Source organism: Heptranchias perlo, chromosome 1 (assembly GCF_035084215.1).
Source record: "Heptranchias perlo isolate sHepPer1 chromosome 1, sHepPer1.hap1, whole genome shotgun sequence".
Taxonomy (NCBI): Eukaryota; Metazoa; Chordata; class Chondrichthyes; order Hexanchiformes; family Hexanchidae; genus Heptranchias; species Heptranchias perlo.
Genome location: NC_090325.1, coordinates 156,840,586 through 157,128,943, shown reverse-complemented (window position 1 = coordinate 157,128,943; position 288,358 = coordinate 156,840,586). Strand labels below are relative to the sequence as shown.

The following is a 288,358-nucleotide window of genomic DNA, read 5'->3' as shown; positions in this document are numbered from 1 at the left end:
CTGAGTAGCTAGAGAGAAACTGTTCCCATTGGTGGAAGGGTCAAGAACCAGAGGACATAGATTTGAAATGATTGGCAAAAGAACCAAAAGTGACATGGGGTAAAACGTTTTTATACAGTGAGTGGTTAGGATCTGGAATGCACTGCCCAAGGGAGTGGTGGAGGCAGAGTCAATCATGGCCTTCAAAAGGGAACTGGATAAGTACTTGAAAGGAAAAAATTTGCAGAGCTACGGGGATTCGGCGTGGGAGTGGAACTAGCTGGATTGCTCTTGCATAGAGCCGGCATGGATTCGATGGGCCAAATGGCCTCCTTCCGTGCTGTAACCTTTCTATGATTCTATGATACAGCTGTTTTCTGACAGTGAAAGAGTAAAGAGTTTTTTGTGCAGTTGGTGAGGGTACAATGAGTGGTACAGTACTTTATCACTGTATGGTGCAATCTCTCTATACAAGTAAAAGATTTGCAACTAGCAAAGTGTCTGAAATTGTCTGTTTGAAGTGCAGGAAATACAATAAATGGCTCAAATTTCACAACAACCCATCAACAACACATAGGCAAATCGTATCTAAAGTTTCCAAATTTCTCACCGACTCGACTATAGAATAATAGATTCATATAGCCTTGAAGAAGGTCATTCAGCCCATTGTGCCTGTGCTGTCTCTTTGAAAGAGCTATTCAATTAGTCTCACTTCATTGCTCTTTCCTCATAGCCCTGCAAATTTGTCCCCTTCAAGTATTTATCCAATTCCTTTTTGAAAGTTACTATTGAATCTGCTTCCACCACCTTTCAGGCAGTGCATTCCAGATTATAACAAATGGCTACAAAAAAATGTTTTCCTGATGTCGCTTCTGGTTCTTTTGACAATTACCTTAAATCTGTGTCCTCTCGTTACCGACCCTTCTGCCACTGGAAACAGTTTCTCCTTATTTACTCTATCAAAACCTTTCATAATTTGGAACACTTTTATTAAATTGTGGCCAGACCCTCCACAATTTCCAACCTTACTTCCCTCAGTAACCTAGGATGTATCCCATCTGGACCGGGTGACTTTACTACTTTGAGTACTTCCAATCATTTAATCTTTTAAGTACCTCGTCTTTATCTATTTTTATCCTATCCAATATCGTTACTACCTCCTCCTTTACTGCTACAATGGCAGCATCCTCTTCTCTAGTGAAGACAGATGTGAAGTATTCATTTAGTTCCTCATTCACGCCCCCTGCCTCCACAAGAAGATCACCTTTTTTTCCCGAATCGGTCTCAGGCTTCCTTTGACTACCCTTTTACTATTTCTATGTTAGCTGCTAGTCTATTCTCATATTCTCTCTTTGCCCCTCTTATTCCCCTTTTTTGATCTCCTCTGTACTTATTCCCCTTTTTTGATCTCCTCTGTACTTTCTGTATTCAGCCTGGTTCTCTACTGTATTATGAACCTTACATTCATCATAAGCCTCCTTTTTCTGTTCCATTTTAATCTCTACTGGGTGTATTCTATAGGCCACCAACTTGTGGGAAGGATATAGAGGAGCAGATTTGTAGGTAAATTACAGAGATGTGCAAGAACTATACAGTACTGATAATGGGGGACTTCAACTATCCGAATATAGACTGGAATAGTAATAGTGCAAAGGGCAAAGAGGGGGAGGAATCCCTTAAGTGTATTCAGGAAAACTTTCTGGCCCAACGAGGAAGGAGGCATTGCTGGATCTAGTTCTGGGGAATGAATTGGGTCAAGTGGAGCAAGTGTCAGTGGAGGAACATTTAGGGAACAGTGATTAATGTATCATGAGGTTTAGATTAGTTATGGAAAAGGATAAGGAGCAATCTAGAGTAAAAATACTTGATTGCTGGAGGGATAATTTCAGTGGGTTGAGAACAGATCTGGCCTGGGAAAATTGGAATCAAAGATTGGCAGGCAAAACTGTAATCGAACAGTGGGCGGCCTTCAAAGAGGAGATGGTTCGGGTACAGTCTAGGCACATTCCCACGGAGGGGAAAGCTAGGGCAACCAAAGCCAGAGCTCCCTGGATGATGAAAGAGATAGAGAGTAAGATGTAGCAGAAAAAGGGGGCGTATGACAGATACCAGGATGATAATACAAGTGAGAACCAGCTGAATATAGAAAGTACAGAGGAGAAGTGAAAAAGGAAATAAGAGGGGCAGAAGGAGATTTTGAGAATAGACTGGCAGGTAACATAAAAGGGAATCCAAAAGTCTTCCATAGGCTTATAAATAGTAAACGGGTAGTAAGAGAAGGGGTGGAGCCGATATGGGACCAAAAAGGATATCCATGCATGGAGGCAGAGGGCATGGCTGAGGTATTCAATGAATACTTTGCATCTGTCTTTACCACGGAAGAAGATGCTGCCAAAGTCACAGTAAAAGTGAAGGTAGTTGAGATACTGGATGGGCTAAAAATTGATAAAGTGAAGGTACTCGAAAGGCTGGCTTTAATTAAAGTAGGTAAGTCACCCGGTCCAGATGGGATGCATCCTATGTTGCTGAGAGAAGTAGGGGTGGAAATTGCAGAGGTGCTGGCCATAATGTCCCAATCTTCCTTAGATATGGGGGTGGTGCCAGAAGACTGGAGAATTGCAAATGTTACACCCGTGTTCAAAAAAGGGTGCAAGGTTAAACCCAGTAACTACAGGCCAGTCAGTTTAACCTCGGTGGTGGGGAAGCTTTTAGGATCTGGGACAAAATTAATGGTCACTTGGACAAGTGTGGATTAATAAAGGAAAGCCAGCACGGATCTATTAAAGGCAAATTGTGTTTAACTGACTTGATTGAGTATTTTGATGAGGTAACAGAGAGGGCAAAGCGGTTGATGCTGAGTATATGAGCTTTCAAAAGGCGTTTGATAAAGTGCCACATAAGAGGCTTGTCAGCAAAATTGAAGCCCATGGAATAAAAGAGGCAGTGGCAGCATGGATATGAAATTAGCTAAGTGAGAGGAAACAGAGTAGTAGTGAATGTTTGTTTTTTGGACTGGAGGAAGGTATACAGTGGTGTCCCTCAGGGGTCGGTACCAGGACCACTGCCTTTTTTGATATATATTAATGACTTGGACTTGGGTGTACAGGGCACAATTTCCAAATTTGCAGATGACACAAAACTTGGAAGTGCAGTAAACAGTGAGGGGGATAGTTTTAGGCTTCAAGAGGACATAGACAGGCTAGATGGACACATGGCAGATGAAATTTAATGCAGAGAAGTGCAAAGTGATACATTTTGGCAGGAAGAATGAGGAGAGACGATATAAACTAAATGGCTCAATTCTAAAGGGTGTGCAGGAACAGAGAGACCTGGGGTATATATGCACAAATCTTTGAAGGTGGCAGGACAGGTTGAGAAAGCAGTTAAAGAAGCATATCGGATCCTGGGCTTTATAAATAGTGGCATAGAGTATAAAGGCAAGGAAGATATGATGAACCTTTATAAAATATTGGTTCGGCCACAACTGGAGTATTGCACCCAATTCTGGGCACCGCACTTTATGAAGGATATGAAGGCCTTAGAGAGGGTGCAGAAAAGATTTACCAGAATGATTCCAGGGATGAGGGACTTCAGTTATATGGATAGACTGGAGAAGCTGGGGTTGTTCTCCATGAAGAAGAGAAGGTTATGAGGAGGTTTGATAGAAGTGTTCAAAATCATGAAGGGTTTAGATAAGCTAAATAAAGAGAAAATGTTCCCAATGGCGGCAGTGTCGAGAACCAGAGATCACAGATTTAAGGTGATTAGCAAAAGGCGATATGAGAAAAATCTTTTTTACACAGTGAGTAGTTATGATCTGGAATGCGCTGCCTGAAAGGATGGTGGAAGCAGATTCAACCATGGCTTTGAAAAAGGATTTGGATAAATACTTGAAGGGAAAAAATTTTCAGGGCTACGGGGAAAGCGCAGGGGAATGGAATTAACTGGATTACTCTTACAAAGAGCTGGCACAGGCTGGATGGACTGAATGCCCTCCTTCTGTGCTGTAACCATTGTTTGATTTTATGATTCTAAGTCCATGTTTACATCAACCGCGCTACCCTCAACAAACTCAATCAAGCTAGTTAAACACAATTTGCCTTAAACCCATATTTATTAACTCATATTTTTGTAAGTGACAATTCATTTTGTTCCGGATTATTGGAAATTGCTTTAAAAAGAGCAGTGAGCTCAACAGCGTTCACTGTTGTTAGTGACCAAATGAAAGAGCAAGTTCTGGTGTCCGCACATGTACAGCCAAACGCAGAAATCCGGAACTTGCTCTTCCTGGTTTGCCGGCGATCTGGCAGGTTCATGTTAAAGGAATATCACCAGCTGCCATTAATAGAATCAATGGACCTGCGCCAACTTGCTCTTCTCCCCAACTGGAAACTAACTAATATCGCCACAAAACAGGTACGCTTAAATATACCAGGTCTAAACTAAGTTTTAACAGTTAGCCTTGATAACTGTCAAGCAACTAAAAATTAACTTTTAAAAACGTGGAATCAAAAGCAAAATACCGCAGATGTTGGAAATCTGAAATAAAAACAGAAAATGCTGGAGAAGCTCAGCAAGTCAGGCAGCATTTGTGGAGAAAGAAAGAGTTAATGTTTCAGGTCAAAGATCTTTCGTCAGAACTGGAAGATGTTGAAAGAGTTAAAGTTTTTAAGCAAGTACAGCACCAGGGAAAGGTTGGGGGATAGGGAGGGGAGGGGAGGAAAGAACAAAAGGGAAGGTCAACGATAGGGTAGAGGGCAAGAGAATAAAGTTGCTAGAAAAAGTAGCAAGCCTGAGGATTGGGAGCAGTTCAGAATTCAGCAAAAAAGGACCAAGCGATTAATTAAAAGGGGAAAAATAGAGTATGAGAGTAAACTTGCAAGGAACATAAAAGTGGACTATAAAAGCATCTACAAGTATGTAGAAAGAAAAAGATTAGTGAAGACAAATGTAGGTCCCTTACAGTCATAAACAGGAGAATTTATAATGTGGAACATGGAAATGGCAAAGCAATTAAACAAATGCTTTGGTTCTGTCTTCACGGAAGAGGACACAAATAACTTCCCAGAAATGCTCGGGAACCTAGGGTCCAGTGAAAAGGAGGAATTAAAGGAAATTAGCATTCGTAAAAAAAATAGTGCTGGAGAAATTAATGGGATTGAAAGCGGATAAATCCCCAGGGCCTGATAATCTGCATCCCAGAGTACTAAAAGAGGTAGCCATAGAAATAATGGATGCATTAGTTGTCAATTTCCAAAATTCTATAGATTATGGAACAGTTCCTGCCGATTGGAGGGTGGCAAATGTAATCCCACTATTTAAAAAAGGAGGGAGAGAGAAAACAGGGAATTACAGACCGGTTAGCCTAACATCAGTAGTAGGGAAAATGCTAGAATCTATAATAAAGGATGTGATAACAGGACACTTAGAAAATATCAACAGGATTAGACAAAGTCAACATGGATTTATGAAAGGGAAATCATGTTTGACAAACCTATTGGAGTTTTTTGAGGATGTAACTGGTAGAATAGATAAGGGAGAACCAGTGGATGTGGTTTATTTGGATTTTCAGAAGGCCTTTGATAAAGTCTCACATAAGAGGTTAGTGTGCAAAATTAAAGCATATGGAATTGGTGATAATATACTGGCATAGATTGAAAATTGGTTAGCAGACAGGAAACAGAGAATAGGAATAAATGGGTCTTTTTCAGGGTGGCAGGCAGTGACGAGTGGGGTATCGCAGGGATCAGTGCTTGGGCCCCAGCTATTCACAATATATATCAATGATTTGGATGAGGGAACCAAATGTAATATTTCCAAGTTTGCTGATGACACAAAAGTAGGTGGGATCATGAGTTGTGAGGAGGATGTAAAGAGGCTTCAAGGTGATTTAGACAAGTTGAGTGAGTAAGCAAATACGTAGCAGATGCAGTATAATGTGGATAAATGTGAAGTTATCCACTTCGGAAGGAAAAACAGAAAGGCAGAGTATTATTTAAATGGTTGTAGATTGGGAAATGTTGATGTAAAAACAGACCTGGGTGTCCTTGTACACCAGTCACTGAAAGCAAACATGCAGGTGCAGCAAGCAGTTAGGAAGGCAAATAGTATTTTGGCCTTTATTGCAAGAGGATTTGAGTACAGGAGCAAGGATGTCTTACTGCAATTATACAGGGCCTTGGTGAGACCACACCTGGAGTATTGTGTGCAGTTTTGGTCTCCTTACCTAAGAAAAGTACACTTGCCATAGAGGGAGTGCAGCGAAGGTTCACCAGACTGATTCCTGGGATGGTAGGACTGTCATATGAGGAAAGATTGGGTCGACTAGGCCTGTATTCACTCGAGTTTAGAAGAATGAGAGGGGATCTCATTGAAACATATAAAATTCTGACAGGGCTAGACAGACTGGATGCAGGGAGGATGTTTCCCCTGGCTGGGGTGTCCAGAACGATGGGTCACAGTCTCAGGATACGGGGTAGGACATTTAGGACTGAGATGAAGAGAAATTTCTTCACTCAGAGGGTGGTGAACCTGTGGAATTCTCTACCACAGTAGGCCATTTGGCCCTTCGAGCCTGCTGTGCCATTCAGTTTGATCATAGCTGATCCTCTATCTCAATACCATATTCCCACTCTCTCCCCATACCTCTTGATGCCTTTTGTGTCTAGAAATCTATCTAGCTCCTTCTTAAATATATTCAGTGACTTGACCTCCACAAAATTGGATTGACGACAGAAGACAGAGGGTGGTTGTAGAGGGTTGTTTTTCAAACTGGAGGCCTGTGACCAGTGGTGTGCCTCAGGGATCGGTGCTGGGTCCGCTGTTATTTGTTATTTATATTAATGATTTGGATGAGAATTTAGGAGGCATGGTTAGTAAGTTTGCAGATGACACCAAGATTGGTGGCATTGTGGACAGTGAAGAAGGTTATCTAGGATTGCAACGGGATCTTGATAAATTGGGCCAGTGGGCCGATGAATGGCAGATGGAGTTTAATTTAGATAAATGTGAGGTGATGCATTTTGGTAGATCGAATCGGGCCAGGACCTACTCCGTTAATGGTAGGGCGTTGGGGAGAGTTATAGAACAAAGAAATCTAGGAGTACAGGTTCATAGCTCCTTGAAAGTGGAGTCACAGGTGGATAGGGTGGTGAAGAAGGCATTCGGCACGCTTGGTTTCATTGGTCAGAACATTGAATGCAGGAGTTGGGATGTCTTGTTGAAGTTGTACAGGGCATTGGTGAGGCCACACTTGGAGTACTGTGTACAGTTCTGGTCACCCTATTATAGAAAGGATATTATTAAACTGGAAAGAGTGCAGAAAAGATTTACTAGGATGCTACCGGGACTTGATGGTTTGACTTATAGGGAGAGGTTGGATAGACTGAGACTTTTTTCCCTGGAGAGTAGGAGGTTTAGGGGTGATCTTATAGAAGTCTATAAAATAATGAGGGGCATAGATAAGGTAGATAGTCAAAATCTTTTCCCAAAGGTAGGGGAGTCTATAACGAGGGGGCATAGATTTAAGGTGAGAGGGGAGAGATACAAAAGGGTCCAGAGGGGCAATTTTTTCACTCAAAGGGTGGTGAGTGTCTGGAACGAGCTGCCAGAGGCAGTATTAGAGGCGGGTACAATTTTGTCTTTTAAAAAGCATTTGGACAGTTACATGGGTAAGATGGGTATCGAGGGATATGGGCCAAGTGCAGGCAACTGGGACTAGCTTAGTGGTATAAACGGGGCGACATGGACATGTTGGGCCGAAGGGCCTGTTTCCATGTTGTAAACTTCTATGATTCTATGATTCTATGATTCTTTGACCAGGAGGAAATAACGGAGGCTCTGGCCATCATTTTTCAATCCTCACTGGATACAGGCATGGTGCTGGAGGATTGGAGGACTACTAACATTGTACCATAGTTTAAAAAGGGAGAAAGAGGTAGACTGAGTAATTACATGCCAGTCAGTCTAACCTCGGTGGTGCGCAAATTATTGGAATCAATTCTGAGGGACAGGATAAACCTTTGCTTAGAAAGGCACGGAGTAATTAAGGACAGTCAGCATGGATTTGTTCAGGGAAGGTTGTATCTGACTAACTTGATTGAATTTTTTGAGGAGGTAACAAGGAGGGTGGATGAGGGTAATGTATTTGATGTAGTCTACATGGTCTTTAGCAAGGATTTTGACAAGTTCTCACATGGCAGACTGGTAAAAAAAAGTACAAGCCCATGAGAGTGACAAGTTGAATCCAAAATTGGCCCAGTGGCAGGAAGCAAAAGGTAATGGTCGGCGAGCGTTTTTGTGACTGGAAGGCTGTTTCCAGTGAGGTTCCACAGCGCTCAGCACTAGGTCCCTTGCTTTTTGTGATATATATTAATGATTTGGACTTAAATGTAGGGGCCATGATTAAGAAGTTTGCAGATGATACAAAAATTGGTCATGTGGTCGATAGTGAGGAAAAAAGCTGTAGACTGCAGGAAGATATCAATGGACTGGTCAGCAGGGCAGAAAGGTGGCAAATGGAATTCAATCCGGAGAGGTAATGCATTTGGGAAGGACAAACAAGACAAGGGAGTACACAATAAATGGGAGGATATTGAAAGGTGTGGAGGAAGTGAGGGACCTTGGAGTGCATGTCCACAGATCCTGGAAGGTAGCAGGACAGGTGGTTAAGAAGGCATATGGAATACTTTCCTTTATTAGCTGAGGCATAGAATATAAGAGCAAGAAGATTATGCTGGAACTGTATAAAACATTGGTTAGGCCACAGCTGGAGTACTGTGTGCAGTTCTGGTCGCCACACTACAGGAAGGATGTGATCGCTTTGGAGAGGGTGCAGAGGAGATTCACCAGGATGTTACCAAGGCTGGAGCGCTGTTCCGCCGCCTTCAGGGATCTGTGAACTTGCACACCAAGATCCCTCTGACCCTCTGTCTTGCCTAGGGTCCTCCCATTCATTGTGTATTCCCTTGCCTTGTTAGTCCCTCCAAAGTGCATCACCTCGCACTTTTCCGGGTTAAATTCCATTTGCCACTGTTCCGCCCATCTGACCAACCCATCTATATCGTCCTGCAGACTGAGGCTATCCTCCTCGCTATTTACCACCCTACCAATTTTTGTATCATCAGCGAACTTACTGATCATACCTTTTACATTCATATCCAAGTCGTTATGCAGGAAGATATCAATGGACTGGTCAGGTGGGCAGAAAGGTGGCAAATGGAATTCAATCCGGAGAGGTAATGCATTTGGGAAGGACAAACAAGACAAGGGAGTACACAATAAATGGGAGGATATTGAAAGGTGTGGAGGAAGTGAGGGACAGCTTGAATACCATGTACAGTTCTGGTCAGCACATTACAGGAAGGATGTAATTGCACTAGAGAGGGTGCAGAGGAGATTTACGAGGATGTTGCCAGGACTGGAGAATTTTAGCTATGAGGAAAGATTGGATAGGCTGGGGTTGTTTTCCTTGGAACAGAGGAGGCTGAGGGGAGATTTAATTGAGGTGTAGAAAATTATGAGGAGCGTAGATAGAGTGGATACGAAGGACCTTAGCAGAGAGTTCAATAACCAGGGGGCATAGATTTAGAGTGATTGGTAGAAGGATTAGAGGGAATTGAGGAAATTCTTTTGCACCCAGAGGGTGGTGGGGGTCTGGAAATCACTGCCTGAAAGAATGGTAGGGGCAGAAACCCTCAAAGCATTTTAAAAGTACCTGGATGTGCACCTGAAGTGTCCTAACCTACATGCTAGGGACCAAGTGCTGGAAAGTGGGATTAGGCTGGGTGGCTCATTTTCAGCCTGCGCGGGCACAGTGGGCCGAACGGCCTCCTTCTGTGCCGTAAATTTTCTACGATTCTATGAATGTTTTCGGAAAAGACAAATTCTTGTGTTTGACCAGAGGGAGGAAAGACTTACTTCTTGTCTATGTTGCAAGAGTTTTCGGCGTTTGCTTTATTTTTGCTCATTATTTTATTGCTTGCTAACTCCTGCCAAATGTATCCAAGGGATGTATTTCTTCTATTGTACAGTAGTGATGATACTCCAATAGCGGTACATACGATTCATCTGAACCAACGCAAATGCCAATGCTAAATGCCCATCCTTCTTAAATTATATGCTAAAAACTCTTCTTAATATGTGACGAGCTATAGTTGTGATTGGGGATTTTAATTTAAACTGCTGGCTGATTCTCACCAGTCTGTAGATTTGTATCTATACCAAACATCTGGTTCGGCACAAGAAGAATTTTGCAGAGTTTACCATTAGTCCTGGAGGATCTTGCGGGATTCTGTAATAAATCATATTCGACCTTGTTGTGTATTTGCCTAGTATTGCATAACAAACTAATTTAGGAGAGTTTATAGGTTTTATAAAGATCGCGTTTCCGCCTCCAAAAGCCATTGTAAATTAAGTATCGTTTGGGGAGCTCAAATCGAACACCCTGCAGGATAAAAGTGGATGAGCTCTCTCGGTTCTTCCAAATTTAAATGAAATCCGATTGGTTAAAGACTGTCTGTAAATAGTAGCTCGGCTTTTCTCTCTGCTTGTGTGAGAATCTCCGCCCTCCCATCAGACAGCAATAGTTAAACCAGCGCACGTCTCCCCTCACCGTGCAGTCAGATTTCACACTTTGGGATCGTGTGTTACGGGTTGGAAACCATGTCCCCACATTACGTAACGTTCGGTACTACCGCATGCTCTAGGAATATTTCGACAGGCGCTTGCAATGTCAGTGATGGGGCACGAAATGCTTGGCTGTGCAAAGTTGTTTGTGGTGAGCGACTGGTGGACACAAATGAATGAACACTGAACACTGAATGCCGAGAGGAAGGAGAGAGAAAGAGAAACTGTGGGAAGGAGCAGTCCGCCTGGAAGAACGGGTTGTCCAGTGTCAATATGTCCAGTGATAACGTGCCTGAGCTGAAGATCCCCACTGAGTGCCCACTGTCCATCTCAGCCCGCGGGAGTCTCCGACAGCCGGAGCCAGGGCTGTTTACAGAGGGCAGTGGTTCTCAGGACACCGCATCCGGCGGACAGGGCGCCGACTTTCGCCCGAGCATTAGAGATAGTAGCAAGACGAAGGGCAACTTACACACACGAGGGGCCAGTATCCGCAAACTGATCTTCCCTGAGGTAAGGTTACTATTCTTAAATATTAAGGTGACAAAAGTCATCAGACGTGATACCTCATAAGTAATGTTGCAACTGTTCAGGTTATTGGTTTGATTATAATCCCAGCGCGCGAATTAGAGAGAAATGAAGTGAGCTCTTATCGGAAGGAACTCACTGTCTCGCACGTTCTTCTCCTTGTACATATTTGAAGATATCAGTGTTTTAGATCAAGAAGAACGCAATTGGAGAGATGCGAGGCTTTGCACAAAGGTCAGTGCAGCGCCACACTTCCTCCCACTCTTCTAGATTAGTAGTTTTTAACCCATGGATGTAGACGGTACACTGCAGCAATTCCACTGCTTTCAAGTAGAGCAGATATAAACTACATTTAAAAAGTGAAGACCTTTGGTTCAGCGTTTTGCAAATGTGCAACGGTTGCTTTGAAGACCATCTAGTTGACTTCTATACAGGAATAAAAACATTGAACGTGCATTTGAATGTTCTCTCTCCTATTTTGGGATAGTGTTTTCCCCACCCATCGCTATCTATTGAACACTTTAAGGGCCTACATCCTACCTTTTTGAGATTATATCCACTTTAATGTGCTGAATCCGTCTGACATCGCAGTCGAAAAAGTGTTGCAGTTAATAGAAATAGATCAGAATTCACCTCGATAAGTATTCACGTGTTGATAAACCCAACTTATAGCGATAGAATTTATTTTTAGAAATCAAAATGGTGCTAGAAATTATTTGAATCGGATTCCTTTCTATGAATCAGGTACAGTAAATGTTGGATGCAGTGTACCGTTATTGAAATGACATGCATGGCGATTTCGAACTAAATACTAAAACGACCGTAGGTTACAATCGACAACTGATATATTATTCACCCTTCCATTTGGTTTAGTCGTTTAATGTAATCGTGTCTATTGCCATGCCTGAGAAATGTCATTAGTTTCAATGTGACAATAGTAACACGTGCTTTATTTCTATCTGCAGTTTCATAGATTGTACCTTGCATTACACAGAACTGTTGGAAAACATAGAACAAAGGATAAAAGGTAGGGGGTTTATCCAAAATGCAAATTTTGAATGATGAAGGGCCTACTCCTGAAACTTTAACAGGTCTGTTCTCTCCACAGATGCTGACTGACCAACTAAGTGATTCCAGCCTTTTTTTTCTGTTTCAGATTTCCAGCATTGGCTTTTTGTAAATTGTGAAGCTCTTTCAATATCTTACAAAGTGGATTTTCCTTGTAGACTTTATTCATACAATTTACAGTTTTAACCTGGTAGAATGCATTTTGCTGTAAAGACACTATCATAGATACAAAAAACAACTAATTATTCCCTGTTAAGGATGTGTTATGCCACATATAATGTTTGGGAAAGCCTAACTACATTTCATCACACAGCTACTGCCATGTGCTGTGGTTGAAAGTTAAAGGATCTTTCTGGAATCATAGAAAGGTTACACCATGGAAGGAGGCCATTCGGCCTATCAAGTCCGCGCTGGCTCTACGCAAGGGTAATCCAGCTAGTCCCACTATCCCTGCAGCCCTGCAAATTTTTCCTTTCAACATCCTGGTGGTCACCGTTGACCAGAAACTTAACTGGACCAGCCACATAAATACTGTGGCTACAAGGGCAGGTCAGAGGCTGGGTATTCTGCGGCGAGTGAATCACCTCCTGATTCCCCAAAGCCTTTCCACCATCTACAAGGCACAAATCAGGAGTGTGATGGAATACTCTCCACTTGCCTGGATGAGTGCAGCTCCAACAACGCTCAAGAAGCTCGACACCGTCCAGCACAAAGCAGCCCGCTTGATTGGCACCCCATCCACCACCCTAAACATTCACTCCCTTCACCACCGGCGCACCGTGGCTGCAGTGTGTACCATCCACAGGATGCACTGGAGCAACTCGCCAAGGCTTCTTCGACAGCACCTCCCAAACCCTCGACCTCTACCACCTAGAAAGACAAGGGCAGCAGGCACATGGGGACAACACCACCTGCACGTTCCCCTCCAAGTCACACACCATCCCAACTTGGAAATATATCGCCGTTCCTTCATCATCGCTGGGTCAAAATCCTGGAACTCCCTACCTAACAGCACTGTGGGAGAACCTTCACCACACGGACTGCAGCGGTTCAAGAAGGCGGCTCACCACCACCTTCTCAAGGGCAATTCGGGATGGGAAATAAATGCTGGCCTCACCAGCGACGCCCACATCCCATGAACAAATAAAAAAAAACAACTTATCCTGTTCCCTTTTGAAGGCCATGATTGAATCTGCCTCCCCCGCCCGCTCAGGCAGTGGATTCCAGATCCTAACTACTCGCTATGTAAAAAAGTTTTTCCTCATGTCACCTTTGGTTCTTTTGCCAATCACCTTAAATCTATGTCCTCTGGTTCTTGACCCTTCCACCAATGGAGCGGTGCATCTCGTGGTGTATGCCATTAAATAGACATTTTCCTCCACCCTTTAGCTTGAAACCTTTTGCACCGTAACTTGCTGGAAGTGTGAGCTGATAATGACATGGCAAGGGCAACAGTGCATCTGGGACCTTGGTGAATGGTGGGGCCAACGATGTATCTCCCTAACCAGTGAGATGTAAGGATTGAGAAAGGAAACAGAAGAATGACGGAGAAGGAAATAGGGTGAATTAGAGTCAAATCAGGTACAGAAAGAGAAATAAAAAGAGGGAGAAAAGATTGGATTAAGAGAGACAGAAAAGAGGCAAAGGGAAAGCAAGAAAAAAATGTAAATATTTAAAATTTCTGGGCCAGAGAAGTTGATTGGTACTGCATTAACAACTATCATGTTGTTAAAAAGGTACTTACGCTCTTAATTAGCAGACTTAACTTTCTGTAGCGAGTTTAATGGCCAATTAATGTGCAAATCCAGCAGTTCTTAAAAGTAATGGGGAGGCTAAGGGCAAGATGCCATTTGTGCGAAGCAAATGGCGGAGCAGCGTAAATCGACCAGCAAGTTCTGAAGATTCGCAACGTACGGTTTATCTCTTAATCCCCTGGCCGATTTGCACATTAATAAAGGCGTGCATCATTATTACGCTGTTATTTTTCCAGCAAGATCCGGCCCAAAGTCTCTAAATCTATCGATTCACATTCAGCTGCCATGAATGACTTCAATATAGCTGGTTAGATAATTGAAGCAGATTGAACCTAGAATTACTGGAGGTGCCAATCGATCCTTCATTAAGTTTGAAATCATGGGGAACATTTGAAAATTAAGACATAAATATGTGAATTTAAATTAACTTTGGTGCTGATCTCATTTTCTATTCTTATCGTGCGCTTGGTCCAGTATATTTCATTTATAAGTAGATTAATTCTAGAAAATAGTAAAAAAAATCCATGAGATTTATTGTTTGTAGTGTTTGCATTAGCAGAAGGTTAGACTACTAGCCGGCACAGGCATGATGGGCCGAATGGCCTCCACCTGTGCTGTATAATTCCATAATTCTATGCTGCAAATCGGAAATGTATGTCCATGTTTCTCAATATCACATGATTTAAAGTAAATTTTTTTGGCAAATCTGGAAATAACCTATATAATTTAATCCAGTGCCTAGCTTGCATCCATCACACATTAAGATGTCATGTATCCAGAGCGTCCATCACACTTGCAAAGTATGTATCTGTCACACTTGCAGAGTTTCAATGGACTGAAAAATCTTGCTTTTTTCTTGCATTAAAAGCAACAAATCACTTAATTGAATAATGCTGATCACCTCAATTGTAACTAACCAAGTAGGAAAACTACCAATCAAACAAGCAGCAAATAAAACATGTAAGAAGGGTTCCAATGAAGAACTCCCACACTGAGCAAGCTGACAGTTGGAACTGGGTGGGGAGAGGCGAACCAGGGAGGGGAGGGGAGAGAAGAGGAGGGATCCTTGGATTTTTTTTTCAAAAAATATACTTTATTCATAAAATTTGCAGCAATACATACAATACAGTTCTCATATCACATTCCAAACGTACACAATACAGATTATACAATTTGCAGGTTACATCAAGTACAGTTCAATGAACACATTGGACATAATTACAGTTCATGACACTCTAGGGTGCCTCATTGCAATACACTCAATACACATTTTTGATAACAGGTACGTTACAGATTCTTTACAGGTTCATTACAGTTACATTACATCAATTAAAATTTTACATTCTGCCCGAGGGGTTTTTCCCTGATTACAGCCCCTCGGTATACAATGGCGGGAAGGCTCTAAACGGTTGCCTTTCCCCACAGAGCCTTTGCGGCGGCCGCACCCATCCTCAGTGCGTCCCTCAGCACGTAGTCCTGGACCTTGGAATGTGCCAGTCTGCAACACTCGGTCGAGGACAGCTCCTTGTACTGAAAGACCAGCAAGTTTCGGGCAGACCAAAGGGCGTCTTTCACCGAGTTGATGGTCTTCCAGCAGCAGTTGATGTCCGTCTCAGTGTGCATCCCCGGGAACAGCCCATAGAGCACAGAATCCTGTGTTACGGAACTGCTCGGGACGAACCTGGACAGATACCACTGCATCTCTCTCCAGACCTTCTTTGCAAAGGCACATTCCATAAGGAGATGGGTGACGGTCTCGTCTCCACCGCAGCCTCCTCTGGGACAGCGCGCGGTGGCGCTGAGAGCCCGGGAGTGCATGAAGGATCTGACGGGAAGGGCCCTTCTCACCGCCAGCCAAGCTAGGTCTTGGTGCTTGTTTGAAAGCTCTGGCGATGAGGCGTTCTGCCAAATGACATTGACAGTCTGCTCGGGGAACCAACCGACAGGATCCACCATCTCCTTTTCCCGCAGGGTCTTGAGGACATTACGTGCGGACCACTTGCTGATCGCCTCGTGGTCAAAGGTGTTTTTCTGCACAAACTTTTCCACGAAGGACAGGTGAAGAGGAGGGATCCTTGGATGGGCGGGCAGCAGCTCAGGGTTTTTTTGTGGGCCCAGGAGGAGCACTTGCTTCTCTAGCAAGGAGTTCCTCCTTGCCCCACCCAAAACAAATGTCCTGGGCTGTTTTATGAGCAGCCACCAACAGTCCCTTTAAGGACCGCTAGTTAGACCACTAGCCACCTGATACAAATGGGTGGAGCACACACTCCATCCAATCTTACCTCAAAATTGCAATTGGGGTCCTTTATACATCATAGGACCTCGATTTGCATAATACAAGTGGCTTATGTCTGAAACAGATGGGCTGTTAATATCTGGATCCTACTCAAGATGGTGGAGGCCGGAACATCAGTGTAAACGGAGTGGTAAGTGACCCAACACAATTTTCGGGGTTCCACTGGCACTAAAATTTTTAAAACTTTTTTTACAGTAAGATCAAGAATAGCAAATTAGAAAATACCAATTAATTTCCGAAATGGAACGCAAATAGGAAAAATGCGGAACAATGGAGAATTTTATCATGTTAGCTATTTGGCGTAGACTATTGGTTCAATCTGTTTCCATGTTGCTATTTCTATGATAGCATTTTTTTGAATAGAAATAACAAGGCCTCCAAAATTATACACTTATTGATTAGGGTTAAATGAACAGAAGGAGAGACTTGGCATAGATGAGGAGAGACTTGGGATACTGGGACTATTTCTGTAGACAAGGCTGAGAGAAGATTTAATGGAGGGTTTTTAAAATTATAAAAGATTTTGATTCAGTGAATAGGGAAGACTATTAGCTCTGGTAAAAAAAAACTGTTCCCATTGGCGGAAGGGTCAAGGACCAGAGAACATAGATTCAAGGTGATTGGCAAAAGAACCAAAGGTGACATGAGGAAAAGCTTTTTTACACAGCGAATGGTTAGGATCTGGAATGCACTGCCCGAAGGGGTGGTGGAGGCAGATTCAATCATGGCCTTCAAAAGGGAACTGGATAAGTACTTGAAAGTAAAAAATTTGCTGGGCTACAGGGATAGGGCGGGGGAGTGAGACTAGCTGGATTGCTCTTGCGCAGGGCCGGAGCGGACTCGATGGGCTGAATGGCCTCCTTCCGTGCTGTAACCTTTCTATGATTCTATTATTTTATAAGAACATAAGAAATAGGAGCCATACGGAAGTAGGCCAAAAGAAGTAGGCCATACAGCACCTCGAGCCTGCTCTGCCATTCAGTAAGATCATGGCTGTTCTTCGACCTCAATTCCACTTTCCCGCCTGATCCCCATATCCCTTGATTCACTTAGAGTCCAAAAGTCTATCCATCTCAGTCTTGAATGTACTCAAAAACTGAGTATCCACAGCCCTCTGGGGTAGAGAATTCCAAAGATTCACAACCCTCTAAGCGAAGAAATTTCTCCTCATATCAGTTCTAAATGGCCGACCCCCTATCCTGAGACTATGTCCTGTAGTTCTAGACTCTCCAACATCTACCCTACAAAGCCCTCTCAGAATCTCATATGTTTCAATGAGATCACCTCTCATTCTTCTAAACTCCAGAGAGTATAGGTTCATTCCACTCAATCTCTTAACATAGGACAACCCCCTCATCCCAGGAATCAATCTAGTGAACCTTCGTTGTACCGCCTCTAAGGTAAGTATATCCTTCCTTAGATAAGGAGACCCAAACTGTATTCAGTACTCCAAGTGAGGTCTCACCAAAGCCCTATACAATTGCAGAAAGACTTCCTTACTCTTGTACTCCAACCCCCTTGCAATAAAGGCCAACATACTGTTTCCCTTCCTAATTGCTTGCTGTAGCTGCATGTTAACTTTCTTTGTTCCATGTACAAGGACACCCAAATCCCTCTGAACACCAACATTTAATAGTTTCTCACCATTTAAAAAATATTCTGTTTTTCTATTCTTCCAACCAAAGTGAATAACTTCACATTTCCCCACATTATACTTCATCTGCCACCTTTGTGCCCACTCACTTAATCTGTCTATATCCCTTTGCAGACTCTTTGGAGAAAAATTTGGATAAGGGCTGTTTTTGGGCGTAGATAGCGTGATGTGCTATTACCGCGCAACCAATGACCCCTGTGCAGGCAGGATGCAAGTTTCGGCCGGCCTGAGTACTAACCTGCAATCAGCGTTCCATTCCGGGCTTTGCATGTGGAATCAGTGCAATTTGCACTTTCCACCACCATGGGGAGCTCAATCTCTTAAAGGGAGGATGTTTCTTAGAAATCTCTTAAAGGTAGCTGGTAACTGTTATTTCCTTCACATGTGCACCGGATTCCCTGGCAGCTGCCACGATTTCTTCATCCTCCGGGAATCCAACATCCCACCCCTTTCCCACGCACTGAACACCCTTAAGGGCTGGCTCCTCGAGGACAAGGGATACTCCTGCACTTGTGGTTGATGGCACCTCTGAGGAACCCCATCACCGAGCAACAGCGTCGATATAACGACAGCCACATCGCCACCAGGTCTACAATTGAGCATGCCATAGGGCTGCTCAAGGTGCAATTCAGGTGCCTTGATCATTCTGGGGGAGCGCTTCAATACGCACCAGACAGAATGGGACACATTATAGTCGTGTGCTGTGTCTGCACAACATGGCACAACAGAGAGTGTTGGCACTTGAGGAGGCCCCATCCACATCTGCCACCCCCATTGAGGAGGAGGAGGCAGAGGAGGAGGAGGAGGAGGAGGAGGAGCAACCCATGGGCAGAGCAGCGGCTCACCTGGCTGCTCGTGAGGCCAGGGAGTCACTGATATGTGAGGATATCTCCTCACACTACCTGGATAGAGCAGCGCCTACACCAGCCCCCACCCCCCCCCACCCCTCCCTGCACAAAACAGTCCTGCAACTACACATATGCCCACTGTAGAGTGACCCAATGGGTGGCATCAAGTGTCGCCTTTCATGGTGAACCTCATGAAAGGGCCTTATTACAGGAGCCAATCAAGAATGGCCAAGACGTGGCAGTTGTGGTGACAATAATAATATTCAAGGTGAGTTTAACAAAAAGCAAACATAAATAAAAAACTTGACCAACCGTCAAACATCCTTGTGCATCCCCTTCATGCTTACAAAACCTTTGCCTTTTGCTTCCAACTACTTCTACGTGGTGCATCCCCTGTGGCTGCAGCAGAGGTCGTGGCAGGTTGCTCTTGTTCATGCCTTGACTGATTAAATGCTTTGGACCTATGCCCTCTGGGTTTCGGTGCCCATGAGGGCCCCTCCAAAGACTGCTCCACCTGCACCTCACCCCTGGAGAGGATGCAGTATTGCGGATACTGGTTGAGGGGGGGCAAAGGTTGAGACGTGGGGGCGCTGTGAGTGGTGTCCCCACTTCCATGTCCTCTTTGGCCAACATCCCTCTCCTGGGCCAGGCTCACACCACTCCTACCACTCAGCTGGACAACAGTTTGGAGGACATGTGTGAAGCCTTGTAAGGCCAGTGCTAAGTGTATCTGCCTGCCTGTTTAAGGCGGCAGAATATTGTTCACTGTGAGTCCGAACGGCTGTTGTCAGGGCCTGAATGGACTCATTTGTGAGCCATCCTTGAAGCTCAATGGAGGCTAGCCTTCTCTCCATCGCAGACATTCCCACACTCACCCGCGACAGTATCTCAGAAATTCCCTCACGTCCCTGTGACAGTATCTCAGGGAGTTGTTCACATCCCTGTGACAGTATCTCAGAGATTCCCTCCCGTACCTGTACCACCATTCCACTCATGCAGGAGTTGGACTCCTCCATCCCGTGCGCGATTGTGGAGAGTGCACGTGTCACCTGTTCCAGCACCTCGCAAATGTGCTGCCGCCCCTCGATCATTCTCCTGTGTCCAGCTGAGCAGAGTCTGGAGAGGAATGCTCCCCCCGACGCGGACTCCCCCAGCTGCCCCTGCCACCAGTGTCTACTCGTGCTCACGTGTGTGGTAACTCACCATGTGTGACCCCAACTAACTGCGGACAGGGACCCACCAAGGTGTGCGTATCTGCACTGGTGGATGGCTCGCTCAGATGTGACGGTGCACCCTCAGAGGCCAGCAGGTCCTCTGAGAAATCACCCTCTGCCGTCACAGCGGTTGCTGAAGGCCCTGTAAGAGAACAGAAAGCAATATTAAGTATGATCACAGATGTGTCATGTTGCGATGAGCGTACTGAGGTGGTGAAGATGGCAAGGCATGTTAACATCAATTGATATTGTGTGTGCTGAATGTTGAAGTTCTGTCACCAGACATTTGTCAGATGCCAGTCTCGGTGTCCCCGACGGACAGGCACTCATGGGTGCACCTCAGCTCCAGCGCCTCCTGCTCGGCGTCTGTGAGGATGGTGTTTGTTGCGGCCCCCCTCCGGTCCTCGCCCTCTCCCGTGCATTCTGGGCTCTCCTATAAGGGGAGAAAGTACAGACGCATGAGTGAGTGATGGTGACGTGGCCAACCACAGAATGCATTGGTTTGGGTGAGGCTGACCGTGAAATAGATGCATCAGAGGGTGAGTATGAGACAGAGCCATGACATTGTACGAGGATTGGGTTGAGTGGTAGTGTTAGGGTGACTAATGGGGAGGTGAGGAAGTGCTGAGGAAGTGCTGGTAAGTTGAGGATGAGCCTTAAGTGGGTGTGGGGAGTGATGTGATAGAGTAGTGTTGGCAGTGCAGAATGAGTTGGGAGGTGGGGGCGGTGATGTGGAAGACAGAATGTAGGAGAATGAGTAAGTGTACTCACTTTGGCTGACCTAGTTAGGTTATTAAAGCGCTTCCTGCACTGGATCCAGGTGCGGGAGATGTTGCTGCTGCTGGTGACCTCCTCTGCCTCCTCGAGCCAGGCTGTCTTGGTGGCAGAGGCAGGCCACTTCCGTCCGCTGTGTAGAAGACATCCCTCCTCCTCTTCACCCCATCCAGTAGCACCTGGAGTGAGGCATTGCTAAATCTTGGAGCAGTCTTTCCCCTGTGCTGCTCCATTGTATTGTGTGGGTGTTTGCTCCAGGAGCAGCCATTGGAGGACTGCCCCTTTAAATAGATCTCCTCCGGCTAACGGCTTGTGATACGGGTTCGCAGTCCGTCCGCTGCGTAGCTTTCAGATGGCAAACTCGGAAGCCACGTTAAGTGGCTCCAATTGACCCACAATCGCATGGGAAACACATTTTTTATTGGGCGGGTTACCCACGCGCCCAATCACCCTCTCACGTTACCATCCCACCTTCCCACTAATATAGCGGCCTTTGCATATTCCTCACAGCTTACTTTCTCATCTAGCTTTGTATCATCAGCAAACTTGGATACATTACACTCAGTCCCTTCATCTAAGTCATTAATGTAGTTTGTAAATAGCTGAGGTCCAAGCACCGAGCCTTGCGGCACCCCACTAGTTATAACCTGCCAACCTGAGAATGACCCGTTTACCCCTACTCTCTGTTTTCTGTCCATTAACCAATCCTCTATCCATGCTAATATGTTACCCCCAACCCCGTGAGTCCTTATCTTACATAACAACCTTTTATGTGGTACCTTATCGAATGCCTTTTGAAAATCCAAATATACTACATCCACTGGTTCTCCTTTATCGACCCTACTAGTTACATCCTCAAAAAACTCTCATAAATTTGTCAAACACGATTTCCCTTTCATAAAACCATGTTGACTCTGCCTAATCATATTATGATTTTCTAAGTGCCCTGTTACCTTTTCATTAATGATGGATTCCAGCATTTTCCTGACGACTGATGTCAGGCTAACTGGCCTGTAGTTCTCTGTTTTCTCTCTCCCTTCTTTCTTGGATAGTGGGGTCACATTTGCTACCTTCCAATCTGCTGGGACACTTCCAGAATCTAGGGAACTTTGGAAGATTTGAAGATTTGTAAGACCAATGCATCCACTATCTCTGCAGCCATCTCTATTAGAACCCTTGGATGTAGGCCATCAGGTTCAGGGGGTTTATTGGCTTTTAGTCCCATTAGTTTCTCCAGTAATTTTTCTCTACTGATATTAATTACTTTAAGTTCCTCACTCTCATTAGCCCCTTGGTTCCCCACTATTTCAGGTATGCTTTTTGTGTCTTCTACTGTGAAGACAGATACAAAATATTTGTTTAACGCATCTGCCATTTCCTGATTCCTCACTATAATTTCTCCTGTCTCAGCCTCTAAAGGACCAATGTTTACTTTTGTTCCTCTCTTCCTTTTTACATACTTGTAGAAACTCTTACAATCTGTTTTTATATTTCTTGCACGTTTACTTTCATATTCTATTTTCTCCCTTTTTATCAATTTTTGGGTCATGCTTTGCTGGTTTCTAAATCTTTCCCAATCTTCAGGCTTACTACTCTTCTTGGCAACATTATACGCCTCTACTTTTAATCTAATAATATCCTTAACTTCTTTAGTTAGCTAGAGGTGGATCATTTTTCCCGTGGAGTTTTTATTTCTCAATGGAATGTGTATTTGTTGAGAATATTGAAATATTTCTTTAAATGTTTGCCATTGTTTATTAACCTTTAATCTAATTTCCCAATCTACATTAGCCAAATCGCCCCTCATACCTCTGTAATTGGCTTTACTTAAGTTAAAGACTCTGGTTTCTGTCTTAAGTATGTCACTCTCAAACTCAATGTGAAAGTCTATCATATTATGATCACTCTTTCCCATAGGATCCTTTACTGTGAGATTACTAATTAACCCTGTCGCATTACATAATACGAGATCTAAAATAGCCTGTTCCCTGATTGGGTCCATGAGATATTGTTCTAGGAAACTGTCTCAAATGCATTTCATAAACTCGTCTTCCAGACTACCTTTGCCAATTTGATTTGCTGAGTCTATACAAAGTGTAAGGGTTTTTTTTTCTGGGGCTTATTGTAGGTCAGCCAGTTATGTTTTCCTGAGCTGCCCTGCCCGCCGTGCGGTTTCAAATCGCTTTCCCCTTCCTGATTCTGAGCTCAGGACTTATCGAGTGGTAATAAGGACAGACGAACAGACCAGTGGATTGGTGCAAGGAAAACCAATGTTTATTAATAAGAAAACTAAAACTACTAAGTAAACAGTATTATACAGAAGATAAAAGGAATCGCTATGGATGCAATACAGTCTTACACTTAACGGGTGGAAGAAACGGACACATCGAGGGAAAATTCTAAAATCACAATTTTAGCAATACCCCTTTAACTCCCACCCTTACACCTAGCTAGGTTGTCTTGTGGCGGCCAGAAAAAAATAATGCTCACCGTGAAACAGATGAAAAGGCCTGGCCCTTGTGTCCTGCTGCTGCCTTCGAAACGTGGTTGCGATGTATACTGGACGGCCTTCCTTCTTGGTTGCTAGCAGGCAAGCAGGACACTGGGCCCAGGCGAAGAAAGAGAGAGGTTCTGGGATGCCCCCAATTATACCCTCCCGGTAATGGGTTAATTTCGCGCCTCATCAGTTTGTTCCATTGTCCGATTTGGGCTGAAAATGTAAGACAAAAGGGGTCCCAATCTTGGCCCATTTACATTAGTGGCCGGTACCTGTACTGATCTGTTCCATAACTGCTTTCCATTGTTCCTAATGTTCCTTAATGGGTTACCTTCGTCCTGGGATTTCTCCAGCTCGAATTTTGATGTGCAGGCCGGCAACGTTGATGGCTTGCCTCAGGGCGTGAATGCAACTGCATTGTTCAAAGAGAATCCAATTTCAAATGCGGCAGGCCTTTGGCCATGTGTCTGACCGCAGCCATTTTGAAAGACCCTGGATTTTTTAAAACACAGTCACACCATGGTTTCTTTCATAACTCCAATAAATCTTCGGGTGGGGTGGGGGGACATGTGAAATTTTGCGAATTCCTTCACTAAAGATTAAAGTCCCCACAATACTGAATTACCTTTGTTCCGAGCTCCTATTATTTCATGATTATTATTCTGTCCAATGGTGTAGCTACTATTAGGGGGCCTATAAACTACTCCCACCAGAGTTTTCTGCCCCTTGTTATTTTTTATTTCCACCCATATAGATTCTACTTCCGGATCTTCCAAGCCAAGATCCTTTTCCATTCTGCCTGTCTTTTCTCAACGTCATGTTCCCTGAAATATTTAGTTCCCAACCTTGGTCACTTTGCAACCACCTCTCTGTAATGGCTATTAAATCAAACCCATTTATCTCAGACATGGAGAGGGGTCTTGGACATCAGGGCAGTCTCGTACATTGGTGGGGGGTCTTGGTCTCAGAAATGGGGGGGGTCTTGGACATTGGGAGGGTCTATGACATTGGGGGGTTTCTCGGACATCGGCGGGGCTCTTGGACATCGGGGGGGGAGGGTTGGTCGATCGCGGGGGTCCGATTGCGGCAGACGAGCTTGCTTGGCCTGGAGGAAAAACTCCTGCTCCTCCTGCCCCACAAGCAGCGCAACTAATTCATCTATATTGTTACGAATGCTCCGTGCATTCAAATAAAGAGCCTTTAGTTTTGACTTTTTACCATTTTTTCCTGCTTTGACCATATTTGCTGATGCAGTATTATTGGTAAACTCTCTGTCCCTTCCTGCCACACACTGCTTATCTTTACCCAAATCACTACACTGCTCGGTTACTTTGAATTTCGCATTAGATTTCTAAATTTCCCTTCACATGACCCCACCCACCAACCTTTTTGAGTTTCAAACCCTATCTACAACCCTAGTTATTCGATTCACCAGGATGCTGGTCCCAGCCCAATTTAAGTGGAGGCTGTCCCAATGGAACAGCTCCCTCTTTCCCCAGTATTGGTGCCAGTGCCCCATGAATCGAAACCCCTGTCTCCCACACCACTCTTTGAGCCACGCATTTAGCTCTCTGATCTGTTTGACCCTATTCCCATTTATGTGTGGTTCAGGTAGTAATCCAGAGATTATTACCTTTGAGGTTCGGCTTATTAAATTGGATCCTGACTCCTCAAACTGCCTCAGCAGTACCTCATTCTTAGTTCTACCAATGTCATTGGTTCCTACGTGGACCACGATAACTGGCTGGATCATGAGGTGAGTGCCTTTATTGCACTGCTTGAAGGGCAGGAGAAGCAGGAATGTTTCCTCCAGGGCCAGCAAGCTAGCCTGCCGCAATCAGACCCCTGCGATAGACCAGCCCTCTCCCCCGATGTCTAAGGGCCCCGCCAATGTCTGAGAAACCCCCCGATGTCATAGACCCTCCCATGTCCGAGACCCCCGCATTTCTGAGATCAAGACCCCCCCCGAAGTACGAGACTGCCCGGATGTCCAAGACCCCTCTCCATGTCTGAGACCCCCCCCAATGTCCGAGAGCCCCCAATATCCGAGACACCCCCCCAATATCCGAGACCCCCACCCCACGATGTCCGATTGCTCATCCCCCACGATGTCCGATTTCTCACCCCCCACGATGTCCGATTGCTCATCCCCCACGATGTCCGATTTCTCACCCCCCACGATGTCCGATTGCTCATCCCCCACGATGTCCGATTGCTCATCCCCCACGATGTCCGATTGCTCACCCCCCACGATGTCCGATTGCTCATCCCCCACGATGTCCGATTTCTCATCCCCCACGATGTCCGATTTCTCATCCCCCACGATGTCCGATTTCTCACCCCCCACGATGTCCGATTGCTCATCCCCCACGATGTCCGATTTCTCACCCCCCACGATGTCCGATTGCTCACCCCCCACGATGTCCGATTGCTCATCCCCCACGATGTCCGATTGCTCACCCCCCGACGATGTCCGATTTCTCACCCCCCACGATGTCCGATTTCTCACCCCCCACGATGTCCGATTTCTCATCCCCCACGATGTCCAATTTCTCACCCCCCACGATGTCCGATTTCTCACCCCCCACGATGTCCGATTGCTCATCCCCCACGATGTCCGATTGCTCACCCCCCCACGATGTCCGATTTCTCACCCCCCACGATGTCCAATTTCTCACCCCCCACGATGTCCGATTTCTCACCCCCCACGATGTCCGATTGCTCATCCCCCACGATGTCCGATTGCTCACCCCCCCACGATGTCCGATTGCTCACCCCCCCACGATGTCCGATTTCTCATCCCTCACGATGTCCGATTTCTCACCCCCCACGATGTCCGATTGCTCACCCCCCACGATGTCCGACTGCTCACCCCCCACGATGTCCGATTGCTCACCCCCCACGATGTCCGATTTCTCACCCCCCACAATGTCCGATTTCTCACCCCCCACGATGTCCGATTGCTCACCCCCCACGATGTCCGATTGCTCATCCCCCACGATGTCCGATTGCTCACCCCCCACGATGTCCGATTTCTCATCCCCCACGATGTCCGATTTCTCATCCCCCACGATGTCCGATTGCTCACCCCCCACGATGTCCGATTGCTCACCCCCCACGATGTCCGACTGCTCACCCCCCACGATGTCCGATTGCTCACCCCCCACGATGTCCGATTTCTCACCCCCCACAATGTCCGATTTCTCACCCCCCACGATGTCCGATTTCTCACCCCCCACGATGTCCGACTGCTCACCCCCCACGATGTCCGATTGCTCACCCCCCACGATGTCCGATTGCTCATCCCCCACGATGTCCGATTGCTCACCCCCCACGATGTCCGATTGCTCATCCCCCACGATGTCCGATTGCTCACCCCCCACGATGTCCGATTGCTCATCCCCCACGATGTCCGATTGCTCACCCCCCACGATGTCCGACTGCTCATCCCCTCCACAATGTCTGACTTCCCCAACCCCCTGAATGATGTCTAACTTCCCCACACTCCACCGTGATAGATTATCCAAACCCCAAAGACCCCAATGTCTCCCCAACCTCCCCATCTAAACTCCTACTTACCTTTCATCCGCTCCCTGGCTGCTTTCCCGCCCGACAGGCAGACAGCCTGTCAAACAAGCTGGCTATTGGGGTGAAAATCTGTTGAAAAATTTTTAAACAGGTCCTACCATTAAATTCAGTCGGACCTGTGGGAAACCCTTACTTCCGGATTTCCCATCCGCAAAACCCGACCCCCACTCTCTTCCTGGCTCCAAGTTAATATCGGGACCAATGAGTTTTACTTAATTCAAAAAAAAAGATTCCCATATCGGGGGTTTTAGAAATATAGAAACATAGAAAATAGGAGCAAGAGTAGGCCATTCGGCCCTTCAGGCCTGCTCCGCCATTCAAAATGATCATGGCTGATCGTCTAACTCAGCACCCTGTTCCAGCTTTTTCCCCCATATCCCTTGATCCCTTTAGCATTAAGAAATATATCTATCTCCTTCTTGAATACATCTAATGACTTGGCCTCCACTGCCTTCTGTGGTAGGGAATTCCATAGGTTCACCACCCTCTGAGTGAAGAAATTTGTCCTCATCTCGGTTCTAAATGGCATACCACATATCCTGAGACTGTGACCCCTGGAACTGGACTCCCAGCCATCGGGAACATCCTCCCTGCATCTAGTCTGTCTAGTCCTGTTAGAATTTTATATGTTTTGATGAGATCACCTCTCATTCTTCTAAACTCTAGTGAATATAGGCCTAGTCGACCCAATCTCTCCTCATACGTCAGTCCTGCCATCCCAGGAATCAGTCTGGTAAACCTTTGTTGCACTCCCTCCATGGCAAGGACATCCTTCCTCAGATAAGGAGACCAAAACTGCACACAATACTCCTGGACTCAAATTCTCTTGCAATGAAGGCCAACATACCATTTGCCTTCCTAACTGCTTGCTGCACCTGACTGCTCGCTTTCAGTGACTGGTGTACAAGGACGCCCAGGTCTCGTTGCACCTCCCCTTTTCCCAATCTATCACCATTCAGATAATAATCTGCCTTTCTGTTTTTACAACCAAAGTGGATAACCTCACATTTATCCATGTTATATGCATCTGCCATGTTCTTGCCCACTCACCCAACTTGTCTAAATCACATTGGAGCCTCTTTGCATCCTCCTCATAGCTCACATTCCACCCCAGCTTTGTGTCGTCTGCAAACTTGGAAATGTTACATTTAGTTCCCTCATCCAAATCATTGATATATATTGTGAATAGCTGGGGCCCAAGAACTGATCCCTGCGGTACCCCACTATTCCTACTCTCTATTTCCTGTCTGTCAACCAATTCGGAATCCATGCCAGTATATTCCCCCCAATCCCATGTGCTTTAATTTAGTACACTAACCTCTTGTGTGGGACCTTATCAAAAGCCTTCTAAAAATCCAAATACACCACATCCACTGGTTCTCCCCTATCTATTCTACTAGTTACATCCTCAAAAAAACTCCAGTAGATTTGTTAAGCATGATTTCCCTTTCATAAACCCATGCTGACTTTGTCCAATCCCGTTAATGCCCTCCAAGTGTTCTGTTATCACATCTTTTATAATAGACTTTAGCATTTTCCCCACTACTGATGTTAGGCGAACTGGTCTGTAATTCCCTGTTTTTTCTCTCCCTCCTTTTTTAAATAGTGGAGTTGCATTTGCCACCCTCCAATCTGTAGGAACTGTTCCAGAGTCTACAGAATTTTGGAAGATGATCACCAATGCGTCCACATTCACATTTTGTAGATCCGTCTCCCGCCTGGCAGCTGGCCAAATAGGCAGAAGGGAACACAAGAAGGAGGAGGCTGTAGCCCATGACCCTTGGGGATGGTCCCCAGCAATCGGGAGGGGGGAGTGGCCTGCGATCAGGAGGGGGGAGAGGCCTGGGATCAGGAGGGCTGCGGGTAGGTCGGCAATCGGGGCTGGGAGGAGGTCGGCAATCAAGGCTGGGGGGATGTCAGTAATCGGGGCTGGGGGAGGCCAAAGGCTTCCTTGAGGGGCCTGGGGGGAGGCTGAAGGCTTCCTTGAGGGCTCTGGGGGGAGCACTCTAGCTCCTCCTAGCCCACAAGGAGTGCTGAAACAGCCACTTACCTTGTGGAGCCAACAGCTCCCACCTCGGCCACTTCCTTTAGTACTCTGGGGTGTAGATTATCAGGCCCTGGGGATTTGTCAGCCTTTAGCCCCATTAATTTCCCTAGCATTATTTTTTTACCAATACTGGTTTCCTTCAGTTCCTCCCTCTCACTGAACCCTTGGTTCCCTAACATTTCTGGGAGGTTATTTGTGTCCTCCTTTGAGAAGACAGAACCAAAGTATGTGTTTAATTGTTCTGCCATTTCTTTGTTCCCCATTATAATTTCCCCCATTTCTGTCTGTAAGGGACCTACATTTGTCTTCACTAATCTTTTTCTCTTGACATTTTACGACATTTTGCTACTGTGATGTGTGATATAGCCTGTTTGTGGGTGAATGTAAAGCCTGGTTATGTTCTGTAAGTTTGAAATCTGTTTTCAGCTTGTTCACCTACTTGTGATAGAGGTTCCTTTGTTACTGTGTAATATCTGGGGGAGAGCCCAACATCCACAGAAAAATGTGAGGATTGACATTAATAATCAATAAAATTATAATTTATTGCAGACCTGACAGGAAGTCATCAGACAACTCTGCTTCTGTGCCTGTTATGGAAACATGTGTTTTTGTGCACTTTTGCTTTTTCTTAATAATAATGATTTTTATTTCCAGTACAAGAAAATAAACCTTTTGACATGGTCCAAAGAACAATATACATTAGAAATTACTGTTGCCAATAATGAAAGACAAATGATTAATGCCTTCATATAACATTTCTCTGCTGTTTTAACAGAGGCTTTAATGCACATGTGTTATAAGGTTTTTAAAACAGAAATGCACAGCAGGCTGATGAGCATTTAAAGGAGAAAAAGATTCACAAACATTTGGGTTGACCTTCTCAAAACCTTTTCAACCAAGGTTATGCTTCCTAATCTTTCCCTCTACAGTTCAGCCTCCATTCCCTTATCTATTCTTTATTTTCTCTCCTCCTTCTACAAAACACCTTCATATTTTCTATGCTAAAGGTGCTATTTGAGTGTAAGTTGCTGCTGTTGATGATAAAGAAAAGACACTAATGAACTTATGGTAAAATTGAATACAGAGAAAGTTGCTGAATGGGAGCATCCTTATGGAAAGTTGGATATTGCCTTTATTCTTGTCATCCTATTAAATAGTTACAAAGGACTATCTAATGAATAGATCTGTCCATTACCCATATGTTCTTTTGGGAAAAAAAATTGCTGTTAAAAAGTACCTATTATTTTTCGACTGCTATAAAGTGATTTAACCTTTTAAAAACAATGGATGAGTTTATTGGGTGGGTTCAAAGAATCATAGGCCCTATATTTATGGGGAGGTGGGGAGGGTGTGGGTGAGGCTGAAAATGGCTGAAGAACTCAGCAAGGTTGGGGACACAGAGGTCCTGCCGATCTTAATGGCAAGACCTCATTCACATTTTGTAGATCCGTCTCCCGCCTGGCAGCTGGCCAAATAGGCAGAAGGGAACACAAGAAGGAGGAGGCTGTAGCCCATGACCCTTGGGGATGGTCCCCAGCAATCGGGAGGGGGGAGTGGCCTGCGATCAGGAGGGGGGAGAGGCCTGGGATCAGGAGGGCTGCGGGTAGGTCGGCAATCGGGGCTGGGAGGAGGTCGGCAATCAAGGCTGGGGGGATGTCAGTAATCGGGGCTGGGGGAGGCCAAAGGCTTCCTTGAGGGGCCTGGGGGGAGGCTGAAGGCTTCCTTGAGGGCTCTGGGGGGAGCACTCTAGCTCCTCCTAGCCCACAAGGAGTGCTGAAACAGCCACTTAAATTGTGGAGCCAGGAGCTCCCACCTCGGTTTCTCTGCCGAGTTTCCCAATCCCAATTGCACTGTGGAAGCCCAATGTAAATATGTTAATTAAGCGTCCCGCCTCTCCAGGGTGGGACACTTGGAAGCCCCGATATCCTTCACCATAAAAAAGGCAGGGCACGTGTGCGGCGGGTTGGATTCCCGTTCCGTGTATTTTACTTTTTAACCCCCCTATCTCCACTGACCCTCTCCCGCCCATTGTGGTAGGGTTAATATCGAGGCCATAGAATCATACAACACAGAAGGAAGCCATTCGGCCCATCATGCCTGTGCCGGCTCTTTGAAAGAGCCATCCAATTAGTCCCACTCCCCTGCTCTTTCCTCATAACCCTGCAAATTTTTCCTTTTTAAGTATATACCCAATTCCCTTTTGAAAGTTACTATTGAATCTACTTCCACCTACTTTCAGGCAGTGCATTCAAGATCATAACAACTCGCTGAGTAAAAAAAAAATCCTTCTCATCTCCCCCTTGACTTTTTTGACAATTATCTTAAACCGATGTCCTTTGGTTACTGACCTTCCTGCTAGTGGAAACAGTTTCTCAATATCAAAACCTCTCATAATTTTGAACTCCTCCATTAAATCTCCCACTAACCATCTTTGCTCTAAGAAAAAAAAAGAAAGATTTGTATTATATAGCACCTTCCATGACCTCAGGGCGTCTCAAAGCACTTTATAGCCAATTATGTACTTTTGAAGTCACTGTAGGAAATGCGGTAGCCAATTTGCACACAGCAAGGTCCCACAATCAGCAACATGATAATGGCCAGATATTCCGTTTTTTAGTGATGCTGGAGAGCAATCCTAGCATCTCTAGTCTCTCCACATAACTGAATTCCTTAATCCCTGGTACCATTCTAGTTAATCTCGTCTGCAGCCCCTCCAAGGCTTTGACATCTTTTTTAAAGTGTGGTGCCCAGAATTGGATACAATACTCTAACTGAGATCTAACCAGTGATTTATTTGCAGGGGCATTCATCAGCCCTTTAACTGGTTCTGTTAACTATCACTGAAAAATATCAAAGATGTATAGGTTGCATCCATGGATAAATAGCACCATATCAAAAAAATTGTTGTTCTCTCATGTCCCTGTTGATATTGCAGCAGTACAAACTTATTTAGGGGCCAACAAGCCACAGTGTTGGTATTTGATTGACTCTGTGCTTTCCAAATAAACATTAAAGAGTTTATTGAATGTCATTTTGGCAGATGATGTGCATTTTTACCAGTCAGCATGTGAGACTGTGTTAAGGAAAATGTTCTGAAATGTATTCTTTTTAATTGTCTTTCCTTAGCTGCGGATTGGGGTCCATTCTGGCGCTGTTCTTGCTGGCGTGGTTGGAGTTAAAATGCCGCGATACTGTTTATTTGGAAACAATGTTACTCTTGCAAACAAATTTGAGTCAACTAGCTTTCCAAGAAAAATAAACGTCAGTCCAACGACTTATACATAAGTTGATTGTAATACAAACTTCTTAATTATTATATTTCATTATTAAATATTATTTCACAGAAAGCTTTCTACCATTTGTAACTTGAATTGTGCAGTACATTTTGATATTGAACAAGTAATGTAAAATCTAAAGTATGTAACTTCAGAGGACATTTGCTGGTCTATCTCTGATAACTGTGAATGGTAAAACCATTGAGTCAGTTTTTCCTGCAGTTATGTACAGATACAATTTTAGAACAGGACCTGCTTTCAGACTGGTCGAAACCAACAACCTGAGTTTGCTGCAAGCTCCACATCACTCTGTAAAAAGTAAAAAAATAGAAATACTTGTGCCATCAAAACAGCTTAAAGTCCCTTACATAATCAGTTACTCTGGAGTGCAGCGATTGTTGTTATGTAGGCAAACATGGCACCCATCTTGCACCAGCAACATTTCACAAGCAGCAGTGTCATTGGTGCTCCTGGTTGAAGAAAGAATATTGACCAGGTCGTCCGGAGAGCTGCCTGTTCTTCTTCAAATAGTGTCATGGGAGCTTCAATGTCTATCTAAGGTAGGCAGAACCTCACTTCAACATCTCATCTGTAACCGGGGAAAGCAGAGCAATGCGCATGTGTACTTAAGACACGATGACAGAGTGCCATTGAATGTTCGAAAAGAATGGATTACATTGAAATTATAACACAGAAACAAGCAATTCGGCCAAACCAGTGCACACACACACAAGCAGTAGTCCTAATTCCATATGCACGCCTTGTTCCCAAATTCCTTTATGTCCCTTTTCCTTCAACTGCCTATCAAACTTACTGTAAAATGTTGACATGTCCTCGGTTTCAATTACTCACTCCAGTAGTGCATTCTACAGTCTAACTATCTTCTGAGTAAAAAAAAATCTCTTATATTTAATCTTCTGTCTATGGTTCTAGACTCCTCAATCACTGGAAAGAGTTTGTTTCTATCTACTCTGTCCAATCCCTTCATAACTTTAAACACTTCTGTCAAATCACCCCTTAATCTCCTCTGTTCTAACAAAAGCCATCCCATAGGTTGTCTTATTGTTAACTAACATTAAAAATGTAAAGGCAACCCAGTGTTAAACACTAATTTTAAAGTTTAAAAATTAACTTTGCACCAGTTGACAATGACCTCAATATTAACTCAGGAAGACCAGAGTAGCATCTTTGCAGTAATAAGGCTGCATTCCTTGATTAAATAATTGTTCTGTTGTTTCAATTTGCTTTTTACATTACATCAGCACCATTATAGATTTTTCATTTTATCTTAATTTTCACCAAAATTGTGTTGCTTGATGTACAGTGCAAATTAATCACTTTTTTGAAATAACAATATTTTTGATAATATTTGATATGATAGATTAGAATTCTGAAGGAAATCATTCTGTGGCTACTGCAGAACAATTGACTCACATCTGGTTCTTGCATGTTGTTTTGGTTCCTGTGCATATATAAGCTGAAGACCCATCATATCAGAGTAGCTAATGTCTCAGAGCAGATCAATCTGTTCTGGTGGTAGTAGAGAGCTGCTCTACAATAATAGAATCATACAGCACAGAAGAAGGCCATTTGGCCCATCATGCCTATGCCAGCTCTTTGAAAGAACTATCCAATTAGTCACACTCCGCTGCTCCTTCCCCATAGCCCTGTAATTTTTTTCTGACACAGGCACGATGAACCGAATGGCCTCCTCTGTGCTGTAAAATTCTATGATTCAATGAAGCATGTATTCAATTCCCTTTTGAAGGTTGCTATTGAATCTGCTTCCACCACTCTTTCAGGCAGTGAATTCCAGTTCATAACAATTGGCTGCGTAAAAAAAATTCTCCTCATCTCCCCTCTGGTTCTTTTGCCAATTATCCTAAATCTGTGGTCCTTTGGTTACCGACCCTCCTGCCAGTGAAAATAGTCTCTTCTTATTTACTCTATCAAAACCCTTCATAATTTTGAACACGTCTATTAAATCTCCCCTTAACCTCCTCTGCTCTAAGGAGAACAATCCCAGCTTCTCTAGTCTCTCCATATAACCAAAGTCCCTCATTCCTGGTATCATTCTAGTAAATCTCCTCTGCACCCTTTCCAAGGACTTGACATCCTTCCTGAAGTGTGGTGCCCAGAATTGGACACAGTACTCCAGCTGAGGCCTAACCAGTCATTTATAAAGGTTCAGCATGACTTCCTTGCTTTTGTACTCTATTTATGAAACCCAGGATCCCATATGCTTTTTTAACAGCCTTATCAACTTGTCCTGCCACCTTCAAAGATTTGTGCAATAGACCCCCAGGTCTTTCTGTTCCTGCACCCCCTTTAAAATTGTACCATTTAGTTTATATTGTCTCTCCTCATTCTTCTTTCCAAAATGCATCACTTTATACTTCTCTGCATTAAATTTCATCTGCCATTGTCTGCCCATTTCACCAGTCTGTATATGTCCCCCTGAAGTCACTATCCTCCACATTGCCACATTTCCGTGTTTTTCATCTGCAAACTTTGTAATTATACCCTATATACCCAAGTCTAGGTCATTAATATATATGAAAAAGAGTAGTGGTCCTAATACCTACTGTATGCTTCCCTCCAGTCTGAAAAACAACCATTCACCACTATTCTCTGCTTTCTGTCCCTTAGCCAATTTTGTTTCCACGCTACCACTGTTCCTTTAAACTCATGGGCTTTAACTTTGCTTACAAGTCTATTATGTGATGTTTTATCAAATGCCTTTTGAAAGTCCATTTACACAACATTAACTGCACTACCCTCATCAACCCTCTCCGTTACTCCAACATTGCTGGCTTCCCTATGGCAAGTCAAAGGCTGTCTACTGGGCGACAAGGGCTATCTCCTCACGATGTGGCTCATGACACCGGTCAGGAATCCACACACACGTGCAGGCCTATAATGAGAGCCATGCTGCCACACGCAACATCGTGGAGCACACCATAGGCATCCTCAAACAACGCTTCCACTGCCTAGACTGGTCTGGAGGAGCCCTGCACTACTCCCCTGAGCGGGTGGGCAGATTTGTGGTGGTCTGCTGCATGCTGCACAACCTCGCTATCATGAGGGACCAGCCTTTGCCACCAATGATTGCAGAAGATCCTGAGCCAGAGGTGGAGGAGGAGGCTGAGAAGGAAGAGGCTGAGGAGCAGGAGGAGGAAGAGGCTGAGGAGGAGCAGGAGGAGGGGGTGGAGCTGGAAGAGGAAGTGGAGGAAGACACAAGGGTGCAGCAGGAACCACATGCCTTGTCTGCAAGGGCTGTGCGTGCTCGCCTGATCCGTGCCCGCTATCAATAATTGGAACTACATCCCCCAACTCACCAACAGTCCTACATTTGTTGTGGATAGCACGTTTAGTGAGATGGTCACACCGCAGGTAAAGGTTGTACAGGCAGGAAGTAATTGGGTGACCATCAGGCAGAGTAAGAAGAGCAGGCAGGCAGTGCAGGGGTCCCCTGTAGCCGTCCCCCTCTCAAACAAATATACCGCTTTGGATATTGTTGAGGGGGATGACTTATCAGGGGTAGGCAGCAGCAGCCAACTTCCTGGCACCAGGGGTAGCTCTGCTGCACAGGCTGGGAGGAAAAAGAGTGGAAGAGCTATAGTGGTAGGGGATTCTATCGTAAGGGGAACAGACAGGCATTTCTGTGGCCGTAAACGTGACTCCAGGATGGTTTGTTGCCTCCCTGGTGCCAGGGTCATGGATGTCACTGAGCGGCTACAGGGCATTCTCAAGGGGGAGGGTGAGCAGGCAGAGGTCGTGGTCCACATTGGGACCAACGAAATAGGTAGGAAGGGAGATGAGGTCCTGCATCAAGAATTTAGGGAGCTAGGTAGCAGATTAAAGAGCAGGACCTCAAAGGTTGTAATCTCTGGATTACTCCCAGTGCCACGGGCGAGTGAGTATAGAAATAGGAGGATAGAACAGATGAATGCGTGGCTAAAGAGTTGGTGCAGGAGGGAGGGTTTCAGTTTCCTGGATCACTGGGCCTGCTTCTGGGGAAGGTGGGACTTGTACAAGTCGGATGGGTTGCACCTGAACCAGAGCGGGACAAATATCCTTGCGGGGAGGTTTGCTAGCACTGTTGGGGGGGGTTTAAACTAACTTGGCAGGGGGATGGGATACAGAGTGGAGCTACAATAGGGGGTGATGTGCAGCCAAATATAGAGAAAAAAACAAGTCAGCTTGGAAGACAGGGCAAATATGTAAGGGCAAGGCTGGATGGCATCTATTTTAATGCAAGGAGTCTTGCGAATAAGGTGGATGAACTGAAGGTGTTGATAAACACATGGGAGTATGATATTGTTGCTGTCACAGAGACATGGTTGAGGGAGGGGCAAGACTGGCAGCTCAATATTCCGGGGTACAGAATCTTCAGGCGAGACAGAGGGGGAGGTATAAGAGGAGGGGGGGTCGCAATATTAATTAAAGAATCAATTACTGCCATAAGGAGGGATGATATATTAGCAGGTTCCTCTAATGAGGCCATATGGGTGGAGCTTAAAAACAAAAAGGGGGCAAGCACTTTGATGGGAGTGTACTATAGGCCCCCAAACAGTCAGGGGGAGATCGAGGAACAGATATGTAGGCAAATCTCAGAAAATTGTGCAAATAATAGGGTAATAATCGTGGGGGATTTCAACTTCCCCAATATTAACTGGGATACTCAGAGTGTAAAAGGCTTAGAGGGTACAAAATTCTTAACGTGCATCCAGGAGAGCTTTTTGAGCCAGCATGTAGAAAGTCCTACAAGAGAGGGGGCGGTACTGGACCTAATTCTAGGGAATGTGGCCGGCCAAGTGGAAGAAGTGCTAGTAGGTGAGCACTTTGGTGACAGTGGCCATAATTCGGTGAGATTTAAGGTGGTCATGGAAAAGGACAGGGAGGGGCCGGAAATAAAGGTTCTAAATTGGGGGAAGGCCGATTTTAATAGGATAAGGCAGGATCTGGCCAAAATGGACTGGGATCAGCTGCTTGTAGGAAAATCCGCATCGGAGCAATGGGAGTCTTTCAGAAGGGAGATTGAGACCATACAATGGCAACATGTTCCCGTAAAGGTCAAGGGTGGTTCCAAGAACTCCAGGGAACCTTGGATGTCAGGGGATATACGAGAATGGATTAGGAAAAAAAGGAGGGCTTTTGGCAGATACAAAAGGCTAAAGATGGAGGAAGCCCTAGAGGAGTACAAAAAGTGCAGGGGGATACTTAAAAAAGAAATTAGGAGATCAAGGAGGGGCCATGAAATAACACTGGCGAGCAAAATAAAGGAAAATCCTAAGATGTTTTATAAGTATATTAAGGGTAAGAGGATGACTAGGGAAAAAATAGGGCCCATTAGGGACAAAAATGGCAATCTGTGTGTGGAGCCGGCAGATGTAGGAGGGGTTCTAAATGAATTTTTTGCATCTGTTTTCACTATGGAGAAGGACGATGTAGACATAGAAATACGGCAGGGGGACTGTGATATACTCGAACATATTAACATCGAGCGGGAGGAGGTATTGGCGGTTTTAGCAGGCCTAAAAATGGATAAATCCCCAGGCCCGGACAAAATGTATCCCAGGCTACTGTGTGAGGCAAAGGAGGAGATTGCGGGGGCTCTGACACATATATTCAGAACCTCTCTGGCCACAGGGGATGTGCCAGAGGACTGGAGAACCGCTAATGTAATACCATTATTCAAGAAGGGGAGTAGGGAAAAACCGGGGAACTACAGGCCAGTGAGCCTAACATCAGTGGTAGGAAAATTATTGGAAAAAATTCTGAAGGACAAAATTAGTCTCCACTTGGAGAAGCAAGGATTAATCAGGGATAGTCAACATGGCTTTGTCAAGGGAAGATCATGTCTGACTAATTTGATTGAATTTTTTGAGGGGGTGACTAGGCGTGTGGATGAGGGTAACGCAGTGGATGTGGTATACATGGATTTCAGTAAGGCCTTCGATAAAGTCCCCCACAGGAGACTGGTCAAGAAGGTACGAGCCCATGGAATCCAGGGTGCCTTGGCACTTTGGATACAAAACTGGCTTAGTGGCAGAAGGCAGAGGGTGATGGTCGAAGGTTGTTTTTGTGACTGGAAGCCTGTGGCCAGTGGGGTACCACAGGGATCGGTGCTGGGTCCCTTGCTGTTTGTGGTCTACATTAATGACTTGGATATGAATGTAAAAGGTATGATCAGTAAGTTCGCTGATGATACAAAGATTGGTAGGGTGGTAAATAGTGAGGAGGATAGCCTCAGTCTGCAGGACGATATAGATGGGTTGGTCAGATGGGCGGAACAGTGGCAAATGGAATTTAACCCGGAAAAGTGCGAGGTGATGCACTTTGGAGGGACTAACAAGGCAAGGGAATACACAATGAATGGGAGGACCCTAGGCAAGACAGAGGGTCAGAGGGATCTTGGTGTGCAAGTTCACAGATCCCTGAAGGCGGCGGAACAGGTAGATAAGGTGGTAAAGAAGGCATATGGGATACTTGCCTTTATTAGCCGAGGCATAGAATATAAGAGCAAGGAGGTTATGATGGAGCTGTATAAAACACTGGTTAGGCCACAGCTGGAGTACTGTGTGCAGTTCTGGTCGCCACACTACAGGAAGGATGTGATCGCTTTGGAGAGGGTGCAGAGGAGATTCACCAGGATGTTACCAGGGCTGGAGCGCTTCAGCTATGAAGAGAGACTGGGAAGATTGGGTTTGTTTTCCTTGGAGCAGAGGAGGCTGAGGGGGGACATGATTGAGGTGTACAAAATTATGAGGGGCACAGATAGGATGGATACTAAGGAGCTTTTTCCCTTCGTTGAGGGTTCTATAACAAGGGGACATAGATTCAAGGTAAAAGGCGGGAGGTTTAGAGGGGATTTGAGAAAGAACTTTTTCACCCAGAGGGTGGTTGGAGTCTGGAACTCACTGCCTGAAAGGGTTGTGGAGGCAGGAACCCTCACAACATTCAAGAAGCATTTGGATGAGCACTTGAAATGCCATAGCATACAAGGCTACGGACCAAATGCTGGAATATGGGATTAGAGTAGACAGGGCTGATGGCCGGCGCGGACACGATGGGCCGAAGGGCCTCTATCCGTGCTGTATGACTCTATGACTCTATTCCCCACCTTTCCCCTCCCACAAGATAATCAAATCGCCTTTCATCTGATTACACATTGTTTTCCCTCTCAGCTCATTGCATGAATAAAAACCACCACCAAATACAAAATAAAACTCTCATTTATGGATGAAAAAATGAAATTATGCAAACATAACAGAACTATTCACCCTTGTGCATTCCCTTAGTGCCTATTGTCCATGTGCCTTTACCTATCCTAGTTCTCCTACGAGGTGCTTCCCCAGTGGCTGGAGCATGGTTGGTGGAAGACTGCTGGCTTTCAATGGAGGAGCATCCAGATGGCCTTGAAGGATGACCTCGAGCAGCTCTGGGCCTGGAGGGCCCGGCTTCAGACTGCACCATCTCAGCATGGGCTGCAGCAGTCTGGCCTGGCTGGCCGAGAGGCAACAACAGGGGCACTGGCAGAGTGGCAGGGGTGGGAGCAGGAAGGCTGTCGTCCTGAGAGAGGACAGCAGGTCCGACTGCCATGGAGCCACTGCCACTCTCCTGAGCAATCCTGCTGATCAGCTGGAGAACGGATTGCTGGAGTGCTGTGATGCCCTGGAATCCCCGTTCCACAGTGGTCCCCAGAGCCACAATGGCAGCAGTCTGAGCTTCCAAGGCAGCAGTCTGAGCTGCAAATGCAGCAGTCTGACCTTGGATGGCAGATATTTGTGCTGCAATGGAAGCTGTGACATCAGTCATCAGACGCTGCATCATGGTGGGTTCCACAGGTGTGCTGATGGAGGTGACCACCTGTTCCATGTTGGAAAAGCTGGGCTCCAAGCTCTGCGCAAAGCCTTGTGCCAAGTTGGAGCTGGACTCCTCCATGTCCCTTCTCATTGTGCACAGGCTTTCTGGCAGACTTTCCAGTGCCCCAAGCATTTGGTGGTATATGTCCATCAGCCGTCTTCTGTAGCCTGACCCACCGAAGTCCTCATCTGACTCCTCTGCAGCAGAACTAGTGAGCGACCTCGCCCTCCGGCGAGTTGGCACCTGTGGTATCCATTCCCCCCGCCCCGGCTCCTGCGCACTTGTGCTCGGTGTCTCACCACGTGCAGATCCCCCCTCTAACTTAACCTCTAAAAGACACGCAGTGTCAGTCTCTGAGCTGGTGGAAGCAAGTGTCAGATCGAGTGACGGTGTGGCTTCAGTGTCCTCCTCCCCCTCCTCCTTGGGTGCCGTCACGTGTTCTTGGGTATCTGCAATGACAAAGGGAAACAGGTTGAGTTGTGGAGTGGGGAGAAGAGCAAGTAAGAGGTGTGTGCTGACAGCATGTGCAGCACCTGAGTCAGAAAAGATTATGGGAGGAGGGAGATGAGGTAAAGGAGAAGGAGCATTAGATATGCAGAGACCCCCCCCTTGACCGGAACCTCCTGTGCGGCACGTTGTGAAGGCTGCAGTGACGGCCCGCCCAATGATCCACAGCACCATCTTCTCTAGGGGAGTGAGGACGTGTAAACATGCCCGTCCAGCCTCAGGTCCCTCCTGCTGCCGGGTGTTATACACCACCTTCTCCTGTAAGATAGAGGACAGTGTGTCAGTGAGTGTCCTGCAAGGTGTGTGGGTGATGTGCCTGTCATCGTCAAATAGCTGCCAGTTTGTGTGACTTATGAGTGGTGGTTGTGTGGCCTGCAAGTTTGGTACTATGTGCGGGTGAGATGCAGCATCGTGTATGGAAGGGCAGTGTTTGTTGGTGGGTGGGTGGTGATAGGAGGTGTTGTGCATGGAGCAGTGGTGCAGTTGGTAGGATGTGCCACTTGACACTTGCATTCACTCACCTTGACCACTCGTGTCAAATCATTAAACTTCTTCCGGCACTGCACCTACGTGCGTGGTGCAATGCTCCTAGCATTCACCTCCTGCGCCACAGCCTGCCAATTCCTGCGCAGCTGTAATCTGGAGGGTCTCCGGACACCCTGCAGGTACATGCTTGCCCTCCTTTGATCCACGCCTTCCACCAGGGCCTCCAGAGCATCGTCCGAGAATCGTGGAGCCCTCTCTCTTGCCGGTGCAGCTACTCACAATGCCATTCTCCCTTCTCCTACTTGGCTGTGTATCTGCCATTGGAAATATGCCTGCACTTTTAAGTAGTGCAGGCTGCTGATGGCGTGCACTGTGCACGCCCCACTTCCAACCTCCTCATTCTCTTTGCAGCCTCTCAGCAGCGAGGGCTGCGCTTGCTGCACAGAGATTTCAGGGTAAGTAGCAGGCAGCACAAAGGTCGCCCAGAACAGACCCTTATCCAATTTTTAAAAATGATCAAAATTGATTATAATATTTACGAAATTGCTATACACTAATGTGAGTTATTTGTATCTGGGAGTGTCTACACTTCATACTTGCGCATTGCGTCTTCCTATTTCTCCAAACTTTTTCTATTTCAGGCTGTTGAAGGATAACTCTGGGTTCAAGTTCACACCTCATTCTAGAGAAGACCTGCCTCCCAACTTTCCTGATGAGATTTCTGGAATTTGTTACTTTCTGGATGCTTACCATCCTTCAGACGGAATATTTTTTTCCACTGGATTGGAGGACAAGCATCAGAAACAAAGCAACATTGTTTTCATGAGAAAAACCACTAAATAGTAGATCTTCCACTGAACAGGTTTGATGAATGTTTCAAAACAATCTATAATGCTGTTTATTGAGCACCGTATTTGGTTTTGTGTTTGATCAATTGAAAAGAAATCTGTTAAAGTGAGGAGAGTTATTTTGGTGAAAGTGACAATTTTGTTTATCGATCTTCAATGATATTTTACTATGTTTACTATGTATCAAATTAGAATTGAAGAAAAGTGTAAATAAATTTATAAGTTAGCCCTGAATGATCTTGTAAATGGCATTTTTGAAGAGTTAGTCTTGATGGAATAAAGGACTTGTCAATCTACATTAAAGACAGGTCTTTTTTTATTCATTCATGGGATGTGGGTGTTGCTGGCAAGGCCAGCATTTATTGCCCATCCCTAATTGCCCTTGAGAAGGTGGTGGTGAGCTACCTTCTTGAAGCGCTGCAGTCCGTGTGGTGAAGGTTCTCCTACAGTCCAGGATTTTGTTTGGAGTATATGTTTGGAGTATATGGTACAAACTAATTGAGACAAATAAGTTAAAAAATAGAAATATTCACTCACATTAAGAGAATCACTAACATAATGCCAAAATTGTTGCTTTTACTTTATATCCTTTTCCTAATCACATGCTGTACCTGCATACTAACTTTTTGTGATTCATGTACGAGGACACCCAGATCCCTCTGTACCTCAGAGTTCTGTAATCTCTTTCCATTTAAATAATATACTGCTTTTCTATTCCTCCTGCCAAAGTGGACAAGTTCACAATTTCCCACATTATACTCCATCTGACAAATTTTTGCCCACACACTTAACCTATCTATATTTCTTTGCAGACTCCTTATGTCCTCTTCACAACTTACTTTCCTACCTACCTTTGTGTCATCAGCAAATTTAGCAACCATACATCCGGTCCCTTCATCCAAGTCATTGATACAGATTGTAAATAGTTGAGACCCAAGCACTGATCCACTCGTTACAACTTGCCAACCTGAAAATGACCCATTTATGCCTACTCTCTGTTTCCTGATAGCTAACCAATCCTTTATCCATGCTAATATGTCAACCCACACCATGAGCTCTTATTTTATGGCACCTTTTCAAAAGCTTTCTGGAAATCCAAGTACACCACATCCACAGGATCCCCTTTATCCACGTTGCTTGTTACTTCCTCAAAGAACTCTAATAAATTTGTCAAACATGATTTCCCTTTCACAAAGCCGTGTTGACTCTGCCTGATTGCATTGAGATTTTCTAAGCACCCTGCTATAACCTCCTTAATAATAGATTCTAGCATTTTCCCTATGACAGATGTTAAGCTAACTGGCCTGTAGTTTCCTGCTTGCTGTCTTCCTCCTTTTGTTGAATAGAGGAGTTACATTCGCTATTTTCCAATCTGATGGGACCCTTCCAGAATCTAGGGAATTTTGGAAAATTAATACCAATGCACCTACTATCTCTGCAGCCACTTCTTTTAAGACCCTAGGATGAAGTCTGTCAGGACCTGGGGACTTGTCAGCTTTTAGTTCTAATATTTTTTTCAGAATCCTTTCCCTGGTGATTGTATATGTTTTAAGTTCCTACCTATTCTAGCATTTTCCCAATGACAGATGTTAGGCTAACGGGTCTACAGTTACCTGCTTTCTGTCTCACTCCCTTCTTGAATAGGGGTGTTACGTTTGTGGTTTTCCAATCCGCTGGGACCTTTCCAGAATCTAGTGAATTCTGAAAGATTACAACCAATGCATCCACTATCTCTGCAGCCACTTCCTTTAAGACCCTTGGATGCAAGCCATCAGATCCAGGCGACTTGTCAGCCTTTAGACCCATTAGTTTACCTTGTACTTTTTCTCTAGTGATAGTGATTGTTTTTAGTTTCTCCCTCCCTTTTGCCCCTTGATTTTCTGCTATTATTGGTATATTATTAGTGTCTTCTACTGTGAAGGCAGATACAAAATATCTGTTCAATTCCTCTGCCATTTCCTTGTTTTCCATTATTATTTCCCCAGTCTCATCCTCTAAGGGACCAATGTTTACTTTAGCTACCTCTTCCTTTTTATATACTTGTAGAAGCTTTTACTTTCAGTTTTTATATTTCTTGCTAGTTCACTCTCATAATTTATTTTCTCCCTCTTTATTATTCTTTTAGTCATCCTTTGCTGGTTTTTAAAGTTTTCCCAATCTTCGTGCTTGCCAGTAATTTTCGCCATGTTGTATGCTTTTTCTTTTAACCTGATACCATCCTTGACTTTCTGAGTTAGCCATGGTTGGTTCACCCTTTTTATGGAGTCTTTCCTCCTCACATGGATATATTTTTGTTGTGAGCCATAAAATATCTTTTTAAATGTTTGCCGCTGCTTATCCACCATCATAACATCTAATCTGTTTACCCAGTCCACTTTAGCCAATTCCGCCCTCATTCCTTTATAATTGCCCTTATTTAAGTTTAATGCAATAGTTTCAGTCCCAAGATTCTCGCTCTCAAACTGGGTGTGAAATTCTATCATGTATGATCACTGCTTCCCAAGGGATCCTTCACTTTGAGATCATTAATTAATTCTGTTTCGTTACCCATTATCAGATCCAAAATGGCCTGTTCCCTGGTTGGTTTCCTGATGTATTGGTCTAAGAACCAGTCCCCAATACACTCCATGAACTCCTCCTCAGGGCTATTTTTGCCAATTTCATTTGTCCAATCTATGTGAAAGTTAAAATCGCCCATGAATATTGATTTACCTTTTTTACAAGCCCCCCTTATTTCCTGATTTATATTTTGGCCTACAGTGTAGCTACTGTTAGGGGGCCTATATACTACTCCCACCAGTGATTTCTTTCCCTTGCTATTTCTTACCTCCACCCAAATTGATTCGACATCTTAATCTGAGCCAAGATCATTTATCACTATTATACCAATTTCATCCTTTATGAACAGAGCTACCCCACCACCTTTACCTTTTTACCTATCCTTCCAAAATGTTAAATAACCCTGAATATTTAGCTCCCAACCTTGGTCACCTTGCAGCCACGTCTCTGTAATGGCCACGAGTTCATACCCATTTGTTTCTATTTGTGCCGTCAATTCATCTATCTTATTACGAATGCTGCGCACATTCAGATAAAGAACCTTTAATTTTATCATTTTACCATTCTTTCCTACCAAGGCCCCATTTACTAGTGTTTGTACGTTCTGTCCATTCCTGACACACTCTGTTTATCAATACCCCCATCACTTTCCTGTACTACTTCCTTGTCTTTTCTCTTTATCAATCTAAACTTCGCCCCACCTGAGCCCTCCCCCCCTCTATTTAGTTTAATTGTAAACAATTTTACAACACCAAGTTATAGTCCAACAATTTTATTTTTAATCCCACAAGCTTTCGGGGGCTATCCCCTTCCTCAGGTGGTGTGGAAATGACATTTTCGAATCCTTCGCATTTTAAGATCACAAAACAATGCCTGGTGATTACTGCCCGTTGCCAAGGCAATCACAGTGAGCAGACAGAAAGGTGTCACCTAAAAAGGCCACTGAATATACAAACCCCCAAAAAAAAGAGAGAGAGAGAGATAAGGAAGACAGTCAATGACCCGTTATATTAAAAACAGATAACATTTGTTCGCTGGTGGGGTTACGTGTAGTGTGACATGAACCCAAGATCCCGGTTGAGGCCGTCCTCATGGGTGCGGAACTTGGCTATGAATTTCTGCTCGACGATTTTGCGTTGTCGTGTGTCTCGAAGGCCGCCTTGGAGTATGCTTACCCGAAGGTCGGTGGCTGAATGTCCATGACTGCTGAAGTGTTCCCCGACAGGGAGAGAACCCTCCTGTTTGGCGATTGTTGCGCGGTGTCCGTTCATCCGTTGTCGCAGCGTCTGCATGGTCTCGCCAGTGTACCATGCTCTGGGGCATCCTTTCCTGCAACGTATGAGGTAGACAACGTTGGCCGAGTCACAGGAGTATGAACCGTGCACCTGGTGGGTGGTGTCCTCTCGTGTGATGGTGGTATCTGTGTCGATGATCTGGCATGTCTTGCAGAGGTTACCGTGGCAGGGTTGTGTGGTGTCGTGGACGCTGTTCTCCTGAAGGCTGGGTAATTTGCTGCGAACGATGGTTTGTTTGAGGTTGGGTGGCTGTTTAAAGGCGAGTAGTGGAGGTGTGGGGATGGCCATAGCGAGGTGTTCGTCATCATTGATGACATGTTGAAGGCTGCGGAGAACATGGCGTAGTTTCTCCGCTCCGGGGAAGTACTGGACGATGAAGGGTACTCTGTTGGTTGCGTCCCGTGTTAGTCTTCTGAGGAGGTCTACGCGATTTTTCGCTGTGGCCCGTCGGAACTGTCGATCGATGAGTCGAGCATCATATCCCGTTCTTACTAGGGCGTCTTTCAGCGTCTGTAGGTGTCCATCGCGTTCCTCCTCGTCTGAGCAGACCCTGTGTATTCGCAGGGCCTGTCCATAGGGGATGGCCTCTTTGACGTGGTTAGGGTGGAAGCTGGAAAAGTGGAGCATTGTGAGATTGTCCGTGGGCTTGCGGTAGAGTGAGGTGCTGAGGTGCCCGTCTTTGATGGAGATTCGTGTGTCCAAGAAAGAAACTGATTCTGAGGAGTAGTCCATGGTGAGCTTGATGGTGGGATGGAACTTGTTGATGTTATTGTGTAGTCTCTTCCGTGATTCTTCGCCGTGGGTCCATAGAAAGAAAATGTCGTCGATGTATCTGGTGTGTAGTGTTGGTTGGAGGTCCTGTGCAGTGAAGAAGTCCTGCTCGAACTTGTGCATGAAAATGTTGGCGTATTGGGGTGCGAATTTGGTCCCCATGGCTGTTCCGTGTGTTTGGCTAAAGAACTGGTTATTGAAGGTGAAGACATTGTGATCCAGGATGAAGCGGATGAGTTGTAGGATGGCGTCTGGAGATTGGCTGTTGTTGGTGTTGAGTATTGATGCTGTCGCAGCGATGCCGTCATCGTGGGGGATACTGGTGTAGAGTGCCGAGACGTCCATCGTGGTGAGAAGTGTTCCTGGTTCAACAGGTCCGTGGGTACTGAGTTTTTGTAGAAAGTCTGTAGTGTCGCGACAGAAGCTGGGGGTTCACTGCACGATGGGTTTCAGGATGCCCTCGATGTATCCAGAGAGGTTCTCACACAGGGTTCCATTGCCTGATACGATAGGACGTCCGGGTGTGTTGGCTTTGTGTGTCTTTGGGAGGCAGTAGAAGTCTCCCACGCGGGGAGTACGTGGGATGAGAGTGCGTAGGATGTTTTGAAGGTCTGTATCGAAGGTCTTGATCAGTTTGTTGAGCTGATGGGTGTGTTCTTTGGTCGGGTCTGCGGGTAACCGTCTGTAGTGTTCCTGGTTGTCCAGTTGTCGGTATGCTTCTTTGCAATAGTCCGTTCTGTTCTGTATGACGATGGCTCCTCCTTTGTCCGCTGGTTTGATGACGATGTTGCGGTTGGTCTTGAGAGCTTTGATGGCGCTGCGTTGTGCTCGGGTGACATTCTGTACTGTCTTCCGAGTGCGGCTGATGAATCTGGCATAGACGCATTTCCTGACAGCTTGAGCATACATGTCAAGCTGAGGGCAGCGACCCTCTGGAGGAGTCCAGTGAGACTCTTTCCTCTTCGGTTGCTGTATCGCGGATCCATCTGTCTGCTGTTCCGGATCGTTGATTGTCTCATTGGGTTCGCTGCTGAAATTTTGTGGTTTGTGGTAGAATTCCCGGAGCCTCATTCTCCTGATGAATTCCTCTGTGTCTGCCGCGAGACTAGTGGGGTCCATTTTGGTAGTGGGGCAGAAATTGAGCCCTCGGCTGAGAACTTCGATTTCGTCTGGTTGAAGGGTGTGGTCGGACAAATTGACGATAGACTTCCCTGTGGTTGCAACCGTGGTACCAGGGGAAGCTTGGTCGATGCTGGTGGTGATGCCGAGTTTCTCAAGCTTCCTGCTCTTGGTTTTCATGTAGGCAGCGTAGTTCCGTTGCCTCGTCTATTTGGCGGTATATTGTAGCTGGTCTGCTGTGTCCTGAGTACAGGTTGAGAGTATGGACTCTATCTTAGTTTCGAGGTTGTGGCGTCTGCTGCGGAGAACATGGGACGCAACCAACAGAGTACCCTTCGTCGTCCAGTACTTCCCCGGAGCGGAGAAACTACGCCATTTTCTCCGCAGCCTTCAACATGTCATCAGTGATGACGAACACCTCGCAATGGCCATCCCCACACCTCCACTACTCGCCTTTAAACAGCCACCCAACCTCAAACAAACCATCGTTCGCAGCAAATTACCCAGCCTTCAGGAGAACAGCGTCCACGACACCACACAACCCTGCCACGGTAACCTCTGCAAGACATGCCAGATCATCGACACAGATACCACCATCACACGAGAGGACACCACCCACCAGGTGCACGGTTCATACTCCTGTGACTCGACCAACGTTGTCTACCTCATACGTTGCAGGAAAGGATGCCCCAGAGCATGGTACATTGGCGAGACCATGCAGACGCTGCGACAACGGATGAACGGACACCGCGCAACAATCGCCAAACAGGAGGGTTCTCTCCCTGTCGGGGAACACTTCAGCAGTCATGGACATTCAGCCACCGACCTTCGGGTAAGCATACTCCAAGGCGGCCTTCGAGACACACGACAACGCAAAATCGTCGAGCAGAAATTCATAGCCAAGTTCCGCACCCATGAGGACGGCCTCAACCGGGATCTTGGGTTCATGTCACACTACACGTAACCCCACCAGCGAACAAATGTTATCTGTTTTTAATATAACGGGTCATTGACTGTCTTCCTTATCTCTCTCTCTCTCTTTTTTTTGGGGGTTTGTATATTCGGTGGCCTTTTTAGGTGACACCTTTCTGTCTGCTCACTGTGATTGCCTTGGCAACGGGCAGTAATCACCAGGCATTGTTTTGTGATCTTAAAATGCGAAGGATTCGAAAATGTCATTTCCACACCACCTGAGGAAGGGGAAAGCCCCCGAAAGCTTGTGGGATTAAAAATAAAATTGTTGGACTATAACTTGGTGTTGTAAAATTGTTTACAATTGTCAACCCCAGTCCATCACCGGCATCTCCACATCATATTTAGTTTAAAGCCTTCTCTATCACCCTAGTTATTCGGTTTGCCAGAACACTGGTCCCAGTATGGTTCAGGTGAAGCCCGTCCCAACGGAACAGCTCCCTCTTTCCCCAGTAGTGCTGAATCAAAACCCACTTCTCCCACACCAATCTTTGAGCCATGCATTCATCTCTCTGATCTGATTTACCCTGTGCCAATTTGCTCGTGGCTCAGGTAATAATCCAGAGATTATCACCTTTGTGGTTCTGCTTTTTAATTTAGTCCCTAGCTGCTCAAACTTCCTCAGCAGAACCTCTTTCTTAGTCCTACCTATGTCGTTGGTACCGACACGGACCACGACAACTGGATCTTCCGCCTCCCACTCCAAGTTTCTCTCCAGCCCTGAGGAAATGTCCTTAACCCTGGCACCGGGTAGGCAACAAAGCCTTCGGGACTCTCGCTTTTGGCTGCAGAGAACAGTGTCTATCCCTCTAACTATACTGTTGCCTACTACAACCACATTCCTTTTTACTCCCCCACTTGAATGGCCCCCTGAACCATGGTGCTGTGGCCAGTTTGCTCATCCTCCCTGCAGTCCCTGCACTCGTCCACAAGGGCTGCAAGAACCTCGTATCTGTTGGACAAGTGCAGAGGCTGAAGCTCCTGCAATGCTACCTCCTGGATCCCCGTACCTGCCTCACTCGCAGTCACACCCTTCTGTCCCTGACCACGTGCCAATTCTACAGTATTTAGTGTAAGGGGCATGACTGCCTCCTGGATCAAAGTGTCCAGGTAACTTTCTCCCTCCCTGATGCATCGCAATGTCTGCAGCTCGGACTCCAGCTCCTCAACTCGGAGCCGAAGTTCCTCGAGCTGCAGACATTTACCGCAGATGTAGTCGCCCTGGACAAAACTGTCCAGTAGCTCCCACATATTGCAGCTGCAACACATCTCCTGCCCTGTCATAGCTATTTTATTTAATTAATTGATTACTACAATGCCAATCAAATTATTTTTAGGTTGAACCAAGTACTGGCCTTGTTTAGTTTATTAAATTAAGTTTAGTTTTTAAAAAAAAATGTAGTTTTATGCTATTTCATTTTATGCTATAAGTTACTTAGCCCACAGTCCTAAGAAAGAAGAAAACCACCACCAACCACCTACCTGCCTTACCTGTGACGTCACACTGCAGTTTTGTTTTGTTGTTGCTGTGACCCGCTCTCAGTACGCCCCTCTCCGCTCCGCTGACTAATCAAATGCACCTCACCCCTTACTGCACCGAATCCCCTCACTCACCAAATTCCCAATTATAGACTGTCGAAACCAGACTCCGTCGATAGCTGCTACTCCGTGCTCCCTCACTCCCTTGTGGAATGGCAAATGGAATGTTGTCATTTATTGCAAGGGGAATGGAATATAAAAGTAGAGATGTTTTGCTACAGTTGTACAGGGCATTGGTGAGACCACATCTAGAATACTGTGTGCAGTTTTGGTCTCCTTATTTAAGAAAGGACATCATTGCTTTGGAGGCGGTTCTGAGAAGGTTCACTCACTGATTCCTGGGATGAGGGAGTTATCTTATGAGGAAAAGTTGGACAACTTGGGCCTGTATACACTGGAATTTAGAAGAATGAGAGATGATCTTATTGAAGCATATAAGATCCTGAGGGGACTAGAAGGAGTAGATGCTGAGAGAATGTCTCCCCATGTGGGAGAGACTAGAACTAGGGGCCACAGTTTAAAAATGAGGGGTCTCCCATTTAAGACGGAGATGTGGAGAAATGTTTTCTCTCAGAGGGTCGTGAGTCTGTGGAACTCCCTTCCCTAGAAAGGAGGCAGGGTCATTGAATATTTTTAAGGCTGAGTTAGATAAATTCCTGAGTAACAAGGGAGTCAAAGGTTATGGTGGGTAGACAGGAAAGTGGGGTTGAGGTCACAATCAGATCAGCCATGATCTTATCAAATGGCTGAGCTGGCTCGAGGGGCTGAATGGCCTACTCCTGCTCTTAATTTGTATGTTCATATGTACTATCTGTTTTTACATTTCTAGCTAGCTTTCTCTCGTACTCTAATTTCTCCCTCCTTATTAATCTTTTAGTCATTCTTTGCTGTTTTTTATATTCTGTCAAATCTTCTCACCTGCCACTAATCTTTTACGGAATTGTAAGCTTTTTCTTTCAATTTGATACTATCTTTAACTTCCTTAATTAGCCACGGATGATACGTCCTTCCCCTAGAGTCTTCCTTTCTCACTGGAATGTATCTTTGCTGAGTGTTGTGAAATATCTCATTAAATGTCTGCCACTGCATCTCTGCTGACATCTTTCAATATGGCTTTGTTAAATCATCATAAAAGAATAGCATTGATCATGACTCCTCCCGTTATATTTCATTGGTATGAATGACCCTGTAACTCTTGACAACAAGAATAAAAGTAAAATCTAGGGACCATCCACACCAGTGAAATGTAACTAATTATAACCCCCTGTCATACCATATTCTATTCACACTACGGGGTTTTTATAACCTTATTCTTATGTAATATTTTTTTTCTGGTAAATTATCCCCATCTTCTGTTTACCTGGCTTCTGCTTTTGTGGCCTGCTTAAAGACTGCCACCAATGTTTGCTGCAGCCAGCTGGCAAGAGGCACTAAGAAAAGCTCAGGCATGAATGCACCTTCCAATTTTTTCTTGCCCCAGTAGCGAGATACCTCAGCCTTCGTTTTGACACCTCCCCATTTATTTATTATGTCTCAGAACAGAATCTGAGCAGAATCTGAGTTAAATAACTCTGCATGTAATCACATCTACATTTTCTCTTAACGCGAATCTTGCATCTTGATTTGCACCATCACACTGACTTAAGAAAGAAAGAACTTGTATTTATATAGCACCTTTCACGACCTCAGGATGTCCCAAAGTGCTTTACAACCAATGAAATACTTTTGAAGTGTTGTAGGAAACGCAGCAACCAATTTTCACACAGCAAGATCCCACAAACAGCAATGTGATAATAACCAGATAATCCGTTTTAGTGATGTTGGTTGAGGGATAAATATTGCCTGAACTCCCTTGCTCTTCTTCAAAATAGTGTCATGGGTTCTTTTACATCCACCTGAGAGGGTAGATGGGGCCTCAGTCAAAAGACGGCACCTCCAACAGTGCTGAATTCCCTCAGTACTGCATTGGAGTGTTAGCATTGATTTTGTGCTTAAGTCACTGTAGTGGGACTTGATCCAATGCCCTTCTGACTCAGAGGAGAGGGTGAACTACAGCTAACACTAAGGAGCAGGCATTACTGTTCAATGAATGTACTTTACATGACAAAACCAGATGCGCTTTCTACTGGGCGCAGACTCTTTGTCTGCCAGATGCTTTTTGATGATGCGTATTTCTTTTTCGGAAAACAAAATTGTTCATTTAAGCTCCAACTGCAGTTCAAATAATAACCATTGTTCTTGATGTCAGGGAAGTGAACATATCAATTTATATTTTACCATCCATCATACAATCAGAGTAAATTGTTTTCTTTCAGTGGCAACTTTGTGCAAGTATTATCTGTGCCTGGTAAATACAGCTCTTTATTACTGAATTATATGGGGTGGCAGTTAAATAACTCTGCATGTATTCCTAAATGTTCTAAAGGATGAAATATTGAAGTAGAAAGTGTCTTCATCAGGAGTGATAGGAGAATGAGGACCAGAGTTTGCAAACAGTGTTTACGCCATTTTTCTGGGGTTTCGGTGGCTTTTCTGCCGAAGTTACACCAGATGATGGGAAGAATCCCTACAGCAATTATAGTTTAAAAAGTACTTGGGCAACTTGGCATAACACCTTTCAATTTTTAACGTTAGGAAAGAGTTGACTATCAAATCTTTTCTGGCTTTAAAAGTTTCACTGTCAAGTCAGAGAATTATGATCAGTGTGCATATATCTAGGTATTGCTGGTACTTGACAAGCCCGAGGCACCCAAATGGGGCTGTTTGTGGCATATGGGCACATTCCCATAAAAAAGAGCATGAGATTTTCTGCACTATTCATTTCCTCAGCTTCTCCATTAATCCACTTCACAGGGTGATATGATAAATACACCTAAGTAGGCTAATTTAGCCCGTAATAGCTCAGTCTTCCAGAAAAAAATAACCTTTTTTTTTATTCGTTCACGGGATGTGGGCGTCGCTGGCGAGGCCAGCATTTATTGCCCATCCCCAATTGCCCTCGAGAAGGTGGTGGTGAGCTGCCTTCTTGAACCGCTGCAGTCCGTGTGGTGACGGTTCTCCCACAGTGCTGTTAGGAAGGGAGTTCCAGGATTTTGACCCAGCGACAATGAAGGAACGGCGATATATTTCCAAGTCGGGATGGTGTGTGACTTGGAGGGGAACATGCAGGTGGTGTTGTTCCCATGCACCTGCTGCTCTTGTCCTTCTAGGTGGTAGAGGTCGCGGGTTTGGGAGGTGCTGTCGAAGAAGCCTTGGCGAGTTGCTGCAACGCATCCTGTGGATGGTGCACACTGCAGCCACAGTGCGCCGGTGGTGAAGGGAGTGAATGTTTAGGGTGGTGGATGGGGTGCCAATCAAGCGGACTGCTTTATCTTGGATGGTGTCGAGCTTCTTGAGTGTTGTTGGAGCTGCACTCATCCAGGCAAGTGGAGAGTATTCCATCACACTCCTGACTTGTGCCTTGTAGATGGTGGAAAGGCTTTGGGAGTCAGGAGGTGAGTCACTCGCCGCAGAATACCCAGCCTCTGACCTGCTCTCGTAGCCACAGTATTTATATGGCTGGTCCAGTTAAGTTTCTGGTCAATGGTGACCCCCAGGATGTTGATGGTGGGGGATTTGGCGATGGTAATGCCGTTGAATGTCAAGGGGAGGTGGTTAGACTCTCTCTTGTTGGAGATAGTCATTGCCTGGCACTTATCTGGCGCGAATGTTACTTGCCACTTATGAGCCCAAGCCTGGATGTTGTCCAGGTCTTGCTGCATGCAGGCTCGGACTGCTTCATTATCTGAGGGGTTGCGAATGGAACTGAACACTGTGCAATCATCAGCGAACATCCCCATTTCTGACCTTATTATGTCTCCCCTTCTCCCTCTACCAGCACAGCGTCTAACTAGTTCTTGATTGGCTCTAAAGATTTTCTCCACCAGTACTCTACCCAGCAGTTTATTAATCTTTGGTTGAAGAAGCACTTCCAGTCTTACGTTTTTCTTTTGCCAACATAACAATGGTAACTTCGCCTCAAAGTTTTCATTATACATGAAGCACTTTGAGACATTTCTGTGAGATGTGATAATGTACTATATAAATGCAAGTCTTTCTTTCTAAATTTGCCTTTCACCAATTTAAACAGATACCCACTTGTTCTACTCTCATGGCTTACTTTAAAATAATAAACTATTTTACACTGTTTAGTACCTTATATACTTCTATCAGGTCTCTAAGTTATCTTCTTTTATGCTTAAATGACCCAGTTTCTCCACCCTTCAATCTTCTAATAGTGCGGATCAGTCCTATGGCTCTCTGCACCTCTTCTTATTACAGCCTTGGTCCAAACATGGACAAAAGAGCTGAATTCCAGAGGTGAGGTAAGAGTGACTGCCCTTGACATCAAGGCAGCATTTGACCGAGTGTGGCACCAAGGAGCCCTAGTAAAATTGAAGTCCATGGGAATCAGGGGGAAAACTCTCCAGTGGCTGGAGTCATACCTAGCACAAAGGAAGATGGTAGTGGTTGTTGGAGGCCAATCATCTCAGCCCCAGGGCATTGCTGCAGGAGTTCCTCAGGGCATGTGTCCTAGGCCCAACCATCTTCAGCTGCTTCATCAACGACCTTCCCTCCATCATAAGGTCAGAAATGGAGATGTTCACTGATGATTGCACAGTGTTCAGTTCCATTCGCAACCCCTCAAATAATGAAGCAGTCCGTGCCCGCATGCAGCAAGACCTGGACAACATCCAGGCTTGGGCTGATAAGTGGCAAGTAACATTCGCGCCAGACAAGTGCCAGGCAATGACCATCTCCAACAAGAGAGAGTCTAACCACGTCCCTTGACATTCAACGGCATTACCATTGCCGAATCCCCCACCATCAACATCCTGGGGGTCACCATTGACCAGAAACTGAACTGGACCAGCCATATAAATACTGTGGCTACGAGAGCAGGTCAGAGGCTGGGTATTCTGCGGCGAGTGACTCACCTCCTGACTCCCCAAAGCCTTTCCACCATCTACAAGGCACAAGTCAGGAGTGTGATGGAATACTCTCCACTTGCCTGGATGAGTGCAGCTCCAACAACACTCAAGAAGCTCAACACCATCCAAGATAAAGCAGCCCGCTTGATTGGCACCCCATCCACCACCCTAAACATTCACTCCCTTCACCACCGGCGCACTGTGGCTGCAGTGTGCACCATCCACAGGATGCACTGCAGCAACTCGCCAAGGCTTCTTCGACAGCACCTCCCAAACCCGTGACCTCTACCACCTAGAAGGACAAGAGCAGCAGGTGCATGGGAACAACACCACCTGCATGTTCCCCTCCAAGTCACACACCATCCCGACTTGGAAATATATCGCCGTTCCTTCATTGTCGCTGGGTCAAAATCCTGGAACTCCCTTCCTAACAGCACTGTGGGAGAACCATCACCACACGGACTGCAGCGGTTCAAGAAGGCGGCTCACCACCACCTTCTCGAGGGCAATTAGGGATGGGCAATAAAATGCTGGCCTCGCCAGCGACGCCCACATCCCGTGAACGAATAAAAAAAATGTTTCGCTTGTGTCTTGGTGACCAAAACTGGGCATAGGAGGTAAATTTTGGAAATGAATCCTCAACTAATCATCCAGGCATAAAACTGGTGTTGTGAAAATGAAAATCAAATTCTATAACGGCCGGCCGATCAGCAGTGACAGTTTTACGCCCAAATGGTAAGTTGAAAATCTACCCCTTCATTTTTAGTCCTCCCGATGCAGAGCTTCGTGGGCTGGGAATACATATCAGGAATTAAGACTCACACCCAATTCTTGGCTCCCTTGAATTTCAAATTTAGCTCCACGCAGATGAAAATTGACCCTAAGATGCAATCTAACCAGAGCATGAGACAGTTTCAGCATGGCATCCTTTAACTTACTGGGTCAAATTTTGTGTCATGAGTCTCCTGATGTGGAGTCTTGTCAGGCAAAATTTATCGTACACTCTACTGGTTTCGTAGAATACTTCATTCCATTTAATTTGTTTATTGTTACTCCACAATAATGACACGTTAAAGATTTTCTGATCAGTTACTCCCAATAACCAGATGTAAAATGGATGTAATCAATCAGGAGTATTGATAGAGATCGCTTATGATGGATTTCTGTTCATCTAGCACTCACTTACATTTTCAGTAAGGTTTTGAAGTAGTGTCAGGAGTGCCCATCATTTTACCAGTTGCAACTTTTTAAATGAGGCCCCTATAACACCACGCAATGTCCCACTATTTATACCGGAATAGCACTGAGTTATTAACATACCGATATAAAATGGGTGTCCACACTTGCTAAGGGCATGTCAAAGTGGCCTATAAGAAAACTGTATTTCAAATCTGCTATTTTATTTTACAATTTTTCCCTGTGTGTACTTATTTGCTCAGGAGACTTGTGCCAACTGTACTGATCCTCCTCTTCTTTTGACAGGTCCACAAAAATGTGAGTGCCAATGGGTGCAGGCAAATGGCTGCCATGGTACGGAATATCAGGATAGGAACAGGAGTAGGCCATTTAGCCCCTTGAGCCTGTTCTGGCATTCAATTAGGTCATGGCTGATCTGTATCTTAATTCAATTTATCCGCCTTGGTTCTGTAAACCTTAATGTCCCTTGCCTATCAAAAATCTATCAATCTCAGATTTGAAATATTCAATTGACCTAGCCTCAACAGTTTTTTGGGGGAAAGAGATACAGATTTTTCCTCCCCTTTGTGTGAAGAAGTGCAACCTGACATCACCCTTGAATGACGTGGCTCTAATTTTAAGGTTATGCCCCCTTGTTCTGAACTCCTCCACCAGAGGAAATAGTTTCTCTCCATGTACCCAATCAATTCTTTTAATCATCTTAAACACCTCAATTGTATCACCCCTTAATCTTCTATACTCGAGGGAATACAAGCCTAGTCTATGCAGCCTGTCCTCACAATTCAACCCTGTGTACAGTTCTGGTCACCCTATTATAGAAAGGATATTATTAAACGAGAAAGAGTGCAGAAAAGATTTACTAGGATGCTACCGGGACTTGATGGTTTGACTTATAGGGAGAGGTTGGATAGACTGAGACTTTTTTCCCTCGAGAGTAGGAGGTTTAGGGGTGATCTTATAGAAGTCTATAAAATAATGAGGGGCATAGATAAGGTAGATAGTCAAAATCTTTTCCCAAAGGTAGGGGAGTCTATAACGAGGGGGCATAGATTTAAGGTGAGAGGGGAGAGATACAAAAGGGTCCAGAGGGGCAATTTTTTCACTCAAAGGGTGGTGAGTGTCTGGAACGAGCTGCCAGAGGCAGTAGTAGAGGCGGGTACAATTTTGTCTTTTAAAAAGCATTTGGACAGTTACATGGGTAAGATGGGTATAGAGGGATATGGGCCAAGTGCAGGCAATTGGGACTAGCTTAGTGGTATGAACGGGGCGACATGGACATGTTGGGCCGAAGGGCCTGTTTCCATGTTGTAAACTTCTATGATTCTATGATTCTTTTAGCTCCAGTATCATTCTGGTGAATGTGCACTGCACCACCTCAAAGGCCAATATATCCTTTAGTGCCCAGAACTGAATGCAGTACTCTAAATGGGGCCTAACCAGAACTTTATATAATTGTAACATGACTTCCACCCCTTTTTATTCCAGCCCCCTTGAGATAAAGGCCAACATTCCATTTGCCGTTTGACTTATTTTTTGTATCTGTCCACTAGCTTTTAATGATTTCTGCACTTGGACCCCTAAATCCCTCTGCTCATCCACAGTTCCTAGCTTCTCACCATTTAGAAAATACTCTGATCTATCTTTCTTAAGTCCAAAGTGGATGACCTCACATTTCCCCATGTTGAACTCCATCTGCAATAGTTTTGCCCATTCACTTAATCTATCAATGTCCCTTTGCAACTTTTTGTTCTCATCTACACTACATACTGTGCCATCTGACTTAGTGCCGTCAGCAAGCTTGGTTATACGGCTCTCTATTCTATCATCTAAGTCATTTATAATTATAACAACAACAATAACTTGCATTTATGTAGCTTAGTAAAATATCCCAAGGCACGTCACAAGAGGGTTATCAAACAAAATTTAAAACTGAACCACATAAGGAGATAATGGGCCCGATATTAGGAGGGCGGCGGGTAGGCAGTGGGGGGGTCGACTGGGCGCGTGGGTAACGCGCCCAGTGAAATCGGGGTGTTCCGCACGCAATTGCAGCTTGATTGAAGGTACTTACCTTTGCTTCCGGGTTTCGCGCTGGAAAGCTGCGCAGTGGGCGGACTGCGCATACGCAGCATAGGCTGTCAGCTGGAGGAGCCCTATTTAAAGGGGCAGTCCTCCACTGACTGATGCTGCAGAAAATAGGCAAAATTACAGCATGGAGCAGCCAAGGAGGAAGGCTGCTCCCAGATTTAATGATGCCTCAATCCAGGTATTATTGGATGGGGTGAGGAGGAGGGGGAGGACAGAGATCCTCCCCCCAGCGGGCGGGAGGAAGTGGCCTGCCTCTGCCACCAAGAAGGCCTGGCTCGAGGTGGCAGAGGAGGTCAACAGCACCATCAACATATCACACACCTGCATACAGGGCAGGAGGTGCTTCAATCACCTAACCAGGTCAGCCAAAGTGAGTACACTTACTCATTCCCCTACGCTCCATCTGCCACATCACCGCCCCCACCCCACATCTCCTTCTGCACTGCCAACACTACTCTATCACATCACTCCTCACACCCACTCAAAGCTCATCCTCATTTTACCTGCACTTACTCACCTCGCCAGTACTCATTCCACCACTACCACTCAACCCAATCCTCATACAATCTCATGGCTCTATCTCATACTCACCCTCTCATGCATCTCTTTCACGGTCAGCCTCACTCAACCTGCCACTACCTGTGCTGCAGCCACAGGGCATGCATCACATATGTGCAGTAGGCAGCATAAGGCAAATGTGTTGTGAGCATGAAGGGGATGCACAAGGGTGTTTGAGGGTTTGTCATGGTTTTTACTTATATTTAATTTCTGACCAACTCACATTACATATTATATTGTCACCACGACTGGCACGTCGTTGTGAATCTTGTCTGGTTTCTGCAATAATGCCCTTTCCTGAGGATCACAATGAAGACCCACAACTGATGCCACCCATTGTGTCACTGCAGAGTGGGTGTAGGTGTATTTGCAGGGCTCTTTTGTGCAGATGACTGAGAGATATCGGCGATGTCCCCAGTGGCACCCTGGAAGGATGCGAAGGAAAAGTTGTTGAGGGCAGTGGTGACTTTGACAGCGAAAGGTAAGAAGATGGTGCTCGGGCCAGCCGGGAGCAGCTCGGCATGAAGGAGGCTGCAGATGTCCACGACTACATGTCGAGTGACTCTGAGCCTCCGTGTGCACTGCTGCTCAGAGAGGTCCAGGAAGCTGAGCCTCGGTGACCCTGTGGTGAGGGTAGTGCCTTCTGCAACGCCTCGCTCTCTGCGGTTGCCCTCCCTCCTGCTGTGCAGGTGGATGTGTCACAGCACTGTGTTGTGGAGCTCCACATGTCAGAGGTGGACGGCGTGGCCGGCGAGGCTGGTGATGCTGTTCGTCCTCCGAGGAGGTCATGACTGCAGCTACGGCGGCCCCCATCCGGAAGATGTACGTTTGAGGGGGTCCGCAAGGTAGGTAAATGTCTCTGGACAACGGGGTAAGTGTGCAAGTTTGTGAATTTTATTGTTAGGAGGAGGGTGGTGGAGGCCAAACTTTGCCCACAGTGACAGAGTGGCCTCCTGCAATGAGTTAGGGTCTCCCCCACCCACCTGTCAAATGGACCTTTGCAGCTGCCACCAGCTGATGGCTGCAACACGTCCATTTCAACTGGGAGTGTTTCCCCCAGTACGGGAAACAATCCCCGTTGACTTGTAAATCCCAGCCCTCTTAAAATATCAGGTCAATCAGGTCTGTAAACGAGCTGAAGTACCTAGTTAATTACTTCAAGTGGCACCCCGCCGGCTTTAATTGCCGGCGGGAGTCCCACACGCGGGGGCTGCGCGCGCATGTCAGCACGTCACTGGGGAACCCGGAAGTGGAAGGGTTGGAGCCGAGCTTTGGATCCGCCCAAGGAATCCCCGATTTTTGGAGCCTTCCCGCAACGAACTTGGGGGTGAGAAAATCGAGCCTAATAGGACAGATTGACGAACTTGATTGAGTTCTGTGATGAAGTAACGGAGAGGGTTGATGAGGGTAGTGTGGTTGATGTATATATGGACTTTCAAAAGGCATTTGATAAAGCACCACATAATAGACTTGTTAGCAACATTAAAGCAAGATTAAAGGGACAGTGGCAGCGTGGATATGAAATTGACGAAGGGACAGAAAGCAGAATAGTGGTGAACGGTTGCTTTCAGACTGGAGGGAAGTATACAGTGGTGTTCCCCAGCAGTCTGTAAGGGGTTTTGTTTCCGGGGCTTATCGTAGGTCAGCCAGTTATGTTTCCCTGAGCTGCCCTGCCCGCTGTGCGGTTTCGAATCGCTTTCCCCTTCCTGATTCTGAGCTCAGGACTTATCGAGTGGTAATTAGGACAGACGAACAGACCAGTGGATTGGTGCAAGGAAAACCAATGTTTATTAATAAGAAAACTAAAACTACAAGGTAAACAGTATTATACAGAAGATAAAAGGAATCGCTATGGATGCAATACAGTCTTACACTTAACGGGGTGGAAGAAACGGACACATCGAGGGAAAATTCTAAAATCACAATTTTAGCAATACCCCTTTAACTCCAACCCTTACATTTAGCTGGGTTGTCTTGTGGTGGCCAGAAAAAAAAAATGCTCACCATGAAACGGATGAAAAGGCCTGGCCCCTGCGTCCTGCTGCTGCCTTCGACATGTGGTTGCGATGTTTACTGGACGGCCTTCCTTCTTGGTTGCTAGCAGGCAAGCAGGACACTGGGCCAAGGCGAAGAGAGAGAGAGAGAGGTTCTGGGATGCCCCCAATTATACCCTCCCAGTAATGGGTTAATTTTGCGCCTCATTAGTTTGCTCCATTGTCCAATTTGGCGCGAAAACGTAAGACACTAGGGCCCCGATCTTGGCCCATTTACATTAATGACCGGTACCTGTACTGATCTGTTCCATAACTGCTTTCCATTGTTCTGAATGTTCCTCAATGGGTCACCTTAGTCCTGGGATTAATCCTGCTCGAATTTTGATTGTGCAGGCCGGCAACGTTGATGGCTTGCCTCAGGGCGTGAATGCAACTGCATTGTTCAAAGAGCCCTGTCTGCTCTTGTGGAATGGTGTTCACAGACGTGTTAAACACAGAGCCTGACAAGCTGTCAGAGAATCCAATTTCAAATGCTGCAGGCCCTTGGCCATGTGTCTGACCGCAGCCAATTTGAAAGACCCTGGATTTTTTAAAACACAGTCACAACAGGGTTTCTTTAATAACTCCAATAAATCTTCACGATGGGGGGGACATGTGAAATTTTACGAATCCCTTCACTCCTCCCTGAGGTTACTTAAACTTGCTTGAAGTGTCCATGCAAGGTGAGCAAAATTTTCTGACCGTCGCAAACAACCCTCCCCTTTATTTACCTATCCCCAATCCCTCGACACATATATTCCCTTACTTGGAGAGAGCCCCAGTGTACGGCAGGCATTCAGATAGAAAACAAGGTTGAATTACAACAATCCCAGCACGGAGGGGTCCAAATACCCCTGCACCACTTGGGATGAAACAGTATTTCGCATCCTATACATTCTTTATTAAAATGAAAATACAACGAGAACAATCTTTATTCAAAACAACACCAAAACGAAAACAATCCTTATTGAAAACAACAAACGGAAGGGACCATCTTTATTAAAATAATGAAACAGGCTGTCATCACTCGCAAGTGATGCGTCGCCGAACTCACGCGGGTGTTTCGTCTACCTGAGCATACTGGTCCTTCCATACTCTTTGTGTTCTAACTACTACCTCGAGACCCCTATTCCTACACTGGACGCAAACCAGGTAGAGGACGATCCCGAGCTGACAGATTACCAGCACGTGCGATGCCAGACGAATCCAGGAGGGGACCTCTATATTCTCAAAGATGTCCCACCAGGTTGGGGTCGTAATACTCAGAATATCGGCCCCTATCTGGACAGTTTTCTGTTCCAGCGTGTAAAAGTGTTTTTGGGACACCCCTACTGCTTTTAATAATTTAACGAGGTGTTCTGGGAGAGGGGGGATCTGGCAGCCGAAGTGGGCGACATACTTTTGGAGGTTGGTAAAATTCCCTTTCACAATGAGGATGGTTCAGGGATGGGGACAATTCGTGACTGTGCCACTTGAACTTCTGCCTCGGGTTTAAAGCAGAAACTGCTGTCACTCACCGTGCACCAGCTGTGCTGACCGTGCTGGTAGTGAGACGCTGCTGTGGTGACGCAATATGTCCCACCTCCTATATACGCCACCTGTGGGGGAACATGTCCTTGTGCCATGGCTTCCATGGTGCAGTTTATAGGCTTCGCGTCAGCAGCTCTGAACCCGCACTGCGGTTTTGAATAGGCGTTCAAGTGCTGGGGACACAGGATTATGTGTGATCCCCGGCTCCGGCACCCCGAGAGGTCAGTACCCGTCATACCATGCTCCCACTTTATGACGTAGGGCGGGACCGCTGTAAAACGAATGTGTGCACCCCCCTGAATGACACTAATGTTCTCCACCCTGTACACCGGCGCGGGTCGGACCATCCCGCCCATGACTGGCATCCTTACAACTATCCCTATGATGGTGTGGTTGGAACGCCCACAGTCCACTGGGACTGGGTAGGCCTCAGAAGCTAGGCGGAGTTGGCACGGACTTAATGTATTCTCAAAAGTGTGGAGGGCTGCGAGATGTTTGTTGCTGATCCAGGAGGGGACTAAACCTTGCTTGAAATCCTCCAGATTGCTGCGGGCCTCGCCCAGCAACCATGCCCCGTACAGCACGCACACTTCATTCTGCGCCGCCTGGTCTGACGCATTCCGACCCTCCCTAATGAGCGCATTCACCGTCTCTGCATGCTTTTCCAGCTCCGCTATGATCTCCTTTAAGTGGAGAGTCATGGCCTGATCTTCGTGCAGTTCCGAACCCACCACCTTATTCACATCGATTAATATTTTCTTTAAATGTGTTTTTAAACCATTAATCTGGGTCTGCAGCTCGATGTCATCTAAGCTGTTGATGACAGAAGACCCCGTGTTAAAACCAGTTAAGACATCGTTAAAAGCACCCCTTCTTTGTCTCCCAGTCCCGTCCAAAAGCTCGTGGGTGTATAGTCTGGTTCTGTCAATGTCTGAAAAATTAAACTGATAAAATTTATGGAGCATATCTTTTAAGAGGGCTTGATACAACTGCGCGGTCTCTGTGGGGCACCACGCGGGTAGGTGTACCTTGGTGAGGTTTAAAATCACGGAGGCTACCGCGTAGTGCACCCCTTGATACAGCACCTGGTCTGTAGGTACGAGCACCAAGCCGTTCCCTGGTCCCTTGGTGGTGGCGGGGCATCCCTTTACTATCATACGTGACGTCGCGGTCGTGGGCAGGGGCTGTCGGGGGCGGCTTACTAATTCAGTGGCATTAACCGAGATTGGGGAGTATGGGATCGCGCATGCACCCAGGTGCAATTCCCAGTCCATCCCCCTCCCGTCATCTTGCCACTGGCTGCGGAAAATGATGGAAATGCCTGTGGGGCACACCTTCTCTGAACCCCACATACAGACATAGATCCCCTGATCCGGTTCCCACCATTTGTCCCAGCACACACTTAACCCTCCCTGGGTCCCTGTGATGGTCCTGTGGGTGTTATTCCCTAACCTCTCCCACTCTACCCTGGGGTTCCCCATATCCTTACTTAATTTTCGAAGCCACCACCACCTATCCAGGGGAACGTTGCCTTTACATGACAAACATATTCCTTTTCCCACGGTGACGCTAATCCTTGGGGTGACAATTCGTATCCTCGGGCACTGGAGGGAGGTCTCCCCATATGAAAAACCGGTCTGGCTCGAGTACTGGGTCGAATTTGACCCCAGCCATCCGGGCCAGCTCCCCTCGTGAGTGTACAAGGTGATTTCATCCGCCTCGCATAGGCCACTCCCATCGTGGGCGAGGGGCGCCGTTTTTCCGGAGCATCCGAAGATGTGGTGGTCCTCGGTGTCACCCCTTCTCGCGAGGCTCAGCTCAGACAGGGCGAGCAGGATCACGCCTCCGAACATTCCCTTTAATTCCCTGTAAAAGATAAAGAACATCTGGCTCCCTATAGGCTTCCTGGCTCGGGTGAAATGTGAGCGGGTCCCTCGACCTCGGCTCACGTCGACAACACTGGAACGGTTCCATCTTAAAATTACACGACGGTTCCACACCTTATAATAAACCTATACATCTGAACTTAAAACTACAAACTTAACTGCTAAAGTTATATACATCCGCCGCCCGTCTCCGAACGGCCAGCTCAAATTCTGTCAGGACTGCTGCAGGCTGCTCCCTGCGGCGTGGCTGTACTGACCTTTACTTCCGGTCCCTCACAGCCCGCGACTGCTGGCTGAGGACCTTTGTCTTTCGACTTAACTTTAACGTGGGAGGTAGCCCTTTTAAACTGGGGAGCCGGCGACCATGTCTTCCTCGGCTGGGGTGTCCGAGGGGACCTCCTCGGAAGTGCTGTTGGTGGGGCTACCCTGGCGAGCGGACCCTTGCTGTGGGTCGCAGTCCTCGCTGGCTGGGGGCTTTTCCCCTGTGGCTCCTCGCTTCCCAAGTCTGAGCTGGAGACAGGCAACCCCTCGTTGCCTGCTGCTGGTGGCTGAGAGTCTTCCTCTCCAGGTTCAAAACCTGGGTCAGGGGCGGGGCTACCTGCCTCGGGCTCCTCCTCCTCCCCACCTGAGTCCCAGAAGAGAGGGGGAATGGTTTGGACAGGGGTCTGGGTGACTCCTCCCCTGATGCATGCGACTGTGCCTGCATGTGCTGCCTGTGAGCTGTGACCTGCTGGGAGCTGGGGATTTCTAACCTCGGGTTGGATCCCAGCTGCCTGCTTTTTCGCCTCCGATCTAAACAGCTTACATTGGTTTACATGAAACCATTTCGTCCGCCGGGGCAATTTTACAGCGTAAACCATGGGGCTGGCTTTATCTACTATGCTATAGGGTCCCATGTACAGTGGCTCCAAACTCCCCACTCAGGTGTAGTTCCTCACCATTACCTGGTCCCCTATCTCCCACTGATGACTTTTGTTAGGCTCGAGCAGCAATCGGTTATTCCGATGCTGCTTCCCCATACTACCTGCTGCCTGTTCGTAAATCTGCTTCAGGCGCTCGAGGAGTGTTCGGGCGAATTTATTCCGGTTTACCTCCCGAAGCCGCCCTTCAGTAAGAACTGGGGCTAGGATATGGGTGGGGGTCCTCATGACCCTACCTGTCATGAGCTCATGCGGGGAATACCCCGTACTCTTTGACTGACTGGCCCGGATCCCCATGAGGACTAGAGGCAGGACCTCTGCCCATTTTCGGGGCGAGTCTGCTGTCTCCTTCCTCAGCCTTTCTTTGACGGTGCGGTTCATGCGTTCCACAATCCCTGAGGACTGTGGATTGTGGGCTACGTGCCACTTCCCCTGAATACCGAGCAGCATAAGTGTATTCTGCATGACCTGGCCGGTGAAGTGGCTTCCCTGGTTGGACTCCACAAACTGGGGTAGTCCCCACCGCGAGAACACCTCCCGTACCAAGATCCTTGCGGTCCCAAATGCTGTGGCTTTTCTACAGGGGAAGGCCTCGACCCACTTGGAAAACACGTCCACCAGGACGAGGCAGTATTAGTAGCCTCCCTGGGCGGTGGGTAGGGGCCCGATGTAATCGATCTGGATCGACTGCCATGGTCCCTCTACCCTCCTCACGTGTCCCATGGGCACCTTCCTTCTGTGGGGATCGGGGTTATTTGCAGCGCACACAAGACAGCTAGCGCAGAACTCGCGGACATCTTCCCGGAGTCCTGGCCACCATCCCGCCTGTTCCACCCGCCGCCAGGTGGCCTCAGGCCCGGGGTGTCCTGCTCCCGGCCCTTCATGGGCCAGTTGAAGGAACTCCCTCCGGTGCTGCTGGGGTACTACCCATGGTCCTTCCTTGAACAGCATGCCCTCTCTTATGGAGAGGGCTGCCGCACCGTAAGGGCCTTCTATCCTCCTACCCTCGCTCACTGCGCTAGTGACGGTTTTCAGGACAGGATCCTGGGCTTGGACTGTTTTAAGATCCGGGGCTAATACTCCCCCTAAGCTCCTCTGGGTCCCACGCCTGCCTCTAACTGCCGCCACGGGCCCGGACCCATAGGGGTCCCAGAAAATGCCGGTGCGGGCACCCTCCTTGGCCAGCGTGTCGGCTTGCTGGTTGACCTGGCTGCGGAATTCTGTGGAGGAGTGGGCCTTCACTTTGTGGATGAAGACCTCGCCTTCCTCCCCCACGGCTGCCAGGATTTTCTCCAGCAGGGGTTTTACTGTTAAGGGCCTCCCGTCGGTGGAGGTATATCCGCGACGGGACCAGATGGCCAGGTACTCCGTGCACAAGTTGCAAGTGAACATACTCTCCGGGCAAATCGTGTATGGGGTGGGGAAGATTTCGGGGTGGGTAACCACATACACCACCGCAGACAGTTCAGCCTGCTGGGTGCTCATGGTGCTGGGGAGCTTGATCGCCAAGGCAATGTTAGCTGATGGGTCATAGACTCCACATCCCGTGAGATGTTCACCAGCGGATACCATGCTGGAACCATCTACATAGATCTCACGGCCTGTGGGATGTATCCCGCCCCGTAGACCAATGTTCACCTCCCACACCCCTTCGATGGAACACTGATGGGCTGTTCCAGGATATTCCATGTTAGCCGCGAGCTTTGGCTCGCAAAGGGCCCTCACCCTCAGATCCATCTGGGAAAGGAGGAGGGTCCAGCACGCAATGCGGGCACTGCTGACTATCCCATCTTTGATCCTCCCGTCCAGAAGCATCAGGGTGGGCGTGTGATGTGTGAGGAGGGTGATAGGAGAGGTGCCTGTTGAAGATCGAGGATCTTTTCACGGCCCAGTACGTGGCCAAAAGGTGCCGCTCGCAAATTGAGTAGCTCTTTTCCACGTCAGTGAGTACTCTGGAGGAGTCGACCACGGGTCTTAGCCTGCCGTGCCGCTCCTGGAGCAGCACAGCACTGAGATTATCCCCACTGGCCGCTACCTCCAGAAAGAACTCTCTCCCTCCATCTATCGCTCCCAGGGCTGGTGCGGTCTACAGGTCCCTCTTGAGCTGGACAAATGCTGCCTGGCTCCCCTCATCCCAAGACCACTCCACTCCCTTGTGTAGGAGTTGGAGCAGAGGGGCTGCCGTGGCCGCATAATCCTCAATAAAATCTCTGCAGTAGCCCGTTAGCCCTAAGAACGACCTCACACCCCTCACAGTACTGGGGACCGGTAGCTCTTGGACCGCTTCCCTCCTCGCCTTGTCTATGGCTCGTTCCCCCGCGCGGACGGTCAGGCCCAGGAATTTCACCTCCTGCTGGCCGATCTGCGCTTTCTTTGGGTTCACTTTAAAACCTTTATTCTGCAGCAGCTCCAGCAATTCGGCCAGTAGCGGGCCATGCTCCCCGACTGAGTCGGTAAACAAGAGCAGGTCGTCTACATACTGCACCAATTGGGTGGGCTGGCTAAATTCCTTTAAACTACTCGCCATGCACTGGTGAAAGATGCTGGGGCTGTTGTGAAAACCTTGCGGCAAGCCGTTCCAAGTATACTGTTGCCCTTTAAAAGTAAAAGCGAACTTATACTGGTCTTCCCTCCTCAAGGGGATCGACCAAAACCCATTCGAAATATCCAGCACCGTGAACGTAGTCGCGGATGCTGGAATGCTTCCGATGAGGTCGGCAACTGCTGCCACTGTGGGGGCACACACGGGGATATTGCTGTTGAGCACCCGATAGTCCACCGTGGCTCTCCATGAATTGTCCGGTTTCTTGACCGGCCAAAGCGGAGAATTAACATGAGTGGCTATGGGCCTCAGCACTCCCTGCTGCACCAACGAGGATATGGCCATCTCCATGTCGGGCTCTGCTTCTCTAGGAAAGTTATACTGCTTCTGGGGCCGGGCCATGGGGTCCCCGTCTACCCTGACCTCAAACCCGGTGACCCTCCCGCAGTCGTGTTTGTGCGTGGCGAACGCAGCTATGCGAGCCTGCACGAATGCTTTAAATTCCTCCGGGACACCCTCCATCATGAGCCCGAGGTCGTAACCTCCTTTTGGCTTCACAGTACACAGGGTTCCCTTCCCTTCTTTTCCTGGGATAACTACCACGCTATTCTCCTCACCCGTGTCGGCTCCCCAAAGGCAATGGTTGCGGAGATCCACGAGGATCCCGTGGCCCACGATGAAGTCGGCCCCTAGGATCCCCTTTCCTCCCTCCACTTCCCACCTCACCAGGACACACGTCCACTTGGTTTGGAGTGGGCCCAGGCGGTTCGAGAGCGGCTTGGAGAATGCTCCCGCCTGTTCCTTGCCGGTGAACCCCGATAGAACGTATGGAACTCCGCAAGACAGAGGTGAGGTGGTGGGATTAGCTGCGTGGATCACGGTGCATGATGCCCCCGTATCCAGCAGATAAGTCCCTTTAACCTTCTCTACCTCCATCTGCACGAGCGGTCTCTTCCATCCATCATACCGGAGAGCACACAGGTAGACAGGCTGCGCGGGCTCTCGTCATTTCAGGGCATCGTCAGGGGGGGGCTGAGGGAGTTCCCACACCAGTAGTGGCTGCTATTTTCCCCTGGCTGGCCATAAACGATCGCATGGCCTCAAAAAATGACTCCATGGCAGCGGGGGCAATTCCTGTCTCTGCCTCCCCCGTCGCTGCCTTTTGGGCTGGGGCGGTGGGATTCGTTCCCTTGGTGTCCTTCCAGGGGTTTTTACAATCTTTGCGTCAGTGGCCGTCCTTCCCACACCCATAGCAGTTTAACTTAGCCTGGGCGGGACGATTCCCTTCCTGGTGCCATTCCCTTTTATGCTGGGCCCCTGGTTTAACCTCGTGGACATTCCCCTTGGGTTGGGGCGTCTCGATACCCCTGATATTTTTAAATGCTATCGTGAGCAGGTGGATCACCGTTTCCTCAGTGGTCTGGGGGTTTCGGGGGTCAAACCAGGCCGCAGCTCGAGTTAGAATTTGGGGCAGGCAGTTTGCCATGAGACAGCGGAGCCATTGGGCCAATTGATCTCTGTCCATGAATGCCCGCCCTGCCATTCCCGGGCATGCACTCCAGTAGACTGGCCACAGCCTGTCTACGAACGCCTGTGGGGACTCCCCGGGGAGCTGTACCGTTTTTCCCACCCGGCCGAACGGACTTCCATCATTGAGTCCCATGGCCTCCAATATCTCATGCCTTAACTCCTTGTAATCTTTCTGCCCCCTTTTGCACTCATCTGATAAGGTTTGGAGGAGGTCACCACCCAGAGAAAACAGCAGCATTTTTGCTTGTTCTGCTTCATCGCTGTCATTAACGCACGCTGCCTGCTCTATCTCACGGAAGTGTAGAGAAAGGTCTCCCTTCACTGTAAGCTTAGGGATCTGGCTAACCATGGCCCTGAGCTGTTGGGTGCCATGTGGCACTACAAACTGGTTCTGGATGGCCCCTAGGTCCTCGCCATCGGCGGGCGGGCCGTACCTCCGTTGTCGGAGGGGGTACACTGGTCCCGGTCCTGGTCTATCTACCAGGGCTTGCTGGGTCCCCCCTAATGCTTCATCCTCCACCCCCCCTTGCTGCCAGACCTCCTGAAAACTTGGGGCTATGAGTGGTGGCTGTGAAGCCTCTGGTTCCCTTACCAGTGTCGTTCTGGGAGCTGCCTGTGGGACTTCCCTGCTTGGGTCGCCGGTAAAATCCGACTGGCCCGCCTTCGGGCTAATGAGGCATACCATGCCCTTCGCCCTCGCTAAGGCCATGCCCAAGCTTTCTATTTCTTGCCTGCAGGGGCCATGATCTGCGTCTTCAAACCTCTGGGCGCAGGCCAGCTTATATGCTGCCTTTACCTCGCCTACTTTCTCCTCCTGCTCTTTTAGTTCTTGCGTGAGGCTGTGGATCTTATCCATTAACTTAACCTCACTGCCTCTCGCCTCTCTGACCTGATATTCCAGGTGTTCCATTCTACCTCTAGCGCTACTTTTGAGCTCAGCGATCTGCTATTCCAGGCGCTCTACCTTTGCCTGGTGGTCCCTTGCCATCTGCGCCATTTCTTGGCTTATTGCCTGGAGCGCCGCTACCCCTTTCTCTTCCGCTGTTGTCTTTTCCTGCAACTCTCGGGTCAACTGCTTAATCTTGGCTGCTCGCGCTGCTACAGCACGGTCTAGTACTAAGGCCTGCTTTTTAAAACACAAGAGTCAGACCGCCTTCTCAATACCCTTCTTATACTGTTTACTTGCTGTCAACTGGATGGCTGCATCTATGGGACGCTCGGCCTTTAACATATCGCCCACCCATTTTTTCACGATATTTATCTTGCCGCACACATAGGCAGACAACCTTTCCTCCATTGCGGATTCCTCTTCCTCACCACTGTCTGCCTTGTTACACACTTTCGCCTCAGCTCCTGCCTGACTCGCCATTTCTGTAAGGGGTTTTGTTTCCGGGGCTTATCGTAGGTCAGCCAGTTATGTTTTCCTGAGCTGCCCTGCCCGCTGTGCGGTTTCGAATCGCTTTCCCCTTCCTGATTCTGAGCTCCGGACTTATCGAGTGGTAATAAGGACAGACGAACAGACCAGTGGATTGGTGCAAGGAAAACCAATGTTTATTAATAAGAAAACTAAAACTACAAGGTAAACAGTATTATACAGAAGATAAAAGGAATCGCTATGGATGCAATACAGTCTTACACTTAACGGGGTGGAAGAAACGGACACATCGAGGGAAAATTCTAAAATCACAATTTTAGCAATACCCCTTTAACTCCCACCCTTACACCTAGCTAGGTTGTCTTGTGGTGGCCAGAAAAAAAAATAATGCTCACTGGTGAAACGGATGAAAAGGCCTGGCCCCTGTGTCTTGCTGCTGCCGTCGACACGTGGTTGCGATGTTTACTGGACGGCCTTCCTTCTTGGTTGCTGGCAGGCAAGCAGGACACTGGACCAAGGCGAAGAGAAAAGAGAGAGAGGTTCTGGGATGCCCCCAGTTATACCCTCCCAGTAATGAGTTATTTTCGCGCCTCATCAGTTTGCTCCATTGTCCAATTTGGCGCGAAAATGGAAGACAATAGGGCCCCGATCTTGGCCCATTTACATTAATGGCCAGTACCTGTACTGATCTGTTCCATAACTGCTTTCCATTGTTCTGAATGTTCCTTAATGGGTCACCTTTGTCCTGGGATTACTCCTGCTCGAATTTTGATTGTGTCGGCCGGCAACATTGATGTCTTGCCTCAGGGCGTGAATGCAACTGCATTGTTCAAAGAGCCCTGTCAGCTCTTGTGGAAAGGTGTTTACAGACGTGTTAAACACAGAGCCTGCCAAGCTGTCAGAGAATCCAATTTCAAATGCTGCAGGCCTTTTGGCCATGTGTCTGACCGCAGCCATTTTGAGAGACCCTGGATTTTTTAAAACACAGTCACAACAGGGTTTCTTTAATAACTCCAATAGATCTTCAGGGGGCAGGGGGGGGGACATGTGAAATTTTGCGATCCCTTCAGGTCGGTAATAGGACCATTGTTCAAGAGTTGTTCAATAGTTTCAAGGTTTGCAGATGACACAAAACTCAGCAATGTAGTAAACAAAGTGAAGAATTTAATGGGCCAAATGGCCTCCTTCTGTGCTGTAACCTTTCTATGATTCTATGACAGTAACATACTTCAGGAGGACATCGACAGATTAGTGAAATGGGCAGGCACATGGCAGATGAAATTTAATGCAGAGAGGTGTGAAGTGATACATTTTGGTCGGAAGAAAGAGGAGAGGCAATTTACACCAAATAGTACAATTTTAAAGTGGGTACAAGAACAGAGAGACCTGGCGGATGTATGTACACAAATCTTTGAAGATGGCAGGTCAAGTTGAGAAGGCTGTTAAAAAAGCATATGGGATCCTTGGCTTTATTAATAGAGGCATAGAGTACAAAAGCAAGGAAGTTATGCTAAATCTTTATAAAACACTAATTAGTCTCATCTGGAATATTTTGTTCAATTCTGGGCATCACACTTTAGGAAGGATGTCAAGACCTTAGAGAGGGTGCAGAAGAGATTAACAAGAATGGTACCAGGGATGAGGGACTTCAGTTATGTGGAGGGACTGGAGAAGCTGGGGTTGTTCTCCTTAAAGCAGAGAAGGTTAAGGGGAGATTTGGTAGAGGTGTTAAAAATCATGAACAGTTTTGACAGAGTAAATAAGAAGATACTGTGTCCAGAGGCAGTAGGGTTGGTAACCAGAAGGCACAGATTTAAAGTGATTGGCAAAAGAACCAATGGCAAGATAAGGAAACATTTTTTTACACAGAGCGTTGTAATGATCTGGAAAGCACTGCCTGAAAGGGTGGTGGAAGCAGATTCAATAGTAACTTTCAAAAGTGAATTGGATAAATACTTGAAGGGAAAAAAATTGCAGGGCTATGGAGAAGGAGCAGGGGAGTGGGACTATTTGGATAGCTGTTTCAAAGGGCCGCCACAGGCACGATGGGCCGATGGCCTCTTTCTGTGCCGTAACATACTATGATATATGATACTCTAACCAAAGGCTTGGTCAAAGAGATAGGTTTAATGAGTGCCTTAAAGGTGGAGAGAGAGGTAGAGAGACGAAGATGATAATCAGGGATGCGCAATAGGCCAGAATTGGAGGAGCTCAGAGATCTCGGCGGGTTGTATGGCTGGAAGAGATTACAGAGGTAGAGAGGGGAGAGGCCATGGAGGGATTTGAAAACAAGGATGAGAATTTTAATTTTGTCATGTGGCCAGACTGGGAGCCAATGTAAGTCAGCAAGCAAAGGGGTAATGGATTAACGGGACTTGGTACAAATTAGGATATGGGCAGCAGAATTTTGGATTAGCTCAAGCTTACGGAGAGCACGAGGTGGGAGACCGGCCAGAACAGCATCGGAATAGTTGACCCTGGAGCAACAAAGGCATGGATATTATAAATATAGTAAAAGGCTGAGGCCCTAGTACAGATCGCTTGGGCACACCACTAGTCACATCCTGCCAATTGGTGTACATGCCTATTATCCCTACTCTCTATCGCCTATCTCCTAACCAATTGCCTACCCATGTCAAAAGGTTGCCTCCAATTCCGTGTGCTTCCATTTTTCCTAACAATCTCTTGTGTGGAAGTCCATATAAATAACATCAATGGACACTCCATTATCTACCATGTTAGTGAGCTCCTCAAATAATTCAACTAGGTTCGTTAGATAAGACTTACCCTTTACCAATACATGCTGGGTCTCCCTGACCAGTTCACTTTTGTCCATGTTCTCTGACTCTAATAACAGATTCTGGTAATGTCCCCACAACAGACGTTAGATAAATAGGCTTATAATTTCTTAATTTACCTCTCCTGCCCTTCTTAAATAATGGAGTGACATTGGCAATTTTCCAATCCATGGGGACAATTCTTGAATCAAAAGAGTTTTGGATGATCATGACTAGAGCATCTACAATTTCCTCACCTACTTCTTTTAGTACCCTGGTGTGGAAACCATCGGGTCCTGGAGGTTTGTCTATCTTTGTTATCATTATTTACTCCATTACGATTTTTTTACTTATATAAAATCCAGTCAATTCCTTCCCATGATTTATTTTTAGTAACATTCGTATCTCTGCTACTTTATCCTCATCCTCTGCTGTGAAAAGCGATAGAAATTAACTATTTAGCAAATCTGCCATTTACTGATTTTCAATTACAGTATCACCTGCGCCTGTCTTTAGGGAGCCCACTTTACTCTTGGTCACCGTCTTTCTCTTAATATACTTGTAAAAACCTTTAGTGTTATCCTTGATATCCCTTGCAAGTTTTTTTCTTATATTCCCTTTTTGCAGCTCTTTTGTATCCCTTTGCTGTTCTTTATATCTCTCCCAGTCCACGGGATCTCTACTGTTCTTTGCATTTGTATAAATCATTTCTTCTGGTTTTATACTATCTCTCACTTCTCTTATTGACCTAGGTTGCTAATTACACAAGTAGAGTTCTTGCCCTTTAGATCTATGTACAAGTCTTGCATTCTATCAAATACTTCTTGGAACATCTCCCACTGTTCATCTATAGTTTTATCCAGTAAAAGTTCTGCCCTGTCTACTGTGATCAATTTCTGCCTCATCCCTCCAAAGTCCACTTCTACCTAAATTTAAAACCTTAGTTCTTGACTCACCATTTTCCCTCTCAACCTAATATCAAATTCATTCATGTTATGGTCACTGTTAGCTAGGTGTTCTCGTACCATTAGATTGTTGACTAATTCAGTCTCATTACTCATCACTAAATATGGCCTGTTCTGCTATAGTTTCAAGAACATATTGGGGGTTAAATTGGATAAGGCCAATAATCAGGCGCGGGTTGCACAATCCGCAACTAACCCGCGCCCAATGGCCCCTGCGCAGGTGACAGGTGAACTTTGTGCTGCCTGCTAATTAGCATAATAGCTCCGTGCAGCCTCTTACAGCGCGGGTAGCGCTGGCTGCATGGAGAATCAGCAAGCCTGAAATGGGGCGTGGCCAGCGCACGTCATCGGCAACCTGCAGCTCTTAAAAAAATCTTCTCCGACGATGCAATGGAGACCCTGGCGGAGGTGGTGGGCAAAAGGAGGGCCAACATGTACCCACAGGGTGGCAGGAGACCCACCAGACTCCAGCTCCGCAGGCACTGGGAGGCTGTGGCCCAGGAAGTGAATGCCAGGAGCATGGCACCACGCAAGTGGGTGCAGTGCCGAAAGAAGGTCAACGATTTGACACGAGTGGTCAAGGTAAGTGAACGCAAGTGTCAAGTGGCACATCCAACGAACTGCACCACTACTCCACGCATCACATCCCCTGTCACCCATCCACCAACAAACACTGCCCATCCATACACAATGCTGCAATCGGCATGCTGTATCTCACCCGCACATAGTACCACACTTGCAGGCCACACAACCACCACTCACAGGTCACAGACACTGGCAGCTATTCAACCATGATGGGTACATCACCCACACACCTTGCAGGATACTCACTGACACACTCCCCTCTCTCTTGCAGGAGAAGATGGTGCATAACAGCTGGCAGCAGGAGAGACCTGAGGGCGACAGACATGCCTACATGCCCTCACCCCTTTGGAGGAGACCGTGCTTCGGATCATTGGGCATGCCATGCTTAAGGTCCCGATGAAGGGGGTGTCTACATATCTAATGCTCCTCATTTCCCACATCTCCCTCCTCCCATAATCTTTTTTGACTCACGTGCTGCAGATGCTGTCGGCACACACATCTTACTTGCTCCTCTCCCCACTCCACAACTCAACCTATTTCCCTTTGTCATTGCAGATACCCAAGAATATGTGGCAGCACCATCGAGGAGGAGGAGGAGGAGAACATTGAAGCCACACCATCATTTGATCAGTGACTGACACTGCAGGTTCTTTAGAGGCTAGGTTAGAAGAGGGATCTGCAAGTGGTGAGACACTGGGCATAAGTGTGCAGGAGCCAGGGTGGGGGGAACGGATACCACAGGTGCCAGCTCGCTGGAGGGCGAAGTCGCTCATGAGTTCTACTGCAGAGGAATCAGGTGAGGACTTCGATGGGCCAGGCTACAGAAGACAACTGAAGGGCATACACCACCAAATGCTTGGGGCACTGGAAAGTCTACCAGAAAGCCGGTGCACAATGACAAGGGGCATGGAGGAGTCTACCTCAAACTGTAGGGGGTGGTGGTGTGTGTCAGCTTCACCTCTGACTTCTGAGCGGTCCGAATCGCTCCCACTCCCTGGGTTCTAGACCTTGGACTTATTTGGGGGTTGTGACAAAGTGCAGCAGACAACTGGTATTGGTGCAAGAAAAAAAAACTGGGTTTATTGAAGTCACAAATGAACTTATAACATTAGGATAACACTGAGATTATACAGACATACAAAGTACACTTAGTTAAGAATGGGGAACACACGGCATAACGAGGGAAAATCACCCTACTAATCCCCTTACCCTTGTCCCACCCCCAAAACCTAACTAAATTGAACTAGGAGAGGTCAGGGATCATGCTCACCAAACCAGGGTTCCTTGACAGTTCGAAATCGAGCCAGGTAAGCCGGTTGCAGTTTTGGGGTACGCTCTTTGTGTCCTCTGGGCCCTGCCGTCCCCACGTGGTCCTGGTCTGAGGAATCTGCGAAGGTTCTTCAGTTGGATAGAGTCTGTTGGTGCGGTAAGGCGCAGTTGTGGGTGGGCGATCTTCATGGAGGGCTGCGGTTGCGCCTTGTTGCTGCTCCAAAACTGCTGTTTAAAACCTGTTCCAAAACAAACCACCCCCCCACCATTCGTAACTGGTGGCCCAGTTATACAGTTTTTTGAATTTCTTATCTGAATCCAAAACAAGGTTAGTTCTTTGTCTGATTATGGTGGGCTTCTTCAGGTGATTGTTGGCTTCCTGTCCCCGTAACTAGTCTTGAACTGAAAGCCATTGTATATGTGAGGTATTGATGGGTTTGCATAATTGCATTGATTGCTGCCTTCCTGCTTTCGTAGTTAGTAGCGATAATTTATGCAAAGTTTTGATGGGCTTTAGTTTCGTGTAAGATGAAGTCTTTCTCTGGGTTGATTGTTTTAAAGGGAAGAATGCGTATTCTGTCTTCTCTCATTGTCTGGTTTTCAGGCAACAATCCACACTGCACCCAACAAGCCCGGGCATGTCATAAAAGTCCAAAAGTTATATCCTTGTTGATGATATGAAAAATGTGGGAATTTTGAGAACCCTTCAGCCCAAACTTGGCACAGGGCTTTGTGTAGAGCTTGGAGCCCATCCTTTCTCACATGGAATGGGTGGTTACCTCCATCAGCACATCTGTGGAACCCACTATGACCCAGCGCCGAATGGCCAATGTCATGGCTTCCATTGCAGCATGAACAGATGTCATCAAAGGTTTGCAAGCTATAGTTGAAGCTCAGAATGCTGCAATGACAGCTCAGACTGCTGCTATCGTAGCTCTGGGGACCACTGTGGAACGGTTTCCCAAGCCACCACAGCACTCCAGCAATCCGTCCTCCAGCTGGTCACCAGGATTGCTGAGGCACCGCCCCGGGAGAGTGCCAGTGGCGCCATGGCAGTTGGACCTGCTGTCCTATCTCAGGACGACAGCCTTCCTGCTCCCACTCCGCCAGTGCCCTTGTTGTTGCCTATCAGCCAGGCAGGCCAGACTGCTGCAGACCATGCCGAGATGGTGCAGTCTGAAGCAAAGTGATGGAAGGTGGCGTCGACAGTGCTATCAAGCGGCACTTACTCACCAATAACCTGCTCACCGATGCTCAGTTTGGGTTCCGCCAGGACCACTCGGCTCCAGACCTCATTACAGCTTTGGTCCAAATATGGACAAAAGAGCTGAATTCCAGAGGTGAGGTGAGAGTGACTGCCCTTGACATCAAAGCAGCATTTGACCGAGTGTGGCACTGAGGAGCCCTAGTAAAATTGAAGTCAATGGGAATCAGGGGGAAAACTCTTCAGTGGCTGGAGTCAAACCTAGCACAAAGGAAGATGGTAGTGGTTGTTGGAGGCCAATCATCTCAGCCCCAGGAGATTGCTGCAGGAGTTCCTCAAGGCAGTGTGGTTGGCCCAACCATCTTCAGCAGCTTCATCAATGACCTTCCCTCCATTATAAGGTCAGAAATGGGGATGTTCGCTGATGATTGCACAGTTTTCAGTTCCATTCGCAACCCCTCAGATAATGAAGCAGTCCGTGCCCGCATGCAGCAAGACCTGGACAACATCCAGGCTTGGGCTGATAAGTGGCAAGTAACATTCGCGCCAGACAAGTGCCAGGCAATGACCATCTCGAACAAGAGAGAGTCTAACCACCTCCCCTTGACATTCAACGGCATTACCATCGCCGAATCCCCCACCATCAACATCCTGGGGGTCACCATTAACCAGAAACTTAACTGGACCAGCCACATGAATACTGTGGCTACAAGAGCAGGTCAGAGGCTGGGTATTCTGTGGCGAGTGACTCATCTCCTAACTCCCCAAAGCCTTTCCACCATCTACAAGCCACAAGTCAGGAGTGTGATGGAATACTCTCCACTTGTCTGGATGAGTACAGATCCAACAACACTCAAGAAGCTCAACACCATCCAGGACAAAGCAGCCCGCTTGATTGGCACCCCATCCACCATCCTAAACATTCACTCCCTTCACCACTGGCGCACTGTGGCTGCAGTGTGTACCATCCACAGGATGCACTGCAGCAACTCGCCAAAGCTTCTTCGACAGCACCTCCCAAACCCGCGATCTCCACCATCTAGAAGGACAAGAGCAGCTCCTATTTCTTATGTTCTTATGCATTGTAAGACCACATGGTAAAATTAACCAAAGTGTGACTACACTTACCTCAGCAACCATTTGGGGATCATAACATTTTTGCCCCAACTGCTCCCAGGATCTGCTGCCGGGTGAGACAGTATTCTCTCTTTCTGCTACCTTTACATTACAACAGTGACTTGACTGTGAAGCACTTTTGGATATTCTGAAGATTTGAAAGGCACTATCTAAATGGAAGTTCTTTCTTCTTCCGGAATGCTAGCACAGCATTCTTCAGAAGGAGGTGTCCCTATGCTGCAAAAAAGACCATCATATTCTCAAGCATATCCTGCAGTAGAACCATTGCTCTGGTTCTGCTGTAGCCATTTCTACCTCTCAGCAGCAGCACAGATTTAAAGTGACCAGTAGCCCTTTGTAAGAGCTGCCTTTACTTTGTTCACTAAGCATTGAGAGTGCAGCAATATTATGCAAAGCTGCTGACCTTGCTTTATAGAGTTCAGTCAGCCCATGGGTTGACAAATGTACACATCACCCATAGAGCACGCTCCCTCTACCACAGCACCAGAATCACATTATTGGACCCAAAACGTTTCTGCATTTAACTTTTGAAACTCAGCCATTTTAGAATCTCTTGGATATTGTATTTGGATAGAAATAATTAATGGTAATTAGGTGTCAGCTGTGGATCAATGGGTAGCACTCTCACCTTTGAGTTAGAAGATTGTGGGTATGTTAGGCTACATTTTTGGATGGGGGCTGGTGAATGGTGTAGTTCCCCACCAATCAATGTGTGTTTGTAAAATTACCCCATTATTTCATTAACATGGAAAGAGTTAAACAATCCTTTAGTGGGCATCACATTAGGCTAATTTATGGTTGGGAGTTCAAAATAAAACTTTGAAGTACACTTCTAACTGTTTGACTTATTTTCTTCTATCTTGCCTTTTCTGGGAGGAGTTGGGGGGAGATGTTGTGAGGACATGATTTGCTATTTTCTTCTTGTCCTCCCTGGTTTTCCCAAGACAGACCATCTATCGCTGAGAGTGCAAATGGATGACCTCCCAAAACCTCCTGTAATGTTGCCTTAAACTTGGCCACAAGCAGTCCAAAGATAACCTTCCTTCTTTTTGATTTTTCCTCCGTCCTGTTGGGGAGCTGCCAAACTGAGACAGAGAGTGACAACTCAACATCCAGAGAATGAGAACTATATTTGACGGTACTTCAATGTATTTCTGTACTTCCCAGCCATTTTTAACATTACCTGTAACTTTGCAACTACAAATTTAAAAAAAGTCTGTCATGAAAGAGTTCAAGTAATGTTTCAAAGTTGCGCTTCAGGAAGAATGGAACTTTTTAACAATATTTATTTCTCCTTTTTTTATCCTTATGAGGGTTTGAGGACCAAGTATTTGGAATATCAGCATGACATACTATTTATTTATTCACTGATGGGATTAAAATATGCAGCACCTTACATTCCTTCCAACTTGCAAACAGTTGGGTGTAACAATTTGATTAATTGAGCTGGTTTGGGTTTTGTTATTTACCTTTGTGAATTCCTATACAATAACTAAAAGGGACTTTTGTTCATGAACATTTCTGGAGAGGCAAAAAGGAAAACCATGGTAAAATCTAATAATTTTCCTGAATTGATTGTTCTTTGCACAGTAGATTTGAACTATCCTGCCAATAGATGCAAAAATAAGCCTGTTTATATCAGTTACTCAAAATATCATAAAACCTCAATAATGCAATTAATTTGGCAAATGAGAAATCCCAAAAAATGTTTGCAAATTACAGCTTATAATATTTTGAATAATAGATAATATTTTGTTTTAAATCTGTTTGAAACAAAGAAAAAGAGGACCAGTGCATATTTCATTTTTTAAAAATTTGACATATTAAGTATTTTTATACTGGTTATTCCCAAAGCTATTTTCTTAAATCCGATATTAAAGAGCTGGATTGATACTGAAGGCTATCGTTTGACAGAGATGAATTTAAATGATGATTAATAACATGTATATAAATATATACGATGTATGGTACATCAGCTGTGATTTTAAGGGGCCGATTTTCAGATGGTGGAGTGGGTGCGTTGGGGGCAGGGGGGCTCCTAAAATCGCTGAAATCCGGAGCGGGTTCGGAGCCCGGCTTCAACCCACTGACTTCCGGGTTTCCCAGTGACACTTTCGGGTGCACACGCGCCTCCCATATGCGGGAGTCCCAACGGCAATTAAAGCCGACAGGGTGATCATTTACATACCTTGACAGATCGTTAAGGTACATGAGATACCTGATTGAGCAAACACTTTGGCAGGGGTTCAATTTTGAAGGATCCTCAGCGTGTTTCCTGTGCTGTGGGAAACACTCCCTGTTGCAACCAGCAGCCAGTGGGAGATGCAAATGATTATTTGACAGGTGGGGAGAAAACCTCATTTATTACAGCAGGGCACTCTGTCATTTCAGGTAAAGTTTTGTGTTTTCACTCAAAATTCTTACTTTCCACCCAAAACTCTGCTGTGCAAACATATTTACCTACTTTGCGGACCCCCTCAAACTCACACAGTTGGGATGGGGGACGCCATGGCTGCATTCACCACTACTTCCCAGGATGAGCAATATCACCAGCCTCGCCAGGCATGGCGTCCACCTCCGCCACGTGGAGCTCCACAACACATTGCTGCGCCATAGGCACCTGCACAGGAGCACGGAGGGCAACAACAGAGAGAGTGACGTCGCAGGAGGCACTACCCTCGCAACAGGGTCTACAGACCGAGGCTCAGCTTCCTGGACCTCTATGAGGAGCAGTGCATACGGAGGCTCAGAGTCAGTCACCAGGTTGTTGCAGACATCTTCAGCCTCCTTCATGCCGAGCTGTTCCCGGCTGGCCCGAGCAGCATCTCCCTACCTGTCACTGTCAAAGTCACCACTGCCCTCAACTTCTTCGCCTCTGGATCAATGCTACCAAGGACATTGCTGGGGTCTCTCAGTCGTCTGCACACAAGTGCATAAGGCAGGTCACCGATGGCTTGTTTTGCATGGCCTCGCACTACGTCAACTTCCCCATGGACGACCTCAGCCAGATGGAGAGGGCAGTGGGATTCCATGGGTGCAGGGTGTAATCGATTGCACCCATATAGCAACACAAGCCAGGACTGTTCATCAACAGGAAGGGCTATCACTCCATCAACACTAAGCTCGTTTGTGACCACCGCAAGAGATTCCTTAGTGTGTGTGCCAGATACGCTGGCAGATGATTCCTTCATCCTCCGGGAGTCCAACATCCTGCCCCTCTTCCACGCACCAAACAACCTTAAGGGTTGGCTCCTCAGGAACAAGGGATACCCCCGGTACACATGGCTTATGACACCTCTGAGGAATCCCACCGCCAGCATCGATATAACGACAGCCACATCGCCACCAGGTCTACAATTGAACATTCTATAGGGCTGATCAAGATGTGCTTCAGGTGTCTTGATCATTCTGGGGGAGCGCTTCAATACGCACCAAACAGAGTGGGGCGCATTATAGTCGTGTGTTGTGTCCTGCACAACATGGCACAACAGAGAGGGGTGCTGCTTGATGAGGCCCCATCCACATCTGCCACCCACATTGAGGAGAAGGAGGAGGAGGAGGAGGAGAAGAAAGCGGAGGAGGAGGAGTGACCCATGAGCAGAACAATGGCTCACCTGGCTGCTCGTGAGTCCAGGGAGTCATTGATATTTGAACGGTTCTCCTAACATCAAACAGTGTGATGGCTCCAGTCCTCACCACCTGGATAGACCAGGAGCCACCCCTCCCTGCAGAAAACAGTCCTGCAGTTACACATATGCCCACTGTAGAGTGACCCAATGGGTAGCATTACGTGTGGGCTTTGATGGTGAAGCTCATGAAAGGGCCTTATTGCAGAAGTCAGTCAAGAATGGCCAAGACCTGGCAGTAGTGGTGACAATAATAATATTTAATGTAAGTTTAACAAAAAGCAAATATAAATAAAAAACATGACCAACCATCAAACACTGTTGTGCATCCCTGTTGTGCTTACAAAACCATCGCCTTTCGCTTCCAACTATTTCTACGTGATGCATCCCCTATGGCTGCAGCAGTGGTAGTGACAGGTTGCTCTTTTTCATGCTCTGACCGATTAGATGCTTTGGGCCACCGGGTTTCGGTGCCCATGAGGGCCCCTCCAAAGATTGCTCCACCTGCACCTGTGCAGGGGCAGACTCGGCTACCTAGAGAGGACGCAGCATTGCGGGTATTGGTTGAGAGGGGGGCAACGGGTGAGACGTGGATGCGCTTTGAGTGGCATCCCCACTTCCATGTCCCCTTTCGCCATCATCCCTCCCCTGGGCCAGGCCCACACCAGTCCTACCACTCTGCTGGATGACAGTTTGGAGGACATGTGTGAAGCCTTGTAAGGCCAGTGCTAGTGTATCTGCCTGCCTGTTTAAGGCGGCAGAATGTTGTTCACCCTGAGTCCGAATGACCATTGTCAGGGCCGGAACGGACTCATTTGTGAGCCATGCTTGAAGCTCAATGGAGGCTAGCCTTCCCTCCATCGCAGACATTCCCGCACTTACCGACGACACTATCTCAGAGATGGCCTCACGTCCCTGTGACAATATCTCGGAGATCCCCTCCTGTACCTGTGCCACCATTCCACTCAAGCAGGAGTTGGCCTCCTCCATCCTCTGCGTGATTGTGGAGAGTGCGCATGGCACCTGTTCCAGCACCTCGCAAATGTGCTGCCCCTCGATCATTCTCCTTTTAAAGGATGGCCCCCAGGGTTCAGTATCTGTGTCCAGCTGAGCAGACCCTGGAGAAGAGTGCTCCCACCGACGCGGACTCTCCACAGCTGCCCCTGCCACCAGTATATGCTCATGCTCACAGGTGAGTGATAACTCACCATATGCGACCCCAACTAACTGCAGACGGGGACCCACCGAGGTGTGTGTATCTGTGCTGGTGGATGGCTCGCTCAGATGTGACGGTGCCCCCTCAGAGGCTGGCAGGTCCTCTGACGAATCGCCCTCTGCCGCCACAGCGGTCGCTGAAGGCCCGATAAGAGAACAGAAGGCAGTATTAAGCATGATCACAGATGTTGAGGTGCTGAAGATGGCAAGGCATGTTATCATCAATTCATATTGTGTGTGCTGAATATTAAAGTTCTTTCACCAGACATTTGTCGGGTGCCAGTCTCAGCGTCCCCGACGGACAGGCACTCGAAGGTGCGGCTCAGCTCCAGCGCCTCCTGCTCCGCTTCTGTGAGCATGACTATCTGTTGCAGCCCCCCTCCGGTCCTCGCCCTCTCCCGTGCATTCTGGGCTCTCTTCTTCTATAAGGGGTGAAAGTACAGACGTGTGAGTGAGTGACGGTGACATGGCCAACCGATGAATGCATTGGTTTAGGTTTGGTTGACCGTGAAAGAGATGCATCAGAGGGTGAGTATGAGACAGAGCCATGACTTTTTATGAGGATTGGGTTGCGTGGTAGTGATGGGGTGAGTAATGGGGAGGTGAGGAAGTGCAGGTAAGTTGAGGATGAGCTTTGAGTGGGTATGAGGAGTGATGTGCTAGAGTAGTGTTGGCAGTGCAGAATGAGCTTGGGGTTAGGGGTGGTGATGTGGAAGACGGAATGTAGGAGAATGAGTAAGTATACTCACTTTGGCTGACCTAGTTAGGTCATTGAAGCGTTTCCTGCACTGGATCCAGATGCGGGAGATGTTGCTGCTGCTGGTGACCTCCTCTGCCACCTGGAGCCAGTGGCAGAGGCAGGCCACTTCCTCCCGTCCGCCGGGTAGAAGATATCCCTCCTCCTCCTCACCCCATCCAGTAGCATCGAGAGTGAGGCATCACTGAATCTAGGAGCAGCCTTTCCCCTGTAATGCTCCATTGTTCTATTTGGGTGTTTGCTCCAGGAGCAGCCATTGGACGACTGCCCCTTTAAATAGAGCTCCTCCAGCTGACAGCCTGTGATGCGGGTGCGCAATCCGCCCGCTGCGCAGGGTTTGGACGCCAAACTCGGAAGCCATGTTAAGATGCTCCAATTTACCCGCGATCGCGTTGGGAACGGACAGAATTTATTGGGCGGGTTACCCATGCGCCCAATGGCCCCGCCGCTGCCATCCCGCCTCCCTGCTAATATCGGGACCTAAGTGTTGCATGGATAGCACTGCTTTTTCTGTTACTGTAACTTTCTGTGATTCAACCAACTTGGTAGAAGTTATAAGTAAATAACTCTCTGGCCTTAATTTGGTTGTTAACCTCAAAAGACCGAAAATTGATGAAGTGAATTTTCGGCCCTTAGGGTTATTATGGTTGGTTTTAGGAGGCAATTGCGGGTGCCTTGGGGGCGGGGGGCTCCGAAAATCGTTCAAATCCCATCCGGATCCGGAGGCCGGCTCGAATCCGCCGACTTCCAAGTTTCCCAGAGACCCACCTGTGAGCATGTGGGTGACCCGAAAATGGAAGTTCCACCAGCAATTAAAGCCAGGGGGATGACAGTTAAAGAGCCAAATGTACCTTAAGGCATTTTACCTGTGACAAAGTCATTAGAATGATTTTTAACTTACCTGGACGGTTTGTGCACTGCCTCTGAATCACGTCTGGTGAAACCATAGACGGAAGTGAAAACACTAAATGAACCTACCTTTGCACCCTGCTCCGATGTCCGATGTCTCCCTCTCCAATCTCCCCTTCTTCACCCACCCCGATGTCTCCCTCTCCAATCTCCCCTTCCTCACCCCCCCCCACCCCCCCCGATGTCCCCCTCTCTGATCTCCCCCTCTTCACCCCCCCTGATGTCCCTCTCTTCACTCCCCGGATGTCCTCCCGATCTTCTCCTGATCTTCCCCTCTCCCCCCCGCCGATCATCCTCTTCCCCCCCCACCCCCACCGCCCGGTCTTACAGCCCAGCGCCGGGTCTTCCACTCTCCCCACCCCCCACCCCCGGTCTTCCAGTCCAGTGCTGGATATGTCTCGCTCTCTCTCGTTCTCACTCCCCACCCTCGCGTTGCAGCTCCTGACGGCAGCCAGCCTATCAATCAGGCTGGCCACTGGTCACGAAACCCGGAGAGGACGTTAATTATAATCAATCAACATGCGATCGCATCGGAAACGGTAAGTTTTGTTCATGCGGGTTTGCTACGCGCACCTTCACCCCCCCGCTGCCAACCCGCCACCATTACAAAATCGAGCCCATTGTATCTGTTCCTGAAGTGGTCTTTTGCTTTAGAGGCTAATCATCAACCTGCCTCACATTCTACACTTCAGATATCAGTGCCTCAGTAGCTCTTAGAATTGTATTAAGTGGTAGAATCATGCTCAACAAATATTATACATTTTTAATGAATTGGCTAATTAAAAAATATAATTCCTGTCTCTGCATTTATAAATGCTCAAATCATCCCTTACATCACCATTAAAAAAAAAGCAAAAACATGGAACCAAAGAAACTGAAATACCTGCTGAGACATCATCTATATGCTGCTAAGCAACAGAACAGCAGGCTACTGACATTAAATCTATGCATTCACTTTGTCGTGTATTTGGATTCTGATAGACCTGAACAGCAAATTCAGGATCCAGTATTGAAATTGCTGCCATGCTATTTAATAATTTTCTAGAGTTTATAAGATGATTTTATTTATTTTTAATTCCCTTTTTTGCCAAACTGTGGATGCTGCTGTTTATGCAGTGTGCTCCACATTGTTGATAGGTGATAAACCTGTTGAAGATGCCATGGTTTGGGCTTTTCTCTGTCAGGTATTGGCCATTATATCAGAAATGTGTTCTCCTCTCTTGAAAGCAGGGCTGTCAATCAATCGTCATCAAAAGAACAATATTACAAATTCTCATATTAAAGCACATCATGAAGATTTTTAAACGCCTCCGGATCCTTCCAAGGCTCCACCAGTGACATCACCAGGATCTCTCAGTCGTCTATTCATAAGTGTATACGACAGGTCACAGATGGCTTATTTCCCAGGGTGTCCCACCATGTCAACTTCCCCAACAACGACATCAGCCAGACTGAGAGGGCAGTGGGTTTCCACTCTCTGGCTGGCTTCCCACAGGTACAAGATGCAATTGATTGCACACATGTAGCAATCTGAGCACCTCCGCATAAGCCAGGATTGTTCATCAACAAAAAAAGATGTCACTCTATTAATGGGCAGCTGGTTTGCGACCACCGGAAGAGGTTTCTGCAGGTGTGTGAAAAATTCCCGGGCAGCTGCCATGATTCCTTCATTCCGCGTAAATCCAACATCCCGGCCCTCTTCCACGCACAAGACACACTTAAGGGATGGCTCCTTGGAGACAAGGGATACTCACTGCAGATGTGGCTCATGTCACCTGTGAGGAACCCCACCAGCGAGGCACAGAAGCGGTACAACAACAGTCACAGCACCACCAGGTCTGTCATAGAGCAAAGCATAGGACTGCTGAAGATGCGCTTCGGGTGCCTGGATCGATCTGGGGGAGCCCTTCAGTGCTCACTGGCGAGGGTGTGCAGAATAAATACTCATGTACTGCGTCCTGCACAACATCGCTCAACAGAGAGGGTTACCCGTGGATGAGAACCAATACACTCCATAAGTAGCCGCACCTACCATCAACATTGAAGAAGACGACAAGGAGGGGAGGGGGAGGAGGACGATAATGGACAAACCATTGCGAAACCGCGTCTCACCTGGCTGCTCGTCATGCCAGCGAGTCACTCATACTTGGTAGATTCTCATGGGGAGATCTGCAAAATGACTACAGCCAAGTTTTTTTTTAATTCGTTCATGGGATGTGGGCATTGCTGGCAAGACCAGCATTTATTGCCCAGCCTTAATTGCTCTTGAGAAGGTGGTGGCGAGCCGCCTTTTTGAACTGCTGCAGTCTGTGTGGTGAAGGTTCTCCTACAGTGCTTTAGGTAGGGAGTTCCAGGGTTTTGGCCCAGCGACTATGAAGGAACAGTGATATATTTCCAAGTTGGAATAGTGTGTTACTTGAAGGGGAACATGCAGGTGGTGTTGTTCCCATGGTGCCCTTGTCCTTCTAGGTGGTAGACGTCAAGGGTTTGGGAGGTGTACTCAGACCACCTGTAATGACCACCACAACCACAACCCCACCCTCTGCCCAGGTTGCATAAAACAGTCATACAATGACACATACACCCATTGCAAACGCATCCAACTTTTGACATCAAGCCTCGCCTCTCAAGGGCAACACACTTAAGGGCGCTTTCACAAAAGGGACTCAAGAATGGGCAAGACGTGGCAGTGGTGGTGATAATCATAACACTTAATGTGATGTTAACATAAACCAAATATAAATGAAAAACATGACAGTCTGTCTGACACGCTTGTGCATACCCTTTGTGAAAACAAAAACTTTGACTTCCTCTTCCTACAGCTTCTGCGTCCCCTGTGGCTGCAGCAGAGGTACTGACAGGTTGCTCAGATTCATGCCCGGGCTGCTGAGATGCTTTCGACCTATGACCTCTGGGTTTTGGAGCCCGTGAGGCCCCTCCAAAGACTGCTCCACCTTCACCTGTGCAGGGGCAAATTGGCCATCTGGAGAGGACAATTGTAAACAATTTTACAACACCAAGTTATAGTCCAGCAATTTTATTTTAAATTCACAAGCTTTCGGAGGCTACCTCCTTCCTCAGGTGAACATCGTTCACCTGAGGAAGGAGGTAGCCTCCGAAAGCTTGTGAATTTAAAATAAAATTGCTGGACTATAACTTGGTGTTGTAAAATTGTTTACAATTGTCAACCCCAGTCCATCACCGGCATCTCCACATCTGGAGAGGAGGCAGCATTGCAGATACTGGTTGTGGGGGGGTGCAACGGGTGAGACGTGGGAGCACGTTGAGTGGCATCCCTACTTCCATGTCCCCTTTCGCCATTATCCCTCTCCTGGGCAAGGGCTCACTCTTACCACTCTGCTGGACAACAGTTTGGAGGGCATGTATGGTGCATTTAAAGCCATTGGTGAGGACGAGGTCAAGTAAGAAAACATACTTGACCTCGCCCTCACCAATCTACCTGTCGCAAATGCATCTGTCCATGACAGTATTGGTAGGAGTGACCACCGTACAGTCCTCATGGAGACAAGGTCCCGTCTTCGCACTGAGGACACCATCCAACGTGTTGTGTGGCACTACCACCGTGCTAAATGGGATAGATTCAGAACAAAACTGGGCATCCATGAGGTGCTGAGCAGCAGCAGAATTGTATTCCAGCACAATCTGTAACCTCATGGCCCGGCATATTCCTCACTCTACCATTACCAACAAGCCAGGGGATCAACCCTGGTTCAATGAGGAGTGTAGAAGAGCATGCCAGGAGCAGCACCAGGCGTACGTAAAAATGAGGTGCCAACCTGGTGAAGCTACAACTCAGGACTACAGGCATGCTAAACAGCAGAAGCAACATGCTACAAACAGAGCTAAGTGATTCCACAACCAACGGATCAGATCAAAGCTCTGCAGTCCTGCCACATCCAGTCATGAATGGTGGTGGACAATTAAACAACTAACGGGAGGAGGAGAGTCTGCAAACATCCCCATCCTCAATGATGGCAGAGTCCAGCACGTGAGTGCAAACGGCAAGGCTGAAGCGTTTGCAACCATCTTCAGCCAGAAGTGTTGAGTGGATGATCCATCCCTGCCTCCTCCCGATATCCCTACCATCACAGAAGCCAGTCTTCAGCCAATTCGATTCACTCCACGTGATATCAAGAAACGGCTGTGTGCACTGGATACAGCAAAGGCTTGTGGTCCAGAACTAGCTGCGCCTCTAGCCAAGCTGTTCCAGTACAGCTACAACACTGGCATCTACCCGACAATGTGGAAAATTGCCCAGGTAGGTCCTGTCCACAAAAAGCAGGACAAATCCAATCCGGCCAATTACCGCCCCATCAGTCTACTCTCAATCATCAGCAAAGTGATGGAAGGTGTCGTCGACAGTGCTATCAAGCAGCACTTACTCACCAATAACCTGTTCACCGATGCTCAGTTTGGGTTCCGCCAGGACCACTCGGCTCCAGGCCTCATTACAGCTTTAGTCCAAACATGGACAAAAGAGCTGAATTCCAGAGGTGAGGTGAGAGTGACTGCCCTTGACATCAAAGCAGCATTTGACTGAGTGTGGCACCAAGGAGCCCTTGTAAAATTGAAGTCAATGGGAATCAGGGGGAAAATCTCCAGTGGCTGGAGTCATACCTAGCACAAAGGAAGGTGATAGTGGTTGTTGGAAGCCAATCATCTCAGCCCCAGGGCATTGCTGCAGGAGTTCCTCAGGACAGTGTCCTCGGCCCAACCATCTTCAGCTGCTTCATCAATGACCTCCCCTCCATCATAAGTCAGAAATGGAGATGTTCACTGATGATTGCACAGTGTTCAGTTCCATTCGCAACCCCTCAAATAATGAAGCAGTCCGAGCCCGCATGCAGCAAGACCTGGACAACATCCAGGCTTGGGCTCATAAGTGGCAAGTAACATTCGCGCCAGACAAGTGCCAGGCAATGACTATCTCCAACAAGAGAGAGTCTAACCACCTCTCCTTGACATTCAACGGCATTATCATCGCTAAATCCCCCACTATCAACACCCTAGGGGGTCACCATTGACCAGAAACTTAACTGGACCAGCCATATAAATACTGTGGCGACAAGAGCAGATCAGAGGCTGGGTATTCTGCGGCGAGTGACTCACCTCCTGACTCCCCAAAACCTTTCCACCATCGACAAGGCACAAGTCAGGAGTGTGATGGAATACTCTCCACTTGCCTGAATGAATGCAGCTCCAACAACACTCAAGAAGCTTGACACCATCCAGGACAAAGCAGCCCGCTTTGATTGGCACCCCATCCACCACCCTAAACATTCACTCCCTTCACCACCGGTGCACCGTGGCTGCAGTGTGTACCATCCACAGGATGCACTGCAGCAACTCGCCAAGGCTTCTTCGACAGCACCTCCCAAGCCCGCGACCTCTACCACCTAGAAGAACAAGAGCAGCAGGTCGATGGGAACAACACCACCTGCATGTTCCCCTCCAAGTCACACACCATCCCGACTTGGAAATATATCGCCGTTCCTTCATTGTCGCTGGGTCAAAATCCTGGAACTCCCTTCCTAACAGCACTGTGGGAGAACCTTCACCACATGGACTGCAGCGGTTCAAGATGGCGGCTCACCACCACCTTCTCAAGGGCAATTAGGGATGGGCAATAAATGCCGGCCTCGCCAGCGATGCCCACATCCCATGAACGAATAAAAAAAAAAATCTGTCTGCTTGTCTAAGGCAGCAGAATGTAGTTCACCCTGAATCCGCATGGCAGTTGCCAAAGCCTGAATGGACTCATTTGTGAGCTGTGCTTGAAGCTCAATGGAAGCTGCCATTCTCTCCATCACAGACATTGCCGCACTTATCTGCGTCAGCATTCCACTAGTGTTGGAGTTGGGCTCTTCCATCCTCTCCATTATTGTGGAGAGTGTGCATGGCATGTTTTCCACTCCGTTGCAAAGTTGCTCCTGTACCTCTATCATTCTCCTTCTCAAGGATGGCCCCCGGGGTTCAGCATCTGTGCCATGCTGAGCATAGCTTGGAGAGGAGTGCACCCAGCGACACGGACTCTCCACCGCTGTCTGTGCCACCAGTGTCTGCTCATGCTCATTTGTGTGTGTTGATTCACTAGGTGACAACCCAACTACCTCTCTCTCGGACCCACCGATGTGCGAGTGTCTGGTGGATAGTTCACTAAGATGTGACGGTGCACCCTCAGAGGCAGGGAGCTCCTCTGAGGAATTGCCCTCGACCACGTCTTCGGTCCGTGATGCCCTTGGAAGAGAACATACAGCAATATTAATAATCATCATGTTGCGATGAGCATACTGAGGTTTTCTACAGATCAATCATTGATAACAGCAGTCCATGTTGTGTGTGAGGAATGTTAAAGTTCTGTCAACAAACGTTTGCGAGATGCCAGTCTTGGGTTCCCCTCCAGTCCTCGCCTTCTCCCTTGCATTTTAAGCTCTCTTCTCCTATAAGGGGAGAAAGTACAGATGTGTAAGTGAGTGAGGGTGATGTGGTCACTCGATGGATGCAATGCTTTTGGTCAGGATGACAATGAAGCAGATGCATCAGAAGGTGACTATCAGACAGATTGATCACATTGTATCAGGACTGGGGTGTGTGGGAGAGTTGGGTACACAAATGGTGGTTGGTGAAGATGTGTACAGAAAGTGAAGGTAAGTTGAGACTGAGCCTTAAGTGGGTGTGAGGAGTGATGTGATGGAATAGGTTTCGCAGGGCAGTGTGAGGAGTGGGGGTGGGGTGGGGGGGATTAATGTGTGCCACAGGATGCAGGTCTCGCCTGTAAAGTACGGAAATGTACTCACTTCCTGACCTGGTTAGGTCATTAAATCTCTCTCTGCATTGAAGCCACGACCGGGGCACTGTGCTTCTGTTGCTGACCTGGTCTGCCACTTCCAGCCATGCCTTCTTCATGACAGATGCAGGTTTCGTGCTCCTGTCAGCTGGATAAAGCACTTTCAACCTGCTTCTCGCTGTGCCCAGCAATGTCTCCAGGGCAGTGTCAGAGAACCTGGGATCTGGTCTAGCTCTGGAACGTTGCATGGCGATTTTAGCCTCCTTTCACCTTCAAACTGCGTTGTTGGAGTGGCTCTTTAAATAGAGGGCTTTAAACGCGTCATGTGGATATGCAATCCGCCCACTGCGCAGCTTGAGGATATGAAACCCAGAGGTTCAGTTAAGTGGCTTCAATTTAGTCATTATTGCTCGGGAAACCGCATGATTTTTTCCTCCGGGTTTCCCACCTGATTATTGACCCCCCCCCCATAGGATCCCGCAGCCATGTTAGAATCATGCCCTAGATACCCTGCTCTTTGGAGGAAAACTGACAAGTAAAAATGAAAATGTCTCCTAGAATCTCTGCAGTTTTTTGATTTTAAAGAATTAAGATATAAATCATTGTAATTAATTGCCATTATTTTCAGGTCAGCTTTTGAGCAGTTGATTTAAGAGGAGGATTTTTTCAATGAAGGCAAACTACGCAAAGAAATATGTAAGTGAGTAGTATTTTCTTGTGAACAAATACCGAGTAATCCTTGAGAGATGAATTGCAAGTGAATTCAGCAGGCACTCTGACCTTCTGAAGTGTTCCCAGGATCAGCTGCTTGACCTTTATGCTATTGCTGCATCTTTTGACTTGGAAACAACACTTCAAGTAGTTTCCTGGATCGCATGTTCATTCAGGGAGTGCAGTCCAGAGCATATCCATGGCAGTGTGAGACAAAGGAATGCACAGGGAGGCACAGCCAAGTGTTGAAATGCAGTGGTCATAGGGGAGTCAACAGTTAGGGGGATAGACAGGCTTTTCTGCAAACATTGACGTGAGTCCCACATGGTGTGTTGCCTCCCTGGTGCCAGGGTAAAGGATATCACGGAACAGGTGCAGAACATTTTGCAGTGAGAAGGGGAACAGAAGGAATGGTCCCTGTTGGAACCAACAATATTGGAAGGAAAAGGATTGAGGACCTTTAGTCAGAGTTTCATGAGCTATGGGGGAATTCAAAGAGCAGAACCTCAAATGTGGCAATCTCTGGATTACTCTCAGTGCCATGTGCTAATGGGTATAGGAGCAGTGAGATAAGGCAGGTTAATGTGTGGCTGGAGAAATGGTGCAGGAGGGAGGGCTTCAGATTCCTGGGGCATTGGGACAAGTTCTGGGGATGGAGGAGCCTGTTAAGGAACAATAGAGGAGCTATTACACTGCTGGGTGTATACTAAAGGCCACCACATAGAGAGAAGATGATGGAGGAGCAAATTTACAGGTAAATTGCAGAAAGATGACGGGTTGCACCTCAAGAGGGCTGGGACCAGTGACCTCGCAGAAAGGTTAACTAGTGCTGTGGGAGAGGATTTAAACTAATTTGGCAGGAGCACCAGAATGAAGCATTAGAGAGGAGAAACAAGGTGCACAGAGGAAGAGGAGAGACAGCATTAGAATAAAGAGTAGTTCAGAAGTAGGAGGGATCAGACTGGGGGGAAATGCGAGGAAGACAAGGGATGGGTTTGGAGTGCATGTGCGTAAGTGCACGGCACGTAGTAAATAAAGTTGGTGAGCTGCAGGCACAAGTAGCAGCATGGAATAATGATGGCATTAACAGAGACCTGGCTGAAACATGGGAGGGAAAAGGCACTTAATATTCCTGGCTACAATGTATTCAGGAAAGATAGGGAAGGAAAAAAAGGAGGGGGTGGGTGGCAGTATTGATCTACAGCACTAGAAAGGGAGGATATACTTGAAGGTTCAAAGACAGAATCTATTTGGTTAGAATTAAGGAACAACAGAGGAGCTATTACACTGTTGGGTATATACTAAAGGCCACCACATAGAGAAAAGGTGATGGAGGAGCAAATTTGCAGGTAAATTGCAGAAAGATGCAAGAACTTTAGAGTAGTGATAATGGGGGACTTCAATTATCCTAATAAAGACTGGGAAAATAACAATGTGAAGGGCAAAGAGGGGGGTGAATTCCTGAAATGTGTACAAGAGAACTTTCTTGATCAGTATGTTTCCAGCTCAATGAGGAAGGAAGCAGTGCTGGATCTAGTTCTGAGGAATGAAGTGATGCAAGTGAAGCATGTTTCAGTGGGGAACCATTGGGAAACAGTGATCACAATATCATTAGGTTTAGATTAGTTATGGAAAAGGACTAAGAAAACTCAAATGTGAAAATACCCAACTGGACAAATTTCAGTGAGTTGAAAAGGGATCTTGCCCAGGTGGATTGGAATCAAAGATTGACAGGCAAAACAGTGAATGAGCAATGAGAGGCCTTCAAAGAGGAGATAGGTCGGGTACAGGCTAGACACGTACCCACGAGGGGGGCTTCCAAAACTAGAGCTCCCTGGATGACTAAAGATATAGAAATTAAAATGAAACAGAAAATGGAGCCTTATGATAAATGTCAGGTTCATAATTTAGTAGAGAACCAGGCTGAATACAAAAAGAGGAGAACTGAAAAAGGAAAGAAGAGGGGCAACGACAACTATGAGAATAGCTTAATGGGTAACATAAAAGGGAACCCAAAAATCTTTTATAAATATATAAATAGTAAAAGGTTAGTCAAAGGAAGGGTATGGCTGATTAGGAACCAAAAAGGAGATCTTCTTGTGGAGGCAGAGGGCAAGGCTGAGGAACTAAATGAGTACTTTGCATCTGTTTTCACTAAAGAAGAGGATGCTGCCAATGTCACAGTAAAGGAGGAGGTATTAGAGAAATTGGATAGGGTAAAAATAGATGAAGAGGAGGTACTTAAAGGGTTGGCAGTGCTCAAAGTAGAAAAGTCAACTGGTCCTGATGGGATGCATCCTAGGTTGCTAGGAAAGTAAGGGTGGAAATTGCGGAGGCTCTGGCCCCGATCTTCCAATCCTCCTTAGGTATGGGAATGGTGACAGGGAACTGGAGGATTGCAAATGTTACACCCCCTGTTTGAAAAAGGGGAGAGGGATGAACCCAACAATTACAGGCCAGTCAGCCTAATATCGGTGGTGGGGAAACTTTTATAGACAATAATAAGAACATAAGAACTAGGAATAGGAGTAAGCCATATGGCCCCTTGAGCCTGCTCCCCCATTCAATAAGATCATCTACCTCAACTCCATTTTCCTTCCCTATCCCCATAATCCAGGACATAATTAAATAGCATTTTGAAAAATATGGGTTAATAATTGAAAGCCAGCACAGATTTGTTAAAGGCAAATCATGTTTGACTAATTTCTTCGATGAAGTAACGGAAAGGGTTGATGAGGGTAATGCAGTTGATGTTGTGTATATGGATTTTAAAAAAGCCTTTGATAAAGTACCACATAACAGACTTGTTAGCAAATTTGAAGTCCACGGGATTAAAGAGACAATGGCTGCATGGTTACAAAATTGGCTAAGGGACAGAAAGCAGAGATTAGTTGTGAACGATTACTTTTCAGACTGGAGGGAAGTATACAGTGGTGTCCCCCAGGGGTTGGTGTTAGGACCACTGCTCTTTTTGATATATATTAATGACATGGACTTGGCTATACAGGGCATCATTTAAAAGTTTGCAGATGATAAGATTCTCGGAAATGTAGTAATCAGTGAGGAGGATAGTAACGGACTTCAGGAGGACGTAGACAGACTGGTGAAATGGGCAGACAGATGGCAGATGAAATTTAACGCAGAGAAGTGTGAGGTGATACATTTTTGTAATTATGTCTCTATTTATAAAGCCAAGGATCCCATATGGCTTTTTAAGATCCAGAGGAGAGCTACAAGAATGATTCCTAGCTTAAAGAACCTCAGCTACTCAGATAGGCTCAAGAACCTTGGTCTATTGATTTTAGAGAAGCGTAGACTTAGACGTGACCTGATAGAGGTCTATAAAAGAATTAAAGGGCTGCATAGCGTCCATATTGATAGATTATTCTAGTTTAGCAGGTTGGGGAGGACCTGGGGACATGAATTTAAACTTTGGAAGAGTAGGAACAGACTGGATGTTAGGTGGTTCTTCTTTTCCCAGAGAATTGTAAGCCTCTGGAATACATTGCTGGCTGGTGTGGTGGGTGCTGACTCTCTGCAAGCCTTCAAGAGGAAGCTGGACCAGTTTCTGACTCGGGCAGAGATCGCATCATATAGAAGGTAAGTACTTTTATAGATAACACTTGGTCGATGTGATCTCCTGGAATGGTTTCAATCGCTTGAGGGGTCAGAGAGGAATTTTACAGAGTATTTTTTCTGTTTTTGGCCCTTGGATTTTTCTGTTTTTTACCTCTCCCAGGAGATTACATGGCTATGAGGGTGGGAGGTCGGGGGAGGAAAGAAGTGTTTATCCATGATGGTCTGGCCATCATGGTGTGGGGCAGGCTTGATGGACCAACTGCCCATCAATTTCGAATGTTTGTACATTTTGGAAGGAAGAATGCGGAGAGCCATAACAAACTAAATGGTCCAATTTTAAAAGGTGTGCAGGAACAGAGACTTGGGGGTGGCAGGACAAGTTGTGAAGGCTCTTAAAAAGACATACAGGATCCTTGGTTTTATAAATAGAGACAAAGATTACAAAATCAAGGAAGTTATGCTAAACCTTTATAAAACACTGATTGGGCTCCAACTAGAGTACTGTGGCCAATTCTGGGCACTACACTTTAGGATGGATGTCAAGGCCTTAGGAAAGGTGGAGAGGAGATTTACTAGAGTGGTACCAGGGATGAAAGACTTCATTTACGTGGAGAGATTAAAGAAACTGTGGTTGTTCTCTTTAGAATAGTGAAGTTTACGGGGAGATTTGATAGAGGTGTTCAAAATCATGAAGGATTTTGATACAGTAAATAAGGAGAAACTGTTTCCAGTGGCAGAAAGGTCAGTAACCAGAGGACACAGATTTAAGGTGATTGGCAAAAGAGCCAGGGGCGACATGAGAAAACATTTTTTTTACACAGTGAGTTGTTATGATCTGGAATGCACAGTCTGAAAGGGAGATGAAGCAGATTGAATAATAACTTTCAAAAAGGGAATTGGATAAATACTTGAAGGGAAAAAATTTATAGTTCTATGGGGAAAGAGCAGGGGAATGGGACTAATTGGATAGCTCTTTCAAAGAGCCGGAACAGGCACAATGGGCCGAATGGTCTCCTGCTGTGTTGTATCATTCTATGATTCTAGTAAAACCACATCCTTTTCTCTTCCAACTCAGGCCTACAGTGCATCCTTCCTCGCTTATCACATCATCAGTCAGAGCCATTAGCCACTATAACCCTATTCTCTGGAATTCTCTTTCTCCACCCGCTCTCTGTTCCAAATCTCTGCCCAGCTTCAAAAGTGTCCTCAACATCTAGCTTTTGGACCAAACCTTCAATTATCTCTCCTAACCTCTCTTCCAACTTTGGTGCCCATTTCTTCTGCTTTTTTGAGGCACCATTGCCTGTTTTATGTTAAAAGCACTATACAAATGCAAGTTGTAGCAAACTGCACGCATTTGTGACTTGAAGAATGCATGTATTTAAATCAAGCATAAGATTTCATAAAAAAGTCTTTCTTAAATTGTGATTCTTTTAATTATTTGGGGATGATGGGTCATAACTTTAAAATACCCCAATCTGAAATTGTTTGCAATAATAATTTTCTTCATTATAATGATTAACTAAATTGTAAGAGAAAATTATATTATCACTGAAAACAATTAAAAAGTTCTCAGCATAAACCCTGACAACTTGGTTATGATCAATTACTGAAATAAATAATTACAATGGCAAAATTATTATTGGTGTTTTCCATAATTTAAGGCCCCAGGGCTTCCCAGATATTCTCAGGCTGTTAGGAATCACACCAATGTCATACATGTCTGTTTTTTTTTCAGAACTACAGCTTTGCCATTTCATAGGATGCAGTAAAAGCAGCGGAATCACAAAGATATACTGGTATGTGTATGAGGGGAGAAGGGGAGAGAAAATTGGTAACCCTTATCAAGGACCTAATAAAGACCAATGCGGAACATACCGCATCGGTCTTTATTACAAAATAAATAAAATGAGACTTTATACATATCTTTAAATACATAATCTTTAAAGGTTGGCAAGTTAACTTTACAGGGGAATTCTGCTAATTACTATTTTATACTGTTGATGGATAGTATATACTATATTTGTAGAATTACTTTGCACAAAATGCTTGCCAGCTTTATTAATAGAATGCCTCATCATTTCTGAAACTTTTGTAGTGGCACGGGGTAATTTTTTAGTTTAAATGATATCATATGCCCTGCTCTCTTCCCCTTGCTCCAAAATATACACACAAATGTACACACACAACCTGGCAGAGTACAACAGTATTAGCATATCTGATCTCTTTAAAACGTGAAGACACTCGGTTTCATTTGTCGGTCATCAGCTTAATAAGAGCATAAGAGCATCTCCTCTCTCTCAGCTCCTGAGGTTCTCTGCAGTTTCGTTTGTAATTTCCTGCAGGTCTCCTGAAACAACTTGCCATCTAATGCCTTTAAATGAACAATTTATAATTTAAAATGACAACTTGATGGCACTGCATAGGGATGAATCACTTGAGGTGACAAAAGGCCTTAACACCTTTTTATTTTGATATTTTTATATATGTATATATAAAATTAAATAATGAAATAATGTGATTAAAAGGGCACCAGATTTAAGATATTACCTATGTGGCACTCTGCCTTCATGCCCAGGAAGCACATACTGCATTGGTCTTTATTACAAAATAAATAAAATAAGACATAATACATATCTTTAAATACATAATTTTTAAAGATTGGCAAGTTAAACATTTATGATCTGCTCCTCCTGCCCTAATTACTGCTAGCACGTATGTTTCCCACAGCTCATTATACAAATTGCATTACATGCGGGTGCTTACTGCATTAATTGTAAGCTACATCAAACAATGCACTTGTTCATAAGAACATAAGAACATAAGAAATAGGAGCAGGAGTAGGCCAATCGGCCCCTCGAGCCTGCTCCGCCATTCAATAAGATCATGGCTGATCTGATCCCAACCACAAATCTAAAGAACACAAGAAGTAGGAGCAGGACCCGGCCACTCAGCCCCTGGGCCCGCTCCGCCACCCACAGGGCATTGACCGATCCGAACTCAGCTTCATGTCCAATTTCCTGCCCGCTCCCCGTAACCCCTAATTCCCTTTACTTCTCGGAAACTGTCTATTTCTGTTTTAAATTTATTTAATGATGTAGCTTCCACAGCTTCCTGGGGCAGCAAATTCCACAGACCTACTACCCTCGGAGTGAAGAAGTTTCTCCTCATCTCAGTTTTGAGAGAGCAGCCCCTTATTCTAAGATTATGCCCCCGAGTTCTAGTTTCACCCATCTTTGGGAACATCCTTACTGCATCCACCCGATCAAGCCCCTTCACTGGAGGTAAATGTGAAATCTTCGCTGTAGAACATTTTAAAGTATATATACGGTATATATATATATTTACACAACTTGAATGTTATTTATATTAATTGATTGTATTACAGTAATACAATTAATTAATATAATTAACATTCATGTTGTGTACGTTCACATTTACCCTGTCTCAGCTCATCTGCTGCTGAAACCTTCATTCGTGCCATTGTGACTAGGACAAAGTCAGCATGGCTTTATGAAGGGGAAGTCATGTCTGACAAATTTGCTTGAGTTCTTTGAGGACATAACGTACAGGGTGGATAAAGGGGAACCAGTGGACGTAGTGTATTTAGACTTCCAGAAGGCATTCAACAAGGTGCCACATAAAAGATTATTGCTCAAGATAAAGAATCACTGGATTGGGGGTAATATTCTGGCATGGGTGGAGGATTGGTTATCTAACAGGAAGCAGAGAGTTGGGATAAATGGTTCATTCTCGGACTGGCAACCAGTAGCCAGTGGTGTTCCGCAGGGGTCGGTGCTGGGTCCCCAACTCTTTACAATCTATATTAACGATTTGGAGGAGGGGACCGAGTGTAACATATCAAAGTTTGCAGATGATACAAAGATGGGAGGGAAAGTAGAGAGTGAGGAGGATATAGACAGGCTGGGTGAGTGGGCAGAGATTTGGCAGATGCAATACAATATTGGAAAATGTGAGGTTATGCACTTTGGCAGGAAAAATCAGAGAGCAAGTTATTATCTTAAAGGCGAGAAACTGGAAAGTACTGCAGTACAAAGGGATCTGGGGGTCCTCGTGCAAGAAAATCAAAAAGTTAGTATGCAGGTGCAGCAGGTGATCAAGGAGGCCAACGGAATGTTGGCTTTTATTGCTAGGGGGATAGAATATAAAAACAGGGAGATATTGCTGCAGTTATATAAGGTATTGGTGAGACCGCACCTGGAATACTGCATATAGTTTTGGTGTCCATACTTAAGAAAAGACATACTTGCTCTTGAGGCAGTACAAAGAAGGTTCACTCGGCCAATCCCGGGGATGAGGGGGTGGACATATGAGGAGAGGTTGAGTAGATTGGGACTCTACTCATTGGAGTTCAGAAGAATGAGAGGCGATCTTATTGAAACATATAAGATTGTGAAGGGGCTTGATCGGGTGGATGCAGTAAGGATGTTCCCAAGGATGGGTGAAACTAGAACTAGGGGGCATAATCTTAGAATAAGGGGCTGCTCTTTCAAAACTGAGATGTGGAGAAACTTCTTCACTCAGAGGGTAGTAGGTCTGTGGAATTTGCTGCCCCAGGAAGCTGTGGAAGCTACATCATTAAATAAATTTAAAACAGAAATCGACAGTTTCCTAGAAGTAAAGGGAATTAGGGGTTACGGGGAGCGGGCAGGAAATTGGACATGAAGCTGAGTTCGGATCGGTCAATGCCCTGTGGGTGGCGGAGCGGGCCCAGGGGCTGAGTGGCCGGGTCCTGCTCCTACTTCTTGTGTTCTTTAGATTTGAGGTTAGGATCAGATCAGCCATGATCTTATTGAATGGCGGAGCAGGCTCGAGGGGCCGATTAGCCTACTCCTGCTCCTATTTCTTATGTTCTTACCTCTAGACTTGATTATTCCAAGTCTCTCCTGGCTGACCTCCCATCTTCCACCCTCCATAAACGTCAGCTCATCCAAAATTTTGTTTGAAAATCACTCCTGTGAAGCGCCTTGGGACGTTTTATTACGTTAAAGGCGCTATAAATGCAAATTGTTGTTATAGTACATCTCTTATACGTTGTTAATTGGAGATACATCACTATTTAGAATACTTTAACGGATATAAACGTTATCTACTTTACGACGGTAAAGTACATTTAATTTAATTTACGTGGGATATGTTCATATGTGTCGCATATATTGTATGTTAATATATTTTGTTCGTGGAATTTAAATATAGATATAACTGCATGAAGTACAGTATTTCTTTGATAGATATTTATGAACAGGATTTCAATCTAAGTAACTCCGCTGTAATTATTTTGCAATGATACTTATCGCCTTTGTTTTTTCTTGTTGTACTTTATCTTTGATGGCTTTAATTTGTAAGTGTGTCAATCTTGTCTATTTCTCCAGCTTGTGCTCTCTGCGGAGCTGGTTCAGATCAGAGGAAAGCTCTCCCACTACCTCCGCTGCTAATTGGTTCTTTCTCCTTAGACTATCTGCGGTTAAGTACGAATCGTCCCTTCCGATTGGCGGCGCTCCCTGTCAATCAGAGCAATGGCTGGTCGTGTCTGGAGTCAGTGACGATTGTCTGCTACAGTGAGAGGCACTCAGACAAAAAAAGAGACGATTACTAACATCGAAATGGTAAGTGAACAGTAAAAACGTGTGGATGTATATGATATGATTTGCTTTATTAGTTCGAATAACACTGTCATTACAATGGAAAAAAAAACGAAGGGACTATTCAAACGCATTGCACGAGAAAGGATTTTTTTTGCCTTTGGAATTTATTTCTCTTCAATAAAATTCAGTTTTTTAGTTTTCTCACTGTACCTCTCATAACCATAATGTCCGTGCGTTGGAAGAGGAGCAGAGGAATTTTAAATTGCTCAAAGTGACAGCAATGCAAAAAATGGAGCTGATGATAAAAGCAAAAACAATTTGGTTGGATGTTTGTAAATATACGTGTTGGTTTTTCGGCTGGTTTATTCACTGACCCTGGAGGGTTAGACGCTTCCCCAGTAACTACTCCATTCAGCCACTGTTGGTGCTACACTTTACCGCTGTGCTAATGTATTTGAATTTTTGGTGTAATTTCCCGGAAAAATCAAATATACTGCAATTCTTTCTTTTATTTACAGTATGGTTTCGTAAATCACGCTTTGGAATTATTAATCCAACGCAATTATGGACCTCTGGTGTGGGAAGATATCAAGTAAGTGATGGCATACAAACAAAAATGAACCCAGAATATTCTAAACCGAGTTACAGTTATTGCCCCTGCTTTACATATTCACATTCTACCACGTCTTGTGTAAACACACGGTTAAACGTGTTTCAGGATGGTTTGAGTTTGAAAGTAACTAAATTGGTTTTATCAGTATCCGGAATGAACAGACACAATTTGTGAATCCACATGCGCCGATCTCGGTAATAACGAGAACCCCTGTGTTGACCTAGAAATCAATTGAGCAAGACTTCGGATACATCGAGGGAAAACACGCTTTCCTTTCGTTTAAGTAAAGGATGCAGTAATGTGTGTGTCGTTTCTTGTGTAGCGAAGACTGCTGGGGCACTGAAAAAAATAGGCACATGCTATCTATATTCAGTTCTATTTAGTCATTTTGCTGTACAAAAGCTTATTATTTTCTTGTGTTAAAAATAGTTACATTTCAGATTAAATGAACATGAAGCTGCCAGCCATTTTATATCACTGATTTTACAACATTATTCCTAATATGCTGGTATGAAGATGAGAGTTGTAGAGATGTATGTTTTCATTCCTGCCAGGGCTGTGATCAATACAGAAGCAATTGGCCAAGAGCAGTAAAAGTATAGAGGGTGTTGAGGTGTGTGTATGTTTATGGCCCAAATACACTCAGATGTACTGAGTCCATTTTGAATAATCAGCTATGTGAAGAGAGAAGACCAAACAGCCCTTCACTCTGCCTACCACATATCACAAAAGGTTATGATTGCAATGTGAAATCCTCAGTCTTGATGGTGTTGTTCATAATAGTAGACTTAATTTTTCCCTCAAAAGCTGTTAAAATGTTCAATACATATGTGAATTGCGTAAACAAATTTGGTTTCATTTTAATTTGGTATAATTTTCAGATGTATCAGGGCCTATACTCTCTGGAGTTTAGAAGAATGAGAGGTGATCTCATTGAAACATATAAGATTATGAGGGGGCCTAACAGGATAGATGCTGAGAGATTGTTTCCCATGGCTGGAGAGTCTAGAACGAGGGAGCATAGTCTCAGTATAAGGGGTTGGCCATTTAAGACTGAGATGAGGAGGAATTTCTTTACTCAGAGGGTTGTGAATCTTTGGAATTCTCTACCCCAGAGAGCTGTGGATTCTCGCCCTACCTACAGTGCAGCCATGCAAATAATGGGTTTAGACCAGGATGACATCATACGTCCTAAATCACAACATTCTGTCAGTCTAACTGATGTCACTATAAAACACGGGTAACGTGGACCAGCAGCTGAGGAAGGCGGTGACCTTAAAGGCAAATTGCTATATTTTATTATTCTGCTAAATAGAGGCTTACAACTTTACTTTGGTTGGTCTTTTGTCATTTTTTTTTGCTCTTTACCCCAGTTTCTTTTAGAAGTGTCTTTGAATACTATTTCATATTTCAACAATTTCCCTAAAATGAAGGGGAAGGTTGCAAAATGTTTTTTTTTCCCCATGGGGATTCCCATCTTTATCATCTTCCTCAGCTGCTGGTCCACGTTACCCGTGTTTTATAGTGACATCAGTTAGACTGACGGAATGTTGTGATTTAGGACGTATGATGTCATCCTGGTCTAAACCCACATTTGCATGGCTGCACTGAAGGTCGGGTGAGAATCCACAGCCCTCTCGGAGCCAGACTTATAAAGCAGCACCATGGGAGATCTAGACCCCCCCTACAGATACCCAGCCACCAAGGTGTATAGCTCCAGTATATATCAACAGCAACAACATGTATTTATATAGCATCTTTAATATAGAAAAATGTCCAAGGTGTAACAATATACAAGATTTGTGTCAAGGGACCTCTGTATTCTGTGAGACATGTGCAGAGGTTCCTGGAGTTGCAGGATGCTCTGCATAGTGGAGAAGCCCACTTTGATAGTGATGGAAAGGATAGCATTGGACTCTGCCGCAATCCCTACCATTTATCGCACATCTTTGGAGAGTTTCTGCGGTACATTCATATAGTTCTGTTGATTTACAAGGATTTCTGTCTTCATGGCGGGACCACTGAGATCATTGTCTGGATGCTCAATAGCCGTGGCTTGACATTTTCTAAGAATCCACTCAGGGGCATCATGCTCCACCTCCAATACCTCATCCTCTGGCTTTCTTGTGAATTGCAAATTATCTTTTATCAATTCCTCATCTATACTATCTATATCATCCTGTGTTAACCTATCTAGCCTCGAAAGTGAAAGTGATAGGGTTCATAATGGAATGGGCCAATATTTGCTGGCAGTGCCAGATGTTGAAGGTTCTGTCATTGGTTCTGTCTATCTCTATGCAAAAAGAAGGAACCAGTGCCAGAACCTCCAATATCTTTCTTGTTTCAGGCTCCTGTGGAGGTAAGAAGAATGAGAAATGTTTTGAGTTTCCTACCATCTACTTTTTCTTCCTGTTAGGTTGATAGAGGGGTCTTCACAGAGTATGAGCCTCAAAAAAGCGAAACTGTTTCTAATCTTTGACCATTAGCACTTGGTCAGCACAAACCATCCGTGTGTGCAAACCTCACGTCCCCATTCCCTACAGCATTAGCTGAGTGAGTTCCCAGAATTTGGTTTGTCTCCTCCTCCTGCTGTCATCTGTCCTTCTTGGGAATTATATGCAATCTTTCCCTGCATGACTAACAAATACTTATTATCATCACTCACAAGACGGTTGACTTTGACAACTGTTTGAGAATTCTCATCACTTCTCTGAAGGAATTCTCACCAAAGTACTGAGGCTTCAGTGGGCATGCATGGATTGCAGGATGCTTTACATATTTAATTTAAGACTTCCATGTTGTAAGAACATATGAATATAAGAAATAGGAGCAGGAGTAGGCCATACGGCCCATCGAGCCTGCGCCACCATTCAGTAATATCATCGCCGATTTTCGACCTCAACACCACTTTCCCGCCTGATCCCCACATCCCTTGATTCCCTTAGAGTCCAAAAATCTATCAATCTCAGTCTTGAATATATTCAACGACATCCACAGCCCCCTGGGGTAGAGAATTCCAAATATTCACGACCCTCTGAGTGAAGAGATTCCTCCTCATCTCAGTCCTAAATGTCCGAACCCCTTATCCTGAGACTATGTCCCCCAGTTCTAGACTCTCAGCATCTACCCTGTCAAACCCGTGTAGAATCTTATATGCTTGAATGAGATCACCTCTCATTCTTCTAAACTCCAGAGAGGATACGCCCATTCTACTCAATCTTTCCTTATAGGACATCTCTCTCATCCCAGGAATCAATCTAGAGAACCTTTGTTGCACCACCTCTCAGGAAAGTATATCCTTCCTTAGATAAGGAGACCAAAACTATACACAATACTCCAAGTGTGGTCTCACCAAAGCCCTGTACAATAACAGCAAGACTTCCTTACTCTTTTACTCCAAACCCCTTGCAATAAAGGCTAACATACTATTTGCCTTTCTAATTGCTTGTTGCACCTGCATGTTACTTTCTGTCTTTCATGTACAAGGACACCCAAATATCTCTAAATACCAACATTTAATAGTTCCTCAACATTTAAAAAATATTCTGTTTTTCTATTTTTCCTACCAAAATGAATAACCTCACATTTCCCCACATTATACTCCATCTGCCACCTTCTTGCCCACTCAATTAACCTGTCTATATCGCTTTGCAGAGTCTTTGTGTCCTCCTCGCAGCTTACTTTCCAAACTAGCTTTGTATTGTCAGCAAACTTGGGTACATTAGAACCATAGAAAAGATACAGCACAGAAGGGGCCATTCGGCCCATCATGTCCGCGCCGGCTTGAAGAACAACCAGGTGCCCATTCTAATTCCACCTTCCAGCATCCGGTCCATAACCCTGCAGCTTACAGCACTTTAGGTGCAGGTCCAGGTACTTTTTAAAAGAGTTGAGGATCCCTGCCTCTACCACCAATTCGGGCAGTGAATTCCATACACCCACCACCCTCTGGGTAACAATGTTTTTCCTCATGTCCCCTCTAATCCTTCCGCCAATCAACTTAAATCTATGTCCTCTAGTTCTTGAACTCTCCGCTAGGGGCCCCTCATAATTTTGTACACCTCAATCAAGTCACCCCTCAGCCTCCTATGCTCTAAGGAAAACAACCCCGGCCTATCCAATCTTCCCTCGTAGCTGCAATTTTCAAGCCCTGGCAACATTCTTGTAAATCTTCTCTACACTCTCTCCAGAGCAATTACGTCCTTCCTGTAATGTGGTGACCAGAACTGTGCACAATACTCCAGCTGTGGCCTTACCAGTGTTTTATACAGTTCCATCATTACATCCCTGCTTTTATATTCTATACCTCAGCTAATAACGGAGACCATATGCCTTCTTCACAACCTTATCTACATGTACTGCCACCTTCAGGGACCTTTGCACATGCATTCCAAGGTCTCTGACTTCCTCTATCCCTCTCAATATATTCCTGTTAACTGCGTATTCCCTTTTACTGTTTGCCCTCCCTAAGTGCATTACCTCACACTTCTCCGGGTTGAACTTCATTTGCCAATTTTCCGCCCACTCCACCAACCCATTGATATCTTCTTGGAGTCTACAGCTGTCCTCTTCACTATCAACTACACGGCCAGTTTTTGTGTCGTCTGCAAATTTGCCAATCATGCCCCCTAAATTCAAGTCCAAATCATTAATATATACCACAAACAGCAAGGGACCCAACACTGAGCCCTGTGGCACACCATTGGAAATGGATTTCCATTCGCAAAGACATCCATTGACTTTTACCCTTTGTTTCCTGTTACTGAGCCAATTTTGTATCCAATTCGCCACATTTCCCTGTATCCCATGGGCTTTTACCTTTCTGACCAGTCTGCCATGTGGGACCTTGTCAAATGCCTTACTAAAATCCATGTAGGCAACATCCACTGCACTACCCTCATCAATCCTGCTTGTCATTTCCTCAAAGAATTCAATCATATTTGTAAGGCATTTGTAAGGGTGATACCTATAGATCTGTGAATTCACTTTTAGGAACATAGGAACAGGAGTAGGCCATTCAGCCCCTCGTGCCTGCTCTGCTATTTGATAAGATCATGGCTGATCTGTGATCTAGCTCCATATACCTGCCTTTGGCCCATATCCCTTAATACCTTTGGTTGCCAACAAGCTATCTATCTCAGATTTAAATTTAGCAATTGAGCTAGTATCAATTGCCGTTTGCGGAAGAGAGTTCCAAACTTCTACCACCCTTTGTATTTTAGGGTAAGTATAGATCTCCTTTCTGAAATGTACAAAATATGTATTAATGGCAGCTTGCAGCCATCACACTTACCTTTTCTGACCTTGTGGGGCCTCCTTCATTGGAGAGCGATCCTGGAGATGCGTTGCCATTCACTACCTGTGCCATTTCCTTCCGCGTGGCCCTCGCTGCTGTATTAGCAGGACTCTTGGCATCCAGTCTCACTATTTCATTCCCCCCTCCATGACTAATTTCAGTCAGAATCATATTTATGTCACACTCTGAGGCTGTCCAAAAGCCTAAGGTACACAGTGCTAAGTATGGATGAGGGAAACCATTCATTCCTTTTTATGTCGAAGTTCATGACCCCCTCATCACATCCTCACCCAACCTGTGCCAACCTGTGAATGATGACCAGCAGGGACATTCTTTAGTTAGCGCTGCCACCTGGTGGCTACCAAGATAGTGATAGTCCTCAATTATACCACACCATCAGATGTCGCAGAGGTTAGCTTCTATTTTGTTCACAAAAGGTGCAGGGCTTCTACCAACTTGTGTGGTTCCTTAGGATTTAAGGAATAATCACTTGTATCTATGTTGCTGTTTGGCCACATTCCAGTAATGCTATAGTATAAATTAAAAGGGTTTTCACTCCCTTAATGTGCAGATGGTGTCTGACTGCAAACTTTTGGATTTTGCATGTTAATGATCTCTTTTTTAGGAATTCCAGTGATTCATATATCTCACGCCCCTACATATAAAACCCAGAATCTCATTTAAATGACTCCTGAAAATTCATGGATGTATCATCCACCACTTTCCCTTTATCGAAAAATTCAATGAAATTAGAGAGGAAAGAGCTGACTTTACATATATATGCTGACTGTTCTTGACTAGCTTATGCCTTTGTAAATATTCACTAATTTCATCCAATACTATGGACTCGAGAGAACAGATTTTATGAATTTGTGCTCCCAATGTGAAGCTTCACATGCAAAGGTGCAAATTCATAACGTCTATCTTTATTCACAATCATGTAAGACTAACTGTCCTATAATTTATTGGATTAACCCTTTCCACTTTCTTGAACAGTGTTATAACATTTATCACCCTCCACTTCTTTGGCACAATTATGGTTTCCAAAGATCTTTGTAAAGTTACAGTTAATGCCTCTGCTCTCTCCTCCCAGATCTTCTATACCATTTGGGCCTGTTATTTTTCTACTTTCAGTCCTATTAACTTTTTTGGAACATTTATCTCCATTGATGGCCCTTCCACATCATCCTCAGATACTTCCACAGTCTGACTTTCACTTTCTTCTGTAAAAACTGAGGCAAAATATTTATTAAGCATCTCTGCTATTTCCTTGCTCACAAGATCTGGTACTGGGTTGTTGGAGCTAATACCTTTCACTCACTGAGACTGTTGGAGGAAATGTTTTCAAAAACAAGTTTTTTTTCATTCATGGGATGTGGGCGTTGCTGGCGAGGCCAGCATTTATTGCCCATCCTTAATTGCCCTTGAGAAGGTGGTGGTGAGCCACCTTCTTGAACCGCTGCAGTCTGTGTGGTGAAGGTTCTCCCACAGTGCTTTTAGGAAGGGAGTTCCAGGATTTTGACCCTGCGACGATAAAGGAACGGCGATATATTTCTAAGTCAGGATGGTGTGTGACTTGGAGGGGAACGTGCAGGTGGTGTTGTTCCCATGTGCCTGCTGCTCTTGTCCTTCTAAGTGGTAGAGGTCGCGGGTTTGGGAGGTGTTGGCGAAGAAGCCTTGGCGAGTTGCTGCAACGCATCCTGTGGATGGTGCACACTGCAGCCACAGTGCGCCGGTGGTGAAGAGAGTGAATGTTTAGGGTGGTGGATGGGGTGCCAATCAAGCGGACTGCTTTGTCCTGGATGGTGTCGAGCGTGTTGAGTGTTGTTGGAGCTGCACTCATCCAGGCAAGTGGAGAGTATTCCACCACACTCCTGACTTGTGCCTTGTAGATGGTGGAAAGGCTTTGGGGAGTCAGGAGGTGAGTCACTTGCCGCAGAATTCCCAGCCTCTGACCTGCTGTTGTAGCCACAGTATTTATGTGACTGGTCCAGTTAAGTTTCTGGTCAGTAGTGACCCCCAGGATGTTGATGATGGAGGGATTCGGCAATGGTAATGCCGTTGAATGTCAAGGGACGTGGTTAGACTCTCTCTTGTTGGAGATGGTCATTGCCTGGCACTTGTCTGGCGCGAATGTTACTTGCCACTTATGAGCCCAAGCATGGATGTTGTCCAGGTCTTGCTGCATGCGGGCATGGACTGCTTCATTTTCCGAGGGGTTGCGAATGGAACTGAACACTGTGCAATCATCAGCGAACATCCCCATTTCTGACCTTATGATGGAGGGAAGGTCATTGATGAAGCAGCTGAAGATGGTTGGGCCTAGGACACTGCCCTGAGGAACTCCTGCAGCAGTGTCCTGGGGCTGAGATGATTGGCCTCCAACAACCACTACCATCTTCCTTTGTGCTAGGTATGACTCCAGCCACTGGAGAGTTTTCCCCCTGATTCCCTGATTCTTAACCATTTAGAAGTGATTTACCCCATGTGGTTGAAAATTTGTCCCCATTTCATTCCAGACTGCTTCCAACATCTTAAAGCATAAAGCACACCAACAAGTAGGCACTGGGAAAGAGAAAAATGTGTATACATCTTTCCCTTTGTAATGTTTAGAATTAGGTGACATTTTAGCATTAATTTTATTACTCTTGCAGCCTTTTCATCATATTCATGTGTAAGTCCTAACATAACTGCATCCTCCTAGAATTTCCACGGGGATCCTGCGGCTCAAAATTGGTGGAAGCTCTGGAGAAATGGTATGAATGGCCATTTTCAGCTGTTTATGCTGCTTCTCTGGGGGCTCCAGCGACCTTTCACCGAAGTTACGTCGGAAGACCGGGAGAACCCCTGCAGGAATTCAGGGCTGTAGTGTCTATTATCATATTTTGTCAAATTGCTTTCTTGTTGTAGAAAAGAAGCACAGCTGGACGTGGAAGGACAATTTCTGGTACGGATTATATATGATGATTCCAAAACATATGATCTAGTGAGTGCAGCAAGCAAAGTCCTCAGTAAGTAGGGTTTTCATATACTTCTAAGAATATTGATTATAATATAAACATATTCTTTGAAAGGATCATTTCTTTTCTTCAAAGTAAATTATTTAACTTCCTTGCATGATGTCCATGACCTATTTATTTTAAGTCACAGCTACTTAAAGCTTCCAGCTTCCCACTCATATGCTTATTAGCCCTGATATCATAAGCATTACTTTCTTCTGTCTATGCCTGACTATACACCTGAAACCAGACTGGACTGAACTTACTCCTTGCACTGACCCTAATCTCGCATCTTTATTTTGGCCACATTTCACTTTATTGATGAAGACTAATATCATGGTAACATTTTGGGCATTAACCTGTATAGCCTGCGTGGGATTTTGTTTTAATTTATGTTAGGAAATTGCTATAACGTTGGATTCAGTTTACAAGAGATTAACCCCCAGGGGAATATAACATTTTTTGAAGTAACATTAACAAGCAGACATGAAACTATGGGTGGCGGTCTTGGTGATTTTAAGTATTAATTAGCTATCTAAAAAGAGACTGGCCAGCCATAAAACCATTTATCTGTAAGTGTTCCTGTAGCTTTGAGACAATGGGAAAGATTCCAGTTAAAAAGTTCATAGTATTGAAAAGCATCTACACTGAACAATAAAAATGGTCATAGTTGTTTTCATTCAATGTTGGTGGAATATCTATTGTGGGTTAATTAAAACAAAAAATTAAAACAAAATTATTATCCATGCACAGACTCAAAGTAGAAAAGATCTCCCCTCTCCCTCGCTCCAGAATTAATGGAGTGAATCCAAAAGATTATACCAGTTAGTTTGAGATTAGCCAACTTGAAAGTGGACAATGCCCAGAAGTCTTAGTAAGGTTTGTGCATTTATTATTCTACATGGAACCAAGAATGGAAATAAATTGATGGATCTCACTGCAAAAACTGTATTCTGTTCATTCATGTACTTTATGTTAAATAAACCATGCTTCATCTTGCTAGAATTATTTTTTGTCTGCCTTTTATAAAGACAAAACTCGTGACGATATCTGTGAGATTACATTAGCTGGTATATGCAACATGGGTTTGATGTAACAACCCCCCATCATGTTACTGTTTAATTAGATGTTGGGCGGTAAAGGTGCATTCCAGATTGTAGGGGACCCAAGGTCCACTTATGGAAATGGCTGGTGACCCTTAAAGTGAAAGAAAAACTAATGTAGAACCTGAAAATTTGTAACTAACACATTTGTCACCAAATCAGACCTCTATCTTGCTCTTCTGTATTTAAATCTCAGTCCACTATTCTTCTTATATGTTATTTTAATCATTATTGTCAGCTTGGCAGAAGGTTATAGGTTCTAATTGCCAATCCAAGACTTGAACACATAATTTAGATTGACACTTCAGTGTAATACTGAGGGAATGTTGCAGGAGTGCTCCTCCTGGCCCCACAAGGATACCTTGGGACACCCCTGCTCTGGACTCCCCGCCCCTGCCCGCGTCCTTCCCCAAATCCTTGCTTACCTTGCCAAGGACTGACTCCCCTGCCACGGCCGGACCTCCACCATTTTGATTCCCGCCTGACGTCATTCCTGCCGTGTTTGGGACAAAGCCAGTGTCGGTGCATGTAAATGAGGCCCAGGAGTTAAAATCTCCTGGGCATCACACTCCAGGGGAACAAGATGATTTGTCGCCCACTTTGGCCCCCCTGATTAATGTCCTGAGTTTACATCAGCCCCAGTGATTCAATATTGCAAAGTTTAAAAAAAGAGAAGGCCACTCAATCACATAGTTTTACCAATAACCTACTAGTTATACTCATTTTTTTGGATTTTGGCATATTATGATGAAAATAATAATTTATTATATATATGAAAGGAAAAGCCTATTTTTCTGCTGAATACTAATATATGCCAACAATAAAATATGGTTTACATGACAGCAATTTGCAATATCCTGCGGACATTTTTCAATTTCAGTTTAACTACAATGACTTGACCTACTGTGCACAATGTTTTATTGGTTCAAATGTTGCCCCAAATTAATATTATTACTGTACTTTATGAATTTTTTTGTACCAAACCTTCTGACCTACTTTTGAAGAGAGAACTTTAATCAGTACCAAACATGGTTTAAAATAAATTCTGGAAATTATTAATTCTTTTTTTACATGAACATCATTAATCAAAGAAAATTTAGTGCAAAAGATGTCTTGTACATAAAAGGCATTTTTAAACTTGTGAATATTTTTGTTCTCCCATTTTTTTCCATTTCTCCCCTTTTAAGTTTCTGGGAACCATACTTGCTCCATCAGTAATTAATGCCACATTTTTACCTGCCAGGAGATACATTTAAATGGGTATGCTCAGTGATAGAAATCTTCATTTTTATTTAGTGCTCCAGCTAGCATTCTATCTTAGAAACTTAAAACACACCCAACTGAGGCATCTAGGTTTAGATGACAGGTGGCCCTTGTGCAACTCAGACTTGCCAAATGTGGTTGGAAGTCAAATGTTCAATCACTGAATGACTGCAGACCTGCTTCTAGTTCTGTATATATTGGCTGAAAATCCCACATAATGTGAGTTTTCACAATAGTTCAGTTCTTGGGAAACAGCTTATTACAATCACAACCGAGGTCTTACATATTACCAGTGACATGCTTTACTTTTCTACCAATCCTTGAGTGGTGTTGTGAGGTATGAAATAGATTTGCATTATGACAAAAGAGGGTTTTCAAGTAAATTGTGGAATAGGTTTAAAATAAAGCTTTTAAAAGATTGTTGCATATCAGGAACAATGCAGGGCGCAGTACAATATTCACAGCATTGAAAAGCTGGTGTCAAACTATGATTTTAGCTTTCAGTTAGATAAATATCAAATTGCAATAAAAACAGAAAATGGTAGAAATACACGGCAATTAGCAAACCTGCTGGTGCCAGTAAAGGTATTTGGAGCCAAACTATAAATAACAAATGGCACAGAGATTCAAGAAAGGCTAAGCACAGCAGTTTAAAAAAAACATAAAGAAATTACAAGAACAGTCCAGAAAAGGCCTAAGAACATTTACCGTTAAAATCTATAGCCTTTTTAAAGGTCCTCTGCCTGAAGGTCTGCCACGCGGCCCTCTTCGTATCTGGTGTCTTGGGCATGCTGGAGACTTGGCGTCTATCACAACTACCCCTTTTTGAATAACCTAATGAAACTCCTAACTAGACGGGAGCTTCAAACGTCTGTCCTGGGCCTGACCGCATCATGGAGTGGGTGCCATATTCAGCAGCAATCCCATGCAGCTAGCTTCTGCTAGATTTCATAGTACAGTATGTTTTATCTGTGCTGAAATTTGGAGCATAAAGAATTTTCGATTGTGATCTTTTAGCAGAAACCATATACAGTTTTTTTCATTTTGTGTAGATTAAGTTACAGTGGTGGCTTCAGTGTGGAACTAAAATTCATGCCACAGTTTAGGAAGTGAGTGAATATTTTCGGTAGGTTAAAAGTGACTCATCAGCTTCAAGGATTGGGACTACTTCCTATTGTTCTTGGTCCCAGCAACTGCCTGGTCATCTCATTTATCTATGGCATTAATAATACTGTAATTTTGAAAGTCTCAAATACAGTTTATTTTAATAAGGAATTAATGTATTTCCAAGTTTTAGGTCAAAGTAAACTGCATTAATCTATTGTACAAATTGTGTTAGATATTGTAAATGCTGACTGGCCTATAAATACCAGGCTTCTCCTTTTACTGGATGGAGTTCCAGCAGGGCAACTGCAGCACCAGTAGGCAGCGAGGGACCTTAAAGCGGTGGAAGTGCTCCTCAGATCGAATCAGCTGTCCCACTGAAAGCCCCACCTGAGATTGGGGCCTTCAGCAGGTAAATGTTTATGGTTGACTGGAGAGAGAGAAGCTGGCTTCTTGGCCCTCCCTTCCCATGGGGAAGAGGGGGGTGGCATCTGAAGGTATTTATTGCTGCTTAGGTCTACAGCCATCTTCCTCATGTTTGCCCCAGAAAGTGGCGTAAGTGGAGTAAACATGAGGGAAATCCTCCGGGTTCCTGGATCTGCCCCCATCTCCATTTGCATGTGGGAGGTGGGGAAGTAGTAGCTAGCAGTTGTCCTGGTGGTGGTGAGGGGAGGGAAAACCTGGTCAAGGTGGCACTAGGCCTCAATGCCCAAAGTTTCCCTCATTTTCCACCCTGATTCGGCCTGATTTTTTTTCCCTTTCTCTACCCCCTACCCCAGTGTTTATTAGTAATTGTTATTTTAATCTTTTTGCGTCACAAATTTCATAGCAAAGAATAATTTAGATCCAACACCAAAGGTTTTGTCATTGGGATAAATTTGTGGGGAGGATACATTTGTTGAGAGTGGAATGTTCATAAAAGTGACATGTAGACATCTAGAAGGTTTTCTGATGATCCGTTGCCTTTCTGACTTTTCAGCCATTTATGTTAAAACCTTGAGGTGCAGCCTGCACTGCTATAAGTGCATTCATTTGTGAATAATTTAGTGTATGAGAAGTTACTAAGAATCCACAAACACCTCCAAGTTTTATAAATTGTTATAACCTTTGTGAGATATTTGAAATGAGGTCTGACAGAATTTTTTCTGTTATGTGATCAATCCTTTACAGAAATCAATGCTGGTGAAATTCTGCAGATGTTTGGAAAGATGTTTTTTGAATTCTGCCAAGAATCTGGCTATGATACAATCCTTCGTGTTCTGGGCTCCAATGTTAGAGAGTTTTTGCAGGTAAATGTGCTTGTGTTCGTGAATACAACATATTTCAGTTTATATCGATGAACATAAAGTATTACTAAATATCTGCTCTGTTGAGTTTGCTTGATAGTTAAATTCATGCATAGAATTCAAAAATAAGCTAACCTGAATTTAAATATGTGAAGATTTATCATAGAATCATAGAATCATACAGCACAGAAGGAGGCCATTCAGGCCATTGTGCCTGTGCTGGCTCTCCCACTCCCCTGCTCTTTCCCCATAACCCTGCAAATTTCTCTGCAAATCTCGTGTATGAATTATATTAATTAAACATTTCAAATGCTGCAAAGATTAAAAGAAGTATTATTTTCAATGCCTGATTAAATGGTGATTTCTTTGTTGAATAAGGGGCATTCTTGTGGAAAAGATGATTTTTAACCAATTGGGTTTGGTTACATTTCAGATATCTAGCAAAATGATCCATTGTTATCAAGTTAAATGATTAAAAAAATTAAGTGTTCACTATAACAATATTACACTACAAACATCGTGAAACATAGTCATGACTGGCCATTTACAATATGGAATGGAAGATAAAATAATGTTCAGACTGTAGGTCACTTACTCCTTGGAAGCTAAGAAACTAAATGGGGTAGAAGTGCAAACAAATCAGGGAATATAGATACATAAATCACTAAAACATAACTACAGAAGTTGATAAGGCCACAAAAAGTGCAAATGGAGTGCTAGGGTTCATTTCTAGAGGAATAGAATACAAAAGCAGGGAGGTAATTTTATTTTTTTATATTTGGTTAGACCACACTTGCAGTTGTCGTTTCCATACTACAAAAAGGATATTAAAAGAGAAAGTGCGGGAAGTTACTGTTATTAGTTTGAATTTGTGTTCCCTTGTCTTACTCCCACAGTTTAATTTCAAGTAGTATTCTTGATTAACCTTCCCCATTACCTCATATACCTTTATAGGATCACCTTTCAGATATCTCTTTTTCAGGCTGAAAAGTCCAACTCTGGACCATTTTTCGGCAGGTGAGTAGTGGTGTGAGTTAGAAACTCACCCGCTGCTCCAGAAATGAGGCTCGTGGTATTTTAACACCCAGTGATAAAGCTGAACAATGTCTGCCTCCAGTCCCATTGAGGAGGTGGCAGGGTGTAGAAGTGCTGTCATCTTGAGAGAAGGCAATGTGTTGCACTCCCATTGCACAACTGCCCCTCCGACGTGTTGCTGCTCTGCACTCCTACTGATCTGCGGGGGAGCAGGTGGTAGGAGATCCATGATGCAACTGAAGCCCCAATTCATTTGGTATCCCAGCGCATCTAAGGTGAAGGAGATGTTGGGAGACCTGAGCCTGCATGGTACCAATATAAGCATCCCTGAGATATTCTACTACTAGAGCCACTGATTAGGTGGACCCAGCTGCACCATCCATTGAAGTGGCCACGCATCCCATGGTTGACTGCAGACTCTTTGTAACATGCACTGGAGTGCCACACAAGTTGGTAGCGGACTCCTCCACCATCTTCAACATATGGCGGTAGCTCCCTGGCAGGCTGTTCAATAAATAGAGCAATTGCTAGTGTGCAGAAAAAATGATTTCTTTTGAAGGTTGGGGATCGAAATTCTACGGAGTACAATTTGGACATCATTACACCAAGCATAGAGGTCCAATTTAGGGGGCCAATCATCCATGCCTGATTAGTGTTGGCAGCACATCCAATGCCATTTTGGTTTGGGTGCTCTAGTGGCATCCCTGGCTTCAGCTTAAAACTGCGTTTAGCCACTTGCATATGCTAATGAGGGGCCTAACACCTTTTTAAGGACCCTTTCCTGAAATAGGGCTGCCCTGAGCGGAGCTGGCTCAGCTTTTCCAGGAGTAGATGTGGGTTAATAAGCAGTTGCCACCAAAAAGGTACGGTTTTCTTATATTAAAAACCATCATAGGAACATAGGAACACGAGTAGGCCATTCAGCTCCTCGAGCCTGTTCTCCATTCAATTAGACCATGACTGATCTGTACCTTAACCCCATCTACCTGTCCCGGTTCCGTAACCCTTAATACCCTTGCCTAATAAAAATTTATCGTTCTCAATCTTGAAAGCTTCATTTGACCCACATCCACAGCTTTTTGGGTGAGTGAGTTCCAGATTTCCACACCCCTTTGTTTGAAAGAACCCTTTGATTTCACTCCTAAATGGCCCAGCTCTAATTTTAAGACAGAGATGAGGAGAAATTTCTTCTCTCAGAGGTTATCAACCTTTGGAATTCTTTGCCCCAAAGAGCGGTGAAGGCTGAGTCATTGAATATATTCAAGGCTGAGTTAGACAAATTTTTGATCAGCAAGGGAGTCAAAGGATATGGGGAACAGGCGGGAAAGTGGAGTTGAGGCCAGAATCAGATCAGCCATGATCTCATTGAATGGGGGAGCAGGCTTGAAGGGCCAAACGGCCTATTCCTGCTCCTATTTCTTATGTTCTTATGTTCCTCTTATTCTGGATTCCCCCACCAGAGGAAATAGTTTCTCGGTATCTACCCTAATGAATCCCTTTATCATTTTAAACATCTCGAATAGATCACCCCTTAACTTTCTAAACTTAAGGAACAACAAGCCAGGTTTATGCAACCTGTCCTCATAATTTAACTCTTTAAGCTCTGGTATCATTCTGGTGAATCTGCACTGAACTCTTCCAAGGCTCTTCCATAACTTTCCTGAGATGCAGTACCTAAAATATTACTGTACAGTGTATTGATGTAATATACCAGTAATTTCCAACAATAAGAACTTACATTTATATAGCGCCTTTAAAGTAGAAACATGTCCCAAGACACTTTGCAGAAATGTAATTAAACAAAAATTGACACCGAGCTAAGACAGAGATTTTAGGAGGAGCGACTAAAAGTTTGGTCAAAAAGATGAGTTTTATGAAGGATCTTAAAGGAGGAAAGAGAGATTAGGGAGGGAATTCCAGAGCTTAGTACCTAGATGGCTACCAATGTTGGAGCGAAGGGATTTTGGAATGCACAAGAGGTCAGAGTTGGAGGAATGCAGAGTTCTCGGAGGGTTGGAGGAGGTTGCAGACATAGGAATGGGTGAGACCATGAAGGGATTTGAATACAAGAATGAGAATTTTTAATTTGAGGCACTGGGGGACTGCGTGCCAGTGGGTGAGCAGAATTTGGTGTGGGATAACATAAGGGCAGCAGCGATTCGATGAGCTGAAATTTATGGAGGGTGCAGGATGGGAGGCCGGTCAGGAGGGCATTGGAATAGTCAAGTTTGGAGCTGACGAAGGTACGAATTAGGGTTTTGGCAGCAGATGGGCGGAGATGGGCAATGTTACAGAGGTAGAAATAGGCAGCCTTTCTGATGGAGAGGATATGGGACCAGAAGCTCAGCTCAGGGTCATATAGGACCCCGAGATTGCAAACAGTTTGGTTTAATCTCAGACAGTGGCCAGGGAGGAGGATGGAATTGAGGCAAGGGTACGGACATTGTGGTGGGGTCCGAAGGCGATGACTTTGATCTTCTCAATGCTTAACTGGAGGATTTTGCGGCTCATCCAGGACTAAACCTTGGACAAGCAGGCTGTCGAAACAAAGGCAGTAGATGGGTCTGGAGAGGTGGTGGAGAAGTGGAGTTGGGGTCCCACTGTACAGGTGGAACCTGACTCCATGTCTTCGGATGATGCAGACAAAGGGTAGCATGTAGATGAGGAAGAGGAGAAGGCTTCTTGGGGACTATGGGGAACTCTAGAGGTAATGGTGCGGGGGCGGGAAAAGAGGAGAACTTTGCAACAAACCCAGCATTAATGGAGTAAATGGCCGTTCACACCATTTCTCCAGGGTTTCCATTGATCTTCTGCTGAAGTTACGGTGGCAGATTAAGGAACCCCTGTGGAAATTCTACTCCATAATATTTTGTACCATGGCATTATAGAATCATAGAATGGTTACAGCACGGAAGGAGGCCATTCGGCCCATTGAGCCCGTGCCAGCTCTTTGTAAGAGCAATCCAGTTAGTCCCGTTCCCCGCTCTTTTTCCCCTTAGCCCTGCAGATTCTTTCCCTTCAAGTATTTATCTAATTCCTTTTTGAAAGCCACAATTGAATCTACTTCCACCACCCTTTCCCTTTGCATTCCAGATCATAGCTATTCGATGCGTAAAAAAGTTTTTCCTCATGTCACCTTTGGTTCTTTTGCCAATCACTTTAAATCTGTGTCCTCTGGTTCTCAACCCTTCCGCCAATGGGAACAATTTCCCTTTATTTACTTTGTCTAAACCCTTCATGATTTTGAACACTTTTATCAAATCTCCTCTTAACCTTCTCTGTTCGAAGGAGAACAACCCCAGCTTTTCCAGTCTGTCCACGTAACTGAAGTCCCTCATTTATTCTAGTAAACCTTTTCTGCATCCTCTCTAAGGCCTTCACAAATTTCCTAAAGTGCGGTGCCCATAATTGGACACAATACTCCAGTTGTGGCCGAACCAGTATTTTATAAAGTCTCAACGTAACTTCCTTGCTTTTGTATTCTATGCCCCTATTTATAAAGCCCAGGATCCCGTATGCTTTCTTAATGGCTTTCTCAACCTGTCCTGCCACCTTCAAAGATTTATGCACTACACCCTCCAGGTCTCTCTGTTCCTAAGCCCCCTTTAGAATTGTAGCATTTAGTTTATATTGTCTCTCCTCATTCTTCCTGCCAAAATGTTTGCTATTCACTGTGTTCAATTTCATCTGCCACGTCCGCCCATTCCACCAGCCTGTCTATGTCCTCTTGAAGTCTATTAGTATTCTCCTCACTGTTTACTACACTTCCAAGTTTTGTGTCATGTGCAAATTTGGAAATTGTGTCCTGTACACCCAAGTCCAAGTCATTAATATATATCAAAAAAAGCAGTGGTCCTAGTATAGTCCCCTGGGGAACACAATTGTATACCTTCCTGCAGTCCAAAAAACAACCATTCACCATTACTCTCTGTTTCTTGTCACATAGCCAATTTCATATCTATGCACCCACTGCCCGTTTGATTCCATGGGCTTCAATTTAGCTGACAAGCCTATTATGTGGCACTTTATCATTTGCCTTTTGAAAGCCCATATACACAACATTGCCCTCATCAACCCTCTCTGTTACCTCATCAAAAAACTCAATCAAGTTAGTTAAACACAATTTGCCTCTAACAAATCCATCCTGGCTTTCCTTTATTAATCCACATTTGTCTAAATGACTATTAATTTTGTCCCAGATTTTCGTTTCTAAAAGCTTCCCCACCACTGAGGTTAAACTGACTGGTTGGGTTTATCCTTACACCCATTTTTGAACAAGGGCGTAACATTTCCAATTCCCCAGTCCTCTGGCACCACACCCATATCTAAGGAGGATTGGAAGATTATAGCCAGCACCTCTGCAAATTCCACCCTTACTTCCCTCAGCAACCTAGGATGCATCCCATCCGGACCGGGTGACTTATCTACTTCAAATACAGCCAGCCTTTCTAGGACCTCCTCTTTATCAATTTTTAGCCCATCCAGAGGGGTAATATTCTGGCATGGGTGGAGGATTGGTTATCTAACAGGAAGCAGAGAGTTGGGATAAATGGTTCATTCTCAGACTGGCAACCAGTAGCCAGTGGTGTTCCGCAGGGGTCAGTGCTGGGTCCCCAACTCTTTACAATCTATATTAACGATTTGGAGGAGGGGACCGAGTGTAGCGTATCAAAGTTTGCAGATGATACAAAGATGGGAGGGAAAGTGGAGAGTGAGGAGGACATAAAAAACCTACAGGGGGATATAGACAGGCTGGGTGAATGGGCGGAGATTTGGCAGATGCAATACAATATTGGAAAATGTGAGGTTATGCACTTTGGCAGGAAAAATCAGAGAGCAAGAGAGCAATCTTAAAGGCGAGAAACTGGAAAGTACTGCAGTACAAAGGGATCTGGGGGTCCTAGTGCAAGAAGATCAAAAAGTTAGTATGCAGGTGCAGCAGGTGATCAAGAAGGCCAAAGGAATGTTGGTTTTTATTGCTCGGGGGATAGAATATAAAAACGGAGGTACTGCTGCAGTTATATAAGGTATTGGGGAGACCGCACCTGGAATACTGCATACAGTTTTGGTGTCCATACTTAAGAAAAGACATACTTGCTCTCGAGGCAGTACAAAGAAGGTTCACTCGGTTAATCCAAGGGATGAGGGGGCGGACATATGAGGAGAGGTTGAGTAGATTGGGACTCTACTCATTGGAGTTCAGAAGAATGAGAGGCGATCTTATTGAAACATATAAGATTGTGAAGGGGCTTGATCGGGTGGATGCGGTAAGGATGTTCCCAAGGATGGGTGAAACTAGAACTAGGGGGCATAATCTTAGAATAAGGGGCTGCTCTTTCAAAACTGAGATGAGGAGAAACTTCTTCACTCAGAGGGTAGTAGGTCTGTGGAATTTGCTGCCCCAGGAAGCTGTGGAAGCTACATCATTAAATAAATTTAAAACAGAAATCGACAGTTTCCCAGAAGTAAAGGGCATTAGGGGTTACGGGGAGCGGGCAGGAAATTGGACATGAATTTAGAATTTAAGATTAGGATCAGATCAGCCATGATCTTATTGAATGGCGGAGCAGGCTCGAGGGGCCGATTGGCCTACTCCTGCTCCTGTTTCTTATGTTCTTATGTTCTTAACTACCTCCTCTTTTACTGTGACTTTGGCAGCATCTTCTTCCTTGGTAAAGACACATGCAAAGTATTCATTTAGTACCTCAGCCATGCCCTCTCCCTCCATGCGTCGTGCTAATTGTATCCATATGATTTATATCAATTAGTGTTAATTGTATTCAGGTAGTGCTTATCAGTTGAGCATTCAGGGTAAGATAAGGCAGAAAAAAAAAGCCTATGATAGACACCGGGAACTCAATACTACGGAAAGCTTTGAGGAATATACAAAGTGCAGGATTGAAGTTAAAAAGGAAATTAGGAAAGCAAAGAGAGGGCATGAAAAAATATTAGCAGGTAAAATCAAAGATGTTTTATAAATACATAAAGAGCAAGAGGATAACTATGGAAAGAGTAGGGCCTATTAGAGACCAAAAAGGTAAACTATGTGTGGAGGCGGAAGATGTGGGTATGGTTCTTAATGAATACTTTGTATTTGTCTTCACAAAGGAAAGGGATGATGCAGAGATTGAAGTTCAGGAGGAGGAGTGTGAAATATTGGATGGGGTAAAAATAGTGAGAGAGGAAGTATTAAGGAGATTAACATCTTTGAAAGCGGATAAATCACCAGGGCTGGATGAAATGTATCCCAGGTGTTAAAAGAAGCCAGGGAGGAAATACTGGAGGCTTTAACAATCATTTTTCAAACTTCATTGGATACAGGCGTAGTGCCAGAGGATTAGAGGTCTGCTAACATTGTACCATTGTTTAAAAAGGGAGCGAAGGATCGACCGAGTAATTACAGGCCAGCCAGTCTAACCTCGGTGGTGGGCAAATTATCGGAATCAATTCTGAGGGACAGGATAAACTGTCACTTAGAAAGGCACGGACTAATCAAGGACAGTCAGCACGGATTTGTTAAGGGGAGGTCGTGTCTGACTAACTTGATTGAATTTTTCAAGGAGGTGACAAGGAGGATCGATGAGGGTAGCGCAATTGATGTAGTCTACATGGATTTTAGCAAGGCTTTTGACAAGGTCCCACATAGCAGATTGGTCAAAAAAGTAAAGGCCCTTGGGATCCAAGGGAATGTGGCAAATTGGATCCAAAATTGGCTCAGTGGCAAGAAGCAAAGGATAATGGTCGACGGGTGTTTTTGCAACTGGAAGGCTGTTTCCAGTGGAGTGCCGCAGGGCTCGGTACTAGGTCCTTTGCTTTTTGTGGTATACATTAACGATTTGGACTTAAACGTAGGGGGCATGATTAAGAAATTTGCGGATGACACAAAGATAGGCCGTGTGGTTGATAGTAAGGAGGAAAGCTGTAGTCTGCAGGAAGGTATCAATGGACAGATGGGCAGAAAAGTGGAAAATGGAGTTCAATCCGGAGAAGTGTAAGGTAATGCATTTGGGGAGCGCAAACAAGGCAAGGGAATACACAATAAATGGGAGGATACTGAGAGGTGTAGAGGAAGTGAGGGACCTTGGAGTGCATGTCCACAGGTAGATAAGGTGGTTAAGAAGGCATATGGAATGCTTTCCTTTATTAGCTGAGACATAGAATATAAAAGCAGGGATGTTATGCTGGAACTGTATAAATCACTAGTTAGGCCACAACTTGAGTACTGCGCACAGTTCTGGTCATCATATTACAGGAAGTATGTAGTTGCACTAGAGAGGGTGCAGAGGAGATTTACGAGGATGTTGCCAGGACTGGAGAATTTTAGCTATGCTGACAGATTTGATAGGCTCGGGTTGTTTTCCTTGGAACAGAGGAGTCTGAGGGGTGATTTGATTGAGGTGTACAAAATTATGAAGGGCCTAGATAGGGTGGATAGGAAGGACCTATTTACCTTGGCGAAGGGGTCAATAACCAGGGGGCATAGATTTAAAGTGATTGGTAGAAGGATTAGAGTGGAAATGAGGAAAAATGTTTTCACCCAGAGGATGGTGGGGGTCAGGAACTCACTGCCTGAGAGGGTGTTAGAGGCAGAAACCCTCAACTCATTTGAAAAATACCTGGATGTGCACCTGAAGAGCCGTGACCTGGAGGGCTACGGACCAAATGCGGGAAAGTGGGATTTGGCTGGGTGGCTCGTTTCTCAGCCAGTGCGGACACGATGGGCTGAATGGCTTCCTTCTGTGCCATAAATTTTCTATGATTCTTTTCTATGAATTGGGGACTCACTTGTATCCATATATATGAGAGCTTACCTAGGGTGTGGTGTGGGTAAAACAGTACTTGTCCAACATGGCAATCAAACTATTAGGGTTCATTCCTCATGATTAATTGGAGTTAATTATAAAATCTCGGACTCTGAGCAGTTGATAGTACTAATCGAGGCAACTTGTGCCTCAAATGTTCATGATTTTTTTGATGTAGTTCCTGAGGTAGATCAAGGGCTGGACAGTGGTAATGTCAGTGATCAAGAAACACATGACAGAGCTCTTACATCCACAGAACAATTACCCAAAGTGGGTACATGGGTGACATATGTTCCAGAAGGGATTAATGAATGGAGGGGTGTAACAGTTTTGGGACATGCAGGCAAAGCTACTCGTAGATTTAAATTTTGTTGCATGTTCAGGATGATGGGCATGAAGCGAGTCTGGCAGCCTGGGGTAAAAGAGTGGAGAGTACAAAAGTGGAGCACTAGTAGCGATAGGGAGTCTGGAATTGAATCTCACGTCAGAAAACTATCATGAACTAGAGATGAAAGAGGGAGATCTCACAGTAGTAGTCGCAACAGACACAGAAGCGGAAGTAGCTGGACTAGGTCAGACAATAAAACAAAGAACACAGAACAGTCACTTAACAGAATTAGAAGCAGAAGTCCTCATGGTCATGAAGTTTTGGTGGCTGCCAATAAACTTGAGGATAAATGAGTAAGAGAGGCAAAACACAGACTAGTCAAGCAACAGCCTGATATAGCCATACTCACAGAATCATACCTTGTCGCCAACGTCCCAGGCTCTTCCATTACCATCCCTGGGTATGTCCTGTCCCACCGGCAGGACAGATCCACCAGAGGTGTCGGTACAGTAATATACAGTCAGGAGGGAGTGGCCCTGGGAGTCCTCAACATTGACTCCGAACCCCATGAAATCTCATGGCATCAGGTCAAACATGGGCAAGGAAACCTCCTGCTGATTCCCGCCTACCGCCCTCCCTCAGCTGATGAATCAGTCCTCCAACACAAGGCTGAAGCATAGGCAACCATCCTCAGCCAGAAGTGCCGAGTGGATGATCCATCTCAGCCTCCTTCCGATGTCCCCACCATCACAGAAGCCAGTCTTCAGCCAATTTGATTCACTCCAGGTGATATCAAGAAACGGCAGTGTGCGCTGGATACAACAAAGGCGATGTGCCCCGACAACATCCCGGTTGTAGTGCTGAAGACTTGTGCTCCAGAACTAGCCACGCCTTTAGCCAAGCTGTTCCAGTACAGCTACAACAATGACAACTACTCGACAATGTGGAAAATTGCCCAGGTATGTCCAGTCCACAAAAAGCAGGACAAATCCAATCCGGCCAATTAACGCCCCATCAGTCTACTCTCAATCACCAGCAAAGTGATGGAAGGTGTCGTTGACAGTGCTATCAAGCGGCAGTTACTCAACAATAACCTGTTCACCGATGCTCAGTTTAGGTTCCACCAGGAACATTCGGCTCCAGACCTCATTACAGCTTTGGTCCAAACATGGACAAAAGAGCTGAATTCCAGAGGTGAGGTGAGAGTGATTTCCCTTGACATCAAGGCAGCATTTGACCGAGTGTGGCACCAAGGAGCCCTAGTAAAATTGAAGTCAATGGGAATCAGGGGGAAAACTCTCCAGTGGCTGGAGTCATACTTAGTGCAAAGGAAGATGGTAGTGGTTGTGGGAGGCCAATCATCTCAGCTCCAGGACATTGATGCAGGAATTCCTCAGGGCAGTGTCTTAGGCCCAACCACCTTCAGCTGCTTCATCGATGACCATCTCTCCATCATAAGGTCAGAAATGGGGATATTTGCTGATGATCGCACAGTGTTCAGTTCCATTCGCAACCCCTCAGATAATGAAGCAGCCTGTGCCCGCATGCAGCAAGACTTGGACAACATCCAGGCTTGGGCTGATAAGTGGCAAGTAACATTCGCGCTAGACAAGTGCCAGGCAATGACCATCTCCAACAAGAGAGAGTCTAACCTTGACATTTGATGGCATTACCATCACCGAATCCCCCACCATCAACATCCTGGGGGTCATCATTGACCAGAAACTTAACTGGACCAGCCACATAAATACTGTGGCTACAAGAGCAGATCAGAGGCTGGGTATTATGCAGCGAGTGACTCACCTCCTGACTCCCCAAAGCCTTTCCACCATCTACAAAGCACAAGTCAGGATTGTGATGGAATAGCTTCTCTTGCCTGGATGAGTGCAGCTCTAACGACACTCAAGAAGCTTGACACCATCCAGGAGAAAGCAGCCCGCTTGATTGGCACCCCATCCACCACCCTAAACATTCACTCCCTTCACCACCGGCGCACTGTGGCTGCAGTGTGTACCATCCACAGGATGCATTGCAGCAATTCGCCATGGCTTCTTCGACAGCACCTCCCAAACCCGTGACCTCTATCACCTAGAAGGACAAGGGCAGCAGGCACATGGTAACAATACCACCTCCAAGTCGCACACCATCCTGACTTGGAAATATATCGCCATTCCTTCATCGTCGCTGGGTCAAAATCCTGGAACTCCCTTCCGAACAGCACTATGGGAGAACCTTCACTACACGGACTGCAGCGGTTCAAGAAGGCGGCTCACCACCACCTTCTCAAGGGCAATTAGGATGAGCAATAAATGCTGGCCTTGCTAGCGACGCCCACATCCCATGAACGAATAAAAAAAAAGGGAGTTTGATAGTTGGAAAGAATTTGGAGTTTATTCTGAAGTAATAGATAAGGGTCAACCAGCTTTGTCGCATAGATGGATTTGTACTGAAAAAATCCTTGCAGATGGGAGTTACAAGGTTAAAGCGATGTTGGTAGTTGTGGCTTTTGAAGAGAACCTGGGAGATTCAGATGTTCCAGTGGATTCTACCACTGCTGGAAAGGTAATCTTAAAAATCTTTTTAGCTCTTTTGGCAACATATTCATGGCAGTGTAGGTCAACTAACATAAAAGCCACATTTTTGCAGGGCAATACTCTTCAGAGGGAAGTGTTTTTAAAACCGCCTAAAGAGGCAGCAGATGCGGAAGGAAAACTATGGAAACTAAACAAATGCGTCTCGGGCCTGAATGATGCTTCCAGGGTATGATATTTTTCGGTGAGATCTGTTTTGCTGAAAATAGGTTGTGTTCAACTGAAATCAGATCCCGCAATGTTTTATTGGTACCATAACGGAAAACTTCTAGGTATCTTCATGATGCACATTGATGATTTCATATGGGGTGGTACTGTGGATTTTGAGAAATTTGTCATTAATAAGATTAGAGTAGAATTTAAAATTGAGAGTCAGGCCTGTAGTGCTTTTAAATATATTGGTTTAGATATTAAGCAGAGTGGGTCTGGTGTAACTTTAAATCAACAGTCATATTTAGTATTACTCCCATCCTGGTGAATCATTCTAGGTCATCACAGAAAAGTGATGTTATATCTGAAGAAGAGGCAGAGCAATTACGAAGCTTGATTGGTCAGTTGAACTGGTTGTGCACTCAGATTAGACCGGATGCTAGTTTTGATTTGTTGGAGGTAAGTACTTCAATGAAACACCCCATAGTAGAGAATGTTTTACGGGCAAATAAAACATTACAAAAATTAAATATAGATAAATGCGTGCTTAAGTTCTCATCTTTAGGTGACCCAAGGAAAATGAAGTTAGTTATCTTTAGCGATGCTTCACATGGTTCCTTTGGGTATTCCAGTGCAGCTGGTTTCATAATGTTTCTTATGGGTGAAAATAGGAAATGTTGTCCTTTAGCTTGGGAAGCTAAGGAAATAAAAAGGGTTGTTAAAAGTACTCTGGCTGCTGAAACACTGGCTTTTGTTGACACAGTGGATTCTATTTGGCAAATATTTTGAGTGACATCCTGTACAATGAGAGTACTGAAGATAGTATACACATTGAATGTTATGTGGGATAATGTATACTATATGAAAAATGTGAGTGAGAAAAGATTACGGATTGACCTCGCTGGCATGAAACAAATGCTGGCGAGAAAGGAAATCTCTAACATTAAATAGGTGGATTAAAGCCATCAACTGTCAGATTACGTGTACAAAGTAATTATTAGGGGTCCTGGAGAAGGGTGGCTTTGTATGTAATGCTAATAGAATGTAATGCTTTGAATAGTATAAATTGTACGGAGTATGGAAGTTTTTGATTATTGAAATTTTTGTTTGTATTATCTTTATAAAGTTTAATTTTTTTTATTTTAAGAGAGAGAAGGGAATATGTTAATTGTATCCATGTGATTTATATCAATTAGTGTTAATTGTATTCAGGTGGTGCGTATCAATTGGGGAGTCTCTTGGATCCATTTATATGAGAGCTTATTTAGGGTGTGATGTGGGTCATGTGGATCTCTGTGAATAAAGGCTTGGAAGCAACTGAAGACCAGGCTCTCAGATTTTATCCTTCACCTCCTGGCTATCCACTTTATTACATGTAGATCCCCTTTTTGGTCCCTAATAGGCCCCACCCCTCCTCTTACTGCCTGTTTACTATTTATATGCCTATAGCTGACTTTTGGATTCCCTTTTATGTTAGACGCCAGTCTGTTCTCATAATCTCTTTCCCCTCTTATTTCTTTTTTCACTTCTCCTCTGTACTTTCTATATTTTGCCTGGTTCTCAAAGATGTTTTATTATTACATAAAGACAAGAGGATAACTAAGGAAAGAGTAGAGCCTATTAGAGACCGAAAAGATAACCTGTGTGTTGAGGCGGAAGACGAGGGTATGGTTCTTAATGAATACTTTGCATCTGTCTTCACAAAAGAGGGGAACTATGCAGACATTGTAGTTGAGGAGGAGTGTGAAATATGGATGGGATAAATATAGTGCGAGAGGCAATATTAAGGGATTTAGTATCTTTGAAAGTAGATAAACCACCAGGCCCAGATAAAATGTATTCCAGGCTGTTAAGAGAATCAAGGGAGGAAACAACGGAGACTCTGACCGTCATTTTCCAATCCTCTTTGGCTACAGGTGTGGACGGGGGATTCAAGGACTGCTAATGTTGTACCATTGTTTAAAAAGGGAGAAAGAGATAGACCGAGTAATTACAGGCCAGTCAACCTAACCTCGGTGGTGGGCAAATTATTAGAAAACATTTTTTGGAACTGTATTAATCATCATTTAGAAAGGCACGGACAGCCAGCATGGATTTGTTAAGGGAGGGTTGTGTCTGACTAACTTGATTGATTTTTGTTGAGGCGGTAACAAGGAGGGTTTTTTAAAAATTCGTTCATGGGATGTGGGTGTCGCTGGCGAGGCCGGCATTTATTGTCGATGAAGGTAGCACGTTTGATGCAGTCTACATGGATTTTAGCAAGGCTTTTGACAAGGTCCCACGTGGCAGACTGGTCAGAAAAGTAAATGCCCATGGGATCCAAGGAAAAGTGACAAGTTGGATCCAAAATTGACTCAGTGGCAGGAAGCAAAGGGTAATGGTTGACACCTACGACTGGAAGGCTGTTTCCATTGGGGTTCCGCAGGGCTCAGTACTAGGTCCTCTGTTCCAAAGAATACAACCTCAGCCGATCCAATCTTTCCTCATAGCTAAAATTCCCCAGTTCTGGCAACATCCTTGGAAATCTCCTCTGTACCCTCTCTAGTGCAATCACATATTTCCTGTAATGTGGTGACCAGAACTGTATTCTAGTACTCTAGCTGTGGCCTAACTAGTATTTTTATACAGTTCTAGCATAACCTCCCTCCTCTTATATTCTATGCCTCAGCTAATAAAGGAGAGTATCCCGTTTTCCTTCTTAACCATCTTATCTACCTGTCCTGCTACTTTCAGGGATCTGTGGACATGCTCTCCAAGGTTTCTCTGTTTCACTGATTAAGACGTTTGCAGATGATCCAACATTTGGCCGTGTGATGGATAGTGAGGAAGAAATCTGTAGACTGCAGGAAGATATTAGTGGACTGATCAGGTGGGCAGGAAAGTGGTAAATAGAATTCAGTCCGGAGAAGTGTGAGGCAATGCATTTGGGGAGGGCAAACAAGGCAAGGGAATACACAATAAATGGTAGGATACTGAGAAATGTAGTAGAACAGAGAGACCTTGGAGAGCATGTCCACAGATCCCTGAAAGTAGCAGGACAGGTAGATAAGATGGTTAAGAAGGAATATGGGATACCGTCCTTTATTAGCTGAGGCATAGAATATAAGAGGAGGGAGGTTATGCTAGAACTGTATAAAAATACTAGTTAGGCCACAGCTGGAGTACTAGAATACAGTTCTGGTCACCACATTACAGGAAATATGTGATTGCACTAGAGAGTGTACAGAGGAGATTTACAAGGATGTTGCCAGAACTGGAGAATTTTAGCTATGAGGAAAGATTGGATCGGCTGAGGTTGTTTTCTTTGGAACAGAGGAGGCTGAGGGGCGATTTAATTGTCATGTGCAAAATTATGAGGGGCCTTGAGAGAGTGGATAGGAAGGACCTGTTTCCTTTAGCAGAAAGGTCAATAACCAGGGGGCATAGATTTATAGTAATTGGTAGAAGGATAAAAGGGGAGTTGAGGAGAAATTTTTTCACCCAGAGGTTGGTGGGGATATGGAACTGACTGCCTGAAAGGGTGGTAGAGGCAGAAACCCTCATCGCATTTAAAAAGTCCTTGCATATGCACTTGAAATGCCGTAACCTACAAGACTAGGGACCAAGAGCTGGAAAGTGGGATTAGGCTTGATAGCTCTTTTCGGCTGGCGCAAACACGATGGGCTGAATGGCCTCCTTCTGTGCCATAAATTGCTATGATCCTATGATTCTCACTTGTATTATCAACCTGACATCTGTCATACACCCCCTTTTTCTGCTTTATCTTACTCTCTATCTCTTTCATCATCCAGAGAGCTCTGGCTTTGGTTGTCCTACTTTTCCATCTAGTGGGAATGTACCTAGACTGTACCCGAACCATCTACTCTTTAAAGGCTGTCCATTGTTTGATAACAGTTTTGCCAGCCAATCTTTGATTTCAACTTACCCGGGCCCAATCCGTTCTCAACCCACTGAAATTGGCCTTCCACCAATTAAATATTTTTACTCTAAATTGCTCGTTGTCTTTTTCCATAACTAATCCAAACCTTATGATACTATGATCACTGTTCCCTAAATGTTCCCCCACTGACATTTGCTCCACTTGACTAGTGCTCCACTGTTCATTCCCTAGAACTAGATCCAGCAATACCTCCTTCCTCGTTGGGCTGGAAACATACTGATCAAGAAAGTTCTCCTGAACACACTTCAGAAATTCCTCCCCCTCTTTGCCCTTTACACTATTACTATCCCAGTCCATATTACGATAGTTGAAGCCCCCCCCCACCACTACTCTATAGTTCTTGCACCTCTCTGTAATACCCCTGCAAATTTGCTCCTCGATATCCATCCCACTAGTTGGTGGCCTATAGGATACACCCAGTAGTGTAATGGCATCTTGATTGTTTCTTAACTCTAACCAAGTAGATTCTGTCCTTGACCCCCTCCAGCACTGCAATATTCTCCTTAATCCATACTGGCATACCCTCTCCTTTCTTTCCTTCCCTATCTTCCCTGATCACCTTGTATCCAGGAATATTTAGTACCCAATTCTGCCCTTTTTCAGCCAGGTCTCTGTTATCGCCAGTGCATCATATTCCCACTGGTGGTTATTTACCACGCTTTGTGCGTTTACACACCTGCACTCTAAACCTATCTGAGACCTTCTTGTATTCTGTCAGCCTGATCCCATTTAATGCTGTACTATTCCTTACTCCATTGCTATTTGTCTCTCCCAATCCTTTGTGCACCATGGCAGGATATAGTATTAATTGAGGCCATTGTAACAGATCAGAGATCAGTCATGTTTCAAGTCATAAAAGAAGCTATTTTAATATTTTGTGATTTCAAAGCTGGTCACTTTAAAATTTGTTACATTGACTGCAGCCCGATTAGGTGGAATGTGCAAAATTATTGAACCAGCATTCCCACCATCAACAGTTCATAGCTATATAAATATACTGCTGTCAATTCCTTTTCTTCTCAGGATGTCATTAATTAGATTTGAGGGAATATGTAAGACTGGTGAAAAGCTTCATTAATCAAGGAGCCGCAAGGTGTGAATCCAGCCCTGATTGATGAATGTGTCCTCTTAACTAACTGTATGGATACCATGGCAATTGATTTTTTTGCAGTCTCAAACTGGGTCACAGAAGGCACAAGTCCAAAGGACAAAGGCATCCATAATGTAGCCAAATTGGCACTAAATTGGTTCATTATGGATTGCTCTTGTGAGGTTTAGCTTAAGAGACATTGCTGGAACAGAGTATAAAAAATATTAACTTGCCTGTGGTATGTTTGACTTGGGAGTGCTTGATGGTAATAATGGGTATCATCAAAAAGTGGGGGGAAATTTCACCTTCACTATTTGGACGGTAAACTGGCAGAGTAGATTGCTCGCCCGTTATAGAACCCACCCTATTTTTGTTTCCATTGATTTTTGCCAGTTTATCGCCCCCCCCCATGAAAAATTGTTCCATTGCCATAAAATACAGTCAGAATATACAAGTTTGCATTTTTATAGTGAGGTATTTCCTGCTTTTAAAAAGAAACTAAATTTGTGTTTTTGATTTATGGATGCTTGGCAAGAGATATATTAATTAAGTAATTAAATAAATATTTATATATATATATTTTGAAACCTATGGTCAAAATGGACTACCTCAAAAATTAAGGTAATATAGAGTGCTAACGCTTATTAATCTTCAAATAGTGTAACAAATAGAATTGGACTTAGGTGATTCCAGGATTGATATTGTTTGGAGTTTGAGTACTTACTGATTATTAATGATTTGCAGTGTTGAGGTTCTCAAAGAAACATCAAATGAACAAGCAAAAAATAGTTAAATTGATAAGTTATTCTTTTCACTAATGATTGTTTACAATTAAGATAAGAAAACTGAAATGACCTCATTCTCAAAAATCTTCACTGCACAAAGATATGACTCTATGATTACCTTGCCATGGAAATAGTGGATGCATCAGTTGTCATCTTCCAAAATTCTATAGATTATGGAACAGTTCTTGCAGATTGGAGGGTGGCAAATGTAACCCGACTATTTAAAAAAGGAGGGAGAGAGAAAGCAGGGAACTACAGATTGGTTAGCCTAACATCAGTAGCAGAGAAAATGTTAGAGTCTATTATAAAGGATGTGATAATAGGACACTTAGAAACTATCAACGGGATTAGACAAAGTCAACATGGATTTACGAAAGGGAAATCATATTTGACAAACCTACTGGAGTTTTTTGAGGATGTAACTGGTAGAATAGATAAAGGAGAACCAGTGGATGTGGTTTATTTGGATTTTCAGAAGGCCTTTGATGAAGTCCCACATAGAGGTTAGTGTGCAACATTAAAGCACATGGGATTGGGGTAATATACTGGCATGGATTGAAAATTGGTTAACATACAGGAAACAGAGAGTAGGAATAACTGGGTCTTTTTTGGGGTGGCAGGCTGTGACTAGTGTGGTACCGCAGGGATCAGTGTTTGGGCCCCAGCTATTCACAATATATATCAATGATTTGGATGAGGGAAACAAATGTAATATTTTTAAGTTTGCTGATGACATGAAAGTAGGTGGGATTGTGATTTGTGAGGAGGATGCAAAGAGGCTTCAAGGCGATTTAGACAAGTTGAGTGAGTGGGCAAATACATAGAATCATAGAATCATAGAAGTTTACAACATGGAAACAGGCCCTTCAGCCCAACATGTCCATGTCGCCCAGTTTATACCACTAAGCTAGTCCCAATTGCCTGCACTTGGCCCATATCCCTCTATACCCATCTTACCCATGTAACTGTCCAAATGCTTTTTAAAAGACAAAATTGTACCCACCTCTACTACTGCCTCTGGCAGCTCATTCCAGACACTCACCACTCTTTGAGTGAAAAAATTGCCCCTCTGGACCCTTTTGTATCTCTCCCCTCTCACCTTAAATCCATGCCCCCTCGTTATAGACTCCCCTACCTTTGGGAAAAGATTTTGACTATCGACCTTATCTATGCCCCTCATTATTTTATAGATTTCTATAAGATCACCCCTAAACCTCCTACTCTCCAGGGAAAAAAGTCTCAGTCTATCCAACCTCTCCCTATAAGTCAAACCATCAAGTCCCGGTAGCATCCTAGTAAATCTTTTCTGCACTCTTTCTAGTTTAATAATATCCTTTCTATAATAGGGTGACCAGAACTGTACACAGTATTCCAAGTGTGGCCTTACTAATGTCTTGTACAACTTCAACAAGACATCCCAACTCCTGTATTCAATGTTCTGACCAATGAAACCAAGCATGCTGAATGCCTTCTTCACCACCCAATCCACCTGTGACTCCACTTTCAAGGAGCTATGAACCTGTACTCCTAGATCTCTTTGTTCTATAACTCTCCCCAACGCCCTACCATTAACGGAGTAGGTCCTGGCCCGATTCGATCTACCAAAATGCATCACCTCACATTTATCTAAATTAAACTCCATCTGCCATTCATCGGCCCACTGGCCCAATTTATCAAGATCCCGTTGCAATCCTAGATAACCTTCTTCACTGTCCACAATGCCACCAATCTTGGTGTCATCTGCAAACTTACTAACCATGCCTCCTAAATTCTCATCCAAATCATTAATATAAATAACAAATAACAGCGGACCCAGCACCGATCCATGAGGCACACCGCTGGTCACAGGCCTCCAGTTTGAAAAACAACCCTCTACAACCACCCTCTGTCTTCTGTCGTCAATCCAATTTTGTATCCAATTGGCTACCTCACCTTGGATCCCGTGAGATCTAACCTTATGTAACAACCTACCATGCGGTACCTTGTCAAAGGCTTTGCTAAAGTCCATGTAGACCATGTCTACTGCACAGCCCTCATCTATCTTCTTGGTTACCCCTTCAAAAAACTCAATCAAATTTGTGAGACATGATTTTCCTCTCACAAAACCATGCTGACTGTTCCTAATCATACCCTGCCTCTCCAAATGCCCGTAGATCCTGTCTCTCAGAATACCCTCTAACAACTTACCCACTACAGATGTCAGGCTCACCGGTCTGTAGTTCCCAGGCTTTTCCCTGCCGCCCTTCTTAAACAAAGGCACAACATTTGCTCCCCTCCAATCTTCAGGCACTTCACCTGTAGCTGTCGATGATTCAAATATCTCTGCTAGGGGACCCGCAATTTCCTCCCTGACCTCCCATAATGTCCTGGGATACATTTCATCAGGTCCCGGAGATTTATCTACCTTGATGCACGTTAAGACTTCCAGCACCTCCCTCTCTGTAATATGCACACTCTTCAAGACATCACAATTTATTTCCCCAAGTTCCCTAACATCCATGCCTTTCTCAACCGTAAATACCGATGCGAAATATTCATTTAGGATCTCACCCATCTCTTGTGGTTCCGCACATAGATGACCTTGTTGATCCTTAAGAGGCCCTACTCTCTCCCTAGTTACTCTTTTGCCCTTTATGTATTTGTAGAAGCTCTTTGGATTCACCTTTGCCTTATCTGCCAAAGCAATCTCATGTTCCCTTTTTGCCCTCCTGATTTCGCTCTTAACTCTACTCCCGCAATCACTATACTCTTCAAGGGATCCACTTGATCCCAGCTGCCTATGCATGTGATATGCCTCCTTCTTCTTTCTGACTAGAGCCTCAATCTCCCGAGTCATCCAAGGTTCCCTACTTCTACCAGCCTTGCCCTTCACTTTATAAGGAATGTGCTTACCCTGAACCCTGGTTAACACACTTTCGAAGGCCTCCCACTTACCAGACGTCCCTTTGCCTGCCAACAGACTCTCCCAATCAACTTCTGAAAGTTCCTGTCTAATACCATCAAAATTGGCCTTTCCCCAATTTAGAATTTTAACTTTTGGGCCAGACCTATCATTCTCCATAGCTATCTTAAAACTAATGGAATTATGATCACTGGTCCCAAAGTGATCCCTCACTAACACTTCTGTCACCTGCCCTTTGTTATTTCCCAAGAGGAGGTCAAGTTTTGCCCCCTCTCTAGTCGGTCCATCCACATACTGAATGAGAAATTCCTCCTGAATACACTCAACAAATTTCTCTCCATCCAAGCCCCGAATACTATGGCTGTCCCAGTCAATGTTGGGAAAGTTAAAGTCCCCTACTATTACCACCCTATTTTTCTTGCAGCTGTCTGTAATCTCCTTACATATTTGCTCCTCAATTTCCCGTTGACTATTTGGGGGTCTGTAGTACAATCCTATCAAAGTGATCTCTCCCTTCTTATTTTTCAGTTCTACCCATATAGACTCCGTGGGCGAACCCTCGGATATATCCTCTCTCACTACTGCCGTGATGTTCTCCCTAATCAAGAACGCAACTCCCCCAACTCTCTTACCTCCTTCTCTATCTTTCCTATAGCATCTGTACCCTGGAACATTGAGCTGCCAGTCCTGCCCCTCCCTTAGCCATGTTTCAGTAATAGCTATAACATCCCAGTCCCATGTACCAATCCATGCCCTGAGTTAATCTGCCTTGCCCATCAGACTTCTTGCATTGAAATAAATGCAGTTTAATCTAGACTTCCCTTGGTCTTTGCCCTGCTTTCTCAGACCATCTGTCCGGTCATGTTTTGTACACTCTCCCTTACTACCACCACTTTACTTCCCACTGACTTCCTGCATCGGTTCCCATCCCCCTGCCACATTAGTTTAAACCCTCCCCAACAGCACTAGCAAACACTCCCCCAGGACATTGGTTCCAGTCCTGCCCAGATGCAGACCGTCCAATTTGTACTGGTCCCACCTCCCCCAGAACCGGTTCCAATGTCCCAGGAATTTGAATCCCTCCCTCTTGCACCATCTCTCAAGCCACGTATTCATCCTAGCTATCCTGTCATTCCTACTCTGACTAGCCCGTGGCTCTGGTTGCAATCCTGAGATTACTACCTTTGAGGTCCTACTTTTTAGTTTAACTCCTAACTCCCTAAATTCAGCTTGTAGGACCTCATCCCGTTTTTTACCTATATCGTTGGTACCTATATGCACCATGACAACTGGCTGTTCACCCTCCCCCTCCAGAATGCCCTGCAGCTGCTCCGAGACATCCCTGACCCTTGCACCAGGGAGGCAACATACCATCCTGGAGTCTCGGTTGCGTCCGCAGAAACGCCTGTCTATTCCACTTACAATCGAGTCCCCTATCACTATAGCTCTGCCACTCTTTTTCCTGCCCTCCTGTGCAGCAGAGCCAGCCACGGTGCCATGAATCTGGCCGCTGCCACCTTCCCCTGGTGAGACATCTCCGCCAACAGTATCCAAAACGGTATACCTGTTTGAGAGGGGGATGGCCACAGAGGAGGCCTGCACTACCTGCCTGCACCTCTTACTCTGCCTGGTGGTCACCCATTCACTTCCTGCCTGTACTCCCTTTACCTGCGGTGTGACCAACTCGCTAAACGTGCTATCCACGAGTTTCTCTGCATCGCGGATGCCCCACAGTGAATCCACCCACAGCTCCAGCTCCGAGATACGATCGGTCAGTAGCTGCAGGTGGACACACTTCCTGCACACATGGTCGGCAGGGACACTGGTCGTGTCCATGACTTCCCACATCTTGCAGGAAGGGCATATCATGGGTGTGAGGTCTGCTGCCATGACTTGCCTTAGCTTAGTTACCCCTTTTAAATTACGTTGAAATTAGAAAATGTTAACTATACTTGGGACCTCGGTTCACTAAAAAAAAACACTACCTGCTATAAAAGCTGCTTAGTTTCCCAGCTCTTTGTTTAAACCAATGCCCTAATTGAGAGAAAAAAAAACAGTAATACTCACCAACCAATCACTTACCTGCTGTCCTGTGACGTCACTCCTTGGTTTTCTGTTGTTTTTGACCCGTTCAGGTTCGCCGCCACTCTGGTCTCGGGCCTCGGGCCGCCGCTCTTTTATCCCCGCTCTCGGTCTCTCTCCTCTGCTCCCGTTCAGGTCCGCCGCCGCTCAGGTCTCGGGCCTCGGGCCGCCGCTCTTTTATCCCCGCTCTCGGTCTCTCTCCTCTGCTCCCGTTCAGGTCCGCCGCCGCTCTGGTCTCGGGCCTCGGGCCGCCGCTCTTCATATCCCCGCTCTCGGTCTCTCTCCTCTGCTCCCGTTCAGGTCCGCCGCCGCTCTGGTCTCGGGCCTCGGGCCGCCGCTCTTTTATCCCCGCTCTCGGTCTCTCTCCTCTGCTCCCGTTCAGGTCCGCCGCCGCTCTGGTCTCGGGCCTCGGGCCGCCGCTCTTCATATCCCCGCTCTCGGTCTCTCTCCTCTGCTCCCGTTCAGGTCCGCCGCCGCTCTGGTCTCGGGCCTCGGGCCGCCGCTCTTTTATCCCCGCTCTCGGTCTCTCTCCTCTGCTCCCGTTCAGGTCCGCCGCCGCTCTGGTCTCGGGTCTCGGGCCGCCGCTCTTTTATCCCCGCTCTCGGTCTCTCTCCTCTGCTCCCGTTCAGGTCCGCCGCCGCTCCGGTCTCGGGTCTCGGGCCGCCGCTCTTTTATCCCCGCTCTCGGTCTCTCACCTCTGCTCCCGTTCAGCTCCGGTCTCGGGTCTCGGGCCGCCGCTCTTTTATCCCCGCTCTCGGTCTCTCTCCTCTGCTCCCGTTCAGGTCCGCCGCCGCTCTGGTCTCGGGTCTCGGGCCGCCGCTCTTTTATCCCCGCTCTCGGTCTCTCTCCTCTGCTCCCGTTCAGGTCCGCCGCCGCTCTGGTCTCGGGTCACGGGGCGCCGCTCTTTATATCCCCGCTCTCGGTCTCTCTCCTCTGCTCCCGTTCAGGTCCGCCGCCGCTCAGGTCTCGGACCTCGGGCCGCCTGCTCTTTTATCCCCGCTCTCGGTCTCTCTCCTCTGCTCCCGTTCAGGTCCGCTGCCGCTCTGGTCTCGGGCCTCGGTCCGCCGCTCTTTTATCCCCGCTCTCGGTCTCTCTCCTCTGCTCCCGTTCAGGTCCGCCGCCGCTCCGGTCTCGGGTCTCGGGCCGCCGCTCTTTTATCCCCGCTCTCGGTCTCTCTCCTCTGCTCCCGTTCAGGTCCGCCGCCGCTCTGGTCTCGGGTCTCGGGCCACCCCTCTTTTATCCCCGCTCTCGGTCTCTCACCTCTGCTCCCGTTCAGGTCCGGTCTCGGGTCTCGGGCCGCCGCTCTTTTATCCCCGCTCTCGGTCTCTCTCCTCTGCTCCCGTTCAGGTCCGCCGCCGCTCTGGTCTCGGGCCTCGGTCCGCCGCTCTTTTATCCCCGCTCTCGGTCTCTCTCCTCTGCTCCCGTTCAGGTCCGCCGCCGCTCTGGTCACGGGCCTGGGGCCGCCGCTCTTTTATCCCCGCTCTCGGTCTCTCTCCTCTGCTCCCGTTCAGGTCCGCTGCCGCAGATGCAGTATAATGTGGACAAATGCTGGCTGATCTGCGCCTTCTTCGGGTTCACTTTAAAACCTTTATTCTGCAGCAGCTCCAGCAATTCGGCCAGTAGCGGGCCATGCTCCCCGACTGAGTCGGTAAACAAGAGCAGGTCGTCTACATACTGCACCAATTGCCTGGGCTGGCTAAATTCCTTTAAACGACTCGCCATGCACTGATGAAAGATGCTGGGGCTGTTATGAAAACCTTGCAGCAAGCAGTTCCAAGTATACTGTTGCCCTTTAAAAGTAAAGGCAAACTTATACTGGTCTTCCCTCCTTAAGGGGATCGACCAAAACCCATTCGAAATATCCAGCACCGTGAACGTAGTCGCGGATGCTGGAATGCTTCCGATGAGGTCGGCAACTGCTGCCACTGTGGGGGCACACGCGGGCATATTGCTGTTGAACACCCGATAGTCCACCATGGCTCTCCATGAATTGTCCGGTTTCTTGACCGGCCAAAGCGGAGAATTAACATGGGTGGCAATGGGCCTCAGCACTCCCTGCTGCCCCAACGAGGATATGGCCATCTCCATATCGGGCTCTGCTTCTCTAGGAAAGTTATACTGCTTCTGGGGCCGGGCCATGGGGTCTCCATCTACCCTGACCTCAAACCCGGTGACTCTCCCGCAGTCGTGTTTGTGCGTGGCGAACGCAGCTAGGTGAGCCTGCACGAATGCTTTAAATTCCTCCGGGACACCCTCCATCATGAGCCTGAGGTCGTAACCTCCTTTCGGCTTCACAGTACACAGGATTCCCTTCCCTTCTTTTCCTGGGATAACTACCACGCTATTCTCCTCACCCGTGTCGGCTCCCCAAAGGCAATGGTTGCGGAGATCCACGAGGATCCCGTGGCCCATGATGAAGTCGGCCCCTAGGATCCCCTTTCCTCCCTCCGCTTCCCACCTCACCAGGACACACGTCCACTTGGTTTGGAGTGGGCCCAGGCGGATTGAGAGCGGCTTGGAGACTGCTCCCGCCTGTTCCTTGCCGGTGAACCCCGATAGAACGTATGGAACTCCGCTAGACAGAGGTGAGGTGGTGGGATTAGCTGCGTGGATCACGGTGCATGATGCCCCCGTATCCAGCAGATAAGTCCCTTTAACCTTCTCTACCTCCATCTGCACGAGCGGTCTCTTCCATCCATCATACCGGAGAGCACACAGGTAGACAGGCTGTGCGGGCTCTAGTCATTTCAGGGCGTCGTCAGAGGGGGCTGAGGGAGTTCCCACACCAGTAGTGGCTGCGATTTTTCCCTGGCTGGCCATAAAAGATCGCATGGCCTCAAAAAATGACTCCATGGCAGCGGGGGCACTTCCTGTCTCTTCCTCCCCCGTCGCTGCCTTTTGGGCTGGGGGAGTGGGATTCTTTCCCTTGATGTCCTTCCAGGGGTTTTTACAATCTTTGCGTCAGTGGCCGTCCTTCCCGCACCGATAGCAGTTTAACTTCGCCTGGGCGGGACGATTCCCTTCCTGGTGCCATTCCCTTTTATGCTGGGCCCCTGGTTTAACCTCGTGGACATTCCCCTTGTGTTGGGGCGTCTCGATACCCCTGATATTTTTAAATGCTATGGTGAGCTGGCGGATCACCGTTTCCTCGGTGGTCTGGGGGTTTCGGGGGTCAAACCAGGCCGCAGCTCGAGTTAGAATTTGGGGCAGGCAGTTTGCCATGAGACAGCGGAGCCAGTGGGCCAATTGCTCTCTGTTCAGGAATGCCCGCCCTGCCATTCCCGGGCATGCACTCCAGTAGACTGGCCACAGCCTGTCTGCGAACGCCTGTGGGGACTCCTCGGGAAGCAGTACCGTTTTTTCCACCCGGGCGAACGGACTCCTATTATTGAGTCCCATGGCCTCCAATATCTCATCCCTTAACTCCTCATGATCTTTCTGCCCCCTTTTGCACTCATCTGATAAGGTTTGGAGGAGGTCACCACCCAGAGAAAACAGCAGCATTTTTGCTTGTTCTGCTTCATCGCAGTCATTAACGCACGCTGCCTGCTGTATCTCACGGAAGTGTAAAGAGGGGTCTCCCTTCACTGTTAGCTTAGGGATATGGCGAACCATGGCCCTGAGCTGTTGGGTGCCATGTGGCTCTACAAACTGGCTCTGGATGGCCCCTAGGTCCTCGCCATCGGCGGGCGGGCCGTACCTCCGTTGTTGGAGGGGGTACACTGGTCCCGGTCCTGGTCTATATACCAGGGCTTGCTGGGTCTCCCCTGATGCTTCATCCTCCACCCCACCTTGCTGCCAGACCTCCTGAAAACTCGGGGCTATGGGTGGTGGCCGTGAAGCCTCTTGTTCCCTAACCAGTGTTGTTCTGGGAGCTGCTTGTGGGACTTCCCTGCTTGGGTTGCCGGTAAAATCCGACTGGTCCGCCTTTGGGCTAATGAGGCATACCATGCCCTTCGCCCTCGCTAAGGCCATGCCCAAGCTTTCTATTTCTTGCGAGCAGGGGCAATGATCTGCGTCTTCAAACCCCTGGGCGCAGGCCAGCTTATATGCTGCATTTACCTCGCCTACTTTCTCCTCCTGCTCTTTTATTTCTTGCGTGAGGCTGTGGATCTTATCCATTAACCTAACCTCACTGCCTCTCGCCTCTCTGACCTGGTATTACAGGTGTTCCATTCTACCTCTAGTGCTACTTTTGAGCTCAGCGATCTGGTATTCCAGGCGCTGTACCTTTGCCTGGTGGTCCCTTGCCATCTGCGCCCTTTCTTGGCTTATTGCCTGGAGCGCCGCTACCCCTTTCTCTTCCGCTGCTGTCTTTTCCTGCAACTCTCGGGTCAACTGCTTAATCTTGGCTGCTCGCGCTGCTACAGCATGGTCTAGTACTAAGACCTGCTTTTTAAAACACAAGAGCCAGACCGCCTTCTCAATACCCTTCTTATACTGTTTACTTGCTGTCCACTGGATGGCTGCATCTCTGGGACGCTCGGCCTTTAACATATCGCCCACCCATTTTTTCGTGATATTTATCTTGCCACACACATAGGCAGACAACCTTTCCTCCATTGCGGATTCCTCCTCCGCACCACTGTCTGCCTTGTTACACACTTTCGTCTCAGCTCCTGCCTGACTCGCCATTTCTGTAAGGGGTTTTGTTTCCGCGGCTTATCGTAGGTCAGCCAGTTATGTTTTCCTGAGCTGCCCTGCCCGCTGTGCGGTTTCGAATCGCTTTCCCCTTCCTGATTCTGAGCTCCGGACTTATCGAGTGGTAATAAGGACAGACGAACAGACCAGTGGATTGGTGCAAGGAAAACCAATGTTTATTAATAAGAAAACTAAAACTACAAGGTAAACAGTATTATACAGAAGATAAAAGGAATCGCTATGGATGCAACACAGTCTTACACTTAACGGGGTGGAAGAAACGGACACATCGAGGGAAAATTCTAAAATCACAATTTTAGCAATACCCCTTTAACTCCCACCCTTACACCTAGCTAGGTTGTCTTGTGGTGGCCAGAAAAAAGATAATGCTCACCGTGAAACAGATGAAAAAAAACCTGGCCCCTGTGTCCTGCTGCTGCCTTCGACATGTGGTTGCGATGTTTACTGGACGGCCTTCCTTCTTGGTTGCTAGCAGGCAAGCAGGACGCTGGGCCAAGGCGAAGAGAAAGAGAGAGGTTCTGGGATGCCCCCAGTTATACCCTCCCGGTAATGGGTTAATTTCACGCCTCATCAGTTTGCTCCATTGTCCGATTTGGGCGTGAAAACGTCAGACAAATGGGGTCCCGATCTTGGCCCATTTACATTAATGGCCGGTACCTGTACTGATCTGTTCCATAACTGCTTTCCATTGTTCCCAATGTTCCTTAATGGGTTACTTTTAGTCCTGGGATTTCTCCTGCTCGAATTTTGATGTGCAGGGCGGCAACGTTGATGGCTTGCCTCAGGGCGTGAATGCAACTGCATTGTTCAAAGAGAATCCAAATTCAAATGCTGCAGGCCTTTGGCCATGTGTCTGACTCCATTAAATCTTCGTCGGGGGGGGGGGACATGTGAAATTTTGCGAATCCCTTCACCATGGAGGGAGTGCAGCGAAGGTTCAGCAGACTGATTCCTGGGAACGCAGGACTGTCGTATGAGGAGAGATTGGGTCGACTCAGTCTGTATTCACTCGAGTTTAGAAGAATGAGAGGGGAATCTCATTGAAACATATTAAATTCTGACAGGGTTAGACAGACTGGATGCAGGGAGGATGTTTCCCCTGGCTGGGGGGTCCAGAACAAGGGGTCACATGCTCATGATATGGGGTAGGACTTTCAGGACTGAGATGAGGAGAAATTTCTTCACTCAGAGGGTGGTGATTCTGTGGAATTCTCTACCACAGAAGGCTGTGGAGGCCAATCACTGAATATATTTAAGAAGGAGCTCGATATGTTTCTTGACACAAAAGGCATCAAGGAGTATGGGGAAAGAGTGGGAATATGGTAATGAGACAGAGGATCAGCCATGATCATATTGAATAGCAGAGCAGGCTCGAAGGGCTGAATGGCCTCCTCCTGCTCCTATTTTCTATGTTTCTATGTTTCAGAGAATATGGATGGCACCGCAGCTGAGCAGCTAGTTTGATGTACATAGTTATAGAGAAGAACGCACGTACAGTATCATGGTATGGTACAGCACAGAAGGAGGCCATTTTCCTCATCATGCCAGTGCCGGCTCTTTAAACGAGCTTCCTATACTTGAATATTGTCACCATAGTATATAAAGAGTGGTTCGGCAGGTCCTGCATTACTGTTGGTGTCATTTGTTCAGTGTGCTGAACAAGATTTCTGGCAAATATGAGTGGCCTGCTAGGGCTCCCGCTGGGCATAGAACATGACTGGGAGCATGCAGAGAGGCCATGCAGAGCAGGTCAAGCTGCAAGGCGAGGGAGGAGGAGGAGGAGGAGGCGCAGGACACTGAGCAGGAGGCTCATATCCCATGAGGGCCTTCAGGGAACAATACCCTCACCTCAACATGGGCAAAGATCAGTGCATCTGATGGCTGCGGTTCACCAAAGAGGTTGCGATGGAGAAATCTCAATTGTTGCAGCCACAACTGCAGCCTCAGAGCAGGGCAAGGACAGCATTGCCTGTGGCTGTCAAGGTAACCATGGCGCTGAACCTTTACGGCTCTGGATCCTTTCAGGCCTCTGCTGTCAACATGTGCAACATCTTGCAGTTTGCAGTGCACTGCTGCATAAGGGAGGTCACGGAGGCACTGTATGACCTGCACAACAAGTTCATCACATTCCGTCTTGACAGAGAGAAGCAGAATGAGTGAGCACGAGGGTTTGCTTGCATTGCTAGCTTCCCCATGGTGCAGGGTGCCATTGATTGCATGCATATAGCCATGTGTGCTCCACATCTCAACTCGGCCATCTTTATAAACAGAAAGGGGTTCCACTCGCTCATTGTTCAGCTGGTGTGCGACCACACGCAGCGCATCATGCAGGTCAGTGCTCGCTATCCTGGCAGCAGTCACGTCGTCTTCATTATGTGGCAGTCCAATGTCCCAACTACCTTTGCACCGGCTCGGCAAGTCGAAGACTGGCTACTGGGCGACAAGTGATATCCCCTCATGAGGTGGCTCATGACTCCGGTAAGGCACGCACGCACATGAGCAGAGCAAGCATACAACGAGAGCCATGCGGCCACACTGAACATATTCGACACACCGTAGGACTCCGCTGCCTGGACCATTCTGGTGGAGCCCTGCAGTACTCCACTGAGCGGGTGTCAAGATTTGTCATGGTATGCTGCATGCTGCACAACCTCACCCTTATGAGAGGACAGCCCTTGCCACCATCTATCTGCCAAGACCCTGAGCCAGAGGCGAAGGTGGAGGAGGAAGAGGCTGAGGAAAAGGGAGAGGAGACAGAGGAGGAAGCGGAGGAAGACACAGGGAGGCAACAAGGTGCACAGGCCCTGTCAGTAAGGACTCTGCGTGCAGAGCAATATCATTAACCTCTTTGACACCTTCCAAGTCAACAACAGTCCTACACTCCCCACCTGTCCTCTTCCGCATGACCATCACATCACCCTCCATATGATTACACATTGCCTCCTCCCGCAGTTTATCGCATAAATAAAAACCACCACCAACTGTGACTTCAAATCTAAATTTATAACATAACATCAAACATTGTAGTATCAAACGTTAGACTATTCACTCTTGTGCATTCCCTCAATGCCTTACATTCGTGTGCTTTTGCCTTTCTTGCTCCTACAAGGTGCATCCCCAATGGCTGGTGCATGGGTGGTTGGAGGCTGCTGGCCTTCAATTGAGAAGCATGCAGATGGCCTTGCAGGACGACCTTGAGCAGCTCTGGGCCGGGAGGGCCTGGCTTTGGACTGCACCATCTCAGCATGGGCTGCAGCAGTCTGGCCTCGCTGGCTGATAGGCAACAGCAAGAGCATTGACGGAGTGGCATGGGTGGGAGCAAGAATGCTGTTGTCTGGAGAGAGGACAGTGGGTTCGACTGCCATGGCACCATGGCCACTTGCATGGGGCGGCACCTCAGCAATCCTTGTGATCAGCTGGAGATTGGATTGCTGGAGTGCAGTGACGCCCTGGAAGCCCCGATCCACAGTGGTACCCAGAGTCACGATAGCTGCAGTCTGCGCTTCCAGAGCAGTAGTCTGAGCTGCCATAGCATCAATCTGAGCTGTAAGCTTGAAGCATGCAGACCTTTGATGACATCGGTCTGTGCTGCAATGGAAGCCGTGACATCGGTCGTCACACGCTGCAGCATGGTGGGTCCCTCAGGTGTGCTGACAGAGCTGGCCACCTGTTCCATGTGGGTAAGGATGGACTCCAAGTTCTGCACAAAGCCCTGTGCCAAGTTCGAGGTGGACTCCTCCATGCCCCTTGACATTGTGCACATACTTTCTGGCAGGTTTTCCAGTGCACCAAGCATTTGGTGGTGCATGCACATCAGTCATCTTCTGTAGCCTGGCCCATCGAAGTCATCATCTGACCCCTCGGCAGCAGAACCATTGTACGACCTCGCCTTACAGCAAGCTGGTACCAGCTGTATCCGCTCCCCCTACCCTGGTTTCTGCGCATTTGTGCTTGGTGTCTCACCATGTGCAGATCCCTCCTCTAACCGAGCCTCTAAAGTACACGCAGTGTCAGTATCTGAGCTGGTGGACGCGAGTGTTGGATCAAGTGACGGTGCTGCTTCGTTATCGGTGCCCTCCTCCTCCTCCTCCTCCCCCTCCTCCTCGGACAGTGCCGGCTCCAGTTCTTGGGTATCTGCAATGACAAAGGGAGATAGGTTGAATTGTGGGGCGGGGATAGAAGTGAGTAAGACGTGCGTGCTGACATCATCTGCAGCACGTGAGTCAGAAAAGATTGTGGGATGAGCGAGTTGTGGGAATCGAGAAGGAGCATTAGGTATGCAGAGACGCCTTTCGTTGGGACCTCCAGTGCCGCCAGTCACCACAGCCGCAGCAACGGCCCACCCAATGATTCGTAGCATGGTGAGGACGTGCAGGTGTGCCTTCCCTCCCTCGGGTCTTTAGGTCTTTCGATTTGCTGGCTGTTATGTGCCACCCTCTCCTGCAAGACAAAGGGAAGTGTGTCAGTAAGTATCCTGCAGTGTGTTTGGGTGATGTGCCTGTCATGGTAGAATAGCTGCCAATGTGTGACCTGTGAGTGGTGGGTGTGTGGATTGTAAGTGTGCTACTATGTGAAGGTGAGATGCAGCATGTGAAGTGCAGCATTGCATACGGATGGGCAGCATTTGTTGGTGGGTGGGTAAGAGGGGTATCGTGTGTAGAGCAATGCTGCAGTTGGTGTGATTTGCCACTTGACACTTGTATTCACTCACCTTGACCACCCGTGTCAAATCATTGATCTTTTTCCGGCTCTGTATCCACATGAGCGGTGCCATACTCCTGCCATTCACCTCCATGGCCACTTCTTCTTGCTGCCTCCTATCTGGTGTCTGGAGGGTCTCCTGCCACGCTGTGGGTACAGGATGGCCCCCCTTTCTTCCACTCCCTCCGCCAGGGCTTCCATTGCACTGTTGGAGAACCTCGGGGCACGCTGTCTTGCCGCTCTAGCCATTCTGCCTGTCATCCTGCACTGCTTCCATTGACAGTGCACCTCCCCTTTAAGGGGTGCAGGCTGCTTTTAGCTCGTGCTGGTCAAGCCACATTTAGGGTCTCCTGCTGGTGTGTTCAGCCTCTCAACAGCCCGGGTAGTGTGCTGCCTGCATGTGGGAATCATGGTAATGAGGATGCAGCATGAATCTCGCGTGCTGCCTGCATCGCTAACACTGGGCGTGGGTTAACTGCGCACGACCACCCTCACGCCCGGTATCGGACCTTATTGAATTTAACCCTCTTTTTCTCTATAACTATGTACGTCAAACTAGCTAATGAATGGTGAGAGCATCTAAATCACTTGAAGGGTAATCATTTTTATTCTAAATGGGTTAGCGCCATCATTAAAATAGCAGAGAGAGGAACTTGATAAGAACAGGCTCAATAAAAATATTATTGTGTGCAATAATTCCAATATCCCATTATAGACTGGGACAGTAACAATGTAAAGGGCAAAAAGGGGAAGAAATTCCTGAAACATGTTCAAGAGAATTTTCAGGAACAGTGTGTTTCCAGCCCAACCAGGAAGGAAACAGTGCTGGATCTAATTCTGGGGAATGAAGTGGGGCAGGTGGAGCATGTTTCAGTGGGGGAGAATTTGGGGAATAGTGATCACAATGTCATTAGGTTTAGAATAATTTAGAAAAGGACAAGGAACAATCAAATGTGAAAATGCTTAACCAGAGGAGGGAAAAAGGGATCTTACCCAGGTGTTATTTTTTATTATTCGTTCACGGGATGTGGGCGTCGCTGGCAAGGCCAGCATTTATTGCCCATCCCCAATTGCCCTTGAGAAGGTGGTGGTTAGCCGTCTTCTTGAACCGCTGAAGTCCATGTGGTGAAGGGTTCTATAACAAGGGGACATAGATTCAAGGTAAAAGGCGGGAGGTTTAGAGGGGATTTGAGAAAGAACTTTTTCACCCAGAGGGTGGTTGGAGTCTGGAACTCACTGCCTGAGAGGGTTGTGGAGGCAGGAACCCTCACAACATTCAAGAAGCATTTGGATGAGCACTTGAAATGCCATAGCATACAAGGCTACGGACCAAATGCTGGAATATGGGATTAGAGTAGACAGGGCTGATGGCCGGCGCGGACACGATGGGCCGAAGGGCCTCTATCCATGCTGTATGACTCTATGACTCTAAGGTTCTCCCACAGTGCTGTTAGGTAGGGAGTTCAAGGATTTTGACCCAGCGACGATGAAGGAATGGCAATATGTTACCAAGTCGGGTTGGTGTGTGACTTGGAGGGGAACGTGCCGGTGGTGTTGTTCCCATGTGCCTGCTGCCCTTGTCCTTCTAGGTGGTAGAGGTCGCGGGTTTGGGAGGTGCTGTCGAAGAAGCCTTGGTGAGTTGCTGCAGTGCATCCTGGGGATGGTACTCACTGCAGCAACTGTGCGCCGGTGGTGAAGGGAGTGAATGTTTAGGGTGGTGGATTTGGTGCCAATCAAGCGGGCTGCTTTGTCCTGGATGGTGTTGAGCTTCTTGAGTGTTGTTGGAGCTGCACTCGTCCAGGCAAGTGGAGAGTATTCCATCACACTCCTGACTTGTGCTTTGTAGATGGTGGAAAGGCTTTGGGGAGTCAGGAGGTCAGTCACTTGCCGCAGAACACCCAGCCTCTGACCTGCTCTTGTAGCCACAGTATTTATATGGCTGGTCCAGTTAAGTTTCTGGTCAATGGTGACCCCCAGGGTGTTGAGGATGGGGCATTCGGCGATGGTAATGCCGTTGAATGTCAAGGGGATGTGGTTAGATTCTCTCTTGTTGGAGATGGTCATTGCCTGGCACTTGTCTGGCACGAATATTACTTGCCACTTATCAGCCCAAGCCCGGATGTTGTCCAGGTCTTGCTGCATGCGGGCACGGACTGCATCATTATCTGAGGGGTTGCGAATGGAACTGAACACTGTGCAATCATCAGCGAACATCCCCATTTCTGACCTTATGATGGAGGGAAGGTCATAGGAACTTAGGAACATACGAATATAGGAACAGGAGTAGGCCATTCAGCCCCTCGAGCCTGCTCCGCCATTTGATAAGATCATGGCTGATCGGTGATCTAACTCCATATACCCGCCTTTGGCCCATATCCCTTAATCCCTTTGGTTGCCAAAAAGCTATCTATCTCAGATTTAAATTTAGTAATTGAGCTAGTATCAATTGCCGTTTGCGGAAGAGAGTTCCAAACTTCTACCACCCTTTGTGTGTAGAAATGTTTTCTAATCTCGCTCCTGAAAGGTCTGGCCCTAATTTTTAGACTGTGCCCGCTACTCCTAAAATCCCCAACCAGCAGAAATAGTTTCTCTCTATCCACCCTATCTGTTCCCCTTAATATCTTATAAACTTCGATCAGATCACCCCTTAACCTTCTAAACTCTAGAGCATACAACCCCAATTTGTGCAATCTCTCCTCGTAACTTAACCCTTGAAGTCTGGGTATCATTCCAGTAAACCTACGCTGCACTCCCTCCAAGGCCAATATGTCCTTCCAAAGGTGCGGTGCTTAGAACTGCTCACATTACTCCAGGTGCAATTTAACCAGGGTTTTGTATAGCTGCAGCATAACTTCTGCCCCCTTGTACTCTAGTCCTCTAGATATGATCTATGTACCTGAACCCCTAGGTCCCTTTGGACATCCACTGTTTTTAACTTTTTACCATTTAGAAAGTACCCTGTTCTATCCTTTTTTGATCCAAAGTGGATGACCTCACATTGATTTCCATTTGCCACAGTTTTGCCCATTCACCTAATCTATCAATATCGCTTTGTAATTTTATGTTTTCATCTCCACTGCTTACAATGCCACCAATCTTTGTGTCATCGGAAACTTAGATATGAGACTTTCTATGCCTTCATCTAAGTCGTTAATAAATGTTGTGAATAATTGAGGCCCCAAGACAGATCCCTGCGGGACTCCACTTGTCACATCCTGCCAATGTGAGTACCTACCCATTATCCCTACTCTCTGTCGCCTTTCGCTCAGCCAATTTCCTAACCAAGTCCGTACTTTTCCCTCGATTCCATGGGCTTCTATCTTAGCTAACAATCTGTTATGTGGGACCTTATCAAATGCCTTCTGGAAGTCCATATAAATAACATCCATTGACATTCCCCTGTCCACTACTTTACTCACATCTTCAAAAAATTCAATCAGGTTTGTCAGGCACGACCTACCTTTCACAAATCCATGCTGGCTGTCTCTGATTAACTGAAAATTCTCGAGGTGTTCAGTCACCCTATCCTTAATTATAGACTCCAGCATTTTCCCCACAACAGATGTTAGGTCTATAATTTCCTGGTTTCTCTCTCTCTCCTTTCTTAAAAAGCAGAGTGACATGTGCAATTTTCCAATCAAGAGGGACAGTTCCTGAATCTAGAGAACTTTGAAAGATTATAGTTAGGGCATCTGCAATGTGCTCACCCACTTCCTTTAAAACCCTGGGATGGATCCATCTGGTCCTGGGGATTTGTCACTCTTTAGTGCTATTATTTTCTTCATTACTGTTGCTTTACTTATGTTAATTTTATCGAGTCCCTGTCCCCTATTCAATATTAGTTTTCTTGGGATTTCCGGCATGCTATCCTTTTTTTCTACTGTAAATACTGACGCAAAGTAATTGTTCAACATGTCCGCTATTGACCAGAGGTTACCGATTACAGTTATTGGCTTAGTCCAAAGAGGAGAAGAGTGAATTCTCTCTTAACTCTCAATTTGCTTTATTCACGTCGTTAGATCATATACATATAGCTTATACATCTGGTTAGATATAGACATGCAGTTTGCACCAGGTTATACAGTTTTATATCCAAACTAGGATCTAAACGCACACCCACTAGGTTTCTCTGACACTCGCTGAATGGTCACAGAATATAAAGGCTAATACCCGAAAAGGGGAGCTGACGCTGGCCAGGCGTTCCATTCTCTCTATCTTTCGACGTCGTCTCTACGTCCCTGACGTAGGTTCTTCCACTCCCGCGATGGTTGGTCTCCGGAGTCTTCGCTCTGGCTCCACACCCAAGGTTCTTCATTCTTATTCCGAATCTTATCTCTTCAAGCTGTGCTGTCTCTCCCGTTGGTTTAGGCTTGCTCGCCTAGTCCGTGTCTTCTCCTCATTGGCTCTGTCCCAAGGACTTAGGTAGGATTATCTCATTACTCCTTTTCTAAATAAGGACTTGTGTCTTATCACATCTCCTTTGTCTTTCAGAAACTTAACTAATTCAAACCGGTTCCAGCCAGCTCAGGCCAGCGACTGAACTCAGGTTACTTCAGTTCAAAAGTTGCTTTTGCTTGTGTGTCAGCAGTTCGGAATAAACTCAGTAGTTTCTGCAGCCCCTGGCCAACACCGCCATTTCCCCATTGTCAATGACAATATCCCCACTTTCAGTTTTTAAGGGGCCAACACTGCTCCTGACCACCCTCTTTTTCCTAATGTAACTATAAAGGTCATTGATGAAGCAGTTGAAGATGGTTGGGCCTAGGACACTGCCCTGAGGAACTCCTGCAACAATGTCCTGGGGTTGAGATGATTAGCCTCCAACAGCCACTACCATCTTCCTATGTGCTAGGTATGACTCCAGCTACTGGAGAGTTTTCCCCCTGATTCCCATTGACTTCAATTTTACTAGTGCTCCTTGGTGCCACACTTGGTCAAATGCTGCCTTAATGTCAAGGGCAGTTACTCTCACCTCATCTCTGGAATTCAGCTCTTTTGTCCATGTTTGGACCAAAGCTGTAATGAGGTCTGGAGCCGAGTGGTCCTGGCGGAACCCAAACTGAGCATCGGTGAGCACGTTATTGGTGAGTAAGTGCCGCTTGATAGCACTGTCGACGAAACCTGCCATCACTTTGCTGATGATTGAGAGTAGACTGATGGGGTGGTAATTGGCTGGATTGGATTTGTCCTGCTTTTTGTGGACTGGACATACCTGGGCAAATTTCCACATTGTCAAGTAGATGCCAGTGTTGTAGCTGTAGTGGAACAGTTTGGCTAGAGGCACGACTAGTTCTGGGGCACAAGTTTTCAGCACTACAGCTGGATGTTGCTGGGGCCCATAGCCTTTGTTGTATCCAGTGCATTCGGCCTTTTCTTGATATCACATGGAGTGAATCGAATTGGCTGAAGACTGGCTTCTGTGATGGTGGGGACATCGGGAGGAGGCCAAGATGGATCATCCACTCGGCACTTCTGGCTGAAGATGGTTGCAAACGCTTCAGCCTTGTTTTTTGCACTCACGTGCTGGACTCTGCCATCATTGAGGATGGGGATGTTTACAGAGCCTTTTCATCACTTTAGTTGTTTAATTGTCCACCACCATTCACTGGATGTGGCAGGACTGCAGAGCTTTGATCTGATCTGTTGTTTGTGGAATCGTTTAACTCTGTCTATAGCATGTTGCTTCTGCTGTTTAGCATGCATGTAGTCCTATGTTGTAGCTTCGCCAGGTTGGCATCTCATTTTTAGGTATGCCTGGTGCTGCTCCTGGCATGCTCTTCTACACTCCTCATTGAACCAGGGTTAATCCCCTGGCTTGTTGGTAATGGTAGAGTGAGGAATATGCCTGGCCATGAGGTTATAGATTGTGCTGGGATACAAATCTGCTGCTGCTGATGGCCCACAGCGTCTCATGGATGCCCAGTTTTGAGCTGCTAGATCTATTCTGAATCTATTCCATTTAGCACGGTGGTCATGCCACACAACACATTGGATGGTGTCCTCAGTGTGAAGACGGGACTTCGTCTCCACGAGGACTGTGTGGTGGTCACTCCTGTCATATACTGTTATGGACCAATGCATCTGCGACAGGTAGATTGGTGAGGACGAGATCAAGTAGGTTTTTCCCTTGTGTTGGTTCATTCACCACCTGCCGCAGACCCATCCTTACAGCTATGACCTTCAGGACTCGGCCCGCTCGGTCAGTCGTGGTGCTACCGAGCCACTCTTGGTGATGGACATTGAAGTCCCCCACCCAGAGTACATTCTGTGTCCTTGCTACCCTCAGTGCTTCCTCTGGAATCAAAAATTGGGAGGCAAAACAGTAATTGAAAAATGTGAGGCCTCCAAGGAGGAGTTGCTTTGGGTACAGAGTCGACACATCACTATGAGGGGGAACGGAAGGGCATCCAAAGCTAGAGCTCCCTGGAGTTCTAAATATGTGGAAATTAAAATGAAACAGGAAAAACAGGCTTATGATGAATGTAAGGTTCATAATTCCCTCCATCATAAGGTCAGAAATGGGGATGTTTGCTGATGATTGCACAGTGTTCAGTTCCATTCGCAACCCCTCAAATAATGAAGCAGTCCGAGCCCACATGCAGCAAGATCTGGACAACATCCAGGCTTGGGCTCATAAGTGGCAAGTAACATTCGCACCAGACAAGTGCCAGACAATGACCATCTCCAACAAGAGAGTGTCTAACCACCTCCCCTTGACATTCAACGGCATTACCATCGCCGAATCCCGCACCATCAACATCCTGGGGGTCACCATTGACCAGAAACTTAACTGGACCAGCCATATAAATAATGTGGCTTCAAGAGCAGGTCAGGGTATTCTGCAGCGCGTGACTCACCTCCTGACACCCCAAAGCCGTTCCACCATCTACAAGGCACAAGTCAGGAGTGTGATGGAATACTCTCCACTTGCCTGGATGAGTGCAGCTCCAACAACACTCAAGAAGCTCGACACCATCCAAGATAAAGCAGCCCGCTTGATTGGCACCCCATCCACCACCCTAAACACTCACTCCCTTCACCACCGGCGCACTGTGGCTGCAGTGTGTACCATCCACAGGATGCATTGCAGCAACTCGCCAAGGCTTCTTCGACAGCACCTCCCAAACCCGCGACCTCTACCACCTAGAAGGACAAGGGCAGCAGGCGCATGGGAACAACACCACCTGCACGTTCCCCTCCAAGTCACACACCATCCCGACTTGGAAATATATCGCCGTTCCTTCATTGTCGCTGGGTCAAAATCCTGGAACTCCCTTCCTAACAGCACTGTGGGAGAACCTTCACCACACGGACTGCAGCGGTTCAAGAAGGCGGCTCACCACCACCTTCTCAAGGGCAATTAGGGATGGGCAATAAATGCCGGCCTCGCCAGCGACGCCCACATCCCGTGAACGAATAAAACAAAATACAGTAAAGAACCAGGCTGAATCATAGAATCATAGAAGTTACAACATGGAAACAGGCCCTTCGGCCCAACATGTCCATGTCGCCCAGTTTATACCACTAAGCTCGTCCCAATTGCTTGCACTTGGCCCATATCCCTCAATACCCATCTTACCCATGTAACTGTCCAAATGCTTTTTAAAAGACAAAATTGTACCCGCCTCTACTACTGCCTCTGGCAGCTCGTTCCAGACACTCACCACCCTTTGAGTGAAAAAATTGCCCCTCTGGACCCTTTTGTATCTCTCCCCTCTCACCCTAAATCTATGTCCCCTCGTTATAGACTCCCCTACCTTTGGGAAAAGATTTTGACTATCTACCTTATCTATGCCCCTCATTATTTTATAGACTTCTATAAGATCACCCCTTAACCTCCTACTCTCCAGGGAAAAAGTCCCAGTCTATCTAACCTTTCCCTATAAGTCAAACCATCAAGTCCCGGTAGCATCCTAGTAAATCTTTTCTGCACTCTTTCTAGTTTAATAATATCCTTTCTATAATAGGGTGACCAGAACTGTACACAGTACTCCAAGTGTGGCCTCACCAATGCCCTGTACAACTTCAACAAGACATCCCAACTCCTGTATTCAATGTTCTGACCAATGAAACCAAGCATGCTGAATGCCTTCTTCACCACCCTATCCACCTGTGACTCCACTTTCAAGGAGCTATGAATGCTGAAAGTACAGAGGCGATCTAAAAAAGGGAATAAGTGGGCAAAGAGAGAATATGAGAATAAATTAGTGGCTAATATAAAAGGGAACCCAAAAGTCTTTTATAAACATATAAATAGTAAAAGAGTAACCAAAGGAATTATGGGACCAATTAGAGACAAAAAGGGAGATCTTGTGGAGGCAGATGGCATGGCTGAGGCACTAAACAAATACTTCACATCTGTCTTGACTAGAGAGTAGGATGTTGCTATTGTAGCAGTAAAGGAGGATGTGGTAGCAATATTGGATAGATAAAAATAGATAAAGAGGAGGTAATTAAAAGATTGGCAGTACTCAAAGTAGAAAAATCACCTGATCCAGATGGGATGCATCCTAAGTTACTGAGGGAAGTAAGGGTTGAAATTGCAGAGGCTCTGGCCACAATTTTCCAGTCCTCGTTAGAAATGGGGACGGTGCCGTAGGACTAGAGGATTGCAAATGTTACACCCCTGTTCAAAAAAGGGAGAGAGATGAACCTGGTAATTACAGTCCAGTCAGCCTAACGTCGGTGGTGGGGAAAATTTTAGAGACAAAAATCCTGGAGAAAATAAATTGGCACTTGGAAAATGAATGAAAGTGAGCATGGATTTGTTAAAGGAAAACTGTGTTTGATTAACTTGATTGAATTTTTTCAGGAGATAACAACGATGAGGGTGGTGCGTTTGATGTAGTCTACATGGATTTTAGCAAGGCTTTTGACAAGGTCCCACACGGCAGACTGGTTAGAAAAGTAAAAGCCCGTGGGATCCAAGGGAAAGTGGCAAGTTGGATTCAAAATTGGCTCAGTGGCAGGAAGCAAAGATTAATGGTTGACAGGTGTTTTTGTGAAGGCTCTTTCCAGTGGGGTTCCGCAGGGCTCAGTACAAGTCCCCTTGCTTTTTGTGATATATATCAATGATTTAGACTTAAATGTAGGGGGCATGGTTAAGAAGTTTGCAGATGATACAAAAATTGGCCGGGTGGTGGATAGTGAGGAAGAAAGCTGTAGACTGCAGGAAGATATCAATGGACTGGTTAAGTAAGCAGAAAAGTGCCAAATGTAATTCAATCCAGAGAAGTGTGAGGTTATCATTTGGGGAGGGCAAACAAGGCAAGAGAATACACAATAAATGGGAGGATACTGAGAAGTGTAGAGGACCAGAAGGACCTTGGAGTGCATGTCAACAAATCCCTGAAGGTAGCAGGACAGGCAGATAAGCTGGTTAAGAAGGCAAACAGAATTCTTCCCTTTATTAGCCGAGGCATAGAATATAAGAGGAGGGAGGTTATGCCAGGACTGTATAAAACACTAGTTAGGCCACAGCTTGAGTACTGTGTACAGTTCCGGTCTCCACATAACTGGAAAGATGTGATTGCACTAGAGAGGGTACAAAGGAGATTTACGAAGATATTGCCAGAATTAGAGAATTTTAGCTATGAGGAAAGATTGGATAGGCTATTTTCTTTGGAACAGAGGAAGCTGAGGGGAGATTCAATGGTGGTGTATAAAATTATGAGGGGCCTAGATAGAGTGGATAGGAAGGACCTATTTCCCTTAGCAGAGTGGTCAATAACCAGGGGGCATTGATTTAAATAATTGGTAGAAGGATTAGAGGGGAGATGGGGATACATTTTTTCACCCAGAGGAAGGTAGGGTCTGGAACTCACTGCCTGAAAGAGTGGTAGAGGCAGAAACCCTCATCGCATTTAAAAAGTACTTAGATATGCAATTGAAGTGCCATAGCCTGCAAGGCTATGGATCAAGAACTGGAAAGTGGGATTAGGCTGGTTTGCTCTTTTTCGGCCGGCACAGACAGGATGGGCCGAATAGCCTACTTCCGTGCTGTAAATTTCTATGACTATATGATTCTATGGTAAAATGGGCAGATACATGGCAGATGAAATTTAACGCAGAGAAGTGCGAAGTGATGCATTTTGGCAGGAAGAATGAGGAGAGGCAATATAAACTAAATGTTACAATTTTAAAAGGCGTGCAGTAACAGAGAGACCTGGGGGTGTACATACACAAATGTTTGAAGATGGCAGGACAAGTTGAGAAGGCTGTTAAAAAAGCATATGAGATCCTGGGCTTTATTAATAGAGGCATAGTGTACAAAAGCAAGGAAGTTATGATGAACCTTTATAAAACACTGGTTAGGCCTCAGCTGGAGTATTGTGTTCAATTCTGGGCACCACACTTTAGGAAGGATGCCAAGGCCTTGGAGAGGGTGTAAAAGAGATTTACTAGAAAGGTGCCAGGGATGAGGGATTTCAGTTATGTGGAGAGACTGGAGATGCTGGAGCTGTTTTCCTTGGAACCGAGACGGTTAAGGGGAGATTTGTGAGGTGTTCAAAATCATGAACAGTTTTGATAGGGTAAATAATGAGAAACTGTTTCCAGTGGCAGAAGGATCATTAACCAGAGGACACAGATTTAAGGTGTTCGGCAAAAGAGCCAGAGGCGAAATGAGGAAACATTTTTTTACGCAGCAAGTTGTAATGATCTGGAATGTACTGCCTGAAAGGGTGGTGCAGCAGATTCAATAGTAACTTTCAAAAGGGAGTTGGATCAGTATTTGAATGGAAAAAATTTACAGGGCTATGAGGAAAAAGCACGGGAATGGGACTAATTGGATAGCTCTTTCAAAGAATTGGCACAAGCACAATGGGCCGAATGGCCTCCTCCTCTGCTGTACCTACTGTGATACTATGAATAAGAATATTGCTCACAATATTTTCCAGGCTATAGTTTCTGGAATTTTCAGTCACTTCCTACTTCTAGATCCTCCTTATATTCATGTTCATGCAGAAGGTGGCTTGGCTTGTGTTAGATGAAACATGTCCAAAAAATGCTGCAATTACATACTTTTCCTAAATGCCATACAAAAGACAGCATTAATATAAAATGCATCAAGAAACACTCATTTTATGTTGCAAATTCTGTCTTGCATTTAAAAAGTACAAAAATAAATTAATGACTTTATTCTTGGGAGTGATGAAACCTGATGTGAATGTGCTCTGTAACACTGGTGTATTAAAAGAAAATGGCTACCTTATTTAAGCCAATGCAGGTCTCTCTCTAATAATTAGCTAAGTTAGTATTTTAATTTCGAAGCCTTTGTATGTTAAGGTTTCAGCCGTGGCTCAGTGGTAGCACTCTTGCCTCTGGGTCAGAAGGTTGCAGGTTCAGGTTCCATTCCAGAAGCTGATACTTCAGTGCAGTACTGAGAGAGTACTCCAAAGTTGGAGGTGCTGTATTTTGGATGAGACATTAAACCAAGGCTCTGTCTGCTGTCTCAAGTGAACATAAAAGATACCATCATACTATTTTGAAGAAGATCAGGGTCATTCTCCTGGTCAATATTTATCCCTCAACCAACATCACTAAAACAGATTATCTGGTCAGAATAACATTGCTGTTTGTGGGACCTTGCTGTGTGCAAATTGGCTGTAGCGTATCCTCCATTACAGCAATGACTACACTTCAAAAGTACTTCATTAGCTGTAAAGTGCTTTGCGACATCCTGAGGTCGTAAAAGGCGCTATATAAATGCAAGGCTTTCTTTCTAAATAAATAATAATTCAGGGATGTGATTCAAGTGAAATTGAATCAGAAAAATGGACTTGGTGATTAAATTGCAATCGATTGCAATTAGCAAGTGGTATGGGGTCCCAACTCCACACTGTTATCACGGGTTTGGCAGGGGGGGTGGGCACCAGGATGTAGCATTAGAAAGGAGAAACAAGATGCACAAAGGATTGGGAGAGACAGATAGCACTAGAGTAAGAAATATTACAGTATTAGGTGGGATCAGCCTTAGAGGTGGTGCAACGAAGGTTCACTAGATTGATTCCTGGGATGGGAGGGTTGACCTACGAGGTGAGTTTGAATAAAATGGGCCTATATGCTCTGGAGTTTAGAAGACTGAGAGGTGATCTCATTGAAACGTATAAAGTTCTTAGAGGGCTTGACAGGCTAGATGCTGAGAGTCTGTTTCCCCTGGCTGGAGAGTCTAGAACTAGGGAGCATAGTCTCAGGATAAGGCTTCGGCCATTTAGGACTGAGATGAGAAGGAATTTCTTTACTCAGAAGGTTGTGACTCTTTGGAATTCTCCACCCCAGAGGGCTGTGGATGGGTATATCAGTCGTTGAGTATATTCAAGGCTGATATCAATAGATTTTTGGACTCTAAGGGAATCAAGTGATATGGGGATTGGGCGGGAAAGAAGAGTTGAGGTCGAAGATCAATCATGATCTTATTGAATGGCAGAGCAGGCTTGAGGGGCCATATGATCGACTCCTGCTCCTATTTCTTATGTTCTTATGTAATACGGGAAGGTCTAAGATAGGTTCAGAGTGCATGGGGGATAAATTGGATAGGGGCCAGTATTGGGCGAGGGTAGCGTGATGTGCTCTTACTCCACGCCCAATGGCCCCTGTGCAGGCAGGACGGAAATTTGAACCCACTGGAGGACACGCCTGCAGTCATCATTCCATTCCGGCCTTGCATATGGAATCAATGCAATTTTCACTTTCCACCAGCAGGGGGAGCTCAATCTCTTAAACATAGGAACATAGGAACAGGAGTAGGCCATTCAGCCCCTCGTGCCTGCTCCGCCATTTGATAAGATCATGGCTGATCTGTGATCTAACTCCATATACCTGCCATTGGCCCATATCCCTTAATACCTTTGGTTGCCAAAAAGCTATCTATCTCACATTTAAAATTAGCAATTGAGCTAGTATCAATTGCCGTTTGCGGAAGAGAGTTCCAAACTTCTACCACCCTTTGTGAGTAGAAATGTTTTCTAATCTCACTCCTGAAAGGTCTAGCTCTAATTTTTAGACTGTGCCCCCTACTCCTAGAATCCCCAACCAGCGGAAATAGTTTCTCTCTATCCACCCTATCTGTTCCCCATAATATCTTATAAACTTCGATCAGATCACCCCTTAACCTTCGAAACTCCAGAGAATACAACCCCAATTTGAGTAATCTCTCCTCGTAACTTAACCCTTGAAGTCCGGGTATCATTCTAGTAAACCTACGCTGCACTCCCTCCAAGGCCAATATGTCCTTCCGAAGGTGCGGTGCCCAGAACTGCTCGCAGTACTCCAGGTGCGGTCTAACCAGGGTTTTGTATAGCTGCAGCATAACTTCTGCCCCCTTGTACTCCAGTCCTCTAGATATAAAGGCCAGCATTCCATTAGCCTTCTTGATTATTTTCTGCACCTGTTCATGACACTTCAATGATCTATGTACCTGAACCCCTAAGTCCCTTTGGACATCCACTGGTTTTAACTTTTTACCATTTTTAATGTACTCTGTTCTGTCCTTTTTTGATCCAAAGTGGATAACCTCACATTTGTCTACATTGAATTCAATTTGCCACAGTTTTGCCCATTCACCTAATCTATCAATATCGCTTTGTAATTTTATGTTTTCATCTCCACTGCTTACAATGCCACCAATCTTTGTGTCATCGGCAAACTTAGATATGAGACTTTCTATGCCTTCATCTAAGTCGTTAATAAATATTGTGAATAATTGAGGCTCCAAGACAGATCCCTGCGGGACTCCACTAGTCACATCCTGCCAATGCGAGTACCTACCTATTATCCCTACTCTCTGTCGCCTTTCGCTCAGCCAACTTCCTAACCAAGTCCGTGCTTTTCCCTCGATTCCATGGGCTTCTATCTTAGCTAACAGTCTCTTATGTGGGACCTTATCAAATGCCTTCTGGAAGTCCATATAAAAAATATCCATTGACATTCCCCTGTCCACTACTTTATTCACATCTTAAAAAAATTCAATCAGGTTTGTCAGGCACGACCTACCTTTCACAAATCCATGCTGGCTGTCTCTGATTAACTGAAAATTCTCGAGGTGTTCAGTCACCCTATCCTTAATTATAGACTCCAGCATTTTCCCCACAACAGATGTTAGGCTAACTGGTCTATAATTCCCTGGTTTCTCTCTCTCTCCTTTGTTAAAAAGCAGAGTGACATGTGCAATTTTCCAATCTAGAGGGACAGTTCCTGAATCTAGAGAATTTTGAAAGATTATAGTTAGGGCATCCGCAATGTGCTCACCTACTTCCTTTAAAACCCGAAAGGCAAGATGTTTCTTAGCAATCTCTTAAAGGTAGCTGGTACCTGTTATTTGCTGAAAATAACAGTCTGCTGTCTGCATGGAGTCTGAATGGAGATCAGGTATTGCACACGGAAAACACAGATGCAAGTCCCATCCCTATGTTTACACACTGATGAGTTATATTAAAATATTGAAAAAAGATTGCATATTACTAAATCCCACATCCTCCAATCTGCATGCCAGACCTCACCAAACTGCCAATCTGAGTTGGTACCAGGCCTGCGAGAGTGCGTGCACCAAGATTCTCTGCTGATGCACTAGATACCTTGGGTGCAAGAAGTGGACAGAAGAAGCGACATCTTATATCCGTGGGGGGGTGGAGGGGGGCAAGAGGCCCTCCAGACACATATCCAATAAGCAGTGGGAGGCAGCGGGGGACAAAGTCAATGCGAGGCGCACAGCATCATGAACATGGATGCAGTGCAGGAAGAAGTTCAATGCTTTGTCGTGAGTGGTCAAGGTGAGTGAGGTCAACTGTCAAGTGGCGTCTCATATTAACTGCATCACGCACTACACCCCACATCACCCACATACCAACAAACTCTTTCCATCAGTACTCAACTCTTTCAACCAGATGCTCCCTCTCACTCTTACACATTACCACTGTTTCAAGCTGTCCACCCACAACTCACAGGCCACACACACTGGCAGCTATTCAACCATGACAGGCACATCACCCAGACACACTTCTTGCAGGAGAAGGCAGCACATATCAGGAGGCAGCAAGTGGCAGTGGCATTTAGCCCTCGAGTCTGTTCCACCTTTCAATGAGATCTCGGTGACCTGTGACCTAACTCCATATACCCGCCTTAGCCCCATATCCCTTAATACCCTTGGTTCACAGAAATCTATCAATCTCAGATTTAACATTCACAAGTGAGCTAGCATCAACTGCTGTCTCCAGAAGAGCGTTCCAAACGTCTCCGACCCTTTGCGTGTAGAAGCATTTCCTAACTTCACTCCTGCACGTCCTGGCTCTAAATGTTCGACTTTGTCCCCGCGTCCTAGTGTTCAAGTCTCGGAGACCTCCAAAAACAGTTACACATGTCTCGGCAGTCTGAAGCAATAATCCAGGCACTAACCTGTAAATCCTGCATGGTCCCTTTAATAGCGCTGGTGGGGAGACTTCCGGGCACTCTAAGACACGTTCAAATGGTCGGGGTTAAGACTGTGCGTTGAGTTGAGCGTTAAATCCCAAAATGGTGTCTATCACTTTAAATCAGCATTGCGCACTGATTGAAGCCATTTTCTCCCTACTTTACATGATTCCAGCGTCCCATGTATGTAAATGTACGCAATGTACGTAAATGTACGTAAATAAGGCTGGTGAGCTGCAGGCGCAAATAGCCACATGGGAATATGATGTAGTGGTGATGACGGAGACCTGGCTCAAAAAAGGGCCGTATTGGGTACTAATGGGGTGGTGCCAGAGGACTGGAGAATTGCAAATGTTACACCCTTGCTCAAAAAAGTGTGTAAGGATAAACCCGGCAACTACAGGCCAGTCAATTTAACCTTGGTGGTGGGAAGCTTTTAGAAATGATAATCTGGAACAAAATTAATACGAACATATGAATTAAGAGCAGGAGTAGGCCATTTGGCCCCTCGAGCCTGCTCTGCCATTTGATAAGATCATGGCTGATCTGATTGTGACCTCAACCCTACTTACCCATCTACCTACTATAACCTTTGACTCCCTTGTTAATCAGGAATCTATCTAATTCAGACTTAAAAATATTCAATGACCCTGCCTCCACAGCTCTCTGGGGAAGGGAGTTCACCTCTCATTCTTCTAAACTCCAGTGTATAAAGGCCCAACTTGTCCAACCTTTCCTCAAAAGATAACCCCCTCATCCCAGGAATCAGTCGAGTGAACCTTCTCTGAAGTGCCTGTAAAGCAATTATGTGGTCTCACCCTGTACAACTGTAGCAAAACATCTCTACTTTTATATTCCATTCCCCTTGCAATAAATGACAACATTCCATTTGCCTTCCTAATAGTCACTTTACAAGTGTGGATTAATAAAGGAAAGCCAGCACAGATTTTTTAAAGGCAAATCGTGTTTAACTAATTTGATTGAGTTTTTGATGAGGTAACAGACAAGGTTGATGAGGGCAATGCAGTTAATGTGGTGTGTATGGACTCACAAAAGGCGTCTGATAAAGTGCCACATAATAGGCTTGTCAGCAAAATTGAAGCCCATGGAATCAAAGGGGGAGTGGCAGCATGGATATGAAATTGGCTAAGTGACAGGAAACAGAGTGTAGTGGTGAACGGTTGTGCTTTGGACTGGTGGAAGGTATACAGTGCTGTTCCCCAGGGGTCGGGTACTAGGATCTCTGCTTTTCTTGATATATATTAATGACTCGGACTTGGGGGTAAAGGGCATAATTTCAAAATTTGCAGATGACACAAAGCTTGGAAGTGTAGTAAACAGTGAGGGGAATAGTAATAGACTTCAAGGGGACATAGACGGGCTGATGGAATTAGCGGACACGTGGTTGATGAAATTTAATGCAGAGAAGTGCGAAGTGATACATTTTGGCAGGAAGAATGAGTAGAGGTAATATAAACTAAATGGTACAATTCTAAAGGGAGTTTAGGAACAAAGAGACCTGGGGTATATATGCACAAATCTTTGAAGGTGTCAGTACAGGTTGAGAAAGCGGTTAAAAAAGCATACGGGATCCTGGGCTTTATAAATAGGGGCATAGTGTACAAAAGCAAGGAAGTTGTGATGAACCTTTATAAAACACTAGTTCGGCCACACTGGAGTATTGTGTCCAATTCTGGGCACCGCACTTTAGGAAGGATGTGAAGGCCTTAGAGAGGGTGCTGAAAAGATTTACTAGGATAGTTCCAGGGACTTCAGTTACATGGATAGACTGAAGAAGCTGGGGTTGTTCTGCTTAGAGCAGAGAAGGTTAAGAGGAGATTTGATACACGTTTTCAAAATCATGAAGGGTTTAGATAAAGTAAATAAAGAGAAACTGTTCCCGTTGGCGGAAAGGTTGGGAACTAGAGGACACAGATTTAAGATGATTGGCAAAAGAACCAAAGGTGATATGAGGATAACTTTTTCACGCAGCGAGTAGTTATGATCTGGAATGTGTTTACTAAAAGGGTGGTGGAAGCAGATTCGGTCGTGGCTTTCAAAAAATAATTGAATAAATACTTGAAGGGAAAAAATTTGCAGGGCTACGGGGAAAGAGCGAGGTAATGGGACTAACTGGATTGCTCTTACAAAGAACTGGCACGGACTCCTGTGTGCTGGAACCATTCTGTGATTCTATGATTCTAGTACCCCTGCATCAAGCAGGCGTACTCTCTGGGGTAGAAGAGGATGCATAAATGGCAGGATTTTCTGATGTGTGATGTCATCCCGCTAGTCCCACCTCCTCTTCTAACAGAAGGACAGAGGGGGATGGACTCAGCAGAAATGAGTTCTGCCTCAAACTCCGCGCCCCGCCTGTGGTACGTCACCGTTCTGCCCTCTCATGTCCAGGATTTCAGGGACCACTGTCATCAGAAGAAGGAACAGCGAAAAAGGGAGGAAAATAAAACTCACAAAGCTGCTAAAAGTAGCCGTAACATTTTCCATGTGCTGTAAATGAGTGGTAAAGTTATCAACACTACCAATATATGGCCTGTAGAGAATCGGAAGTATTGTGGAAGTTGGAAGCTTGGGTTCAACTTTGAAAAGTTATTTTTCGTTTTGCTGCTTATTTTTCACATTCCATGAAATCGATGTTTCCAACTTTTGCAAAGAACTAGAGATCAAGCATATTATTTTAAAATGCTTTGATAAATGTTATGAAAACAAATTGTTAACCTTTTTCCCCCAGAACCTAGATGCTTTACACGACCACCTGGCTACAATCTACCCAGGAATGCGTGCACCGTCATTCCGATGCACTGATGCAGATAAAGGGAAAGGTCTCCTTTTACATTATTATTCAGAAAGGGAAGGCTTACAGGATATTGTAATTGGAATAATTAAGACAGTTTCACAACAGCTTCATGGCACTGAAATAGACATGAAGGTAAGATCACAATATTTCCAGAATTTTAATAACGAATGTTAGAAAACCCAGGGACATGCGATTTGTTCAAATACATGTCTTCCCACGTCTGTAGAATTAAATTGTTTGTCACTTCATTGCAGCACGTTAGTCTACAACCTCTGTCTTTAACTGTTCACAATTTCATTGTTTTCTTAACCCTTTCATTGTTTAAATGTGTTAATTGCTAGCCCAGATATCATAAATATCCATTGTGGTATGCATTCTTGGTAGGAGGGAATGAGTTGGATTTGGAATCTTGACTGTCATTTGAATGTGTCTTAATCGTCACATGAGTTCTTAGCTGCGCCATTGGGTGGCGGCTTCGCAGGAATAAATTGTGCCATTATGTTTTGATGTTTCCTATTTACTGATATGATATTGGACTCAGTATCAAATCTCCCCACCACCACCACAAGGGTACAGTGGTTGCAGTATGCACTATCTACTGGACGCACTGCAGCAACTCACCAAACTTACTTTGACAGCTCCTCCCAACTCCGTGACCTCCACCAACAAGAAGGACAAGAGCAGCAAGATAATGGGAGTACTATCACCTTAAAGTTCCCCTCCAAGTCACACAACTTCTTGACTTGGATATATACTGCTATTTCTTCATTGTAGTTTGGTCAAAATTCTGGAATTTCCTACCTAACACCATTGTGGCAACAAAAAGAGAAAATGCTGGAAACACACAGCAGGTCAGTCAGCCCTTGTGGAGGGAATAGACAAATTTATGTTTCGGGTGTGAACCCTTCTTCAGAATATCACCCAGCCCTGCCTTCTGAAGAAAGGTCCCCACCTGGAACATCAAACTTGACTGTTCTCTCCACAGATGCTGACTGACCTGCTGTGTGTTTCCAGCATTTTATCTCTTTTTTTGTTTCAGATTTCCAACCTCTGCAGACTTTTGAGCTCCATTATTAACGGGGAAGTGGGAATGGTGCGGGGCAGCCCGGTAGCAGGCAAAGAACCTAGCAAGGCCGGGGTCGTGCTGGTCTTAACGTAACGTAAATAAATTACTGCAGACTCATGCCCAACAGCCGGCCAGATTGACTGCCTGACCAGTGGGCAGGAGCAGGAATTAGTGGCAGGAGGCAGCAGCTAGGGACCTGTGGGGACAGTCCTCGGCAGTCAGTGAGGGGGAAGGAACCGGACCACGATCAGGAGGTGGGGTAAGGAGCCTGAGATATCGGGTCCGTAGTTGGGAGGGATGGGGGGAGCCTGAGAGTTCGGGGCTGTGATCAGGCCTGGGGAGGCCGTAGGCTTCCTTGTGAGGCTTGGGTGGAGCACTCCTGCTCCTCCTGGCCTACAAAGAGCTTAAAAACAGGCAAAGTTGTGAAACTTACCTGGGCCTCTTCTGTCCAGTCGGCTCCTCCTATAATGTTTCTCGTGTCGGGCAACAGATGTCACGGGACTTCTCCTGAGGTGAGGTTAAAAATAAGTAATGGCGCTGCATGTCAAGTAAGCCCCCATCTGCTTTTAGCGACAGCCTCGTCCAGGGCCTGAATCAGCGTTGGAGGCCGGGAATGGGGTTGGGTTGGGGTCGGGTAGCTCATTCCTGATATTTTAATCCCCCCAACCCTCTCCCGCCTGTCAGAGGGGTGGGGTGAGGCAGGGTTTGCCAGTTTAAAATCAAGGCTTTGATTTTTACTAGTACACGGACTGCAGTGGTTCAAGGAGAACCACTGCACAAAATTATGAGGGGCACAGATAGGATGGATACTAAGGAGCTTTTTCCCTTCGTTGAGGGTTCTATAACAAGGGGACATAGATTCAAGGTAAAAGGCGGGAGGTTTAGAGGTTTAGAGGGGATTTGAGAAAGAACTTTTTCACCCAGAGGGTGGTTGGAGTCTGGAACTCACTGCCTGAAAGGGTTGTGGAGGCAGGAACCCTCACAACATTCAAGAAGCATTTGGATGAGCACTTGAAATGCCATAGCATACAAGGCTACGGACCAAATGCTGGAATATGGGATTAGAGTAGACAGGGCTGATGGCCGGCGCGGACACGATGGGCCGAAGGGCCTCTATCCGTGCTGTATAGCTCTATGACTCTATGAGAAGGCCCATCACTTTCTCAGGGCAACTAAGGATGGGCAACAAATGTGGCCTTGTCAGCGTCACCCACACCCTGTGAATAAGTTGAAAAAATGTGCATAGGAGCTGCTGACATTCATAACTTTTCCGCCTTTCCATTTGGTGTCAGAATTATGAAATTGAGAAAGTTTTTAAGTAAAATGCCCCTGAAATTCCATAGGAGTTTTCCCAGTCTCTTATCACTACTTCAGTGGAACCACCAGAAACGACATGAACAGCTGTTTTCAGAGCCTGGGGTGTAAAATTTCTGTATGGGGTTCTCTCAATTCTCCATTGTAACTTTGTTGGAAGGTCAGCGGAAAGCCACTTCTGCAAGATTTCGCCAATCTTCGTAGTTGTGGCAGGTGGTACAGGGATCCCTGTAGCACTTCTATGGATTTGACATATTAGCGCTATTTGTGTGAGTGGAAATGACTGTTTGTAGATTAACATTCTGTCGGACAGGAACTTCTGAGTCTGGTTAGAAATACACCTTGGCTTTTGTTTTAGGAAGATGGGTTCTCATTGTGACACAAGGCTGGATGGACTATAAAGGTGCATGTGAAACATTTTTTATAATTCTTTTGCTTCTCTAATTCAAAATTCTGGTCTTGTAGTTGACTAAAGAAATTTGGGTGTAGAAATAATTAAATTTAAGTGGAATGTTTATCATTGGAAACAATTGCTTGTCATTATTTACTTATTAGCACCAGGTGACAAGGTCTCATTTTAATTACAACATGATCAGCATACTGTGCTCACTGATTTTGATGGTTCATTGCAATATATCACATTTTGTTGAATTTTATTGTACAAAATATTGTATGAGATCTTTACATCTTAACTCAATTTAGTGTCATTGATTAAATACCAATGCTGGCATGCAATGTCTTTACTTACAGGTTTTACATATGAATTTGCTGCAACTTTGTTGGTGCTGATAAATGCATGGTGCCCACACAGAAACAATTATTGTCAAGTACTCTTAAGAGCTTCTATATTTATATTACAATTGCTTTGTTTTTCCTTTTCTAGTTAGTTCTGGATTAATGAGGAACAGAACATATCCTATACTAGCATTTCTCTAGAGCACAAAGAGAATTTGTCTATTAAAACAATTACTTGGTACTGAAAGAGTCAAGAAAAGGGCTACTGTTTTGTAAATTAACAGTAAAATTAGATGGACCATTAAGTTCAGTGAATGCTCCGCATTCCAGTTTTGGCTTTTTTTGCAGATCCCAGAGCTATTTCGTTTAGAGTGGTAGCTATCATAGTTTTCGTTAAATTGACTAAGAATAAAAAGAAAGTAAAAAGCTACTTTCTGTAGTGCATTCTTCACTGCCAGATACACAATATAAAGCATAGCAAAGTAATTGTTCATAATAATCTAATACCTGTAAGTAAACCATCCTTCTGAATGCTGAATACAATTTTGCAGCTGAAGCACTGATGCTCCAAGGAACTTTATATTCCTGGCCATTACCTCATTGGAGGCAACCTGAGGATTAAAATGCTTCCGGCTTTTGATCGGCGCCAGTTTTTATCTAATCGAAAGCTAAATTTAAGCAATTTGCTCACATCTTACCATGATGTGAGTTCTAGGGGACAGGGAGAGGAACACAGGTTATTTCAAAGTTATTTTTCCAATTATTTGGATTAGTGTTAAAAATAGGTAAATGAATTTAAGTTTAGAGATAAAATGGAAAAGAAGAGAGAATTGGAGGGGTCAGGTAACAGAGGATGAGCTCAAATGTTTCAATATTTATTTTAAATAGTACAGTAGTAAAGCATGTCCAGACATTTGCATAGTTTTGTTACTATTATATGAGTGTTTACCTTAGGATCGTGGTGCGTGAGTTGAAAGTGTAAGAAACTGGCTGGCCCAGGTTGACTAGAATTTCCACTCTCGTGCCAGTAATGTAACTGTTAAGTGCTTGCTGTTATTAATAACCAAACTGAAAGAAGACAGGGAACTTGGAACAAAAACTCTCTAAATTTATCTTACATTTATAAAAATATTGTAAAAATCTTCAAGAGTTTACTTTTTAAAACAATCCAGAGGCGCGAGACCAGCAGTTTGACATATGTGAGATACTAAGTGATGATTTATCTTGATGTGAAAAGTGCAGTAACCATGGTGACAACATGTTCTGATAGTGTAGGTTGACGTCATTAATGAAGCTGCAGCACTGTGACCCCTGTAGGCATTAAGCTAGTTTAATAAGGATTAGAAAACCAGCCTCATTTCAGAATTTCAAATTATTTTGATCCAAACTGATTTTAGTTCATGGAACTCAAAGCTGAATACAGACCACTGAACCTGTTGGCTAATAGCACAAGAAAAGCTGTGGCTCTCCTCCAAATTTATTGTCGGTGCAGGTTTGACTTTACAATAGAACTGAAATCTATCATTTATAAGTACGAAACCCAACCCATTCTTAGGCAGTAAAACTCAATGGTAGTATTAGTATACTGTAATCATCACCTTTAATCAGCTCAGTCTGGAGGAAAACAGGGCATTGCATCTTGGTGTAAGTGCCAAGATGTGCCCGCCCAGAACCTCCATTTCTGACCTTGCCAAAGTTTATGGGGTCAGAGGGATTTGAGTACCGTTGGTGGGCACCCATGGCGCTAGAGACACACCTAGGGTGCTCACCACTTCAGCAATGCTGGAAAGTCCTGTGAAGGTGACACAGGCAAGTGGGGTGTCAAGTCCTTCTTTTCCCGCCCCCCCATCCTGAAACAAAACTTAGTTGCTTCCAACAGGCCCTTTACAAAGGGAGCCATTTTAAAAATTAAAAAAATATAGGCCAATCTTTGGGGGAGGTCCAGGTGATAATCCCAGTCTGGACCCCAAGGTGGTCCCCACACTGCCCCATAGTTGGCTGATATGCCTGATCTCACCATTCACCAGGTCCCTAGAAAGCAGGACCTCTGATGCTCAGAGACTATGGGGGAAAAATTCGATAGGGGCCATTTTTGGGCGTAGGTAGCGTGATGTGCTCGTACCCTGCGCCCAATGGCCCCTGCGCAGGCAGGACGCAAGTTTCGACCCACCCGAGGATTTACCTGCAATCAGCATTCCATTCCGGGTCTTGCATGTGGAATCAATGCAATTCACATTTCCCACCACCAGAGGGAGCTCAATCTCTTAAAGGGAGGATGTTTCTTAGAAATCTCTTAAAGGTAGCTGGTACCTGTTATTTGCTGAAAATAACAGTCTACTGTCTGTACAGAGTGTGGATGAAGATCAGACATCACACACGTAAAACACGGATGCAGGTCCCATTCCTCTGTTTACACACTGATGAGTTATATTAAAACATTGAGTAAGGGTTGGCAACCACTAAATTCCACATCGGCCAATCTGCACGCCATACCTCAGCAATCTGCCGATCTGAGTTAGTACCAGGCCTCCGCGAGTGCATGCACCAAGGTTCTCTGCTGATGCACTAGAGACCTTGGGTGCAAGAGGTGGACAGAAGGAGGGACATCTTATATCCGTGGCGGGTGGTGGGGGAGGGTGGGGGGGGGCAAGAGGCCCTCCAGACATATACTCAAAAGGCAGAAGGAGGCAGCGGGGGATGACATCAATGCTAGGCGCACAGCATCATGAACATAGATGCAGTGCAGGAAGAAGTTCAGTACTTTGATATGAATGGTCAAGGTGATTGAGGTCAACTGTCAAGTGGTGTCTCCTACCAACTGCACCACGCACTACACCCCCCATCACCCACATACAATAAATTCTTTCCATCAGTACTCAACTCTTCCAATCAGATGCTTCCTCTCACCCTTACACATTACCACTGTTTCAAGCCGCCCACCCACAACTCACAGGCCACACACTGGCAGCTATTCATCCATGACAGGCACATCACCCAGATACACATTCCACTTTCTTGCAGGAGAAGGTGGCACATATCAAGAGGCAGCAAGTGGCAGTGGCATTTAGCCCATCGAGCCTGTTCCGCCATTCAGTGAGATCATGGTGGACCTGTGACCTAACTCCATACACCCTCCTTAGCCCCATATCCCTTGGTATCCTTGGTTCACAGAAATCTATCAATCTCAGATTTAACATTCACAAGTGAGCTAGCATCAACTGCCGTCTGCAGAAGAGCGTTCCAAACGTCTCCGACCCTTTGCGTGTTGAAGCATTTCCTAACTTCAATCCTGCACGTCCTGGCTCTAAATGTTAGGCTATGTCCCCGCGTCCTAGTATTCAAGTGTAGGAGACCTCCAAAAACAGTTACAAATGTCTCGGCAGCCAGAAGCAATAATCCAGCCACTAACCTGTAAATCCTGCATGGGCCCTTTAAATAGCGCCAGTGGGGGGCCCTCCAGCCACTCTAAGAAACGTTCAGATGGTCGGGATTAAGACTGTGCGTTGAATTGAGCGTTAAGTCACAAAATGGTGTCTATCACTTTAAATCAGTGTTGCACACTGATTGAAGCCATTTTCTCCCTACTTTACATGATTCTAGCGTTCGTTATCTGCGCCTGTGCTAACTCCTATACCAAGATGGCGTCGGGCGCACGTCACACTGGAAACGTGTGTACGCATCTAAGATCCCATCTTGGATGTCAAAGAGGCCGTTTAGCGCCAAAACAACGGGCGCTACACGGCTCAATTTAGCGCCCTATACTCCTGCCATTAATGGTTTCGTTAAGGGTGGACAAAAGCTCCTCCCCACAAGGCCATCTTGGAAAGTTTGGTGCTCAGTATCTGATGTAAAATATTGTTCCGTTGGACTTCTGCCAAAGTTACAGCCCTCCTGGAGTATGCCAGAATGGCCACAAATTTTCAGGGCCAATATTCATTATATTAGTTATCTTAGCAATCTTTTCTTTATTATACAAACTGTATGTATATTGGCATATTGACTGTAACTTCAATGTAAAATATTTTAGAGGATGTCTTGAAAATTATGCATTTCTTACACTCGTTCTATTTATTGTTCGTGGAAGCTTTGAAAATCGCAGTGGTATTTAATGCTGACCGTGTTTTACACAGTCTATACAATTGTTAACCAACTTTTGTATTTGTGCAATTTAGCTGAACTGTGCCAAGTATGACTAAATTATTGTTGAAGTGCTGTTGGATGCTTGTTGTACTTTTGTGAATGTTCCTTTGTAATTATTTATAGTACCTTTTTAACATTTCCTAGGTTCAGTTTCATCAAAAAAGGAGCATATCCTGGATTGGTTGCTTCATTTCTTTAGCAAATATTCATAATGTTGACTGAATGCACAAAAGCAAGGTTCATCATAGAATCATACAGCACAGAAGGAGGCCATTCAGCCCATTGTGCCTGTGCCAGCTCTTTGAAAGAGCTATCCAATTAGTCTCACTCGCCTGCTCTGTCACCATAGCCCTGCAAATTTTTCCTTTTTAAATATTGATCCAATTCCCTTTTGAAAGTTACCATTGAATCTGCTCCCACCCTTTCAGGCAGTGCATTTCACTTGCTGCATAAAAAAAAACTCCTCCTCTCCCTGCTGGCTTTTTCACCAATTATCTTAAATCCGTGTCCTCTGACCATCCTACCAATGGAAACAATTTAACAATTTCTCCCTCTCTACTGCATCAAAACCCCTCATAATTTTGAACACCTCTCTTCAATCTCCCCTTAACCTTCTCTGTTCTAAGAAGAACAATCCCAGCTTCTCCAGTCTCTCAACATAGCTGAAGTCCCTCATCTCTGGTACCTTTCTGGTAAATCTCCGCTGCACCCTCTCCAAGGCTAAAGCGCGGTGCCCAGAATTGAACACAATACTCTAGCTGAGGTCTAACCAGTGATTTATAATGATTTAGCTTAACTTCCTTGCTTTTGTGCTCGATGCCTCTGTTAATAAAGCCCAGGATCACGTGTGCTTTTTTAACAGCCTTATCAACTTGTCCTGCCACCGTCAAATTCTGCACCTCCTTTAAAATTGTACCATTTAGTTTATATTGCGATTCTTCATTTTTCCTTCCAGATTGCGTCACTTCACACTTCTTAGCATTAAATTTCATCTCCATGCGTCTGCCCATTTCACCAGTCTGTCTATGCCCTCCTGAAGTCTGCTACTATCCTCCTTATTGTTTACTACATTTCCAAGCTTTGTGTGATCTGCAGACTTTGAAATTATGCACCTTATATCCAAGTGCAGATCATTAACATATATCAGAAAGAGCAGTGGTCCTAATACTGACCACTGGGGGACACCCCTGTATACGTCCATCCAATCTAAAAAATAACCGTTCACCACTACTCTCTGCTTTCTGTCTTGCAGCCAATTTCATATCCATGCTGCCACTGCCTCTTTAATCCCATGGGGTTCAATTTTGCTAACAAGTCTATCCTGTGGCACTTTATCAAACACCTTTTGAAAGTCCAGATACACAACATTAACTGCACTACCTTCATCAACCCTCTCAGTTTTTTCATCGAAGAACTCAATCAAGTTTGTCAGACAATATTTACATTTAACAAATTCGTGTTGGCTGTCATTTATTAACCGTGTTCCTCCAAGGGGCAATTAATTTTGTCCCGGGTTATGGTCTCTTGAAGTTTCTCTACCACTGACATTAGGCTGACTGGCCTGTAGTTTATCCCTCTCCCCTTTTTTGAACAGAGGTGTAACATTTGTAACCCTCCAGTCCTCTGGCACGACTCTCATATCCAAGGCTGATTGAAAGATTGTGGCCAATACCTCCTCTGTTTTCACCCATACTTCCCTCAGCAGCCTGGGATGCATCCCATCCGGAACAGGTGACCTTTCTACTTTGAGCCAACTGCTTAAGTACCTCCTCTTTATCTATTTTTATCCTATACAATTTCTTTACCCTCTCCTTGATTACTGGGACATTGGCAGCATCCTCTTCTTTAGTGAAGACAGAATCAAAGTTCTCATTTAGTACATATTTTATCTCTATACATGCTCTTAATTAAAAGGTGAAGTGTCACTTTTAAAATGTGTGCTTAAATTAGTGTTTTTATAAGGAAAAAAAAACAGGTTGTTGAAATGATGAGTATCATGTATCAGATTTTAAATTGAACTGCGAAGTGTGTTACATTCTCCACAATGGAGATTGGGTCCTCTGATTAAAGCTTCCTCAGAAATCTTTGAGGCTTAAGAGAACAACCCTAAAGGCAGTTTTTTCCCATTTGTACTTTTAGGTGGTCCAGCAGAAGAGTGAAGAGTGTGATCATATTCAATTCTTGATTGAGCAAAAAGATTCAGAAGAAGAGGCTTTCTCTGAAGATCTGGATAGGTTTGAGGAGAATAGTACCCAAGAATCGAGAATCAGTCCATACACTTTCTGCAAAGCATTTCCTTTCCACATTATATTTGATAGAGAGTTTGTAGTAACACAGTGTGGGAATGCAATATACCGTGTGCTTCCACAGGTACGTATTCAATAAAAACCGTAAGATTATTATCAGACTTTGTTACTTGGCAATAATTCATACAAAAAAGTCTTATATGGGCCCATTTTCAAAGGATGCTAGTCCCAGTGTGGAATCTTTCTTTCTCTCTTTCTCTCTCTCTGTCTCTCTCTAGGAGTGCAGATCAGAGAATCAGGCACAAATGTCAGTTCACCAGAGTTGTATTGCTCGCGATTTTTTGCTCATCAAATTTATTGAAAATCAAAAGCATCCTGAATCAGGTGCACTGACCTCTCCACTTGATTCTCAGATCTGTGCTCTCATCATGCGAGACTCCGTGCTGGGAGCAGAATCTCAGAAAAATGACCCTGTACTATCTATATTTTGGCCATTAACCGTGACACTTTATGATTTGTTAATTATAACAAAAATGTGGTGTATGCAGCTATAATATGACATGGGAACTATTTTAAAATGTCTGCAGTGAGAGAGTCCAAAGGGTATATAACAATTCCAGCAAACAATGATGTGGTAACCCCTAAAGCTCTAAATTTTACATACGTGGGTGAATATCCTAGGAGCCTGTGCCACCAGTGGGGTCTCATATGCAGTAGGCGGCTTATTGGAAAATCACTGGTGTAATGTCCACTATTTCTCTTCCATTGGCATTGATGGAGGAAAGAAAAGAAAAGGGCAATACATCCATGTTTTTCTGGTAAGCTATCTGCTGCATGCAAGACATACAGGTGAAGGTGGGGCCTCTGAACATTCTGCCCTCTGTGTTTAGCCTCAGCATACACCCACAATATCACAAAGACAAAATCATTGGAAAAAGCTACATTTTGTTTTGAGGACAAATTCACTGAGTTGAACAGAGAAGTTCAGTTTTTTTTACAGTAGGAACAGAAGAGGTTGCATTTTTCAGAAAATCTGTGACCGTCACTGGAAATAAATAGAACTTGAGAGATCTGCCAGCTGTACAAATCCTATTGCTGACCCAAATGAGTTGAGCTAAACCAGCGATTGAACTTGGAACTTTCCTCATTTGTATAACACAGTTCCACACTGGATAGTGAATTCATCAGCTGACCCATCAGGGTAGCTTCAACACTCAATCAGTTCTAAAATTGTACACTCCCTCTTTTCCTGATCCCAAATTAAAATCTTGCTCAGACAAAGCCTTCTCTCATTACCATAGAACCAAAGAGGTCTATAGTACAGAAGGAGGCCATTTGGCCCATCATGTCTGTGCTGGCTCTTTGCTAGAGCAATCCAAAACGAATCACACAGTCCTTTTCGCTGTAGCCCTGTATCTTCCTGTTCTTCAAATATTTATCTAATTTTCCCTTAAAAGAAACAATGGCAAAGCATTCCTTGCTCCAACAAGGTCAGTGTAAAGCAACTTATTGAAGCAGCAGGGAGCATGACGTTGTCCAGGACCCCTGAATTTCTGATGCATATGTGGAGGTACTCATGGAGCAAGTGAGGAACAGGAAGGTTTTCTTTCCATCCAATGGGCAACAGATGTCCTGTCAAATTAGGCAGCAGCAATGAAGAGAGGTGGCTGACAGGTCAAAAGCAGCCAGCAGCATAGATCCAAGGACCTGGCTGCAGTGAAGAAAAAAACCAGGGCTGCCAAGGTAAGACTCCTCATCATATTTCCCTTATTCTCTGTACAGCCCTGCACCACCCTACTTTACCCCCATTGCTATCACTTCTTCCCTTCTTCGCTTTTCATGCCTCTCCTCCAGTTACAACAAGAAACTGTATTACACCTCCTTCTGCTCGCCCGCACAAATACTTCCTCCTCTTGGTCACACTTGCTGCTTCTTCCTCTTAGCATGCACACTATGCTAAGCTGCCTTATGCATCTTCAAATCCATTCAAAGGTGTACACACTAGCCCATTGCCGGTCTTCTTTCAGGAGAAGCTGATACACAACTGAAGGGTGACTTCAAGAACAGGAGGTGGTTCCACTACACTGCAAACACTTGACACCAGCAGAGGAGGCAACCATTGAGAGGACTCGTAGCATTAGAGATGGCAAGGCTGAAGGCCACACACAGCATGACATCCTGGCGCTGTATTGCCACTCATCTGTTACTGCTTATCTTTGCCATTAAGTGCTAACCCTTGTCCTTCTGCCCTTTTACTAAGCCCCTCAGATGACTTGGAGCCTGCAGCCGCAGGGAGAAATCCTTCCGAAGATACACTGTTAATTGCTCTTGCCCTTCCAAGCACTAGTACAGAAAACGGCACCCCGGGTAGTATAAATGGTGAGTTAGAAGGGTCTGCACTGGGTGACTCATTCAGCACAAGTGAGCAGGAACAGGTATAGGTCGAAAACACAGACCAGGATAAGGCATACTGGAGGGCCAGCTCATGTCCTAGCTCTGCTGAAAAAGACAGAGATGTAGGCTCTAGGATCCCAGACTTCAAAAGAAAAATTCTTTCTGGGCAGCAGTCTTGTAAGCTCCAATTGTCCTAACACCCACAGCCTTTTGGGGGTGAGAGTTCCAGATTTCTACTATCCTTTGTGTGAAAAAGTGCTTCCTGATTTCGCCCCTGAACAGCCTAGCTACAATTTTAAGATTATGTCCCCTTGTTCTTGATTTCCCGAACAGAGGAAATAGTTTCTCTGTATCCTATCAAAACCTTTTAACTTTTTAAACATCTCGATCAGATCACCCCTCAATCTTCTATACTCAAGGGAATAGAAACCAAGTTTATGTAACCTCTCTTCATAATTTAATCCTCTAAACCCCGGTATCATTCTGGTGAATCTGCGCATCAACCCCTCCAAGGCCAATACATCCTTCCTTTTGTGCGGTGCCCAAAACTGAACGCAGTACTCCAAATGAGGTCTGACCAAGGCTCTATATAACTGAAGCACAACTTCCTCCCCTTTGTATCCCAGTCCCCTTGAGATAAAGGCCAATTTTCCATTAGCCTTTTTGATTGCTTTTTGAACCTGTCTACTAGCTTTTAATGATTTTTGAACTTGGACTCCCAAATCTCTCTGCACCTCTGCAGTTCCTAGTTTTTCACCATTTAGAAAATACTCTGATTTATCTTTCTTGCATCCAAAGTGAACCACCTCACACTTGCCTACATGGAACTCCATTTGCCATAGTTCTGCTCACTCTTTCAGAGGAACTGTTAAACCGTGGCCCTGTCTGCCCTCTCAGGTGGATGTAAAAGATCCATCGCACTATTTGAAGAAGAGCAGGGGAATTCTTCCAGTGTCCTGGCCAATATTTATCCCTCAACCAATATCACCAAATCAGATTATATGGTCATCAATCTCATTGCTGTTTGTGGAACCTTGCTCTGCACAAACTGGCTGCTGCGCTTCCTTACATTACAACAGTGATTACACTTCAAAAGTACTTCATTGGATATGATTTTGAGATGTCTTAAGGTCATGACAGGCACTATATAAATTCTTTCTATGATATTGGCACTCTGCAATCAACCATGGAGCATGTGGTCACCTCAATGGATGTTGCAGCTGGTACCAGTAGTAGCATCTCACAGGGATGTTCTACTCTGTCTTGGGTAGGCTGGAGACCAAATTGATGGTTGCCTTCTCTCAGGATGACAACATGTCTGCACCCTCACCACCCACTCATCCAGTGCCTGCTTGGTGCCTTAAAAGTCAGCTATTCCAGACTGCCATGGCAGCCGCCAAGTTGCTGGAGTCTCCAGCCAAGCTCTCGCTGGCCCAAGCTCTTGGAGGCCGCCGACTGCGAGCATTACAAGCCCTTGATTGAGCCACAGCAGCCTTCTACCTTTCACACTGAAGCCACTGGGGCAACAGCTTGTAGAAGCACTGGAATAATAAGAGATCACTTAAGAAAGACACAATGGGCTCACGCCAGGGTGGTAATTATTGTGTAGGTATTTGTGTAAGTAAAGTAATAAACCTTTTTGAAATCTTTGGGTGTAATGAGTGTTCCTATAGTACCTGGTGACCCTGCAATATCAGTTGACATGAACATCAATATTGGTCTTTTGGTACATGCAGTTCGCTCGAGAGTAGAAGGACTGGGACAGAGTTTGGAGATGACTGTTGATGCAGGGGAGCAGGAATTATTCAGAAGAAGCGCTGTTCAATGAGCTGTTACCTAAGAGCTCTTGCTGCAGGCAGGTGTTGGTGCCCTCCTGTTTCCTTGCCATCTCCTGTGTCATCGATAACATCTCACTCATCGTGCTAAAGTTTCTCATCCAATGGTTGCTCCATGTGTTGTCCCTGCTGCAAAGCAAAATTATGCAGTATACAGCAAACTAAAGGGGTCACTCTTTTTGGGTTGTATTGCAGGAAGTCTATGATTCTATGAAGTCACCAGACCTGTCCAGGCAGCAGAATCATTGCTTGAGGACTCCAATAGTCTGCTCAATGGGGGCTCCTGTTGATCCATGGGTCTGATTGTCCCCAAGCAGCCAGCCTCTCCCTTGCAAAGCAAGGGCAAAGAATAGGGGGAAGGAGGATTAGTGCAAGATAAAAGCTTCATGGCAGTTGCCATGAAAGTGGGCAGAGACCTGCATGATGCAATTCTGATGATCACACACCAGTTGCATGTTAATGGAAATATAGAAACATAAAAAATAGGAGCAGGAGTAGGCCATTCGGCCCTTCGAGCCTGCTCTGCCATTCAATATGATCATGGCTGATCCTCTATCTCAATACCATATTCCTGATCTCTCCCCATACCCCTTGATGCCTTGATGGAGTGCAGGTTCTTGCATTTCATGAACAAAGTGGAGTTGTGTGAAGGAGCCCTCAGGGTTCAGTCAGTGAGGCTCTGGATTTGGGGGAATTATGCCATCTGTACGAACCGCAGAGCCCTATCCTGCTACTTCCAGCTACCCATGCCGAAAGTGATGAAACTTTGTTCTAGTAAACCTGCTTAAAGAAAGTACAAATTGCAGACTGACTGATGTTACTGATATCTCTGTGGTAACCTGGAAGAAGGTGAAGGCAAAGAAGTTGAGGGCTGCAATGTTGTGCTAGCTGATTGCGAGTCTTGTTGCAAGTGGCGACAGCTCTGTAACACCTCCCTAGAGAAGCACAACCACCTTACCACTGATCCTCAGAGAACTGCATGTATGTTGTCCTGGGCCTATACACTCAGTTGAGGTGGTAAGGATTCCTGGAAGTACAGCTTCTTCTATTTTACATAGAATTTTATAGCACAGAAACAGGCCATTAAGCCCAACAGGTCTATGCAAGTGTTTATGCACCACACGTACCTTCTCCTACCCTACATCATCTCACCGTATCAACATATCCTTCTATTCCTGTCTCCCTCATGTACTTATCTACCTACCCCTTAAATGCATTAATGCTAATTGCTTTAACCACACCATGTGATAGCAAGTTCCACATTCACATTCCACATATCGGGTCACCTCTCAGTCTTCTCTTTTCTAGAGAAAATGTAATATGTAGACCAGAACTGTTCACTGTACTCCATCTGTGGTCTAACCAAGGTTCTATATACGTTTTACAGAACTTCTCAACTTTTGAGTTCTATTCTTCTAGAAATGAACCACATTGCTTTGCTTGCAATTTTTAAGGCTTTGTGAACCTGTTTTGCTACTTTTAGTGATTTATGAATCTGTATGCCCAGATCCCTTTGCGCCTTTGCCCCATTTAAATTTATTTTCCAAGGAGTAGGTGGTCTCCTTTTCCTCCTACCAAAATGCACCACCTCACACTTACCTATATTGAAATTCATTTGCCAATTACATGGCCATTCTGCAAGTTTGTTAATGTCTTCTTGTATTTTGTTGCAGTCTTCCTCAATATTAACTATGCCCTCAGTTTGGTGTCGTCCGCAATTTTGATAATGTACTTCCGACTCATGCTCTGTCCTTAGTCATGAGTCTACTATGCAGTATCTTATCGAAGAACTTTTGAAAGTCCAAATATACTACATTCACTGCATTGCTCTTGCCTATTCTTTCTGTAACTCCTTCACAGAATTCAATAAGGTTGGTCAAGCATGATCTTCCCTTTTGAAATACGTGCTGACTTTTCTTTATTATATTTTCGGTTTCTAGATGTTTTATTATTGCATCTTTGAATAAAGATTCCAATATCTTTCCGATTGGCGATATTAGGCTAGTTCCCTGGATTTGTCCTATCTCCAATTTTAAATATAGGAACTATATTTATATGTTCATTCATGGGATGTGGGCGTTGCTGGCAAGGCCAGCATTTATTGCCCCATCCCTAATTGCCCTTGAGAAGCCGCCTTCTTGAACCGCTGCAGTCCAAGTGGTGAAGGTACTCCCACAGTGCTGTTAGGTATGGAGTTTCAGGATTTTGACCCAATGGCGATGAAGGAACGATGATATATTTCTAAGTCGGGATGGTGTGTTACTTGGAGGGAAGCGTGCAGATGGTGACGTTCTTATGCGCCTGCTGCCCTTGTCCTTCTAGGTGGTAGAGGTCATGGGTTTAGGAGGTGCTGCAGTACATCTTGTGCACTGGTGGTGGAGGGAGTGAATGTTTAAGGTGGTGGATGGGGTGCCAATCAAGCAGGCTGCTTTGTCCTGGATGGTGTAGAGCTTCTTGAGTATTGTTGGAGCTGCACTCATCCAGGCAAGTGGAGACTATTCCATCACACTCCTGACTTGTGCCTTGTAGTTAGTGGAAAGGCTTTGGGGAGTCAGGAGGTGAGTCACTTGCCGCAGAATACCCAGCCTCTCACCTGCTCTTGTAGCCACAGCATTTATGTGGCTGGTCCAGTTAAGTTTCTGGTCAATGGTGACCCTCAGGATGTTGATCATGGGGGATTCGGCAATGGTAATGCCGTTGAATGTCAAGGGGAGATGATTCTCCCTTGTTGAAGGTGGGCATTTGTGTGGGGCGAATGTTACTTGTCACTTATCAGTCCAAGCCTGGATGTTGTCCAGATCTTGCTGCATGTGGGCACGGACTGCAGCAAGTCCGTCTAAGTAACTAGTGTATGCCTTTTTCTTTAGTTTCAATGTTACCTTTATCCATCCATGGTGTTTCATTATTGACTAATTTGTTCTTGTATTTTAGCAGAATATATTTAAATATTTTTTTCCAGTTTAACTTTCCCTGTTTCCATCCTCATCCCCTCATAATTAGCATTTTCCAACCTATTACTTTCGTCATTGTTCTACATATGTCTCTCTCAATCATTATCTTAAACCTTCTTAAGTTGTGATCACTATTTCCTGGATGCTCCCATACTTCTCTTATCTCCCTTGGTTCATTTCCCATAACTAGATCCAGTTGTGATTCTTGTTGGTTTTTTTAAAATTCGTTCATGGGATGTGGGCGTCGCTGGCAAGGCTAGTATTTATTGCCCTTCCCTAATTTCTTACATACTGTGGAAGGAAGGAGTCCTGTACACCCTGTTAAAAACTCTAATCCCTTTTCATCATTAACTGTCGCTTTTTGCCAGTTTGTTTGGGGGTAGTTGAAATCTCCCAATATTATTATTCATTGCCTTTTACTTATTTCATAGATTTCCCATCATATTTCTCCCTCCACCTGTGTTGTGTATATGGATTTTCAAAAGGCATTTGAAAAGTCACACACAATAGACTTGTTAGCAAAATTAAAGCCCATGGAAATAAAGTGACAATGGCAGCGTGGATACAAAATTGGCTAGGGGACAGAAAGCAGAGAGTAGTAGTTGTTTTTCAAACTGAAGGGGGGTAGAAAGTGGTGTGACCCTGGGGTCAGTATTAGGACCACTGCTCTTTTTGATATATATTAATGACCTGGACTTGGGTATAGAGGATATAATTTCAAGCTTACAGATGACACGAAACTCAGAAATGTAGTAAGCAATGTGAAGGATGGTAACAGATGTCAGGAGGATATAGACAGACTGGTGAAATAGGCAGACACATGGCAGATGAAATTTAATGCAGGGAAGTGTGAAGTGATGAATTTTGGTAGGAAGAATGAGAAGATGCAATATAAACTAAATGGTGCAATTTTAAAATTGGTGCAGGAACAGATAGACCTGGGGGTGTACATACACAAATGTCTGAAGGTGGCAGGACAAGTTGAGAAGGCGGTTAAAAAAGCATACGGGATCCTGGGCTTTATTAATAGAGGCATAGAGTAGAAAAGCAGAGAAGTTATGCTAAACCTTTGTAAAACACTGGTTAGGCCTCAGCTGGAATATTGTGCTCAATTCTGGGAGCGACACTTTAGGAAGGATGGAATCATAGAATCATAGAGCCATGCCGGCTCTTTGTAAGAGCAATCCAGTTCATCCCATTCCCTCGCTCCTTCCCCGTAGCCCTGAAATTTTTTTCCCTTCAAGTATTTATCCAGTTCCTTTTTGAAAACCACAATTGAATCTGCTTCCAACCACCCTTTCAGGCAGCGCATCATAACTACTCACTGCGTAAAAAAGTTTTTCTTCTTGTTGCCTTTGGTTCTTTTGCCAATCACCTTAAATCTGTGTCCTCTGGTTCTTGACCCTTATAGAATCATAGAAAGTTACGACACAGAAGCAGGGCCTCTTAAGGATCAACAAGGTCATCTATGTGCGGAACCACAAGAGATGGGTGAGATCCTGAATGAATATTTCACATCGGTATTTACGGTTGAGAAAGGCATGGATGTTAGGGAACTTGGGAAATAAAGAGTGATGACTTGAGGAGTGTACATATTACAGAGAGGGAGGTGCTGGAAGTCTTAATGCGCATCAAGGTAGATAAATCTCCGGGACCTGATGAAATGTATCCCAGGACGTTATGGGAGGTCAGGGAGGAAATTGCGGGTCCCCTAGCAGAGATATTTGAATCATCAACAGCTACAGGTGAGGTGCCTGAAGATTGGAGGGGAGCAAATGTTGTGCCTTTGTTTAAAAAGGGCGGCAGGGAAAAGCCTGGGAACTACAGACCGGTGAGCCTGACATCTGTAGTGGGTAAGTTGTTAGAGGGTATTCTGAGAGACAGGGTCTACAGGCATTTGGAGAGGCAGGGACTGATTAGGAACAGTCAACATGGTTTTGTGAGAGGAAAATCATGTCTCACGAATTTGATTGAGTTTTTTGAAGGGGTAACCAAGAAGATAGATGAGGGCTGTGCAGTAGACGTGTTCTACATGGACTTTAGCAAAGCCTTTGACAAGGTACCGCGTGGTAGGTTGTTACGTAAGGTTAAATCTCACGGGATCCAAGGTGAGGTAGCCAATTGGATACAAAATTGGCTTGACGACAGAAGACAGAGGGTGATTGTAGAGGGTTGTTTTTCAGACTGTAGGCCTGTGACTAGCGGTGTGCCTCAGGGATCGGTGCTGGGTCCGCTGTTATTTGTTATTTATATTAATAATTTGGATAAAAATTTAGGAGGAATGGTTAGTAAGTTTGCAGATGACACCAAGATTGGTGGCATTGTGGACAGTGAAGAAGGTTATCGAGGATTGCAACGGGATCTTGATAAATTGGGCCAGTGGGCCGATGAATGGCCGAAGGAGTTTAATTTAGATAAATGTGAAGTGATGCATTTTGGTAGATCGAATCAGACCAGGACCTACTCCGTTAATGGTAGGGCGTTGGGGAGAGTTATAGAACAAAGAGATCTAGGAGTACAGGTTCATAGCTCCTTGAAAGTGGAGTCACAGGTGGATAGGGTGGTGAAGAAGGCATTCGGCATGCTTGGTTTCATTGGTCAGAACATTGAATACAGGAGTTGGGATGTCTTGTTGAAGTTGTACAAGACATTAGTAAGGCCACACTTGGAATACTGTGTACAGTTCTGGTCACCCTACTATAGAAAGGATATTATTAAACTAGAAAGAGTGCAGAAAAGATTTACTAGGATGCTACCGGGACTTGATGGTTTGACTTATAGGGAGAGGTTAGATAGACTGGGACTTTTTTCCTTGGAGAGTAGGAGGTTAAGGGGTGATCTTATAGAAGTCTATAAAATAATGAGGGGCATAGATAAGGTAGATAGTCAAAATCTTTTCGCAAAGGTAGGGGAGTCTATAACGAGGGGACATAGATTTAAGGTGAGAGGGGAGAGATACAAAAGGGTCCAGAGGGGCAATTTTTTCACTCAAAGGGTGGTGAGTGTCTGGAACGAGCTGCCAGAGGCAGTAGTAGAGGCGGGTACAATTTTGTCTTTTAAAAAGCATTTGGACAGCTACATGGGTAAGATGGGTATAGAGGGATATGGGCCAAGTGCGGGCAATTGGGACTAACTTAGTGGTATAAACTGGGCGACATGGACATGTTGGGCCGAAGGGCCTGTTTCCATGTTGTAAACTTCTATGATTCTATGATCCCATCATGTCCATGCCGGCCGAAAAAGAGCTATCCAGCTCAATCCCACTTTCCAGCACTTGGTCCGTCTCCCTGTAGGTTACGGCACTTGAAGTGCTCATCCAAGTACTTTTTTACATGTGTTGAGGGTTTCTGCCTCTACCACCCTTTCAGGCGGTGAGTTCCAGACCCCCACCACACTCTGGGTGAAAACATTTCTCCTCAGCTCCCCTCTAATTCAATTACTTTAAATCTATGCCCCCGGTTACTGACCCCTCTGCTAGGGGAAATAGGTCCTCCTTACCCACTCTATCTAGTTCCGTCATAATTTTATACACCTCAATCAAATCTCCCCTCTGCCTCCTTTGTTCCAGAGAAAACAACCCCAGCCTTTCCAATCTTTTCTCATATCTAAAATTCCCCAGCCCTGGCAACATCCTTGTAAATCTCGTCTGTACCCTCTCTAGTGCAATCCCATCTTTCTTATAATGTGGTGACCAGAACTGTACGCAGTACTCAGGCTGTGGCCTAACCAATGTTTTATGCAGTTCTAGAATAATCTCCCTGCTCTTATATTCTATGCCTCAGCTAATAAAGGAAAGTATTTCATATGCCTTCTTCACCTCCTTATCTACCTATCCTGCTACCTTCAGGGATCTGTGGACATCCACTCCAAGGTTCCTCTGTTCCTCTACACCTCTCAGTATCCTCCCATTTATTGTGTACTCCCTTGCCTTGTTTGCCCTCCCCAAATGCATTATCTCACACTTCTCTGGATTGAATTCCATTTGCCACTTTTCTGCTCACCTGACCAGTCCATTGATATCTTCCTGCAGTCTACAGCTTTCCTCCTCACTATCAACTACACAGCCAATTTTTGTATCATCTGCAAACTTCTTGATCAAGCCCCCCACATTCAATTCCAAATCATTAATATTTACCACAAAAAGCAAGGGACCTAGTACTGAGCCTTGCGGGACCCCACTGGAAACAGCCTTCCGGTCGCAAAAACACCCATCAACCATTATCCTTTGCTTCCTGCCACTGAGCCAATTTTGGATCCAACTAGCCACTTTCGCTTTGATCCCGTGGGCTTTTACTTTTTTGACCAGTCTGCCATGTGGGACCTTGTCACAAGCCTTGCTGAAATCTATGTACATTACATCAAATGTGTTACCCTCATCGACCCTCCTTGTTACCGGCTCCAAAAATTCAATCAATTTAGTCAGACACGACCTGCCCTTAACAAATCCATTCTGACTGTCCTCAGAATCGATTCCAATAATTTGCCCAGCACCGAGGTCAGACTGATTGGCCTATAATTACTCGGTGTACCTCTTTCTCCCTTTTTAAACAATGGTACAACGTTAACAGTCCTCCAATCGTACGGCACCACGGCTGTAGCCAGGAAGATTGGAAAATGATAGTCAGAGCCTCTGCTATTTCCTCCCTTGCTTCTTTTAACAGCCTGGGCCTGTCGATTTATCTACTTTCAAAGGTGCTAATCCCCTTAATACTTCCTCACTCACTATGTTTATTCCATCCAATATTTCTCACTCCTCCTCCTTAACTACAATCTTTGCATCGTCTCCCTCTTTTGTGAAGACAGACGCAAAATATTCATTAAGGACCGCACCAACATCTTCCACCTCCACAGGTTACCTTTATGGTCTCTAATAGGCCCTTGTCTTTCCTTCATTATCCTCTTGCTCTTTATGTATTTATAAAACATATTTGGGTTTTTCTTAATTTTACTTGCCAGTATTTTTTCATACCCTCTCTTTGCTTTCCTATTGCTGATGGAAACAGTTTCTCTTTAGTTACTTTGTCTAAACCCTTCATGGTTTTGAACACTTCTATCAAATCACCTCTCAACCTTCTCTGCTTTAAGGAGAACTACCCCAGCTTCTCCAGCCTATCCTCGTAGCTAAATTCACTCATCCCTGGCACCTTCCTAGTAAATCTTTTCTGCACCCCCTTTAAAGCCTACACATCCTTTCTAAAGTGCAGAGCTCAGAATTGAACACAGCATTCCAGTTGTAGCCGAGCCAGTGTTTTATAAAGGTTCAACATAACTTCCTTGCTTTTGTACTCTATGCCTCTATTTATAAAGCCCTGGATTCCGTATTTTTTTTAACCACTTTCTCAACCTGTCCTGCCACCTTCCAAGGTTTGTGCACATATACCCCCAGGTCTCTCTGTTCCTACACCCCCTTTAGAATTGTACCATTTAGTTTATATTGCTTCTCCTCGTCCTTCCTGACAAAATGTATCACTTTGCACTTTTCCATTAAATTTCATCTGCCAGGTGTCCGCCCATTCCGCCAGCCTGTCTCTGTCCTCTTGAAGTCTATTACTGTCCTCCTCACTGCTTACTACACTTGCAAGTTTTGTGTCATCTGCAAATTTTGAAACTGCCTTGCACACCCGAGTCCAAGTCATTAATATATATCAAAAAAAGCACCACTGTATAACTCCCTCCAGTCCGAAACACAACCGTTCACCACTACTCTCTGTTTCCTGTAAGGAATCTTACAACACCAGGTTATAGTCCAACAGTTTTATTTGAAAATCACAAGCTTTCGGAGATTATCTCCTTCGTCACTTAGCCAATTTTGTATCCATGCTGCCACTGCCCCTTTGATTCCATGGGCTTCAATTTAGCTGACAAGCCTATTATGTGGCACTTTATCAAATGCCTTTTGAAAGTCCATATACACAACATCAACTGCATTGCCCTCATCAACTCTCTCTGTTACCTCATCAAAAAACTCAATCAAGTTAGTTAAACACGATTTTCTTTCAACAAATCCATGCTGGCTTTCCTTTATTAATCTACACTTATCCAATTGACTATTAATTTTGTCTGCGTTATTGTTTCTGAAAGCTTCCTCACCACCGAAGTTAAACAGACTGCCTGTAGTTTCTGGGTTTATCCTTACACCCTTTTTTGAATAAGGGTGCAACACTTGCAATTCTCCAGTCCTCTGGCAGCACCCCCATATCTAAGGAAGATTATGGACAGCACCTCCGCAATTTCCACCCTTACTTCCCTCAGCAATTTAGGATGCATCCCATCCGGACCGGGTGACTTATCTATTTTATGTACAGCCAGCCTTTCTAGTACCTCCTCTTTATCAATTTTTAGTCCATCCAGTATCTCAACTATCTCCTGTTACTGTGATCTTGACAGCATCTTCTTCCTTGGTAAAGACAGATACAAAGCACTCAATTAGTACCTCGGCCATTCCCTCTGCCTCCATGAGTAGATCTCCTTTTTGGTCTCTAGTTGGCCCCACCCCTTCTCTTACTACCCGTTTACTCTTTATATCCCTATAGAAGACTTTTGGATTCCCTTTTATGTTAGCCGCCAGTCTATTCTTCTAATTTCTCTTTGCCCCTCTGATTTCCTTTTTCACTTTTCCTCTGTACTTTCTATATTCAGCCTGGTTCTCACTTGTATTATCAACCTAACATCTGTCATACGCCCCCTTTTTCTGCTTCATCTTACTCTCTATCACTTTCGTCATCCAGGGAGCTCTGGCTTTGATTGCCCTACTTCTCCCCCCCGCGGGAATGTACCTGGACTGTACCTGAACCATTTCCTCTTTAAAGGCCGCCCATTTTTCGATTATAGTTCTGCCTGCCAATCTTTGATCCCACTGTACCCGGGCCAGATCCGTTCTCAACCCAGTGAAATTGGCCCTCCTCCAATTAAATATTTTTACTCTAGATTGCTCCTTGTGCTTTTGCATAACTAATCTAAACCTTATGATACTATGATCACTGTTCCCTAAATGTTCCTCCACTGACACTTGCTCCACTTGACCCATCTCACCCCCCAGAACCAGATCCAGCAATCTGGCTTCCTCATTGGATGTTAAGGTCTTAGAGAGAGTGCAGAAGAGATTTACTAGAATGGTGCCAGGGATGAGGGACTTCAGTTATCTGGAAAAGCTGGGGTTGTTCTCCTTAGAACAGAGAAGGTTAAGGGGAGTTTTGATTCAAAATTATTAAGGGTTTTGATAGAGTAAATAAGGAGAAACTGTTTCCAGTTGCAGAAGGGACACAGATTTAAGATAAAAGACCTGGAGGCGACATGTGGAAACTTTTTTTATGCATCAATTGTAATGATCTGGAATGCATTGCCTGAAAGAGTGGTGGATTCAATAGTAACTTTCAAAATGGAATTGAATAAATATTTGGAGGGAAAAAATTTACAGGGCTATGGGGAAAGAACAGGAGAATGGGACTAATTGGATAGCTCTTTCAAAGAACTGGCACAGGCCTGATGGGCTGAATGGCCTCCTCCTGTGCTGCACCTACCATGATATTATGATACTTTCCTTCTACTATTAGGTCATCTAATTACAATCAGATTTTCACAAGTAGCAGAAAACAGTAATTTTTCTGATGTTTTTTGAATGTTTCTTTTTGTTTGTCCTCACTTAGACCTATATTTTCTGTTTCTTTTATTGCGTTTTCATAGGATTAGCATAAGTCACGTTAAAAATTGAAAAACTTTCCAGGCAGACTCGATGGGCCGAATGGCCTCCTTCTGTGCTGTAACCATTCTATGATTCTATGATTCCAGTTTCTGAAACATGCTGTGTCTAATGTGCATTAAATGAGTTAGGAACATAGGAACAGGAGTAGGCCATTCAGCCCCTCGTGCCTGCTCCGCCATTTGATAAGATCATGGCTGATCTGTGATCTAACTCCATATACCTGCCTTTAGCCCATATGCCTTAATACCTTTGGTTGCCAAAAAGCTATCTATCTCAGATTTAAATTTAGCAATTGAGCTAGTATCAATTGCCGTTTGCGAAAGAGAGTTCCAAATTTCTACAACCCTTTGTGTGTAGAAATGTTTTCTAATCTCACTCCTGAAAGGTCTGGCTCTAATTTTTAGACTATGTCCCCTACTCCTAAAATCCCCAACCAGCGGAAATAGTTTCTCTCTATCCACCCTATCTGTTCTCCTTAATATCTTATAAACTTCGATCAGATAACCCCTTAACCTTCGAAACTCTAGAGAATACAACCCCAAACTTTAATTTTCATACTTAAAGAAGAGAAATATATGGGGCATGATTTTGACTCCGAGCCGGGAAGGGGACGGTGGTGTCAAATTGCAGAAGGGAAACCCGGAAGTAAGGGTTTCCCGGACGTTCTAACGATTTTGACGTAAGGACGTCTTTTTTTTTTTTGTTGGTTTGCCGTCCGACTGGCTGGCCTGATTGACAGGCTGGTCTCGGGCAGTCGGGAGGCCAGCCAGAGAGAGGATGTAAGTCTTTGTTTGTATGGATGGGGCTGGTTGGCAAGGGACATGGGTTGGCACATGGCATGGGGGGCACGTGGGCATGGATTGGCACAGGAGCAAGGGTTGGCACGGGGGCATGGGTTGGCAGAGGGTAACGGAGAGGAATCAATCATGGGGGTGGGATCCGGGGTCAGTCACGGGGTGGGGGGGCTGTCGGTTTGGGGGTCATCGCGGGGACCCACGATCGATGCGGGCGGTTGTCAGAGATCGGAGGCGGGGGGAGTCCGCTATCGTTGGGGGGTCGCAGCAGGTAGGCTTGTTGGGCCTGGGAGAAGCACTCCTGCTCCTCTGGGCCCACAAGCAGTGCCAGAAAGGCACCTACCTGTTAGTCTCGGGCCTTCTCACCTCCTTTCACGTGGCATGAAAGTGAAGGCCCGGGAATCCCTGCTGCCCGTGGTTGAAATAGGAAACTCTGCAAAAATGGAGGCCTGCAGCCTCCTTCAGAGGTTTTAATTAGCAAACCACCTACTGGGAGTGGGTTGGATGATCGCCCCTCGTCCCCCCTGGTGAAAACCAGAAATGGACGGGTTGGTGGCAGGTCTGAAATGATTACGATTTTGAATGCCCACCCCCAACCCACCCGTTTTTCCCTTTTAAAATCAAGTTTGGCACTTTCCTTGGGCCCTGATTGTTTCCGCTGATTTACACCCATTTTACATTCAGGCATATTCTAATGAGATTCTCAGGAAATTTGAGCATAACTTGACATTGGCAGAATGGTCGCGGGAATGGGTGCATTTTTGGGTCTAACTTCAGGGATGTGTCATGGAGGAAATTCCAGGCCTGCTTGTTTCAGAAAATGCAATTGTGGAATCTTTTTTCTTTTTAATGTGATAGATCCTGATGCCTTCAAAAAGCACTTAAAGATATGGTAAATACAGTGCAGGTCTCAGTAAGGGGAAACTTTAAAAAAAATCGTCTTAGAACTCCAGAAATAATGACTGGGTCTGCTGCGCCTAAAATTTTGGGCGTAAATTTATGACAGTTCAGAACTGCTTCAATGTAGGAAACTCATGTACTCTGGTTCTTTGCATGGGATTGGAGCTGTGTTAATGAGACAAGTGGGGTTTCAGTGGATGCAACTCGGGAGCGAAACAAATGATTGAGGAAATCCGCGTGTATTGATATTTCGGCGTAAAACCAGCGGAAATCAGTTACGCACAAGTTCCCTCGGAGATAAAAGGGCGCAACTCTGATCTTATGCTAAGAAGTCAGCCAGAAGTTTATCCATTGGAGTGAGCATTTTAGGGTAGATTTTACAAATTCATCCTCATCGTGCACCAAGAGCAGAAATCAGGAATTCAGGTGCAGATGTCAACAGAGTTTGTAGGATTTCCATCTCATGCAGCAGACTTCCGAATTTATGCAAAATACAAACTTATAAAATTAATTTTTTCTTCTTTATTTAATCTATATCTTTAAAACACTAGGGGGTAAATTTTAACATTGAGCTGGGAAGTGAGTGACAGGGAGGATTTCCTAACGGGAAACCCGAATGTATGAGTTTCCCGGACGTCCTTAAGATTTTGATGTAAGGAGATCTTTCAGTTTTTTTCAGTAGGTTTCCCGCCCGACAGCCAGCCAGATTGACAGGCTGACTATCAGTCGGATGGGAGAGCAGCCAGGGAGCAGGTAAGTCTTAGATCGGTGGCAATCGGGGAGGGGGCGTGGGGAGGTGGTCGTTGTGGGGTAGTTGGATGTGGGGATTGTTGGTCATAGGGGGAGTCATCGGGGTCGGCGGTCATCGGGGTCGGCACTCATCGGGGGTCATTGGGATCGGCGCTCATCGGGGCCATCGGGGTCAGCGGTCATCAGGGTCGATGGTCATCAGGGGGTCATCAGGGTCAGCGGTCATTGGGGGTGTCATCGGGGCCGCGGTCATCAGGAGGATCACCGGAGATGGCGGTAACCAATGGGGGGGTCATCGTGGTTGGTGGTCATCGGTGAGGTTGGTCATCGGGGGCTCAGTCTTGGGGGGGTTGGACATCAGGGGGGGTTGGAAATTATGGGGGGCTTTGGAGATCGGGGGGGGGGGTCAGAGATAATGGGGGGGTCAGAGATCGTGAGGTGGTTTGGATATTGTGGGGGAGTCGAAGATCATGGGTGAGGGGGGTCGGAGATCGTGGTGGGGAGTCAGAGATCGTTGTGGGGGGTTGGATATTGTGGGGGAGTTGAAGATCATGGGTGGGGGGGTCGGAGATCGTGGTGGGGAGTCGGAGATCGTTGTGGGGGGTCGGACATAGGGGGGCAGGGGGCATCCCATCGCGTGTGCGGGATTGCAGCAGGTAAGCTTATTGGGCCTGGAGGAAAACATTCCTGCTCCTCCTGGGCCACAAGCAGTGTAATAAAGACATTTACATGTTGATCCAGGCCTTCTCACCTCCTCTTATGTGGTGTGATGCAGAAGGCCCTGGAATGCCGAACCTGCCTCCTGAGAGCAGGTTGGTCACCCACCCCTCGACCCACCTCCATTAAAACCGGTGTCAGGTTTTATATTTTTACCATTTTTACCTTCCCACCTGCCCCCATCTGCCCATTCTTGGGGTTAAAGTTTACCCTTAGTTGTTCAAAGAAGTACCTGGTAGAATACAAGACCTGTATATACCCATAAATGGCAAGAGCCGTACTTGTGTAATTAAACAACCTTGGTCAACAAGAGAAGTGAGAGCATAAAACTAAAAGAAAGGACTTATACAAATACAAAGAACAGTAGCGATCCCGAGGTCTGGGAGAGATATAAAGAACAGCAAAGGGATACAAAGGAAGTAGTAAGAGCTGCAAAAAGGGAATATGAGAAAAAACTTGTGAGGGATATCAAGGACAACAGTAAAGGTTTTTACAAGTATATAAAGAGAAAGAGGGTGGGTAAGAGTAATGTGGGCCCCTTAAAGACAGATTGGCTGGTTTCCTTTTGTTAACCCAATAGATTTGGAATGAGTATACACTTCAGAAGAAAAATGGAATGGTGTGTACTCATTATTTTGATTTGGGTTTGTTATTTCTCCTGTATCAGAACAATTACTCATATAATTTATGTCGCTATAAGGGTTGAAAGTAGAAAGGCTGTGACTCATTGTGACGGAAGTAGACTGTAGCTCACTCAGGGGAGGGCTTGTAAATGCCCATTGCCAAGTCAGATTCTTCTTTGTTCTGAACTCTCTGGAGCCACTCGTCCAACTCCAGCTCCTACCTGTTTGTCTTTAACTTCCATTCTCCTTTTGCCTCTTTCCAGCTCTTGTTCTTGATCTGCCTTTGGCTTCTTTTCAGCTGTAGCAGTCCTGTTTACCTCTCTCAGATTGCCAGTAAGCTGCTTTCTGTTGTCGGGCTTCTGGTATCCCATTTTCTGTCTGTGTATAGTGTTGGCAGCTTGTGGAACAATCACACGCAATAAAATCAAATTTCCCAGTCTCTTGGAGCTGTGGTGGCTAATAGGCAGCTATTACATGGGCCACAGATTTGTTTTCATGTTTTTTTGGGGTATTTTTTGGTTAAAAAGTACTGAGCCATTTTGCATGTGAGTCTCCTTACACTTGGGTATATATAGTGAAGTATATATTCCAATGGGACAAGAATACTTAAAGGCAATGGTACACATTTGTGATTGATTGAAAAATAAATAATTATAAAACTGGATGAAAAGAGCCATCATTTCCTTGCCTTATGCTGGCCATTTGCTCTCCGTCAGTAAGGTGTCAGAACTGAATGGAAATGGCGATGTGGGAAATCTTCCTTCATTTCTTTTATATTTCCTGCACAACACAAGGCATTCAAGTAAATAAAACAATATGGTTCAAGTAAATAAAACAATATTGTTCAAAAGCAATGCACTAGTGCAATCCTTAAGCCCATTAAAAAAAATGAGGCACAGTTTGAATGGTATAAGGGTTAATTTAATGAAAGTGTGCTACCAGTGGAGAGCTTCACCTGCTGTGATTTCTAGGTATGTGTTCCTGGTGAGTGAGGCTCCCCGCTGATTAATGCACATTCATAAAATCTGCCCTACAAAGTCCTCTTTATGTCTTGAAGAAAAGGCAGTTTGTCTTTGCATCTTGATTTTCTTCTTCTTGGACAATAGAACAGTTTAATTTTGTGATCTTGATTCATGGAAACATCTATAGGGTATCATTTGTAATTGTTCCTTTTACTTCCTGCTCTAGCTTCAGCCTGGAAGTTGTAATCTTCTATCAGTTTTCTCTTTGGTTCGGCCACATATTGACTTTACTTTCCATGGAATCCTCTCACACATTAACACAGTTTTTGTGTTAAGAAGTAAGGTAACCGGAGGTCCTATTTTTAAAATTATTATTATACATTACAGTGAATTCCACTAAAGTCTACTTCATGAATGGTTTTGATCCAGAATTATTAATATATTTTCTGGCACCCACCTTAGGAAGGTTTGCTGAATGTAGAAAAGGCAGAATCTGATGATGATCTGACTGGTGCTGAAATCAGCTGTTTACGTTTGAAGGGGCAGATGATCTACTTAGCTGAAGCTGATAATATACTTTTCCTGTGCTCTCCCAGGTATACCTTTCATTTGTCAAGAAATTATACTGTAAGTTTACAGCATTTATATAACAGCATATATTTTCTGCGTTAATTTGAACGTAGCCTTTTGTTGGTGTTAAAGCAAAGACATGACACAGTGGCATTTTTGGAATCATAGAATCATGCAGCACAGAAGGAGGCCCTTCGACCCATTGTTCCTGTTGTGAGATTTTACTCTCAGTTACCGGTAATTAATCTGATTCCAATTTGGTAAAAAGGTGCTTTAATGAAAATGACAAAATGACCAACACGCAATGTTGGGCAGTGGTTTACAACACAGAGCAAGAGATCATATCACTCGTTCCACACTGGGTCGAGTTGTGTCTGTCTCAGGAGCTTTGAGGAAAGCGCTTTCCACCCCACCTGGGATACCTTCGTCGATTGGTTTGTCTCTCACATCTTCTGCCCCTCCAGGGTTGACCTCTTGGACTCCTTGTCCTCAGTCCTACTTCTGTTGATCCGGATCGTTCGTCAAATGGCTGTTTGGTGGGCCTTCAAAGTCAGCCGTAGTTACGTTACTCCTGCTAAATCTCTACAACCTGACACCAGTGCAGAGTGCTCCTTTTATGCCACTTTTGGGGGTGGACCCAGGATTAGCTATTGACATGGGCCCATGCCCTATTGGGGTCACTCAAAAGGACGAGGTGTCCAATGATGCCTCGGGTTCTTAGTTTCTTTCAGAGAAAGGGGTCAGCCTCCCCTGTTATCTTCCACCTTTCAGGGGTCTGCAGAAGTAGCTTGTGTGCCACTGCTGGTCTTAACCAATAATGACTTCACACAGTGGCTTAAAACTATTTTGCCTCATCTTATCTATCCTTGTCTTTGTGTCAAGGTTGGGAGCCCTTATTGCTCTAGGCCTCCCTTGACTCCTTCAGATTCCAGGCCATGTTTTATGGACCTGCTTTGTAAGGCTCCCTTATTTATGGTGCCCAGTATCTGATAAAGGTCCCAGCTCTAACCAAGTCAGGAATGTTTGTCTGTTTCATCTTTTAGTTTGTTCGCATGACCAAGCGGGAAGGTGGAATGCTGAGGCTGCCTTTGTTGCAAATTGCTGTGATCAAAGAGCCCCCTGCCCTAATATCAGTCCTGCTCGGTTTATACATCCAGCACCAGTGTATTTAATTACATACAATCATATAAAAGAAAAAGATACCCATAGACGCCATTATAGCTATTTCACTTGCCCACTGTACTATGAGCAAGGTTACAATTTTACAGACCCTGCCTTGAGGGAGAGGAGTCCTCTCCGATCCCTCACTTTAATTCCCTCAGAAACTGAGTTGTTTCTTAGTACTTGTTACGGCGTCTTAATTATTCGTTTAACAATGTGAGTAAATGTTCAGTAGGAGCTGCAATACTACAAGGAGGTGAGAGGCAATACGCACCCAGGGGTGGATTGATATGTTTGACCCTATGTCCCACCAGTGGGATTCCTCCTCAAGATTGCCGATATCATCGTCTATCAAGGAATTATCCTGTTGGAGTATGTAAAAGTGTTTTAGGGATGTATTCAGTCGTGTCACTAAGTCTTTAAAGTCCTCCGTTAGTGGGGGAATGTCAAACCTGAAACTGGCTCTGTAGGTATGTAGCTGGGTTCTAAGGAGTCACTTACAGTTACTTTGATTTGTGTTTGGTTTTCAATATTGAGCAGGACATGCAGACCAATGTGGTAAGTAGGTATGTGCAAGCAAGGAACTGGACAAGGAGCCTAGTTCCCTTTGCCTGCTCCGTCTCCCTCCATCCTAGGCTTACAGTCCTGTTGTTTTAATTCCCCCGAGTTCCTTAGTGTAGATGATGGTCCTCATGTTCCAAACAGGAGGCACCACCATAACCACCTCATGACGGGTTTGTGTTGGCTCCTTTTCAAGTTATTTCACCTACAAAACGCAAGCCTGGTATTTGTGGTTACATATTGTGATCACATTTTGTGATCATATGTACATTGAGTACAGTATAAACAAAATTAACATAATTACTATTCAGCTGTTGGAGCATCACATATGCCTCTTCGGTCTTATCTTCTAGTCATAAACTATCCCACCTCCCGTGCTGACTCGGTGTCAAACAACTCTAGATGCCCTGTACTAGATAACAAGATATCGTTCTTTGATTTGCAGTTACACACCTTAATTCCTCACACATCAATTCACACTCAACAATATTCAGCACAACTTAAACTTCAGATCGCTCGACATTTATTTCAAATCATTAAGCATTTAAGAAATTGAAAATGCCAAATTTTATGTGACGGTCTCATATACGGAATTTGACACGCTCCATTTTATAAGCACCAGAATTTAATAGGTCAGTTAACCTCAATGACTCCAATTTTAATTCAGCAATATCAGAATTAAACACAAGACAAAATAGACACATTACACAAAAGAGAAAAACACATAATAAGCAGTAACAGAAAGCACTCACAATGAGGACAGGCTTTTTAAAGAAATAGTACACTGAAAACAAAAGAACACATTCTGTAGCTTATTATCTCTTCCATTTTAAATCATCTATCCTTCATCTCTGCACTCCATTTTCAATCTCCAATTTTTCCTACTTAACTTAATTCTAAACCGATTTAAAATCTCATGTGGGAAAGACCATTTATCAGGCTTGTTTTTGCTCCCATGTTTAAAAGTTTTCTCCTTCTCCTCCATTGCTGGAAGGAAGGGGTATTGTGACATAGTGCCAATTTCTCTGGCCAACCCCTGTGCAATGTCTACCACGGTGGGTCCCCGCCCTCCCTTGGCTCCCGTTGTTGTTCTGGTTGTTATCACATTTAGGAGCATCGGCTCTTTTCCCTTAAACTCCTGGTCATTGTTGGGGTAGGGATAGGAGGCCATTGGTCCCTCCCAGTCAAGAGCACCTCCTGTCATTCCCGTCTCCTGGTTATAGCTGAAACAACGGCTTTCTGGAGTCCCAGTCTGCCCTCCAGCTCAGCTATCCTGAGGTGACATGTGGAATGGTCGGCCTCTGTTACTGGCTTAGTTATTTCTTCTCGCAGAGCCCTTCATGCATCCTCTAATTCCTGGGTCAAACCCCCAATTACACCCTCCATTTCCCGAATTCTATCCTTCATCTTCTGTGACCCGACTGCTAGCGCAGCGGACACGCGCCCCTGAGTCTGCTGCTGCTGCAGTATACTTGTGAGGCCTTGTATCCTATTCCACTGCAGTTCTAGGTCCCTCTTTATTTCCGTGATCCCTATCCCCATCTGAATCTTTTCTCTATTTAGCACGAAGGCCTGCTCTTTGACCTGGCTCAGTTCTTTCTCCAGATCAGATTTTAACTGCTCGTTCCTCTTTGTACAGAAGAGGGCGGCATGGCTTAGTAGGTGACAGCCTCTTTTAGGCATGATGCTACCCTCATCCATCTGTTTCTGGATGAAAGCTAATACTGCAGTGAAGCTGTTCTCACTATCAGTCATAACTGTCCTAATTGCTTCAATACTGTTTAATTTTTCCCATTCTGTCTGTAGGACCGAATCCACGTTTTTCGCGTGACTAGCCATCCTCTTAGACACAAATACCACTGGCAAAACGCACCCTTTTGGTTCTCCCTCCCAAACTGACGTACCGCGCAAATAGGTCAGACCTAGGACCTTCTGTGAAGCCAAATGAGCACCAATTTTAGTCAGGTCCCAGCATAATTGCCAATTCTGTGAGATTTTACTGTCAGTTGCCGGTAATTAAGAACTGACCTTACTCCAATTTGGTAAAAAGGTGCTTTATTGAAATTGACAAAAGGACCAACACACACGTTTTCTTCCTCTCCTGGGGTGACCTCTTGCACTCCTTCTCCTCAGTCCTACTTCTGTTAATCCAGATTGTTCGTCAAATGGCTGTTTGGTGGGCCTTCAAAGTCAGCCGTAGTTACGTTACTCCTGCTAAATCGCTACAACCTGACACCAGTGCAGAGTGCTCCTTTTATGCCACTTTTGGGGGTGGACCCAGGATTAGCTATTGACATGGGCCCATGCCCTAGTGGGGTCTCCCAAAAGGACGAGGTGTCCAATGATGCCTCAAGTTCATTTTTCTTTAAGAGAAAGGGGTCAGCCTCCCCTGTTATCTTTCACCTTTCAGGGGTCTGCAGAGGCAGCTTGTGTCCCACCTCTGGTCTTAACCAATCATGACATCACACAGTGGCTTAAAACTATTTTGCCTCATCTTATCTATCCTTGTCTTTGTGTCAAGGTTGGGAGCCCTTATTGCTCTAGGCCTCCCTTGACTCCTTCAGTTTCCAGGCCATGTTTTATGGACCTGCTTTGTAAGGCACCTTTATTTGTGGTGCCCAGTATCTGATAAGGGTCCCAGCTGTAACCAAGTCAGGAATGTTTCTTTGTTTCATCTTTTAGCTTGTTCGCATGACCAAGCCAGAAGGCGCTATGCTGAGGCTGTCTTTGTTGCAAATTGCTGTGATCAAAGAGCCCCCTGCCCTGATATCAGTCCCGCTCGGTTCATACATCCAGCACCAGTGTATTTAATTACATACAATCATATAAAAGAAAAAGATACCCATAGACGCCATTATAGCTATTTCACCTGCCCACTGTACTAGGAGCAAGGGTACAATCTTACACTGTGCCGGCTCTTTGAAAGAGCTGTCCAATTAGTCCCACTCCCCTGCTCTTTCCCCGTAGCCCTAAAATTTTTTCCGTTCAAGTATTTATCCAATTCCCTTTTGAAAGTTACTATTGAATCTACTTCCACCACCCTTTCAGACAGTGTATTCCAAATCATTACAACTTGCTGCTTAAAAGACTTTCTCTTCATCTCCCCCCTGGTTTCTTTGCCAATTATCTTAAATCTGTGTCCTCTGGTTACCGACCCTCCTACCAGTGAAAACAGTTTCCCAGAAGTGTGAATTGTGAGCTATTTTTTCTTACCTTTAGGTTCTCTCATGCCCTATGGTATTTTATGCATAGAATTTAGGATATGCTGTTCCAACACTGCACCGTTGAATTTATCTTTTTGAGATCATTCAGTATGTGGATGGCCCGACGAGAGAGGGGGCAAAACTTGACCTCCTCTTGGGAAATAAGGAAGGGCAGGTGACAGAAGTGTTAGTGAGGGATCACTTTGGGACAAGTGATCATAATTCCATTAGTTTTAAGATAGCTATGGAGAAGGATAGGTCTGGCCCAAAAGTTAAAATTCTAAATTGGGGAAAGGCCAATTTTGATGGTATTAGACAGGAACTTTCAGAAGTTGATTGGGAGAGTCTGTTGGCAGGCAAAGGGACGTCTGGTAAGTGGGAGGCTTTCAAAAGTGTGTTAACCAGGGTTCAGGGTAAGCACATTCCTTATAAAGTGAAGGGCAAGGCTGGTAGAAGTAGGGAACCTTGGATGACTCGGGAGATTGAGGCACTAGTCAAAAAGAAGAAGGAGGCATATGACATGCATAGGCAGCTGGGATCAAGTGGATCCCTTGAAGAGTATAGAGATTGCCGGAGTAGAGTTAAGAGAGAAATCAGGAGGGCAAAAAGGGGATATGAGATTGCTTTGGCAGATCAGGCAAAGGTGAATCCAAAGAGCTTCTACAAATACATAAAGGGCAAAAGGGTAACTAGGGAGAGAGTAGGGCCTCTTAAGGATCAACAAGGTCATCTATGTGCGGAACCACAAGAAATGGGTGAGATCCTGAATGAATATTTCACATCGGTATTTACGGTTGAGAAAGGCATGGATGTTAGGGAACTTGGGGAAATAAATAGTGATGTCTTGAGGAGTGTACATATTACAGAGAGGGAGGTGCTGGAAGTCTTAACGCGCATCAAGGTAGATAAATCTCCGGGACCTGATGAAATGTATCCCAGGACGTTATGGGAGGTTAGGGAGGAAATTGCGGGTCCCCTAGCAGAGATATTTGAATCATCCACCGCTACAGGTGAGGTGCCTGAAGATTGGAGGGTAGCAAATGTTGTGCCTTTGTTTAAGAAGGGCGGCAGGGAAAAGCCTGGGAACTACAGACCAGTGAGCCTGACATCTGTAGTGGGTAAGTTGTTAGAGGGTATTCTGAGGGACAGGATCTACAGGCATTTGGAGAGGCAGGGACTAATTAGGAAAAGTCAGCATGGTTTTGTGAGAGGAAAATCATGTCTCACGAATTTGATTGAGTTTTTTGAAGGGGTAACCAAGAAGATAGATGAGGGCTGTGCAGTAGACGTGGTCTACATGGACTTCAGCAAAGCATTTGACAAGGTACCGCATGGTAGGTTGTTACATAAGGTTAAATCTCATGGGATCCAAGGTGAGGTAGCCAATTGGATACAAAATTGGCTTGATGACAGAAGACAGAGGGTGGTTGTGGAGGGTTGTTTTTCAAACTGGATGCCTGTGTCCAGCGGTGTGCCTCAGGGATCGGTGCTGGGTCCGCTGTTATTTGTTATTTATATTAATGATTTGGATGAGAATTTAGGAGGCATGGTTAGTAAGTTTGCAGATGACACCAAGATTGGTGGCATTGTGGACAGTGAAGAAGGTTATCTGGGATTGCAACGGGATCTTGATCAATTGGGCCAGTGGGCCGATGAATGGCAGATGGAGTTTAATTTAGATAAATGTGAGGTGATGCATTTTGGTAGATCGAATCGGGCCAGGACCTACTCCGTTAATGGTAGGGCGTTGGGGAGAGTTATAGAACAAAGAGATCTAGGAGTACAGATTCATAGCTCCTTGAAAGTGGAGTCACAGGTGGATAGGGTGGTGAAGAAGGCATTCGGCATGCTTGGTTTCATTGGTCAGAACATTGAATGCAGGAGTTGGGATGTCTTGTTGAAGTTGTACAGGGCATTGGTGAGGCCACACTTGGAGTACTGTGTACAGTTCTGGTCACCCTATTATAGAAAGGATATTATTAAACTGGAAAGAGTGCAGAAAAGATTTACTAGGATGCTACCGGGACTTGATGGTTTGACTTACAGGGAGAGGTTAGACAGACTGGGACATTTTTCCCTGGAGAGTAGGAGGTTAAGGGGTGATCTTATAGAAGTCTATAAAATAATGAGGGGCATAGATAAGGTCGATAGTCAAAATCTTTTCCCAAAGGTAGGGGAGTCTATAACGAGGGGGCATAGATTTAAGGTGAGAGGGGAGAGATACAAAAGGGTCCAGAGGGGCAATTTTTTCACTCAAAGGGTGGTGAGTGTCTGGAACGAGCTGCCAGAGGCAGTAGTAGAGGCGGGTACAATTTTGTCTTTTAAAAAGCATTTGGACAGTTACATGGGTAAGATGGGTGTAGAGGGATATGGGCCAAGTGCAGGCAATTGGGACTAGCTTAGTGGTATAAACTGGGCGACATGGACATGTTGGGCCGAAGGGCCTGTTTCCATGTTGTAACTTCTATGATTCTATGATTCTATGATTCTATGAGATATCTGATGTGCTCAGGTGAATTGTCAGCATTATGGGTGGATTTTTAAATATTTTACATTGTCATTCAAAGGAGCTGCAGTAATTATGTTTGACATAGCTTGTTAATTTGGAAACCTCAATTCAAATGAAATTGCTCTGTTTACCAAAACATTTTTCTCATATTCAATTCAGTGTGATGAACTTGGATGATTTGACCAGGAGAGGTCTTTATCTCAGTGACATCCCGTTACATGATGCTACACGTGATCTTGTTCTGCTAGGCGAGCAGTTCAGAGAAGAGTATAAACTTACACAGGAACTAGAAATCTTGACTGACCGCCTGCAACATACATTGCGCGCATTAGAAGATGAAAAGAAAAAGACAGACAGGTAAACTACCATCAGGGAGAGGCTTTGTATGTATATCTGTCACTGACACCAACTACTTCTCAAGCCAATAGCTGAGAATACAGCAGGTTTACTCACAGTTCTTTGATAGTGAAATAAGCATAAGGAAAATCACTGCACATGGACGCTGGAGGCAATTTTTTTGTCACTACTTTTTTCAGCATAGATGAAATAGCAAGTCAGAAATAGTAAAAATAAATTTATCTTTTACTTCCTGCTCGAAGCCCACCAGTACAATTTTCGAGTGGGCCTTGATTTAAGCGGTCCTGCTGGAAAGAGGTGGGAACTTTTCATTCCATACAAATCACGATCCGAGCACCCCAATGCCATATTTGTAATTATCATGTTTGCCCTGCAATTCATATGTGGTACAGGGTGGGAAACAGCCAGATCCAGCACAAGTTAAAGTGATCACTGGAGGAAGGTCTTGAAATATTATTAATTTATTGATTTAGCAGTTTTGAACCTTCAGGATTACCTGAATTGTCCTTCATGCACCTTCTGCAAAGTCCACGGCCCCAAAAATTATGCCTTCATCACCAACCGCCCATCCCCCCAATCTGTCCAGCCTTCCCCTTTAAGATGCTGCTGCAGCCCATGTTCAGTGGATGTTTGCTGGAATTCATGTCTTTCCAAAACAGTGAGTTACCTGTCAGCACTCAAATCGCACGTACAGCTCACCAACTGCATTAAAATGAGACGCAATCTTCATAATCGTTCAGGCCTCTCGACGGCAACGTTGGGCGGGCATTGCCATCGCTCTGCCCTCCGCCCGTCCATTTTACACCAAAGACCAAACTCAGGGCAATGATTAATAATGTGCTTGTCTTCAAGGATTATAATTTACTGGCATTGAGACAATTCAGAAATGCTATGCCTTCCACAGCCAATGGAAGCTTTCAGTTGGAGTCAAAACTGTTTATCTACCTCAATTGTGGATACAATTGCAAGTTACTAGGATAGAATCAGCAGTGCCTCCTAATTGAATTGAACCAAATTGAATTTCTTGAGGAAGTAAATAAAGTAGTAGTCAGGGGAATGTCTATGGATGTAGTTTATATGGACTTCCAGAAGACATTCGATAAGGTTCCACACAAGAGACCGTTAGCTAAAATTGATGGTTGTGGAATTGAAGGCAAATTATTGACCTGCCTGGGAGATTGATTAGGCGGTAAATGACAGAGTAGGGATAATGGGTATGTACTCGAATTGAAATGTCACTCTGCTTTTTAAGAAAGGAGAGGGAAACCAGGGAATTATAGACCAGTTAGCCGAACATCTATTGTGGGGAAAATGCTGGAGTCTATAATTAAGGATAGGGTGACTGAACACCTTGAGAATTTTCAGTTAATCAGAGACAGCCAGCATGGATTTGTGAAAGGTAGGTCGTGCCTGACAAACCTGATTGAATTTTTTGAAGAGGTAACTAAAGTAGTGGACAGGGGAATGTCAATGGATGTTATTTATATGGACTTCCAGAAGGCATTTGATAAAGTCCCACATAAGAGACTGTTAGCTAAGATAGAAACCCATGGAATCGAGGGAAAAGTACGGACTTGGTTAGGAAGTTGGCTGAGCGAAAGGCGACAGAGAGTAGGGATAATGGGTGGGTACTCACATTGGCAGGATGTGACCAGTGGAGTCCCGCAGGGATCTGTCTTGGAGCCTCAATTATTCACAATATTTATTAACGACTTAGATGAAGGCATAGAAAGTCTCATATCTAAGTTTGCCGATGACACAAATATTGGTGGCCTTGTAAGCAGTGTAGATGAAAACATAAAATTACAAAGGGATATTGATAGATTAGGTGAATGGGCAAAACTGTGGCGGATGGAATTCAATGTGGGCAAATGTGAGGTCATCCACTTTGGATCAAAAAAGGATAGAACAGGGTACTTTCTAAATGGTAAAAAGTTAAAAACAGTGGATGTCCAAAGGGACTTAGGGGTTCAGGTACATAGATCATTGAACAGGTGCAGAAAATAATCAATAAGGCTAATGGAATGCTGGCCTTTATATCTCGAGGACTGGAGTACAAGGGGGCAGAAGTTATGCTGCAGCAATACAAAACTCTGGTTAGACCGCACCTGGAGTACTGTGAGCAGTTCTGGGCACCGCACCTTCGGAAGGACATATTGGCCTTGGAGGGAGTGCAGCGTAGGTTTACTAGAATGATACCCGGACTTCAAGGATTAAGTTACGAGGAGAGATTACACAAATTGGGATCATATTCTCTAGAGTTTAGAAGTTTAAGGGGTGATCTGATCGAAGTTTATAAGATATTAAGGGGAACAGATAGGGTGGATAGAGAGAACCTATTTCCGTTGGTTGGGGATTCTAGGAGTAGGGGGCACAGTCTAAAAATTAGAGCCAGACCTTTCAGGAGTGAGATTAGAAAACATTTCTACACACAAAGGATGGTAGAAGTTTGGAACTCTCTTCCGCAAACGGCAATTGATACTAGCTCAATTGCTAAATTTAAATGTGAGATAGATAGCTTTTTGGCAACCAAAGGTATTAAGGGATATGGGCCAACGGCAGGTATATGGAGTTAGATCACAGATCAGCCATGATCTTATCAAATGATGGAGCAGGCTCGAGGGGCTGAATGGCCTATTCCTGTTCCTATGATTAATGGTGTCCCACAAGGATCTGTGCTGGGGCCTCATCTATTCACTATATTTATTAATGACTTAGATGACACAATAGAGAGCCATATATCCAGGTTTGCCGATGATACAAAGATAGCTAGCACAATAAGTAGTGTAGACGGGAGCATAAAATTACAAAGAAACATTGATAGATTAAGTGAGTGGGCAAAACTGTAGCAGATGGATTTCAACTCAGGTAAGTGTGAGGTCATCCACTTTGGACCAAAAAAGGACAGATCCGAGTGTTTTTTAAATGGTGCAAAGCTAGGAACAGTGGAAGTGCAAAGAGATTTCGGGGTCCATGTACACAGATCACTAAAATGTAGAAGTCAGGTACAAAAAATAATCAAAGAGACTAATGGAATGTTAGCCTTTATCATCTATAGGGCTAGACTATAAAGGGGAGGAAGTTTTGTTGCAGTTATACAAAGCCCTGGTTAGACTACATCTGGAGTAATGTGTACAGTTCTGGGCACCCCCACCATCAACATCCTGGGGGTCACCATTGACCAGAAACTTAACTGGACCAGCCATATAAATACTGTGGCTACAAGAGCAGGTCAGAGGCTGGGTATTCTGCAGCGAGTGACACACCTCCTGACTCCCCAAAGCTTTTCCACCATCTACAAGGCACAAGTCAGGAGTGTGATGGAATACTCTCCACTTGCCTGGATGAGTGCAGCTCCAACAACACTCAAGAAGCTCAACACCATCCAGGACAAAGCAGCCCGCCTGATTGGCACCCCATCCACCACCCTAAACATTCACTGCCTTCACCACCGGCGCACAGTGGCTGCAGTGTGTACCATCCACAGGATGCACTGCAGCAACTCGCCATGGCTTCTTTGACAGCACCTCCCACACCCGCGACCTCTACCACCTAGAAGGACAAGAGCAGCAGATACATGGGATCAACACCACCTGCACGTTCCCCTCCAAGTCACACACCATCCCGACTTGGAAATATATCGCCGTTCCTTCATCGTCGCTGGGTCAAAATCCTGGAACTCCCTTCCTAACAGCACTGTGGGAGAATCTTCACCACACGGACTGCAGCGGTTCAAGAAGGCGGCTCACCACCACCTTCTCAAGGGCAATTAGGGATGGGCAATAAATGCTGGCCTTGCCAGCGACGCCCACATTCCATGAACGAATAAAAAAAAGATGGGATATATTGGCCTTGGAGTGCAGCACAGATTCACCAGAATGTTACCAGGGCTCCAAGGATTAAATTACGAGGAGAGTTTACATGAACTAGGCTTGTATTCCCTGGAATATAGAAGGTTAACGGGTGATTTGATTGAGGTTTTTAGGATTTTGAAAGGAATTGATAGGGTAGATGGTTAAAGAAATTTTTTCACTGGTGGGGAGTCTCGGACAACGGGACCTAAACTTAAAATCAGAGCCAGGCCATTCAGGAGAGAAGTTAGGAAACATTTTTCACACAAAGGGTGATAGAAGTGTGGAACACTCTCCCATAAAAATCAGTAGTTGCTAGCTCAATTAATAATATTAAATCTGAGATCGATAGATTTTTGCTAGCCAAGGGTATTAAGGGATATGAAGTCAAGGTGGATAAATGGAGTTAGGATACAGATCAGCTATGTTCTCAATGAATGGCGGAACAGGCTTGAAGGGCTGAATGACCTGCGCCTGTTCCTATATTCCTTTCACTGATAAAACAATTAAGAATGCAATTTTCCTGTCAAATTTGGCTGAAGTATACTACTTTTATGTTGTACTTGTCTCGTATATGCTGGTTTGCAAACTAGGAAGGCTTTTGTTCATTCCTGCGGCGTGTGTTGAGTTACTTGATTTCACCTAGTGTGACGGTGAGGATGCTAAAATTGATCTCCCTGCCCTTGGTGAGTCAAAATCAGCCAGGCTTCTCACCCCTGATTACTGTCCAGCGATCTCTGGTTGGGGTTGTTGGGATGCTAAAAAGTGGGGAGAAAATAAAAGGTTATTTTTAGTTATGTAAGAAACATGGGGGTAAAAATTTGATATGGCACGTTTTCAGGTGCGTAACTGACGCTGCGCCTTGCGGTGTGCACCCAAATTGGTATGCCTAAGGCTCGACAGAAAAAGTGGTAAGCTACCGCCGCCTTTCTTGCCTCCAGATGCAGCTCGGCTATTTACTGCGTTCCAATTTGGGCCAGCTGCTTTGCTGGCAGTAAGTCCAGGGAGGGGGACTGAGCATGGGCTGGCAGCAGCCCACAGTAATGCTGTGGAACTAGGAGGCACACTTGCTCCACAGCAAGATAAGGAAAAAAAAACTTACATATTTGGTGGCGGTCCCTTTAAGGGCACAAGTAGACCAGATAATGCAGGCCTAGCTCTACGCCGCTCTGCAATGCCGGATTTCCTGGAGGGGTCCTGAAGCAGGCATTAGGCCCAACAATTACATATGGAAGGGGCCTAACATCTGTTTCAGGCGGGCACCTTGGACGCCTGGGAAGCCGCCTTCACCTACATGGCGGCATCCATACCCCAGGCACAAATGCAGCTCGAAATTGGTCCTTGCTGTCCCTCCCACCCATGGTGTTCAAGAGGCTGGATATGGGCGGATCACAAGTGGGCAAATGAACCAATAGTAACATTTAACATTGAGAAACATAAAGTAATATGTGGTAGTGGTAGAAATAATAAATATAAGCCTGGAAATTACAAAGAAATATTAGCAATTGAATATTTAACAAATAATTTTTCTCCGCAATTTTAACAGAAATGTTAGCCCATTTACGGGTTAAAATAGTAGACTAAGAAATGTTATCTGAATATATTAAGCACATAAGCATACAATCATAACACAAACAGCAATTTCTGTGCTATGATTGTATGACAAAAGTGGTATAATTAATTCAAGTGCAGCAGATAAAAGATTTGAACAAGCTGCTTGATCGGACATTGAAATTATTGTTACATTCATGGCAGCAATTACTAAGACAAATGGAAGAAAGAAAGAAAGAAAAATAACTTACATTTATATAGCGCCTTTCACGACCTCAGGACATCTCTAAGCACTTTTCAGCCAATGGAGTACTTTAAAAGTGGTCACTGTTGTAACGTAGGAAATGCGGCAGCCAATTTGTGCGTAGCAATATTTATTGAGGGATAAATATCAGCCAGTACACTAGGGAGAACTCCCGAGCTCTTCTTCGAAATAGTGCCGTGGGATGTTTTACATCCACCTGAGAGGGTAGTCTGGGCCTCGGTTTAACGTTTCATCCAAAAGGCGGCACCTCCGACAATGCAGCATTCCCTTGATAGTGCACTGAAGTGTTTGGAGTGTCTGGAGCTTCAAGTTTCTGGAGTTTGACTTGAAGCCACAGCCTTCTGACTTAGAGGCAAGAGTGCTACCACTGAGCCAAGGCTGATACTTTAGAATTTATAGTACTTTAGGATTTATAGTTTATCTATAGAGTTTTAATCCAAGGAGATTATCCTGACCATAATTGTCAAGCACAATAAAGACCAGAGAATTATACGGCTCTTTTATTCCCAAACGTGGTACGTGTTTGGACCACTTAAAGCAATTAATACAATGTTGTTCATATTGTTTTAAATACATATTTTCTTTCTCTTTTAATCACTCTACAGAGAACCCGTTTGGTACCCGCAGCTCACCGGCTGCATACAAATGAGACCAGAACCTGAAAATTGTTCGGGCCTCCCCACCCTGGCTTCGGGCAGGTGGTGATGCTGCTCCACCAACTCCACAGCCAATTTGAGCATATGTTTAAAGTCACTCCCTATGAATTTGTGCTTCCAGCTTAGGGTTCCGAGCACTAAGAGCACACATCAGGATTTTGTAAAATGTACTATTTTTGAGTATTTTCTGCCCTTTTTACTCTAGATGTTTCGGTTTATGTATTTTAGATTACTGTCATAGATGAGTCCCCGCTTTGAGTGTACTTTCACTAGCTTTGTCATCTATGTAAATTTTGAAAGCATGCGCCGGAAAACGAACATAAAACCTTTATTTAGTTTTCTTCAGCCATCGAATCTACCCTGCGCCACCATAGGATTCTCTTTGCATATTCCAGATCTCATTTTGGGTTTTAACCACCCTATAAATTTATTGTATAATAGATTAATAGTAATATAACATATATTTAGAGTAGAGATTAGACTATGCTAACTCTTTGAAACAAGGCACATAAGAAATGGTTTGCAATCTTTATTCTAAACTATGTATTTTATTATTAACTTTTGTATATATGCAATTAAGTAACTAAAGAGGAAGAATTGGTTAAGGGTCCGTTCTAGGTGTTGTTAGCGCGATGCGCTATCTGCGCTAACACCCAGCGCCCGACAGACCCTGGGCAAGCAAGACGCAAGTTTGGTCCCAAGGGAGCACTTACCTGCAATCAGTGTTCCTTTCCAGGCCTTGCATGTGTGGAATGGATGCAATTTGTAATTTTCACCACCAGAGGGAGCTCCATCTCTTAAAGGGAAGATGTTTCTCAGAAATCTCTTAAAGGTAGCTGGTATGTGTTATTTGCTGAAAATAACAGTCCACTGTCTGTCTGAATGGAGAATGAACAGAGATCAGACTTCGCACACGTCAAACACAGATGTAGATCCCATCCCTATGTTTACACACTGATAAGTTATGTTAAAACATTGAATAAAGGTTGCGCATTACTAAATCCCACATCCTCCAGTCTGCACACCAGACCTCACCACTCTGCCGATCTGAGTTGGTGCCAGGCCTGCGAGAGTGCATGCACCAAGGTTCTCTTCTGATGCACCAGAGACCTTGGGTGCGAGAGGTGGACAGAAGGAGTGACATCCTATATCCGCAGTGGTTGGGGTGGGGGTGCAAGAGGGCCTCCAGACATAGACTCAAAAGACAGTGGGAGGCAGCGGGGGACGAAGTCAATGCCAGGCGCACAGCATCATGAACATCGATGCAGTACAGGAAGAAGTTCAATGCATTGACATGAGTGGTCAAGGTGAGTGAGGTCAGCTGTCAAGTGGTGTCTCCTACCAACTGCACCACGCACTATACCCCCCAACCCCCACACACCAACAAACTCTTTCCATCAGTACTCAAATCTTCCCATCAGATGCTTCCTCCCGCCCTTACACATTACCACTGTTTCAATCCGCCCAACCACATTTCACAGGCCACACACACTGGCAGCTATTCAACCATGATAGGCATATCACCTAGGCACACACCTCGCTTTCTGGCAGGAGAAGGTGGCACATATCAAGAGGCAGCAAGTGGCAGTGGCATTTAGCCCTTCGAGCCTGTTCCAACATTCGATCAGATCATGGTGGACCTGTGACCTAACTCCATATACCCGCCTTAGCCCCATATGCCTTAACAACCTTGGTTCACAGAAATCTATCAATCTCAGATTTAACATTCACAAGTGAGCTAGCATGATGCAGAAGAGCGTTCCAAACGTCTCCGACCCTTTGCGTGTAGAAGCATTTCCTAACTTCACTCCTGCACGTCGTGGCTCTAAATAGGAACATAGGAACTTAGGAACAGGAGTAGGCCATTCAGCCCCTCGAGCCTGCTCCGCCATTTGATAAGATTATGGCTGATCGGTGATCTAACTCCGTATACCTGCCTTTGGCCCATATCCCTTGGTTGCCAAAAAGCTATCTATCTCAGATTTAAATTTAGCAATTGAGCGAGCATCAATTGCCATTTACGGAAGAGAGTTCCAAACTTCTACCACCCTTTGTGTGTAGAAGTGTTTTCTAATCTCACTCCTGAAAGGTCTGGCTCTAATTTTTAGACTGTGCCCCCTACTCCTAGAATCCCCAACCAGCGGAAATTGTTTCTCTCTATCCACCCTATCCGTTCCCCTTAATATCTTATAAACTTCGATCAGATCACCCCTTAACCTTCTAAACTCCAGAGAATACAACCCCAATTTGTGTAATCTCTCCTCGTAACTTAACCCTTGAAGTCCGGATATCATTCTAGTAAACCTACGCTGTACTCCCTCCAAGGCCAATATGTCCTTCCGAAGGTGCGGTGCCCAGAACTGCTCACAGTACTCCAGGTGCGGTCTAACCAGGGTTTTGTATACCTGCAGCATAACTTCTGCCCCCTTGTACTCTAGTCCTCTAGATATAAAGGCCAGCATTCCATTAGCCTTATTGATTATTTTCTGCACCTGTTCATGACACTTCAATGACCTATGTACCTGAACCCATAAGTCCCTTTGGACATCCACTGTTTTTAACTTTTTACCATTTAGAAAGTACCCTGTTCTATCCTCTTTTGACCTCACATTTGTCTACATTGAATTCCATTTGCCACACTTTTGCCCATTCACCTAATCTATCAATATCGCTTTGTAATTTTATGTTTTCATCTACACTGCTTACAATGCCACCAATCTTTGCGTCATCGGCAAACTTAGATATGAGACTATCTATACCTTCATCTAAGTTGTTAATAAATATTGTGAATAATTGAGGCCCCAAGACAGATCCCTGCGGGACTCCACTGGTCACATCCTGCCAATGTGAGTACCCACCCATTATCCCTACTCTCTGTCGCCTTTCGCTCAGCCAATTTCCTAACCAAGTCCGTACTTTTCCCTCGATTCCATGGGCTTCTATCTTAGCTAACAGTCTATTATGTGGGACCTTATCAAATGCCTTCTGGAAATCCACATAAATAACATCCATTGACATTCCCCTGTCCACTACTTTAGTCACCTCTTCAAAAAATTCAATCAGGTTTGTCAGGCACGACCTACCTTTCACAAATCCATGCTGGCTGTCTCTGATTAACTGAAAATGTTAGGCTATGTCCCTGCACCCTAGCATTGAAGTCTAGGAGACCTCCAAAAACGGTTACAAATGTCTCGGCGGCCAGAGGCAATAAACCTGTAAATCCCCCCTGGTCTCTTTAAATAGTGCCGGTGGGGAGGTCCTCCAGGCACTCTAAGACATGTTCAGGTGGTTGGGGTTAAGACTGTGCATTAAGTCCCAAAATGGTGTCGATCACTTTAAATCAGCGTTGCACACTGATTGAAGCCATTTTTTCTCTACTTTACATGATTCCAGCTTTTCTTATCTGCACCTGTGCTAACTCCTATACCAACAAGGCGTCTGGCGCACGTCATGCTGGAAACGTGCGTGCGCATCCAAGATGCCATCTTGGATGTCGGAGAGGCCGTGTAGCGCCGAAACAATGGGCGTTACACGGCCCAATTTAGCGTCCTAACTGTCTCCATCTAATGTCTTCAAAGTTCCAGGTCAACTCTTCAGTTGTTGAACAAGTTTGGCTCATAAGCACTCCTCAAACAGCTAACAGAGCTTTTTGGATTTGAATAACTTAAACCTAAAGGAATTGCCAGTCAGACACATAACTAAACAAATCACAATGTATATTTTTGTTTGAATTAGATGGCTTGGCACGTCACTCAAGCTATCTGCTTGGAGACCTAAATGAAATGTCCTTGCAACATATGTATCGATTTAGACTTGGGATGTGATTCTGAATGTGACTGATTTTTAACTCCCTATATTTTGTGACTATATTAAATGAGTCAGTATCAAGCTAAAACTGGAAAAAAATGGTTATTTTTTAGCATTTCTACTCTATGCTTTAAAGTTGACAAAGAAAATTGAAATATTCAGAATGCTTTGAAAATGTTTCATTCAGCTGAACGTTCACCTGTTTTTCAGATTACTATATTCAGTTCTTCCCCATTCTGTTGCCAATGAGTTGAGGCACAAACGTCCCATTCCTGCCAAACGGTATGACAACGTAACCATCCTTTTTAGTGGAATTGTTGGATTCAACACCTTCTGCAGTAAACATGCCTCGGCAGAGGGAGCTATGAAAATTGTAAATCTCCTCAATGATCTTTATACAAGGTTTGACATCCTCACAGATTCACGCAAGAACCCTTATGTGTACAAGGTGAGTTGCACTGATTTTATTTTGCTCAATTTGGAATTAAAGATAGGATTCCTGCACACTATGGGCTATTACAAAACTTTGTTCCTGTCATGGAGTGTCACTCACTGGGAGTGGTGATCACAGAATCAGCCGCAGAGGTCAGCATGCCTGATTCGCTGCACCCTATTCTACAATCATAGAATCATACAGCACAAAAGGAGGCCATTCTGCCCATCGTGCCTGCGCCGGTTCTTTGTAAGAGTTATACAATTAGTCCCACTCCCCTGCTCTTTCTCCATAGCCCTGCAGTTTTTCCCCCTTCAAATATTTCTCCAATTCCCTTTTGAAAGTTACTGCTTCCACCACACTTTCAGGCAGTGCATTTCAGATCATAACAACTCGCTGAATAAAAAAAATTCTCCTCTTCTCCCATCCAGCTCTTTTGCCAATTACCTTAAATCTGTGTCTGCTTGTTACTCACTCTCCTGCCAGAGGAAACAGTTACTCCTTATTTACTTCATCAAAACACCTCATAATTTTGAACACGTCTATTAAATTTCCCCTTAACCTTCTCTGCTTTAAGGAGAGCAACCCCAGCTTCTCCAGTCTCTCCACATAACTGAAGTCTCTCATCCCTGGTACCATTCTAGTAAATCTCCTCTGCACCTTCTCCAAGGCCTCGTCATCCTTCCTAAAGTGTGGTGCCCAGAATTGGACACAGTACCCAGGTGAGGCCTAACCACTGGATTTATAAAGATTTAGTATAACTTCCTTGCTTTTGTGCTCTATGGCTCTATTTATAAAGCCCAGGATCCTTATGCTTTGTTAACAGCCTTATCAACTTGTCCTGCCATCTTCCAAGATTTGTGTACGTAAATCCCCAGGTTTCTCTGTTCCTGCACCCCTTTTAAAATTGTACCATTTAATTTATATTGCTACTCCTCATTCTTCCTTCCAAAATGCATCACTTCACATGTCTCTGCATTAAATTTTATCTGCCATGTGTCTGCCCAGTGCTCTTATTGAACGACGTTATGCTCTGGGAGCAAAAAATGGTCAATATGTTTTTTTTGAACTGTTAGAAATATGCATTCTTAATGTTATGAACAATGATGCTTTAAAACTTAAAAGACTCACTGTTTCTCTGAATATTATTCCCTGGTGAAACAAAGCAAAATATCATCAATCAAAAATATCTTTTACCAGCAATTTAAATGTGAAAGTAGATTTAAACAATACCCTAATAGAACTATGGCCATATCTTGAAGGTGCCATTAATTTTGGCATCACTTTACCTCCATAAAGAAAGTGGTAGTCTGGATGTTAAGGGTCCTTTGGATGGTATCAGCACAAGTTACTTACATTTAAGTTTAATAATGTTACAAGTTTATCAGCAATGAACTAAAATCAATAATTGTGCGAAATATTGGGGTAGAGGTCTCATTTTCAAATGCCACACTGGATATACAAAACTTTCAAATAGCACTATCATACCCTCTCTATACTGCAGGATAGACTTTGATGTAAAAGTGCTGTCGGAGGCCATGCAATAGCGAAAAGACAAACCATCATCTTAAACCCCTCTCCCCTGCCTCCTCTGCCCTCATCTCCAACAACAAATGCGAGGATTTCTTTGTCACTCAGATTGAGACCATCCATTCAGCTGCCTCTGCCATGTCACTCCCTTCCCCTAGCCCACTAAGCCAAATCTTCCCCTAATGTTCCCACTGCCCTAGCCCTGAAATTGCATTCTTCTCTTGTTTCTCTCCTACCTCCCCTAATGCTCTCTCCGAGCTCATCTTGACCATGAGACCCATCTCCTGCTCACTTGCTCTATTCCCACCAAACTGCTGACCACCCAACTTCCCTTTCTGGCCTCCATGATAGCTGATATTGTAAACGGTTCCCTCTCCTCAGGTACTGCTCTCCTCCCCTTCAAATCTGCCGTCATTACCCCCTCCTCAAAAAACCCATCCTTGACCCTTCTGTCCTTGCAAACTATCACCCCATCTCCAACCTCCCTTTCCCCTTCAAAGTCCTTGAACGTGTTGTCGCCGCCCAAATCCGTGCCTACGTTAGCTGCAATTCCATGTTTGAATCCGTCCAACAGGATTCCGGCCCTGCCACAGAACTGAAACGGTCCTTATTAAAGTCACAAATGACATCCTATGTGACTGACCGTGGTAAACTATCCCTCCTCATCCTTCTTGACCTGTCTGCAGCCTTTGACACGGTTGACCACACCATCCTCCTCCAGTGCCTCTCCTTCTTCGTCTAGCTGGTTGGGACTGCCCTCGCCTGGTTCTATTCTTACCTATCCAGTCGTAGCCAGAGAATCACTGCAATGGCTTCTCTATCCACTCCCACACTGTTACCTCTGGAGTCCCCAAAGCGGCTATCCTTGGCACCCTCCTATTTCTCATCTACATGCTGCTCCTCAGCGATATCCTCTGCAAACACGTCAGGTTCCACATGTACACTGATGACACCCAGCTCTACGTCACCAGCACTGCTCTTGACACCTCCACTGTCTCTGATTTGTCTACTGCTTATCCGACATCCAGTACAGGATGAGTAAAAATTTCCTCCAACTAAATATTGTAAAGACCGAAGCCATTGTCTTTGGTCCCCACCACAAACTCCATTCCCTAGCCACCGACACCATCCCTTTCCCTGCCACTGTCTGAGGCTAAACCAGACCGTTTGCAAACTTGGCGTCCTATTTGACCCTGAGTTGAGCTTCCGACCATATATCACTTCATCACCAAGACCGCTTACTTCCACCTCTGTCTCTGCTCCCCTGCTGCTGAAACCCTCATCCATGCCTTTGATACCTCTAGACTTGACTATTCCAATGCTCTCCTGGCCAGCCTCACATCTTCCAACCTCCATAAACTCATCCAAAACTCTGCTGCCCATATCCTAACTCGCACCAAGTACTGTTCACCCACCACTCCTGTGCTCGCTGACCTACATTGGCTCCCCATCCAAGAATGCCTCGATTTTAAAATTCTCATCCTTGTTTTCAAATGGCCTTGCCCCTCCCTAACCTCCGCCAGCACTACAACCCTCCTGGATCTCTGCACTCCTCCAATTCTTGCCCCTTGCGCATGCCCAATTTTAATTGATCCACCATTGGAGAACATACCTTCAGTTGCCTAGGCCCTAACTTCTGGAATTCCCACCCTAAACCTCTATGCCTGTCTACCTTTCTTTCCTCCTTTATGACGCAATTAAAAACCTACCTCTTTGACCAAGCTTTTGGTCACTTGTCCTAATATCTCCTAATGTGGCTTGGTATCAAATTTTGTTTGATAACACTCCTGTGAAACATCTTGGGACATTTTACTACGTTACTACGTTAAAGGCTTTATATAAATGGGACTTGTTGGTGCTCCTGCTGCTACAGCAAAGGTCAAACAGTTCCTGAATAAGCTGCACCATCTTTCTCTTGATTAATTTTTCCATTGTTGTTGAATCAAGGCAATTTTGTTTGGTGGTGGTTCTGAAATATAAAAGGTGCTTAAATCACACACTTTACTATCACCAGCAAACTAAAGGGTGTGCATGAACATAATTAGGCAATAACTTTTAGATTACCTTCAGCAGACACAGGGCTAGAAATGGCTCCATTCATTACATCATAGAAAGTACGTGACTTTGCCCATGGAATAAAAGTGATGCATGGAAGAATTTCTAGCTGTTGCTGTCTGAGGAGGAGTGGAATGAACAGGGGATGAGGGTAACCAGCAGAAGGATAACAGCACTACAAACGTCACAAATTACCTTGCTTTATCAGAGGAGGACTGACAAAATGATTCCAGCTTTCCAAGAGGGGTTAATTGAGTTAATATCTAATGTTTAATTTGATTCAAAAGAATCCTAAGTGGTTCTAACTGCTCTATAGTACTCTACAGGAAGTGTTCTATCTGGTCTTGCAGTCATTTTTGTGCCATTTAAAATATTGTGCTGAAAGGAGTTGCTTTCAGACATGTGTGGCCTGATAGGGCTTCCTCTGAGAATTGAATATGACTGGGAATGAAGAAAGGCCGCGCAGAGCAGGACAAACTGCTAGAAGAGGGAGGAGGATGGGGAGCAGGACACTCAGTAGGAGGCCATGTCCGTGGAGGGTCTTCAGGGAGCAATTCTCTCACCTCAAGTTCAGCGAGGACCAGTGCATGAGGCGCAAAGCAGGTAGTAACTGAAATCTGTCAACTGCTGCAGCCACAACTACAACCTCGAAGCAGGGGAAGGACAGCATTGCCTGTGGCTGTCAAGGTGACAGTAGCTCTTAATTTTCATGCCTCTGGTTCCTTTCAGGCTTCTGCTGGAGATATAAGCAACATCTCACAGTCTGCAGTGCACTGCAGTACAATGGAGGTCACTGAGGCTCTCTTTACAATCAGAAACACATTCATCTCATTCCCTTTTGCCAGAGACAATCAGGAGGACCGAACATTAGGTTTTGACTGCATAGCAGACTTCCCCATGGTGCAGGGTGCCATTGACTGCACACACATTGCCATGCATGCTGCTCAACTGAACTCAGTTATTGGTATTGCTCATAATTCCACTCCCTCAATGTGTAGCTGGTGTGTGATCACATGCAGGTGAATGCAGACTATCCTGGCAGCAGTCAGGATTCTTTCATTCTGCGGCAGTCCTCTGTGACACGTGTATTTGGACCAGTACTGGCTGGGTGACAAGGGTTACCCCCTCATGATATGGCTCATGACTTCGGTCAGGAACCTGCGCACACCTGCACAGCAGGCCTACAATGAGAGCCATGCTGCCTCAAGGAACATTATAGAACCGACCCTCAGTTTCACTGCCTGGACCGCTCTGGAGGAGCCCTACAGTACTCAGCTGAGTGGGTATCAAGATGTTGGGTAGTATGCTGCATGCTGCACAACCTAGCCATTATGAGGGAACAGCCCTTGCCACTGCCTATCAGGTGACAAACTGAGGAGCAGGAGCACGAGGAGGAAGAGGAGGTGGAGGAGGAGGAAGTAGAGGAAGAGGAAGGGAGGCTACAGTGTAGACATTTGTGCCAGGGCTCTACGTGATCAGATGAATTATGAGCAATACCAATAACCTCAACCACACCTCTCCATTCACCAACAGTCCCACACTCCTTACCTTTCCTCTCTCACTGCTCACTGACCACCACATCATCCCCTTTCTGACAACACTTATTGGTTTGTCCCTCAGTTCACTGCGGAAATAAAAACCAACACCAAATGCAAATTCAAATTCAAATTTATCAAGTCAATCACTAAATAATACATACAAAACAAAACTAATCCTTGTGCACCCCCTTAGTGCCTGTCTTCAGTGTGCTTTTGCCTTTCCTTGTGCTCTTATTAGGTGCTTCCCCAGTGACTGCAGCATGGGAAGCAGAAAACTGTTGACCTTCAATTGAGGAGACTGCAGATGGCCTTGGAGGGTGACCAGCGAGCAGCTCTGGGCCTAGAGGGCCCGGCTTCAGACTGCATCATTTAGCCGTGGGCTGTATCAGTCTGGGTTGGCTGGCTGGCTGACAGGCAATAGCAAGGGCACAGGCAAAGTGACAGAGGTAGGAGGTAGAAGCAGTGGCAGGAATGCTGTCATCCTGAGAGAGGACAGCAGGTTCCTGTTCCATGGAACCATAGAACCATAGAAAAGATACAGCACAGAAGGGGGCCATTTGGCCCATCGTGTCCGTGCCAGCTCGAAGAACAACCAGGTGTCCATTCTAATCCCACCTTCCAGCACCCGGTCTGTAGCCCTGCAACTTAAAACACTTTAGGTGCAGGTCCAGGTACTTTTTAAAAGAGTTGAGGGTCCCTGCCTCTACCACCAATTCGGGTAGCAAATTCCATACACCCACCACCCTCTGGGTAAAGAAGTTTTTCCTCATGTTCCCTCTAATCCTTCCACCAATCAGCTTAAATTGAAGTCCTCTAGTTCTTGAACTCTCCGCTAGGGGGAGCAGGTAGTTCCTGTCTACTCTATCCAGGCCCCTCTTAATTTTGTACACCTCAATCAAGTCTCCCCTCAGCCTCCTGTGCTCCAAGGAAAACTGCCACAGGGTGGCGCCTCAGCAATCCCGGTGATCTGTTGGAGAACAGATTGCTGGCCTGCTGTGACGCCCTGGAAGCCCATTTCAACAGTGACATCCAGAGCTACGATGGCAGTAGTCTGAACTTCCAAGGCAGCAGTCAGAAGTTTGATGAAAGCTGTTTGTGCTGCAATGGAAATTGTGACTCCAGTCATCAGATACTGTATCATGCTGGGTTCCACAGGTGCGCTGATGGAGGTGACTACCTGTTCCATGTTGGAAAGGATGGGCTCCAAGCTCTGTGCAAAGCCCTACGCCAAGTTGGAGCTGGACACCTCCATGCTCCTTGACATAGTGTGCAGGCATTCTGGCAGGCTTTCCTGTGCACCAAGCATTTGGTTGTGTACGTCCATCAGCCTTCTTCTGTAGCCTGGGTCATCAAAGTCATCAGCTGACTCCACTGCTACAGAACTAATGAGCGATCTCACCCTCCCACCCCAGTGAGCTGGCACCTGTGGTATCCTTTTCCCCCACTCTGGCTCCTGCGCACTTATGCCCAGTGTCTCACCACGTGCAGATCCCTCCTCTATCCTATCATAAGAGCATAAGAAATAGGAGCAGAAGTAGGCCAATCGGCCCCTCGAGCCTGCTCCGCCAATCAATAAGATCATGGCTGATCTGATCCCAACCACAAATCTAAAGCACACAAGAAGTAGGAGCAGGACCCGGCCACTCAGCCCCTGGGCCCTCTCCGCCACCCACAGGGCATTGACCGATCCGAACTCAGCTTCATGTCCAATTTCCTGCCCGCTCCCCATAACCCCTAATTCCCTTTACTTCTAGAAAACTGTCTATTTCTGTTTTAAATTTATCTAATGATGTAGCTTCCACAGCTTCCTGGGGCAGCAAATTCCACAGACCTCTGAGTGAAGAAGTTTCTCCTCATCTCAGTTTTGAAAGAGCAGCCCCTTATTCTAAGATTATGCCCCCTAGTTCTAGTTTCACCCATCTTTGAGAACTTCCTTACTGCATCCACCGATCAAGCCCCTTCACAATCTTATATGTTTCAATAAGATCGCCTCTCATTCTTCTGAACTCCAGTGAGTAGAGTCCCAATCTACTCAACCTCTCCTCGTATGTCCACTCCCTCATCCCCGGGATTAACCGAGTGAACCTTCTTTGTACTGCCTCAAGAGCAAGTATGTCTTTTCTTAAGTGTGGACACCAAAACTGTATGCAGTATTCCAGGTGCGGTCTCACCAATACCTTATATAACTGCAGCAATACCTCCCTGATTTATATTCTATCCCCCTAGCAATAAAAGCCAACATTCTGTTGGCTTTCTTGATCACCTGCTGCACCTGCATACTAACTTTTTGATTTTCTTGCACTAGGACCCCCAGATCCCTTTGTACTGCAGTACTTTCCAGTCTCTCGCCATTAAGATAATAACTTGCTCTCTGATTTTTCCTGCCAAAGTGCATAACCTCACATTTTCCAATATTATATTGCATCTGCCAAATCTCCTCCCAATCACCCAGCCTGTCTATATCCCCTTCCAGGTTTTTTATGTCCTCCTCACTCTCTACTTTCCCTCCCATCTTTGTATCATCTGCAAATTTTGATATGTTGCACTCGGTCCCCTCCTCCAAATCGTTAATATAGATTGTAAAGAGTTGGGGACCCAGCACCGACCCCTGTGGAACACCACTGGTTACTGGCTGCCAGTCTGAGAATGAACCATTTATCCCAACTCTCTGCCTCCTGTTCGATAACCAATCCTTCACCCATGCCAGAATATTACCCCCAATCCCGTGATTTTTTATCTTAAGTAATAATCTTTTATGTGGCACCTTGTCGAATGCCTTCTGGAAGTCTAAATACACTACGTCCACTGGTTCCCCTTTATCCACCCTGTACGTTTTATCCTCAAAGAACTCAAGCAAATTTGTCAGACATGACTTCCCCTTCATAAAGCCATGCTGACTTTGTCCTATTAAATTATGCTTATCTAAATGTTCCGTTACTGTCTCCTTAATAATAGACTCCAAAATTTTACCCACCACAGATGTTAGGCTAACTGGCCTATAATTTCCACCCTTCTGCCTACTACCCTTTTTAAATAACGGTGTTACATTAGCAGTTTTCCAATCTGCCGGGACTTCTCCTGAGTCCAGGGAATTTTGGAAAACTATCACCAAAGCATCCACAATCCCTACTGCCACTTCCCTCAAGACCCTAGGATGTAAGCCATCAGGTCCAGGGCATTTATCCGCCTTGAGTCCCATTAATTTTAATCGTATTTTGCTCCTCCCCCCGTAGAGCCCCCTGTTTGTCCAGTGTTGGGATATTCTTAGTGTCCTCTACCGTAAAGACTGAAACAAAATATTTGTTCAGCATTTTTGCCATCTCCATGTTTCCCACCATTAATTTCCCGGTCTCATCCTCTAAGGGACCTACGTTTGCCTTAGCCACCCTTTTTCTTTTTATATAACTATAGAAACTCTTGCTATCTGTTTTTATATTTTTTGCTAATTTCTTTTCATAATCTAACTTCCCTTTCTTAATCAATCCTTTAGTTACTTTTTGCTGTCTTTTGAAGACTTCACAATCTTCTATCCTTCCACTAAGTTTGGCTACCTTATACGTCCTTGTTTTTAGTCGGATACTATCCTTGATTTCTTTACTTAGCCACGGATGGCTGTCATTTCTTTTACACCCTTTTTTCCTCAGTGGAATATATTTATTTTGAAAGTTGTAAAATAACTCCCTAAATGAACACCACTGCTCATGTACCGTCTTACTCTTTGATCTATTTTCCCAGTCCACTTTAATCAATTCCGCTCTCGTACCATTATAGTCTCCTTTATTCAAGCTCAGTACGCTTGTTTGAGAATCAACCTTCTCACCCTCTGATTGGATATGGAATTCAACCATGTTGTGGTCGCATTACACAGGACCAGGTCCAAGGTTGCCTGCCCCCTTGTAGGATCAGTTACATACTGCTCAAGAAATCCATCCCTGATGCACTCAATGAACTCTTCCTCAAGGCTGCTCTGCCCAATTTGATTTGTCCAGTTAATATGATAGTTAAAATCCCCCATAATTATAGCTGTTCCCTTATTACATGCCCCAACTATTTCCTGATTAATACTTCTTCCAGCAGAGTTGCAACTATTAGGAGGCCTATATACTACGCCCACGAGTGTTTTTTCCCCCTTATTATTCCTTATCTCTACCCAAACTGTTTCATTATCTTGATGCTTTGTCCCAATATCATTTATCTGTATTACAGTGATTCATTCCTTTATTAACATAGCCACCCCACCTCCACTTCCTTCCTGCCTGTCCTTCCTGATTGTTAAATACCCTGGCATATTTAATTCCCAGTCGTTGTCACCCTGCAGCCATGTTTCTGTAATGGCCACAAGATCATACCCATACGTAGTTATTTGTGCCGTTAACTCGTCCATTTTGTTACGAATGCTACGTGCATTCAGATAAAGAACTTTCAAATCTGTTTTGTGATGCTTAGTTCCTGCTTTTTCCTTTTTTAACACTTTACCTATTACTCCATACCTTCTGTCCCTTCCTGTTACGCTTTCCTCTGTCTCCCTGCTCAGGTTCCCAACCCCCTGCCACTTTAGTTTAAACCCTCCCCAACAGCACTAGCAAACACTCCTCCTAGGACAGCGGTCCCGGCCCTGCCCAGGTGCAGACCGTCCGGTTTGTACTGGTCCCACCTCCCCCAGAACCGTTTCCAGTGTCCCAGGAATTTGAATCCCTCCCCCTTGCACCACTCCTCTAGCCACGTATTCATTTGAAATATCCTCCTATTTCTACTCTGACTAGCACGTGGCACTGGCAGCAATCCTGAGATTACTACCTTTGAGGTCCTATTTTTTAATTTACCTCCTAACTCCCTATATTCTGCTTTTAGGACCTCATCCCCTTTTTTACCTATATCGTTGGTGCCTATGTGCACCACGACAGCTGGCTGTTCGCCCTCCCCCTCCAAAATGTTCTGTAGCCGCTCCGAGACATCCTTGATCCTTGCACCAGGGAGGCAACACACCATCCTGGAGTCTCGGTTGCGGCCGCAGAAACGCCTGTCTATTCCCCTTACAATCGAGTCCCCTATCACCATAGCTCTTCCACTCTTTTTCCTCCCAGCCTGTGCAGCAGAGCCACCCGTGGTGCCAGGAAGTTGGCTGCTGCTGCCTTCCCCTGATAAGTCATCCCCCCCAACAGTATCCAAAGTGGTATATCTGTTTGAGAGGGGGACGGCCACAGGGGACCCCTGCACTACCTGCCTGCACCTGTATAACAGTGAGGAGGAAAAACTCCACAGGAAAAGTGATCCATCCGTGGTTAACTAAAGAAGTTATACATTTGTATCATATTATGATCACTCTGCCTCAGAGGATCCCTTACTATGAGATTACGAATTAACCCTGTCTCATTACACAAGAGCCAGCAAAAATAGCCAGTTCCCTGGTTGGTTCCACAACGTACTGTTCTCAGAAACTGTTTTAAATGCATTCCATGAACTCGTCCTCCAAACTTTGGTCAATATGATTTGCCCGGTCTATATGAAGATTAAAGTCCCCACAGTTATTGCATTACCTTTGTTACAATCTCCTCTTATTTCTTGATTAATACACCGTCCAACAGTATAACTACTGTTGGGGGGCCTATAAACTACTCCCACCAGTGTTTTCTGCCTCTTGTTATTTCTTATCTCCACCCATCTTCCGAGCCAAGATCCTTTCTCTGCCATTATGTCATCCTTTATTATCAGGTCTACCCTCCCCCCACTCTTTTTCCATTTTGTCTGTCTTTTCGAAAAGTTAATTTTGCTGAAATATTTAGTTCCCAACCTTGGTCACCTTACAACCATATCTCAGTAATTGCTACTAGATCAAACCCTCTATTTATGCCATTAATTCATCTATCGTGCAACGAATGCTTCATGCATTTGGATAAAGTGCCGTTAATTTTCACTTTTTACTATTTTTCTCTGATTTGACCTTGTTCACTGCTGCACTATTACCATTGAACTCTCTGTCCTTTCCTGACACACTGTTTATCTTTACCCAAATCACTACACTGCTCTATGGCCTTGACTTTTCTGTTTAGATTTATAAATTTACCCATACCTGAAACCCCCCCTTTTTAGTTTAAAGCCACTGCCCTGGTTATTCGATTCGCCGGGATACTGATCCCAGCCCGGTTTAAAAGGAGCCCATCCCAACGGAACAGCTCCCTCTTTCCCCAGTATTGGTGCCAGTGCGCCATGAATTGAAACCCCCGTCTCCCACACCACTCTTTGAGTCATGTATTTAGCTCTCTGATCTGTTTGACCCAATGCCAATTTGCACGTGGCTCAGGTGATCCAGAGATTATTACCTTTGAGGTTCTGCTTACTAATTTGGACCCTAGCTCCTCAAACTCCCTCAGCAGAACCTCCTATTTCTACCTATGTTGTTGGTTCCTACGTGGACCACAACAACTGGATTCTCCCCCCTCATGCTCCAAGTTCTTCTCCAACCGCAAGGAGATATCCTTAACCTTGGCACTGGGCAGGCAACAGAGCCTTCAGGAGTCTCGGTTGCGGCTGCAGAGAACAGTGTCTATCCCCCTGACTGTACTATCCCCTAACACTACAACATTCCTTTTTACTCCCCTCACTTGAATGGCCTGCTGCACCACGGTGCCGTGGTCAGTTTGCCCATCCTCCCTGCAGTCTTTGTTCTCGTCCACACAGGTAGCAAGTACCTCGTACCTGTTGGACAAGGGCAAAGGCTGAGGGTCCTCCATCACTGCATCTTGGGTCCCCATATCTGCCTGACTCGCAGTCACACTGGATCATTTCAAGCCTCTGCTGGCGATATGCGCAACATCTCGCCATTTGCAGCGCACTGCTGAAAAAGGGAGGTCAAAGACGCATTGTATGAGATAAGGAATAGGTTCATCACCTTCTTGATAGAGACAAGCAGAACAAGTGAGCATGAGGGTTTGCTCACCTTGCCAGCTTCCTCATGTTCAGGTGCCATTGACTGCACGCAAGTTGCCTTGCATGCTCCACATATCAACTCGGCCGTCTTCATAAACCAAAAGGGCTTCCACTCCCTGAACGTGCAGCTGGTGTGCGACTACACGCATTGAATCATGGAGGTCGATGCCCGCCATTTTGGGAACAGTCACGATGGCTTTGTCATGTGGCAGTACAATGTGCCAGCTAACTTTCACCTGGCTCGGCAGGTCAAAGACTGGCTACTGGGTGACAAGGGCTATGCCCTCATACGGTGGCTAATGACTCCAGTCAGGAACCCACGCACACGTGCAGAGTAGGCCTACAATAAGAGCCATGCTGCCACACGCAATGTCGTGGATCACACCATAGGCCTCCTGAAGCAATGTTTCCACTGCCTGGACCATTCTGGAGAAGCCCTGTAGTACTCTGTTAAATGGGTGGGAAGATTCGTGGTGGTATGCTGCATGCTGTACAACCTCGCCATCATGAGGGACCAGCCCTTGCCACTGATGATCGGACAAGACCCTGAACCAGAGGCTGAGGAGGAGGAGGAAGAGGCTGAGGAGGAGGAGGAGGAAGTGGCTGAAGAGGAGGAGGGGTAAGAGGCTGAAGAGGAGGAAGTGGAGGAAGATGCAAGGCGACAACAAGGAACACACACCTTGTCTGCAAGGGCTCTGCGTGCTCACCTGATCCATGCCTGGTATCAATAGCGTGAACGACATCCCCCAACTCACCAACAGTCCTATATTCCCCACCTGTCCGCTCCTACACGACCATCAAATTGCCCTCCATCTGATTACACATTGCTTTCCCCCTCAGCTCATCGCACAAATAAAAACCATCACCAACTGCAAATTCAGAGGCACATTTATCAATGGATGAATGCAAATTTGCAAACAAAACTGGACTATTCACCCTTCTGCATTCCCTTACTGCCTGTTTTTTGTGTGCCTTTATCTATCCTAGTGCTCCTACGAGGTGCTCCCCCAGTGGCTGGAGCATGGGCGGTGGAAGGCTGCGGCCTTCAATTGAGGGACCTGCAGATGGCCCTGGAGGAAGATCTCGAGCAGCTCTGGGCCGGGAGGGCCTGGCTTCAGACTGCACCTTCTCAGCATGGTCTGCAGCAGTCTGGCCTGGCTGGCCAATAGGAAACATCAAAGACACAGGTGAATGGGCAGGAGTGGGAGCAGGAAGGCTGTTGTCCTTAGAGAGGACAGCAGGTCTGACTGCTACGGCGCCACTGCCACGCTCCCGGGGTGGCGCCTCGGCAATCCTGATGATCTGCAGGAGAACAAATGGCTGGAGTACTGTGACGTCCTGGGAGCCCTGTTTCACAGTGGTACCCAGAGCCATGATAGCAGCAGTCTGCGCTTCCATTGCAACAGTCTGTGCTTCCATTGCAGCAGTCAGTCCTTGGATGGCAGATATTTGTGCTGCAATGGAAGCCGCAACATCGGCCATCAGGCACTGCACCATGGTGGGTTCCACAGGTGTGCTGATGGAGCTGACCATTTGTTCCATGTGGGTAAGGATGGGCTCCAAGCTCTGCACAAAGCCCTGTGCCAAGTTCGAGGTGGACTCCTCCATGCCCCTTGTCATTGTGCACAGGCTTTCTGGCAGGCTTTCCAATGCACCAAGCATTTGGTTGAGTACGCCCATCAGCCGTCTTCTGTAGCCTGGCCCTCGAAGTCCTCATCTGACTCCTCTGCAGCAGAACTAGAGAGCGACCTCGCTCTCTGGCGAGCTGGCACCATGGTATCCGTTCCCTCCACCCCGGCTCCTGCGCATTTGTGCCTGGTGTCTCACCACGTGCAGATCCCTCCTCTAACCTAGCCTCTAGAGGACGCGCAGTGTCAGTCTCTGAGCTGGTGGAAGCAAGTGTCAGATCGAGTGACGGTGTGGCTTCAGTGTTCTCCTCCTCCTCCTCCTCCTCAACGGTGCTGCCACGTGTTAGAAAATCATAGAATCATAGAAAATTTATGGCACAGAAGGAGGCCATTCGGCCCATTGTGTCCGCGTCGGCTGAGAAACGAGCCACCCAGCCTAATCCCACATTCCCGCATTTGGTCCGTAGCCCTCCAGGTCACGGCTCTTCAGGTGCACATCCAGGTATTTTTTAAATGAGTTGAGGGTTTCTGTCTCTACCACCCCCACAGGCAGTGAGTTCTAGACCCCCGCCACCCTCTGGGTGAAAAAAGTTTTCCTCATTTCTAATCCTTCTACCAATCACTTTAAATTTATGCCCCCTGGTTATTGACCCCTCTGCTAAGGGAAATAGGTCCTTCCTATCCACTCTATCTAGGCCCTTCATAATTTTGTACACCTTAATCAAATCACCCCTCAGCCTTCTCAGTTCCAGGGAAAACAACCCCAGCCTATCCAATCTGTCATCATGGCTAAAATTCTCCAGTCCTGGCAACATCGTCGTAAATCTCCTCTGCACCCTCTCTAGTGCAATTACATCCTTCCTACAATGTGGTGACCAGAACTGTACAGTTCCAGCATAACATCCCTGCTTTTATATTCTATGCCTCGGCTAATAAAGGAAAGCATTCTATATGCCTTCTTAACCTGCTACCTTTCGGGATCTGTGGACATGCACTCCAAGGTCCCTCATTTCCTCTACATCTCTCAGTATCCTCCCAAATGCATCACCTCACACTTCTCTGAATTGAACTCCATTTGCCACTTTTCAGCCCATTTGATATCTTTGTGCAGTCTACAGCTTTCCTCCTCACTATTGTCATCTATGTGTCATCCGCAAATTTCTTAATCATGCTCCCTACATTTAAGTCCAAATCGTTAATGTATACTACCAGAAGCAAAGGACCTAGTACCGAGCCCTGCGGCACCCCACTGGAAACAGCCTTCTAGAGGCAAAAACACCCCTCGACCATTATCCTTTGCTTCCTGCCACTGAGCCAATTTTGGATCCAATTTGCCACATTCCCTTGGATCCCAAGGGCCTTTACTTTTTTGACCAATCTGCCATGTGGGACCTTGTCAAAAGCCTTGCTAAAATCCATGTAGATTACATCAATTGCGGTACCCTCGTCGATCCTCCTTGTCACCTCCTTGGAAAATTCAATCAAGTTAGTCAGACACGACCTCCCCTTAACAAATCCGTGATGACTGTTCTTGATTACACTGTGCCTTTCTAAGTGACAATTTATCCTGTCCCTCAGAATTGATTCCGATAATTTGCCCACCACCGAGGTTAGACTGACTGGCCTGTAATTACTCGGTCTATTCTTCGCTCCCTTTTTAAACAATGGTACAACGTTAGCAGTCCTCCAATCCTCCGACACTACGCCTGTATCCAGTGAAGTTTGGAAAATGATTGTTAAAGCCTCTGCTATTTCCCCCCGGCTTCTTTTAAAGCCTGGGATACATTTCATCCGGCCCTGGTGATTTATCCACTTTCAAAGATGCTTATCCCCTTAATACTTCCTCTCTCACTATGTTTATCCCATCCAATATTTCACACGACTCCTCCTTAACATCAATCTCTGCATCATCCCTCTCCTTTGTGAAGACAGGTGCAAAGTATTCATTAAGAACCATACCCACAGCTTCCATCTCCACACATAGTTTACCTTTTTGGTCTCTAGTAGGCCCTACTCTTTCCTTAGTTAACCTGTTGCTCTTAATGTATTTATAAAACATCTTTGGGTTTTCCTTCATTTTACCTGCTAATTTTTTTTCATGCCCTCTCTTTGCTTTCCTAATTTCCTTTTTAACTTCACCCCTGCACTTTGCATACTCCTCGAAGCTTTCCATAGTATTGAGTTCCTAGTGTTTATCATAGGCTTTCTTTTTCTGCCTTATCTTACCCTGAATGCTTCTTGACATCCAGGGGGCTCTAGATTTGGCAGCCCATCCCTTTTTCTTTGTGGGAACATGTTTACCCTGAACCCCTTGAATCACCCCTTTAAATGTCTCCCACTGCTCTGACACTGATTTACCTTCAAGTAACTGTTTCCAGTCCACTTCTGCTAAATCACTTCCCAGTTTAGTAAAATTGGCCTTTCCCCAATTGAAAACTTTAGCTCCTGCTCTGTCATTGTCCTTTTCCATAACTATGCTAAAACTAACTGTATTATGATCACTACCACAAAATGCTCTCCCCCACTGCTACTTCTTCCACCTGCCCCTCTTCATTTCCTAGAACTAAATCCAAAACTGCCCCCCCCCCCACCCCAATCTCGTTGGGCTTGCTATATACTGGCTAAAAAAATTCTCCTGTATGCAATTTAAGAATTCTGTGCCCTCTATACCATTCACACTATTTGTATCCCAGTTAGGGAGGAAATTGCAGGTCCCCTAGCAGAGATATTTGAATCATCGACAGCTACAGGTGAGGTGCCTGAAGATTGGAGGGTAGCAAATGTTGTGCCTTTGTTTAAGAAGGGCGGCAGGGAAAAGCCTGGGAACTACAGACCGGTGAGCCTGACATCTGTAGTGGGTAAGTTGTTAGAGGGTATTCTGAGAGACAGGATCTACGGGCATTTGGAGAGGCAGGGACTGATTAGGAACAGTCAGCATGGTTTTGTGAGTGGAAAATCATGTCTCACGAATTTGATTGAGTTTTTTGAAGGGGTAACCAAGAAGATAGATGAGGGCTGTGCAGTAGACGTGGTCTACATGGACTTCAGCAAAGCCTTTGACAAGGTACCGCATGGTAGGTTGTTACATAAGGTTAAATCTCAAGGGATCCAAGGTGAGGTAGCCAATTGGATACAAAATTGGATTGACGACAGAAGACAGAGGGTGGTTGTAGAGGGTTGTTTTTCAAACTGGAGGCCTGTGACCAGCGGTGTGCCTCAGGGATTGGTGCTGGGTCCGCTGTTATTTGTTATTTATATTAATGATTTGGATGAGAATTTAGGAGGCATGGTTAGTAAGTTTGCAGATGACACCAAGATTGGTGGCATTGTGGACAGTGAAGAAGGTTATCTAGGATTGCAACGGGATCTTGATAAATTGGGCCAGTGGGCCGATGAATGGCAGATGGAGTTTAATTTAGATAAATGTGAGGTGATGCATTTTGGGAGATCGAATCGGGCCAGGACCTACTCCGTTAATGGTAGGGCGTTGGGGAGAGTTATAGAACAAAGAGATCTAGGAGTACAGGTTCATAGCTCCTTGAAAGTGGAGTCACAGGTGGATAGGGTGGTGAAGAAGGCATTCAGCAAGCTTCATTGGTCAGACCATTGAATACAGGAGTTGGGATGTCTTGTTGAAGTTGTACAAGACATTAGTAAGGCCACACTTGGAATACTGTGTACAGTTCTGGTCACCCTATTATAGAAAGGATATTATTAAACGAGAAAGAGTGCAGAAAAGATTTACTAGGATGCTACCGGGACTGGATGGTTTGACTTATAGGGAGAGCTTGGATAGACTGGGACTTTTTTCCCTGGAGAATCGGAGGTTTAGGGGTGATTTTATAGAAGTCTATAAAATAATGAGGGGCATAGATAAGGTCGATAGTCAAAATCTTTTCCCAAAGGTAGGGGGGTCTATAACGAGGGGGCATAGATTTAAGGTGAGAGGGGAGAGATACAAAAGGGTCCAGAGGGGCAATTTTTTCACTCAAAGGGTGGTGAGTGTCTGGAACGAGCTGCCAGAAGCAGTAGTAGAGGCGGGTACAATTTTGTCTTTTAAAAAGCATTTGGACAGTTACATGGGTAAGATGGGTAAAGAGGGATATGGGCCAAGTGCAGGCAATTGGGACTAGCTTAGTGGTATAAACTGGGCGACATGGACATGTTGGGCCGAAGGGCCTGTTTCCATGTTGTAAACTTCTATGATTCTATAATATTCGGGTAGTTGAAATTTGCCTACATATTTGCTCCTCTATCTCCCTCTGACTGTTTGGGGGTCTATAGTACACTCCCAGTCGTGTGACTGCCCCTTTTTTGTTCTTTAGCTCAACCCATAAGGCCTCATTTGATGCTCCTTCAACCAAAATTGCAACCCCCCTTGTTTTTTATCCCCCTCTCTATTGCGTCTGAAAACCCTGTAACCAGGGACGTTGAGCTGCCAGTCCTGCCCCTCTTTAAGCCATGTTCATGTCATAGTTAAGATATCACACTGTCTATCTGTGCCCTCATCTCATCCGCCTTATTTCCCATACTCCTGCAATGACAAAGGGAAACAGGTTGAGTTGTGGAATGGGGAGAGGAGCAAGTAAGATGTGCGTGCTGATAAACTCTGCAGCACGTGAATCAGAAAAGATTGTGGGAGGAGGGAGATGTGGGAAACGAGAAGGATTATTAGATATGCAGAGACCTCCTTCATCGGGACCTCCAGCGCAGCATGTGGTCACGGTTGGAGCGCCGGCCGGCCCAATGATCCGAAACACAGTCTCCTCCAAGGGAGCGAGGACATGTAGGCATCCTTGTCTGCCCTCAGGTCTCTCCTGTTGCTGGCTGTTATGCGCCACCTTCTCCTGCAAGACAGAGGGCTGTGTGTCAGTGAGTATCCTGCAAGGTGTCTGGTTGATGTGCCTGTCATGGTTGAATAGCTGCCAGTGTGTGTGACCTGCGAGTGATTGTGTGGCCTGCAAATGTGGTGCTATGTGAGGGTGAGATGCAGCATCTGAAATGCAGCATTGCATATGGATGGGCAGTGTTTGTTGGTGGGTGGGTGACGGGGGCTGTCATGCGTGGAGCAATGATGCAGTTGGTAGGTTGTGCCACTTGACACTTGCATTCACTCACCTTGACTCATGTCAAATCGTTGAACTTCTTTCGGCACTGCACCCACGTGTGTGGTGCCATGCTCCTGGCGTTGACTTCCTGGGCCACAGCCTCCCAATGCCTGTAGAGCTGGAGTCTTGAGGGTCTCCTGTCACCCTGCAGGTACCCACCCACCTCCACCAGGGACTCCAGTCAATCGTCGGAAGTGTGGGCGCCCACAATCCTTCCTGCCATCTTTCCCTCCTCCAGTGGACTGTGCACCTGCCATGGAAAGTGTGCACCTGCATCTTTAAGGCTTCTTGTGACATGCGCTGGCCCCATTTCGGGCTTCCTGATTCTCCGTGCAGCCTCTCAGCAGCGCGGGTAGTGCTGGCTGCATGGAGGAATCATTCTAATTAGCAGGCAGCACGACATTCACGTACTGCCTGTGCAGGATACACCAGGCGCGGGCTTGCCACGGATCGCGCTTCCCATGCCTGATTATTGACCTTGTCCAATTTAACCCTCAAAGTGCCCAGATAACTCTTCCCTCCCCCTGATGCATCACGGTGTCTGCAGCTCGGACTCCAGCTCAACAACTCTGAGCTGAGGTTTCTCGAGTTGCAGGCACTTTCTGCAGATGTGGTTGCTCGGGATCTCGCTGGTCTCCACCAAATCCTACATGCTGCAGTTACAACACACCACCTGCCCTGCCATCGCTATCTAATCTTGTTTTATATATTTAATTAATCAAAATTTTTATGTAATTATTTGACTTGGTTTATTTTTTTAAATTTATCTAATTTAAACTAGTTTCCCACTGTTTTTAAAGGTTTAGTTCTAAGCTTTTTAACTAACACTAACAGGTTAACCACTAAAAACACTAACTACCGCTAAAGATATTAACCACTAAATACAATAACCACTAAAAACAATTACCAATAAACTAAATACTTACACTAACTTATCCTCGGCGCTCCTGTGACGTCACTTTTTGTCTTTTTATTTCACCGCTCAGGTCCGCTCTCCCTGCTCCTTTTATTCACCCTTCTATAAATGTAAGTTATTTTTGTTAAACATCGTTCTTTTCAAGGCTCAAACTTTAAATGAATACATACTGATGGTGGCTCCCCTGCTTTAAATTAATGTTACAGTTGAAAGGTTTGTGATATTTAGTATCTTTCCTAAATTTAGATTGTTCATTTTATTAAGCAACTTTTAAGGAGGCTGGTCTTTGCCCTTATTTATTCAGGTGGAGACAGTTGGTGATAAGTACATGACTGTGAGTGGTCTGCCAGAGCCATGCGTCCATCATGCTAATTCCATATGCCACCTTGCTTTGGACATGATGGAGATCGCAGGGCAGGTGAAGGTTGATGGAGAACCGGTACAGGTTAGTTGTGCAAAACTGTGAATTTACAAAAATTGGTCATATTCACCTACTCTGGTTTAATATACCAGCTGATCTTCAATGGCATTGTTCATTGACAAGAAAAATTATGCCTCTCTTCCTCACTGCTTGTTTCCCACTCTCTAATTCTTTCTGTCTCTCTCTGTATTTTGTTTGTCTTCCATGCTTTCTGTTGTAATTTTAACCTAACCCACCCAGCAGGAAACTGACAGGATCAGATCGTCCACCCAATTTATATCCCGCCTGATTTTCCTTTCCATTGAAGTTAATGGAAAGTAGAGTTAGGTACAGTGTAAATCAGGTGGGGTGTAAAAACGGCTGATCTGATCCTGTCAGTTTCCGTTGGCCGGGTTATGTTAAAATTACCCCCTCACACAATTTGTTCCATTGTTTTTGCAGCCTAGATATTATTGCTTGTGGTATGACTTCATTTGTTTTCTATTTTAGTGGAGGCATTAACCTTTTAAAATTTAAATGTTTGTTCGCTAATATCATAAAGTTATTTGTAGGTTTGCACCTCTCTGTCTCTGATTCTTTTTCTTGCATTTTCTCTTTCTCTTGTCTTTCCTTCTTTTTGCCTCTCTTTTATGTTTGCAGTCTCTATACCTCTTAGATATTTTCTACCTTTTCCTCTGTTTACCTTTTCTTTCTCTTTTCTATACGTCTCCCATTCTGTATGCCTCTGATACATTTCCTCTCTCTGTGTATTTCTCTTTTTTCCTGTGTGCCTCTTTTTCCTGTCTCCCTTTCATCGCACGTGGAGCCAGTCTTGGAGCTCTTAGTGTACAAAATTATGAGGGGCACAGATAGGATGGATACTAAGGAGCTTTTTCCCTTCGTTGAGGGTTCTATAACAAGGGGACATAGATTCAAGGTAAAAGGCGGGAGGTTTAGAGGGGATTTGAGAAAGAACTTTTTCACCCAGAGGGTGGTTGGAGTCTGGAACTCACTGCCTGAAAGGGTTGTGGAGGCAGGAACCCTCACAACATTCAAGAAGCATTTGGATGAGCACTTGAAATGCCATAGCATACAAGGCTACGGACCAAATGCTGGAATATGAGATTAGAGTAGACAGGGCTGATGGCCGGCGCGGACACGATGGGCCGAAGGGCCTCTATCCGTGCTGTATAACTCTATGACTCTATGACTCTATGACTCTGACCCTCTGAATGTTGCTCCCTTGGTATGAGTGAATGTGCCAGGACCTGGGTCTGCAATGCATCTCTGTTGTAGGCCAGATGGTTCTTTTGTTGCTGTCATGCTGGGTTTGGAGCCACTGCCCAACCATTATTGGTATATCTGGGAGCGGCTGCAACACATCTGGGTTACTGACAAACTGCAGTTTAGGGCCTGGAGCTGGAAGCGAGAAACTAGAGTCTGGTGTGTGGGGCTGGGAGAAAGCAGGGTGGCTGGGGCTAAGATGGAGTGAGTAGGTAGGGGTATGGAGCCCGTAGGCCAGAGGGAATGTGGAAACCAGCCCTGGAGATCTGGCTTGGAGACAACGGGGAGGCTGATCTGAAAAACAGTTAAGCTCTGAAACTACAATCGGAAGTTAATTAATTTAGTTAGTTATCAAATAGTGATGTCAAATTGATTGTTCAGATTACAATGCTTTAGATGACACAGGAGTTTTAACAAAACAGTTGAAAAAAGCGATGCCGTACTCATGTCAATGTTTTTAGTATTTTCTGCTTAAATATTAGCTTTGGACAGTGTTATAACTAAAAAGAGAGAAACCACTTAAACTTACTTATTTATCTGCTTATCTTGAGTGTGCCACCTAAGCCAAAGAAAACCATGCAGCACAAGAATTACGCGTATAAAGGACAGATACGTTTTACACACAATTTAAACAAACAGAACAAAATTGAAAATCAAACCTTATCTCATTAATGACATTTTTGGAATGAAAACTAATTGCTGCTTACATAGTATGAAATATTGGAAAGAAACCATGGATAGAGAAATGGTTGGAGGGCAAAAGACGAAGGTTGGGAGTAAAAAGAAGTTTCTCGGCCAACAAAGACGTGGTTGGTGGTGTTCCACTGACGTGTGTGTTGGGGTTGTTCTTATATTTGCTACCTAGACACAAATGATCTGGACTTACGAATCTGTCGCAGATTACAAAATTCTTTTCCCTATCTTGAAACCTAATCTCTTTGGAATATGAGCAGTATTACTTGGGCCCAAAATTCTTATTTTAACTAAAGTGGGAGAAGGCCTGTTTTTCCCCATAATTGACATTCTGGTAAAGAAATTGGGTGAAATAAGGAGAGAAATTCAGCATTTTAAAAAAATTCTTTAGGATACGTGAGGTAAGAATCAACCGAGACTGAAACACTTTTCTAAATAATTGGTTTAATTGACATTAAGACACTACAGTTTTACAGATAAAGATGCTTACAACCCTATCCGGGAGTACAACTTGAAATTCAAAATAATCAATTTGTCTGCTTCGGGAGACTAAGGGATTAATTCTTCATCGACCTCTTCTTTAATTGCTTCTTCTTCTGGCTCCTAGAGATCACTGTAAAATAGCTGTTCTTACACCCTCTTGCTGCTGGAAGAAAAGCCTGCCAATGTTTATGGCAGTTTCTCACAGTACCTAAGGTCCAGCCAGATAGCTGTCTTGTCTCTAACCTTGGTCTTATCTTTTGAAAGTACAGCAAATCTCTTTCAGAATAGTCTGAAGCAACAATAATATCCATGATACCTTTTGAATTTGGGCAACTTTCCCAAAATCCTCTGCTTCATTGGTGCTTTGATACAAACGACCCATTCTCAGTAGGCTATCGATCACAAACTAGCCCGCCTGCAATTCTGTCTTGACTGCACAAGGCTTATCCTCCATTTGCTGTTCATACTTTAATCCATCATGCTGTGACAAAGTCCCTTCCTTTATCCATCTCATGTTTCCTGGGAGAGCGTCACCCTGGCAGTTCCCGCACTGTAGGCCTTACTTAGCCTTGTTTAAGAGCAGACACCAAAAAGGACCATATCCAGAGTTTCAAGTTCATCTCTTCAGTCTTCCTTATTATCAGGTATTACAAGTCCATATTGAAAAGTCCAAAATTCTTCACCAAGGTGTGAAATTCTGATGGAGTTGTGGCAGGAGTTGGGGGGTGGGTGGGTCAGAACCCCATACGTTTCCAACCCATTTAAGCTGAATGGCAAAATCCAATTGGGGGAAGGGATGTAGGAATGTTTTTTCTGCCTCTTCCCCCACCTTATATCCTGGTGGTAGTTTTGGGAGCATGCTTGGGGGCATTCCTGGGTAACTCGTTGAATCCTACTAGTAATGCCTCTGATTGGCCCAGTGGAATCCATGTCTGATGAGTAGGCTTTGGTTCTGTTCCGGGCCTAAAATGGGCCCAAAAGATAAACAGTGAAACGTCACTTCATGGTTGGGACTGCAGCAAGTATTCTAAATTACACCCTTTATCTCTTTGGTCTGAGTGGCCTCTAGCTTCTCCTCTTGAAGCAGCTACGTAACGCTCCGAGATAATGCTGGCTGTGCAAGGCAAGCACCACGGTTGAACCACTACAGGCATGGACACCTGCCACGATTACTTCAATTATCCCTTCCATGGAAATTTTCTCCCATAATTTCTGAAAATAGGGTTTTGTTAGTTATGTAAAATAAATCAGCTTTTTTCTTTTTTACAGAAAGCTTTGCAATCTAGTAAAAGGACAACAGTTACTCAAGAGACACAGTTTTCCTCTTTTGGATGCTGATGCTAAAATTGGGGCCAGCAACTGGCACAATGATGCCTGATTTATATGTGTGCTAAAAACTGTTTTTTCCACCTTTGCTGTGCAGGTCCATATGATGTCCTAATACTGCCACTTCAGTAAATGCTTAGAAAACGTACTTTAAAAAAATCCTGACTGAAACTCACTCTCCATATTGTTGATTAGGACGCATAAAATTAAGCACTGCTACAGGTTCATAGGGTTATGCATCAGCTTAAAGGGGAGATGGATTTTTGTTGTGATCAAACGGAAAATGCACATTATGGAGCTGCAGGAAGGTATCTGGAGACAAGAAGATTTCCAGAAGACCCTGAAGTTTTCTGATTCAGCAATAGAAATGTTGGTGGAGCAAGTTTATGAGAGGAGGGAGGTCCTCTTCCCCTTGAATAGTTGATGGGTGCTCAAGCAATTTTGTGAACAGTCATGGAATCTGATCACCTGATGGAGTCAGAGAGGAATTTTCCAGATGTTTTTCCCTTTATGGCCCTGTTTTTTTTCTGTTTTTTTGCCTTCCCAGGAGATTATATGGCTATATGGTAAGAAGTGTCTGGTCATGATGCTCCAGACATCATGCATGTTTGATAGGCTTGATGGACCAGCTGGTCTTTTCCTGCCTATCATTTTCGTATGTTCGTATGGCAAGAGGTGGCACAACATATCAGTGAGTTGCTGTTGAACAGCTCTGGCTGCAGGCAACTTTTGGACCATGGGTCTAATTGGAGCAGAGTTCCACAGCAGAGCGTGAGTTCCTAAAACGAGTCCTAAGCCAGGTGTGCAGGGCACAGCCCTGCCTTCCAAGTGGCCAGCCTTTAACTCGCTGTGCACAGGCAAACAGTGAGGGATTGGTTGACTGATGCTGTGGACTGGGGGAACCCAATGATCTGGGCAAATCCTAAAGCCGTCTCCTGCTGCTTCAGGATGTCCACGGGGGAAAATGATGAATTTGTTTGCTCTCGGAAATGTGCATCAGTCACCTGTTTAATATGAGCGTTGCCTGCAGATTGACTGATGTTGATGTCTACAGGCTGAAGCAGCAGGTGGCAAAGAAGCTGAGGAATGTAGTTACCTTGATTGCAACAGGCAGTGCTGTGCTAACTCTAGCAGTTATCTGCAGGTTTTGTTGCAGGAATTGACACAACTCTGACACTGCCTCCTCAGAAAGCCTCTTTTAAGTATTGTTCCTCAGATAACTGCAGATATATTCTTCTGTAGTTATCTCAACCTGTGAACTCTGTTGGGATGGTAAAGATTTCTCCAAGCACTCCCTCCAGTTGTAGCTCTCTTTACTCCTTCCTTCCCCCAGAGTGGGTATGCAATACCAAAATCTCCATTACAATAGCAAATAAAACAATTTTTACTAACTTTAAGGACAAAAGCTAGTGCAAAAAAAAATCCAAAAGGTGCATACAGCTTTACTTGAGAGAAGATAGAATGCCTTTAAATACTACTGGAGATGGCTGCTTAACAACTTTTACCACCTGTGGTTTGTGGTTGGGAGTAGATAATGATGTTAGGTGGTAAGATTGGAAAATTGCATTGACTTCATAATAATGTCACTGAACCCAGATTTGAATGTATTCATGAGGCTGCTGTCCATTTCAGAGAGGAGCTTTAGCTGCCAGAAAATCACACAAGTCCTCAAACTGGGTGGAAGGAACTGACCTACCATTTTCTGCCCGCTACTGCCCCACTTTCAAGTGCAAATGGCATGGTAAGGAGACCAAAATCACCTCCACCTGTTTGTGTCTCAGTTCCTGTGGGCTATATTAAACATACTAATTGGTCCTAACAGAGGGATAATTTTTCACTTTTGTGGAAAATCGGGCAGGCTGTAATGGGAGCGTGCTCCTCCATGCCTAATATTCCAACATGCAGGTGCGTGCTCGGCGTGGAGACAGCTGAAATTCCAGGGTAGTAGCCTTGTGCTACAAAAGCACTGCAGTTGCATTGCCTGGGGCTTTCCACTTGGGCGGTGCTGGGGGAAAAGGAGGCTTGTACTGCTCCACGGTGCAAGCCTCCTTAAAGGGCCAGAAAAATTGTTCCTGGGGGCATGCCTCCCAGCCCTGGCATTTCCATGGGTTTGGATTAGGGCTTAAAAGGAGGTGCACAGACATCGGCAGCTGGTGCATAGATAGGAGAAAGTACATCCTGCCTTTGTTAAAGCTAAGGAATCTTACAACACCAGGTTATAGTCCAACAAATTTATTTTAAAATCACAAGCTTTCGGAGATTATCTCCTTCGTCAGATGATTGAATGAAAAGGTTCTCAAATCGCATATCTTATACAATGTTGGGACAGCATCACACCAATCAAAAGGTGTCGTTGTTATTCAAACAGGCCAGTCACGGAGAACAGCACGTCCCAGTACACTCGATATACATTGTGTCTTTTACACAGGCAGGCAGAAAGAAACTTAAAATGTTAAAGCTGTTAGTGCAATCATTTGGTGAGTCTTTTGTAAAAAAAAATTGGGCCATTTTGGTGTCCTTTCATGCATTTGTTTTTCATTTCACTTTTTTTTACTTTTTCTCTTTTTACCACCGACCAGTCAGGGGAGTTTTATTTTGATATGTAACAGCTCCAACTGGTAGGATGGGCATTCTTTTGGAATTCTTCTTATCTGCAGGGAGCTAGTGGACAATTAAGATTTCCAGAAGATTTATCAGAAGAAGGTCTGAGGCAGGTTGTCCAGACCAATCGTTTCCCACGTAGCTGGGTTCAAGGACTCTGTGGGAGCATCTTGGCCAAGTCAGCAGAGATGTGCCTTCAGCCAGAGAGATCTTGCTGCTGGTTGGAATTGTATCCTCAGGATGGTATCTGATTACACTAGCAAAAAAACTCATCTTGTGAGGTTGGAAGTTGAAGGACCATATGCAAAGTGACAGACATGTGCATAACCTGCACACCAACCTGGATGTTAGTAAGTGGCTGAGCTTCATGCAGCTAGGTTGCTCTTAAGTGACTTGAGATATTATGATACTGAAATTGATAAAGAGGGAGAAAATTGAATATGAGAGTAAACTGGCAAGAAATATAAAAATAGATTGTAAGAGCTTCTACAAGTAAAAAGGAAGAGATTAGCAAAAGTAAACATGGGTCCCTTAGAGGCAGAGACAGGAGAAATTATAATGGGGAATAAGGAAATGGCAGAGACGTTAACCAAATGTTTTATATTTGTCTTCACAGCAGAAGATACAAAAAACATAACAGAAATGCAGTGCATGTGTGTAAACTCACAAAACGTGGTAAACAAGGTTGGTGAGCTGCAGGCGCAAATAGCCACATGGAAATATGATGTGACGATAACGGAGACTTGGCTCAAAAAAGGGCAGGATTGGGTACTAAATATTCCTGGATACAAGATATTCAGGAAAGATAGGGAAGGAAATAAAGGGGTTTGGTGGCAGTATTGATTAAGGAGAATATTGCAGTGTTGGAGAGAAATGTCCTGGAGGGATCAAAGACAGAATCTATTTGGTTAGAGTTAAGAAACAATAGAGGTGCAATTACATTACTGGGTGTATTCTATAGGCCACCAATTAGTGGGAAGGATATAGAGGAGCAAATTTGCAGGGAAATTACAGAGAGGTGCAAAAGTCATACAGTAGTGATAACGGTAGACTTCAACTATCCTAATATAGACTGGGATAGTAATAATATAAGGGGCAAAGAGGGGGAGGAATTTTTGAAGTGTGTTCAGGAGAACTTTCTTGACCAGTACATTTATAGCCCAATGAGGAAGGAGGCATTGCTGGACTTGGTTCTGGGGAATGAGGTGGGTCAAGTGGAGCAAGTGTCAGTGGGGAACATTTAGGGACCAGTGATCATAGTATCATAAGGTTTAGAATAGCTATGGAAAAGGACCACTCTAAAGTAAAAGTACTCAATTGGAGGAGGGCCAATTTCAGTGGGATGAGAACAGATCTGGCCCAGGTAAATTGGAATCAAAAATTGGCAGACAAAACTGTAACTGAACAATGGGGGGTCTTTAAGGAGGAGATGGTTCGGGTACAGTCTAGGTACATTCCCACGAGGGGAAAAGGTAAGGCAACTAAAGCCAGAGCTCCCTGACAAAAGAGATAGAGAGTAAGATGAAGCAGAAAAAAGGGGCAAATGACAGATGTCAGGTTGATTACACAAGTGAGAACCAGGCTGAATATAGAAAGTTCAGAGGGGAAGTGATAAAGGAAATAAGAGGGGCAAAGACAGTGATAGAGAATAGACTGGCAGCCAACATAAAACAGAATCTATAGGCATGTAAACAGTAAACGGGTAGTAAGAGGAGGGGTGGGGCCGATTAGGGACCATAAAGGAGATCTACTCATGGAGTCAGAGGGCATGGCCGAGGTGCTAAATGAGTACTTTGCATCTGTTTTTACCAAGGAAGAAGATGCTGCCAAAGTAAAGGAAGATGTAGTTGAGATACTGGATGGGCTAAAAATTGATAAAGAGGAGGCGCTTGAAAGGCTAGCTGTACTTAAAGTAGATAAGTCATCCGATCCAGGTGGGATGCATCCAAAGTTGCTGAGTAAGGGTGGAAATTGCAGAGGTACTGGCCATAATCTTCCAAAAATCCTTAGATATGGGGGTGGTGCCAGATGACTGGAGAATTTCAAATGTTACACCCTTGTTCACAAAAGGGTGTAAAGGAAAAACCCAGCAACTAAAGGCTAATCAGTTTAACCTCAGTGATGGGGAAACTTTTAGAAACAATAATCCGGAACATAATTAGCAGTCACTTAGACAAATGTGGATTGATTAAGGAAAGACAGCATGGATTTGTTAAAGGCAAATCGTGTTTAACTAACTTGATAAGAGTTCTTGATGAGGAAACAGAAAGGGTAGATGAGGGCAATGCAGCTGATGTGTATATGGACTTACAAATGGCGTTTGATAAAGTGCCGCATGATAGGCTTGTCATCAAAATTGAAGCCCATGGAATAAAAGGGGCAATAGCAGCATGGATGCAGAATTGGTTAAGTAACAGGAAACAGAGAGTAATGGTGAACGATTGTTTTTCAGACTGGAGGGAGGTGTTCAGTGGTGTTCCCCAGGGGTCGGTACTAGGGCCACTGCTTTTCTTGATATATATTAATGACATGGACTTGGGTGTACACTGCACAATTTCAAAATTTGCAGATGACACAAAACTTGGAAGTGTAGTGAACAGTGAAGAGGATAGTGATAGACTTCAAGAGTATATAGACAGGCTGATGGCATGGGCGGACACATGGCAGATGAAATTTAACACAGAAAAAATGCGAGGTGATACATTTCGGTAAGAAGAATGAGGAGAGGCAATATAAACTAAAGGGCACAATTCTAAAAGGGGTACAGGAACAGCGAGATGTGGGGTTATATGTACACAAATCATTGAAGGTGGCAGTGCAGGTTGAGAAAGCGGGTAATAAAGCATACGGAATCCTGGGCTTTATAAATAGTGGCATAAGAGTACAAAAGCAAGGAAGTCATGATAAACCTTTATAAAACACTGGTTCAACCACAACTGGAGTACTGTGTCCAGTTCTGGGCACCACACTTTAGGATAGATGTGAAAGCCTTAGAGAGGGTGCAGAAGAGATTTACTCGAATGATTCCAGGTTGAGGGTCTTTAGTAATGTGGCTAGACTGGAGAAGCTGGGATTGTCCTCCTTGGAACAGAGAAGGTTTAGAGGAGATTTGTTAGAGGTATTTAAAATCATGAAGTGTCCAGACAGAGCAGATAGAGAGAGACTGTTCCCATTGGCGGAAGGTCAAGAACCAGAGGTCATAGATTTATGGTGATTGGCAAAAGAAACAAAGGTAACATGAGGAAAAACTTTTTTACACAGTGAGTGGTTAGGATTTGGAATGCACTGTCTGAGGGGGTGGTGAAGGCAGATTCAAGCATGGCCTTCGAAAGGGAACTGGATAAGTACTTGAAAGGAAAAAATTTGCAGAGCTACGGGGATAGGGCGTGGGAGTGGGACTAGCTGGATTGCTCTTGCACAGAGCCGGCACGGACTCGATGGGCTGAATGGCCTCCTTCCGTGTTGTAACCTTTCTATGATTCTATGAAATAGTAAGGAACTAAGGGTCTAATGAGAGGGAGGAACTTAAAGTAATTAAGATTAGCAAAGTAAAAGTTTTAGAAAAATTAATGGGACTAAATGCTGACAAATCCCCTGGACCTGATGGCCCACATCCTAGGGTTTTAAAAGTAGTGGCTGCAGAGTTTTGATCTTCCAGAATGTCCTAGATTTTAGAACAGTCCCCGTGAATTGGAAGGTAGCAAATTAGCCCCACTATTCAAGAAAGGAGGGAGAGAGAAAACAGGGAACTGCAGGCCAATTAGCCTGACATCAGTAGTTGGGAAAATGCTAGAATTTATTATTAAGGATGTGGTAACAGGGCATTTAGAAAATCATAATATGATTAGGCAAAGTCAACTCGGTCTTATGAAAGGGAAATCATGTTTGACAAATCTGTTAGAGTTTTTTGAGGGTGTAACTAGCAGAGTAGATAAGTGGGAACCAGTGGATGTAATATATTTGGATCTTGAAAAAGCATTCAATAACGTGCCACATAAAAGGTTGTTACACAAGATTAGGGTTCGTGGGATTGGGGGTAATATATTAACATGGATTGAGGATGGTCTAACGGGCAGAAAACAGAGAGTAGGAATAAACGGATCATATTTGGATTGGCAAGTTGTAACTAGTGGAATGCCGCAGGGATTGGTGCTTGGGCCTCAGCTATTTACAATCCATATTCATCACTTAAATGAAGGGACCGATTGTAATGTATCCAAATTTGCTGACGATACAAAGCCAGGTGGGAAAGTAAGCTGTGAGGAGGATCCAAAAAGACTGCAAATGGATATCAAGTGAGTGGGCAAAAAGGTGGCAGATGGAGTATAATGTGGGGAAATATGAGGTTATTCACTTTGGTAGGAAAAATAGAAAAATGGAATATTTTTTAAATGGTGAGAAACTATTAAATGTTGGTGTTCAGAGGGATTTGGGGGTCCTTGTACACGAAACACAGGAAGTTAACATGCAGGCACAGGAACAATTAGTAAGGCAATGGCATTGTGGCCTTTATTGGAGGTGGGTTGGAGTATAAGAGTAAGGATGTCTTGCTGCAATTGTACAGGGCTTTGGTGAGACCACACCTGGAGTACTGTGTGCAGTTTTGGTCTCCTTACATAAGGAAGGATGTATTTGCCTTAGATGCGGTGCAGTGAAGGTTCACTGGATTGATTCCTGGCATGAGAGGGTTGTCCTTTGAAGAAAGATTGAGTAGATTGGGCCTATACTCTCTGGAGTTTAGAAGAATGAGAGATGATCTCATTGAAACGTATAAAATTCTTAGAGGGCTTGGTAGATGCTGAGAGGATATTTCCCCTGGCTGGAGAGTCTAGAACTAGGGGACATAGTCTCAGGATAAGGGGTCGGCCATTTAGGACTGAGATGAGGAGGAATTTCTTCATTCAGATGGTCGTGAATATTTGGAATTCTCTACCCCAGAGGGTTGTGGATGCTCAGTTGTTGAGTATATTCAAGACTGAGATCGATAGATTTTTGGACTTTAACGGAATCAAGGGATATGGGGATCGGGCGGGAGAGTGGAGTTGAGATCAAAGATCAGCCATGATCTTATTAAGCGGCGGAGCAGGCTCAAGGGGCCATATGACCTACTCCTGCTCCTGTTTGTTATGTTCTTATGTTCCTCTGATCTTTTGTAAGTGTGATAAGGTTTCCGATTCGACATTGCATCCTAAAGGTATGCTCTCCGGAGACATGGTTATGAATGCGATACAAAAACTGAGCTGAATGGCTGTGTGAGGACATGGAATGGGTGAGGAATACAGGTGGAACAGGCAGCACTTTGCAGTATGCAATCTTTGGGCTATCCATGAGGTACATGATTTAATTGGGTACTGTTTCCTTTTGAAATTCCTTCATGTATGACATCTTATTCTCCTTCTAGTCTCAGGTTCTGCACAAAAACTTCAGTTGCAGCAATATTGTATCATTTTATGGAGTAGCATGTTGAAACCCTAATACACTGCACAGCCATGATGACCCATGAATACTTGTTACTTCAAAAGTGCTTGTCACACAGGCAGTACCAATAGTTTTTCTGTGCAGAGTAGAAGTCATTAACATTAAACAAAGTAGAAGTAAAGCATTGCAATATGTGACCTATGCAAGGAAAGGACTTGATGGGCCAAGAATGAGACCTCTTATTCATTATATTCTTTCCTAGGTTTTTTTACTCAAAATGGAAGACGTTGGGGTAATTTTCTGAGTGTGTGCTGTTCCCCGCCACCAGCGCATAAAGGAAAATAACGGACACATGGCCTGCAATTTTCCATTATGTGTTGCTGGCGAGCGTTACTAGGTAAATTACTTCCATTCAGTCTGCTTGTTTCAAATTCCTTTTGTGCAATACTTGGCTGATTTAACTGAATGTCAAGGTGATGACGTTCCTGCTTTGATATCAAAGCAGATGATTCACAATCGTGCCATGTGCCTTCAATTTATAACCGAGGTGTCTTGGTCTCAGAATGTCAGATACATTTGCATCGCATGTATGCGAGAAACAGCTGATTGTTGATCATTCATGTTCTGCCCAACTCAGATGCTGCTTGTTTTGGAACATTTTGCATAATTTAAAACTTCTTTTTCACTTCAGATCACTATAGGCATTCACACTGGGGAAGTGGTCACTGGTGTAATAGGCCAGAGGATGCCTCGCTATTGTTTGTTTGGAAATACTGTTAACCTAACAAGCAGGACAGAAACCACTGGAGAAAAGGGGAGAATCAATGTCTCGGAGTATACATATAGGTGAGCAGTAGTTTAATTTTTAATATATTTGTTTTTTGGGGGGAGCAAACAGTTGTTCAATGTAGACTACCATTTATGCTAGGGTGTGTTTATAAGGCAGCAGCACATTGATGGAATCAGATCACAACTTTAACCATAAGAGCAAAACATGGGCAGTTTGTTTCATTTCAGCAACCCAAGTATTACATTGTTAAAACACCCACTCCTCGATATTATTTCAATATATACAGATGCCTTTTTGTGGGGCAATTTCATTTGCTGCCATTGAGTGTTAATGCTGATGATAATGAATCGAGAACTTAATCACAAGTTGAACTGAATGTGCGTCATGCCATGTTAGCTGCAGTTTTATATCAATAAATATTACAGGAGAATATCATACTCTGTATTGTTGACAAATGATGGCCACCTAAACAATACAAGTAAGGATGGTATTGTGTGGTAAGATTGTAACGGTTGGGGTGGACAATTCTTATCCTTTAGCTTTCCGAGTTAGCGTTGTTTCATGAGATGAATGGTCCTAATTGCCACTTTTTTGTAATTAGATGCCTAATGAGTGCAGAGAACTCAGATGCACAGTTTCAACTGGAGTACAGAGATCTGGTCAGCATGAAGGGCAAGAAAGAGCCAATGAAGGTTTGGTTCCTGTCTAGAAAATGCACTGAGACTGATGTGTGATTCATCAAAGAACAATTTATCATTTGGACCTTATTTGATGAATAGTGAAGAGTTCACTTTCACAGCTGAAAAAAATAAACATTTCCTAACCTAAAGGACATTTTATATAAATTACTGCTAAGTAGCATGATAGTTGTTTAATCTTTGGTTAAGATTGTTTCTCATTTTTCTTCATTAAATGTCATGGGAACAACTGATTACCACCAGCAAGCACTATTTTTTTGATTGATTTGCAAACAAGGATTTGCAGATTGTGCCAAGTGTGACAACAACCTAACAAGAATGAGTACAAAGTACTCAAGCATCTGTAAAAGAGCCACCATCCTGGCAGTTATGCAGGTATTGCACCCACCGGTGCCCTCCAGCACTGACTCTGTCAGAGGCTACGGGGTCAGCAGGAGGGTACCTAATTTGCGTGGGGCCAACGGGCACATACACTACCATGGGCACATTACCAATGTCCATATGCACCATCCAGCTGGAAAATCCTGTGCCTGGCCATCTTTGGACGGCGGGGGTAATGGTGGTCAGGGTGGGCTGAGTGGGGGTTGCTGTGGCCCTGTCCCATCCAAGACTGCATGCAGTGTTCACTTGTAGGAGGACCAATCCAGGATTTGTTTTTAACGAAAAAAATATTCGCCAGTCTTTGGGGATCCAGGCTGCCTCCCTGGCCTAGATCTCTCCTAGTGGGGCCCAACAACATTCATCGGGAGGCTGGTAAACTTCATCTCACTCAGAATACCAGCTTCCAGTCCTATGCCTGTTCCTGACAGCGGGGGAAGCAGGAACTTCCAGTGCAGCCATCCCTGGCATCATTTGCCTCATAAAGGTTGGGTGAAGATTCCATCCTTTACAAGGCTACATGGAAGATCCCAGAAACAGCGGAGACCCAGCGTAACTAGGCCTCTTCCCTTTTCTGGTGCATTCTGTCAAACTCCTGATTGAATTATGGTGGAAGCCTGGCAAACCCACAAGGAATTTCAGGGCCTGAATCCCAGAAAACAACCTAACTGTACCGTTTTGTCAGGCATGTTACAATGAGGATTTCTAATAACTAACATCATAACTGTTGATAACATTGGATTCTAATGTGATTCCGGGGAACAATCTCCAGGACTGCTGATAACTGAGCAGTCCGTGGCCTGTGTCGTAAGGGCTTACTGGGCCCTCATGGTCTGTATTGTAAGGTCTCACTGGGCGCTCGTGCCCTGTGCTGTAAGGTCTCACTGGGCGCTCGTGCCCTGTGCTGTAAGGTCTCACTGGACGCTCGTGCCCTGTGCTGTAAGGTCTCACTGGGCCCTCATGGTCTGTGCTGTAAGGTCTCACTGGGCACTCATGGCCTGTGCTGTAAGGTCTCACTGGGCGCTCATGGTCTGTGCTGTAAGGTCTCACTGGGCACTCATGGCCTGTGCTGTAAGGTCTCACTGGGCGCTCGTGCCCTGTGCTGTAAGGTCTCACTGGGCACTCGTGGCCTGTGCTGTAAGGTCTCACTGGGCCCTCATGGTCTGTGCTGTAAGGTCTCACTGGGCACTCATGGCCTGTGCTGTAAGGTCTCACTGGGCGCTCGTGCCCTGTGCTGTAAGGTCTCACTGGGCGCTCGTGCCCTGTGCTGTAAGGTCTCACTGGGCCCTCATGGTCTGTGCTGTAAGGTCTCACTGGGCACTCATGGCCTGTGCTGTAAGATCTCACTGGGCACTCGTGGCCTGTGCTGTAAGGTCTCACTGGGTGCTCGTGGCCTGTGCTGTAAGGTCTCACTGGGCACTCGTGGCCTGTGCTGTAAGGTCTCACTGGGCGCTCGTGCCCTGTGCTGTAAGGTCTCACTGGGCGCTCGTGGCCTGTGCTGTAAGGTCTCACTGGGCCCTCATGGTCTGTGCTGTAAGGTCTCACTGGGCGCTCGTGGCCTGTGTTGTAAGGTCTCACTGGGCACTCGTGGCCTGTGCTGTAAGGTCTCACTGGGCGCTCGTGGCCTGTGTTGTAAGGTCTCACTGGGCGCTCGTGGCCTGTGCTGTAAGGTCTCACTGGGCACTCGTGGCCTGTGCTGTAAGGTCTCACTGGGCACTCGTGCCCTGTGCTGTAAGGTCTCACTGAGCACTCGTGGCCTGTGCTGTAAGGTCTCACTGGACGCTCATGGTCTGTATTGTAAGGTCTCACTGGGCACTCGTGCCCTGTGCTGTAAGGTCTCACTGGGCACTCGTGGCCTGTGCTGTAAGATCTCACTGGGCACTCGTGGCCTGTGCTGTAAGATCTCACTGGGCACTCGTGGTCTGTGCTGTAAGATCTCACTGGGCACTCGTGGCCTGTGCTGTAAGGTCTCACTGGGCACTCGTGGCCTGTGCTGTAAGGTCTCACTGGGCACTCGTGGCCTGTGCTGTAAGATCTCACTGGGCACTCGTGGCCTGTGCTGTAAGATCTCACTGGGCACTCGTGGTCTGTGCTGTAAGATCTCACTGGGCACTCGTGGCCTGTGCTGTAAGGTCTCACTGAGCACTCGTGGCCTGTGCTGTAAGGAATCACTGGGCGCTCGTGGCCTGTGTTGTAAGATCTCACTGGGCACTCGTGGTCTGTGCTGTAAGATCTCACTGGGCACTCGTGGCCTGTGCTGTAAGGTCTCACTGAGCACTCGTGGCCTGTGCTGTAAGGAATCACTGGGCGCTCGTGGCCTGTGTTGTAAGGTCTCACTGAGCACTCGTGGCCTGTGCTGTAAGGAATCACTGGGCACTCGTGGCCTGTGCTGTAAGGTCTCACTGGGCACTCGTGCCCTGTGCTGTAAGATCTCACTGGGCACTCGTGGCCTGTGCTGTAAGGTCTCACTGGGCACTCGTGGCCTGTGCTGTAAGGTCTCACTGGGCACTCGTGGCCTGTGCTGTAAGGTCTCACTGGGCGCTCATGGCCTGTGCTGTAAGATCTCACTGGGCACTCGTGGCCTGTGCTGTAAGGTCTCACTGGGCACTCGTGCCCTGTGCTGTAAGATCTCACTGGGCACTCGTGCCCTGTGCTGTAAGGTCTCACTGGGCGCTCGTGCCCTGTGCTGTAAGGTCTCACTGGGCACTCGTGTCCTGTGCTGTAAGGAATCACTGGGCGCTCATGGCCTGTGTTGTAAGGTCTCACTGGGCACTCGTGTCCTGTGCTGTAAGGTCTCACTGGGCACTCGTGCCCTGTGCTGTAAGGTCTCACTGGGCGCTCATGGCCTGTGCTGTAAGGTCTCACTGGGCGCTCATGGCCTGTGCTGTAAGGTCTCACTGGGCGCTCGTGCCCTGTGCTGTAAGGTCTCACTGGGCACTCGTGGCCTGTGCTGTAAGGTCTCACTGGGCACTCGTGGCCTGTGCTGTAAGGTCTCACTGGGCACTCGTGTCCTGTGCTGTAAGGAATCACTGGGCACTCGTGGCCTGTGCTGTAAGGTCTCACTGGGCACTCGTGCCCTGTGCTGTAAGGTCTCACTGGGCGCTCATGGCCTGTGCTGTAAGGTCTCACTGGGCACTCGTGGCCTGTGCTGTAAGGTCTCACTGGGCACTCGTGGCCTGTGCTGTAAGGTCTCACTGGGCGCTCGTGCCCTGTGCTGTAAGGTCTCACTGGGCGCTCGTGGCCTGTGCTGTAAGGTCTCACTGGGTACTCGTGGCCTGTGCTGTAAGGTCTCACTGGGCACTCGTGGCCTGTGCTGTAAGGTCTCACTGGGCGCTCGTGGCCTGTGCTGTAAGGTCTCACTGGGCGCTCGTGGCCTGTGCTGTAAGATCTCACTGGGCACTCGTGCCCTGTGCTGTAAGGTCTCACTGGGCACTCGTGCCCTGTGCTGTAAGGTCTCACTGGGCACTCGTGCCCTGTGCTGTAAGGTCTCACTGGGCACTCGTGGCCTGTGCTGTAAGGAATCACTGGGCACTCGTGGCCTGTGCTGTAAGGTCTCACTGGGCACTCGTGGCCTGTGCTGTAAGGTCTCACTGGGCACTCGTGTCCTGTGCTGTAAGGAATCACTGGGCACTCGTGCCCTGTGCTGTAAGGTCTCACTGGGCGCTCATGGTCTGTGCTGTAAGGTCTCACTGGGCACTCGTGGCCTGTGCTGTAAGGTCTCACTGGGCGCTCGTGCCCTGTGCTGTGAGGTCTCACTGAGCACTCGTGGTCTGTGTTGTAAGGTCTCACTGGGCGCTCGTGGCCTGTGCTGTAAGATCTCACTGGGCGCTCGTGGCCTGTGCTGTAAGGTCTCACTGAGCACTCGTGGCCTGTGCTGTAAGATCTCACTGGGCACTCGTGGCCTGTGCTGTAAGGTCTCACTGAGCACTCGTGGCCTGTGCTGTAAGATCTCACTGGGCACTTGTGGCCTGTGCTGTAAGGAATCACTGGGCGCTCGTGCCCTGTGCTGTAAGGTCTCACTGGGCGCTCATGGCCTGTGCTGTAAGGAATCACTGAGCACTCGTGGCCTGTGCTGTAAGGAATCACTGAGCACTCGTGGCCTGTGTTGTAAGGTCTCACTGGGCGCTCGTGCCCTGTGCTGTAAGGTCTCACTGAGCGCTCGTGGTCTGTGCTGCAAGGTCTCACTGGGCACTCGTGGCCTGTGCTGTAAGGTCTCACTGGGCACTCGTGGCCTGTGCTGTAAGGTCTCACTGGACGCTCGTGGCCTGTGTTGTAAGGTCTCACTGGGCGCTCATGGCCTGTGCTGTAAGGTCTCACTGGGCACTCGTGCCCTGTGCTGTAAGGTCTCACTGGGCACTCGTGGCCTGTGCTGTAAGGTCTCACTGGACGCTCGTGGCCTGTGTTGTAAGGTCTCACTGGGCACTCGTGGCCTGTGCTGTAAGGTCTCACTGGGCGCTCGTGGCCTGTGTTGTAAGGTCTCACTGGGCACTCGTGGCCTGTGCTGTAAGGTCTCACTGAGCGCTCATGGTCTGTGCTGTAAGGTCTCACTGGACGCTCGTGGCCTGTGTTGTAAGGTCTCACTGGGCACTCGTGGCCTGTGCTGTAAGGTCTCACTGAGCGCTCATGGTCTGTGCTGTAAGGTCTCACTGGGCACTCGTGGCCTGTGCTGTAAGGAATCACTGAGCACTCGTGGCCTGTGTTGTAAGGTCTCACTGGACGCTCATGGTCTGTGCTGTAAGATCTCACTGGGCACTCGTGGCCTGTGCTGTAAGGTCTCACTGGACGCTCATGGTCTGTGCTGTAAGGTCTCACTGGGCGCTCGTGGCCTGTGCTGTAAGGAATCACTGGACGCTCATGGCCTGTGCTGTAAGATTTCACTGAGCACTCATGGCCTGTGCTGTTAGGTCTCACTGAGCACTCGTGGCCTGTGCTGTAAGGAATCACTGGACGCTCATGGCCTGTGCTGTAAGATTTCACTGAGCACTCATGGCCTGTGCTGTAAGGTCTCACTGAGCACTCGTGGCCTGTGCTGTAAGGTCTCACTGAGCACTCATGGCCTGTGCTGTCAGGTCTCACTGGGCACTCGTGCCCTGTGCTGTAAGGTCTCACTGGGCACTCGTGGCCTGTGCTGTAAGGTCTCACTGGACGCTCCTGGCCTGTGCTGTAAGATCTCACTGAGCACTCGTGGCCTGTGCTGTAAGGTCTCACTGGGCACTCATGGCCTGTGCTGTAAGATCTCACTGGGCACTCGTGGCCTGTGCTGTAAGGTCTCACTGGACGCTCATGGTCTGTGCTGTAAGGTCTCACTGGGTACTCGTGGCCTGTGCTGTAAGGTCTCACTGGGCGCTGTGACTCAGTGGTAACAATCATGTCTCTGAGATAGAAGGTTGTGAATTCAAGTCCCTTTCCAGAGATTTGAGCACAAAATCTAGGCTGACACTCCAGTGCTGTACTGAGGGAATGCTGCACCACTGGAAGTGCTGTCTTTCAGATAAGATGTTAAATCGAGGCCCTGTGTGCCTTTCTTTCTGTTATCCCATCCCTGGCCACTTCATTTTCTCAGCTCGTTCCTAAATTCTAATCCCACTTGCTCTTCCTGGCCACTTCCCTTCATCAATCAGCCACCTAACATATTCAGGCCCTGTTTCCAGCCACCTCACTACCTCAGCCACTAACCCAGTTTCATCCACTGCTGTTGCTGCAGGCATGATCCCTGCCACACTCTCTGATCACCTCACTCCCTTTAGACATCTGCCCACTATTTGTAATATAGTCACAACGTCCTTGTCCTTATCAGTTGAAGGGATTCGCAAAATTTCACATGTCCCCCCCCCCCCGCCCCCGAAGATTTATTGGAGTTATTAAAGAAACCCTGGTGTGACTGTGTTTTAAAAAATCCAGGGTCTTTCAAAATGGCTGCGGTCAGACACATGGCCAAAGGCCTGCAGCATTTGAAATTGGATTCTCTTTGAACAATGCAGTTGCATTCACGCCCTGAGGCAAGCCATCAATGTTGCCGGCCTTCACATCAAAATTCAAGCAGGAGAAATCTCAGGACTAAAGATAGCCCATCAAGGAACATTCGGAACAATGGAAAGCAGTTATGGAACAGATCAGTACAGGTACCGGCCATTAATGTAAATGGGCCAAGATTGGGACCCCTTTTGTTTTGTGTTTTCATGCCCAAATCGGACAATGGAACAAACTGATGAGGCGCGAAATTAACCCAGGTTATAACTGGGGGCATCCCAGAACCTCTCTCTCTTTCTCTCTTCACCTTGGCCCGGGGTCCTGCTTGCCTGCTAGCAACCAAGAAGGAAGGCCGTCCAGTAAACATCGCAACCACATGTCGAAGGCAGCAGCAGGACACAAGGGCCAGGCCTTTTCATCTGTTTCACGGTGAGCATTATTTTTTTTCTGGCCGCCACAAGACAACCTAGCTAGGTGTAAGGGTGGGGGTTAAAGGGGTATTGCTAAAATTTGATTTTAGAATTTTCCCTCGATGTGTCCGTTTCTTCCACCCCGTTAAGTGTAAGACTGTATTGTATCCATAGCGATTCCTTTTATCTTTTGTATAATACTGTTTACCTTGTAGTTTTAGTTTTCTTATTAATAAACATTGGTTTTCCTTGCACCAATCCACTGGTCTGTTCGTCTGTCCTTATTACCACTCGATAAGTCCTGAGCTCAGAATCAGGAAGGGAAAGCGATTCGAAACCGCACAGCGGGCAGGGCAGCTCGGGAAAACATAACTGGCTGACCTACAATAAGCCCCGGAAACAAAACCCCTTACACAGTGTACCCCAAAGCTGACAGCCCCCAGTTCTTTCCCCAACACTTAACCTAATAAAAAATATCAGGTATCCTGAGGCAATAATTTCTTAAAATATATCTTAAACCCTCCAGGATATTATGTGGAGTACAGTTGGAATCTGGAGCATGCCCTATTCACAATGCAGATTGTTGTTGGTGAGTTTCTTTTTTCATGATATGAATGATGGTAGTCCTTCTCTGATGAAGTCCATTAGGAATTCTTAAACAGGTAGTACTGGTGATGCTGCAATGCGGTTAGTTCACAGACCCTCCGGTTCTGTTTAACCCTCGTAGTGAGTGAAACACCCCAGTCAAAGATATGAACAGTTTTGTAGATCCATGCTCCCAGAGCTCTCCATCCTCATAGTGCTTCAGGAACCTTTCATAATACTGCAAGTCTCCAGTGTCACCATAGTGCTCCCAAACCCCACTCCCTACCTATATGCTCCTAGACCATCAGATTGTGCTTCAACACCCCAGCCTCTCCAGTACTCCTAGACTGCACCCTCCCACCTGACGTAATGCTCCCAGACAACCAAAAATTGATCCAAGACCCAGCTTCCCAATAGTGCTCTGAGACTTCCACAGAGTGCTCCCAGATCCAAAACCTCCAATAATGCTCTCAGACCCTACCCTCCCTGTCCTGCTAACAGCCTCCACCTTATAGTTTTCCCAGACACTTTCATGTTGTTCCCACATGAGTTCTCCAAACATCCCAGCCTACTCTGCTCCCAAACCCAGGCTTTAGGCTATGACTGCCCCCACCCATTCACCCCCATGTATTAACCCAAAGCCCTGACCTCCTGGATACAGCCTCCCAGCATTTCCTGGCCTGACTCGGCCTATATTCACTCGAGTTTAGAAGAATGAGAGGGGATCTCATTGAAACATATACAATTCTGACAGGGCTAAACAGACTGGATGCAGGGAGGATGTTTCCCCTGGCTGGGGGTCCAGAACGAGGGGTCACAGTCTCAGGGTATGGGGTAGGACATTTAGGACTGAGATGAGGAGAAATTTCTTCACTCAGAGGATGGTGAACCTGTGGAATTCTCTACCACAGAAGGCTGTGGAGGCCAAGTCACTGAATATATTTAAGAAGGAGCTAGATAGATTTCTAGACACAAAAGGCATCAAGGGGTATGGGGAGAGAGCGGGAATATGGTATTGCGATAGAGGATCGGCCATGATCATATTGAATGGCGGAGCAGGCTCGAAGGGCCAAATGGCCTACTCCTGCTCCTATTTTCTATGTTTCTATGTTTGCCAGACTCACTTTGGCACTTAGTTCCAATTTTATTCAAAGGGTGGCCGGTGTGGAAAGTGGAAAGTTCAAACTGGTTCAGCGCTTAATATAAATGATGTGTCAGTTTGACTCTGGTGATTGCATTCTCAACTGTGGGTCAGAAGGTTATGGGTTCAAACCCATGCCAGAGTTTGAGTTTATAATGTAGGCTGACTCTCTGGTGCAGTACTGAGAGAGTACTATATTACCAGCGATGCTATGCTTGAAATGAGACATAAAACCAAGACCCCGCCTGCCAATTCTATTGGTTGAGGAGGTTGGTAAAGATCCCATTGCACTATTTCAAGAAGAGCATGGAGTTTTCCTGGTGAACATTCCTCCCTCAACCAATGCCATCAATCAAACATAGTTCCTACATTACTGCACTTCAAAAGTACTTAATTGGCTGTAAAGCTCTTTGAGACGTCCTGAGGCCATGAAAGGCACTGCATAGATACAGGGCGAGACAGACTGGATGCAGGGAGGATGTTTCCCCAGGCTGGGGAGTCCAGAACGAAGGGTCACAGACTCAGGATACGGAGAGAAATTTCTTCACTCAGAGGGTGGTGAATCTGTGGAATTCTCTACCACAGAAGGCTGTGGAGGTCAAGTCACTAAATATATTTAAGAAGGAGCTAGATAGATTTCTAGACACAAAAGGTATCAAGGGGTATGGGAAGAGAGAGGGAATATGGCATTGAGATAGAGGATCAGCCATGATCACATTGAATGGAGGAGCAGTCTTAAATGGCCGAATGGCCTACTCCAACTTTCTATGTTTCTAAGTTCTTTCTAATTATTTCCAGGCTGTTTGAGAGGGGTTGCTGGCACAGAATGGCTTTCACATTTACCTAAAAGGCTCGAGGGGCCGATTGGCCTACGCCTGCTCCTATTTCTTATGTTCTAATTTCTATGGGGATTCCCTGTCCTCCCACCATACCTTTGTTGGGAACCCTAGAGAAACGGTTTAATCAGCCAGTTATACCGTTTCTCCAGGGGTTTTACCAAAATTATGGCAGTAGAGCTTTGTGGAAATTACTGGAGAAAATAGTTATTGCATTTCAAAAATAATTCATTTTGTGAAGCACTTTGAGACTTTTCAACAAAATCAGTACTATTAAATGCAAGTGATTTTGTTGGATATGGGGAGAGAAAGGTTTCCTCTGAGTCAGACTCATGCTCCATTGTTAACACTGAGTGCAAAAGTGGAAACATTTCTATTAGCAGCTTGACATCCATCACCTCAATGTGCAAAATTCACAAAAACAGCAATCTGTTAACAACACTCTCCTTGAGCAAAAAAGAACGGGATATGTATACATTAAAAGTTTTGTCTGCAGATGAATTCTTGTTTATTTGTATTTCTGTGTAGTGAAATGTTGAAAAAAGAAATTTTTTATTCAAATGTGAAGGGATTCGCAATAAGTTCACATGTCCCCACCCCCCGAAGATTTACTGGAGTTATTAAAGAAACCCTGGTGCGACTGTGTTTTAAAAAATCCAGGGCCTTTCAAAATGGCTGCGGTCACACACATGGCCGAAGGCCGGCAGATTTAAGAACATAAGAACATAAGAAATAGGAGCAGGAGAAGGCCAATCGGCCCCTCGAGCCTGCTCCGCCATTTAATAAGATCATGGCTGATCTGATCCTAACCTCAAATCTAAATTCATGTCCAATTTCCTGCCCGCTCCCCGTAACCCCTAATTCCCTTTACTTCTAGGAAACTGTCGATTTCTGTTTTAAATTTATTTAATGATGTAGCTTCCACAGCTTCCTGGGGCAGCAAATTCCACAGACCTACTACCCTCTGAGTGAAGAAGTTTCTCCTCATCTCAGTTTTGAAAGAGCAGCCCCTTATTCTAAGATTATGCCCCCTAGTTCTAGTTTCACCCATCCTTGGGAACATCCTGACCGCATCCACCCGATCAAGCCCCTTCACAATCTTATATGTTTCAATAAGATCGCCTCTCATTCTTCTGAACTCCAATGAGTAGAGTCCCAATCTACTCAACCTCTCCTCATATGTCCACCCCCTCATCCCCGGGATTAACCGAGTGAAACTTCTTTGTACTGCCTCGTGAGCAAGTATGTCTTTTCTTAAGTATGGACACCAAAACTGTATGCCGTATTCCAGGTGCGGTCTCACCAATACCTTATATAACTGCAGCAATACCTCCCTGTTTTTATATTCTATCCCCCTAGCAATAAAAGCCAACATTCCGTTGGCCTTCTTGATCACCTGCTGCACCTGCATACTAACTTTTTGATTTTCTTGCACTTGGACCCCCAGATCCCTTTGTACTGCAGTACTTTCCAGTTTCTCGCCATTAAGATAATAACTTGCTCTCCGATTTTTCCTGCCAAAGTGCATAACCTCACATTTTCCAATATTATATTGCATCTGCCAAATCTCCGCCCACTCACCCAGCCCTTGTAGGTTTTTTAAGCCCTCCTCACTCTCTACTTTCCCTCCCATCTTTGTATCATCTGCAAACTTTGATATGTTACACTCGGTCCCCTCCTCCAAATCATTAATATAGATTGTAAACAGTTGGGGACCCAGCACCGACCCCTGCGGAACACCACTGGCTACAGGTTGCCAGTCCGAGAATGTACCATTTATCCCAACTCTCTGCTTCCTGTTAGATAACCAATCCTCCACCCATGCCAGAATATTACCCCCAATCCAGTGATTCTTTATCTTGAGCAATAATCTTTTATGTGGCACCTTGTCGAATGCCTTCTGGAAGTCCAAATACATTACGTCCACTGGTTCCCCTTTATCCACCCTGTACGTTATATCCTCAAAGAACTCAAGCAAATTTGTCAGACATGACTTCCCCTTTGTAAAGCCATGCTGACTTTGTCCTATTCAATTTTGTTTATCCAAATGTTCTGCTACTGTCTCCTTAATAATCGACTCCAAAATTTTACCCACCACAGATGTTAGGCTAACTGGTCTATAATTTCCAGCCTTCTGCCTACTACCCTTTTTAAATAAGGGTGATACATTGGCAGTTTTCCAATCTTCCGGGACCTTTGCCGAGTCCAGAGAATTTTGGAAAATTATTACCAAAGCATCCACAATCCCTGCTGCCACTTCCCACAAGACCCTAGGATGTAAGAAATCAGGTCCAGGGGATTTATTCGCCTTGAGTCCCATGAATTTACTGAGTACCAATTCCTTAGTGATTTTAATCGTATTTAGCTCCTCCCCCCCTAGAGCCCCCTGTTTGTCCAGTGTTGGGATATTCTTAGTGTCCTCTACCGTAAAGACTGAAACAAAATATTTGTTCAGCATTTTTGCCATCTCCATGTTTCCCACCATTAATTTCCCGGTCTCATTCTCTAAAGGACCTACGTTTGCCTTAGCCACCCTTTTTCTTTTTATATAACTGTAGAAACTCTTGCTATTTGTTTTTATAGTTTTTGATAATTTATTTGCATAATCTATCTTCCCTTTCTTAATCAATCCTTTCGTTACTTTTTGCTGTCTTTTGAAGACTTCCCAATCTTCTATCCTCCCACTAAGTTTGGCTACCTTATATGTCCTTGTTTTTAGTCGGATACTATCCTTAATTTCTTTACGTAACCACGGATGGCTGTCATTTCTTTTACACCCTTTTTTCCTCAGTGGAATATATATTTTTTGAAAGTTGTAAAATAACTCCTTAAATGAACACCACTGCTCATGTACCGTCTTACCCTTTAATCTATTTTCCCAGTCCATTTTAATCAATTCCGCTCTCATACCATCATAGTCTCCTTTATTCAAGCTCAGTCCACTTGTTTGAGAACCAACCTTCTCACCCTCTAATTGGATATGGAATGTAACCATGTTATGGTCACTCATTCCAAGGGGATCCTTAACTAGGACATTATGAATTAATCCTGGCTCATTACACAGGACCAGGTCCAAGGTTGCTTGCCCCCTTGTAGGTTCAGTTACATACTGCTCAAGAAATCCATCCCTAACACACTCAATAAACTCTTCCTCAAGGCTACCCTGCCCAATTTGATTTGTCCAGTTAATATGATAGTTAAAATCCCCCATAATTATAGCTGTTCCCTTATTACATGCCCCGACTATTTCCTGATTAATACTTCTTCCAGCAGAGTTGCAACTATTAGGAGGCCTATATACTACACCCACGAGTGTTTTTTTCCCCTTATTATTCCTTATCTCTACCCAAACTGTTTCATTATCCTCATCCTTTGTCCCAATATCTTTTCTCTGTATTACAGTGATTCCTTCCCTTATTAACATAGCCACCCCACCTCCCCTTCCTTCCTGCCTGTCCTTCCTGATTATGAAATACCCTGGCATATTTAATTCCCAGTCGTTGTCAACCTGCAGCCATGTTCCTGTAATGGCCACAAGATCATACCCATACGTAGTTATTTGTGCCGTTAACTCGTCCATTTTGTTACGAATGCTACATGCATTCAGATAAAGAACTTTCAAATATGTTTTGTGACACTTAGTTCCTGCTTTTTCCTTTTTTAACACTTTACCTTTTACTCCATACCTTCTGTCCCTTCCTGATACGCTTTCTTCTGTCTCCCTGCTCAGGTTCCCAACCCCCTGCCACAGCTTTGATGCTGGGTTAATCGCCTTACGCCTTCTAGTTTTCATTTTATCTGTCATGCCTAAAGTACCTAAAGTACACTTTCTTTCCGCTGCTCTATGGTTTTCCCTTTCACTTGTTCTTGAACAACTGTTTGTACTATTTGTATTGTAGATTTCCCCTGGGTCTTCCCCTCTCTTGCTGCTCTCAACTTTATTCCCTTCTGACTCCCCGCTCAGGTTCCCATCCCCCTGCCACTCTAGTTTAAACCTTCCCCAACAGCACTAGCAAACACCCCCACGAGGACATTTGTCCCGGTCCTGCTTGGGTGTAACCCGTCACGCTTGTACAGGTCCCACCTTCCCCAGAACCGGTCCCAATGTCCCAGGAATCTAAATCCCTCCCTCCTACACCATCCCTGCAGCCACGCATTCATCCTGTCTATTCTCCTGTTCCTATACTCACTAGCATGTGGCACCGGTAGTAATCCTGAGATCACTACCTTTGAAGCCCTGCTTTTTAATTTATCTCCTCACTCCTTAAATTCACCTTGCAGGACCTCATCCCTTTTTTTACCTATGTCGTTGGTACCAATATGGACCACATCTACTGGCTGTTCACCCTCCCCCTCCAGAATGCCCTGCAGCCGCTCCGTGACATCCTTGACCCAAGCACCAGGGAGGCAACATACCATCCTGGAGTCACGTTTGCGGCCGCAGAAATGCCTATCTGTTCCCCTTACAATGGAATCCCCTATCACTATAGCCCTGCCACTCTTCTTCCTCCCCTCCTGTGCAGCAGAGCCACCCGTGGTGCCCTGAACCTGGCTCTTGCTGCTTTCCCCTGATAAGCCATCTCCCCTAACAGTATCCAAAGCAGAATATCTGTTTGAGAGGGAGATGGCCCCAGGGGACTCCTGCTCTACCTGCCTAGTCCTTTTACTCTGCCTAGCGGTCACCCATTTCCTTTCTGCCTGCGTATTCTTTACCTGCGGTGTGACCACCTCACTGAACGTGCTATCCACGATAGTCTCAGCATCACGGATGCTCCACAGTGAGTCCACCCGCAGCTCCAGCTCCGAAAGACGGTTAGCCAGTAGCTGCAGCTGGACACACTTCCTGCACATCGTAGTGTCCATGACTTCCCACATAGTGCAGGAAGAGCATATCACGGGTGCGAGCTGTGCTGCCATGACTTGCCTTAGATTCTTAGACTCTCTTCCCGCTCTCGGCCTCCCCTTTTATACTCTGCTCACCTCTCGGACTCTCCTGCCTCACCTGTGATGTCGCACAGTAGTTTTCTCTTGTTGCAGGTCTGCTGCTGCTTTTATTCCACAATCTCAGTCTTCTACTCTCAGGTCCACTGCCGCTCTGCAGGAAAAGTTAGGAAAAGCAAGGCAAAGCAGCACCTCCTTCCCCCACTTCTCCGAACTCCCACATGTACCAAACTCTCAGCACACTGTGTATCCGCACACCGTTGAAATTGGATTCTTTAACAGCTTGGCAGGCTTCGTGTTTCAAACAGGTTTCTTTGAACAATGCAGTTGCATTCACGCCCTGAGGCAAGCCATCAACACTGCCGACCTTCACATCAAAATTCGAGCAGGAGAAATCCCAGGACTAAAGGTAACCCATTAAGGAACATTTGGAACAATGGAAAGCAGTTATGGAACAGATCAGTACAGGTACCGGCCATTAATGTAAATGGGCCAAGATCGGGACCCCTTTTGTCTTATGTTTTCAGCCCAAATCAGACAATGGAGCAAACTGATGAGGCGCGAAATTAACCCATTACCGGGAGGGTATAACTGGGGGCATCCCAGAACCTCTCTCTCTTTTCTCTTCGCCTTGGCCCAGTGTCCTGCTTGCCTGCTAGCAACCAAAAAGGAAGGCCATCCAGTAAACATCGCAACCACATGTCGAAGGCAGCAGCAGGACAGAGGGGCCAGGCCTTTTCATCTGTTTCACCGGTGAGCATTATTTTTTTTCTGGCCACCACAAGACAACCTAGCTAGGTGTAAGGGTGGGAGTTAAAGGGGTATTGCTAAAATTGTGATTTTAGAATTTTCCCTCGATGTGTCCGTTTCTTCCACCCGTTAAGTGTAAGACTGTGTTGCATCCATAGCGATTCCTTTTATCTTCTGTATAATACTGTTTACCTTGTAGTTTTAGTTTTCTTATTAATAAACATTAGTTTTCCTTGCACCAATCCACTGGTCTGTTTGTCTGTCCTTATTACCGCTCAATAAGTCCAGAGCTCAGAATCAGGAAGGGGAAAGCGATTCGAAACCGCACAGCGGGCAGGGCAGCTCAGGAAAACATAACTGGGCTGACCTCCAATAAGCCCCAGAAACAAAACCCCTTACAAATGAAGATATAGGCCCTGAATTTACTTAAGGTTTTCTGCCAGCCTCTCACTATAACTCCAGCGGCAGTCTGGCAGAACATACCAGAAAACAGCAGGAACCCAGTTGTGCTGGTGATGGTGACCTGCTGTTTCTGGGCTTTTCCAAACAGTCTTGTAAGGGACGGAATCTCCATCTGCCCAGAAAAAGCCGATAATGACAGGGGACAGAGCTGGAGGCGAAGACTCCCTGCTCCAGGAGTTCCTGCTTCCTTGACTCAGTCTGAACCCAGCCAGGCTGGGGAAGCAGCCTGAACCCCTGGAGAGTGGAATTTTTTTTTCTCCAACAGCAAGGTCTGGATCGAACCCTTAAATACTTTCATGCACATGTCATTTAAAATCAGGCTAAACTTACTGCAGTAAGTCTGAAATGCTGTTTGAAGATTTAAAGATTCAGTTATCATCTTTGACATTACCAATTGTTTTATATTTATAAATATAATATTATTGACAGGGATGGAGGGGTAAAGCAAATTGGGGATGCACCAGGGCCTCTAACTGGAGGAGCGTAGAGTTCTTTGAGGGTTGTAGGGCTGGAGGAGGTTACAGAGATAGGAAGGGATAAGACCATGGAGGGTTTTGAACTCAAGGATGTGAATTTTAAATTTGAAGCATTGCTGGACTGGGAGCCAGTGTAGGTCAGCGAGCACAGGGGTGCTGGGTGAACGGGACATAGTGCGAGTTAGGATACGGGCAGCAGAATTTTGGATGAGCTGAAGTTTGTGGAGGCTGGAAGATGGGAGATATTTTCTGAGATATAAGAACAGCAGTTTAAAAATTTAAGACTACTTGTTAATTTTCATCATAAAGTAGCTTTACAGTATGTCCAAAACGATAAATTTGCACACTTTCCTGTATGCCAGCATATGACTGAATGTGAGATCTGATCCTTCAGTTACACTGTTGTGTTTAAATATATCAACTGCAGCAACTTATATACCGGCATGACTAAAAGGCCTTTTACTGAAATAGCAAATATACAGTGTGGGGAGTGTCTTATACACTGGTGTAATTTATACATCATATTTACAGTAAAAACAATATTAACAAAATAGAATGGCCCAGATTCTCCTGTCAAAGGCTAATGGCGCTCGCTGTTATTTGTGTGCAAACGGTACAGCCATTTCAGGCAAGGGTCATATGTGTGGTTCTACTGAAAAATCCAGAAATTGCTGTCCGAGTTGCACCACTTCGCCGTTAGCTTCTTAAAACGGCATCTTGATGTCTGCCTCACCAATGAAATGCATTGAATGGCATGAAGTTGCTGTATTTCCGCAGTAGATACAAACTAAACTCACCACAGAAAATTAAGTCTTGTCCATTTCAGTCTCAGTACCCTTTTAACAACGTGATAAGTGTTAATTGCTACCAATCAACCTCACTGAAAATAAGTATGAAGTCTCAGTCCTTCAGATTTTAATTGTTGTTGGCGATTTTAAAAATGTCAAATTTAAAATTAAAAATGTTCTTTTTTTTAACTTTTCCTTCCTGTGCCTATTTTCTCTCTTTTAATCCAATCTTTCTTAACCTCACTTTATGAGCTCGATTTTCGCACCCGCGATTGGGTGCATTCGTGGCGGGGGGGCTGCGAAAATCCGGGATTCCCGGGGTGGGTCCGGAGCCCGGCTCCAACCCGCCCCATTTCCGGGTTCCCCAGTGACGCGCTCACATGCACGCACAGCCCCCACATGTGGGACTTCTGCCGGCAATTAAAGCCAGCGGGGTGCCACTTAAAGTACTTAAACAGGTACTTCAGGTCGTTTACAGACCTGATTGGCCTGCTATTTTAGAAGGGATCGGATTTTGCAATTAACTGAGATTGGTTCCCGTACTGGGGGAAACACTCCCAGTTCAAATGGACATGTTGCAGCCACCAGCCTGTGGCAGCTACAAAGGTCCATTTGACAGGTGGGGGGGGGGGGCGGTGAAGACCCTCACTCATTGCAGGAGGCCACTCTGTCACTTTGGACAAAGTTTGGCCTCCACCACACTCCTCCTAACAATCAAATGCATAAACTTGCACACTTACCCCGGGGTCCAGAGACATTTACCTACCTTGCGGACCCCCTCAAACGTACACCTTCTGGATGGGGGCTGCCGTAGCTGCAGTCATGACCTCCTCGGAGGGCGAACAGCATCACCAGCCTCGCCGTCCACCTCTGACACGTGAAGCTCCACAACACAGTGCTGTGACACATCCACCTGCACAGCAGGAGGGAGGGCAACCGCAGAGAGAGATGCTTCACAGAGGGCACTACGCTCGCCACAGGGTCTACAGACCGAGGTTCAGCTTCCGTGGACATGTAGTTGTGGACATCTGCAGCCTCCTTCATGCCGATCTGCTCATGGCTGGCCCGAGCACCATCTTCCTACCTGTCGCTGTCAAAGTCACCACTGCCCTCAACAACTTCTCCTCCCCATCCTTCCAGGGTGCCACCGGGGACATCGCCGACGTCTCTCAGTCGTCTGCACAAAAGAGCCCTGCAAATACACCTACACCCACTATGCAGTGACACAATGGGTGGCATCAGTTGTGGGTCTTCATTGTGATCCTCAGGAAAGGGCATTATTGCACAAACCAGACAAGATTCGCAAAAACGTGGCAGTAGTGGTGATAATATATGTTATGTGAGTTGATCAGAAATTAAATATAGGTAAACACCATGACAAACCCTCAAACATCCTTCGTGCTCACGACACGTTTGCCTTACGCTTCCTACTGCACATATGTGATGCATGCCCTGTGGCTGCAGCACAGGTAGTGGCAGGTTGAGTGAGGCTGACTGTGAAAGAGATGCATGAGAGGGTGAGTATGAGATAGAGCCATGAGATTGTATGAGGATTGGGTTGAGTGGTAGTGGTGGGATGAGTACTGGCGAGGTGAGTAAGTGCAGGTAAGATGAGGATGAGCTTTGATTGGGTGTGGGGGTGATGTGACAGAGTAGTGTTGGCTGTGCAGAAGGAGATGTGGGGTGGGGGCGGTGATGTGGCAGACGGAGTGTAGGGGAATGAGTAAGTGTACTCACTTTGGCTGACCTACTTAGGTCATTGCAGCGCCTCCTGCACTGTATGCAGGTGGGCGATATGTTGGTGGTGCAGGTGACCTCCTCTGCCACCTCGAGCCAGGCCTTCTTGGTGGCAGAGACAGGCCGCTTCCTCCCGCCTGCCGGGGGGAAGATCTCTGTCCTCTCCCTCCTCCTCACCCCATCCAATGATGCCTGGAGTGAGGCATCATTAAACCTGAGAGCAGCCTTCCCCCTGGGCTGCTCCATGCTGTAATTTTTCCTATTTTCTGCAGCATCAGTCAGTGGAGGACTGCCCCTTTAAACAGGGCTCCTCCAGCTGACAGACCTTGCTGCGCATGCCAGCGGGAAACCCGGAAGCAAAGGTAAGTGGCTCCAATTATCCTGTATTTGCGTGCGGAGCACCCCGATTTCACCGGGCGCGTTACCCATGTGCCCAGTCAGCCCCCCGCTGAGAACCCGCGGCTCTGCTAATATCGAGCCCTATTTTTCTTTCTGTATCTGGTTTGACATTGAATTAACACACTCCAACTTACACTTGCTTCTCAGTCCTTCTACAGTTTATTTCACAATCCTTCAATTTGTTTGGTTAAGAAGACACACAGTTGCTTGCGCTGTTCACTCAGGTCCCAGATGCCCTGTTTTCCTCGTTGCAACATTATCAGCTCGTACTTTTAGCGACTTGGCACGCCAAATATTTACAAACCTAAACGTGGACAAACAAGTCTAATTAACAGCAGATGCCATTAGATGCTCTGCTACAGCAAAATTTGGCCCAATCTGTTTGAATCTGGCTGCACTGCTTTTTAATTGCAACAATAATGGTAATTAATAATTCAACTTTAGACATGATTACTACTTAGTACTGCAAATTTAACTTGAATACTTAAAGAATTATTTATTATATATAAAAATATGAAGGAAACCACCTATTTGTTCTACCACATCACTCCTTTGTGGACTCAACAAACATTTTTATGGCACTATTTGACTGTGTTAAAGATCCTCTGGGGATGAGTGATCACAACATGATAGAGTTTGAGAGTGATGTAGTTAAGTCCGAAACTAGGGTCTTAAATTTAAATAAAGCCAATTATGTAAGTATGAGGGGCGAGTTGGCTAAGGCAGATTGGGAAATTAGATAAAAGATATGATGGTAGATAAGCAATGGTGAACATTTAAAGAAATAATTCATAATTCTCAACGAACAAACATTCCCTTGAGGAATAAAAACTTCATGGGAAAAGTGATCAACCGTGGCTAACTAGAGAAGCTAGGGATAGTATTAGATTAAAAGAAAAGGCTTATAATGTTGCCAAAAAGAGTAGAAAGTCTGAGAATTGGAAGGGTTTTAGAAATCAGCAAAGGATGACCAAGAAATTGATGAAGAGGGAGGAAATTGAATATGAGAGTAAACTTGCAAGAAATATAACAACAGATTGTAAGAGCTTCAACAAGTATGTAAAAAGGAAAAGATTAGCGATTAGAGACAGAGACAGGAGAAATTATAATGGGGAATAAAGAAATGGTAAAGTCGTTAAACAAATATTTTATATCTGTCTTCACAGTAGAAGACATGAAAAACCTATCGGAAATAATAGGGATCCAAGGGTCTGATGAGAGTGAGGAACTTAAAGTAATTAAGATTAGTAAAGTAAAAGTACAGGAGAAATTAATGGGACTAAAAGCCGACAAATCCCCTGGACCAGATGGCCTACATCGTAGGGTTTTAAAAGAGGTGGCTGCATTGGTTTGGCTGCATTGGTTTTGATCTTCCAGAATTCCCTTGCTTCTAGAATGATCCCCGTGGATTGGAAGGTAACAAATGTAACCCCGCTATTCAAGAAAGGAGGGAGAGCGAAAACAGGAAACTATAGGTCAGTTAACCTTACATCAGTAGTAAGGAAAATGCTAAATTAAGGACGTAGTAACAGGGCACTTAGAAAATCATAATATGATTATGCAGAGTCAATATGGTTTTATAAATGAGAAATGGTGTTTGACAAATCTATTAGAGTTTGTGAGGGTGTAACTAGCAGGATAGATAAGGGGGGGGAGCCAATGGACGTAGTATATTTGGATTTTCAAAAGGCATTCGATAAGTGCCCCACAGGATGACCAAAAAATTGATAAAAAGGGAGAAAATAGAATATGAAAGTAAACTAGCAAGAAATATAAATATAGGTTGTAAGAGCTTCTACAAGGATGTAAAAAGGAAGAGAGAACAAAATTTAACGTTGGTCCCTTAGAGGCTGAGACAGGAGAATTTATAATGAGGAATAAGGAAATGGCAGAGATGTTAAACAAATATTTTGTACCTGTCTTCACAGTAGAAGACACAAAAAGCTTACCAGAAATAATGGGGAACCAAGGGGTCAATGAGAGTGAGGAACTGAAAGCAATTCATATCAATAGAGAAAACGTACTGGAGAAACTAAAAGCCGATAAACCATAACATACTAAAGTAATTATCTATAAATAAATATAGATCAAGATATGGGAGATCAGGTTGTGTGTCTGGACTGCATTATGTGGGAGTTTGTGGACATCGAGAATGTTTTGAGCAATCATGTCTGCAGTAGGTGTCTCTGCCTCGAATCTCTCCCGTTCAGAATCATTGAGTTGGAATGCGAGTGGGAGACACTACACATAAGGGAGGTGTTGGAGTATCTGGATAGTTTGCTCCAGACCTCGGTCACACCTCGTAGAGAGGTACAAGATCAGAACGGGGTGGTGTGACTGATAGTGTGCAGAGCAGGTGAGAGAATGAGAATCTACAGAAACTGATCCTATCCAACAAGTATAATGTACTTGCTACCTGTGTGGATAAGGATAAAGAAAATCAGAAGGACAGCCACAATGCTGACCATGGCACCCTGGAGCAGGAGGCTGTCCAAAGGGAAGAGGAGGAGGAGGAGGAGAAGCGTGATGTGGTGATTGTAGGGGATTCAATAATTAAAGGGTCAGATAACATCCTTTGTAAACAGGATCGAGGGTCCCACATGGTATGTTGCCTACATGGTGCCAGGGTGAGGGACATCTCGAACCGGCATGAAAGGATATTGGAGAGGGAGGGGGAGGATCCAGTCGTTGTGGTCTGTTTTGGGACTAACAATATAGGAAAGAGTAGGCAAGAGGTCCTGTTCAGAGAGTACCAGGAGCTAGGAGCTAAATTTAAAAATAGGACCTCAAGGGTTATAATCTCTGGATTATTACCTGAGCCATGTGCAAATTGCCGTAGGGATAAACAGATTAGGGAGGTGAACATGTGGCTGAAGGAGTGGTGTGGGAAAGAAGGGTTCCATTTCATGGGACACTGGCACCTGTACTGGGACAGGAAGGAGCTGTACCATTGGAACGAGCTCCACCTGAACCGGGCTGGGACCAGTGTCATAGCGGTAAGGATAAATAGGGCATGAGGACTTTAAACTAGTAAATGGAGGGGGGAGGGCTCAGGTGGAAAAGGTAGTATAAATAATAATTCTAAAACAAATGAAAGGATAGGAAAGCTGGTACAGGGGGAGAAGTAGCCTTAGTGATGAAAGGATGAAATTATTTCAATGATAAGAGAGGATTGACTTTAAATTGGGCCATGTAGCACCCATTGTGTAGACGCTACGCGGACTCCTAAGGATCCAAAATGGCATTCAGAATGCACACGCACACTTCCAGCTTGACATGCGCCGGACGCCATATTGGTAAAGGCGTTCACGCATGCATATATAACGAACACCGAAAGTATGTAAAGTAAGAAGAAACTGCGTTAGATCAGTGTGCAACACTGATTTAAAGGGACCGATGCGATTTTGGAACTCAACGTTCCAGCCAACCTCTTAACCTCGCACAGCTGAACGGGTCTTAAACAGCTGGAAGACCCCCCCACCAACGCTATTTAAAGGGATTATGCAGGAGTTACAGGTTAGTTGCTAGATTATTGCTTCTTGCTGCTAATGCATTTGTACCTGTTTTTGGAGGTCTCTAACACTAGGACGAGGGAACATAGCCTAAAAATTAGAATCAGGACTTGCAGACGTGAAGTTAGTAAACGCTTCTACATGTAAAGGATGGTAGAAGTTTGGAACGCTGTTCTGCAAACAGCAATTGATGCTAGCTCAACTGTTAATTTTAAATCTTGTAAACAATTTTACAACACCAAGTTATAGTCCAGCAATTTTATTTTAAATTCACAAGCTTTCGGAGGCTTCCTCCTTCCTCATGTGAACGAAATGAAATCCTCGAGGATTTCATTTCGTTCACCTGAGGAAGGAGGAAGCCTCCGAAAGCTTGTGAATTTAAAATAAAATTGCTGGACTATAACTTGGTGTTGTAAAATTGTTTACAATTTTAAATCTGAGATTGATAGATTTTTGTTAACCAAAGGGATATGGGGCTTAGGCGGATATATGGAGTAAGGTCACAGATCAACCATGACCTCGTTGAATGGCGGAACAGGCTCGAGGGGCTAAATGGCCTACTTCTGTTCCTATCTTCCTATGTTCCTATAATGAAGTTTCAAAACTCTAAGGGAGTGGACTCAACAGCTTGTAAACATAGGGCTGGGACCTGCATCTGTGTTTTACGTGTACGATGTCTGATCTCCCTTCAGGATCTGTGCGGACTCGTATCTTATATTTTGCAAATATCAGAGTCCTGCAAATGTTGAGCAGCCCAGTTGTTGCTTATTAACAATTCCAGAGGTCCCATCATCACCATGCTGCACTATATTGCAGCACAGATACATTTCCCAATTGACCTTCACCACATCCTGCATCCACAATGCTCTTCCCCTTTAAGAGGTGCAGCTTGCCTTTAAGTGGCACTAGCCACTCGCGTTATCTGGGCCCCCTGCTGGTGAGGAGCCAATCAACAGCGCAGATATCGCTGGCTGCATGCAGCAATCAGGTAAATCACCAGGCATCATGCATGTTACATGCTGCCTGTATCTCAATGACCGGGCGTGGGTTAATTTCACATCATGATCCCTGCACCCGGTTTCAGGGGTTATCCAAAATAACCCCCAGTATAATGAGGTAAGGTAAGCAGGTAGGTTACCAGCAGCAGCAACATCTCCCGCACCTGGATCCGGTGCAGGAAGCATTTCATTGACCTGACTAGGTCAGCCAAAGTGAGTACACTTACTCATTTTCCTACATTCCGTCTTCCACACACCGCCCGCACCCCCCAACTCATTCTGCACTGCCAAACTACTCTATCACATCACTCCTCACACCCACTCAAAGCTCATCCTCAACTGACCTGCACTTCTTCACCACTTCTTCACCTCCCCATTACTCACCTCACCACTATCACTCAACCCAATCCTCATACAATGTCATGGCTCTGTCTCATACTCACCCTCTGATGCATCTCTTTCAAAGGAGAATGATCGAGGGGCAGCAGCACATTTGCGAGGTGCTGGTACAGGTGCCACGTACACTCTCCGCAATGGCACAGAGGATGGAGGAGTCCAACTCCTGCATGAGTGGAATGGTGGCACAGGTACGGGAGGGATTCTCTGAGATAGTGTCACAGGGACATGAGGGCATCTCTGAGATAGTGTCGTGGGTCAGTGCGGGAATGCCTGCGATGGAGGGAAGGCTAGCCTCCATGGAGCTTCAAGCATGGCTCCCAAAAGAGTCCATTCAGGCCCCAACAAAACGGCCGTTCGAACTCAGGGTGAACAACATTCTGCCACCTTAAATAGGCAGGCAGTGGCCTTACAAGGCTTCAGATATGTCCTCATAACTGTTGTCCAGCACAGTGGTAGGTGTGGTGTGGGCCTGGCCCAGGCGAGGGATGATGGCGAAAGGGGACATGGAAGTGGGGAGGCCACTCAAAGCGCCCCCAGGTTTCACCCGTTGCCCCCCTCTCAACCAGTGCCCACAATGCTGCCTCCTCTCCAGGTGGCTGAGTCTGCCCCTGCACACGTGCAGGTGGAGCAGTCTTTGGAGGGGCCCTCATAGGCACCAAAACCCAGAGGGCGTAGGCCCAAAGCATCCAATCGGTCAGGGCACGAACAAGAGCAACCTGCCACTTCCTCTGCTGCAGCCACAAGGGATGCATCACATAGAAGAAGTCGGAAGCGAAAGGTGAAGGTTTTGTAAGCACCAAGGCAATGCACAAGGGGGTTTGACGGTTGGTCATGTTTTTTATTTATATTTGCTTTTTGTTAAACTCACAGTAAATATTATTATTGTCATCAGTACTGCCACCTCTTGGCCATTCTTGACTGGCTTCTGTAATAAGGCCCTTTCACCATGAAAGGCGACACTTGATGCCACCCATTGGGTCACTCTACAGTGGGCATATGTGCAGTTGCAGGACTGTTTTGTGCAGGCCGGTGATGGGGGTTGGCTGGTTTGGCTGCTGCTCTATCCAAGCCTTATGCACTTGTGAATGGTTCTCCTAATATCAGACAGTGTGAAGAGCGTGTCCTCAGTGTGGTGAGGACAAACTCTTCACACTGTCTGATATTAGGAGAACCATTCACATATCAGTGACTCCCTGGCCTCACGAGCAGCCAGGTGAGCCGCTGTTCTGCCCATGGGTTGCTCCTGCTCCTCCTCTGCCTCCACCGCCTCCTTCTTCTCCTCCTCCTCTTCCTCCTCCTCCTCCTCAATGTGGGTGGCAGATGTGGATAGGGCCACTGTTGTGCAGGGCACAACACACGAATATAATGCGTCCCACTCTGTCTGGAGCATATTGAAGCGCTCCCCCAGAATGATCAAGGCACCTGAAGTGCGTCTTGAGCAGCCCTATTGCATGCTCAATTGTAGACCTGGTAGCGATGTGGCTGTCATTATATCGATGCTGTTGCTCAGTGGTGAGGTTCCTCAGAGGTGTCATAAGCCACGTGTACAGGGGGTATCCCTTGTTCCCGAAGAGTCAGCCCTTACGGGTGTTCGGTGTGTGGAAGAGGGGCGGGATGTTGGACCCTCGGAAGATGAAGGAATCGTGGCAGCTGCCAGGGTATCTGGCACACATGTGAAGGAATCTCTTGCGGTGGTCACAAATGAGCTGAGTGTTGATGGAGCGATAGCCCTTCCTGTTGATGAACAGTCCTGGCTCGAGTGGAGGTGCTCGTATTGCTATATGGGTGCAATCGATTTCACCCTGCACCCATGGGTAGCCAGCCACAGCATGGAATCCCACTGCCCTCTCCATCTGGCTGAGGTTGTCCATGGGGAATTTGACGTAGTGCGAGGCCCTATGAAACAAGCCATCGGTGACCTGCCTTATGCATTTGTGTGCAGACGACTGAGAGACCTCGGCGATGTCCCCGGTGGCATCCTGGAATGATCCGGAGGCGAAGAAGTTGAGGGCAGTGGTAACTTCGACAGTGACAGGTAAGAAGATGCTGCCCTGCCCTGCCCAGCCGGGAGCAGCTCGGCATGAAGGAGGCTGCAGATGTCTGCGACTACCTGGCGACTGACTCTGAGCCTCCGTATGCACTGCTCCTCAGAGAGGTCCAGGAAGCTGAGCCTCAGTCTGTAGACCCTGTTGAAAGGGTAGTGCCTCCTGCGACGTCGCTCTCTCTGTTGTTGCCCTCCATGCTCTTGTGCAGGTGCCTGTGGTGCAGCACTGTGTTGTGGAGCTCCACGTGGTGGAGGTGGACGCCGTGCCTGGCAAGGCTGGTGATGTTGCTCATCCTCGGATGTAGTGGTGAATGGTGTCCCCCATCCTGACGGTGAGAGTTTGAGCGGGTCCGCAAAGTAATTAAATATGTTTGCACAGCAGAGTTTTGGGTGGAAAGTAAGAATTTTTAGTGAAAACACAAAACTTTGTCTGAAGTGACAGTGCCCTGCTGCAATAAATGAGGTTTTCTCCTCATCTGTCAAATAATCATTTGCATCTCCCACTGGCTGCTGGCTGAAACACGTCTGTTGCGACAGGGAGTGTTTCCCACAGCACGGGAAACACGCTGAGGATGCTTCAAAATTGCACCCCTGCCAAAATGTCTAGTCAATCAAGTAGTTCAAGTACCTCAACTATCGGAGAAATTATGCAAATTATCTCCCACCGGCTTTAATTGCCGGTGGGATTCCCGCATTCGGGAGCGCGCACACCTGGACGCGTCACTGGGGAACCTGGAATTCACCAGGTTGGAGCCAGGCTCCGAACCCGCTCGGCATTTTAGCGATTTTTGGAGTCCCCCCACCCCCAACGCACCCGTTCCGTCACCCGAAAATTGGCCCCCAAGAAATTATAGCACAGGAGGATGCCTTCGGCCCCCGGTGCTGGCACCATCTCCTGTAACCCCCTCATCCTTTTATATTCCTCCTTTTCGGATATTTATCCCCTCCCTCTTCATATTAAATTTTAGTTTATACCTCTTTCAAAAGGGAATTAGATAAATACTTGAAGGGAAAAAATTTACAGGACTATGGGGAAAGAGCAGGGGAATGGGACTAATGGGATAGCTCTTTTGAAGAGCCGGCACAGGCACGATGGACTGAATGGCCTCCTCCTGTGCTGTACCTACTATGATAACATGATGAACAGCCACATGGATCCCACAGTCTAGTAGCCCTCAGTTCAAGAACCTTCCTCCTCCCTGTGAATTCTGATTCCGAGGGACAGGATAAGCCATCACTTAGGAAGGCATGGAGTAATCAAGGACAGTCAGCATGGATTTGTTAAGGGAAGGTCGTGTCTGACTAACTTGAATGAATTTTTTGAGGAGGTAACAAGGAGGGTAGATGAGGGTAATGTATTTGACGTAGTCTACATGGATTTTAGCAAGGCTTTTGACAAGGCCCCATATAGCAGACTGGTCAAAAAAGTACAAGCCCATGGGATCCAAGGGAAAGTGCCGAGTTGGATCCAAAATTGTCTCAATGGCAGGAAAAAAAGGGTAATGGTTGACGGGTGTTTTTGTGACTGGGAGGCTGTTTCCAGTGGGGTTCCGCAGGGCTCAGTACTAGGTCCTTTGCTTTTAGTTGTGTATATTAATGGTTTGGACTTAAATGTAGGGGGCATGATTAAGAAGTTTGCAGATGATACAAAAATTGGCTGTGTGGTTGATAGCGAGGAGGCAAGCTGTAGACTGCAGAAAGACATCAGTGGACTGGTCAGGTGGGCAGAAAAGTGGCAAATGAAATTCAGTCTGGAGAAGTGTGAGGTAATGCATTTGGGGAGGACAAACAAGGCAAGGGAATACACAATAAATGGGAAGATACTGAAAAGTATAGAGGAAGTGAGGGACTTTGGAGTGCATGTCCACAGATCCCTGAAGGTAGCAGTACAGGTAGATAAGGTGGTTAAGAAGGCATATGTGATACTTTCCTTTCTAAGCCAAGGTATGGAATATAAGAGCAGGGAGGTTATGCTAGAACTGTATAAAACACTGGTTAAGCCACAGCTTGAGTATTGCATACAGTTCTGATCACTATATTACAGGAAGGATGTAATTGCACTAGAGAGGGTACAGAGGAGATTTACGAGGATGTTGCCAGGACTGGAGAATTTTAGCTATGAGGAAAGATTGGATAGGCTGGGGTTGTTTTCTTTGGAACAGAGAAGGCTGAGGGGTGATTTAATTGAGGTATATAAAATTATGAGAGGTCTAGATAGAGTGGATAAGAAGGACCCATTTCCCTTAGCAGAGAGATCAATAACCAGGGGGCATAGATTTAAAGTAATTGGTAGAAGGATTAGAGGGGAGCTGAGGAAAAATGTTTTCACCGAATGGGTGGTTTGGGTCTGGAACTCACTGCCTGAAAGGGTGGTAGAGGCAGAAATGCTGATCACATTTAAAAAGTACTTAGATATGCACCTGAAGTGCCATAACCTACAATGCTACAGACCAAGTGCTGGAAAGTGGGATTAAGCTGGGTGGCTCATTTTCCACCAGCGTAGACACGTTGGGCCTAATGGCTTCCTTCTGTGTCGTAAATTTTCTATGATTCTATGATTCCCTCCCCCTTGGTTGTTACTCTTTACTGGCTGCTTCTCTCTCAGTGCTGCTACCATTCCATTTTGTTGCTGCTGCTCCAAACTCTGCAAACAATGATTTTGCCATCCCCACCCCATTCTCCCCCCCCAAACCCCATTTGAGTCCCAATTTCCCGACCATCAGTCCCCTTCTCTCCCCCGACCTCCATCCCAATTCCTTGAGTTAGTCAAAAACCATCTTCCCTTAACAAATCCATGTTGACTGTCCTTGATCACTCCCTGCCTTTCTAAGTGATGGTTTATCCTGTCCCTCAGAATTGATTCCAATAATTTGCCCACCAACGAGGTTAGACTGACGGGCCTGTAATTACTCGGTCTATCCCTCGCTCCCTTTTTAAACTATGGTACAACGTTAGCAATCCTCCAATCCTTCGGCACCACGCCTGTATCCAGTGAGGATTGGGAGAGATTGGGTCGACTAGGCCTATATTCACTAGAGTTTAGAAGAATGAGAGGTGATCTCATCGAAATATATAAAATTCTAACAGGACTAGACAGACTAGATGCAGGGAGGATGTTCCCGATGGCTGGGGAATCCATAACCAGCGGTCACAGTCTCAGGATACAGGGCATGCCATTTAGAACTGAGATGAGGAGAAATTTCTTCACTCAGAGGGTGGTGAACCTGTGGAATTCTCTACCACAGAAGGCAGTGGAGGCCAAGTCATTAAATATATTCAAGAAGGAGATAGATACATTTCTTAATGCTAAAGGGATCAAGGGATATGGGGGAAAAAGCAGGAACAGGGTACTGAGTTAGACGATCAGCCATGATCATTTTGAATGGTGGAGCAGGCCCAAAGTGCCGAATGGCCTACTCTTGCTCCTATTTTCTATGATTTTATGATGTTGGTCAGAGCCTCCGCTATTTCTTCCCTTGCTTCTTTTAACAGCCTGGGATGCGTTTCATCCAGCCCTGGTGATTTATCTACTTTCAAAGATGCTAATCCCCTTAATACTTCCTCTCTCATTAAGTTTATCCCATCCAATATTTCATACTCCTCTTCCTTAAGTACAATGTCTGCATCATCCCTCTCTTCTGTGAAGAGAGATGCTAAGTATTCATTAAGAACTAGACCAACATGAAAAAGTAGCTGTTGTTCTACCACATTTCACATCCCATTCTAGCCATTTTTATGTATTGAATTTTGGGCAGTTTTGTGCTGTTGGTCTATCTGAGACTACCCCAGCTCACTTTAGACTCCTATGGAGGGAATAGACTTTTTATATTATTTGTTCCTGGAATGCTGCATTTTTATTGCCCTGAGAAGATGATGGTGGTCCATGAACCACTGCAGTGCTTGTGGTGATGGTTCTCCTATGATGGTGTCAGGTTGGACCCAATGATGATGAAGAAACAGCTATATGCTAACTTGGGATGGCGTGTGACTTGGCAGTGATGAAATTCCCATGATCCTTCTGCTTTTGTCCTCTTTTATGGTAGAAGTCACAAGGGAGGGAGATGCTGTTTAATTTTGGTAAATTGTCGCAGTGTATCCTATAGATTGTACATACTGCAGCACATGATAGAGGGGATAGATATCGAGTCCAAAGACAGGATGCTGATCAAGTGAGCTGCTTTGTCCTGGATTGTGTCAAGCTTCTTGAGTGTTGTTGCAACTGGACCCATCCAGGCAAGTGGAGAGTATTCCATCACACTCCTGACTTGACCCCTGTAGATGGTGAAGAGGCTTTGAGTGGTCAGGAGGTGAATCAGTGGTCACAGAATACCCAGCCGTTGCCTTGCTCTTGTAGTCACAGTGATGATATGGCTGGTCCCATTAAGTTTCTGGTCAGTGGAGACCCCCAAGATGTTGATGGCGGGGGACTCAGTGAAGTGGTGCCATCAACAATCTTTTATCCCATCAGTCTGAAGTGGCTTCAAACCTAGCTCCCACAGATGAAAACCACAATTTTAACCTAACCCACCCGGCAGGAACAGGGCGAGTTCTGGACGAACACCTCTTTTACACCTCACCCATTTTACACTCCATTGACTTCAAACCAGCCCTATTCCCGCCAGTCTAGTAAGGTTAAAATTGGGGATGAAAAGTTAGTGTCACCCAGTCCTCTATTTTATTATAAAAGGGTAGAGATCTTTAGTTTGTTAATTTAACATTATATTACTAATTCTTTAAAATGTCACTGGCCTGGAAAATCCATACGGAGTCTCCCAGTCTCGTGGCGTACTACTAGAGAAATGTCAGCGGAACAAGTCCCTCAGACCCTATCAATGGACTGTTACAAATTTTGGATCTACCGTCGATATTCTCACTGGCACAGGTTCCTCCAACGAGTGGGCCTTGTGCCTCTTACATACTACAGATAACTCGCACTGCCTAATATCTACATATATGGGAGAATGGCCCGAGGGATTTAACAGTGCATCCTTCTTATCATATCAATAAGTGCATCCTTCTTATCATATCAATAAGTGCATTCTTCTTATCATATCAATAAGTGCATCCTTCTTATCATATCAATAAGTGCATTCTTCTTATCATATTAATAAGTGCATTCTTCTTATCATATCAATAAGTGCATTCTTCTTATCATATCAATAAGTGCATCCTTCTTATCATATCAATAAGTGCATTCTTCTTATCATATCAATAAGTGCATTCTTCTTATCATATCAATAAGTGCATCCTTCTTATCATATCAATAAGTGCATTCTTCTTATCATATCAATAAGTGCATTCTTCTTATCATATCAATAAGTGCATTCTTCTTATCATATCAACTGGATACTGCAAATTTGCACGTGTTCCCATAGGTGCATCGCCAATCTTTCGACAGGTGGAAATGATGAACACTCTGGTAAGATGAGGTCAATGACAAATCAAGCAGATGGTTTATTTTGCAAATTACATTTCACTGAACAATTCCAGACTTTTTTTTAGCTTCGGTAACAATATAAAACAACAAAAACATACTACACTATCCCAAATAGTTGACGAAATATTTACTTTTTGTTTTATCTCCTTTTGGGTCAGGTTCTAGCTGGGAAAACTGACCTGCTATACCTTAATTCCCAGCACAGGTCAAGACCTACATTCTTGCAGTCTTTGTTAGACCAAACTGACCCTGAACATGATTTGTTTTCTCTCCCTTTTGTTGATTCTGACCCCAGGAGGCGGAATCTCTCAAACTATGAAGTAACGGTCTTTGATGAAGTAACAGAGAGGGTTGATGAGGGTAATGCATTTGATGTTGTGTATATGGACTTTCAAAAGGCATAAAGTACCACATAATAGACTTGTTAGCAAAGTTAAAGCCCAAGGGCTTAAAGGGACAGTGGCAGCGTGGATACAAAATTGCCTAAGGGACAGAAAGCAGAGAGTAATGGTGAACGGTTGTTTTTCAGACTGGAGGGAAGTTTACAGTGGTGTTCCCCAGGGGTCAGTATTAGGACCACTTCTCTTCTTGATATATATTAATGACCTGGACATGGAGAGAGAGGATCTAATTTCAAAGTTTGCAGATGACACGGAACTCGGAAATGTAGCAAACAATGTGGAGGATAGTAACAGACTTCAGGAGGACATAGACACACAGACTGGTGAAATGGGCACACATGGCAGACGAAATTTAACGCAGAGAAATGTGAAGCGATACATTTTGGAAGGCTAAACGAGGAGAGGCAATATAAACTAAATGTTACAATTTTAAAGGGGGTACAGGAATAGAGAGATCTGTGGATGTATGTGCACAAATCTTTGAAGGTGGCAGGACAAGTTGAGAACACTTTTTAAAAAGCATATGGGATCTTGGGCTTTATTAATAGAGGCGTAGAGTACAAAAGTAAGGAAGTTATGCTAAACCTTTATAAAACACTGGTTAGACCTCAGCTGGAGTATTGCGTTCAATTCTGGGCACCACACTTTAGGAAAGATTTCATTTATTGAATCAGTGAATAACATAGAGCTCTCGTCCTCCATTTTACAAGCTTCTAGCAAGGTTCTGCACAAACATCAAATAGGATCCAAAGGATGTCCTCCCCAACCTTCCTGATTTGGAATGCTTGTTGCACCTTTTTGTAACAACTCTTTCTTTTGCTGCTTGTTAGTTTCTACTTGACGCCTTTTCTGCAAGGCCTTTAGAGAGGGTGTAAAAGAGATTTTCTAGAATGGTACCAGGCATGCAGACTTCAGGTACATGGAGAGACTGGGGAAGCTTGGGTTGTTCTTCTTAGAGCAGAGAAGATTAAGAGGAAATTTGATAGAAGTGTTCAAAATCACCAACAGTTTTGATAGGGTAAATAAGGAGAAATTGTTTCCAATAGCAGAAGTGTCAGTAACCAGAGGACACAGATTTAAGGTGATCGGCAAAAGAACCAGAGGCGACATGAGGAAACATTTTTTTACACAGCAAGTTGTTATGATCTGGAATGCACTGCCTGAAAGGGTGATGGAAGCAGATTCAATAGTAACTTTCAAAAGGTGATTGGATAAATACTTGAAGGGAAGAAACTTTCAGGGCTATGGGGAAAAAGCAGGTGGGTGGGACTAATTGGATAGCTCTTTCAAAGTGCTGGCACAGGCACGATGGGCCGAATGGCCTCCTTCATTGCTGTAACATACTATGATACAACCCTGGCACCTACCTCTGCTGGTCTCAAAGGAATTGAATCATCATAAGCAGATTAGGTGTGAAAGATTACTGAAATGTAAAACTAACTTTCATTGTCTGAAGCATGTTGGTTCAGACGCCCCATCTGAATTTTAATCTACAACTCTAAAATCCATGAGAATTTAACCACCTGTGAGCTAAGTTTAAGTTAATAGTAGAATTTTTAACATATATTATACCAAGGTTCCCCCGCTCCCCTGATCGTGACATTGTCAGAAATCCCCAAATGTGATAGAGCATTCATAGAATCATGGAATCATACAGCACAGAAGGAGGCCATTTGGACCATTGTGTCTGTGAAATTCATTGCATAATTCCTGGAGTAACCTGGGAACACTTGATGAGATGCCCCAAAAGCTTCCAGCAGACCGGCAAAAGATTCTCCCCCCATCCCCGACTGGAATTTGGGTTGCAGGAAATTTGACAGTTCAATCTCAAGTTCCATGTTTCCTGTGGGTGATCGACCTGATTTCCACCTTCCAACCCCATTGGAATTCCAGGCCCAATCTTTTGCAGTTTAGAAAAAGCAGTTTTGTTGAACTGTTTTGGGTTTTAACTTTCTCTGTGTACTATTTTTAATGTCCTGGTTAAGGTTTTGAATTAAATTCCTATCTGCATTATGTTGACCCGTTTAAAGTATGCATAAAACACACCGGATATTGTAGCCCTCTGTGTTTGTGGAAGAGCACTGCAAACAACAGCATTAACAACCACTTACACTTGTATATCACCTTTAATGCAATAAAAAGTGACTCACCACCACCTTCTCAGGAGCAACTGGGGATGGGCTTGCTAGTGATGCCCACATCCCGAGAATGAATAAAAAATCATCCCAAAGTATTTCACAGAGATGAAAATAAGAGGATGCCAAGAAGTGAAGGAGAAGGTTTAGAGGTGGTGTCTGAAGCAGGGCTTATGATGGAGAGGAGAAAGGTGTCATGATATCATGGTAGGTACAGCACAGGAGGAGGCCATTCAGCCCAGTTCCTCCAGTCTCTCCACATAACTGAAGTCCTCATCCCTGGTACCATTCTAGTAAATCTTTTCTGCACCCTCTCTAAGACCCTGACATCTTTTCTAAAGTGTGGTGCCCAGAATTGAACACAATATTCAGGTGAGACCTAACTAGTGTTTTATAAAGGTTTAGCATAACTTCCTTGCTTTTGTATTCTATGCCTCTATTTATAAAGCAAAGGATCCCATATGCTTTTTTAACAGCCTTCTCAACTTGTCCTGCCACCTTCAAAGAATGATGGATGGGTTTAAGTAGAATGTCCCTGAGTGTGGGGTCAAGACAGCTGAATGCTTTGCTGCAGGACACATGAGCAGAAAGAGGGACTCAAAGGACTCAGAGGAGCAGAGGACACATACTGCAACACAGCCTTCTGAAGATAACAGGGGTAGGGAAGGACATGGTCATGGAGTGACTTAGATGAGGACAAGGATATTGAAATTGATGTTTTTGGGGATGGGGAGCCAATGATGGCGCAAGGGCAAGTATGATTGGGCATGGTGACTTAGTGTGGGATTGGATAAGGGTGGCCTGGGTTTGGATGAATTACAGTTTGTGAAGGGTAATCAAGTCTGGAGATGACTATGGTGTGAATAATGGTTTCAGCAGCAGGAGGGGTGAGATGGGGTGGAAGTGGGCAACGTTGTGGATGTGGAAACAGATGGTCTTGGTAGTGGCTAGAATGTGGGCTTTGAAGTACAGCTAAGGGTCAAACAGGACACCCTGCTGTGTGTCATTGGGCTTAGCCTGATTTAGCAGCCAGGGAGTGAATGGAATCGGGGCTAAGGTGCAAAGCTTTTGACGGGAGCTAAACAGGATGTCTTCAGTCTTGCTGATGTTGTGTTGAGTGCTCATCCAGGACTTGATGTCATCTAAATATTCAGACATCATAGTGGTGATCAAGGATGGCAGCAGTGAGGTAGGCCCGGGTGTCGTCATTATATTTGTGAAAACTGACTTTATGCACACAAAGGATGTCATTAAGGAGCAGAGTGCAGGTGAGGAAAAGAAGGAACCAAGGATAAAACCTTTGGAAACACAAGGTGACCATTTGGGAATCATCCTTTGCTCCTGTGGTGATATTCTTTGGGATCTGTTCTCCTTTTGGTATTTCCTTGTTTTTGTGACCTCAGTATATGCACGGATACTTTATAACAATGAATGGTGATGTTTTCACATGTTTATTATGCTACTGTGAAATATCATTGGTAGGCATTGTGAAAAAACAGTACTGGCTGCATTATATTCACTCATTGGGGTAAATTTTCACGAGTCTCCCCATGTGACCTTACATGCTGCAATTGAACATTGGAAGATCACAGGCTGACTGCCTGTGATTTACCTTCCTTTCTCATCAGTAATAAAATGATCCTAAAGACTTATTACCATGGAAGCAAACACTATTTCAGTGAACGGAAAATCATGGGCAGTGTGCCTGCAATTTTCCAATACGTATTTGCAGCCCGCAAAGAAGCCTATCATTTCATTTTATTCCGTTCATACTTTCCCTCATTTTCACCTTTTATATTTCAAATAAAGCTGTTGGACTATAACCTGATGTTGTGAGACTCCTTACATTTGTCCACCCCAGTCCATCACCGGCATTTCCACATCAAGAAAATAATCAACATGGAAACAGAAAAGGCCATCAGGTGCATCAAGATCATTCCTACCATGAGCAGATGGGCCGCCATGATACACCCAGCCCCATTCGGACAAGTGTATAAAAATGGGCGGCTGGTTCGCTAAAGCTCGTTTTGTACCCCAGCTGAAGTTGAACTTTACCTCCTCTGTATAATCTGCCCTGTCAAGGGTACCTGCTGAGGAAAGATTCTGGTTAAGAATGTCCTGTTTCCCAAAGGTGCTTAAGCAAAAGTACAAAATATTTATTTTCTCCTTACACTGTTTATGCTCATTCTGCCTGAAGGGTATAATAGGCTGAGCATGTACCATGGTCATCATCAATGCAACTTTGGGCCGTATTTTCATCTGTGCGTAACTTGTATCCAAAAAAATACTAACTAAACAAATGCAAAGTATTGCGCGATCACTTCTGTTTCTCAGACATATGGAGCTCGATTTTTCAAAGGGCGGCAGAATGGCAGCCGGGGTGGGAGGGTCAGTGGGCACGCTGGTAACCCGACTAATAAAATCTTACCATTTCCAACGCGATCGCGAGTTAATTGGTGGCCCTAAATGTGGTTTCCGGGTTTGCCGTCTGAAAGCTGCATAGTGGGTGGACTGCGCACCCGCATGACAGGCTGTCAGCTGGAGTGGCTCTATTTAAAGGGCCTTTGCTCCAAAGGCTTTTGCTGTAGCAAACACCAAAAAGGCACAATGGAGCAGCACAAGGGCAAGACTGCTCCAAGATTTAATGATGCCTCACTGCAGCAGCTACTGGCCGGGGTGAGGAGGAGGAGGGAAGTGTTTTACCCGGCGGAAGGAAGTGCCCTGCCTCTGGCACCAAAAAGACTTGGCTTGAGGTGGCAGAGGAGGTCACTAGCATCAGCAACATCTCCCGCACCTGGGTCCAGTGCAGGAAGCGTTTCAATGACCTAACTAGGTCAGCAAAAGTGAGTACAATTCCTGATTCTCCTGCATTCCGTGTTCCACATCACCGTCCCCCAACCCAACCTCATTCTGCACTGCCAACACTACTCCATCACATCACTTAAGGCTCATCCTCAATTACCTGCACTTCCTCACCTCCCCATTAGTCACCCCACCACTACCACTCACCCCAATCCTCATCCAATGTGATGGCTCTGTCTCATACTCACCCTCTGATGCATCTCTTTCATGGTCAGCCTCACTCAAAGCAATGCATTCATTGGCTGGCTACTTCACCCTCACTCCCTCACACCTCTGTACTTTCTCCCCTTCTAGGAGAAGAGCGCAAACTGCACGTGAGAGGGTGAGGACTGGAGGGGGGGCCACAACAAATAGTGGTTCTCATAGACGCGGAGCAGGAGGTCCTGCAGATCAGCCGTACCCTCGAGTGCCTGTCCTTCGACGACACCGAGATTGGCACCCCACAAGCTTCTGGTGACACAACTTTAACATTCATCACACACAAAATGAATTGATGTTAACAATGATTGGCATGTTGAACACCTCAGTATGCTCATCGCAACATGACACATCTGTGATGATGCTTAATATTGCCTTCTGTTCTCTTACAGGCCCCTCAACGATCACAGTGACAGCAGAGGGCAATTCCTCAGAGGAGCTCCCGGACTCTGAGGGTGCACCGTCACATCTTAGTGAGCCATGCACCAGCGCAGATACTCACACCTTGGTGGGTCCTAGTTGTCAGTCAGTTGGGTTGGCACCTGGTGAGTCACCACACACAAGTGAGCACAAGCAGAAACTGGTGGCAGGGGCAGCTGCGGAGAGTCCGTGTTGGTGGGCCCATTCCTCTCCAGGCTCTGCTCAGCTGGATGCAGATGCTGAACTCCGGGGGCTATCCTTTAAAAGGAGAATGATCAAGGGACAGCAGCACACTGTCCACAATAGTGCAGAGGATAGAGGCGTCTAACTCCTGCATTAGTGGAATGGTGGCACAGGTAAGTGCGGGAATGTCTGCGATGGCGAGAACGGCATTAAGCTTCAAACATGGCTCACAAAAGAGTCCATTCAGGGCCTGACAATGGTCGTTTGGACTCAGGGTGAACAACATTCTACTGCCTTAAACAGGAAGACAGATATACTAGCACTGGCCTTACAAGGCATCACACATGTCCTCCAAACTGTTGTCGAGCATTGTGATAGGAGTGATGTGGCTCTGGCCCAGGGGAGGGATGATGGCGAAAGGGGACATGGAAGTGGGGACGCCACTCAAAGCACTCCCAAGTCTCACTCGTTGCCCCCCCTCAAACAGTACCCGCAAAGCTGCCTCCTCTCCAGGTGGCCGAGTATGACCCTGCACAGATGGAGCAGTCTTTGGAAGGGCCCTCTCAGGCTCCAAAGCCAAAAGGGCATAGGCCAAAAGCATCGAAGCAGTCAGGGCATGAACCTGAGCAACCTGCCACTAGCTCTGCTGCACCACGTAGAAGCGATAGGAAGAGAAAGGCTAAGGATTTGTGATTATGAAGGGGATGCACAGGGGTGTCTGACAGACTGTCATGTTTTCCATTTATATTTGGTTTTTGTAATATTCATAGGAACATAGGAATATACGAACATAGGAACAGGAGTAGGTCATTCAGCCCCTCGAGCCCGCTCTGCCATTTGATAAGATCATGGCTGATCTGTGCTCCAATTCCATATACCTGCCTTTGGCCCATATCCCTTAATACCTTTGGTTGCCAAAAAGCTATCTATCTCAGATTTAAATTTAGCAATTGAGCTAGTATCAATTGCCGTTTGCGGAAGAGAGTTCCAAAGTTCTACCACCCTTTGTGTGTAGAAGTGTTTTCTAATCTCACTCCTGAAAGGTCTGGCTCTAATTTTTAGACTGTGCTCCCTACTCCTAGAATCCCCAACCAGCGGAAATTGTTTCTCTCTATCCACCCTATCTGTCCTTAATATCAGATCACCCCTTAACCTTCTAAACTCTAGAGAATACAACCCCAATTTGTGTAATCTCTCCTCATAACTTAACCCTTGAAGTCCGGGTATCATTCTAGTAAACCTACGCTGCACTCCCTCCAAGGCCAATATGTCCTTCCGAAGGTGCGGTGCCCAGAACTGCTCACAGTACTCCAGGTGCGGTCTAACCAGGGTTTTGTATAGCTGCAGCATAACTTCTGCCTCCTTGTACTCTAGTCCTCTAGATATAAAGGCCAGCATTCCATTAGCCTTATTGATTATTTTCTGCACCTGTTCATGACACTTCAATGATCTGTGTACCTGAACCCCTCGGTCCCTTTGGACATCCACTGTTTTTAACTTTTTACCATTTAGAAAGTACCCTGTTCTATCCTTTTTTGATCCAAAGTGGATGACCTCACATTTGTCTACATTGAATTCCATTTGCCACAGTTTTGCCCATTCACCTAATCTATCAATATCCCTTTGTAATTTTATGTTTTCATCTACACTGCTTACAATGCCACCAATCTTTGTGTCATTGGCAAATTTAGATATGAGACTTTCTATGCCTTCATCTAAGTCGTTAATAAATATTGTGAATAATTGAGGCCCCAAGACAGATCCCTGCGGGACTCCACTAGTCACATCCTGCCAATGTGAGTACCCACCCATTATCCCTACTCTCTGTTGCCTTTCGCTCAGCCAACTTCCTAACCAAATCCGTACTTTTCCCTCGATTCCATGGGCTTCTATCTTAGCTAACAGTCTCTTATGTGGGACTTTATCAAATGCCTTCTGGATGTCCATATAAATAACATCCATTGACATTCCCCTGTCCACTACTTTAGTCATGATGTGGAGATGCCGGTGATGGACTGGGGTTGACAATTGTAAACAATTTTACAACACCAAGTTATAGTCCAGCAATTTTATTTTAAATTCACAAGCTTTCGGAGGCTTCCTCCTTCGTCAGGTGAACGATGTGAAAAGCTTGTGAATTTAAAATAAAATTGCTGGACTATAACTTGGTGTTGTAAAATTGTTTACACTACTTTAGTCACATCTTCAAAAAATTCAATCAGGTTTGTCAGGCACGACCTACCTTTCACAAATGCATGCTGGCTCTCTCTGATTAACTGAAAATTCTCGAGGTGTTCAGTCACCCTATCCTTAATTATAGACTCCAGCATTTTCCCCACATCAGATGTTAGGCTAACTGGTCTATAATTCCCTGGTTTCCCTCTCTCTCCTTTCTTGAAAAGCAGAGTGACATGTGCAATTTTCCACCTTAGAGGGACAGTTCCTGAATCTAAAGAACTTTGAAAGATTATAGTTAGGGCATCTGCAATGTGCTCACCTACTTCCTTTAGAACCCTGGGACGGAAACCATCTGGTCCTGGGGATTTGTCACTCCTAAGTGCTATTATTTTCTTCATTACTGTTGTTTTACTTATGTTAATCTTATTGAGTCCCTGTCCCCGATTCAATATTAGTTTTCTTGGGATTTCCAGCATGCTATCCTCTTTTTCTACTGTAAGTACTGACGCAAAGTAATTATTCAACATGTCCGCCATTTCCTCATTGTCAATGGCAATATCCCCACTTACAGTTTTTAAGGGGCCAACACTGCTCCTGACCACCCTCTTTTTCCTAACATAACTATAAGAGTTTTTCATATTGGTTTTGATATCCCTTGCAAGTTTCTTTTCATACTCTCTTTTTGTAGCTCTTACTATCTGTTTTGTGACCCTTTGTTGATCTTTGTATCTTTCCCATTTGCCAGGATCTGTGCCATTTTTTGCCTTTTTGTATGCCCTTTCTTTATGTCTTATACTGTCCCTTACCTTTTTAGTTGTCGATGACAAGTTTTTTTGGCAAGTAGAGTTCTTGCCCCTCAGGGGTATAAACTGGTTCTGTATCACGTTAAATGTTTCTTTAAACATTTCCCACTGATCATCAGTCGTTTTACCCATTAACAGAATTGCCCAGTTGACTGTGGACAGTCTCTGTCTCATCCCATTGAAATCGGCCTTGCGGAAGTCTAGAATCTTAGTGGCTGATTCACTTTTTCCCTTTCAAACACTACATTGAACTCGATCATGTTATGATCGCTATTGGATAGATGTTCACGCACAGTTAAGCTGTTAACTAAATCTGGTTCATTACTCATTACTAAATCTAATATGGCTTGCCCCCTTGTTGCTTCGAGGACATACTGCTGTAGAAAGCTATCCCGGACACACTCAAGAAATTCACTACCTTTCTGACAGTTGCTAGTCTGCTTTTCCCAATCGATGTGAAGGTTAAAGTCCCCCATTAAGACCACTATGCCTTTGTTTTTTTTATTCGTTCATGGGATGTGGGCGTCGCTGGCGAGGCCAGCATCTAATTGCCCTTGAGAAGGTGGTGGTGAGCCGCCTTCTTGAACCGCTGCAGTCCGTGTGGTGAAGGTTCTCCCACAGTGCTGTT

The 288,358-nt window shown here is 45.4% G+C and overlaps 2 protein-coding genes across 2 annotated transcripts; both read left to right on the top strand.

Moving 5' to 3' along the window:
- Nucleotides 1-10,565: 10,565 nt before the first annotated feature.
- LOC137300764 (guanylate cyclase soluble subunit alpha-1-like) lies at nucleotides 10,566-32,208 on the top strand. Its single transcript, XM_067970062.1, has 3 exons — nucleotides 10,566-11,115; nucleotides 12,096-12,157; nucleotides 31,997-32,208. The coding sequence occupies exons 1-3, from the start codon at nucleotides 10,879-10,881 to the stop codon at nucleotides 32,127-32,129; spliced, it is 432 nt and encodes a 143-aa protein (XP_067826163.1). The 5' UTR covers nucleotides 10,566-10,878; the 3' UTR covers nucleotides 32,130-32,208.
- A 69,610-nt stretch (nucleotides 32,209-101,818) lies between these two features.
- Nucleotides 101,819-247,451, top strand: gucy1b1 (guanylate cyclase 1 soluble subunit beta 1). The gene is made up of 13 exons (XM_067969961.1): nucleotides 101,819-101,908; nucleotides 102,406-102,479; nucleotides 110,707-110,807; nucleotides 115,436-115,554; nucleotides 165,774-165,971; nucleotides 175,234-175,464; nucleotides 195,195-195,311; nucleotides 195,431-195,564; nucleotides 203,132-203,329; nucleotides 213,670-213,907; nucleotides 233,899-234,039; nucleotides 246,491-246,645; nucleotides 247,191-247,451. Exons 1-13 carry the CDS (start codon nucleotides 101,906-101,908, stop codon nucleotides 247,321-247,323), a joined length of 1,842 nt encoding a protein of 613 aa, XP_067826062.1. The 5' UTR covers nucleotides 101,819-101,905; the 3' UTR covers nucleotides 247,324-247,451.
- The last annotated feature ends 40,907 nt before the right edge of the window (nucleotides 247,452-288,358 follow it).

Excerpts from the sequence above, each read along its gene's own strand:
- gucy1b1 (XM_067969961.1), top strand. Across the intron at positions 165,972-175,233 it reads GCACTGAAATAGACATGAAG|GTGGTCCAGCAGAAGAGTGA; the intron begins GTAAGATCACAA and ends TTGTACTTTTAG. Across the intron at positions 234,040-246,490 it reads TTGATGGAGAACCGGTACAG|ATCACTATAGGCATTCACAC; the intron begins GTTAGTTGTGCA and ends TTTTCACTTCAG.
- LOC137300764 (XM_067970062.1), top strand. The coding sequence starts at position 10,879 with ATGTCCAGTGATAACGTGCCTGAGCTGAAGATCCCCACTGAGTGCCCA. Across the intron at positions 11,116-12,095 it reads GCAAACTGATCTTCCCTGAG|TTTCATAGATTGTACCTTGC; the intron begins GTAAGGTTACTA and ends TTCTATCTGCAG. Across the intron at positions 12,158-31,996 it reads CATAGAACAAAGGATAAAAG|CTGCGGATTGGGGTCCATTC; the intron begins GTAGGGGGTTTA and ends GTCTTTCCTTAG.